Raw genomic sequence first — 213,385 nt, 5'->3', positions numbered from 1 at the left:
AGTGTCTGATCAGAGTTAACACCTGACTCTTGTCAAGGCCAATTCGGTGTTGTATTTCAAAACGAGAATTTCAGAGCACGGTGGGGAATGGAACCAGAACTCATCCTACATCTGTCAGCCTGGACTGAGTTGGCAGCTGCTGCTCAGACTGATAGATGTTTGCAGAGAGAGACAGCAGGGTCTGAATATGAAGATGTGAAATCCGTGTGCAGCTGCTACCAACCATGCTGGAAGCATTTTGCCACATGGAGGAGTGAATGTTAGAGCTCTGTTGAAAAGGTACCCATTAAATTTGGTACTCCATCAGGCAGTGGTTTAAGAGGCAAGGCTGGCTTTTTGTTTCTAATTCTCTTAATGGCAGCAAGCAGTGTGGGTTAGGAGTGAGAAAAAGAGATTTGGGAAGGACTAAAACATTTCTAATCAAAGCCACTTCTGTTCCCAGGCAGATGGAAGGCAGAGCAGCTGTAGAGAAGTGAGCTGGGTTTCTCTGGGCCGTGGTGCAGGCTGTGGCACAGTGCGCTCCTTCGCACTCCATCAGGCTTCACAAAACTTCAGGTCACTAAGAAATGAGATGGGGAGGGTTTAAGCCCATTTGTGGAGTCCATGGATATCACCAGAGCTACCACCAGGTCCTCGTGTGAGGAGAACTACAAATGTCAGCTCACTCGCTTCCTGCAGGAACTCATTGGTAACCTCATGTAATATTTAACACACTTCCTGGGCTAATTAAGCATATTACTTTATATAGTAACTAACATATCTCTAATATGTATCAAAATTTAATTCAGTTTAATTCATTATCGCTGCTCAACGTGGGCCCAGTTCTATTTCCCCTTACAAAGATGCAAATCCATTAATTCTTTGTGTGCGTCAGGGAGGATGATGGAGCCCTGGGTGCACCAGACACCTTCCACACACAAACATAGACAACTTTGTTCTTGTCTCTGCCCAACTTAACTGGACCAAAAGAGTTCCTTCTGAGTCATGCCCAGGCAGTTGAGAGCAGAAGCTGTCCCCAGAGGCTCCCATCAGGTGTCTTACAAGCTGGAGGGTCCTTCAGGCACAGTATTTGAGGGATTTAAGCAAAAGCTTGTCTTTCCTTTCTTCTTCCCCAAGCATACGTGGTTGTATAAACAGCATGGAATAGAAGGAAACACATTTCTCTGGAGAGTAGAGGGCAAACAAATCTCTGTGTCTGAGATTAGGAGAATCAGCAGTCTAGCTGACTTTATCTTGTTTGTTTGGGCATTTGGCTTCTGTGAAAATGAAAACTGGTGTCCCCAGGTGCTGGGCAGTGTTAGAGGGACAGTGTTTAGCCAAGAGGGTCTGAAGCTTGTTGTTATTCTCCCCCTCTCCAGTGGCTCCTGTGAAATGATGCAGCAGCATCTGCCCAGGCAGCACTCCTTCACCATCTCTGTTTTCTCTCTGGAGATGCTGCCATCTCAGGCAGGAATTTCAAGTGTTTGTGTCTCTAAAAGCTCTCTCAAGGCTGAGGGTCCAGCACTGAAGTGTCAGTTATCAAGTGCATTTTCTCCAGAGAAAGGTGCCCTTCCTAGGGAGAGGGTAACCCATCCCTCTGTCCTTCCAGCCCCTGCCACCTCTGCCGAGTTCCCTGTCTCACCCCTGTCAGCCACTGTGGCCACGTCTCCATTTCTGCAGGGGCTGGATTCTGTTCAGCTCCCTGGTCTGAATTTGCTGCCAGGGGGATTCTGCTGCCCTTGCCTGCCCATTGCCTTCCAAAGCCTGCCCCACACTCTCCAGATCACTCTAATTCAGAAAGACCTTCATCTGTACAAGGATTTTCCCTAACTCCTGGCTTTTCTCATAAAAAACCCCATGTCTCAACCCCATCTCTGTCTGCCTGAGACAATGACAAGCCTGCCCTTGGATCTGTAGCAAAGGCAGATGGAGAATGTATTTCCTATTGAGCTGTGGTGTGCCTAATGTATTCCCTTCTATTAGTGATTGCTCTGGGTCCTGATCTCCAATTCATCATCTTTTCATTCTTTTGATGTTCATTACAAGGCACAGAGACTAACAGAGTGTGTCAGGCATCCAACTACAAAGGCATGGGGAAGAGGAGTGAAAAGGGACAGTGACAGGGGGAAGGTGAAGCATTTAGGAAGCATCAGCTCACTGCAGGCAAAGCTGCAATGATGCTCAGGGTGTTTCTGTAACAGCTTTCTGTTATCTACTGTCTTCCAAATCCATGTTGCTGAAGCTAGTTTGACCTCTAGAAAAATCATTTGGAGTCAGATTTGTGTAAAGATAGTACAGGGCAAAGGAAACAGAGTCTGGAGAGCTGAGACTTCCAGCAGGTCTCTTTATTGGTCTGGCTTGCAGCAAACAGGGTTTTAGCAAATAAATCCATCTCATCAGCCACCCTGGGCTTTGCTGAGGCTTCTGGCCTGAAGAGAGGAGGTTTTCTGTGGCTGTAAGTAACAGGATTCTCTTTTGTCTGACTGTGATGATGAGAGGGCTCTGCTTGTGAAAGCTGCCCTGGGTGACTCCAAAAACTGCAGAGCTGCCATGGATGTCACAGCTGCTGTGATCTGAGTTCAGACCATCCTGGAACAAAAAAAAAAAAAAAAGGGAAAAAGAAGAACTGAAAGTCCTTCCCTCTCCAATGAGTAATCATGTCCTGCTGGCTCTGACCTGTGCTTAGCCACAGTGCAGCCGTGCTGGAGGGAGAAGGTGAGGACAAGGAACATTAATCACTTTCAGGGGAATTCAAGGGACTGAATAACACAGGAGCTGTAGAAAACAAGATGTGCAGGTTCTGGGTCATCCTCCTGAAGGGTGTTTGCTGCCATCCCCCTGGCTGTTCTGTGCCTCAGCACAGCAGGGTCACGGCTCAGGTCCAACCCCTCCAGAGGGTGATGGTCACTCAGGGAATTTCCTGCATGGTGAAGAAAGAATTTGGGGGATGTAGAAGCCAGATCTCCTTTCAGTCTGCATAAAAAACTCATCCCAAAACCGGCGGCCACAGAAACTCCTCTTACCCCTTTGCTTCACACACATCCTCCCTGTGGAGGCTGAGGAACATCACCCTAGCAGGGAGGGGAAGCATGAAATCATTCCCACCTCTTTCCTTTCTTTGCCAGGGCCTACAAGGTGCTGTGAAGCTGGGAAAGGAATGTCAACCACACAAAAATCCCTGCCTTAAAGCTTTTGCAGGCAGTATTATGCGATGAAGGCTGGTTTGGTGCTTGGTGGGTGGAGGATTCCTCAGTAATTTGCTTGGGAAGAGAGAAGAGCAGCAAAAATAGGAATGAGATGCAGATCTGAGCATGGAGTGAGGATGTCAAGGGTTCCAGAGGTTACACAGCTCCACTGGAGCCCAGGGGTGTCTCTGGTCACTGCAAAGAGGAGTTTTCCTACTTTCCAAGCAGATGTTGAAGGACACAAAAAGCAATGATGCCCCATGGGCACAAAGGTTCTCCTGGAGCTGTGGCTGGAAAAGCAGAGCCAGGACAGCTGGGAATAGAGCAGGGGACCCAACTGCAGCCAGGTACCATCAGCATCTTCTGGTAGGTAAAGGTTTGGGCAGTAGGTGAGGAACTGGAACATTCACCCTCCCCACAGGGACCCAGGCCCCACCACTCTGCCATCCCTCCCACGGTGCAATTTCTCTTTTAATATCTCCTTGTTCTGCTCTGCTTTAACTCTGTGAGTGAGGTGCTTTGTGGGAAGGCTCTGCCTGTCATTTCAGGTGCTATTTCCCTTTGCAGATGCTATTTTCCCTTTTCCCTTCCCTTGCTTTATGCTGTCCATCAGCGTTGTCTGACAGCACGACACGGTTCATTAAAAAAGGGAAGGATCAGGTGCAAGATTAATTTTCTAAATAATTCTGCAAACGACTGCATGTAGAGGCACAGAAGAGCTTTGTGAAACAGAATTAATAATTCCAGTTGTTAATAATGCACCACTCACAGCTGATGCTGCTCCCAGCACCCACGGCCAGGCTGTGCTGATCCCACTTGTTTGCAGGCAGGTTGGGAAGGAGAGAGAAGTGATTCTGAATAATATTTCATGAGACATCTGGCATTTAAGAATATTATGGCATTGTTTTACAACTCTTCACAATCCTGCCAGAGACTGCATGTACAAAAATGTGCTTATTTGTTTCTATAGGTTGACTTTATATATGTGGTCTCCTCAGCTTGTCACAGCATTTTTTGAGCATTGGGACACACCACAGACTTCCCCAAATTAATTGTGCAAAGTGCAGGGTGTTTTGAAAAACAGTTCCTAAATAGATAGTGGGTATTGAGCAAGAAAGGTGAGCAATTGGGAAAGCACATGAGTTGCTATTTGCAGCAGCTGGATTTCAAAAGGTTTTAACGAGCACAACCCCTCTTGAGAACAAGCAGGAAATATTCCACAATATTCCTCTAATTCAATTATCATGATTAAGTTGGGGCTTTTTAATGACACTACTTTTAGCAGCTCAGACCACCTGAAGTGGACCTCCTGCTCGCTGCCCTGGCCAGCAGGGCTGCAGAAACATGGAGGGATGATCAGGGCTCATGGTGCTTCAAAGAGCTTCTTTATTACTCTGCTCATCATCTTCAGAGCTCTGATTGCTGTGTCAGGCTCTCAGCAAGTGTGGAACAGTGGAGAAAACAGAGCAAGGACAAGGAAGAGGGAAGATTGTGTCTGTAATCGCTGGCCTGTAGCTCTGCCATTGTGCATTCTGGCGCTGCCCCTCATTAGCACGGAGTGTTAATTGCAGTCCGTGGTTATCTGCGAGCGGAGCAGCGAGCGCAGCCTCTGGGGCTCGGGCAGTGATGAACGGCCCTGGTGGGGCTGGGAGGGCACAGCTGCTGCAGATGGAGAGGCAGAATACAAATCAGGGGTGCTGGGCTCCAGCCTGGGGTTATCCAAGTGCTGCCGTGAGCAGGCTGCTCTCTCTTCTTTCCTCTGATCACTGGGTGGTGGCAGAGTCCCACATCCCACTCAGCATCCCAGTGTGATTCTCCAAAGCATCCACGGCTGGCTGCGGGGACAGGGATTTAGGATTGCACCCTCCTGGCTGTGCCTCACCATCCTGTCCTGCGTGCAGTCATTGCACTGAAATTCAGCCCTGGGGCTGCACAAGGGCAGCGGCGGAGAGGAGAGGAGAGGAGAGGAGAGGAGAGGAGAGGAGAGGAGAGGAGAGGAGAGGAGAGGAGAGGAGAGGAGAGGAGAGGAGAGAACAGAGTTGTGTGAGGAGGAGTGAGGCTGAAGAATGCACTGAAGTCAAGCCATGACTTGCAGCACAGAGGCTCTGCAGCAGTGAGATGTACCTGGCCACAACTCACTTTGTGGGGGACAAGATGAATTTGAGTTGCTCTGAGTGGAGCAGCCAGAAGTGGAGGGAAAACTCTCAGACTTGACCTTCAGTGTGTCCTGCAGCACAGGGGGAGATGCTCAAGCTGTCCCTCCCTCAGTCCCTGTTCCTGTCACCTGGGCTGGGAGCTCAGTGTTCACCCAGGTGAGTGGAGCCTGCTGAGCTGGCTCAGGCTGGGGGCACACAGCTGGGTACCAGGGGATCCCAGAGAGCTCTCTGTGCCACAAAATGAGGGGTACCAGGGGATCCCAGAGAGCTCTTGGTGCCACTTTTGTGCCACAAAGTGAGGGGTGTATTTCAAACCAACGCTCTCTGCTCTCAGCTGCCCTCTTCCCTGCAGGAAAAGGAGTTTTTCAATGGCCTGGCTGGATCTGTGCTCAGGAGCTGATCTGACCAGTGGAGAGGATAAAATCAACGCTGCTACTTTGGCATGTTATCCTGAACATCCAAATCACCACACAGATCTGCAGCCACCTCATCTCTTGCTCCCACTCCCACAGCCTCTGTGCTGGTGCCCTGAAACTCTGCCACCAGCATCAGACATAACAGCAGGCTTAATTAAAGGGTGGCAGCCTGCCAGCATCCAAGAGGCAGAGCTGAGCTGGCTGCACTGCTTTCAAAGGGATATTGGAAAAAAAACCACACTGGGAAATAGCAGGGCAAGCCTTGTCACACTGATGCTGCTGTGGGTCAAGCATCTGCTCTGCCTCAGGTCCAGCCCTTGGGAAGAAGATTTGAGCAGGGGGCTCAAGTGTGGCTGACCCCAGTCCCAGGATGCTCAAAGGGACCTTCCCAGTGGGGTGCACAGAGTGGGGCTGAGTCACAGCTCCTGCCCTGCTGGAGAGGGAGATGGAAAAGTGGGAGATGGAAAAGTGCAGGCTGGGCTGGAGCTCAGGAATTTATTCCTTTCTTTCACAAAATGAGATGGCACAATGTATTTCCATGGTTATCAGAGATCTCAACACCTCCCCAGAGACCCCAGCAGGAGAGAGGGATGGTGACCACCTGAGCTGTGTCCCAGCCCTGCTGTGGAGTTTTCATGGCATCTCCTCCTCCTGATGGTCTCAGTGCAATCTGGAGGCTGGAGGATCCCCATGGACGGATACTGACAACCCCTCCTAGAGGAGAAAAAGCACTTTTGCATCTGGAAGCAGCTGCACAAAAGCAGGACAAGGACAGAGGCACACTGGGAGGAGGAAGGTGCAGCCCTGGGTACCACTGTGCAGCAGGCAGGTCCCTGTGGCACATGAGCTGCTCAGCTCCAGGCAGATAACAGACAATACCCTGATTATTGGAATGCATTTAGCACTGTGCAGTGCCTGCCTAAAGAATAGCTCTTCCAACAAAAAAAAGAAAAGACCAGAGAAAAAGAAATCAGCCGTCAGCTTCTGAGTCGTCGCTTTGCTTCACCCTCAAGATTTGGTCTGCTGTGTGTCCAGCATAATTATTAAGCAAGTTCTGATGGAAGAATTTTATTTACTCAACCTCAGAAAGGAAGAAAGGAATGCTTAATAGTGGATTAGATCAAAAAAATCATAATTTATTTTTCAATAAGTGCTTCAGATGTAAGATCAATGGCTCGAGGCTGATTGATAGGAGCTGTTTGCAAAGACCTCAGATCTAATTGTACCCAGGCAATCACACAGACCTTTTCTTTGACCAGCACTAGACACCATCCCTCCTGTGCAGATGGGGGAAGGGACCAGAAAATAGCAATACTTTGCATTGGAGAGTTGCTCAGCAACTGCCCCAAATTATTTTTGAGTTATTCTTGAGCACAGCCTCTTTTCTCTTTGATCTTCACGCAATTTTTGTTGCTGTTACCTCTCAAAAATACAATGTTTTAAAAGAATTGCATCTCCATTTGCCACAATATTTTTTTTTAATATTTTTTCCCTCAAGCACAACCAAACCCTGATGACATCAGGGACAGCAATGCATTACTTTGCAGAGGAGAGGAGATTAATGTCCACCTACTCTGCTGGAGCCTTTCACAGGGCATGGGAGACAGAGGTTTAGCAGCTTTTTCTCTACATGGTTCACAGATGGTATTCAGAGGCAAAATAACTCCTGTGTTTAATTCCTGCCACCAAGCAGCCACTGAGCTGGGTTTGGGAGGCAAGGTGGTGTTGGAGCTCCCATTTTGGCAGCCTTTGATCAAGAAATGGCAGTGGGGAGATTTATCAGGGGAGGAGAGTGCAGGGCTGTGATTTCTCACCAGGCTGTAATTCCAGACAGAGCTTGGCATGGGGAACATTACCCTACAGCCCTCCTTTGGAAGGAGCACCACATCTCGTGCATCAGTTATGATGAGCCCTGCTGATAAATGCCTTTATGTGACACAAAAAGTGATGAAACCCTGAGCTGCTCAGCCTGAACCAGAGCTGCCTCCATGCTCTGGGTGTCACAGATCCCTCGTGGGGCCCAGCAGAATGGAGCTTCTGATTATTGGGGTGCATCTGATCCTTTTCTCTCTCATTCATTTTCTGCTGTTGCCACACACCGAGGGAAACAAGTTCTGCACTGCTTTGGTCTCTCCTTGGTACCACACAGAGAAGAAAACAAGTAAAACACCAAGTCCCTGAAACAGATTAAAAAATAACCAAAACCCTTAAGAAACATAGTGAAGAAAATAGCCCAAGATTTTAAATGCCATTTGCAAATATGAGTCAGGAGCATCTCCTGTGAAACTGCTGCCAGCTCCACGGACTAATGATGGAATGATTCCAGCCCAGCCCCTGCTCAGGGAGAACACAGCCACTCCTGAGCCAGGTTCCAGCCCAGCCAGGGGATGTTCTCAGAGGAAAAACCAATTTCATCACTCCTCTGCCTCAGAGTAACCCTGTTAGGCAATCCCTCGCCCAGGCAGAGCTGGGGATTTCTTCTCGCCCTCCTTCCCCCCAAAGCAGCTTCTTTGTTTTGCTGCTTTCAGGTTTGACCCCCTGAAGGACAGAAAAACAAAACCCTGAAACTTGGCACGCAAATTAACCCCTGAGGCAGCGGGAGGGAGCAAATTTCTACATCTTGTAAAAATCTCAGCTGCAAAGAGCTAAAAATAGGGGTTTTTTTGCCTGGGGAATTCTAGCCTTGCCTTGTGAGTCGTGGTGCTGCAGATTATTGCATTCATAATTTAAATGTTGGATGGGTATAAAATTACTGGTGTGGGAGTTATTCAATTTCTGGTGAGTACATTTACATCAAATAGTGGCTGCACACACAAAAGATAGGAAAAAGTCCTTCCACTTGTGTTTGCCTGAAGCACCGAGAGAATATGAAGCCTCGCAAGGCTACTCTTGTGATCAGATAATGGTTTTTTTCCCACTAAAAACCTGTTATAGTTCACCCTGGCTGAAAGAGCACTTGTGTCTCCTCTCTTGGCATGGGGCTGCTCCAGGCTCATCCCTCTCCAGGCTAGAGGAGCTCCCAGGGCTGATCTGAGCGCTGCCAAGGGTGGGTGATGCTTTGGAACTAAAGAAGGATTGATTCGGTGTAGATATTAGGGAAGAAAATTTTAAAAATTACAATTAGGGGAAAAATTATAAAGATAGATTCAGTGTAGATATTAGGGGGAAAATTATAATTACAAGAGATATTAGGGAAAAAAAATTATTACAATGAAAAAAATTACAAAAAAATTAGAGTGGTAAAATACCAGAACAGAAGTGATGGATGTCCCATCCCTGGAGGTGTTCAAGGTGAGCTTGGACAGGGCTCTGAGCCTGGTCTGCTTCAAGGTGTCCCTGCCTATTGCAGGGGGAATGGACCAAAACTTCTACCCCAAACCATCCTGTAATTCTATGACTAATCTGAGGAAATCCTATGATTCTGTGACTAATCTGAGGAAATGTGAGGCTCATTGGTTCCTTCCTCACCCCACTCCTTCCTGCCTCACTCTTCACTCCTGGCTCCACACTCCCACAGAAGGGCTGCTATTCCTCACCTGTGCAAAGGCACTTCCAGAAAAACAGCTGGCTGCATCTGGAGAGCCATTGCTGACCCTGCTGGGGCTGCATGTGAGGGGCTGAGCAGCTCCAGCCCGGCTGCACTGCAGCAAGCAGCCCTGGCCACCCCACGGCAGCACAGCAAGGCTCCTGGGGCACCTGATAGCCAGGCAGCCTGGGGGTCTCAGTGATTTATTTATTTTTATTTTTTAGTGATGCTGTTTTAACTCAGAGAGTGTGAGCCTCCCAATGGTCAGTTAGAAGTTTCCTGCCTGTTGTGCCCTCTTGGACATTATTCCTGGCTGTGATGGTGCTCACAGGGGTTCTTGGATGAGGGAAGAGATGAGGATCTGACTCCATGTTTCAGAAGTCTTGATTTATTATTTTACAATATATATTATATTAAAACTATACTAAAAGAATAGAAGAAAGGATTTCATCAGAAGGCTGGCTAAGCTAAGAATAGAATAGCAAAGAATGATAACAAAGGTTTGTGGCTCAGCTCTCTGTCTGAGCCAGCTGACTGTAATTGGCCATTAATTAGAAACAACCAACATGGGCCAATCACAGATGCACCTGTTGGATTCCACAGCAGCAGATAATCAATGTTTACATTTTGTTCCTGAGGCCTCTCAGCTTCTCAGGAGGAAAAATCCTAAGGAAAGGATCTTTCATGAAAGATGTCTGCGACACCCGGCAGTGTAAATTCCACGCTTGGAGCCAAAACTGAGCTCTGACAGCCAGGGAGAAACCCTCACTTGGTGTAAATGAGGAGAGAGGACCTGCAAAATGCCCTTCAGAATGGCAGGGCTGGAAAATACAATAGTGCTTTGCCTCCAGAGCAGCTGTGCACAGGTAGAGCAGCTTCTCCTCCTCCCAGGCTCCCATCCCTGGATCCTGGGGATGTGAAGGGGCCCTGGGCAGCGCTCCCTCGGGAAGCTGAGCAGTGTGCCAGCTGGCAGGGCTCCTTCCTGCTGCCACGGGGCTCTCCACGGCCAGCCCAGCCTGGCAGGAGCTGCCCCGCCAGAGCTCAGGGCCTGGATCTGCACCCCTGCTCCAGGGCTGCGCCCCGCGGCCAGGGCAGCCTTTATTTGGCATGGAAATGAGGACAAGCGGGGATTTGTGCCATCGGGGTCAGCTGCAATTTCCACCAACCTGCCTTCATCGTTAGAGATGTCTGATTTGACATTTAGCTTAGTTAGTTTAGCTTTAGTAAAAAGGTCAGTTTTTTCAGACTGAATCCACCTCATTCTTCTGATACCCAATATACAAACATGAAACCAAAATTATTCATGGTACTTTAATACAAAATAAAACAAACTCCTTCCTCCACAACAGGGTCCTTTCTTTCCCTCTGACAGCCATTCTTCCACCTCATCACTTGTTTTCTCCCGTTTTCTGAAAGGGCTTCCTGGACAAAAATAATGCTGATCATGTAAGAAAGCATTGTGAATATCAATGAAGGTTTCTCTTCTTTTCCTTCTGCTCCCAGTTCCTTCTCTGGGCAAAAAGTAAATAGAGTCAGCTGTAGCTGACACAGAAGCTGACGAGGGAGGCACATTAGTTTGTCTGCCTGTCGGGGATTTCTTGTGTAGCAGCCTTCAGATCCAGAGCCAAACTTCCAACTCCATCTGGGACAGGATCTGGGACAGGATCTGATTTTTTCTTTTTGTTCATGCTCAAATATCTTATTTACTTCATTACCATTTTTTTTGGTGGAATTTCATGACGAGACCTTTTTAAAACCAGTCTGTAGATTAGAATAATTTAATTTTTAACCACAGAAAATACAGAGGCACCATAAAATTAACCTGGATCTTGTTTTGATGCATATGTGTGAATTTGTAATTACTAATTAATTTGTTCTAGTGGCTGCCTAGGGACTAGTGGACAGGACTGTTATAAAGTACAGGAGACCATTCCAGCAAGTAATATTTGCATATAAATATTTGCTGGATCAAAGGTGCTAATTTTACTGAGCTAGGGAAAATTACAAGCTAAACCAATCTATGGTGTATCAGTGAACACAGCTGACAGTTTGCTTTATACAGAGTTTTTTTTTATTTTTTCCTGCTTTTATTTATTTTTTTCTTTTCTTAGGTGTTGTCACAAGTCACGGGGTTAAAATCCAGGGATTTTTTTGCAAAATTGCAGGGCAGAACTGTGCTGACCCCATTCCTGGGGTCAATATGCATCGTGAGGAGGTGCCAGCCTGGGTGCCAGGGCAGCTCTGCCAGGGGGGCACAGTGCAGATATGTCACCAGGAGCACTTGGAAAATGCATGTGCATGCCACAGAGAACATTTCATTGCTGTGCCTTCATCCACAAAGCTGCAGAATGGAGAGGGAGCTGGTGCTGCCTCGGGGAAAGGCTGTGCTACTGAAACCACGGCATTGAATTTGGTGAAAAATGAGGTTAAATTAGCCAACACCAGTCACATCTAACCTGGGCAGCAGGAATCTGGCAAAGGGAATATCTAAAAGGAAATATCCCTTCCCCTGGTGCCTGTGAGGAGTTTTCCTGCACACCCTCCCTGCTCATTCCTCCTCTGAGTGACATCCTGGTGGCACAGGGAAGTTACCAAGGAAGCACTCAGGTTAAATTTTACTCCCACGTCATTTCTGACCTTGCATCAATAAGTATAATTAACTTCTATTGACTTGAGTTTCCAGAAAGAAGCCTCACACGAGCTGCTGGATTGATCCTCTGCCGCCATAGAGGGAAATGTGTCCCAAGAGAACAGGGGTCACTCACGTGCAGCTAAACCCACGTGTGGGAATTAATTCTAAATAAGATGCTTCTGTGGCTAAGTTTGACAAATGAACACCTATTAGTGTATAAAGCATCACTGACTGAAGGCAGTTCAGCTGGCAGCAGTGGTGCACAGGCATTGGTAAAATCAAATTTCTTCAGATCTGCTCCTGGAGCTCAGGAGCAGCTCACGTGTACCAGCCCTTATTGGGAGGGAGTTCCTAAAAGTCAGGTTCCACAGCATCCCCCTAAGGAGCTTCCCAAATCCTACACAGGTGTGTGAAGGGTTCAAGTTGTGAGTTAAATCTCATCTATCCCATCTTCCCTCCCAAAAACCCCATGGACCCCCATCCCAGGGAAGATGATGTATGAATGTGAGCTACTTTGGCCCAAACATTTTTATCCTGAGAAAATTCTCCTGCTCATCTGTGCTCAGCTCCAGGAAGAGGATTTTCCAGCACCAGAAGTCACACAGGGAACTGGGAGAATTCAGGGTTCAGCAGAGGGGTACGTCATATATTCCAAAACCTGTGGATATGGCACTTGAGGAAATGTTTTAATGCTGACAGTTGGATTTGTGACCTAAAGGTTCTTTCCAACCTTAACAACGCTGTGATTCTGTGCTTATGTCTAGACTTTGTGAGAAAAAATGTTTTTAATAAGATTTCTGGCTTCCTGCAGAAAGCCCCTTGCACTCTCAGGTTTTTAAGCTTTCACAACTTTGACCACAGAGATTCTCAAAACTTTATTTTACATTGAATGGAAGCGGCTCAGTCCCTGAATTGCCCTCAGCTGAATGGGTGCAGCTCCCAGTGAAATTATCACTGAAGCGGAGGATCCAGCCTGTTGTGCCTTTTCCTTTCCATGCCACCACAAAGAACATGCTTATTCAGCCTTTTAACAGGCTGCCTATTTCTACTTATTCAGCTTTTGCCATGTTCCTCATTATTTACAGATTCCTTTTCCTCTGAATTGCTTTTCTTCAAGGTACTGGTTAAAATTCATGTAGTTTCAGCATTACCACGTTTTTCATTACAGCCTTATCAGTCTTACCAATGTCTGATTTTTAATATTTTCTTATATTAAATAAATTTCTGTGACTATAGCTCTTTCACACTATCTTCCCTTTTTCAGTGCTAGCAGCTCAAAACAATCTATTACTGCCAATAGAACTCAAAATTGCTGTCTTTTAAAATGAGCTAGACTGCAGAAGGAAATCTTTATTTTTCAGATTATGGAAAATTTATTTGTTTCCCATTTTGCAGAGCTGCGTCAGGCTCACTCCTATGGGCATGCAGGAAGACAGAGACCTTGAAAACCCTCCCATCAACTGCTTTGACAACCTGGGGCTTTTTTGCCCAGAGATATTTTGGGATTCCCATTCTGCCTTCAATTCACACTGTCCCTCAACCCGAACAATCTTTCAAGTGTGGACAAGCCCCTCACTCCTCTAAGGTGGAGCCGTGGGTGCTCAGGAGGGCTGGGGGCATCTCCATGTGGACGGAGCTGTGAGGACTCTGCTGGGCAGGAGCAGGGACAGGAGCACCGAGCTGGAGCTGCTGGAGCCTTCACTGAACAAATGGGTTTGGTTTTGAAACTCTCTGGCGAGGAGCCGAGGACTAAAAGGAGCTTCCCAGAGCTGGACAACTTGCCTGAACATGTTGGGACTGAGTGACTGCTTTGGCTGCTGGAAGGTTTGGAGGAGGAGGAGGAATGAAGAGGCCTTTGTGTCCATGGGTGATGGATGGGCTGCTGACAATCAGCATTTCTGCTGCAACGTGCCACATTTCCTTGAAATATCTCTACATCAACATCTCTAGGTTTTTTTGTTTTCCATTCTGCCCTTGTATCACCATTTAGGATTCCCAAATCTGCTGCAGTGACAAGGGATCAGTTTTCTAAGGGGATTGTGTTTCTCCACAGGAGGGAGGCACTTGGGATTATTGCAGGTGGAGCTGATGGTTGCACCTATGCCTGAGACAGTTGCCCAACACTTTCCCCTCTAAACCCTCTGTTTAATTACTTTACCATTGCAAAACTTTGCCAACAAGGCAAAATTTCCCTGCCATCTCCTTTAGGAGGTAACTGCTCTCCTCCCTCAATGCCAATGCAGAAAGGAGACAAATACAGAGTTAAATTCTTCTCCCTGTCCAGTTTTGGGGTTTTATGGAGTTAGATTGCTAGAGAATAGCCCATGAATATTTAACAAAGGAAGAAATTGTCAATTATCCTCATTTTTGCTAAGCATGGAAATCTAGCTGAAATGCTTACAAACTTGCTTGGAGAAGGATGCCCATGCCTTCAATTAAGAACCAGAAAAAGCTACAAAAATTCAGTATATCTTGGTCATCTAATCAGTGGATTTGTCTTGCTGTGGTCCTTTTGGAGAACTCTTCCAGATCAGCTGCTCAGTCATGACAAAGGCCTGCACTGTCAGAAAATAATAATAATAATTTAAATTCCTGATTACTTTCTGTTTGTGGGGCTTTGCTTAAAAGCTGCAGCAGAAATATTTCTGTGCTTCATGTTGGGACTTCTAAGGTTGAGCAATCCAAGAGGGGTGGCTGAATTGGAGCTTATGGGGAAAAAATGTATTACTGGGCAAATAAGGAAAACATTATGAACGTATTTGGAGTGATCCAAATTATCCTTTAGTCCCCAAGGTTTGTACTCCTTAAAGATGGGTAAATAAAGGGGTGAAATAACATGCGGGTGTGGCAAGACCGGGCTGAGAAGGACCAAGAGACATCCTTGGAGGCAGCTGTGCCCACCCAAGACACTCCTCAATCCCAGGGTGTGTGAGAAATCCCCCTGGGGATTTCACTGAATGTTTACACTTGTGCCAGAGCAAGGAGCATTATCACAGGTAATTTGTGTCTCCTACATTGCCAGCCTGTTTGGGGGTGAGCAACACTCCAGAATCAACAGTAGAAGTATTTGGGGATAGCCAGAGGGAGCTCTGCAGCAAAGGGGTGGTTCAGATTTTGTGATGACTTTTGGTTCAGATCTTGTGATGACTTTTGGTTCAGATTTTGTGATGATTTTTGGTTCAGATTTCCCCCGCTGCCCTTGCAGCCATTCCCTTGTCAGAGAACATCTGCATCCACCTCTGATGAGCGAGCTGCAGAGTTAATCTGCTCATCCCTCTGCTTGCTTTGCACTGAGAGCTGAATCAACAAGAGAAGATAATTTTGAGGATAAGTATTTGTGCCTCATCTCCCTCTTTCGCTCCCCACCATTTCACACTCATAGATGGCTCCGTGGACCATTTCTCTGGGGTTTTGAGGTGTCATTGAGCTGCTGTGAGTGACGGGACATGGAGGAGGTTGATGGGATGAAGGAATGGTCAACCACAGGGATGATGGTTTATAAGTTATATAACCCCACAAACCTGCTTGATTTCATATTAGCCCTTATCTAGTTACAGCATCTACAGGTAAATTTGCAGCTGGAGACCCCTGCCCCGATAAACCATCCAAAGACTGATGAAGGAGGGGGTTTTTTAAATCAATCTCTATTTGAGAATGCCATATTTTCCTGCAAGGTTATGGCGAGCCAAACCTGCACTGTGGGATCACCTCCTAGTTAAAATGCCCTATAAATCCCACAGGTGAGAGCAGCCATAAGGTGTTCATTCTTCCCGGGGGAACCCAAAAATCCTCTGGGAACTCGCTCGGGGAGGCGTCCCCGGCCGCGGGGGCTGCCGGTACCGCCTCATCTGCATAGCCACGCCCTCATTTGCATATCCCCTGCGCCATTGGCCAGCGGTCTCCCCAGCGGTGGCGCGGCCCGGGGCGGTCAGGCTCGGCGCCTCATTAGCATTCGCCCCGCCTCCCAGCGGGGAACGGGGAGCTGATTCGTCGTCTTGGCAACGGCGGGGCGCGGTCGCGCTCTGCGATTGGCGATGGCGCCTGTCAATCAACCGCGGCCAGGGCCGCACTTCCGCCTCGGTGTCCGCGGTGCCGTCGCTGGAGCCGGTGCAGGTAACGCCGCGGGCCGGGCCCGGGGCCGCCGCGCTGCGCTCCGCGTTCCGCTACCCCGGGGCTCCGCTCCCCTCGCCGGCCCCAGCGCCCCCACAGCCCCGCTCGGGCCCGGCTCGGCGGTCCCGTCCCGTCCTCAGCGGGCCGCGGGCCGCGCTGTCAGTGCGGCGGGGGCGGGCGGTGGGGCGGCCGCCTCAACGCTTCTCTCCCGTCCCGGCGGCCCGGGGGGGCCTTGATCTGCCGGGGTGTCTCGGGACGCTGCGGGCCGCAGGCCCGACCTGCAGCGTGGGCAGCGCTGGGCTGAGGTGCTGAGCCCTGCCCGGTGCTGCGAATCCTGCCCGGTGCTGAGCCGGGCCCGTGCAGAGCCGTCCGCGGTGCTGTGAATCCTGCCCAGTGCAGAGCCATGCCCGGTACCGTGATTTAACCCAGTACCGTGATTTAACCCAGTGCCGTGATTTCCCCCGGTACCGTGATTCCCCCGGTACCGTGATTTTCCCCGGTACCGTGATTTAACCCAGTGCCGTGATTTCCCCCGGTACCGTGATTCCCCCCGTGCCGCGATCCCGTCCCGGCCCAGCCCTGCCCCGTGCCCCCATCCCGAAGCCGTGCAGAGGCCGCGGTCAGTGCCGCTCTGGCAGCCCCAGTCTTGGGATATTTCTGATTTTCCCAGATTTTTCCGATCTCTTTCGCAGCTGGGTGTTGAGCAGAGGAGGCTCCGGCGCCCCGCTCCCCAGAGGAATGTGCTGGGCTCGCTTTCAGCACATTGCAGAGCCTCAAGGGGCCTTTCAGGTCACAGCTGAAGCAGTTGGGGTTCATTTGGGGTTGGTTTTTTATTTTTAATTTTGTTTTTCAGTTACCTACTCGATGTTTCTCTTACAGAGAACAAGAAAAGCAAGATGGGAAAAATAGGAGGAAAAAAGGCTTTTTTTTAAATAACATGCCACCAGAACTTCTGCATGGTAATAAAGGTATAAGATGCCATTTATTTAATTTGGTTATTGATCATGTTTGTGCTCTCTGTATGTTTGAGTTCAGGACTTCTTTTGGAAGCAGTTTGTTACTGTGCAGCACTTGCAGGCCAGAATTTCAAATGTAGTTTCAAAATCACCTCCTGGCTTTTATGTGTGCAATAACTTCGTGTTTCCTCTCAGAAGTAGCTGCCAAAGCGTGTTGAGTGCAAGCAGATACTTCTTCCATTTACTGTGAATTTTCTCAGTATTACATAGCCTTCATTTGAGATTCCAGGAAAGTAAAAAGGAAGCATGGTAGATCTGCAGTGTTGATTTGCACCACTCTTCCCATAGTGTTTCCTTTTCTAAAGCTTTGCCTGCAAGGAAAAATAAATTTGGTCTTTCCAGCTTAACCTTCTGCAGTTCTATAAATCCACATTCATTTTGCCATCTGGGGGCAATCACATGTGTTATCAGCTTAACAAACTTTACACCAGCGTGCTCAGGGACTTCTGAAACCTCGGGGTAATTTCTGGAAGCAGTGACTTGGGTCACTTCCAAACATCAGGCGCTGTGCCGTGGGATGGGACCAGGAGAACTGGCTAAACTAGCATGGAAGCAAGAAATTCCAAGTGCTGATTTTCCCCTGAATAACCCCTTGGGTTTTCAGTTACAGTAAACACAGCTTTTTCTTAAAATAGTTGTGGAGCCATACACATGTTTGAGCACATGACAGAGAGCTGAGGGCAGTCAGGGAGAGGACCAGCAGTGATTCTCATTGAACCAACAGCGCCTCATGATGAACTTGTAACTTCAGGAAGTCCTCAAAAGGAAATGCTGAGATGTCTGCTGTCCAGGAAAAAATATGGCATTTTTCATCCAGAACTGGCTCTTCAGCCATGCCAAAATTATCTGAGAAACAGAAGGCAAAATTTGGAGATAGAAGATGGTGATAAGCCAACAAACCCTACAGGCAGTTAGGGACTAGATGGGCTGAAGGTTTCAGTTGGTGCAACATTGAAAAGCAGTGTGGTTATTTGTTATTTGTTTGCTGACACATTTTGGTAACTGATCACAGAAGATCGTTTCCACCCTTGGATGGTTTTTTTTCAGTCACTTTCAGTACTGTTACTGCTTTCCATGATAGGTACTTGCTGGCAGATCTTATGACTGGAGCTGGTATTTCTTTCAGTCTTTCTTCTTGTGAATTCTGCTGTGTGAACTTCACATATGCTGACCTAGAACAAAGGTGGAAAGCTTTGCTTTCTGTTATCTCAGTCTTGGCTGGAAAACGTCCCAATCAGGCTTTTTTTGCTTTGATAAGGCTATATTTTTAAATCACTGTTTGTAGTGCCAGTCAGATGATTTTTTTTTTTTTTTGCTGTTGTTTGAAAGCAAGATTAGCCTGCAACTACGCTGAATTTTTAAGCAGTTAATTTATTACCTTTGATATTTGAAGTAGCTTGTCCTTGAACAAATGCAATGTTACATCATGCTGTTCATATCTAGGCCTTCTGTTTATGAGGTGCCATTTTTCTAGTCCTTCACTCAGCATCAATTTTGTCACCTGTCTCATGGAAATACAAGAAATCTCTGTATTTGACACTGATATGATGATGTAAAATGCTTAGTGTTTAGTCTCTTCTTTGTGAAGTAACTAAAATGTTTGGTTCTTACAATTCTTGGAAGAAATGCACAAAATGAGGCATGCAAAGAATATGTGTTAAATTAGGAGTGCTCAAGAACTGGAATGTTGCTGCTGAGCTTGCAGATGTGCAGCTGATCACATGGATATCTTCTCCAAGCTGAATAAATTGGAAAGTGGGAGCAAGGAACAAATTGGTCACTCTGTGTCTGCCACTTTGGAGATAGGGGACTTTGATGTTCTTTCTGTTGCAAAAAAAAAAAAAAAACATAGAGGTTATGCTTTATGGCAAATCTTTAATGAATTTCATTATTTTATGGAATAGACCACCACAAAACTTGGAATTCAAAAATTCATTATCTCAGTCCTTGCATCTTAATAATTACTGTGCAGACAAATGTATGATGATGTAATTATTTACTTTGTATCTTTAAAGGCTTGTAAAAGCAAATTGCAGGAGAGAGCAACAAGCAATTAGATTGTGTCAAATGTGGCTTACCATAACTTTCAGTTATACTCTTTAAAAATGTATTGTTGATTCAGTGCACAAAGATAATGTCTTCATTTTCAGGATCAATAAGTTACAAGAATAGGCTAAGCTTACTTAAACTTGATTTTTTTTTCTTTACTTAAATACAGTTACAATTGGAAATTCATTTGCTGGTCTAGACAGATCATTTAGATTAATTCAGTTTATTTTATTATGCACATAATTTAATGAGACAGGTTTGTAGTAGATTGCAGCAGCTCTCCATTCAGAAAATGCAGAGGCTGCAGAGTGTTGTGTTCCTGGCCTTGTTTATCCATCTGCTGGGAGGGAGGGTTCACAAAAGGTGAATTGTCCCTGCAGCTGCAGAAGCAGAGCTGGACTTTTCAGTCTTGGCCCTCTTGGTTCTGCAGTCCCAAACTTGGGCTGTCTCTGCTCTGTTGGACACGTAGTGGCTGTGCTTGGTGTTAGAGCAGAGTGCTCTCTGCTGTTCCTGCTCCAGTCCAGTTCCTTTGCTGTGCTGGCCAGTTTTGGATGAGATAAAGGCTCTTGGGATGCTCTGAACCTCTGGGGTGTTGTAGAGTTTGTGTGCTTAGGTTGTTTGTCAGGAAATGTGTTTTCGTGACTGGATAAATAATGTCATTATATTTTTACGAGTGTTATTTTTACACTTCTGAGTAAATTCTTTTAGGACTCCCAAAAGAATCTGTTAGTAGATCTCACAATGTTTTGATTCTAGTGATAGTTACAGGCAGTGGAGGTTGAAGGTGGGTGAAGTGTGAGAATTCTGAGGTGTCTGTGGTTCACATCCCTGTTCAGCTCAGTAAATCACTAACCAGCTCCTCTGCTCCCTACAGCGTGTCAGGGCAGCCAGGTGAGGATCAGAATCCCTTTAGTAGCTCTCAGTGATGAATCTTGTGTGTGTTAAGGCTGCAGAGAAATCCCCTCTCCCTCCTGTACCTCAGGGGCCCTTCAGCAGCCTGTGCTGGCTGAAAGGAAAACTTATCCAGGAGAGCAGAACTGCCCCATGCATGGATTCCTTCTGGGCTGTGCACTTGAACAATGAAACTGCTGAGTGGTTGTTCAGTAGTGGAACAGAAATGTTGCCCATCTTCAGAGGTGTAAATAACTTTGTTTACATGCTTTTGTTTTAAACAAAGTGCTATACTTGTTACCCAGGTGGGTTAACGTTACTGAGCACATAGCTGGGTGGGTTCTTCACTAAAACTGGGCTCTAAATGGAGATATTTGTCCTGCTTTGAGGAGTCAAAGTTAATTTTGTTTAATTTTTAAGCAAAGAGAATGGCAACCTTATCCTGGAATCCAGTAGGTATTTACTGTAAAGGCAGCTTTAAAGGAAATTCAATCATAGCATAAAATCTGACTTCTTAAAACCCCCTTCAGAAATTGTCTGTTAGCTGTGTGCAGGTGCTCATGCTGTGGAATCTGTGTGTGTGAGGAGTTGGTGGTAGGCATAAAAATATGGTTTCTTCTACTGTAGGGCTTTGCACTGGGTTAGTCACTCTCATCCTCCTGCTTTATTTGCAATATAATTGCTGCCATAATTGTCTAAGAGTTTCTGTGAAAATTATTTCCAAAGTACCTTGTGCAGAGTGAATATAAACCTGCAACTTCCTGGAGAGAATGAGTCCACAGAGACAAAGCTGCCTTTGAGGAGGAAGATCTATGAACTTACACATAGAACTATTTTTGCTGTTCTAGGGGTTTTCTCCAGTGATATTTTATGCTGAAACTGTCTTCATGTTCGTAAGCTTCAGTGATCAATTTGCAGGGGTGGTTGCATTATGATGAGAAATACCCAAGCATTCTTAATTTAATCTTCAAAGAAGTGTTCCTAAATGATTAATTATGTATCCACTGACACTTGTGTGCAAAGCCACTGTGCTTGGAGTTATTGATTACTTCCCACCTTCTCTCTTGCAAGTAAGATAAAACAGATCCCCAGGAAACAACTAAGAAATAACTAGTTGTACAATACAGTATTGAATGATTTATTTTTGAACAGTGTGGCTAGAAATGAGCTGATTTATCACTCCTGATCAAACCTAGCATTATGCATCATAATGCTAGAGGTATGCAGAACAGAATTCTGTCATCTTTTACAGTCATGGGCCATGAAATAGTTTCCAAGGGAAGGTTGCAGAGTCTGAAAAATGCTGTATCAGATGCTCTCAGGTGGAAAAATGTCTCTGATATTGAGGTAGTGTTAAGAAAGGAGAACATTTACAGAATTCTGTATGAATTTCAATGAAGTGTTTTGTATAAAAAATATTAATCTGCTGGAATCAAATTTCTTTGATCTGTTTGTTACACTGAGGGAAGTTCTGCAAGCCAATATCCTTGGCTATAGAACAGAACTTTTGGTGAAGTGAAAGTGGGGAATAGCCATTGATTCCATAGGTAATTGAGATTATTCTGGGAGGATTTTTTCTGTCCAGATTCATCTTTACAAATTTTATGCTAAATAAATAATGCTTGTGGTAGCAGCACTGGAGCTTTGGGCTGGGACAGTGATTAATGTGTGGGACAGTTACTGTCATTTGTTCTGATGCAGAAACAGGTTTTGTGGCATTTGCTTCTTTGAAAGCCAGACTTGTAGTGCTCCAGTTGTCTCTTAATTCCTGTGAAGCATCACCAAAAATTGGTATTTCTGAGAGAACAGAATGTGATTCTGCCTGTCATAAATGGCTCGGCTCATTTGTTCAAAGCTAACCTCTCAGATGTTCAGTTTGTTGTCACCATTGTTTCAAGTGCTGGCACTGAAATGTCCCCAGGCCATTTAATAACTCCCAGCTCCATAAAAGCCTGTGGTAGGGACAGCTGCAATCTCCCAAGAAATGGAAAAGTGACAGTGGCCTGAGTGTTCAGCTGATCTCCTCCCTCAGCCTCTCTGCACTTTATTTAACAGATTTGAGAAGGAAGTTGCCCTTGTCTTGCTGTGGTTGCAGAGAACTTTATCCTGCCGAGACATCTGGCAGATGGTATTGCATTCAAACTTTGGACTAAAACAAATCTCACTTGGTAAAGAAAATCCTCTCCTGGGTTCTGCTGTCTGTGTGGCTGTTCTCTGGCTGAAGAGAATTGAAGTATGTAACAGTTCATCTAAATTGCCAATTAAATTTGCTTCTTGGCTAATTTTTGTGGATGTTTCAGATCCAGTGTTGCTGGTAACCTAATTTCATGAGTCAATTAAGATTCATCTTTGCTGAAGCTTTCATTCAGAGATGAAACACTGCAGTTTGATGTTTTCAGGAGATGTGTATGAATTAAACACACATGAATATTTATCTGTTAGTTCAAGTTATTTATTCCTGTCCCTTGAAGTACTACAGCAATGTTTTATTTCAGCTGGCAACTCAAGAGATGATGGGGTTGGCTCTTATTCCAGCAGTCATGTTGTACACTGGGGGATTTTGTTCTTTTTTTTTCCCCATTTCTTATTTTTGCTGTTCTTATGAAGGATGTGGATGTTTGATCTTCTTTTGGCTCTTTGGGAGTCTCTTTCTGGACAGAAGGTACATCCTGAACTGAGGATGTCACAGAATCACAGAATTATTTGGGTTGGGAGGGACCTTAAAGCTCATCTCATTCCATCTCCTGCCATGGTCAGGGACACTTACCACTGTCCCAGGTGCTCCCAGCCCTGTCCAGCCTGGCCTTGGACACTGCCAGGGATCCAGGGGCAGCCACAGCTTCCCTGTGCCAGGGCCTCCCCACCCTCACATGGAAGAATTTCATTCTAATATAAAATGTAAACCTGCCCTCTGTCAGTTTAAAAAGTCACGTTCTCCCTTGTCCTTTTCATATCAAAGTAATGAAAATGTTTTTCATGAGGAAGGTCCCAAGTGACTTTTTTTTTCCTTCTTCCTTTTTCTTAATTACTTGTGATTTTTCTCTTTTTATGTTAAGAAACTCAAATGATTTTAAAATTTGCTGTGGAAATGCACACCTAACGAAACCGTGATAGGCATGTGAAAAAGCTGATGAATGTGCTAGTTCATGAATTCTTTGGTGGCACTCTCAATTCCAGGGAATTGAACTCCTACCACCCTACCTGCTCGTGCTGGTGAACCTCTGGGGTTATTTTAATAACTGCTTATTGATTCTCTACTTCCTTTTACTTAAATGCTTCTGGATTTCACAAGTAGATTCAATATCTGTGTAATGAGCAGAACCAAGTGTTTTAATATATATCATGTAGAGCTAGAACATGTGATTTCAAAGCAAAAAAAAAAAAAAAAAAAAGGATTTTTAATTTAGCAGGGTGATGTCAGCAAAGCTTTCCAGAACTGCTGCATGATGAGAAATTTCAGCTTGAGGTCTGGAGCAAAAAGGCACTGCAGCTGTCCCCAGCCAGCTTCAAACCTGAGCTTGCTGAGCCACATTCCAGCCCTGTGAGCCACTCATTGTAAATGCTGCTCGTTCTATAGAAATGTAAATGTTTCTTTAAGGAGGAGTAACTTTTGCTTATCCAGCTGGGTCTTTGTTGAGGATTAACCTGGAAGAACAAGTTAGGATAGAGGAACTAGTCAGTCAGATTAATTTAGGATAGTTACAGGTTGAAATTTTTACAGGGATACAAATTTTTGGGGTTCTTTAATTGATGTATAAGTTCCTAGGATCTAGGAACACGGTTGAAATAAGTTGGTTGTTTTTGTTACTTTTCTCCTGAAAAATGAAATTTGACAGGGAACAAGCCTACGAAGTGACAAATTTGAGGGATTACTAATTTCCCAAGATAAAGGCAGTGTGTTCCCACACACTGGTTTTGGAAGCAGCCCTGAAGGTGGAATGTGCATCTCCTCTCAGAGATGCTCACATGCACGTCACAGAATGCCTGGAGCACGTTAGGCAGTTTATCAAGTGATTTATAAAGCGATTTGCAAAGTCTTGCACTTTTGTTGTCCTGGTTTTAAAATAAGTTCAAGTGGGAGGAAATGGTTTAAAATAGGAGTTGTGCAGAGTCTGGGCCTGGTGTATTTCTGGAAGGGAATTTGTGTGCCTTCTACTGCTGGGGACTGTGACCTTGTAGGGGACACTGTGACCTGCAGAGAGCTTTGCATGCAGAGCGTGTTATTGGCAGCCGCATCAGCTGGGGCTGGTCACTGCCGAGTGACAGGTTCAGCTCTGTGCCTGACTGAGCACTTTGTGGGGCATTATTCAGCACCACTTTGTTCCTCCTTGCTCGTGGGCCTGCCTGGGACTGTGGCTGGTGGGAATAGTTTGTTACATGCTCTGCATCCAGGCTGTGGAGAAGGGAGTTTGCTCCTGAGCTCCTCCTGGGACCTGGATGGTGTTTGGGAACTGCCCTTTCTGTTTGTCCCCTCTCCTGTGACAGATCTAGTTCTGGAAGGCAGGAATTCTGGAATTCTGAGTCATCCCTCCCCTCTGTAGAACCTATTTCAAGGTGTGCTGTGGATGTGTTCCTGCAGTTTTTACCTCAGCTGCATGCTTTGTTTTGTCCTTTGCATTTGCAAAATCCTCATGTCCTTTAAGAAAGGGGCTATCCATGGTCATCAGTCAGGAATGTGTGATGAACTATGAGAATTTAAAGGGGTTTTAATGTTATCACAGTGCCATAGGATGGTTTGGGTTGGAAAGGTCCTTAAAGCTCATCTCATTCCATCTCCTGCCATGGAACATAATAAATAAATTCGTACCAATCCATTAGCCATAAAATATGAGGAAGTAGATAAGCTTTGTTGCTTATCCTGTTAACCATCCTGGTTGTGGCCAGGGTTGTGTTGGCATCATTAAATGAGGATTTTCCAGTTCTCTTGAGGTGCCTGTACTTGCAGCTTTTCTCTGTTATTGATAAGATGGTTTGGTGGGTGCAGCTGGGCTGAGATCCCCTAAGAAAAGCACATTTCTGGGTGTCTGTCTCTCAGCTGGGCTGAGGGCTGAGATCCCCTAAGAAAAGCACATTTCTGGGTGTCTGTCTCTCACCTGGGCTGAGGGCTGAGATCCCCTAAAGAAAAGCACATTTTTGGGTATCTCTGTCTTGGGCGCCCAGGCCCAGCCTCTTGACCCTGCCTGGAAAGTGAAGCCCACTGAGATAATTTTAGCCTGTAAAGCAGCAAACCTCAGCTGCTGAAAGTGTTCTCTCAACAAGTGGAATCTGTGTGGAAGCCTGTTTGTTACATTTGTGTTGATTACTGTGTATGCAGGAAAATTTCCAAGCTTTGTGTTCCTTGTGCTCTGTAGCACTGAAAGGTGAGACCATGACAGGATGTTTATCTGTATGGAATATTTTCCAGGAGAGCAGCTGGGCCTGGGCTCCTGAAGGTCTGGCTGACACAGGAGTGGTGCACTCTTCTTTCAATGGCAATTTTGATAAAAGCTGCCCACCGCCCTTGCTGGTGTGCAGGTAAATTCTTCTGGGAACATCAGGGAATGGAAGAGGAAATACAGATTGCATATACTGAATATGAGGCCACCAGAATGTTTTTGTCTTCTGGTATTTCAGCCTAGTTAAAAGTAACTTTTGCTGGTACTCTTAGTAAAGAACAGGATTTAATCCCATTTTTTTGGCTCATGAAAGCTGAATGCTGTTATCACTGTGTGTTCAGCTACATGCAAATTCATGTTAATCTCTGCTGTATAAAAGAACTGAATGTAAAAGAAGTGATGCAAGTGGGAAGTTATTCCTAGTGTAACTCAGCAAAATACATTATTTTTTTTTCTTTTTTTTAAATGTTCCTAACACTTTAGGAAAATTTGTAACTGTAATTATTTAAAGTGATTTCAGTGTATATTTTGTATATAACTTACAGGTTATGATTGAATTTTCAAAGAGCAGTGAGCTTCAGGTGTGGTGTGAGGTAGATGTCAGGACAGCACAAGATAACTTTGCTTTTCATTTGTCTCTGATTCTGGTCACTTCATTTGTATTTGGTGAGTGTTTTTATAGGAAAACTTTGTTGTCTCTGCAGTGAAACTGTGGGATGTAGTTCCACTTCACAAGGCCTTTTGTAATGCAATTATTATTGTGCAGGACAGGGGAGAGGAGAAACTGGCATTCATCTGTATGACCTTATTTATTCAAGGCTCTTAATGATATATGACAGTTTTGTAAATCATAATTTTTATTTCTTAATGCCTTCTATACAAGACTAAACAGAAGAAGGGAAGATGCGAGAAACCATGGAGAAAATAATGTAGTTGTAGTCCTGATCATGAGAGGGCTGTGTCTTGTACATATATAAGTTTCCTTCTGGAAATATTGCCAGCTGTTTTGCTAGAAGGATGCAGTGCTTGCAGACAATTGAAAGCATAAATGTCTTGCTTCTTCAAAGACACTTGGAGGGTGAGGACTTGTAAATATGATATTGCTGGTGCAGAGATTGATATAAAATCCTATAGTAGCAAGGAGATGGGAGGTTCCTAAGGGAAAAGTGACAAACTGAAATACCTATCCTTGAAAGACATTAACCACTTCAAGGCAAACATAAATTCATTAATTTAGATGAGTCTCATAATGGGCTGGTTTAGCTCCTCCCTCTGAATGGACAGTTAGAAGAACTGAATGTATGAGACATTCAAACAGCTTTTGTTCTGGGCAGTGAGGGGAAAAAGACTTGAAACACAGTCTGGTTTCTTGCAGAGAAAAAGAAGGAATTGGCTTCAAACATGGTGCACTCTTCTCCTAGGAGCAGACTGCACTTCTGCCTTTGTTTCTCTTAATTGGAATGGAATTGTGCAATTATAATTACTCTGGAGAAAAAACTGTCACAAAAGCAGTGGAATCTTCAGGATCAGAAAAAATTGAGAGTGACAGATTGAGGTTGTTTTGGGGGAGATATTGATAGCATTGCCATACTGTCATTTATTGCTGTGTACTTGGCTCATTGTTGGAACCTGGCGGACGTTTGTAAGAATGAAAACAAAATTTTCTCATTCTTCTCCTTAAACTAAAATTGGGTGAGGTAAAAATATTTGCATTACACCATTGTCAACCATCTGGAAAAAATCTAATTTAGTTCATCCATAAAGTAAAGGTGGAATGCTACATAAATCTGTAAGTTATTTGCAGAGTGCGTGGTTCTATTGAGGAAGAGTTTGTTGGTTCTTTACATTCCTTTTAAAGGGAAAAATCTCCAGTTTTCTCTTGGAGAGTGCATAGCAGTAGCCTGACAGAACTTCTCCCAGGGTCTCTACATATTGATTGCATGGTGTAGAGTCAGGTCCAGCATTTTCATGCAGTGGTCAGACTTTGAGATACCAAGGTTCTTGTTCCCAGCTTTCTTGGTTAAAGATGCATTAAGGCTTATCCTCTTGCTAAGGAGATTTTTTGGTTTGCCAGCTGGCTTTTTCTTCTCTCACTTCTCTGTTCCTTCTAGCTGTACTTGCCTGAAATTTAACTTGCTGTAAATAAGATACATTTTGCAGTAATGTATGTGAAGTATTTATACAGAGAGAAGTGTGACACAGTAAATCAGCTGTTCTTGTGGCAGGTAGTAGTTGTCTTCAAAATTACTGTGGTTATCAAAGAAAGCTGTTTACTTATGAATGCAGAAATCCATCTTTTGCCATGGGAAGAAGCAGGAAAATTAGTGTTTGTCAAGTGTGAGCGTTTGTACACAGGAGAAATGTGGAAGCTGCTAATTCTGTTTCCCTGTCTTGTCAAATAGATCATCTGAAGCAGCTGGATATTTGCAAAAGAAGACCCTGACAGCGCTCAGATACTTTAAATCAAGTTCAAGGATGCATTAGAGAGAGCTGCAGTGGCTGCACCAGATTTCACCCTGAAGGATGAACAGTGAAGAGGAGTTTTATGATGCCGTTACGGGTGAGTGGTGGGCACGGTGCCAAGGGGATAAAACCCCTATAAATTGCATTGTCTGTGTGGTGGGAGGCTGGTAATGGATGGCTGTTAATAATAAATCAAAAGTGAACTTGGGTTGGTAAAACTTGTAGTGCTGTCTTCTGAAAAGCAGAAAATTGTAGCTCGTGTTCAGGCTTGGAAATGAGGGGGTTTTTTGTTAAAGCTTAATGCCAGTTATTATTTCATCACTATAACAGTCTTTTAGTGGCCAGGTCTTGCTTTTATTTTCCGTGAAAATCAATTTGATAGCAGCTTGAGTAGTGGGCTCTTTGAAAGGTGAAGTATTTCCTGTGGGTTGTTTTTATTGTTATTGTATTCATTTTTTTATTTTAATGGAAAACTTATCCTAAAGAATTGAAGTAGAAAATGTTTTTCTAGTCAGAAACAATTTGCTGTAAAAGTATATGTTCAAGATAGGGAGCCAAAAGTCTTTGCAATCCTATTTTCTCTAAAAAAGCAAACATGAATCACTTCACACTTGAGCAGTGTATCAAATAGTACTTTGCTTTCAACTAATGAGAACGAATAGTTATTTATAAGAGCTTTAGATGGCTTCAGTGGTGAAATAAAATGCTTGAAGTATTTTAATAAAGAAAAAGGAAATCCTCTTAAAGATTTCAAACAATTTGAAAGATTTCCACTGAAATGTCCCTCAAGAAATCCTGTAGCAGAGGTGAAATGAGAAATACTGAGTGCACAGTAGTTAATATAAAATCACAGGAAGGAAAAGAGAATAATGGTAAGTGTGAAAGCTGTAGGAATGGAAGCAGCATGGCAGATAGAAGTGGGTAAGGTAGACTTAGACATGGTTGGTTGGAAATTCATGTGAGGAATAAACAGAGGGGGCTGGGTGAAGCAGTGTGACTGACAGCAGACTGTACAGGACTTGTCACAACTATGTCACAGAGGGGAGAGGAAATTTGGTTTGCATTCATGCCAGCTGGGAGTGATGGGGACTAGTACTCCAAATTCATCTGTAAAATCAAACCATTGTACCATTTCTGTGTGTCATTAATAATGGTGAGCTCAGGGTTACTGCCATAAATGAGCTAGATTTTTTTTACACTGAAAAAGATGTGAAAAGAAATGTACCTCTAAACATGAGGTCTGTGTTGTTGATGGTGATGCATTCCTTTGTCCCTTGCTGCAGAACTGCACAGCCCTTGGTGTTTGGCTCATCTGCATTTAGACTCTCTGGCTTTGTCCTTTTTCCTCTTCTTCCTCTTTTTCCTCCCACTGGGGTGTTGTGTATCAGTTCTGTGAGCACTCCTTGTTCCATCCTCATCTTATTCTTCCACCGGGTGAATGTGCTGTCAAGAGATAAGTTTATATCTATATGTATACATATATATATATGTATATATGTTATATATATTTCTTGGAGCCTGGTACTTGGTTTAAGAGGAGTGCTAGGTTTGGAATACTTTGCTTCAGATTGGTTCTCCCTCAGGACTGTCTGTCTTTAAGGACAGATGCTCGATGCCTTTCTCCAGCTGGGTGCTTTAGGAGATGCTGACAGTTTGATGAGTTATTTGCACAGACCTAGTGAGGTCAGACCTGATTCTTTGTGGCTGTGTCTTGTCCAGGTCATTCAGAAATGTGATACCAAGAACCACTGTGAATGGGCCTCTCTGCATTCATGTTCCCTGGCTGCTGATGTCTGTGGTAATTCTCTGCTCCTGTTAGCACTGTGGAACTTTCACGTGGTGCTTTAGTGAATTTTTAGGTGTAAATGGGTCCTGGTAGTGCCTGCCTGTCTCTTAGTTTTGTAATGGTCTGGACATGGCAGGTGTAGGTGCAGTACTCCTAGGAGATCAAGTCCACAATCACAATCCTTTCTGAGCCAAGGTGAGCTTCCAGGTTTCCCAGTGAAAACTTCAGGATGTGAGGTTCCAAATTCTGATAAAAAAAAAAAATGAAATTCCCTTGGCAGGCTCCTCAGTCTGCTCTTTCCAAGGATGCTCTCCTTGTTTTTAGGTCAGATCAGTGGAAGGGCAGAAGCTGCCTTCAGATGTGCTTAATCTGCTCAAAGTCTAGGGTTGGAATGTGGCTGCCAGGAATGAGCAGATTTTCCAGCTGTGTTTTAGTGTTGAGATGAAAACAGTGTGTGCACCATACTTTTCTCTTGCTCCTGCTGCATCCTAGGCCCTGCTTTCCCCAGAAGGAGCTGCAGTGTGTTCCCAAAGTTCACTGGTTTTAGGAATTGGGTGCTGGGGTTTGTTTCCTGTACCAGGCATAGAGCATTTAAGCTGTGTGGGAGTCACTCCAGAATTCTGCAGCACACTCAGCAGCAGCCCAGGTAGTTTCCTGCTTCCTTTAAGGTAGTATGGACTCACTCCTTGAGGAAGTCTCAGCTTTTCCATAGTTATTAATTAATGACATCCACTTGGAGAATACAAATGTCTCCTAAGGAGACCCCTGATTTTTGTAGTGCTGGATTAACTCCTTGGCTGAGAAGTTTCCTGTTTCTGACACTCCATCTCATCCAAAGGACATGGTCATGGGAGGGCATTGTGTGCTGTGTGCTTGGGAATCATCCTCCTGGCACATGGTTTGTCCCTGACAGGATGATGATGGCACCTGGGGAGCTGCAGCATGGACTGGGGTGTTGATGAATCAAGGGGATGGATGAGTTGGTGACAAAGTTTCATGGGGAGAAGTTTCTTTGCAGTCAGAGGTTATTAGCATTGCTGACACCTGACAGCCTTCCCTGGTGAATGAGTACTCCCCTAGGGAATGTTTCCTGTGATCTCAGTTCATTCCAGACATCACAGCTGCCAAGAACCTGCTTTTTCTCAAATTCCAGTGGCCACCTTCTCTGAGGCTGGATCAGGATAAAGGTGGTCAATCCTTAGATTAATTTCAAATTCTTTGAGGTTTTCTGTGAGACAAGGTGCATATGGCTTTGCTCTCTGTCACCTTGGGTGTGTTAATGCCATTACAGACTTTGTAAAGACTGTATGCCATCAGGGACCTCTTTTGAGCTGTATCCTTCATTAACATTGTCAGGTATCTTTTTGCCAAAGTGTTTTGTGGAAGTGTTGCCACAAAGCAGGAAAATACCTGGCTGTTTAGCAGGGTAATTTATTTTTTGAGAACACAAATAATTTAATTTTGCTTTTTTAAATATTAGCCTGCAGTTCCACAGAAATGTGTTCTGTGCCCATGAGGCTCAGCTGGTTCATCCAGCCAGGTTTATTTGTGAGGGTGTTGTTGCTCTCAGGTGGGGAGGAGGAAGTGAGGCTATCTGCCAAACTGATATATTTTCCTTCTGTCTGGATCAGACTGAATCAATGCCTGTGTAAGAATTGCAGATGTTGTGAAAGGCCAACCTGCCTCCATCAGCTACAGCTTGTGACAATGGGCTTATTTTGGAAAGGGGAGAATGGTTAATTTCTGGCAAAGAAAAACAATCCCTCTTGCTCCACTTGCTGTCTGCATTCCAGCATGTTTATCCCTATTCTTTTTTTGTATCTGAGGGCTCTCAATACCCAGGTGTTTTGATTCCCCTTCTGCCCTGGCTGACAATAATTATTGCTCAGGGAAGTTGCTGGGTGTCCCAAGGGGAGGTGATGTCCCTGCCCATGACTCAAGCAGGGCCTCTGCTGCCTTGGCTCATGGGCAGCACACTCGGAGTGGACTCAGTTCATTTGCAGGATGTGGAAGAGGAAGGCCAAGAGAACTAAAGTTACTGGCAAGTCATTTTTCTTTAAGCTCTTGAAATAGATTTATGTTGGCACCCAACTTAAGTATTTTACTTTGAAAGTTTAAGACTTTTTAAAAGCTTTTATTTCACTCTTAACACATGTAAGTGGGACTTCTGATTAAGCTAATTGTATTTCTGTCTCTGGTTCCCATCCTCCTTTTAAATCTCCATTTTTATCCTCACTCCCAGTGGCTTTTCAGTATGAAAACTGTCCTGTAAGTAACTCTAACCTACTTGGTTTCTCAGCTTCAAAGCTTTATTGGCAGCTGGTGTAAGGCTCTTTTTGCAACTTAGAAAAACTACAACAATCACTTCTGTTTTTCTTCCAGATCTACTTCCTCTCCATAAAACAGTGTCTGGATAGTTCTTAATAGAGCTATAATACCTAGAACTTCATTGAGAAGCACCTTCCTAATCTTTCTCAATGGGCTTGCAGTGGATAAGTCATGTGATGCCAAGGTGGAAAGTGCAGCTGCAAGTCTGTGATTATCTGGCTGTGTACCACAGTGGTTTTGGTTTGGTGTTTTTTTTAAAGTAATTAGGTGGAAGTGCAGTCTAATAAAAGCAGACTTACCCTTCTGATGTACTTCCTTTTCTGGAGAAGGGATTTAATTTTTGTTGTTTGTCTCCAAGACACTCATTTGAGTTGGCATTTATTTACTTACCAATGACATATTGTTGTCCATAAAAATATATATACTCCAAATTCCTCTTGTGCTTTACAGGAACAGAACAAACCAATTCTGAATCATAGGAAGCAAGCACTAATGTGGATAACACAATGAGCATTTGATAGGATTAGCAGGGTTTCAGGTGCAGTATAAAGAGTGAAATTACAGTAATCTTTTTCAGAACTATTCCTCTATAAGCCAGTGGACTATCCCTGTTGTGAAGCTTTACTTTTACATTTAGGTGTGCTAATCTCATTGAAGTGATGCTGTTCCTTGTTGTTGTGTGACCTTGATCAGTTTTTTGGGTGAGGGTATTGTACCAAAAAGTTTTTTTTTTTTTTCCAACTTATAGTTAAGCTGATAAGTTATTTTGCTGCGTGTACTGTAACAGGTTCCAAAAAATCTAATATGATTAAAAATACTAGTTTAAAATCAGAACTATTTTGTTGTCAGTTGACTGAAGGTTTTTTTAAGACAGGTGTTTCAGGGCAGTCCTCATTTTAATGACCTGAATCTATATGTGACTGTCATGCTTCCCAGTTGAGTACTAAGAGTGCCAAGGTGTGGTTATTGCTGTGTAATTACATTCTTGTGACACAAAATGTAGGAGACAGGGCAAGACATGACATCACCCATTGCACCTGCTGTTTACCAAATAAGATCATATCACTGAGACTTCCTGGTGCAGTTCTGGATGTTATTGCCATGGTCTTGATCCCTGAAAAAAGTGCAGCTTTTTGTTTCTGGAGTGTGTGCCTTGCATGAATTGCTCTAATACAGCAAAAGCAGCCATTGGAAGGTTAAAATAAAGTTGAAGTACTGCTTTGTAAAAAAGTTAATGGCAGAAGACAGCATTTAGTCAATTTAAAATGGAAGGAAAAGTACATAACTGCAACAAATTACTGTAATTACAGTGCAGCTCTGGAAAAGAGAAAATGCAGCTAATCTCATTAGGAGCTACTCAAGAACTTTTAAGATTCTAAATTAGTATTATATTCAGCAGTGTGAAAAATGATAATTCTTGATTCTAATGCAATAATTGGCTCTTAATACTCCTGGAAATTAGGTCACTTAATAAGGGTCTTCACTCTGCTACTCTTTGGAATAAACTAACCCAGCCTAAGTGTAATTCAGGTGTGACACTTGCAAAATGTGAGTGGCACTCTGTGGCATGGTAAGGCTCCTAAGAAAACTGTTGCCTTTTGGTTTTTATACAGGCTTTGATTCTGACAATTCTTCAGGAGAGTTTTCAGAAGCAAATCATAAATGTCCAGAAATGCTTGATCTAGAGCCACACCAAAGCAATAAGACTGAAAAGCATAATGGAGAAACAGAGATACAAGAAAATGGGATTAAGAGACACAGGTAAACACTGAGAGCTGCAGAGGAGATGGGAGTGGAGCATGGGCTGGCTCACACCTTTGGGGCATTGCTCTTCTCATGGGAGAGGGTGATTCTCTGGGGTTGGAATGTCATTTCACATGTCTGCTTCCTCTGCCAAGCCTGGGGTGATGCTTTGCTTCCTTTAGAAGTTGCTTCAATGGAAAAGAGTTTGTTGTTTAGTGGGCTGATAATGACAGCTGGATTTTTTTTTTTCCCATTATAGGACATCATTACCTGCCCCAATGTTTTCTAGAAGTGATTTTAGTGTGTGGAGCATATTAAAAAAATGCATTGGACTGGTAAGTTGGCTTGAATGAAGCATCTGTATTAGGTCTCCTAATGTCAGCTGATTAATTTTATTGCTTAAACATCAAGACACAAAATAACATATGGTGCATTTTCCTTTTTTTAACTAGGAAACAACAACTCCCAAAATCTCAACATTTATTTATTTACAGTACTATTTCCATATCTTCTTTAGGTGTTATAGTATGTGGATTGCATTTCTGAGACTGTCCTTTAAGAACTAGACTAAAGCCATTAAAATATAATCAAATATGTTTGATTGACACAATGCTCTCTTACCTGCTCTTTTTTTTATTCTTTACTCAACAAAAGATGTTTTAGGAGTTTGTTTTATTAATTCATATAATCTAGGAGATACAGTTGTTCTCTCAACACTCCTTTTGGTGGGATGAGTGACCTATCTACTCAAACTTTTGCTTGGACCAAATCAGTTGCAGTTAGTTAAGGTTAACATTTTTCTCCCCTTCCTTGTGCCAAGGTGAGGAAAATGTTGCATTAACTTCATCTGGTGGCATTCTGCTTTCTGATAAATTTTAAGCACTTACATAGCTGTTTTAATGCCCATGAGTGCAACTTTAATCAAACAGCCAAATTTGCTTGGGTGTAGTAAAAGACCTGGGGAGTTGGAAATCTCTGTGTGAACTTCGTGCCTGTCTTTATCCACACAGGGAACCAGAAATGGTCTGACACAAATAACAGGCTGCTTAAATAAACCACTAAAATCTGTTAGAGCAATTCAAGTGCTATTCTCTATGTAAATGTTCCTTTAAAAAATAATTTGTGGTTGCTGCAGTGAAATAGATAGATTTTATGCAAATAAGCATGTGAGGTTTTCTAAGGAGCGTGTGGCACTTCAGTATCAGCACGGAGCTGCTTGGCACATTATTGCTGCTACCTAGGGAAATTTAACCTCTTCTGCTTTACACAGAGCACAGCAGAGAAGGTAACATTCTCTGTGAATTCATTAGGTTAGCTGGATCAATGTTTTAAGTTGTTATTTCAGATTGCAAGTGGGGTTCTGCAGTTCTTTCAGCTGTAGCACTTAGAGGTCTGCATCAGGCTTGCCAAATATCCTTTGAGGAATACTATAAATAAACTCACCCACAACATTTTTCCAAAATTCTTGTTGTTGCCAGTTGTTTACTTAGTGTTGTGTCTAAGAAATCAACCTGCCCTTTGGTTATGTAGGAGCTGTCCAAGATCACAATGCCCATTGTCTTCAACGAGCCCTTGAGTTTCCTTCAAAGGATAACAGAATATATGGAGCATATATACCTCATCAATAAGGCTTGTAGTCACACAGATCCCCTGGAAAGAATGCAGGTAAGAATCCCCACCACCTTTTGGGTAATTCACAATTTTTTTTTCCTCCCAGTCTTTGATTTTAAGACAGTTTCTCATTTGAGTGTATCTCTTTCTCAGGGGCTATGGTAAGAATGCCCAGTTTGTGTGTCTAGATGAGTTTCTTCTTTCATAGTGGCTGTGTCAAATATTTGTGACACTTTGACCCTTCAAGCATGCACAGAGTTTAAAAGGAAAGTGCCACAACTGACCATGCCTAAGGATTTCAACTCATTTCTTTAACTGTAACTTTTTTGTGGTTTTATGTGTTGTGAGGATGAAATCTTGGCTTCATGTCACTTTAAATTGGTTTGTTGAGTGGCCTCATGATTTGAAAGTTCCTGGATGAAAAATTCTTGTGAGAGAGACAAATTTACCACAATTTTCTTCTCCACAACTGGTTGTTATTGCCTTGCTCTCACACCAAGGCAGTGAACATGGTGACACCTGTGTGCATCAGGTTGTGCTGGTGTTGCTCACAGCTCTGCTTTTGCTGGAGTGCAGTGGAGGGTTTCTCTTGGCTCCTGTGTTTGTGTGCTCCAAACCTCCATTTCCCAGCCCGCAGGAGCTCCTCAGTGGCACCTGAACCTGCTGGCCTGGCTCAGGAAGTCTCAGCTGTGCTAGAAATGGTTCTTTCCTGGCACTAGGAGAGTGAGGCTCTGTTCCCAGTGATCTGAAGATGAGGGCAGTTAAAGCTGGGGGAAAGTAGATTTAAAAAACCAGGCTGATCTTGTAGAAGTAGGTGAGGCAGAGTATAATCTGGCAGAATTTAGCACAGACAATAATTCCTGTTGGAAATGAGATTCTTAAAAAGTGCTTGTATTTCCCCATTTCTCTGTCATTTATTCTATGGCTTACAAATGGCTTTGCCTTAAGAAATAAATATAAAGCAATTCCTTTTTGGAATAATAAATAATGTAATGTGCAACAAATAAAGTACAATAAACTTAGAGTTTTAATGCACTATTCTCATAACAATGTGTTCTTAATTTGCTTACAGGCTGTAGCTGCTTTTGCAGTTTCTGCTGTAGCTTCTCAGTGGGAGAGAACTGGCAAACCCTTTAACCCACTGTTAGGAGAAACCTATGAATTAACCAGGTAGTAATTACTTTAATTTGGGAGCTGGGGCTGTTTGTGTTCTTGAGTTAGCAGACTCTCACACTGGTCTGGTTGTAGTAAAATACCACTAAAGTAGATTCCTGAGTATAGGTAAAATTCTTTTCCTCAAACTATCTCAGAATTTCTAAGAAGTTGCTATAAAAGCAAATAATTTTATTTCTAAGTCTAGGCAGAATATTCTTTGAATTATTTAGAGAAAAATTGGTTCATGTTCTTCTACCAAAGATGCTTCCTGAGCAGACTCTTTTAATTAATTTAAATATTGTTTTGTTGATCATGTCAGATAGAGAAATTAGTCTGAAGGACTTTGAGATTTCTCAAAGAAATGGGTGATGTCTGCAGTAAAGAATTTTCAGTCAGACCTTTTCATGTTGCCCAAAGGGTTTCTGTATTTTCATGAGTTATTTCAGTGAAACTTCTTCTGAGGCTTTTCTGGGTAGAAATCTGGTTAGGGGTATAAAAAAAAAGTGTTCAGAGTAGAAATCCTTTCATTTCATTAATTGTAAATGTGTCACAGAACTAGAAAAGGAAAAGTCTCACCTTCAGTTTAATCTAAAAATACTTCACTTTTTTTTAAGTATCACCTCTTTTCTCTTGCAATATTAAAAATGTGCTTACTGATTAATGCTCTTTTTTTGTTGTTGCCAGGGAGGACTTAGGATTTAGGTTTATATCTGAGCAAGTCAGCCACCACCCACCTATTAGTGCATTTTATTCTGAAGGCCTCAATAAGGATTTCATATTTCATGGATCAATCTATCCCAAACTAAAATTCTGGGGGAAGAGTATAGAAGCAGAGCCTCGGGGAACAATTACCTTGGAGCTTCTGAAGTGAGTATGAGAAGTAAATAATGTTTTTTTTTACTTTTTGTAATAACCCTGTTGGCTTTTCAGAGGTGATTACCTGAAAACCCCTTGGTGAAGAGGTTGGAAGAATTGATTTACAAGTTAATTATCATTGCTTAATTTCAGAACTGGTTTTTTTTGTGTTATGTTTCCATAGCTGTAGCAATTTGACCCAGTTTTTCCATCATGAAAATTAGCATTTCTTACATATTGGTTGCTACTGAAAGCTACTTCTGTGAAGGCATTTAAAATATAAATATAGAGATAAAATTCTCTTAACTGGGCTGTTCACGCTCATCTCAATTTTCAGTATTGCTGTTGGTTTTGGTGGTTTGTGTGGAAAGAGCTGCATCTCACAGTAACTGTTCTGTGTGGTCAGGGAACAGGAGGAACTTGTCAGGATTGCCACTTCCAGAGCAGGATCAGGTTCCTGCTGAAATCAGGAATCCAGCCTGCTCCAGGCCTGTCCCTCAGGAATTACGTGATGTCCCACGAGTTGTTTTGTGTCCTGGTGGCACAAAGACTCTGCAGCTTTTCCAAGTGGGACATGAGGATGCACTAGAACAGTTGCAAATAAAGTATTCTGCATTTGGTGCTTTTAGAAAAGCCTTTCTGAGACCTAACTCTGAGGTGGTTTTGAAATGTTGACTTAAAAAAGTGCTAGACATTTGGTTTCAATAAAAACCAACTTGCTTTGCATAGCAGGCAGTGACTTTACTTTCTTTGGGAAGTAGTTTAATTTTTCAGCTGTTGGCATCTAATATTCCAAAGTTCTTAAAAGTATGAACTGGTCTTGGAGATAAATGATGATGGAAATAATGGAAATTTCTTCTGAATGTAGAAGGAAGTGTGAGTATTAGTGCAGAATGCAAGTGTTACTAAAATAATGTTTGTTCCTCAAGAGCCTTTCTTTAGAGGACTATTAAAACTCTTGTTGAACCTAATCAAGGCTGAGATTTAAACTGGAATATAAACAGTTAAAGCATTTATTTTACATAATTGCTTCAAGTTAGCAGCAGAAGTTGAAATCAAATTTTGAGCTTCTCAGTGTTGTGATTCAGACCATTCTGTTGCTTTGAGGAGTCTGAGAACTGCTCAAAGCCTAAGTGAACAAGGAGCTGTTTGGGAAGCAAAGCTGTGAGTCAGTATTAAATTGTGCCTTTATATTAACCATGACTATTTTTTCAGAGCATTAGAAGACACTTTTCTCTCACTTCTCCAGCACAAAAAGTGCTTCAATTCATCAGCCCTGACCAGAAGTGCTTTGTGTTGTGTTTTGGTTTATGCTGTAAAGCTTGTGGTGGCAGAATAGTTCAGGAATAAAACTATGTTTAAATAAAGGCTGGGGGATGAATTGGAGGGATTCTGATTTTCTTTCCCCCAGCTGAAGAGCAATTATTGTTCCAAAGACTCCTTGAAGAAAAGGAGCTGTGGGAAACAGTGAGACTTCAATGATCTGTTATTTCTCTGTACTGGAAAATGACAGATGGGTTGGAAACGTGACATGGGAGTGTTCTCTCCACACTCACTGGAAGTAGAAATACAAGGCACTTTTTACAGACACTGCTTTTTCTCTATTTTCTGTTAAAACAGAGTTTACAAACTTTTTTAAGATAGACTGATTGCCTACCAAGTAACTTCAGTATTTCCCTTACCAACATGAAAAGATGAGTGTGAATAGATAGCTTTGATTTTGCTAGTGATAGTAGGAATCCTGTTGTTTAACTTTTTGATCAATTGTAGAATAATGTCTTTTAAGGATTTAGAATCTGTAAACTCACTTTTAAAGCTTTTCACAAAACAACAAACCAAAAATAAAGCCAAGTGGAAAATCAGTTCTAGAATTTTTCCTTCTTCTCAGTAAATCTTTGGGGAAAGGATGGAATTGAGTTGTGAACTGAATTTTAAAATGTCACGTTTGTGGAGCTTGCAATAGTGCTGTTGTGTCCCAGTGGTGTTGAACAACCAAATAAAAAGAAGCCAAAACCACTCATACCTCCAAAATTACCTTCAGTGGCACTGGAACAGGTTGCAAATACAGATGAGAAAACTTGTGGCATGTTTGTGGAAACCACTTGTGCAATTTACTGCTGCTGCAGCAATTGAATAGCAGACACTGTTAGGCATTAGTTGGTTAGTCTGGTTTCCTGCAAATACTCTATTTTATCACTTAAAACTTAAAAATGCAAATGAAAAAGATTAATTCCTGCACTGCTCTTTATGTTGGGCTGAAGTTTGTAATCCAGAGCACAGCAACTATAAAACTCATGTGAGAAGGGAGAAGAATAAGGACAATATCACTTCATTAACTTGCACTAATGCTTGGATCCAACACATGGTTGGCTTGTAAAGAAAAGCCTGTTTCTCTTCTGTTTTGAAGCTGAGTGCTGGCTGTTCAGAGGAGTGCTAAATATTTTGCCTTGCCATGAACAGAATTGAAAGCAGGCTTCCATCTCAAGCTCAAGAAAATGATTTCTTTCTCTCATTTCCTTGACAGGCACAATGAAGCTTACACATGGACAAATCCAACCTGTTGTGTACATAATGTAATTATTGGTAAACTGTGGTTAGAACAGTATGGAGTGGTAGAAATCATAAATCACAGGTAATGCTGATCATGAACCCAGGGGCTGTAGGGATTGTTGTGGTCATTTGTGTTACAGAGCAGATTTTGATTTTTGTCAGACACACAGGAAGCTTTGTTTTGTAGCCCCAAAGTCTTCTGGGAGATTTTTGTCTTTTTGTGGGGTTGTTTTTTGGGTTTTTTTTTCTTCTCCTGACAAATGCAAACTCTTCCTAGGCCTGGGATTATTATCATAATATTATTAATGAAAAGGCACAAAGCCAGATGGCCTATGGAGAGCAAAGGTTTTATATTTATGAGTTACCCATCCAAATTCAGCACCATTGCCAGAGAACAGAAATTAAATTTAACTCCAGAACCATTCAATGGAATAATTGTCAGAGGCAGGTTGGACCTCCATTGTGTTGATTGTAATTTGTCACTTTTTAAAGTTTAGATAATGGACAGTGTCTTAAACTGAGGGCACAGCACAGAAAAATGACTGCAGAGTTGGAGAACTTGGAGAGTGTCAACTGCTCTGCCAACTGCCTGTATCAAAGCTTTTTACTTACATAAAATAAATTACCTTCTAAATGATGAGTGAAAGAATTTTGTGAGCAGCATTACTCCTGCACACATTGCTCTGTCAGTAAATGAGAGTTTCAATCCAACAAGCTACTGTTTGATACTTCTCATAGTATCAAATCTGTAATCCTGTCTCTGTACAGGATTTGTTAGTTCTGTGGAATTTTAGAATTTTTGTGCCATTTTTCATGTCCTGGTCAGATAATAAACCATAGTTAAAATAATTATATATATATAACTAACCAACAGCTAACTGTAACTATATTAAAAAAGCTAAACAAGGTAAAATAAATTTTCTGATATATTTAGGGGCTGGCTTTTCTAAGCATGTACTTATTTCCTCCACAGTACTGGAGATAAATGTGTCCTTAATTTTAAACCATGTGGACTGTTTGGGAAGGAGCTTCACAGGGTAGAGGGATACATCCAGGACAAGAAGTAAGTGAGAAAAGCCTCTTGGTCTCTCTATTTTTAACACTGGGGCATTTCTTTTGCTGGAAATGTAGTTTGTAACCCATTCTTGTTCTCTGTGTCATTTTTAAACCCCGTGATTCCAGGATGATAATTTTTAAGCATTATTAGAAAAACTCTCCAGTCCAGGTTTTGGAAATAAAGGGAAAATGCAGAGTAGCTGCAACTGATTTACTATTGTACAGTCATAATTCCAGTCTTCAGTTTAAAATAATGAGAATGTGGTTGTTAAAAGTTTTTAATTAACCCAGACCTGTTTTGTGACTCTGAGTTTCTGTATTAAAATTGGCTTTGATGTACCCACATTCATTTAACAGTGGCAAAAGCATGTGACTGTCATGAGGATCTGTTCTGGAGAGCTGCAATGAGCTGAAACTTTTTCTTTGCCTGTCAAACATCTGTGTTTTCTGAGAATCACCCATTCTGTGATTCTGTGAAATCTGCAAATAGAAACATAAAATGCAGCGAAGTAGGAAGCAGAGTGTTTAATGTAGATCAGAATCTGCAAGGCTTGGCTTAGCAGGCTCACTCTGAAGGAAGAGCTCAGTGTCCTTTGCTTTCTTTGCAGCAGGAAGAAGCTGTGTGTGATCTATGGCAAGTGGACAGAATGTCTGTGGTGCACTCACCCCACCACATATGAGACCTACAAGAAGAATGAGAAGAGAGGCAGTGAGCCGAAGAAGAAGTCGGTAAGGTGAAGGATTCTTTAGGGAGAAAAGATTCTGAAATGTCCAAAATTAAATCAAAACATCTTGGTTAGGTGAATGGAGGATAAAAGCTGTCATTTGGTAAAGGTTGGATGGAGCAGTGAGAAGGCACCTGGCACTTGTAGTGTGAGCTGCTGGCATGGAAGGGAGCTCGTAGGAATGGTGTCTGCTGGAGATTGGTCAGAGAAATTATCAAATATCAACCCCCAAGCTGATGTTGTCCAGTCCTTGAATGAGGAAAGTGGCTCTACTGCCAACTCCAGCTGTAAAAATAGTAGGATTTGGGAGTAAAAACAGTAACAATTTTGTTTAAGTCAGATATGCTTTTTGGTGATGCAGATTTTCAGAATTTAGGATGTAGAAAGTCTTTACAAAAAAGAGGTCTGGAAACATGCAGGGTTTTTACTTCACATGTAAGCAGTGTCAGGGAAGTTGCTGCCAAGACCTCCTTATGGAAAATGGGAAATGTTGTATGGTGCAGCAGAGGACTTTGGGTTTCCTTATGTCAACAGTTACTCCCTGAAAATGAAAAGTTAAACAGAAGCTAATCACTCTTGATGTTAAGAGTCTCAAACTTTAAAAGTATTCACATCAGAAGAATCTAGAGCAACAACAGGCCTTGCTTTTGGCTCTGGATTCCATCATGGTAGAGGCTTATATTTTGACTCTTTTAAAAAAAAATAAGGTTCTGTTCATCTTAAGAAAATCAACTCTTTCTTTCCTTCCTTCCTTCCTTCCTGTTGAGATTATTTTTAGATGGGGAACTGTCTAACAGTGAACCAGATGTTGACATGGAAAGTAGCCTAGAACTGTCTTTTTAAATAATGAATACTCAAACCAAATGATTGAAATTGGACTCTTAACCATATGGAGCTGTTTTCTGGTGTATAAAACAGGCTCTGTTTAACCTAGTACGGTATTTGTGATTGAAACAAACGAGCCATGTCAAAGAGGGCAGAAAGAAAATAGAAAAGGGGTGGGAGTGGGGAAAATTGTTACTGTCACTCCAGGATGTTATTGCCTCAAACTTCTGGTTGTTGTGGTTTTAAATGGGTTCTCATGGTGAAATCCTCTGAAATGCCACAGTGCTGCTGTGTGTGTCCTGCAGCAGTCAGATTGTCTCAGATTCTGAGACAATCAGCCCCCTGAACCATTGGAGTTTTACATGTGCAGCACAGCAGTGCAGCTGGTAACAAAGGAAACTTTGAAGGAAAGTCACTGCATTCATAAACTTAAGGACACAATCTTCACTGTGAGAAAACTGTGATAATTGTGATTGGATCAGACTGAAATGAGTGCCTGTCTTTTTTTTAACCACACATCTGAATGTTTTGCAAATGGTGAAGCAATATCCAAAACCAGGTGTGCCCTATTTATGACTTAAGAACTAACTTGGGAACTGGTTTAAATTTCAGTCTTGGCTCTTTTGCACCTTTAGAAATAATGGTCATGTGAGGTGAAATTAAGCTATGGCATAGGAGAGAAAGGAAACTGGAGAAAACACTTCTGAAAGACATTCATTTATAATTATTACTATTACTGTTTTTTAAACAGATATTCAAGTTTTATTTAAGTGTTGGGAGACTATTCAGGGATATCAGGAGCAAAACATGATAAAAATGAGAGAGGCTGTGTACAGAGAAGCAAACAGGAGGGGTGAGGCAGAAGTACAGGGGTGTTCAGTATCTCAGATTCTTCAACAGTCACTGTAGAACCTGAGATGAAACCATCCAATGTTCCTTTGTTCCTCTGCCAAATGTTATCTCTGTTTCAGAGTGAAGAAGATCTTAAATCTGAAAATGATGAGGCTGATGATATGCCAGAGGTTCAAGACTCAGTGCAGTTCATACCAGGCAGTAAATTGCTTTGGAGAATAAACTGTAGGCCACCAAACTCATCACAGGTAACTGTTTCAATCTGCTTTGCTCTTGCTGGTGCCTTATCCAGGAGAACACCAGGAATGGTCAGGGACCCTTGTTGAGTGTCACTGCTTGGCACAGGAGCAGGCTCTGGCAGTTCTTCTGCACTGAAATTCTACTCCAGCAAGCTGTGCTATGGTCCTGTGCTGAGAGCAGCCCTGCTGTGCCTGAGCTGGCACAGGGAATGTGTGCTCAGAGTGCAGTTGGGAACATGGGGACTCAGCTTAACCTGTCTGGGAGATCTTTGCACTGAGAGTGCTGAAATATGGATACACATTCCCTTCTGCTGGCCGTGCTGTTCCAAGGCAAGCTGCCACAGGGTGCAGTAACTGGGCAGCAGGATATTAATTTCCATAGTTTCAGCAAGACTTTTTGGTCTTTTAGGTGTGGGTGGTTTTGTTTTTTTCTAAAAATGATGATGTTAAATATCAATATCATAGGAAATCTGTCTTAGTCCTCACAAGCAAAGACTGCTTAAAAAATGAAAGCTGTGATTTCTATCCCCATCTGCCTTTTCTTGTTCTTCCCCTCCAACAAAAAATCCAGCTGGTGTTGTATGAACCTAACCTTGCCTTCAGGGCAGCCAGCAGGGGTTTGACTCAGCAATTTCTGTTGGAAGTTTTGTATCCATTCATTGTAATGGACCCAGCACTGCTTTGCTGCAATAACTTGTGCGTTCTCTTCCATTTGCTTTTCAGATGTACAATTTCACCAGTTTTGCTGTGAGCCTCAATGAGCTGGAGAAGGGCATGGAGGCAATCCTGGCTCCCACGGACTGCCGGCTGCGGCCGGACATCAGGAACATGGAGAACGGGAACATGGGTACGTGTGTGCTGCAGGGAATATGGCACTGCTCTGAGTTTTGGGAGGGCTTGCTGAAGGGAGGTTGATGCAGGAAAACACTCTTCAGTTTCTCATCCTCAGAGCAGCCTTAACTCTTTTTCATCCTGTGCACTGAACGTGCTTTTGAACAGTGTATGATGTCTGTTTTCTCCCAGAAGAGCCTGGGAGAGCAGATGCATCCCAGGGCTGCTATGCTGTGTTGTGATGTGTTTGCATGTTTGTTAGCTTGGGAGGAGCTGCAGATGTGCTCCACTTGCTCTGGGGTTTGTCTGGAGAGACATGTGGTGAGCAGACATGCTTTGCTGCTCTGGTGTTTGTCAGAGGAAACACAGGGCCAAATAGTGAAAAAAATCACTCTCTCTGTTATTGCCTAATCTCAGTTCTTCCCTGCTGTCTCAGTGCAGTGTTTCTGAAAGAAGATAAAACCCCAACATTTCATTTCAGCCCTGTGTAGCAGCAACTTCTCTGAAATGAGTTTTAGGGTTTTGTTGCTAAAGACTGCGTACAGCAAATGCTTTCTCATGCTTAAATGAATTCTATTTAATTTCTCTGGTCTTTCCTGTGTTTTCAGCATTTTTGTTTCTTTTTTGCTAAATTACCAATTTCTCTTGAAACATTGGCTAGATGTGGCAAGCAGAGAGAAGGAGAGACTGGAAGAGAAACAGAGAGCTGCTCGCAAGGAGCGTGCGAAGGACGAGGTGGAGTGGCACACACGGTAAGGGGCAAGGAGGAGCAATTTGTTTAAGCCTTCAAGCAGGTTGGGTACACTGCTTGAATTGTTTTTATTCAGGACAGCATGTGTCTGATTGCTTCCATGACAGCACAATTTGTAGTGTCACTTAAAGCATTGCTGGGTCAACAATTAAATGTGTAGCCTGAAGCCAAAATTGCTGATAAGTCTGTCCTGGAAAAAATATCTAACAAGAAATGCTGAAATCTGTCATAATTAACTACTGTGGTAATGCTGGATTTATTCTTTTTTTTAACCTACAGAGGTCATGTTTTTGTTAGAATGAATGTTAAAATGTTGACTGTCATCCTCCTTTAACCAATTCCTGTCCAGCTTTTGGTAGTTGAGCAAGACAATGTGGCCCTCTAAGACCTTTTATTTTCACACTCTTTGGATTTCTTGGTTTGGATACTTCAGAAATTGCTTTTTTGATTGCATATTCAAGTGATTTCCGAGTCACAGAGTGCATCAGGGAGTGATGTGTGATTTGGCTGCTGCTCCCACAGGGTGCTTTTCACAGCTGCCAGTGCTGTGCACTCAAGTGTGTGCTCATGGCCAGTTGCTTCCTTCAAAGGCGAGAACTTTGGGATGCTCCATGATTTTATGAAATTCAGAAGAGAAAGCATTCTTTTCCCAAAGCCTGGAGGAGTAGCTACAGATTAATTCCAGTTAATGCCTTGAAAAGTCTCTTCCAGAGAATATAAAATTGGTTTTGGTTAACGTGGTTAAAAAGTAAGCAGCTGTTTGATGTTCTGTGCAGGGCACAGCTCCATAGAACAGAAACTGTTTCCCCTTGGGAGAAATTGCCAAAAATGATTGTGTAACCGATTTGGCATTCTTTTAAAGTAAAAATTAATATATATAATCTAGAGTGTCAGTGTTATTTTTACTTGGAATAGGACAGGAATTTAAAAAATCCATTTAATTCTCCTTGACTTTATGCTAAAATAAAAGGTGCTCTACAAGGTGATGATAATTGTGTAGGAAGTTCAATTATTTTCATGTTCAGAATATTTCCTAAGAATTTTTTATAAGAAATACCAGTGTATTTTTAGAATGTTTTGTGAAAGAAGCAACACTGGGTTTTTTCCCCTGTTAATAACTATTCATTCTGTTTGCTTTTTTTTCTTTTATTGTTTCTCTTCTTTTTTTGTTTTACAGATGGTTTCATCAAGGCACTAACCCATACACTGGGACTCCAGATTGGCTGTACTCAGGTGGCTATTTTGATAGAAATTTCTCAGACTGTCCAGACATATACTGAAATTCCAGAAGCAATTGCTCATCTCATCCGGACATCTAGTTACTAGATTTCATTCCAAGCCAGTTACTCTGGTTTTGTTGATAGCAAAAACCAGCTTTTCAAAGTAAATTTTAACAGAAATTCTGTAAGTCAACAATCAATGATTTAATTCCCACTAACTTTGGATTGCCAAATATTTAAATACTGTTGTGCTTATTCCGTAAAGCTGCACCTGAAATCATCAAGTTTTCACTAATTTTCAGAGGGACCTTTGGTTCTCCATTTCCTCCCCTAGTTTCTTTGCCAGGAGGATATGCTGTATCTGTAGAGCACATAACATCCTTGAAAACTACATAACTTAAATAAACTAGATATAATATCCTTGATATTTAGTACAATAGAGAAGCAGCTGAAGTTTTTGGCACTCGGAGCAGGGATGAAAAGCCAACATGGTACCAACAGGATCAATCCCAGTCCTGTCACACTCCCATACTGTATGTAGCACTCCCTGGGGACAGGAGCTCCTGGCCCCACTCTCAACAATTCCATAACTGAGAGCCTTGGGATCACAAAACCCAGCCTGGGGCTCTCACCCTGTAGTTGTCTGTTACAGAGTCTTCACAACTTTGGGACACTGTGAGCATTAAACTGTATACCTGTGATAAATCCCATAGAGCATACCTTAGGAGAGGGGAAGGGCACACCCCAAATGTGCTTTTCCTCAGGTCAAATGCTGTTAAATGCTGTTCTTACCATAGGAGAAGCTTTGGAAGCAATAGCAGGAATGTCGAGGTGGTTCCAATGTACAATATATTGCTTGCTACCACTTGGAGGCTTAACTCTTGTGCACTACCTTTGGCAGCTTTGGCACTGTGTATGCTTCTAGACTAAACTTTCCTTTGGAAGCACTTCCGTGTGTGTGTCCACGCAGGTTCATGTTTGGGGAAGTTTTGGTTTGCATGTTTCTCATTATTAGGTCATGTCTGTTTTGTATGTTGTGAAAAAGCAGAATCAATTTAAAGCTTTGGCAGAGTTATACCTATTACAAGTTTCCTGTGAGCACGTGATGTCAAAAAGTGGGATTTTTTAAAGATTTCTTTTTGTTCCATATGAAACCATCAAAGCCATATAATACTGGAAATAATCAATTACTGAACTGATGCATTCATTTTCTTTCAAGTGGTATACTTCAGGGGCCAGGGTGTGGAGAGAGGCTTGAAAAATTTGGTCCAGTAATTAAAATTGATCCTTATGTTGCTGCTTCTTTTATGAAAGTTTTTAATTGAGTAACCAGGCAAAAAATGGAGAGTGGCTGTGCTGCTGTGAAGTTTACAGTAATTTAGAAATTGTTGGTGTTAAGTGCCAGTAACATGAGCAGTTCAAGAAAGAATTGGTCTGATTTGTGTCCAAAACATCTGTGATTTCATCCAGAAAGTGGATTTTTGAAGTGCTTCTCTCTCAGAGGATTAAAAAGCAAAAGAAAATGTATTCATAGAGAAATTCTTCCAGCAAATCATGTGTGCAACAATTGGATTACATTTGGGGAAAATTTAGTTGTCTTCATTGGAAAAATAAGAGGAGCTGTAAAACTTCAAGGCAGTAAGGAAGGGCACAATCTGACTCTTGTTCATGGCAACTGGATTCTGGTGCCAAAAATTGTAATTTGTGTCGATGGAAGTCCTCAGAATTTGAGCTGGACTTAGTGGCACAGTGGGGTTGTGTTTGTTCCTGGTATGGGCACAGACACTTCTGAAAAGACACTGCTGATTCTCATGGAACAGCACAAAAACAGTTTTTATAAAAACCTGAGCTTTAATGACAGTGTCAGGCACTGTTAACCCCTTTCCAAACGTGCTGCACGTGCCATAGGGAATTTTTTGTTGTTAGGTGAGGATTGAAATGAATCACATATTAGACCAGTGGGAGTTTAAAACTTACTTTAATTACATAGTGTGTTCAATGCTGGAGTGATGTTTTTAAAACAATGCATATAAATAGAATTTGCCTGAATGGAAGAAACTGTACAGATGTTCTAAGAGGAGGTGTACAGGTTAGCATCCTTTTGTCTAAGCCAGGATTTAAATTCAAAGACCTAAAGCCTTGTCATTATGTGAAAGCATGAAACAATTGTACCAATGTGTTTAATCCAAACTTCAGTATAGAATCTTCATGGGATATAAAAAGAAACTGGGAACATTTCCAGTGTAAGAACACTTCAGTAGTTACATCTTCACCCCCGTCTTCCTTTCCTTTAGTCTGAAGTTTTCCGAAAAATTTCAGATTAGTTCCAAACCCATTCTTTTAATTTCTTATTCTTCATTGGCAACACTTTCAGAACTCTTTCCCTGCGCTGCCGACACGGCTCTGCTTGGCCAGCCCTGGCATTCCTAATGCTCTCAAAGTCCAAAAGTTTTTATTTTCAATGCAGATCTCGCCTCAGTAGTTTACGTGTCAAAACATTAATAACTTTGCACCTTTTGAAAGAATGTCACTTTTATAACTTGATTAAACACTGTATATAAGATAACTGTGTTAGTATATGTTAATACAGCTACATAGAGAAACCAGCTAGAAAGAAATTATAATAAATACTTAATAAATAAATATCCTTTGGGCCTCTGGATGGTGACAGATTTTTGTGAGACCCGTACAGAGCAGCCTGGTGGGGGGAAAGGAGGGCTTTGGCTTTTGGCTTTGCTCAGCCAGCTGTGGGGCTGTACCTTGATTTCATTGTGATGGCCACAGGACAAAGATGATTTAAATTGTAGCTTTGGACACCTCCAGCCACGGGTGGAGGTGCTGGGTGGGAATTGTCAGCAGGAAGAGCTCGGGAGCGCTCCCAGCTCTGACCTCACGTTGTGTGATGGATGATGGTGATGGAGAGGCCAGATGTGAGCTGGAGCTGGGGAGAGAGTGGGCTTTGGTAAAAAATGTTATCAATGTGAAAGTTCACTTGGTAGTTGCTGATAGCATTTGTATCTTCGAGGTGATGTCCTGCTGTAAATGGGGAGCAGCTTTTCACACATCCTGCATTTATAGAACTCTTGGCACCTAGATTAACGAGGACAGAGATTAACGAGGACATCTATCCTAGAAGAGACCTAATGAGAACTATTTATTCTTGTTCAATAATTTAAAACAATTTCCCAGTAAATTTTTCGCCCAAAACGGCTTTTAAAAAGCCAACCCAAGACTCTTCACCCAGCGCTGCTGTTGGGAACACACCTCCATTGGCTCTTTGCAAACACCTGAGATTTGGGTCAGGGAAGCAATGCTGAAATACTGTGAGGCAACCCTGGCTTTGGCCATGAGCCCTGCGTGCCTTTCGTGGAATGATTTATTTTTGTAACCATTCCCAGGAATAGAGGTGCTGTTGGAGACGCGCTGGGCTGAGGGGAGGGGATGGGGCCGAGGGGGTCATGAGGGCCTGGGGGGGGTGAGGGGGGAGCGCCGCCATGTTCCGTGACACAGCAGGGGCGCCTGGCCCGCCCCCTTTGATTGACAGCCGCGCCAGCCAATAGCGCGGAGCCGCGGCGGCGCGCGCCCCGCGCGGGGCGGGGTTCCGGCGCGCGGGGCAGGAAGAGCTGAGGCGGCGGCGGCGGAGGAGGAGGAGGAGGAGGAGGCTGAAGGCTGAAGGTACCGCTCGGGACCCGCCGGGCACCCCCGGGACCGCGCGCCCCGCGGAGCCCGGGCTGGGGGTCTCCTGCCGGGGGAAGCCGCGGGGAAGGCGGCACGGCGGCATCGGGGGGCCCGGCAGAAGATCGCGGCCTCTGGGCGGGTGGGGGGTGGCCGCGCCGGGCCGGGCCGCGAGCCCCCCCTTCCGTCCCGGCTGGGCTCGGAGTGTTTGCCCGGCGGCGGGGCCGGGGCCGGGGCCGGCCGGGCTGGGAGCGCAGCGCCGCCCCGGAACAGCCGCACAGCCCCGCGGGGCCGGCCGGGCCCAGCAGCGCCGCCAGGCCCGCGGCTCGGTCAGTGCGGGAGGGGGCCGGGGTCACCGTGAGGGCCGGTGGAGCACGGGGCAGCCTCCGGCGCTCTGCGGGGTCTGTGGGGTCTGGAGCCGCAGTCTGAAGGTACAACAGCGCTTTCTGCTCTGAAACATGGCTCGGACTGAAGAAGGAAGCGCCGGGGCACGGTGGCTTCATTTTCGAGTGCCTCAGCACACAGGCTGTCCTTTATTAGTGGAGGGCTGTAGAGCCTCCTCTCTTCATCCAAGGTTCTGCTTTAGCTCAGTTGAATCACCCTGGAATTCTGTAGAACAGATTGCTTTTGTGAAGCCACCTGGTAAAGGTTGAAATTTGGTACTGGAAAGAAAGGATATGGGGAGGTTTTTTATCACACCTGCTGCTTTCTCTTTCCAGGATGTCTTCAGGTGCATTATTTCCAAGCCTGGTGCCAGGCTCTCGTGGCTCCTCAAGCAAATACCTGGTGGAATTTCGGGCAGGGAAGATGTCCCTGAAAGGCAGCACCGTAACTCCAGACAAGAGAAAAGGCCTCGTTTACATCCAGCAAACTGATGATTCCCTCATTCACTTCTGCTGGAAGGACAGGACTTCAGGCAATGTGGAGGATGTGAGTATGAGCTGGTGTTTCAGTGCTGAGGTGTTATGTCATGTTCTCATCTGCTGGCACTGCAGGAAGAGTTCCTCCAGGACAAATTAGGGTGAGAATGTCACTGACAGACCTGCACTTCCACATGCTCTCTGCTCTGAGGAGCTGATGGAAGAAAGTTTGTGGAGGAGGGCAGAGGGATTTGGGAGGTGAAAAGAAATAATATTGATGTATTTTCTCAAACATTTGTTTCTCCTGACACACTTTCCAGGATTTGATTATTTTTCCTGATGACTGTGAGTTCAAGAGAGTCCCACAGTGCACCACAGGCCGTGTGTATGTATTGAAGTTCAAGGCAGGATCCAAACGACTCTTCTTCTGGATGCAGGTTGGTGGGAAGCCAAAGACAAAGGTCTTGGTTCAAAATCCCCCCAGCATGACTCACACCAAGAGCAATTCTCTTGCAGGAGCCCAAGACAGACAAGGATGAGGAGCACTGCCGTAAGGTGAACGAGTATCTCAACAACCCCCCCATGCCAGGGGCACTGGGTGGCAATGCCAGCGGAGGCCACGAGCTCTCAGCACTGGGAGGTACAGTCCATTCTCTGCTCCTTCATGTCAGAGGCTTTTTTTTTCTTTTTAAATTTATGTCTAGACTAAGCCCCTAGAGTTCCCTAGGAAGAAATCCCTGATGGCTGTGGAGGGTGAGCTGGGGACAATGTTAATACCAGAAGCGTAAATGTGCTTTTAGCAGAATAAACTGTGCTGTTAAATAGGTGTAGGCTGGAAGTTAAGACTGCCAGGAGAAATCTCTTTGTTTCCAGTAGATTCTCTGGAGTCTTACCTCTTTGTGAAACCAAGTTACATTTATCTTTTATGAAGATCATGAATCAGTAAACACTTGAAACTGTTTTTCCATACAGAATGTGATGCCAATTAATCTCCTGCTGTTTGAGCCGGAGTGCTGTGAAAAAACCATGTGAATATGTTGTGTTTCAGAATGTTTTTGTTTTTAGGTGAGGGTGGCTTGCAAAGCCTTCTTGGAAACATGAGCCATAACCAGCTCATGCAGCTGATCGGACCAACGGGCTTAGGAGGACTTGGTAAAATGCTTTAATATCTTTATGCCAAAATGGTATTTTCTCCTGCCAGGTTAAATCTTACCTGACAATGTTCTCAAGCAGTGCTATTGATCTCAGTAGCACTTCTTTCATGTGAGTAGGCAAGGCCCTGCCTCAGAGATGAGCTCAGGGACAGAAAAAGGGTACCAGATTCTACACAGCACTCATCTCAGGGCTTGATCTGCAAGGAACTGTGGTTCTGCTCCTTGCTGCACTGAATCTTCTGCTTTTTTTCCCCTTGTTTTTTTCTATTCCACTTTTTCTTCCCAAATATTCACTGGAGCAGGGGCTGAAAGCCAGTGATTTGCTCGTGGTGAATGTGCTGGTTACCAAGCTGTGGAATTGCTTGTGGAATATTCTCTGATTCAGTGAATATTTGTGTGCAAAGTAGAAAGAGTTCAAGAGGAAGATCAGAGTGGTCCCACCCCACAGCACTCCCCAGTCAGGGGGACAAGGCTCAGGGCAGGGCTGTCTCTCCTGGGCAGCCCTGGGGAGAGCTGGAATCACTGGTTCCAGAAGGGGCTGTGGTCTGTTCTCAATGCCATCCATGCTCCAGGAGCATTTTCTGACAGGTCTGGGCCTCGAGTGTAAATAGGCGAAGGAACACAGCAGTGACAAAGGTTCTGTGCTTAAGCTCAGAAATCCATTTTTGTGGAGCTGGCTGGTGTCTTTTTAGCTTCAGATGCATATTGGTGGGATGTTCAGAGGCAAATCTCATGGTGGTGTTGGAAAAATCCGGCCTTTTAGGATGTGTTTGGGAAAGATCTTCCTCTTGAAGCTTCACATAATCCTGAGACTGTCTTCCTTTTTTCCCACACTTTTCCTCAGCAATTCTTTCCTTGCCTTTACATTCAGCCATAAGTCAGATTGACATGTAACAGAAAGAGAACCATCTGCTTGCTGCTGCAGACAGTGGTTGTGGTGAATCCATCCCTGGGGATCATTTCCCCTGGGAATTGTCTTTGTCACAGCTGGTTTGCATCTCTTGGGGCTTTGCAGAGCTCCAAAGGAGCTCTCTTCTCCTGGGTCACTTTTACTGTGAAATGGAGCAGAGCAGTGTGTGGTGAGCTCCACCTGCCATGCCTGCTGCAGGGGAGCTGTGGGGTAAGTGACAGGAGGTGTTGGTTCCATGTGGTTGTTCCTGTACAAGGAGGGACTGGCAGGGCTCACTGTGACCTGCAGGATCTGTAGTTGGGTTTGCTCACTGAGTGCTGCTGTTCTGATCCCAGGTGCTCCCAAAGGTGGGTGAGAAGTGCAGGTGCTGTGTGTGTAATCAGGTGTGGTGCAAGGAGCCGCTATGGGAAATGGAGTGTTTGGCTGATGTGGCTCAAAGGAGTTGACAAGTCCCTGGCAACTCCAGGGGGGGCAGCAGCCAGGCCTTTTCCCAGCTGAGGTTCTTGACCCTGCCATAAGTCCTTGGTGGCTGGGAAGTGATGGAGGAGGCTGGTTCTGCTTTCTTTGGCATAAGGGTGTTGGTTTCCTGCTGGCTGCTCCCCTGTGAGCGCTTGGTGTGTGGAGCTGTCCTTCCTTTGCCTGTGACGTGTTTGAGAGCTTGGCTGGTTCTGTTGCTGCATCTCTGCATTAGGTTTGGAGCTGCAAACCCCAGGTCTTTGAGGAGAGAGTGGTGGTGGCTCAAAGATGCCTCTGGGATCTTCTGCTGAGGGCCTTGGTTTTGAAGTTCATAGGAAAGTTGGGTTTTTGGTGTAGCAGATAAGGAGAGGGCTGTGTTACAATGATGTACGTACAGCACAAACTGGAGTAACTTCATCCTTGTGTACACCTAGAAACTGAGTCATTTCTGATATGTTCAGCTCTCTAATGGGGATACAAGATCAGAAAAGAAGATTCTGTTAATTTGCAGAAGGGGATAGGAGGGTGGGTTGGGCTCTTTCACCCCCTCCTCTATTTTAGCAAATAAAACCTTTCAGGTACAAGAGCATCCTCTCCAGAGAAGAGAGGTGCAGAAAACCTGAAGAAATAAATGTCTAAACATGTTCTTCTTTTATATTCATGGAAGGTGGGCTGGGTGCACTGACAGGACCTGGGCTGGCCAGTCTGCTCGGGAGTGGGGGACCTCCAACCAGCAGCTCATCATCAAGGTAGGAGGCCTTGTCTGCCCTGGGCTGTTGCAATGGGAACTTGCCACTGCTGTGGGAGGAATCATGGCTTATTATATGGGGAATGTGGTGGGAATCAAGGCTGCTTATTACCTCTCTAAAATGAGGTAGGAGTTTTTCATACTGTAAGGGTTTGAAAAGAAGCTTTTCAGAACAGAAGAGGTTTCTGCAGGGAATTAATGACCCTGATTCTCTTGGCCAGCTCTCGCAGCCAGTCAGCTGCAGTGACTCCATCTTCCACCACTTCTTCCACCCGTGTAACGCCGGCCCCGTCCGTGCCTGCGGCCGCCTCGGTGACCAGCCCCAGCCCCGTCCCCAGCTCGGGTAATGGAACCAGCTCAGCCACAAGCCCAACCCAGCCCATTCAATTGAGTGACCTTCAGAACATTTTAGCTACTATGAATGTGCCATCTGGAGCAGGAGGACAGCAAGGTAACAGTGCTCTGACCAAGCAGCTGCTGGATCCAGGAGTCCTTTGGAGCTGTTTTACTGTCCTGTCCTGTTCCACATTGGTTTGAAAGGTCTCTTAATTTTTTTGTTCCTGTTTTTTGGTGTTTTTTTTTTTTTTTTATTTATTTCAGTGCTGGTTTTGACTGCTTCAGGAGACTTAGTCTCAGGAAAAAAGATGGTGGTAGTGTAGTGATAATTTTTATACTCAGACCCTGACTAGATCATTTGATTTACATGACAAAAATACGGGATTTTGGATGTAGCCTAATGGCCAACCCTTTGTTTTCTCCTAGTGGACCTGGCAGCTGTTCTGACTCCTGAGATCATGGCTCCCATCCTGGCCAACGCTGAAGTCCAGGAGCGATTGATGCCTTACCTTCCCTCAGGGGAATCCCTGCCGCAGACTGCTGAAGAGATCCAGAACACCCTGACGTCTCCTCAGTTCCAGCAGGTAGATGCTGGCTCTGGGGGGAACTGCACTTCTTCCCCCTTCCCCATCATCCTGATTCACCTTGCCCTGCTTTTTCCAGGTTCCTGGCACTGTTCAGAGTGGGAGGTTGCTCAGTAGAAGTGGAAAGGAGGAGGGACATGGTTTAATGGAGCATTAGTTCTTCCTGCAGTCACTCAAGGGCAGAGGGGAATAGTTTTTACTTTTTCTTTTGGAATTGGGCTTTACCTTTCTCTTTACTATAAATGTGCTCTGGCAGATGACAGGAGTAGTAGGGAATTCATTATTCCCTTTCACCAAATGGCTCCTTAATTTCAGACTGAAGGGAGGAGATGCTCATGGTTACTACACTACATCCCTTGAAACGCCAGTCCTTAATTGCAGGACACTGTGTGTGAAAAAAGTTGGTGCCTTACAGACCAGTCTGAACTAGTAATTACACCAATTGATTGAAATTTGTCCATTTGCAGTATTTCAGGAGCTTAAATGACTGGTTTAGATTAAACTGTAGAAACTTCTGTGCAAAAGGAAGTGAGGAACTTTATTGCATATTTTATATGCAATAAAATAATCACATGTAATTGGTGATTATTTTATTGCATATCTGTTCCCAAGCCCTGCCCTGACAGAACTGCTCTCCTCCTGGGGTTACTGCTGCAGGAATCTGATGCAAACTTTATTTTGATGGTGTTGACTCCAATCCACAGGCTTTGAGCATGTTCAGTGCTGCCTTAGCTTCAGGACAGCTGGGCCCACTCATGAGCCAGTTTGGGCTACCTGCAGAGGCAGTAGATGCAGCAAATAAAGGCGGTGAGTGCTGGTGCTGGTGGGAGCAGGAGAGAGGGGTTGTTGGGGGTGTTGGCACTGCACATGACCACTGAATGTGGGCTGTAAGGATCAGCTTCTCTCTAACTCTCCCCCTCTGAGAGTTGTGAGTCTGCAAGGTGACTCTTGCACTGATGTTTACAAGGAAAAGGTGGGTGGGACTGGTGTTCCAGCACACAGAGTGAGGTGTTATGTGCAGAGATGTATTGGTGTTGTTTCCTTGCTAGAGATGCAAAAGACTGGAGATGTCACAGTCACCTTGCTCAGCAATGCCTTTCTTGTGGGAGCCTTTAGTGATTCACATGAAATCAGTGATCACAGTCAGGGCCAGCTCTGGCAGTGAGGCAATCCCTTTTCCCTAATGAGCTTTTGGCATCTCTCCCATTACTGCAAGAATTCTGGTCTCAGGATGCCCATGCACAATTAAAGTGCATAAAATGCTGTGTCAGAGAGATCTGCATGTGTGTTACTATTGTTCAAAATTTTCCTCCCTGCTAATTCATACTGAAGCAACTGTTTGCTTTCTAAGTAATGAAGCTTTAACCTTGTGTGGACAATGAGCTTCAGCCAGGAAATGCAGTAACTCGTGTGTTTAACTTCTAGATGTAGAAGCCTTTGCCAAAGCCATGCAGAACAGTGTCAAGTCAGACCAAAAGGAAGGAGACTCTAAGGACAAGAAAGATGAAGAGGAAGATATGAGTTTAGATTAAGTTATTTGCTCTTCCTTACAGATACTCCTAGATACTAACTTAAGCAACTGCAGTAGGATTACTAACTTCATATTATGCTTATATAAATCTAAAAATAAAGCAATTTTCCTTATCTGCCATACTGTTCCTTCCAATCTGTCCAGTATCCCTACAGTGTTGATTATCCCTTTTTCAGCTCACCAGCCTGATACTTACTCTTCCCAGGTAAAGTGAAAGAGAGTAACATAAAACTTTATTTGACTCCAAAGTATTTACCAGTGATTTACAAAGACCATCTTTAATACTACAACTTTAAAAACAGGTCATAATTACATTTAAGATGGACATGTTAAAAACCCATTTTACAATATTTACCCCTCATAAAAAAAACCCCCACAATATAATGATATAAGTTACAAGTCCATTTCAGAAGCAAGATTTTGTCCCCAAGTGGCCAGAGATATATATACACACACAAATATATATATGACGTGTAAGTGCACAGTGAACTGGGTGTCTTGGGAGGAAAAAGCTGCTTCAAGTGGAGACTGCACTGCAGCAGGGCTGAGGGAGGCTGAGCAGGAGCCAGGGAGGGTGAGGGCCAGGTGTGGAGGTAACCTTTCTATTTCTTCCCTTTAAAGCAGTGGTTTCTTGCTTCACACAACAGGACTTTTGTCAGTGTACTACCAGTGCTGAATGCAAGTGCAGAGCCAGTGGCGGTTGTGCCTTTCTGCTTCACCTCAGCAGTTCTCCCAGCCTATTCTGTTCTTTTTTTGATTCTTATAAATTATTCTGATAAGAAGATGCTAATTCTGTGAACAGAATTTTGTCCAAGTTCCCCCTTGCAGAACTCTGTAGCAGTAGCAGGTGAGCTGAGACTGCCCTTGGGGGGAGGTTAAATGTGCCCTTGCTTACAAAACCCCAAAACCGACAGAATTAATCCAGTTTGTCCTAATTGCATTTATTATAAACCAGAAACCGCCTGCAGCCTTTATCAGCAGACAGTCTGTGACATTTATTAACAGCCTCAAGTGTTGGGTGAACTAAATCTATGTGCCTGGTATGTGTGGGGTGAAGGGAACAGGATTGAGGACGAGCTGCAGGGCTGCTCTGAGCTCCAGCCCACGCTCCCAGCACGAGCCCTGCTGCAGATCCCTGACACCCAGGAGGACTCACCTGTCACCACATCCCACTCCAACTTTTTGGTTCTATTTGTGAAACATCCCCAGAGTGCCCCCTCCTCCCCTGCCCTCCTTCCCCTGGGATTTGTGGCCCCTCTGGTTTGGCCCAGACCTGTGCCTGCAGTCGCTGGAGATAAGTGTGTCCGAGCACGGGCAGTGCTCTGGTGGTGACACCGGGGCTGCAGCAGCGTTCTGTCCCTCGGGCTGTCCCTGATGTGGCACTCAGAGCACAGGGCAGCCCTTCAGGCTGACAGAGCCCCGGGCAGTCCCAGCTCGAGGCAGGTCCACGTGCCTCTGGTTGATCTGCAGGTTCCTGACACAGCCCACGTAGTGAGGGAGGGGAGGTAACAGCAGCCCTGTGCTGGCCTTGTCTGTCTCTGCAAAAAACACAAGGAAAAGCAGGCATTAGTCTGGCAAAGGCTTAACCCCTCCCTCACACCAGGAATAGTATCTCCATTGTCCTTGGGGTATTTCATCCTGGAGCTCATCTTTCCTGACTCACCTGGCAGCCCTCCCAGGGAGAAGGTTGCCCTCGTGCTGGGTGCAGGGGGCTGGCTGGGCCCCACTGTGTGGTTGCCTTCTGTGTCCACATCCACCTGGATTACGTTTTTCCATTTGGTAACTTCAAAAGAAAACAACAGTCAGTGCTGCTTCCCTACCCAAGGAGCAAGCCCACCTCTGCTCTCCAGCCTAGACCAGTGCTGCAGCAAGTGCAAAACTACTGAGGGTCAAAGGGCCTGGCCTAGCTCTGGGAAATGCCCAGAGTTGGGACAATCTCCCCCAAAACCTCACCCAGTGCTGGCTGAACAAGATGAAGGTTTGAAATAGAGCTGTGCTGAGATGGGGCTGCAGCTGTGCCCCCACCCCAAAAAGGGCTTGATAAAAAACAGCACTTGCTGCATGGCAGCTACATTAAAGGCTGAGTTTCCTGTACAGGTATGAATTCTGCAATCCCCACTCCCAGCTATGGGCTTGGAGCCCTTTGGACACGCTCGACATCAAAGCAAATTGGGCTTTCACTTCAAGCTGGACACAGTCCAGGATGGATCAAGTCCTGTGGCACATCCTTGGCCTCGCCAGCAGCTCCATGAAGTAGAAAAACAACCTGCCTTGCCTGACTACCAGAGCTGACAGTGGTAAGATCAGGCAGGAGTTCTTGTTAATTAGGGAATTGACCTCATGGCAGATACAGACTCCCAAATTAAGTGCATACAGCAGGGGGACAGGGTTTAAATTGCCAAGCCTGGGCTTGTCCTGAGCTCCCCTAGGAGATGTGGGCTGAGCAGAGCCACGGAAGCAGGGGAGCTGTCACCTCACCTGCAATGGTGTGCCACTGCCCGTCACAGAGAGCTGGGCTCGTCACCGACGCTGAGAACTCATCAGCCCCAACGCCTGCTCTCACAGTGACCTGGGGTGAGAGAAACCCATCAGAGCTGGAGAGCTGAGAGCGACAGGCAGCAGACACCCACCCCCTCTGGAACCTGTGGGGAAGCCCCCTCCCAGTACCTTGGTGTCCTCCATGTACAGCAGGAGATGGTGGCTCCTCCTCGTGCCGATGTGGAAGATGAGGCCAGAGGCACTGCGGGGACGCACCTCCAGTGTCACCTCCAAGTCCTGCTCAGTCACCACTGCATCAGCTGAAACAGAAATGCCATTGTGAGGAGAGGACCCAGGGCATTCCCATGGAATGTGACCCTCCTAGTCCCAGCCCACAGTGGGGTACCTAAGGTGATGGAGCCACCATCCATGGTGAAGAAGACGCCGCTCTCCAGCACGCCCTCATAGCACGGCGTCACCCCAAAAGTGCGTGAGGGGGGACCCAGGGGCCTCCCGTCCAGCTGGGGGTTCCTCAGGCAGCCATCAAAGCTGGAGGCCGATGCAGCCTGTGGAGAGAGCCACTGAGAACAGCGGGGCAAAAACTGGGAGGCACCAGGTGATGCCATGGGACTGGGAACAGGCTGAGAGAGGGTGATGCCATGGGGCCAGCAAGCCCTTACCGCTATGTGAGCCTTGGCTTTTCCAGCTGGAAGCCCCCCCACATAAAAGGGGCTCTGGGCCACGAAGAGCCCTGTGGTGGCCACTGCAGCACCCTGGGCTCGCAGCCCATCAATGACCAGCTGGGCCCGGCTCTGGTCTCTGCTGAAGAAAACCTGCAAAGAGCAAAGGTCAGTGCCAGGACTGGGTTGGGAGAAGCCCCAGCAAAGGGAGGCCCCGGCTCAGAGGTTCAGCCCCAGCTGTGATTTCGCTGTCCCCTTTGCTCCCCTGGGACTGCAGCGTCCCGTGTGCAACTGAGAAGCAGCACCCAGAGCAGGGCCAGCCCCTGCAGGGACACTGACGTGGTTCAGGGAGGTGCTGCTGAGCCCGTGCCCGCTCACCGTGTGCCACCGGCGGTCGCGGTACTTGTCCCTGCTGCGGATGCGCAGCCGGCGCCCGCCGAGCTCCAGCAGGAAAACAAAGCGCCCGTTGGACACAAAGAGAGCCATGGAGGAGCCCCGCTCGCCCGCCACGTAGAACAGCAGCCCACTGGAGGAGTTCAGCTTCACCTCCAGGGAGAAATGGGACCTGCAGGGACAGGGAGTGATGGGAACACCGGCTCTCCTGCAGCTGCACGGCTCATGCGCTTCCAGGCCACGATGCCGGGGCCAGGATTGCAGGGGGTGGGCACGGGGCCAGGCTCACCTCCACCCAAAGGAGGCTGGGATCTCATCAAACTCCCAGCGGCTGCTCGGGGTCCCCCCGAAGCGGGAGGAGCCCCTGGCTGTGCGGGGCTGAGGGTGCAGCTGGCACAGCCCGTCCTGGTTGTGGCGGCGGCCCTTGGGCGCTGGCTTGCCCGGCACCTACACAATGTGCACCAGGGAATGGAGTGAGGGGAGCATCCTGCCCTGCCAGCAGAGCTGGCACCTGAGGAGGATGAGGAGGAGGATGTGGGGAGTTGTGGCAGCAGCTGGTACCTTGGGTTTCCGCCTGTCCTTCTTCGGAGTGACTCTGAGCTGCTGTGACTGCTCACCCATGGGACAGCTCATGGTGACATTGATGCTCTCCACGTTCTGCTGCAGGTCCACCACCATCTGTGGCTCTGACATCCTGCTCACGGGGAGAGAAAAGGTCCCTGTCAGAGCAGCTGGGAGGTGGGAGGGGCTGAGCCCTGCTGTGTGGAAGGGGCACGGTGTCACTCACCTCTTGACAAAGACGTTCCCGATGCAGCCGCTGATGTTGCTGAGGGCCCCTGGCTCCGGGGAGCCCCCGAGGTGGAAGAGCCGACGCTGCTCCTGGCGCCGCTGCCGCCGGCTGCGCCCGGGGCCCGTCCTGCTGTCCTGCAGCTTGTCATCCACGTACAGCCTGAGCCTGGGGGGGCACCAGGGGCTCAGCAGGACCCTCTGCCTGTGGGCACCCCAGCCCCACGGCACCCACAGCAGGACACGTACCCACGGGCATCGCTGTAGAAGGCCACGTAGTGGGCCCTGCCATCTGCATAGGCACTGTCAGTGGTGATTTCACTTCCCAGCAGGTTCAAGGCCAGCTGGCCCCTCTGGAGGGACACCTGGCACGTCCCCTCCTGCAGAAAGCATCACGCAGCAGCTCAGCAGCTGAACCCCGCTGCCCTCCAGGAGCTCAGGGTGCAGATCTCATTGCAGATCCACACCCTAGCCCCACTAAAATCCCCGCTTTCCCAAGGTGAAGCAGCACTTCCCCAGCAGCCCTACTGCTGGGATATCTGGGGGCCTGCAGGTGCCCACCTGGGTGGAGTGGTGGTAGAGCAGCCCCTCAGGCTGGCTCGTCTGGAAGCTGAAGCCGCTGTAGAAGTCCCTCAGCCCCGGCACATCCGTCAGAGCCAGGGTCAGGTAGCCGTGGCCATGGACACTGACTGAGCGAGCAACCTGTGAGAGACAGCACAGAGGCAAGGTGGGAGCTGGCCCTGGCCTTGCTGGGGTGCTGGGATATGAGTGAGCAGCTCTGCTTCCTTGCTGGCTCTGGCTGGTGCTATGGCCAACCACGTGGAGCAAGCACCTCACCACGACCCTTCTACACTGAGGATGTGGGAGGTTTATGCTTGTTTCTATGTGAATGAGGGGAGATGGGGCCTGTCCTGCTCCCTTTCCCTGCAGACCCTTCCCCAGCAGGCTGGCCAGGCTGCCAGGGCCCTGTGCTCACCAGGAGATCCGAGGTGCACCCGTAGCTGACGCCCACGGTGTTCATGCGCTTCAGGTCCACGTACTTGCCAAGGGCCTTCAAGCCCTTCATGCAGCCCCGGATGGGCCCACCCGTGGGGAACAGAGATTTCAAACTGCAGGAGAGGCAGACAGTGTTAACAAGGACAGCCCCAGGCAGGACACAGCCCTGGGAAGGATCTGGCCCCGCAGCTCTTTCAGGCAAAGCGCCTGGGAATTAATTGTGATGGTCACGGCTATCTCCAGTGCCAAGGCTGCTCCAGAGCACTCAGCATGGCAAAGGAGGACTTGGTGACACCCACCAGCACCTCATCCCTCACCAGAGATGGAGAAGTTACCATCCTTAAAAGCTCAGGATGATGGACAGGGAGAGGAAAACTTCCCCCCCAGTTTCAGCAGGGTTCCACCAGCCCTGGGTGTGGCTGAGAAAGGGCCAGGGCCATCACCAGGGACTGGAGGGGAACGTGCTGACTGTCCCAGCCCAGTGCAGGCTGGACCCACCTGGGGGGCAGCACAGCTGGGGGCACTCCCCCCAGGTAGTAGGAGACAGCGTTCTCCAGGGAGTTCTCCTGCTCCACCACAAAGATGGTGAGGCGCTCCACCCGCACCAGGATGCGCTTCTTGTTATTCATTTTGAGGAGGAAAATTTGGATCTGGAGACAAAACAGAGAAATGATCTGTCATTCTGGGGCAGTTAGGTCCATCACAGAGGGCAGACAAAGTGTCAAGTTAATGGCTCAAGTCAGAAAACTTCTTGCAGCTCTGCCCCCCTCAAAAACAAGGGTCCATGTGCCTCCCCGCCCTGGATGAGAAGCCTCCCACCAAGAGAGCCCCGTCACCTCTTACCGCTTTGTTTGTGGCGCTGCTGATGGTGAGGGACGAGGAGTTGCTCGGTTTTGCCATCTCCAGGCCAGAGCTGAAATCATAGTAAAGAGCCAGCTTCCCATCCCGGATGGCCAGACACAGGAATTGACCCTGGGGAGGCAGGATGGACACTCAGCTGGTGCCCAGGATGCAGCTGTGGCACTGAGCCCACCTGCCCTTCAGCACTGGTGGCAGCAGGTCCCACTTCAGTGCCCTGGTCACTGTTATCTGGGATTTAATTTCCAACAGCAGCCCTGTGTTGGGGCACAGGGATAACACTGCAAGCTGGAAATTCTCCTTGCAGCACTGCCTGCCCCAGTGAACCCTGGCCCAAGTTCTGGGGAGCCCCTTCAACACCAGCCAAGTGACTGCTGTGAGGTTTGGGTCCACTCCTCTCACGGCTTTTAACAAGTGCCAAAATCCTGCTCCAAGCAGCCCTGTAATCTCCAAAGCTCTCCTCTCCCATGTGTCCTGAACTGGAAACACCTATGAACTGGGACTGTCCCCTGAGAGATGAAGGCTCCCCAGGGCAGCAAGCACCTGCCTGGTTCTCCAGGAAGAAGATGATGCCGTTGTAGGAGACCACGCGGATCTCCTGCTCGAAGCGCTTGGTGGTGCCGAACTGGCTCTCAAACTTGATCTCGGCGTAGCCGCTGCCGTCAAAGTAGGAGCCATCAGTCAGCCAGGGGTCTCCCGTGGACTTGGACCTGGCACACACAGCAAGAGGCATCATCACTCCAAGGCATGGAGCCACAGGGCTGAGCTCTAAGTGCTCCGGGGCAGGATTTCTCAGCAGCCATGAGAATCCTTTCTTCCTGAGGTAGGATGGTAGGGTAACTCCAACAAGGGGTTTAGTCTTCAATCTTTGGCTTACAAGACCAATGTTTTTATAAACTATTAGAGTTAATTGGAGTTTGAGTAGTTTATTCTCTAGGGCGGCCGCAAGGGGAATAAAACTAGTATGACTGTGACGTAGGTGAATGAGGCCAGCTGGCCAGTGATGATGAATGGGTGCTCTACTGGTTGGCTGCCTGCTGTGGTGCCCACCTGGCGCAGGGTTTCTCAGCAGCCGTGTCCAGCTCGAAGGTGTGCTGGAAGTTGTACAGGCTCACCACCTCCTCGTTCAGCGTGTCCAGCTCCAGGCACCCGCGGTAGTTGGGATAGCGCAAGGCAGGAGGGGGCTGGGGGTTAAACACAACACTCACACAGGGTTTCCCCTCCTGTAGGAGCCTCCTGAAGCCCCCTCCCCGCTGGCTGCCTCACCGTGAAGCTGGAGGGGTAGCCCCCCACGTAGAAGACCACGCTGCGGGGGTCCAGGTTGAGCAGCCCCTGCTCTCCCCTGGCCACGCTGTCTCCCTTGATCTCGTGCACCCTCTGCCTCTCCACGATCACCGACATGTGCCCGTACTGCAGGATCCTGCAGCAGGAGGGATGGTCAAGATTAAGGGACACCCCAAAGGAGCAAACCCTGCCCTCCCCGAGGAAAGGCCCAACCTGTTGATGCTGATGGTGACAAACTGCTCTCCAATATCCTCGTCGACACTCAGGGAGGTTGGTTCCTCATCTCCCAGCTTGTAGATCCAGTGCACTCTGCGGTCCTTGAGCACAATGCCCAGGTAGTCTCCAGTGGCCTGAACTCAGGGAGAGACAAGGCCACATGTTGGCATTTGGGACAGGCAGGAGCTCTCCCTGATGCTCCCAGGGCTGCACTGGACAAACAGCCCCTATTCCACCAGGCTGATGGCTGCATCCAGGGGCTTTGTGTCCCCCACAAAGATATTCAGGGACCAGGTGAGGGGCTGATGTCCAGGCATGGGCATCACTGATGCAACAAGGGCTCCATCACCCTCTGGCCCCATCTCACCTCCTGGCTGCCCAGGTACAACACGAACCGCCCCTCCTCTGCCTCGTTCTGCTGGCCCCTGGGCTCAGGGTTTTGGATGTAGAATTTGAGGGATGTGTAGGCTGCTAAATCCTGCAGATTGCTGGGCATCCGGACCTGCACCCCTGAGCTGCCATTGAATTTCATGGGCACTTTCACCTGTAGGGAGAGAAATCCAGCCCTGTGGCACTGAACCCGCTGCCACTGCCTGGTCACTGCCAATTCTACCAAACCCCAAAAGAAAGGGACCTTTCCTGGTGGCCCCAAACACCCTCCCCTTTGCATGCCACCCTCAGGGAAGCCCTCCTCCAGCCCCCAGCCTCCCCTGAGCTCACCTTGCTGGCAGCGCTCCTCGCCTGCGTGATGAGCTGCCGGATCCTCACGATGTTCTCTGACACGGTGGCATTTTTGTTCCTCCTGTTCTCCAGGCTGCTCAGCTTCTCCAGCAGCAGGGGAATGGTGCTCTCCAGGCTGGACACTGGGGTTGGAAGAGAAGCCAGGAGTTTTGGAGGTTAGCAAGGAAGGGAAATGCAAAGTTCAGGCAGTTTGAGAAATGCGAGTCAAAGCAGTGGTAGCTGGGAGCAGTCACAGAGAGATCCCCCTAAATCCATCATCCTGAGGGGGTCTGAGAATGCTCCAGTGCATGCAACCTCCTGCAGTAAAGCTACAGGTGATACAGACATTGCAAGAGAGGAAAATAAAAAGGGCCAGGACTTAAAGCATCCAGGACTGGCTACCTCCCTCTGCTGTTGACCTGGAGCTGCAAAGCACAGCTTTCAAAAACACTCTGGGGGCATCTGTGCATGCAGTGGCTCAGATCAGACTCACCCTGTGGCACACCAGGCTCAGCACTCACCAGATTTCCTGGCATCCTGGACTGCCTGGTTCAGGTCTTCATTCCGGAGGCCCCCATACTGATCTTTCCACTCATCCAGGTTCTTCTTCATGGTGCTCAGGGCATCCTCCACTCTTGCAGCTGTTTCGTTGGCCTCAGCAGCAGCTGCTTTGGCATTCTGGATCGTGTCCTTTGTGTCCTCTGCAAAGAAATAAATATCTCTGGGGTGTCCAGGAGCAGGGAGGAAGCACCTTGGATCACAGTCAGTGCACAAAGAAGGGAGCAGGGAGAATCAGCCCAGCCACCCCAGAACAAACCTTGCTCCCTGCCCAGCATGTCCTGCACAGACTGCAGCTGGCTCAGGAGCTGCTCCTTCTTCACACGGAGACCAGCCAGCTTGTCCTTTGCTGTCTGCAGAGTGCCTTTAATAGCTGCAATTAAAAAAATGCTGTTTGTGGAGCTCAGTCCAGCCCAAAGGACAGCAGATCCTGCCAGGAGCATCTCTCACCCCCATTGAGTTTGCTCTGCTGTCTCCTTGCAGCCTCCTCCAGGCTGCTGCTGTTCCTCTTCAGTGTTCTGGAGGTGGCCCCAAGGTTTTCTGATATGACATTCTGTGAAACAAACACGGGACTCTGAGGAGGAATTCGGGGCTCTGGCTCTGACTGCACACAGAAATGCTTGTTCAGAAAAGGGAGACCCAAACACTGAGTGTGGCCCCAGCTGTGGCAGACCCTGCTCTCAGGCACAGAGCACAGTGCCCTGGTGTCAGAGGGAAGGGAGTTTGGGTTTTGCCCGTCTCACAGGGCTCCCCACAGCACGTACCATCAGGGCCTCGCTGGCTGCCTTGTCAGCATCGTGGGCTGCCTGCTCTGCTTTCCTCACAGCTTCAATGATGCTGGCATAGGCATTGGAGGCATTGACTGCCCTCTGGATGAAGCCATCCTGGTTTGTGTCCTGGATAATGCTGTGTTGGAACACGAAGCCATCAAGTCCATGAAGAACAGGCTCTTGCCCTCACAGACAAACCGCTCTGTGCTGCTCAGCACAACTGTGGAGGTGACACCCCGCTGTTCCCTGCCACGGTGGGGCTGCAGTTCCCCTCCCCAGCCCTGGCAGCAGACAGCCTGAGCAGAGGGGCTCAGGACAGGGCCTCACCCAGACAGGTTCCGTGCGAGCTCATCCAGGAGCCGGGCGTGCTCCTCTGCCTGCTCCACCATGGGGATCTTGCTGCTGGCTGGGGAGAACTTCTTCACCCGCTCGGTCAGGGGCAGCTTGGCCCCATCCAGCAGCGCTGCCAGCTTCTCATAGGCCTGCAAGGACACCCGTCACTGCTGAGGGCTGCCTCACCTCTCCTCTGCCCATGCCAGAGTGCCTCTGCCACTCACCTCCTTGGCACGCTCCATCATCTGCAGGAAGTCAGAGACCTGGGCAAGGGCATCCCTGGCCATCTGCAGGGTCTCCTGCACCAGTGCATGCTGCTTCTGGAGCTCCTGGCTCTTTTGCTGGACACAAAGACCCAGGGTTAGGGAGCAGCAGGGCTGGGACAGCCCCCCTCACTCCATAAATCAGGACACCATGGTGAAGGTCTACCTGAGTCTCCTCCAGGTTGTTTCGGTTCAGGCTGTTGAGCTCCTCTGTCTGCCTGGTTTTGTTCACGGCCTCGTTGAGGGCATCTCGCAGATCCATGAGCTGGGAGCTGTGCTGGGCCAGTCTCTCCTGGATGCTGCTCAGCAGGTCCTGGTTGGACTGCCAGCGGGCGTGCAGCTCGCTCCTCACACGATGCAGCACTGCACAGGGGGGACGAGAACTCTTGCTAATTTCTCTGTTAAACACTTTCTGTCCTGGCTGCCTCAAAGCTTGGCTCTGGTCTTGGCAGATATCAAGGCCAGAAGTGACCATATTCCACCCCTCCCTCCCTCCTTTTCAGCCTAGATGGCACAGGATCTTGTCCCTGACTGTCTACAAACCCTCACAGAGATGGGATCTCATTCAAAGACACCAAGCCATTCCCAAAAAGATGGACCTGAGGCCTTGATTACTTCCACTGTGAAAAATTACTTATTTCCAACAAGAGTCAGTTTATAATTCCAGCTTTCAGCTACTGAGTTATGCTTTGCCAAGGCCTGTTAATCAGAAGTGTTCTCTTCCTGCAGTGCCAGCACCCCTGGCTGGGCTCACTGCTCTCACTCCTGCAAGGATGCCCCCAGGACAGCAGAGCTACAGTGGGAGCTGGCTGCTGTTGTTACTCTATGGGGACAGCAAATAGGAAGAAACATGGTGTGAATTACTCCCATCCACGTGTGATGTGAACACATCACATAATAATGGTGATTCCTGGTTCTACGTGTACTCATTTTTGTTCATCAAACAGAACTACCCACTTAGTTCTGCTCTAAAATCTGCCTTAAGGGAAAAGGAAGCACAAATTATCCTGTTGGAGTGTCACAGGGGACTGTGTAACTCCTGTAAAAATGGCTGGGGGTACCTGGTTCTTAACAGCACTCCAAACATGACCATGATGTGCAGTGGGCTCCAAGCCAGAGCCAGCAGGACCTGGGCAGCCCTGTGCCACCGAGGACTCACATTTCTTAGCCTCCTCGTGCTCACGCCTTGCCAGCTCCTCCTGGGCTCCCAGGCTCCTCTCCTTCATCTCCCTCAGCATCCTCTCCACCTCGGCCAGCTTCTGCCGGAACTCCTCTGCGGACGTGGTGCTGGCGTTCTCTGCCCCGATCCTGGCCTTCTGCCGCACCAGCTCTGCAGGGAAACCCACAGCTCCCATCAGACTGAGCAAACCAGGGCCTCACAGCTCCCCGAGGCTCTTCTCACAAACCACTGACAGCTTTCAGGACAACAAACTGCTTGAGATCACCCAGAGGCAGTGCCCCGTGTTTCAGCCTCCTTGGCCACCACCAGTAACACGTGTTACATCCTGAGCATCTTTCTGTGGCTCTACCTCTTGTCCAAGATCCAGCCACTCTGCTTTGCTCAATCTCTCCTGAAGCTGCAGTGCAGACTGCCCCCATTTTATGCATTTTAGTAACATTTGTGGAAGTTTAATATGTTTTTTCTCCAGACTTATGTTTAGCCAAGCAGCTGAGAATCACAATAAGGCTGGTCAGGGTAAAAGCTGGGATTCTGCAGGGATCTTCCTTTATTTTTTTGTTTTCTTTGTTCCTCCATGGCTTTCTCTGAGCACTGCAGTGCTTGACATATCACATAGGGAAAAACCCCAAAGTGAAGACCCTTCTTGACATACCTGCAATGCCCCTGTGGATGCTCTGGATGTGCAGCAGGAGCTGTTCCCCCCTCTGGTATATGTCCCTCGTGTGCTGCTCAACACGAACTGCTTCTCTGTGAGTCATGGTCATCTACCACAAAAACAATGGCTTAGTTCAAGTATGAGATGGTATTTTATGTCATTTGTCATTGGGACTGTTGCACCCAAAAGGCACAAAAACCCTGGGAATGCGAGGTCCTTGAAGGAGCCTGTCCCACAATGTACTGAAGGATGATTATTTAGCACCTTCAGAGAAGCACAAGCATTAAATACAGCTCCAATGCAACGGGCTCTGGATGCTGGAACAATCCCAACACCACAGAGTTCAGCACTGCTCTGTGCTCTTAACACAGGGAAAGCCCCAAAGCCTGAAGCCAGGCACACCTGGGTCCTGCTCAAGAGACAGGGGGCTGCAGTCTGGCTGTCGGGTACACACAGGGCAGTTTGTCTTTGCAGCTGTCTGGGGAGATATGTCATCAAGTAGAGATTTTTCCCTCTCCCTCACATTAGGAACAGGCAGTTTATGAATCAAATCAAATGAAATCAAATCTTGCTCAGTTTATCTATTCTCTGAAGATGTGACTGCTAGGTTTTAGGCTGGATATAGATTGCATCCATGATAGACCCGGATGTTTTGTCTTCTTACTTATATGTCCCTTCTATAAATGATATTTGATTGAATTTATTTTTACTGCTAAAGTTGGAGCCACCTCAAAAGCAAGCAGTAAATTAAGAAAAACTATCAGTATTATGAGATGTTTCACAGCTCTCCATGGAAGGAAAGCAGGTAATCCAGCTTGACCACTTAACAGTGCAATTTAGTTCTGGTCGAGCTGGAGACCCAACCTGCCTGAACTAGGCTCCTCACAGCCTTCAAAGCCCTCATTTTGATAAAAGGGGGATTTGTGCTCTGGCAAGGAAAGATGGAGAAATACCCTACTTTGTGCTGCAGAGCGTTCAGGTCCTGTGTGAGATCCATGTTCTCATCCTCCAGCTCATCAGCCCTTTGCCTGGCCCTGCTCATGGCTCTGTGGTACTCACGGAGCTGGTTCTAGGGGGAGAAAAAAAGAAAAATAAAAATGAAAAGAGGCTAAATCGGGCCAACAGGCCAGGAAACACGAGCAGAAGGTGATGTGAAGCCTTCCACATACAGCAATGGCCAGAATGGTGCCGTTGAGGCCGTGCAGGCGAGCCCAGGCGATGGAGCTGGCGTTGAGGGTGACCAGCTGGCCGCGGATGGACGGGAAGGACATCTCGATGCTCTGCAGGTCCTCCAGCAGGAGCAGGACACAGCTGTCACACACTGCAGGGACACAGCAGTCAGCACAGGCCCTCTCCAGGGCTGTCCTTCCCCAGGACAGAGGCACACAGACCTTCACACTTGATGCTGTCGGGGCCGTTGGCCACCAGGACCTCGTGCTGGCGCAGGCAGACGTCGCACTGCTTCCCGGTGAGCCCGCTGGGACACGTGCACTCCCCTGTGCGGGGGTCACAGGAGCCCCCTCTGCACTCACACTCTGCAGGCAAGAGAAACACAGAATCATTCTGGGCTTTTACCACTCTGGAAACAGGGGAAGGAAAGGTTTTACCCCAGCTGTGTCCTGCTGCTGGGGGTTCCCTGTGCAAAGCAGTGTCCCTCAGACAGCTGCCAGCTGTTTTCTACCTCCAACAACGGGACCAACAGCACAGTGCCCCTGGCTGGGACCCCACACTAGCAATAGCAGCTTCTTCGAGCTAGGTATTATCATCTTTTGGAGGTCTATTTTTCACTTAAGACAGCTCAGCTACCTTTGGAGGCATAAAATTAGCAGAATGGCTTTTGCTGCAGTGCTGGAAACAAAAAGGTTTTAAAAAAAGGCAAAATAACAAACTCCTTACAGATAAAAACCAATTTAGGCGCAAGAAGTTCTTGCTCCTAGTAAAACGAACACCTCACAAAAGTAATTAGTTTCTTTGCTCTCTTCTTTTTCTAGCAAATTGCCCAAGCAAGACTTTTTGGCATTTGTCTGATTAGCCATCCTTAAATTCAAAGTGAAGACTTTTACACCTATGAGATGCCTTTTTTTTTACTTAACTGCCAAGAAAAACTTCCAAGCTTCTTTCCATTTTTAAAAAAAAAGACAGTTTTGTCACTCCATTACCAAAAAACCACATTCCCACACACAGGCTCACTCACTTGTGCAGCCGGCCCGGCCCAAGCCCCAGTAGCCCGGGGCACACTGGTGGCAGCGGGGGCCGCTGACCCCGGGCAGGCAGCGGCACTGCCCGCTCTGCAGGTGGCAGCTGCTCCCCACGGCGCCCACGTCGCACTCGCACCGCCGGCAGCCCGAGCAGCCCTCGAAGCCGTAGTACCCGTCCTGGGGAAAAGAGCATGGCGTGTTTGCTCAGTTATTTTTATTATAAAAAGGCTGAACGGTATTAAAAGTGGTAACAGTTTTAATTAAACAGTTTAGAAAATATATAAGCAAGGGATAATTTGGTTTAAATAATAGCGCATAAGCAAAAACGACTGCGGGGTACGGAGGGCAGGGTTTAATGACTTTTGCTACTTTACGTACAAGCTTGCCAAGTGGAAATCACTCTTTATATGCTATATGTGAATGCTATCTCTTCTTATTTTCGGTTTGTTACTTTTCTGTCTTTACTTTCTTTACTACTTTTACTACGCATGTGCTACTACTCGGTTTGGTGGTCGTCACTGATGAAGGCTCTGTAGTCTTTTTCGTTGTTATTTATTTCACTTTTGGGTTACACATGCGCACTAAGCCAGTACAATGTAAGCTAAGACTAACGTATTACTGCATCTACATATCAAAGTAATAAGTCTCTTATAATTAGCATTTTCTTGGACCCAACCAGGTTCTTGGTCATTTTTAGCAACTGTATCTTCAGCTTCTTTCTTGTGGTCTTTGAGAACATCTGCTGAGAAGGGGGGGTGGGTGGAGCTCTTCTCTTCCTTGTCTTCTTTGGCATTACAACTTTTAAATATTAACTGTTTTATTATTCTCAAATATTAATTACTGTATCAATATTGATTACTGTTTCAATTTTATCAGCACGAATCATACTTATTTATCACAAGCAGGATAGGGAGAACCTTGGGTTTTGGGGTTTTTTTCCATCTAAAGGACAACATGGAGAAAATAAAGGTCCTCCTCATATTCTAGGTGTAAGCCTAGGTGTATATATATATATGTATATGTTTTTAATTATCTTGTTTAGGGGAGGGTGAGAATTTTTCGTTAGTTTTTAATTTATTTTGGTTTAGTTTATTGCTGTTTTTATTTAAGAAATCTAAAGGCAAGCTCATTCTTAATTTCTGGTTGATTTACAGGAAAACATCAGGAAATAAACACAAGACTAAGGTTAAGCTTTATACTGTGTGGGATTAGTTGGTTTGTTATTGGAATACAACGACTACTGATGCCGTGGGATTTAGAGGGAACTCCTTTCCTTGACTTGTACGAACAAGGTCAGGTCATATGAACCTCTTAAACTTGACAGGTCAGCAAGTGTGCCTCTCTCCAGGGTGAAGTGATGGGGGACCCCCATTTCCTTTCCAGGTGTGTTTTGACCACCACAAAATTCAAAGCAGCATGGTAAAGATGTGGAGCTGCAGTGAGAGCACAGGCATGCCACAGCACTGCCCTGTGAACCTGCCTTTGTCCAAGCTGGATGCACTCAGGAAAATGGGGTTTACTGCAGCTTCACAAATGATGCCACTTTACTGGAATGCTGCCTGCACTGCTCGCTGCCAGATCTTTAACAGGCTTTTGCCATGTACTCATGCAAATTCAGCCTTCACCAGCTGGCACCAGCCCTGCTGGGCTCACAGGCCTGGGGGATGGCACACCAGGCCTGTCCCCATCCCCATGGCAAGGACAGGTGCCACCCCAGGGCCCAGGGGAGCCTCACCTCGCAGTGGTCACAGTGCTGGCCCGTCACTCCAGGCTTGCAGAAGCACTGCCCAGTTTGTGGATGGCAGGAGTCAGTCCCACAAGGTGAACAGTTGCACTCTGCCAGGGAAAGATACATCCAGTATTACACTGAAGAGCCTGTCAGCCACTCACAACACTTACTGCTAACAGTAAAGCTGCTTTTCCCCCTTATCTATCAAAGTTAAGACAGAAACTCTCTCCTCTTGGGTTTGCTTCTCACAACAACTTATGCCCATGACTGTGGTGGTGTTTGAGAGTCCCCAGGATGAGGGAAGAGATGAAAATCTTGACCCCATGTTTCAGAAGGCTGATTTATTATTCTATGATATATATTATATTAAAATAAAATGATATATCAAAACTAAACTAAAGAAAGAGAAAGGAGACACCAGAAAGCTACAAAGGAATGAATAATAAAATCTCGTGACAGACTCAGCAAGTCCGACACAGCTGGCTGTGACTGGCCATTAATTAAAAACAATCCCCACGAGACCAGCCAAAGATGCACCTGCTGGTAAACCACCTCCCGACCACATTCCACAGCCATCAGACAGTTATTGTTTACATTTCTTTTCTGAGGCTTCTCAGGAGAAAAATCCTAGCGAAAGGATTTTCATAAAGTATGTCAGCGACACACGACCCCTTTCGCGCGCTGCGTTTGGGCTGCTGCTCCTCAGAGGGAGATGAGTGCTGGGAATGGACACCCTCCCCTTTCCCCCTGCCCCCGTGCTGTCTGTCTGTCTGTCCACTCACGGGTGCAGTTCTTGGCCAGCACGGCGTCCCCGTGGTAGCCGGGCGCGCAGAGCTCGCAGCGCGCGCCGGCCGTGTGGTGCATGCAGCCCGAGCAGGCGCCCGTCAGCGGGTCACAGCTGCTGAACAGCATGTTGGGATCCGTGTTCCCGCTGCAGTCACACGGCTGGCACGAGCTGCCGATCACCAGCGGGTTGCCGAAGTATCCCGGGGCACACCTGGGGAAACGCGAGTCGCAACACAGTGAGGATCCTGCAGCCTGGAGTTGCACAACTGGAACGGTGTGAGCATCCCGCACTTGTAACTGCTGCGACCCTCAGGGATCTCAAAGCACTCTGTGTTTTGCCCCAGGATACCTCAGAAAGGTGCCTGCATCACAGGCTGCAAGTCAAGGCAAAGCACACCTAAGTCATACACCCACAGTAACAGAATTTCAGCAGTCGGGCCATTTGCAGGCTGAAAAGGACTGAAGGAAATGCTGCCAAAACAAAGCAGCTGTTTCTCCTGCAGTCCTTAATGAGAAAACTTCTCTGCCCCAGCAGTGGCTGCACAGGGTTAGTGAGCCCCCCCAAACACGGGTGCCACCCCCTTACCGCTCACAGTTTGGTCCAGCGTAGCCTGGCTTGCAGAGGCACTGCATGTTGGAGCCCTTGTGGACACAGCCAACAGCAAAACTGAAATGAGAATGGGGACACAGGGCGGAGCACTTACTCCTGATGCGGTGCCAGGGGAGCTGGTCACTCATTGTGGGGTGCTGGGGCCTCAAGTAAGAGGCCATGAACATGGTTTGGGGACAAGGACAATGCTGGTATTGGGACACCTGCCCTGGTCAAACAGGCAATCCCATCCTGGGGTGCTTACTTGTTGGAGGCAACTGAAAGAGGGCATGGGCACCCGACACACTGCAGGGGCTCCTGGGCAGAGGGGCTGCCCATGTAGCCGTCCTTGCATCGCTCACAGTGGTCTCCTTCTGTGTTGTGCTGGCAGTTCTGCAAGGAAAAGGCAAACCCTGCGCTCAGCACTGACAACAAGAATGGTGGATGCACTAAAAACTCCCCATCAGGATGCCTCAGTCCTTCCTCTCTCCCAGAGCTGCCCTGCACCCTAAGCTGACCCTGAGCAGGGTCACCACTGAAGCAGTGAAGCCAATGCTCTGACCCAGGCATGGTTCTGCCAGCCCAGTTAGTATGTAAAGATGTTTTGAATCGCATGCTACAGACCTCCTAGCTCCAAAATAGCACACTGCTCCACTGTTTACTTACAAGGCATATCCCAGAGCCTGGCAGGCATTGATCTGAGTGGCCATTGCAATGGCAGGGGATGCATTTTCCCAGGAAGAGCCCCTTGGTGTCCCTGTAGTAACCTGGAGCACATTCCTGAGGAGGCAGAAAAGGCAGAGATCTGAAAAACAGCCTTTTGGGAAAAGCAAAGAAACTAAATTACTTTCCATGACAGAATTCCCACTGGGTTGTACTGATGGAGAAAAGATTATAAGCAGAGATGAATATTTTTCAGTGCAGTTCCTTCCTGTTCCTTTTAACCAGGACAGAATTGGCCAGAGAGAAGGATCCATTCCAAGGTACTGCAGCACCTGAATGATTTCCCCATCATGTCCCTTCCAAGAAGGCAGATTAAACTTTTGCATATCTCACAAGTGAATGGTGTTGTGATGTTCTTTCCTTTGGAACAAGCCAAGCTGTCACTTCAACTGAAGCCCTCAAGAGCCAGCTTGGAGGCAGCTGCCACCCATAACATGACACTCTGACCTCTCTGACTGGAACAGCCTGTCCACTCCCCCTCACCTGGCAGGAGTCCCCCTGGTAGTTAGCTGGGCACAGGCACAGCTCCACGTTGCTGGCACGGACGCCCGTGGCTGTGTCTGTGGCCATCTCCAGCACCACACGGCGCAGGGACACGGAGGAAGAGAGCTGGGAGAACAGTGCCCGGATCTGCAGCTGCTCCAGGTTTGCCAGCACCATCATCAGCTCCTCTCTGGACACAGGGTTGTGAGTCTCTGTGTGCCTGAAGTTACCCTGGGGGGAGAAAACCTGGCATAACTGGCAGGAAGCACAAGCATCTGAACATGCAGCCCAGCCTCCACATCCCTGCTGCTGGAATCTTTCCCCTTTGCATGGGTGAAAGAGCCCTGCAGCACCTAAAATGCTGAGCTCCAAGCACCTGTCCCTCTGCCTGCATGAGGTCTTGTATTCTATTTGCTGGGTTCCCCAGATGAGGGAAGGAATGATGAATCTGACTCCATGTTCTTAGAAAGCTAATTTATTATTTGATGATACTATAGTATATAAAAGAATGCTATACTAAACTATACTAAAGAATACAGAAAGGATTCTTACAGAAGGCTAAAAAGATAATAATGATACTTTCCAGAGCGTTGACACAGCTTGACCTTGGATTGGCCAGTAAGTCAAAACAATTCACATGAAACCAATGAAACAACCGCCTGTTAGTAAACAATGTCCAAATGCATTTCACATGTGAGCACAACACAGAAGCAAATTAGCTAAGAATTTGTTTTTCTTTTTCTCTGAGGCTTCTCAGCTTCCCAGGAGAAAATCTGGGCAAAGGAATTTTTCAGAAAATATGACTGTGACATTCTTGTCCTTTCCTGAATTACCTGAGCACCTCACCTGTGTGTGCAAACTCACCTCCACCAGCTGCAGCTGGCCTTGATGTGGCTCCCCTGGGGACGGGTAGGCACCTTCCAGAAACATGATGCTCATCTGATTTCCCTGGGAAAAGCAAGGAAGGTGTCAGACATCACCTCACCCTGCTCCTGCACTAGCAGGGGGCACCTGGGCACTTTTTGGGCTGCACCTTGAGGATCACGTCGGGCCGGGACTCCATGGGAATGAACACGTCACCCCTGCGAGGGTTGGAGTGCAGCTCGTAGCGAAGGTGCCCTCCATAGGAGGAAACCTGAGGGAGACACAAATCCCATCATTGCTGCAAGCCCACAGCACTGAGACAACTCAGGGATGACCGTGCTCAACTGGCCATCAACTGGAGTGCCATCAACTGTGCTCAACCAGAGTGTGAGCAGTGCCTGCAGGTGAGGTCAGTGTGTTCTCCATTCTCTTACCTGGTCCCCAAGGTAGGAGCTGGGTGCAACCCAGTAGAGCTCCTGGTAGGCATCTGGGAGGTTTTTGAGGTCAGCAGTGACGAGCTGCTCCCGTGGGCTCAGAGCTGTTGGCACCTCGTGGCGGTCGCTGCTCAGCAAGAGCCACCCGTGCATGTCGACAAACTGGAGGGGAAGAGAACTCTGGGTCTTCTGGTGGAGTTATGGAAAGTATTTGTGTGTTGATGCTCCAGAAGAGCAGATCCCAGAGCAGCAGAAAGGGGAGTAACAGGCTCACACCTCACATGCATCCTGATGAAGCCACAGGAAAGCTGATCATCACCCCCGCCCAGCACATGAGACCCCAGAGACCAGGAAAAGGGGCTGAAAGCCGGAGATGGGCACAGGCAGTCAAAGACAACCCTCCTCATGGTATCTTCAGCAGGATTAATGCAGCACAGAGACCCGAGGGCAGCAGGGAGCCAGGTGGATGGGACACACCTGACCTGCAGGCTCTTGGGGGCCCCAGCCCCTCTCACCTCAGCCCGGTGCTTCTCGGCACTGCGGCAGCGGTCGGTGGCACCGAAGCAGAAACACTTGGTGCAGCCCTTGGGGTTGGTGGCATCCAAAGAAAATGTCCCCAGGCGGCACTGGTCACACCTCGGGCCCTCCACATTTTCCTGAAAGATAAGCAAAGCTCAAGTGTCAGCAGTTTCTCTCAGGGCCTCAGTGGAGGACAGGGATGGCTGTCTGAGTAATCAAAGCAAAGTGCTGTGGTGCTGGAAGATGTTAAAGCAGCTCCCCAAACAGGTTTGCTTGAACAGCACCACCAATGTTAAATTCACCTAGAGAAAGCACTTGCAAGCCCTACAAAGAGGCTGGAGCAGGGCAGCTCAGAAGCTCTTTGAGTTACTCTGCTGCCATGGAGCCAATAGGGCTGACAGCTTCACCTACAACCAGCTCTGACACAGGGCTGGACTCAGACTGGCCATCTTCCCCAGAGACAGCCCAAGGAGTGAAACTTCATAGCCAGGAAGGATGAGGAGAGAAGAGCTTTCAGGGTGCTCTGAACCCACCACCCCATGGGGCAGGCTGGGCACACATGGCCTCTGCCAGAGCAGGAGAGTCAAGTCAAGGAGAAAAGCACCAATGGAGGCACTGGGGACTGACCTTGCAGTGACACTGCCCTGTGACCGGGTCACACACGCTGGCCTGGGTGCCAGCCTGGTGGCAGTCACAGCGCCTGCACTCAGGGTAGTGGTAGTAGCCAGGGGCACAGAGGTCACACTGCCGCCCGATGATGTTGGGCTTGCACCTGGGGGGACACGAGAGCCACAAGAGCTTTCAGAGCTTCAGAGCTTTCCCCATTCTGCACATTTCGGCACAAGGTGTCCCAGCAGGGAGCCCAGATGTCCCCAGTGGCAGAACAAGGCTGCCCCACCTGCACTGGCCGCTGTGCACGTCGCAGCCCGGCTCTGCCAGCTCCTGCACGCCGGGCCGGGAGCAGTTGCAGTCCTCACAGCCGATCAGGGGGTGGCACCCGAACGTCTGGGGCTCACACACGACACACTCGGGCTTCAGGGTGTGGGGAGGACAGATGCACTGCCCTGTCACCTCATCACACAGACGTGTCCCGCAGTCACAGGCTGCAAGGGGCAGAAAAAGGCTGGGTTTGGGTGAGCCAGAGCCAGGAAGGCAGGGCAGGCATGGGGAATGGGCACAGAGCAGGGGAGGCAGGGGGGGAACTCACGCCTGCAGTTGGGGAAGCCCCAGTATCCGGTGGCACAGCGGGAGCACTGGCGGCCGATGACGTTGGGCCTGCAGGGACACTGTCCCCCGAGGGGCTGGCACTGGCTGCCCCGCGCCCCCGCCTCGTGGCAGGCACACGGCTGCGCCCCATCGTTGTAGAAGAGGGACAGGGAGATGGCAGAGTCACGGCAGAACCTCGAGGACGTGCTGGGGCTGCAGGGGGAGGCAGGAGGGGTCAGTGCTGCATGTCCCCAAAGCCTCCACACCACCCCAAATCCTGCGGCCATGGGGGCTTCATAGGACCCACAGCCTCCACACCACCCCAAATCCAGCAAGTGGGACACACAGCCTCCCCACCACCCCAAATCCAGCATCTCCTGCAGCCATGGGACTTTGTGGGAGGGAGAGCCCTGTGACACTGAGAGCTCCTGAACAGCCACATTTGGTCAACAGAAGGAAAACCTCAACCACTCCCTGCCTGCCACACAGAAGGGAAGGGCTGCTGCTCCTTGAGGAGCGTGCAGCCTTTGGGCACCCAAAGCCAAGCATCTCACTTGATGTAGAAGCTGTTGATGCCACAGCTGCTGATGAAATCATAGGACTTGTCCAGGGGTTCCTCCTGCAGGTACTGGGGGCTGTAGCTGTCCTCAGGCACCACCAGGATGTAATCCTGCAATGCAAGGGCGAGCTGGGTGAGCCAGATCAGACAGACAAGCACCATCCAAAACGACTCCAAAGTGCAAATGCACCTTTAACCTTCCATGCCTTGCTGGGACAGAACATAACACACCAAAGGCCAGGAGCCACCTCTCCACTGAGGTCTGTCCCTCAGGGTCTACTTAACCTGAAGCTCCACACGAGGGAACAGCACAAATTCAATGGACTAAAACCAGGCAGATACCCCCAGAGCACAGCCCTGGCTGTGCCTCAGCAGGGAGGCAGTCTTTATAATCTGAAATTTCTACACATGAAGGCACCAGGGTTACAATTCTGTCTTTCCATTTATCCAGATTTTGGTCAACCTTCTAGTCCTGTGGCCTGAGAATAACAAGGGCTACCTACTCTCATGATGAGGCCTGCCTGAGCAAACAATATTACACAGGTTTAAAATACTGCTAGAGCAGGAATAAGGCTTATTCTGGATTATGACAAACCATGTATGCAAAGTAACAGCTTCAATTTCTGCCTGGTTTTGATATCAGAACCAGACAAGGAAGGACACTGTCATATGCAGAAGCTGCCCCTGTAAATTCTGCCCCCAAGGGCATAATCTCCTCCACTAAGGCTGGAGACTGCAAGTTCTTGGGTAGTTCAGAGATGAGTGATGGTGGGGAACATTCCTGAGGTCACACAGTGACAAAAATCCAATGCAAAGCTCTCTGCCCAGCCTGCTCTGGGAGGTTCCTGGAGAGAGTCTCACCAGCCACAGCTGCTTGCCCTCTGGCACTCGAACCACCACAGTCAGATCATTGTCAGTAACATCCAGGATGGTTTGGTCCTCAGAAACCACCAGGCTCCGACATCCATAGCCATGAGGGCAGAAACTGGCATTGGTCTGACCTGAAAAGACAACAAATGTGTTGGTCCCACCTGTCCTCTGAGTCCTCATCCTGTGACCGTGTTCACAGGGGTCTGAGGATGAGGGAACAGATGAGGATCTGACCCCATGTTTCAGAAGGCTGATTTATTATTTTATGATATATATTATATTAAAACTATACTAAAAGAATAGAAGAGAGGATTTCATCAGAAGGCTAGCTCAGAATAGAAAAAGAAAAGAATGATAACAAAGGTTTGTGGCTTGGACAGAGTCTGGGCCAGCTGACTGTGACTGGCCATTAATTAGAAACAACCAACATGGGCCAAACACAGATGCACCTGCTGCATTCCACAGCAGCAGATAATCAATGTTTACATCTTGTTCCTGAGGCCTCTCAGCTTCTCAGGATAAAAAATCCTAAAGAAAGGATTTTTCAGAAAAGATGTCTGTGACACCCATCCCATCCTCCCACTTTGGAAGGGTAAGTCAGCCTTCCTTCATCTTTGCAATCCCTAAAGAGCCCACAGTCATCCCCTGGCATGGCAAACCCCCAGGGCTCCTGGCACCAGCATTTCCCCAAGTCCCTGCTGCTCTCACCTTGCCAGATGCGCCCTCCGTTGATGAGCACCTCCACGGGGAAGCTGGGGTGGCTGGGCTGGTACAGGTGCAGGATGAAGGCGTAGCGTCCCAGGCTCTGGATCCTGCTGCTGAACACCACTGCAGCCTGCCCCAGCACGGGAGAACGCAGACACAAACCCATGTGAGACACCTGCACACACAGCTGGCATGTTCCTGAATTATTGCACAGATTTGTGCTCCTATTGCTCAGCTGCCAGGTGCAGAGAATTCAGTGAATCCAGCCCCCCCGTGCCTCCACACTCTCCTCTCTAATAGTGCCTGGGATCCCAGAGAACCAATAAGGTTGGATAAAACCAAGACTGGTGAGTCCACAGGAATTACAGGTTCGGGGAGAAGTTTAAAGCTCAGATTAAATTCTGAAAATGCTAATTGATAAAGCATTAATCAACAGGTAAGGAAAATTTCTCCCTGCCCCAGTGGTTCAGTGTCACACACCAGCAAACCAGCTCAAGCCTTGCCTGTGCCCCTACCTGTGGGGACTGCAGGAGGATGAGCTCTGCAGAGGGGTCCATGGCTGTGGGAGGACGAGGAGCGGGCTGCACTGGCACCCCAGATGGAGCCACATGGACAGCCTGAGCCAGGGGCACCTCTGGGGGAATGGGCAGAGCCTGGGCCCCCTCCAGAATGATCGACTGAGAAAGCTTCAGGAACCTTGAGGGGACACAGGAGCTGCTGGAAAACAAGGAGTGAACAGATGTGAGTATCTCCAGAGAGAAAGAGAGGAGGGAAGCACCCCCTGTAACTCCTGGTGGATTATAACCTGTGCCTGCTGAGGGAGAGCTCACTGCCAGCACCCCTGGGGCTCTGGGATAGGGGCTCTGCAGGGAGAACAGGAGCCTGGCACAGGCCAATTCCTCTGCAAATATTTATCTGAAGCAGTGTCAAAAATTTGGATACAGCAAGGTGTATGTGAGCAAGCACAGAATGCCTGTCTGGGACTACACTTGATGTCTGCCCCAGGAGGCAAAGTGGGGCTCAGGCACAGGACCATCAGCCTGACCCCAGTCTGTGCTCACAGGACACAAGCAAGGAGCTTCACCTCAGCTGGAGATTTCCTCATCAAAAACTTTAAAAAGTCTCTGAGCCTGAGGGAAGCGGGACAAGCAAATGTTTTTGGAAATAGTCCCGTTGATGCTAAAGCCAAGGGGGACCTGAGCCCCTCACCTGTTGGATGAGAAGGTGCCATGGACACTGATGCAGTGCACCTTCGGCTCGATGAGCTCCATGGTGAACTGTGCAGCAGGGATCAGGTACACTTTGTGCTGCACAAGGGAGAGACACACCTGGTTATGTGACAGCCTGTGCCCTGGAGCCACAGCTGGCCCTGTGCCCACCAGCCAGCAGCCACTTCAGCCAGTGCATGGCAGTCACACCTCTGCTTAGTCCTTGGCACAAGCATTGCGGCATTTAGAAGCTCCACATATGGATGGGATTCTTCCATCCTTGGCTAAACTAGGAATGTCTTCAAGATAAAATAACTGCCCCACTGCTACAGAACTCTCTCTGCAGGAGCAGCTGCTTCTCCCCATCTCCTCCTCACTCCCAGCCCCATGATCTACTTCAAAACACCCCACTGACCACACTCTCCACTTGGATTGGTTGTGACACAGACTAACATCCAGGATCCAGTCCAAACAGGACTAGAAAACCCAGACTAAAATCCAGTATCCAGTCTAAACAGGACTAGAAAACCCAGACTAAAATCAGAGATACAATCCAAACAGAACTAGAAAACCCAGACTAAGATCCAACCCAAACAGGACTAGAAAACCCTCCTGCAGGCTGGGTCCCAGTCCAGCCTTTCTCCCTGTGACCTGTTGACAGAGCTGCCCTCAGAGGAAGCCTCACCAGGAAGAAATCGGCCAGATCAGAGGTGAACCGAACAGTGGCCTCTGAGGTGAGTTCAAAAGTTGCCATTCGACTCTGGGAATCCACAGCAATCCCTCGACAAAGGAAACTGTAAGAGAAACACACATTTTGAAATCAGCCTTGCACAGGGTCATGACCCATTTCTTGTCCTGCCAGCTCTGTGTCCTGAGGGGATTTACACAAAGTCCCTGGAAATCTTTTGATGTTTTTTCTGGCTGCTCGCAAGAGCAAAGTTTTCCAAGGACACCCCAAACATTTGTTTCCTATCGCAAAGGTCGCAATCTGAAGCCAGACAGGGTTTGACCTGTCTCCAATAAACCTGCCTGGAGGCCATGCCCTAAGTCAAGGTCCCTACCAACAATTCAGCTGCAAACAGATGCCCAAGATTATCTCCTGGCAGAGGCAGGTACATCTTCCCTGAGATGGGGACTAAAATCTGTGTCCAGCTAGAACGAGTCGGGACAGAGCTTAGTGGACAACACTGGAGCTTGCTTTATTTATAAACCCAAAAAACTTCAAGTGGAGGGGAAGTTGTCCTTGCCAAGGCAGAGAACTGGACCCTTTCTGCCCCGAGGTGCCCTTACCTGTAGGCACAGGGGTAGAAGGTGAAGGTGCCCTGCTGCGTTGGCGAGTGCGGCGAGCTGACGGCGATGGCCACGCTCTGCAGGGCGTTGGTGTTGGCATATTCCACCAGCAGCACGTGCTTCCCAGGCTGGGCCACGGCCAGGGACAGCTGCACTTCCACCTGCAGCACAGAGGGAGGGCTGAGGGAGGGTGTGCAGGGTGCTACAAACCAGCCTCCTCTGCAGCTCAGGGGACAACGCACCAAATCTCATCAAAGCCTCGCAAACATTTACAGGTGAGACTCTGGCTTTGGGGGCCCTGAACTGCAGCAGGGGTGCAAAGCCTTTCTGGTGAAGGTAAAGATATGATCAAATGAAATGCAATTGAAAACAACCCAAAAAAAAACCACAGAAAAATGAGAGATTTAGTGACTACGAGAAAATGGTCTGGGGGGAAATGGGGTGCAGTGCAAAGGACCAAAAGAGGCCAAAACTGACCTCAGAGATGCTGCAAAAGCAGGGGGAAAAATCAAGGAGGAAGACACAACTTTGAGGGGAAGATATGAGGGACATGGCATGGATACTTAAAAAAGTAAAGCCCCAGACAGGAGGGACAGGGTGGCCGGAGGGGACAAAAGGGAAGTGGCACTCACATCAGTGCCACTGCAGGTGGCCATGGGGGGGTGGGAGGGGGTGAGCTGCTCCGTGGGACACAGCCTGGGGAGCCTGTTGTCCATCCTGCACACTGCATCCACCCCTGGCACAGCAGGGAAGCCCTCCACAGACAGGTACTTGTACAGGAGGCAGCTGGAAATACACAGAAATAAATGGTGAAGTACAACAGTTACAGCATGGTTTTAAAAGTTGAGAGCACCCACACAGCCTGAGCCCAGCCAAGTTTGCAAAAGGCTTTGGTGTATCAGGAGGGCCAAGGAGCAGCTCTGGGCAGTGGGGAGCAAGGGGCTGGGCATTACAGGACCAGGGAGAGCAGTAACAACAAAAAACTTCTCCCTTGGCAATGGGCTTTATGCTGGGGATCACTACTCCAGTGGATGAGACAACCAGTGTCCAGAGCCCTGCCAGCCTTCTTGCCAACATGGACAGAGGGGTTCTGGGCAAGCAGAAGCACTGAGATGCTCCAAACACTACCAGACTGCTCATTGTAAATAGTCCAGCAAAACCCACTCCTGTTTCTGAGGACACACTGGGAACCCAGCCCAGCAGAGAGGGGGGCTGTGGTGTCACTGGGTGAGCTGGCCCTCCAGGGTCCATGACAAAACACAGACTGGCTGTGCCATGGATGAGGAGATCTATGGGCTGGCTTTCTGGGCTGGTGCAGGTTCCACAAGCCTTATTTGCCACAGCCAAGTGCTCTATGAGCAGTTTTACTGCATCACTTAGTATGGACTATGTATACTCCTTAAGCCCAGGCCAAGAGGAGCTGAACAAGCCCCACACAGCACAGAGATGTGCACATCCTTACTTCTGGGTGGCTTGTTCAGGGGCTGGCTGGTAGACACAAGGCTCCGTGACCTTCAGCTGCAGGATTGGTGCTTCGTAGTATGAGCTGGGCAGCAAAACCAGGTAGTCCTGGGAGGAGAGATGGGAGAGGTGTTATGCTTGGCACACGTGTCCCCAGGGGGCTGCTGAAGCCCCCAGAGTGGGTGGAGCACAGGGCCTTACCAGCAGCACCCCCTGTGCTTCCACAACCAGGGACCAGGTGCTGGGGTTGAGCACGAAGGGCTCCCCGAAGCTGTTCTGGGGCACAGTGACAAAGGCTGGCTCCGTGCTGGGGGCAAAGACAATCTGCTTGGTCTGCTCTGTACCTGGAACGGGAGGGGATGAGAGGCTGTGAAGGGACTGGAATGGAAAACTGGGGCTGGACATGGCAGGGAATGCTCAGGGAAGCAGCTCTGTGGTGCAGTGGGCAGTGACAGGTTCCCACTCCCTCGGTGCACCACAGTCCCACACTGTCTTGGAACAGAGACATCCACTTTCAATCTGCTCAACAGCCTAATGGGAGAAATAAATGTAAATCACTGCAATCCTCAACGCAAATCCAGAGCTCTTAGTGTGCTCTGCATCCCCAGGCTGCAAGCACAGAGTGTTGCAAGCCAAGGAGCGTTTTGCCAGCTAGAAAAGGAAAGAACTCATCTGTGAAGAGTTAATTGTGAGACAGACAAAAAGAATTGCCCAGATACATTTTCTTCCTCAGGGAAATTCAGACCCCAGCTCCACAGGCAAGACACCTGTCTTCTGGCAAACCTTCAGGCCCCCAAGGTGTGCTCCTGCCTTTCTTCCTGCCAACCACAGACTCTGCACTCGAGATTCAGACATTATTTCAAACTGACAGAACAGAATGGGTGCAATGCTGATCCTGCTGCTGCTGAGCAGCTCCTTGGCTCATCTGACAGTCCCACAACCTCTTCATTAATGGATGCCATCACCATACAGCACCTAGAAGCAGACTGTGTGCCTGCCCAGCAGGTTTTGAAGAGCACAGTGAGAGGGATTCACCAGGAATGGCTGCACAGCGAGTGGATGAGATGGAGGAAGTGGAGAATGTGGCACACTGACTGTCCTGCTGTGCTACATGGACATCAAGGCACAACACACAGGGCCAGAAGCTAAAGCAAGGGCTTGTGCTGCTGCTGGGATGGTCAATAACCCCTTCCCAGGGGTGGCAGCTCTGCGACATGGCTGGCATCAGCTGAGGCTGGGAGCTCACTTCTCCAGATGGGAAGCACAGGTGAGGATTCAAGGAGTGAAGAGATTCCCCTGAACTGGCACTGGGGTAGATTTACTGACTGAAGTTTCAGATCCCTTTGAGGCAACACACAGCTCCAACTGAGATGGCTTCTGGAGGCAGAGTGTAAGAAGCCAGGCTGAAAATCCCATACTTGGAAAAGGCTTCCCCTTTTGCCAGCCACATCTTCCAGCTTCTTTCCAGGCTGCTTGTTCTTTGTCACATGAAGCCCTTTCCATCCAGACATGAGGTGGCTCAGCACTCCTGAAGCCTCCCAAGGATGCCGCTGTCCTGTTGTTGGGGCACCAGTTTGGCTGCTTGCCTTCAGCACTAGAAAAATCACATTGCTTGTGCACAAGAAGTGAAGCACTTTTTAAGGCAAATGAGCTCTGCTGCTTGGACAGGACAAGTTAAATACTTCCCGACCTTTGGTGGGATCCCAAAACATGACCATGGCTCCTGCTCTTCTTGTTCTTTTGCTGTGTAATACGACTGGACATAAAAAATAAGCCATTTTTCCTCTCAAAAAGAAAAAAAAAAAAAAAAGGCAGCAGAAAAATAATATTTTGGCATTTCAAACCTTGCATATCACATCAAAGGCAGAACCTATGCCAGCTCAAGACAGAGGAGAGAACTTCACACATTGATAAATTAGGTAGTCAGTGTTGACAGCCTTGTGCTGTGGATGTGTGGCCTGGAGGAAGAGTTTCAGCAGGACAGTGTGGCTGTGGCATCCCAAGGCGTAAAACCAGCCAGCCAACCACCCACTATGGCCTCAGGTGTGTTCTCAATGTTGTCTTGCTCAGATTGTTTCCCAGAAAACTTGCTGTCCAGATTTCTAGGCTTGTTGAGACATCTCTTGGTGGCTCTTCTCCATCAGCTCATGGTTTGATGAGAGGACACTGCACCAGAGTGCAATGCCAGTGTAAAATGTGTGTAATTCCATGGCACTTCCAAGCCTCACACCATGTGTGAAGCCAGCAGTCTGGTGTGGGAGAAGCACACAGGCAAGGCAGGACTGCCACGTCAAGGCATCTGGTAAATAAAACCACATCCAGCTGCCAAAGACTGGAACCATTCTGCTCTTGTGGAAAGTCAGCTCAGCTTTTCCTGGGGCACTGGGGTGATCTCGTCCTGTGCTGGGAAGGTTGTATGGAATTGTACAACAGCTTTATCTCCCACCAGCCTGGCTGGTGTCAGTCCTCAGTGTGCAGCCCCAGGGCTGGGCCCACCTTGCTGCAGCTTTGGTAAATAAAGGGGGCTGCAAACTCAAATCAGCCTTTCAGCTGGGAGAGCAGGACTAATGGGTAAAGCCATATGGAAGCGTCTTCTGGAAAGGATGATGCAGGAGGCTGCCTGGGATGGGGAGGAGGTGGCGATGGCACAGGGAAGCAGAGCAGTCTGGGATCCTTACCTCTCCTTCGTGGCTGATAAGCTGTAATTGTGCCATACACAGTGGCCCCTCCTGAATTAATATACCTCAGGATGACATGGAACAGATAGAGCTCTGCCTCCTTCACGTCTACAGTGACTCTGATCTTATTCTGCAAAAAGCAAAAGAGCACACGGGGCACACATCACTGGGGGGGCAGCTCCTGAGCGCCCACCCGCTCTGGGGAGGGCCTGGCCCGCCTGCCCTACCTGCCTGCCTGCCTGCCTCTGCTCCCCCTCCCTTCCAGCCCAGGCACGGCTCTGGCCGGACGCCTGACAGGGGCACGCTGGGGACGGACACACCTGGGGGCAGGAGAAGGGGCACAGGAGCAGTGTCGCAGCGTGGGACGCTCTGAGTTAGTCCAGAAGTGAAAAATGCACTTACAGTTGGCACAAACATTAAACTTTCCTTCCTCAAGGACCGAGACCCTCCCTTGCACACTGGCGGGCCCCCGGCTGACGTAGCGGAAGACGAGGCGGAAGAGGTCGGGGGAGGTCACATTGACAGTCACCACTACCTTGGGCTGGTGGGAGAGAGAAAGGGGAGAGAAGCAGAGCACACCTTCAGTTACCTCCACCACCCTCACTGCCAGCCCAAGCACAGCCCTCACTGCTCCCAAAGCAGCATGCCACAGCGCGAGGAGGAGACAAGCACACGGACCCTACTGCTTATGGCACCTTGTGACACTGTCCCTTGCTCTGGGGACACCTGGGGACAGCCACCCAGGGAGCAGCCTGCCTGTAGAAGGGGGTGGGAAGGCTGTGATCACACCTGGAGGATGCTGGGGCACAGCAGGGTGGCTCACCCGTTCTGGGGCACACACAATTACACGGGAAAGGTTATGTGGAGTTGTTGCTTTTGCTGTCAGTGTGCTGCAACCAGCCACCTGGTACCAAACCCTGCCCTTGTATCTATGGGGCTCTGCCCAGCTGCCTACAGAACAGGCTGGGAATTGAGCTGGTGCCTCATCCTCAGCAATGTGCAGTGCTAAGGACCAGCAGGGCTAATGGACCATACAACTCACAGCACATCTGCTCTCCTCCTGCTTGGACAAGGCCCTGGCTAAGGAGATGCTCAAGTTTGACCCATTCCAAAGAGATCCTAGGCTTAAATAACCTCCTGCCCAGGGAGACTTCTATTGAGAGATGTGCTCTCCAAAGCTCCAGTTACACACCATCTTCCCATGGAGAGCACACTGGGAGGGTTTTGATGATAACAAATTACAGGTGAGACCTGCCAGCCAAAAGCCACATGCCAGCCCTTCTATCAAGGTCCATTTCTAGCTAAAACACCAATGCAACACTGCAGCTATGAGCTTGAGCTCCATCCTTAAGCTTTAAGGCTGGGATTTTCTCAAGGGAGCCCCACTGGAGTTCATTGCTTAGCTCCTACCTAAAATTCAGTGGGAAACAGCCCCTCTGTGATTTCACCTAAGCACAAAAATGTCAAGAAAACTGAAAGTACATGCACCAGAGTAAGGAACATCTTACATGGAACAAGACTGTCAGAGAATCACTGCCCTGTACTCCATCCCCAAACGTGCACACACTTCGCAGAGGCCATGCAGAAGAAACCACCCAGGAGAGAGAAAAAGAGTCAAAAGAAGAAACAGCTTCACTTCTAGGGCTTACACAACTACAGGTTAGCATAAACCATTGTTACAGCAAACCAGCTAACAGCAAGGGCAAAGGCTGAAGGGTAACAAGAGGTCCAAGCTGAACACGGGAGCTGAGGAGGAGATACTTATTTTTGGAAAGGGGAGGAAAGGTTATGCAGAGTTATAGGAAAGAGCAGAGTCAGTTGAAAGAGGAACAAGGAAACGGAGAGACAGTGTTTATAGACATCCCTGTAAGTAATCACCATGCTGCCACCTTTGTCTAAATAGATTAGGATGTCATGGGATTCCCAGTTTAGGATCTTTCCCCTCATCAGTCTATGCCACCCCCAGCACTACAGGAAGTATCTGCACAAACAGGCTATATATACACTGCGCTGTTTATGTTGGCCATCCTGTGGCTTGGGGGTTTCAGGAGCACTTGGGGTCAAAGATGTGTGCCAAAAGCACATCAGCACTCCACTGGCCACATCCTCCCCGCGGGGAGCTGGGCTGGGCTGCAGCCAGCAGCATACCTGGATGGAGGACATCTGTGCATAGCCTCGCCAGCTGAAGCCCTCAAACTCCAAGGGGTTGTAGCCAAAGCGCACAGCCCGGCCCGACGGCGTGGTGCCTTCCTCCAGCTCGAATTTCAAGTGGTGAAGGTCAGGGAAATAATGATCCCGTGCTGGTCTGGGGAACAGAGAGAGAGCACCATCACCTGCAGGGTACCGGAGGGAGCGGCAGAGGACACTCCGCCAGGCCGGTGCGACAGCAGCCCGGGCGATGAGGTCCCCATGCCCGTGGTGGCAGAGGGCACCGTGGGAGGCAGAGCATGCCCAGGTGCAGCTTACTGCGTGCAGGTGGGACCCCGTGTGCCCTGCCGGCAGCGACAGGCTCCGCTCCGCGCCTCGCACGACGGCCCCAGCGCCCCGCCGACGTCGCACCGGCAGCCTGCGGGAGGAAGCGCCTGTTTACATTCCCGCCGTGCTAACGAGCTCCTGCTCGCTCATCAAAGGCACATCCCCAGCAGGCCCACAGCCTGGGGCCACTATTTTTATTCCATTGTATCCGTTTTCATATCTGGCCCCGGCCCCACTTGGATGGACACTCTCCTTCCACCTCAGCGCGGAGCTATTTCCAGGCGGACGATGGAACAAGGTCTGCAAACCCTCAGGGTGGCCAGGAGCTGCAGCCCTGCCAGTGCTGCATGGGATGGCTCAGAGCAGCCCACCTCCTCCTTCACCTCTTCCCACGGACAGAGGGGAGAGCGGGATCTCCTCCTTTACCTCTTCCAATGGACAAAGTAGAGAGTGGGATCTCCTCTTTTACATCTTCCCATGGATAAGGTGCAGAGTGGGATCTCCTCTTTTACCTCTTCCCATGGATACAGGGGAGAGTGGCCAACCCCATGTATCCGTGCCCACCCTCTCCCAGCAGGAGGAAGGGGCATTGCAGCAAGGATGTGACCAGTGGTTCAAACACACCAGTTTCTGGTACCCAAAGGGGTACCTCACCTGGCTGTTTGCTCCCCAGCCTGACAGACCTCTGTCCAATAGTGGAAAAGCACAACCACAGGTCTCCAGAGCCACAGTCCATGCTCTGGGCTGTGGTATAGAATCACAGAACCAAGGTTGGAAGAGACTTTTAAGATCATCCAATTCCAACCATCAACCCAGCACTACCACTGTAGACTTAAAATGCTTAACTGCATCACCCCAAAAACGATGACCCAAAACAGAAGGTGGTTATCTCTTGCCCCTTTTCTCCAAGGTCACCAACCAGTCAGTCTGTGCAGTGGGGTCAGTTCTTGTGGCCCCTCACTCACCAAACACCTCAGAGAAGGGGCTCACCTTGGCAGCCAAAGTAATTAGCATTCTCCATGTTGAAGTAGCCATCCTTGCAGGCTGAACAGAGCTTCCCACACACGTTGGCTTTGCAGAAACACTGCCCATCGCCCTGGGAGAGAAGCAGGCATGGAAACTCATTCCCTCCTGTTGCTTGTCATGGCTGAGCTGTTCCTCAGTTATTTGGGTTCTGGTCTGAGACACTGCAGAAGCAGCAGACTGAGATTCATGCTTCACAGTGCTTCCTGCGCGTGGGTGGGCCAGATAAGGGCCAGATAACTTAAATTACCCAACAATGCAGGCAAACAAAAATCCAGGCATCCTGGGACAGACACAGAAATATTTAGGTGCCTAATTTATGACAGGTCTTAATCCCACATTCTCATGCGAGCCCAGATTGTGGTGCAAGAGCTGAGAGCTCAGTGCTGGGGCCTCTCCAGCAGCTGCTGGGACAGACAGAGCTGAACACTCCCAACACAGCACACTCAGGGGAGCCTGGAAGCAGAGAACAAACCCACCTGCCGGCACTCTGTGATCCCACTGATGGTGCCCTTGGTGTCACACTTGCAGCCTGAGGAGAGGGACATGAACAAGAAAGCCAGAAGGTCAATCAGCCCCTGAGAAATAACCTGATGGGGTCAGCACCCACCACACCAGAGGACTGGCTGGGGTAAGTGGAGCCAGGAACTGCTTAAGCAGAAGGTAGCCCTGCACAAGGGCTCAAGTTTCATTTTGGACAGCTACTGTTGAGGACACAGCTACCCAAGATATTTGCCTTTTCTGCATATCTGGCCATGAAAAATTAAGTGTCTGTAGGGAGGGCTGAGAATGGCGTAACTCATTGTATGAGCCCTATGCTTCATCCCAAGGAAAAAGCTCCAGGCTCCAGTCTTTCCCCTTTCCACATGAGGGCCACCCAGAGGACTCCAGCTCTGACACATCACTTCTGGGTGAAGATGGAAGGAAGGCCATCACTTCCAGTCCTCCAGTGATGGTGCTCACTGGCTTGGGTTTAGCTCCTGCACCACAGAGGGGAACTTGTGGGCTGTGCAATTGCCATTTTCTTACTCAGGCAGCCATAGGGGTTCTCTGGAGTCAGGTTCCAGTATCCAGGCTTGCATCTGTCACAAGCTGGGCCTTCCACGTATGCCCGACATGCACAGGAGCCCTGGGGAAAGGCGGGGGAGAAAAGAGCAGGTGAGAATTTGCAGTGGTTGAACGTGGGGTCTGCTGCTCTGGCTGAGCCTAAGGAAGGACTTGGTCCAAAAGGAGATAAAGCAGATCATACAGAATGACCTGCAGGGGTTGTGGTAGGTTCATTTCATACTCACCGGGGCCAGCGAGGGATCTGCAGTCTCCAACCCTGCTGGGTTACAGGAGCCCACTGGAGAAGAGGGGTAGAAGAACAGATTTACAGCGCTAGAACTGGGGTCATTTCTCCCCTTGCAAAGCTTTTGGGGGATGCTGAATGCATTTACCACACCCAAGAGGCTGGGCTGTGGCAGAGATGAGGGAAGGGGGTACCTTGGCAGTGGGGGAAGCCGTAGGCACCGGGCTCACAGCTGTCACAGCGCAGCCCCGTCACCCCGGGCCGGCAGCTGCACTGCCCCGTGTCCTGCTCACAGGAGCCGTGCAGGGACCCCTCCCGGGAGCACTGGCACGCTGCAAGAGAGGGGAGAGAGCTGCTGCACTCAGGGCTGCCCAGCAACTGCCTCCTTTGTCTGCCTGACCTTCACCAAAATCAGGATTATAAATAAAATTCTCATTCTTTGCTTTTGGTAAAAAAACGCCCCATCTGTTAGGAAGAACAATGGAAGTCTCAATGTTTATCACAGCCATTCACGTACACTTATGTGTATTTCAGAGGCAGGGAAGAGTTTTGGTTGAGAAGAAGGGGTGTGATCTCATCCCCCAAAAGTCAGCTGCCAGTGACATATCAGACCCTACAAAACTCCAAACACTCCAGAGCAGCATCTGGCAATCAGGGTCTGCCCTGCGGATGCTGGGCAATGGTTCCACAACTTCTGCAGGACCTGCTGCCCATGAATGCACAGAGATCCCACTGCCCTATCACAGGAAAGGTCAGCAAGCTGCCAGGAGCTGGGCAGGCCTTCCTTGCCCAGCCAGCACACCTCAAACCCCTGCCAAAGGAGACATTCCAGGCTGACACCCCCACACTGGCCAACAGCTAAAGACTGCTCAGGAAACCACAGACTTAAAAAAAATATAAAAATCAGGTGGTTCTTTTCTTTCCTTGCTGTGGGTCTTCTCCAGCTCTGCAATCTGGCTATGGCTTTGTGAGACCAAAAAAAAAAGTGACTACTGAAGTCCTGTGAGAGCATTTCATCTCTGCCTCCAGCCTCTTCAAAGGCATACTGCCGGCATCAGCATTTGGGAGCAGAGCTCTGCCAGCTGGCAGGGCTCAGAGTCCACATTTAGGACTGTGCAAGAGGGTGATGATGCTCTTTTGTTGCTTCATGGAAATTGTATCACAGACTACTTTTTAATGAGCAGTAAATTCTTGCTGGGAGACATGAGAGTACATCTGGCTTCTAGTCAGGGCTGCTGACAGGGAGGGAGGTGGGGACACTCTGCTCAGAGGACTTGGGGCTGCAGGCACCAGCAGCAATAGTCCAGGAGTGATGCAGTGCCCAGGGAAATGGATGGGAGCAGAGAATCATTAAGGTTGGAAAAAACCTCTCAGATCATCACCCAACTGTTCCCCCAGCAGTTCCAAACCCACCAACAGACCATGTCCTCAAGTGCCACATCTACATGATTTTTAAATCCTCCAATGATGGTGACTCCACCACTGCCCTGGGCAGCCTGTGCTAATACTTGACAACTGTTTTGGTCAAGAATTTTTTCTTTTCTTAATACCCAACCTAAACCTCCCAGGGTGCAACTTGAGGCCATCTCCCCTTGTCTGGTTACTTGGCAGAAGAGACCAACCTCAGTGTGGCTACACCCTCCCCTCAGCGCTTGCAGAGAGCAGCAAGGTGTTACTCACGTGTGCAGCTGGGGAATCCATAGAAGCCCAGGGCACACTGGCTGCAGGTGTGCCCTGCAAAGTTCCCGTGGCATCGGCACTGCCCGGCTGGGCTGCAGGTGTTGTCCACTGCACCCCGGGGATCGCAGGAGCAAGCTGCAAGAGCAGGACTCTGATCACCCCTGAGATCTGTGACCAAGCACTGCTGCTCTGAACCATCATTCAGCCCCCAGGAATCAGCCGCTTCCATCAGGAAATATTAATTTCTTAATCCCTTGGTCAATGGTGCAGTATTTTCACAGCCATACCAGGAAAATGCACTGAGGGGTCTTTACAGCCCATTCGGTGCTCCCCAGCAGTTTAGTAGGCTAATGCACTAAAATCACACACACACAAAAAGGGCATAAACTGAGACACCAGGTCACAGCAGGGCTGTGATGAGGAAGTGTGACTGATAAAAACTGCTTTGTCTTCCAGGCTTTGCTATGATCCATGACCCCCAAAACAAGCCTGCCAAATTCACAGTGCAAACTGCATGGATTTGATACCGAGAAACACCAAAGTCTTGCAAGAACAGCTATGTTCTTTAGAGCAGCAGGAGCTGAAGGTGCAGGTGCTTACCATAGCAGTGGGGGTAGGAGTGGTAGCCAGGGCTGCACTGCTCACAGCGTGGCCCTGCAAACTCAGCCCTGCAGAAACAATTCCCAGCAGAGTCACAGCCTCCTGGCAGCGTCCCCACAGCACTGCAGCCACACACTGCAACACACAGAACACCCCCTGAGCTGGGAGCACGGGGCAGAGCTCATGGCAAAATGCCTTTTTCCTGGGGTTCTCAGGCAGGCATCAGGTGCTGCTCTAAGCGTTCACACCATCAGTCTCTGCCCATGGCACATAATTTCCAAAACCACTTTCGAGCCCTTCAGTCCCCTGCCAGAGGATTCTGGCTGTGTCCCCACCCAGGCCCATGATGGACAGGTACTCACACTGGCACAGAGGATAGTTGAAGTAGCCTGGAGCACACTGGTCACACGAGTGCCCTTCAAAGCCCGTCCGGCACAGACACTGCCCCGTGTCACTGTCACAGGTGCCATCGTACTGACCAGGGCCAGAGCACTGGCAGGCTGCAAAGCAACAAGGTCATCAGTAATTCAGCAGGATTTTTGGCTTCAGCCTTCCCAGGAAAGGAACCAGAGCATCTGGGGTAGAGGAGCAGTGGCTGGAGAAAGCATGGGGAACAGAGCTGATAGTGAGCATGCCTGGCCCATAGCGAATTCCTCCAGAGTCCCCCACAGCTTGGGAGGATGCTGGAGGGTCAGGGCTGGGTGGAAAACAGCAGCAGAAGTGCAGAAGTCATGGGAATTTATCACTTGGAAGCAGAGCTGTGGAATTCCTCCTCCCCAGCGCGGGTGGAGAACAAGGAGAAGGCCAGCAGGGCCAGCCTGGGGACACTGCCCGCTGGGTACTCACGCTGGCAGCCGGGCCCGTAGTGGCCTGGGGCACACTGGTCACAGTGTGTGCCCTGGAAGTTGGGTTTGCACACACACATCCCCACCCGGGGGTCCTTGCGACAGGCGTTGCCCTCTGTCCCTCCCGCGTAGCAGTCACAGTCTGCAAGGGGACAGCAACACACACTACACAGGGATGTCAGTCCAACTCTGTCAGCCCAGCCCTGAGGTCCCACAAGGACACAGAGGCAGCTCAAATGCTCAGGCATTTGTTTCCATACCCTTCCTATCAGATAAGAATGCTTTAACCACCCACGCCTGGCTGGGAGGGCTCAGCACCATGATGCTGTGAAGGTGCAGGGTGGGCAGCAGGGCAGCACACAGGGCAGGCAAATGCTGCTTCCACAAGCCCAGGCAGAGCTGAGTCAGGGTTGTGTGGGAATAAGCACAGCCTTGGGCTAATCAGGCAGCTTCTCTCTGGTCACTCCATGCTCAGCTGCACCCCAGACCTTCCCACTTCCAGGGCAGGGTGTGCCAGGCAGGCAGTGCCAAGGCTCTGAGCCAGCCCTGCTGTCACCAACAGCAGTGGTGTGGGGTGCTGGGCTGGGAGAGGCAAGGACAAACATCATCCAAAAAGCAGAGGGAGGGGGAGGTGAGGAAATGAGAAGGGAAGTGAGAAATTCCAGCTCAGGAAAGAAAAAACCTGTCTGGAAGATACAGACTTCAAAATATCAGAAGGAAGGAAAAGGTTATCTGGAGTGTGCTGAGGAGCATGAGACAGGGGAGGATTCGGTGGGAAAAGAGACTGAAAAAAGCACAAGGGAGTAGTTGAACTGAGAGGAGTGAGCATGAGAGAGCAGGGAGGTGTGGGAAGCAGGGATGAGAGCGTGGATGAGCTCTCTAAACAACAGAGGGAGCGACACAGAGCGAGTGGCTGCCTGTGCACGACCCTTCAGAGGTGCCCACAGCAGAGCTCCCCGCTCAGCCACAGCCCCTCTGTGACTTTTGGGGGAGGTTCCTCACAGGGAGGGCAGAAAAAAATCACACTCACTCTAGCCTAGGGCTTCCACATCTGTAAAAAGGGGATCATGAAACTTCCTTTCCCCCCAACTCAGCTGATGGTTGTACTGTCCTAAAACCACTCAGGGCTGTCCCATACAACGTATGTGCCCAGTAAGATCTAATCTTGCATTGGATGGGAGGCATAACAGAAATGACAGCATTGCCAAGCATCAAGGAAAACTGCACTGCTTACTTATTATCTGTCCTGCAGGAAGCACTTGTTCTCCAGTACTGTTGTGAGAGAAAGCTGGAATGGCTGTGCAGAGAAAAGACACATTGGACATGTCAGCACACACACTCAGAGAAATCCTGATGGAGTATCAGAGACTTGACAGTCCCAAAGCTGAACAGGCTGAATAAAAATGTTGAACATGGAACAAAGCACAGATGTCCCACTAAACAACAAACCATGACAGGCCTTTTTAGCCTATCTTTCATAAGAAAGTGGGAGAAGAAACCCCAGCCAAATGGGAAGCTCCTGTTGACTCTGTGTTCAGAGCAGCTCAGCTCTGCTGCAGCTCCCACCCAAACCAAATGTGAAAGAAGTCCTGGTGGGACAGGAAAGCACATCCCAAGAGCCAGAACTGGAGCTGCTGGGCGTGTGTGCTGCCAGCTGTGCCCCTGCACTCACGGTAGCAGTGGGGGAAGTTGAGGTAGCCCTCGGCACAGGCGTGGCAGTGCTCCCCGGTGTAGTTGGGTTTGCAGTAGCAGCGCCCGGTCAGGTCCTCGCAGGTGCCATCGGTGAAGTCAGACTCACAGTTACAGCCTGCAGAGAGGGACAAGTGGCACTGAGTGAGCCTCACACTGCCTGCAGCAGGAAACCTCCCAGCCCAGCCCAGCCCTGTGTCACCCAGGCCAGCAGGATGCCACACTCACGGTAGCAAACGTAAGGAGAATCGATGGGATGGTCGGGGGAGCGATAATAGCCAGGGATGCACCTCTCACAGTTAATGCCAGTGGTGTGGTGCTGAAAGACAATGGGTTGGAGAGGCATCAGTTCCTCTGCCTGCAGGATTCACATTCATCTGCTAGATTTACTAACAGCTCCAGGTTACAGAGGAAGCAGCACACCAAAGACCCAAATCTGCTCAAAATTCCACATACACCGACTTGGGAACAAAGCGCTTCCTGCCAACTGCATCCTCCCATAAACACAGAGTGAGTTTTAGGTTCATACCTGACCTTGAGCCCGTTTCACTTCTTTCAGATGGTAAAATGTCCTGACCACTTTGTGCTCCAAGGATGGGAGCAACCTGTTTCCTTCCAGCAAGGAAGCACAGCCAGAAGTTTCATGCCAGTGCATGAATTAATCATGTCACCGTCACCTTGGGAAGGGAAGAGCTATGTTCCCACTTTCACAGAGACTGAAGACTGGCATTTTGGTGGGCAGAGAGACATCCAGGGAGATGCCAGAGCACTGTGAACCAGGCAGGGATTACACAATGGGCAGCATTGGGCAGCAACCTGTGCCTCCCAATTCTGGTGTCTCAGCAAACTAAAGCTTTAGGAAGTAGTGGTACTACAAGGGTACTAACAGCGAGAAACCCAAGTGATGTTCTCATTACAGGTGCACACTCCTTTAATCCACGGCAAAGAGACTAAATTTCCAGGCAGAGACCTAATTTAGATAACAGAGGGGCTTGGTGGAGAGGTCCAGGAGGCTGAACTCCAGGCTGACAGCAGAAACAAACACAAACATTTGCAAAAGCCTTTTCCAGAGAAGGAAAGCTCTTCAGGCCTACCTGGCAGTCAATACAAACACCTCCCCCTTCAAACTTGTCCTCACGGCTCCTGCTGGCTTTGTGTCGATCCACCTCCGGGTCGTAGTAGCAGTCGTAGGCATGGCCATTGCAATTGCAGGCTGGAACACAGAGAGAAAGGAGCTAAACCACCTCAGAGGTCCTTCAGTCAGCAGCTGCATCTCAAGGTGTCAGCTCTCCCTCCTGGGTTTGATGGGCTGGTTTTCCGTGAGGAAAGATGCCTGAATGCATCTGGGGGATTACAGGATCTCCCAAGCTCTCTCAACTCTTTCAGTTCAAAAGCACAGAAGCAGCAATTCCTTCACAAAGTCTGGTCTGCAACCAGGAGAGTGCAGTGGGCACAAAATCACAAGTAAAATATGTGCAGGCGTGTATGGACGAGAAAGAAAAATCACCACACTGTGGGGCCTCGACTAGCCTGGTTTGGAGAGCAACATTCTTGCCTCTTTTATCCCACCCTGGATAGAAGTGAGCTGTAAAACCCAGCACCAGGTGAGGGGGCTTTAGAAACTCCCAGGATTTAAGATCCTTTGCCACCCTGTGTTTCTAAGACACTGTGTGGAGCAGCTCTGTGCCCCCAGTGCACCAGAAATTCCGCTGTTGGCACTGACCAAAGGTTCCTCTGGACAAATAAAGATGTCCTGTATGTAAACACACCCAAACCTAATTCATCTTGCAGACAGAATTGAGCAATGAGACTCACCTGCACGAACCCTTGGACATACTGGAGGAACTGGAAGGCAAGCAGAGCCAAATTCCCACAGGGACCTCAGAGACCTCCCTGTGTGAGCCTCACCTGAGCACCAACACCTGCTGTGCAGGGTCCTCCCTGCTGTGTCACTGCCCCCAGCCCACCCAGTCCCACTCAGCATCACCCCAGCAGTGCAGAGAGCAGCTGCCCTGCAGCAGGGCACGGGGCTGCGCCTGGCAGGAAGAGAGAGCCCAGCCCTGTCACCATCATATGTTCTGAAAAATCCCTTTGCCTGGATTTTTTCTCCTGAGAAGCCTCAGAGAAAAATGAAAACAATAATTATCTGATTGCTTCTCCTGTGTTTTGCTGCTTTGGAATGTGATCTGGAGACTGCTTATCCAACAGGTGGTTGTTTGATTGGTTTAATGTGAATTCTTTTTATTTAATGACCAATCACAGCCAGCTGTTTCAGGACTCTGGAAGAGAGAGTCACGAGTTTTCATTATCATTCTTGTCAACTTTCTGTCTGTACCCTTTCTGTATTCTTTACTATAGTTTAATAAAATAATAAATTAGCCTTCTAAGAGCATGGAGCCAGATTCCCTCATCTCTCCCCTCATCAGGGCTGTCTCAGGCTGACCCAGCCCCACTCACGCTGGCACTCGTTGGCGCTGTCGGCGGTGGCAGGCTTCCAGGGGAACTGGTTGTAGCCAGGGCAGCAGCGGTCACAGGAGCCACCACAGGTGTTGTGCTGGCAGTCACACTGCAGCCTGTGGGGACAGGAAAGGGCACAGACAAGGTTGGGGTGATGATAGGGATGTGGAGCTGCTGTGTGACCCTGCTGTGTGACTGTGTTGTGCATCGCTGTCGCTGATCTGGTCCGCGAACAAGTGGTATCCCAATATATATTCTAATCCCAATATTCTGGAAAAGAGCCTTCTAAGGCTTTTTTCCCCAACTTTTTAATTGATTTATTTGTTTTTTCTGAGCCAAACTTTGCTATTCCAGCTGCATTCTCTCCCTTTCTTCTCCTCCACCATCATTCTTTTACTTCACAGGGAGACAAGGATAAGAGAAAAATCTGCCGCTGCCTAGCCAGCTCTGCAGAGAGTAAAATGTGAAATGGTTGGAGGTGGCAGTGGTAGAAACTGAGCTGAAGCTGATTATTTGAGAGAGTGCAGCATGGTGCAGGGACACAGAGATGTGTCCCCAGCATTGTGCAGGGGCAGCATGAAAGGAAAAAAATGATAGCCCAGAGCTTGGAGAGGGATGGGGATATACAGGGGCTGTCTGCTCCTCCAGGCACACCTGTGCTGCAGGGAGGAGGGTATGAAATTTGAATTAGAAATTTCAGTAGATGCTGGCCCCATAGTCCCTGTGCACTGCATTCCTGCTTTCCAGGCAGGGCTGTGCTGGGTAAAGGAATCTCGACAGGCACCCGATGGATGGATCTCGTCCCTGCCCCACCACCGGGGTGATTCATTAACGTCAGTGACATCAGCCCCAAAGCCTCCACTTAGCACAGGGCCATTCCCATCCAACACAAACGCTTTCTGTTGTGTTAGACTTATGGCTAATACAGCATGTTCCAGCTTTTATCTGTGCAATTACTCATTTCCCCTCAGGGCCAGTCTGCCACTCCCATCTCTCCCTCCCTCCAATGCTTTTCCATTCAAAAGCAGCGCGTTTAAAAATAAATGTAATTCTTTTAAAACGTTAGAAACAAAAGGAGCAGTCATTCAGGGTGAAGTGTAGGAGTGCAGACACTCTGCAGCGAGCTGAGTGCCACAGCTTCCACCTACATGTAATTTTAAGACGTGGGACCTGAAAATCTTCGTATAGTGAATTGCCAGACAGAGGCAGCAGCACAAGTGACCTCATTTTAATGAAAATAATGGGATGATCTGAAAGTTTGGGGGAAAGCAAGCAGGATCCACACTCAGCATGTTTGCTTCAGGCAGAGGGGTTCCCAGCCCTTCCCTTGCAGATGCCATGGGACACGTGGCTGCCATCAGTTCTCCAGCACTTGTCATGCCCCATCCCTGCCCACATTCACAGGCTGGGCTGTAGCTGGCAGAGTCCAGGCATGAAACTGAACCCCTGGCTGGAGCTTAAGTGGCAGAAAACAGCCCTGAAACAACCATTAGAAAATTTGTTCTTTGTTTTGCAGACCCAAGAGGGAGTCTCAATGAGAGGCAAACCTTGGCTGTGTCCCCAGAATGCAACCACCCACAGACCTCTCACCTGGCTGACCAGCACTCAGCACTTCCAAGGAAACCAAATTTTATTGTTTTTTCCACAGCAGCAGCTGGAGAGCAAGATTAAGATCCATACACATGCGTGTGGAGAAAGATGGTCACTGAGTCAGGGAACTTATAAACCTGCAGAGCAGTGTTAATCTCCCTGACTGGAGGACGTGGCTCCAGCCACACACCCCGGGCTCCTTAAGGCTCAAGATGTTTGAAAAGAACTGGTTCAGTTCCCAGAATGCAAGAAGATGGCACTGCATGAGTAAAGTTGGTCATTTCAGAGGAGAAGGAGGTATTTATTTAGTCTCTGCTGTCCAGAGTTAGCAATGACCTCTCAGAGAGCTCAGCTATTGCAGCTTCACCGCACCTTGTGCCGAGTCTGTGCTGCTAATGAATTACAGGCCAATGTGCATAAACCACAATATTTACATGTTTCATTGACTGAGTATATACAAGGGAGAAGAGGGAGCGGCTGTGTGCACACAGCACATATTTCCTGGTCATCCTCTGTAAGAAATGAAACCGCAGTCCTCCCGCTGGAATTGATGCTCAACAGCAGAGACTAAACAGTTTCCAGTGAGCAGCTGTGGCAGAACTGAGAGCAGCACAAACACCACATCATCAGGATTTGGCTGGGACATCTGAGAACAATCAAGGAAAAAAAAGCCCCTTCCTCTGTTTCTGACTGTACTGAGAAAAAGCCACCTGTAAAAAGAGACTGATGGATGGCACAAACCTGGCACACATGGTGCTTTGCCTTCCAAATGGGAAAGGGGAAGCTGGAGTTCAGGGTGCAGCAGTGGGAAAGCATCTTTCATCTGTGGATGTGCTTCTGACCAGCAGCTGCTGCTGCCTTGGTGGTTACCTTCAGCATCAGGCACAGAAGGAGCAGCTGGACTCTCTGCGTGTCTCCTCTCCTGCTTGTGGCATCTGTGACAGGGCAGTGAAGCCACAGGAACAGCTGCTCTTACCACGCAGATGCAGAACCCTTGTAGGGCTCTCCTGAGCTCACTCAGTCTGTCAGCACACAACTCCTGTCTGGGCTCTCCAAGGCAGGTCCCTGATGATTCTGATCTCACTGCTCCAAGGGTTTGCCAGGAGAAAGAGTTGTGCCTCATCCTGCTGGTGTTCACCTTTAAGCAGGGAAACATTCCTGCTCTCTGTTTCACTCAGCCCATTCCAACGCAGGGCAAAGATAGAAAGCTCTGAGAAGTGCAGGGAGCCTTGAGGAGGCTGTACCTGCCCACAGGTCCCTGCAAACAGGGCTCACATGTGCTGCCAGCCCAACAGCTGCATGTGCAGCCTGTGTAGCCTGACACTTCACACAAACTCTCCAAAGTTGCACGAATGCTGTCACTGATGGCCAGAAGTCAGCTCATGGACATGCTTCATCATGTCCTGAGCCTTTGCCAAGATTTCTAGCTCACCTCACCTATCAAAGTGCTCATCCTGCCTTTCTGGGCAACAGGCACAAGAAACATGGGGATGTGCAGAAGAGGGAAGCTAAAATGAACAGCAGAGACCTTCCCCCAGGCTGAGATTGTTGGGTTTTTAACAGGACCAGGCCAATCCACATCCCTTTATCTGCATTTCCTGGCCCAGCTGCTGTCAGACTCTGAAGAGGCAGGACATGTGCAGGGGCACACCACACAGACTGCTGAAGACAGGATGAGTTCCTGGTAGCTGGGCCTGTGTCTCAAGGGGGTCAGTGTGTCTGAGCCCCAGCTGATGTGGCACTACAGACATCCCCAGGCTGGCTCTGTGCTGTGCCAGGGCAGGAGGGCTGGGATCCCAACCAGCAGTGCCCACTCCAATGGAGGGCTGGACACAGCTGCTCCCACAGCCTGGAAATGGCAGCATTTCATCAATTACTCATTTTCTCAACTGAAAGGATCAGATTTCTGCTGACTTGCCTGTGCTCCTGGGCTTGCTAAAGGGTACAGCAGTGCCATGAGAAGATCCATTTATCCAGCACTTTTCCCTGCTGTATCCCAAAGGACTTACAGCTGTTGTGCTCTGACTGTACAAAGCACACAAGTAGGAAATGTTTCCTCCCTCAGGCCAGCGTGATCTGCTCTGGGTGAAATGCAACAGCTGCTTACCAACATGTGCTGCAACATCAGACAACAGCCTGGGGCCAAGAGTGAAGATGCCAAATGCATCCAAATGAGAATGGAGGAGAGGAATTTCGGGAGACAGAGATGGTTGCAAGCAGAAGTGGCACTGAACAAGGATATCCAACATATCTCTCCTTGTTCAACCTTCCCTCCCATCCTGGAGAGCCCCAAGCCACTGATACACCCAAGAAAGGTCCTGGCATTTCCATGTTAAAGAATCCCTTGTCCCCATGAAGCCTTTTGTCCCAGCACACAGGTGCACTTTGCATCCAGCAGCACCAATGTCTAAAAAACAAGAACTGTACATTCAAATATTTATGGACTTCCTTTTGTCAGAGAGTTTGGCAGACTCAGGCAGGCTTGCTTACCAATACATCTTTGTTTTAATACTTAACAGCTTTAACCTTGGCTGGGACCCACTGGAATTTTATTTTAGATGATCCAAAAGTTCTACATGATCCTGATGAGAAAGAAATACAAGCTCCCCTCATCCAGCTGAATCTACCCAGCCCTTTCATGAAGGCAACATTCAAGCTGCAAACAGATGGCTAAAAGCAACACTTCCATGGTCTGAAGCAGCCCTTTGGCATTCCAAGTTGGCAAGGCAGATGGGAAGTTCCATTAGCCAACATGTAACTTCTTTACACACTCTTGTTCTTTTGCAAAGAGTTGTTCAGATATGCACACAACCAATCTACGGTTCTTATGAGCAGAAATGGGAAGCAGTCTCTGGTTTCATGGGAGACCATCTACTTATGAGAGCATTGCCCCAGTGCCTAAGAAGCCACATGGGAAGCAGGAGACTCCTCGGCTCAAGTTCAGAAATGGAACTTTCTGAATTCCTGAATGGAATTCAGGACTTTGATGGAAAATCTCCCAGTTCTACATCAGTATCCCTCCATCAGTATCCTCACACTCTGCTCCAGTGGGATGGCAAAGCTGTGGGCAGGGAAACTCAACCAGAGAGCTGATCTGGCTGAAAAACAGTCTGACAAAAAGTGTGATTTTTGCTACTTCGTCTGGAGCAGTTTCTGCTGCTTTCTCAAGGCAGAGCCACGAGCAGCAGTTATGGCACCATCACAAGCTCAGAACAGGACACAACTAACTCTGCTATCATCTTTCATTCTTAGAACAGCAGTTCAAATGCTTTCATTTGTACCTGTAAGGGTCGTTGGGGTCTTTGGCATCGCAGACGTCGGCGTGGCCGTGGCACACGCAGCGCCCTCCAATGCTGATATCCTTGATGCTGTAGTAGTACTGCAAAGCACAGGAAAAGATGGCCATTACTATTTTTACAAACCAGATTCATAACCATTCTACTCAAGATTCAGCAGAACTTTGCCGAGTAAAACGGTGTGCTGGGATATTTCCCTTTCAGTGACATTGCAGGCTGTGGTTAAGATCCACCACCTCCAACAGAGCCCATCAGCCGTGCGTGGGGGCTGCCAGCACAGCCAGAAAGCCACATGTGACACCAAGAGGTGTTTCCCAGCTCCACACTGTTGGTGTCTTCTCCATCTCCAGCCACAGCAGCACCTGCTGCAGATGCCTTCAGCTTTAGGGGGTGCAAGACTGAGAAATTCCCCACAGGGCATCCCCTCCCAGAGGTGGCTTGCACAGCCCGCCAACAGCTCCACCTCAGCAGCACGAGGTGCCAAGGCCTGCCTTACCCTCCTGGTGACCGTGGGGTCCCTCAGAGCCTTGCCCATCAGGTGGCCCAGCAGAGTGTTGGTCTGCAGGAAGCGCAGGCGGATGTTGGTGGCCTTGGTGAAGTTCCGCAGCAGAGGGGAGTAGGAGAAGTTCATGGCTCCTGGGCGCCCGTTCACCAGGGACACAACAATCTGTGCATGGAGGAGGGAAAAGAGCAGGCTGGGCTTCCATTGCTCTAGGGGAAGCTAGAGCACTATTGTGTGAATGTGTGAGAACAAATCTGTACAACCCTGTGGGGTGGGAGGAGATCAATTGAAACAGGGTCTCCTTGAGCCAGGTCTCTTGGAGATCTGGAGATCCTCAAGATCTTGGAGATCTATTTCACACCCAAGATAGCTCAGCTACCTTAGGTATAAAATCAGCAGGATGGCTTTTGTGGTAGTGTTGGAAACAAAAAGGTCTTAATAAAAGGCAAAATAACAAAACTCTTTACAGAGAAAAACTGAGCCAGGTGCAAGACCTTCTTGCTCCTGGTAAAACACCTCATGAAAGCCATTAGTTTCTTTGTGCTCTTCTTTTTCTAGTAAATTGCTCAGGTGGGACTTTTTGGCTTCTGTCCAATCAGTGATCCTGAAGTTTGAGGTGAAATCCCCCAAGTTCTACAAGGTGTCTTTTTTGCTAATTGAGGAAAAAAACCTCTGGCCTTAGATAGTTCTGTCACAAGATAGTTTTGTGACTCCATCAACAAGGAGCACATCCCTACAACCAAGCTCTCCATCAATCCCATCTGGTCGAACTGAACACTTAAAAGTGGTATCCACAAATGGAGTTAACAGGAGTACCAACAGCCCCTGAATGACCCTGCACACTCCAGGGATGGAAACAGGCACATTTGCAGGCTCACCTCCCCATTCTCCAAAGGCACAATCCTGGAGTACTCCGTGGTGCAGATGGCGTGGTCATCCCTGGTGATACGGTCCACGGTGTGCTGGCCAAACTTCTCAATGCAGTCCCTCTTGGAAGCTGTTCACCAACCAGAGGTGAGAGCAGTAAGAGAAAAGGAACAATTCCCAGCCCTCTCTGGATTTTCCCACGCTGAGCACAGGAGAGATGGGTGTACAATCTCTGTTAAGCATTTACCACACAGAGATTGCTTTGTGGCATTAACTCCGCCACGGCTCCATGTCCTCCACTAAGGGAGGGTGTCACTCTGACAGTAACAGGCAGGAAACTCCCCAAATCACCTCCCTGCAGTAAATGAGGAAGGTCAGAACAGCCACTGCACCTACTGCCACCACCTGCAGAGAAAGCCACCCCTCAATTTTGGCACTAAGCTCACAGTTTAACCAGCCTGAGATCTTGCTCTGGTCTCAATCTGCTGCCGTGCTGGCCGTGGATTTGCTACACTGCTTCCACTTTGCTGCCAGGGTGTGGGAGCTGCACCATCATTTCACGTGGATCCTAAACCTCCTGGGTCAGTCCTGAAGGCAGCACAGAACTCACAACAGGAGCAGCCACAGCCACTGCTGGGACATCTCTCCCCAGGCAGGGTGGACAAGCAGACATCCTGCAAGCCATTGCTCTGCCTCTCCCAAATGCTGCAGGTCCTCCTCACACCTCACTCTGAGCTCTGCTCTTAAACCACTGCCACAAAGCAGAAATGCCAAGGCCACCCAGAAGCACTCCTTGGGGACAGCAAACCAGGGCTGCTGCCACTGAGTGGCAATGCAAGGCTGGAGAAAGCCAGGGAGCTGGCATCACCAGGCAGCCGCTCTGCTGGCTTGGTGACCTGCTCTGGGGACACACCCTGAATGCCAAGGCTCTCCTTGCAGCTACAGGAACGGCCTGGCTTCCCAGCATGACTGCTCCTGCAAGTCCAGCACCCCTGTCCCCAGATGTGAGACATCCCTGTGCTGGCAGAGCCAACCAAACCTCTGCTGGGGCAGCTCATGTGCAAGGTGGTGAGCACCTGCATCTACCCACCCAAAAACCTACACAGTGCCACTCTCAGGGACTGCTCCCTCAGGAAGAGCCGGGACACAGGCTGCTGCTCCTTCCCACTCCCTTTTCACCTGTGCCAGGAACTCACAGCAGAGCCTGCTGAAGTGAATGTCACTGCAGTGCTCCTGAGGGTGCCTTCCATGGGGAGAAAAAGGAAGAAAAGGCAGCCAACACAATCTCCTGCTCCTGCCAGAGCTGCTCAGCTTACACAGGAAACTGAAGGGGAAATGTTAACACAATCCATGGGAATAAGCCTCCAAAATCATAGGAATAATTCATGGGAATAATCCCCCAATCCATGGGAATAATCCCCCAAAATCATGGGAATAATCCTCCAAAATCATGGGAATAATCCCCCAAAATCTGTCTCAATGTGCCTCCAGAAGGCAGGTCCCCCACTCCATGTGCTGCATGGGTAGGCTGAGCCAGGCAGAAGGAACAGCAGAGGTGGAGCAGGGGATTTCTGCCTCCCTGCCTTCACCTCTGGCTTGCACCCATCCACACCTTGTCTCCAGAAAGTGGCCTTGCTCTGGGAAACATTGTTTTGGCAACAGCAAGAGCTCAGTTGCATCCACAGGAAGATGTGGAAATATTTAACATCAGGTCTCTGGACGAGGTTTGCTTCACCAGGTGCTTTTTTAAAGGCAATTTATTTTTAAAGCCCCAGGCAAGGAACCTGTCACCACTGGCTCCAGATGATTGATTTCCAGAGCACTGCCACGGCTGCATGCAGACAGGATGCTCAGCCCAGGGAGCTACTCAGGAAAACCAAAGAACTCCTCCAGTTATTGCAAAATCTGCACAACCACATGAGCCAGAATCTGGGCATTGTGAGCTAAAACAGAGCAACCCAATGGCCTCAAACTCTAGCAGTGCTTTAAGGAAACAGACAAGGACAGAACCTCACCAAGCAGTCATTTCTCTCTCCTCTCACAGAACTAAGCCCAAAAGCAGCCTGGCACCTCCTGTGATGGGCAGTGGATGGGCAGTGCCAGTGCCACCCCTGGCAATGCTCACTGCCTGCTCTGAAGAAACCCTGCATTTCTGCCAGCTGCTTTCAACCCTGGTACTGACCTGGCAGTGCTTTCATTAGACCACCTACAGAACTCCCCATGATAAAAATAAACCTCTGCAGAGGACTTCTTGTGCCTGCAAATCTGGCAGGTTTTGGAGCAGCCACCTCTTTATTTCCATGGGAATTTTCCACTGGGCTGTGTCACTGCGTCTCCCTTCTCCAGGGGAGGGGTGACAGGGCCTGATGTTTTGGGAGGGAAGGGGACTCCAGATGTTTCAGCACTGCCATTACACACAGGAACACACAAGTGCAGCTCCAGACCATGCAGGAACACGACTGTAATGGGCCCCAGGAGAGGCTTCAGAGGTGGCAGGGAAATTCTCAGAGATGACAGAAAAAAGCAAAGCAGGAATTTGACAGCAGTAATTCCCCACTAGCACACAGCAGAGAGAAAAACATCCACCCCAGAGAGCAGCTACCACACTAAGGCAACACAGGGTAATACATCTGCAGGTCCTTCTTGCACAAGGAGAGGCCAGAAATCCAAAGCACAGCCTGACAGGTAAGCCAGAAATATGAGCCTTTAGGGACAGCCCAGGGCAAGGCCTCTGAGTGCTCCCAAGTCTTTTCTTGCCAGGTTTTAAGCTCTGGCTGTAGATCTTAACTCACATCTTCTCCCAATTACTGCTGCTGCTTCTGGGAGGAGCTGCTGGTTAACAAGTTCCTCGCATCCGGCTACCCCACAGACCCTCTGGGAGAAGAGTTTTGCAGAACCAGCTGTTTCTTAAGGTTTTAATCAGAGAATTGGGAAGCCAAATGCACAGGCTGGATCTCCCAGCCAGCCAGCTGTCTCTGATCCCACCTTGCACAGCAGCAGGACAGCAGTTCCTGCCCTGCACAGGCTGGATCCAATCTCCGGTACTGATAAGCACAGGGGAATGTTTGCTGCATCCAGGCTTTTCTGTGAGAGCAGCCACTTGGAAGTGAGCTGCTGCTTGGCTTCTGGAGGAGCTGAAACACAGCCTGGGATGGTACAGGGAAGAGACTGAAAGAGGAGGGCAGGGAGGAGATGATAAGAAATCTCACCTTCAGACCTAGAGCAACAACACCCAAGTGCAGACACCGGTGCCAACTTTGGCACTCCCCGTATGTCATGACAGTATTTTTAAAAATACATTTATTTTTAAATGCATTTATTAAAATTACCAGAGAGTAAAACAGCTCTCTTTTCCTGAGGAGCATTCAATCTTCAACTCTTGCAGCCTTACTGAGCAGATGAAACAGAAGACATGCACTGCATCACAGCAATGACACAGCTCCAAACCCAGCCCTGTATTTGCACAGAGTTATCCTCAGCACAGCCCCATTCCCTGGCACTGAGCTGCAGCCCCCTGTCATACTCACAGGCAAAATACTGCCAGGGCTCATAGGTGAGGCCAAAATCAGTCGATCTCTCCAGCACCCAGAGGTCAGGACGAGGGGAGTTGGCAAACTTGATCAGGACATATGCTACGTGGAAGAGCTGAAAGAAAGAACACAGGGTTAGCTGGCTGCTTGAGGCATCCTGAAAAGCAGAGAGAACTCCTTGGGATCCAAGTGGAATAAATGAGCTGGCACTTTGCAGCTCCTGCTGCTCACAGGCAGCCTGTGGAGCGAAATCCTCCGTATCTAAAGGGATGGTGATACAACACGGCTGCTGCAGAGCCAGATTAGGGAGCTCAGCTCCCCCTGAAAGCAAACACAGCTCAGACTTTGTGGCTACAGCCTGAGCTCAGGTTGTGCCTGAGCAGGCTGCACTACAAGCCAGCTACAATGCTGCCCTGAGGACTTGGATTTGGGATCTTTGTGGGGTAACAGGTGACACAATGCCCTGCCAGCCAGGGAACACCCAAGTGTACCTTGCAGACAGCACCACAAAATCCTTCTTTTTGGTTTTTTAAAGCATTCCACGTACCACCCCTGCTTCACCAACACACCCTGTGTTTGGAAGCCTGTTGCAGAAAAAGCCCAGCACAGCTCCTCTCCCCCAGGTGCCACAGGGAGGGGAGAGCAGGAGACACACTTGGCTCCAGCACAGCTCCAACAGGGGCTGCTCCCATTTGTCTGGACACTGACATGTGCACACACACTCCTGCCAAGGATAAAACAAACCCAGTCTTTAAAGAGCTCCAATGTCAGTGCTAGAGAGAAACAAAAGCCCCAGCAGAATTTCCCTTCCCCGGCTGGCACGGGCTCGCTCCAAGAATCCCCACTCCATCATCCTGTCACAGAGCGATATTTAAAGGCAAATAATGTTCTCTTATCAGAGGAAATTCCTAATGTCAAAAACAACCCAAAAGGGAGTTTAGTGCTTAAAAGGCAGAGATTTATAGCCAGGAGTCCCTCCTCATGCAGAGCTGGGGCTGTATGAGCATACACCCCCATGAAGAGTGACAAGCATCCAGAGGGACATTTCTGCAAGGGGAGGAGGAGGACGGCTCCGTGCCCATCTCAGCCATGCAGGAGCCAGAACAGCAGCCAGCACCCCAGCCCTGCCCTGGCCACACACATCACCGAGCCAGAGGACACTCATTAATAATAACATGCCTCCAAAACGGCCCTGACAATCCACAGATTGGGCAAGAACTGAAGAAACAAGAAAGGTATTTAAATTTACCAAGCCATCTATAAAGCACACATCTTTCTGGGGTCAGTCAGACAAGGGGTCTGCTGGTGTACAGATATGGAGCAAGGGGATGTGGGCAGCCCTGAGGACTGGCACCAGCTCAGTCCCTCCACAGCAGGACAGGAGACTCCCAAATGCTCCTCAGGCTCTGGGGCAGCCTCTCCCCCACTCACCAGGAGGACTGGGGGGGTTCCCACTGCAGGCTGGTGACACCTGGGAACACACCTGGGTGCAGGCTAAGGGGGCTTGAGGGGGATGCTCAGGGAGGAGTGAGCCACATCTAGCTGGGAAATCCACATGAGGATAAAGCACAGGAGGTCAGAGGCTGCTCTCCAGCTGGGAATGGGCAGGAGGGTGGGATTGTCACCACTCTCAGGGTTTGCACTGCTAAGGACTGGTGCCATCCAGAATAAAGAAACCAAAGCAGTCACCCAACTCAGTTCTCTGCTGCCAAAAGACTTTCAAGCCCAGCCAAGAGGGAAACAGGCATCCTTTTCAAAAAACTGAGAGAAAACAGACCTCAGCGCTGCCCTGGTTCCCCTCTGCCACATACGTGCTGTCAAGGCACACAAGACCAGGCTTTTTTTGAGGAGCAGCTTTTTCTGCCTGAGAGCTGGTATTTGATAGGGAAGCCCAAGAGGCTTCAGCCCAGGCAGCTGCTTTCTCTGCAGGACCAGTTCTCACAGCCCAACATCTGCCTCTTGGCATGGGAACAGGGCTGAACACCAACCAGCCTGTGAAGTGACACCTTCCCTCTGCTCTGAACCCCCCTCCAGCTTTATTCCACAGGGAATAAATGAATGCTCCTGCTGGAATCTAGCACTGCCTGTAGCTGCACAAAATTCCCTGTGGCTCAAAAATACCCGTGCATGTTCTGGCCTCAGGCACAGGGGGTTCTCTGCTCTGAATGAACAGCAGCCACAAACGCAAATTCAGAAATGTGAGGTGCATCCCTCTCTTCTGCCTTTCCTTTTGCAAAGCCAATAATGAATTGATTGCCAGTAAATCCCAGGGAATTTCTAGGGGGTTCCCTCTGTTCTTCAATTTTATCTCCAGCACTGCTGTTACTGCTGCTGAATTTTATTCCAGTTGTGACCACAGTCTTGAGACACAAATAAACCAGCCAGCACTGTCCAACCACTCCCCTTTCAGCATGGAAGGGTCATTCCTAATGGAGCACAGAAAATATTCAGGAGTCTGTGACCACAGTGACCCCAAACCTGGAGCAAGACCCATGTCCTGGTATTCTTGGGGATTTTTGTCCAGTCTGGTGAGTTCCCTGCCCCTCTATCCAACTTCCTTATCTTGCAGATGATCACAGCCTGGCCAGAAAAAATTACAGCAAATTGCCTGTTTCCAGTGCATCTGCTGAGAAAACTCAGATGCAGAGATGGAGCAGTGGCTCTAAAAATAGAGCTGGCAGAAAAGCCAGACTTTTCATTCCATGTTTAGTTCCAGTACAGTTCTGCCCAACCAATATTGCAAGAGAAATGGTTGGGGTTTTTTTTTTTTTTTTCCAAAGCCTTTATTTAGCTCCTATTATCAGTCAGATGAATAAAAACCTCTATGCTCTCAGCCACTTCAGACATTTTCTTCCCTTTTTCACCGAGAAAAGAGGTGAAACACCAGCCTTGATGCTCACACTTGTCTCCAGGCATGCAGATCCCTTATTTTCCCTGCCTCTGAAAACATGCCAGGTACAGCTCAACCTTTGACCAGCCTCTGGAATTCCATAAAACGACCTTCCAGCCAGGAAATTCTGACACTGCTTTAATTAGCAACCAGATTTCTTTGAAAATAGTAACATCTCCACATGGAGCTGATGTTGCTGTTAGTGGTTTTGAAGCAAGTTTCCTTAGTAACAATCTCTTGCAGCTGCCCCAGTGCCTGGAAGGATGGAGGTGAGGGCATTTCCTCTGTGTCCCACACTCCATCCATTTTTGCCTTTAGATGGTGGGCAGCTTTATCCAGCACCAAAATACCATTAAAATATAATAAATGCCATTAAAATATAATTCTGATTATTACCCAGTGTGACAGTGCAAAGACTTAATGAGTAAAAACAGATTCCAGAGAATCAGGAGAAACTCAGCTGCTTTTGGAGCAGCACCTTCTCTGCCCATTTGTTCATCCATTCTTCTGTGTAAGCAGCACATGATGGAAAACTCTCACATTTTTTTCTCTATTCCTTCCCTCAAGACACTGACTTCACTTTTCCAGCTCTGGAAGGTCCACGTGGGAAGAAGAAAACTGGCTGGACCAGGTTTGTATCCTGTGTTGCTTTCGTGAGGCAGTTCTACGGAAATCTCATTGATATTCCAAGGCACCTCAAAGCCTTGGAAATATTCAATAACCAAAATAAATCTTCACATTGCTGTAACATTGATAACCACATTTCCACCAGCAGCAAGAGGGGCTGTTTTTGGTTGTGGGATTAGAAGGTCTGAGGCTGTGCTGGCTGGGAGGCAGACCCAGCTCTGCTCCCAGCCCCGGCACGAGGAGTTTACACAGCAAACCACTTGCTAATTTTCCACAGGACAGATTTATTACCTTTGGCATTGACTTATGAAAGCAGCACCACGTAAAAACAAAGCAGTTCATCTCTCCTGACCACTGCTCCAGCCCCCTGTGGGGTGTGTGTGTGTGTGCAGAGCATCACCAGCGCTGCTCATCCCTGCTGGCCATTTCCCTCCAGGGAAGGAAGGACCTGCTGAGCCATGCCAGGCTACGGGCAAAAACAACTCCCACTGTTATGGGGCACATGCAAAACCTGCAAGCAGGGAAAGTAGAAAAAGAACTGCTATGGAAAGTGCGGGGAAGCGTTAATTTAATTTTGCCCTCTTTCAAAACTATTTTACTCCCTCCCAAGCCCATGCATCCCCCCAGGCACTGCCTGGTCCATCCCTGCAGCCACAAGCCCACCTGGAAAACGTGGAGATGTCAGAGCCTGGATGGGGTTATCAATCCACAGGAAAAGCAGCTCTCAGGGAGCACGGGTCACCTCTGCCCACAGCCATGGACCAGCCCTGGAAACGCTCAGCAGCGCTGGCACCACACCACTGGCAGCAGCTACAGCTCATAACGTGCCTTTCTGTGCACCTTTTATCCCCACAAACAAATATGCAGGAGGTGGAAAAGCCCTGGAAAGGCAGAGAGCTTCTATCTCACTTTGAATTTCTCTAGGTCAGTGACCTGCTCTCTTTTGCATCCTCCGCCTGTAATCATTTATTCTCATGGAAGCAGTGAATTTACTCATTAACAACTTGACTGTCCCCCTGCTGAGCCTCTGCAGTCCCACAGCAGATTTATTTCTCCCCAGCCCATCCATCAAAATCCTTTAATAAAATCTCTCACGTTTAGTGTGTGCCTACTTTTTATTTTCGATCACACAAGAACTGCTTCAGCCCTCCCAGGCAGCAAACAAAGGTGCTTCCCCTCCAAGTGGGCTCGGCTCTTTATCCAGTCATTTTTCTATAAAATACTCAAGTGCCTGAGTGCAAACAAACCCCACACATAAAAGCACAAAAGTCTGCGTTTGAAAGACGGGTGTGCACTGAAATATGCTTTGCCCCCATTTTGCTCTTTTCCTCACAGCAGCTCCTGGCTTGTTCTTGTATGTCTGTGTCTCAAATCCTCACTCCTAAAAAATAACGTTTTTCCAAGTTTTTAATGGAGGATTACAAGGTTCTGAATGAGAAGGTTCCCTATGCTTGTATCTCAATATTTTAACAGCCAGGCTTTAAAAACAACCAGCCATCCCTTTCACCACAGGGGAAGGACAGAGGTGCAAAGTGGCAGCTATTAAACACCTCAGTAGGGCAGGGGAGAGAGGTGAGCACTGAGAATCCATTTTGCACCAAGCTTTTTTCAAGTTTTTCTCTCAAAACTCTGGGGTTTTATTGAGAGAGATCAAAGAAAACACTCTCCATGGAGCCACAAATTCAGAGCTACCAGCCAGCATGAAACCTGCTCCGTGCCACAACAAGCAGCAGCAGCAGCAACCCAATACTTTATGCTGTTATTTTCTAAACAGTGCCTGTTCCCTTCCTAAGCAGCTTGGCTTAGATGAACAGCTGATGGAGCATTTTCCACAAAGGATTTTTTCTTTAAACACCACTTCTGAGAAGGATTTGGCTCGCCCACCCATTTCACACACAGCACTGCTTTATCTCCACAGCATCCTCCTGTGCAAGTTGTGCTTCCCCTGCCAGTGCCACACACACCTCCTGCCAAAGATCCCTGGGGCACTAAATCTGCAGCACTTGGCACATGGCAGGGCAGAGCAGTGCCATCCCTTGTGGCCTGCACAGTGCTCACAATCTGGGCAGCCAAGTTTTAGAAGTGACCTCCAGCAGGGCAGCAGCAAGAGCCTGACTGGCAGCAGGTTCAGCCAGCTGGCACTAAGGAGAGGCACGGAGGAACCACCCTGTTAAATCCCTGCCCAGCTGGAGCTGCAAACAGCAAGTGCCACACAGCCACAGGTGCAGCACCCAGGGATGCTGACACACCAACCTGGACATGGTCAAACACAAGCCTAAAACGCCAGCAGGTGGGTCCATCAGCCCTTTGTGTGTGCCCAACAGCCCCCAAAGGTCACCCCAGTAACCAGAGGCATCAGAAGAGCAAAACTGGTCAGGGCAGAGGGGCATGGCTGGAATTCCTTGGGACGAGGCCTCAGTCACTCTCAGAGAAGGACTTTGCCCACAGCAGCTCTCACTGCCCAGTAGGAGATTCCTGCACTTGACTGGAACTTTGCAACTGTCTCATGTGCTGGGCAAAGTGTTAAGTAACCCATTAAAGACAAGACTTAAATATTTGTCTTTTAGCCCAAACCTGAGCTGCAACACCCTCAGGGAATGGCTGCATGGACTCCCCTGTCCTTGGGCACCTTGTAAGGGATGCAAGCACTGCTCTGCAAAGCCAGCTCAGCCAGGAGCTGACTGAGCCCAGAGAATGTGCAGAGGGACAGGTGCCTCCAACAGGACTCCCATCCTCTCCAGCTGCTTTAATCCTCCTGCAAACACCATCAGAAACCCAGCACGGGGTGGCTGTAAAGAGGCCCTTAAAACTTCCTGGTGCTGCAGAGATAAGACACTGTAACTGCATTCAGGATTTCAGACTATTTACCTTGAGGTGTCAATTGTCCTTGATGCTTAAATGCTTCTAGGAAGCTTATGGGAATGTTTGGTTAGGGGTTTTTTTTAGGAGTGGTGTGTTCTGGGAAAATACATTAATTAATAATTAGCTGGCAGGATTAGCAGCAGTTCATACCAGGGTCTTCCTCCCAGTAAAATATAGTATTACATGAGAAGAGGGATAAGGAAAAAAATGACTAAAAGGGGAAAAAAAAAATCTCTTTTACAGAGACAAAGTGCCCTGTGAGGAGCCCTGTGCTTGAGCTGTGCTGTGCAATGTGCAGAAATGAAAAAGCCAAAGTTCCTGCAAGCAGCTTCATGCAGACAGGTGAGCAGTAAGCAGGTGTCCCAGGAAAATTTGGTATTCTAGAGGAATTTAACTGGAAGCCACTCAAAACCAGATAGCTAAATAAATCCAGCCACCTACTTCATGAGAGAGAAAAAACCCCACATGGTTCTCCAGGCTGATTTTTGAAGGGCCTTGGGTCCACTGCCTTAATTATCCTTCCTTAAACCAACAGCAGTTTGAGACTAATTTTAGCAAAATGAAAACTACACCATAGTAGAAATTCTAGTAATCCCAGAACATACAGGAAAAAAAAGTGCCTTCCTATAAATAGAAAAAATGGGGAATTCCAGCTTGCTAACACTAACTGGTGTGCTTGCAGCCCATGTCTGAAATTGCTAAGAAAAAGGCTGACTTGAGGGATGTCATCTGCCTGCAGTTATTTGAGACTGTGAGAAGCAGAGTCTCTTCAGGGAGCTGTCACTCCACACTCCAGGAGAGTGGGGTTTTTGTGACTAATGGGAAAGAACTGACTCAGCTTTTAATGCCAGACAAGCTTTGAAAGGAAATAAACAAATCTCCTTGGAGTGCCCCATTCTCCCATAGCAAATTCTGCACAAGGAGCACAGCTCTGCCCAGGAAGGAGAGGAGCAACCCCTGTGCCCAGGGTGAAGGGCTCAGTACCTCACACTGAGCTCCAGCATGGCACTGAACTGGGAATGAACATTTAAAGTCCATCTGGGTTCTCCTCCAGAGTTCACATGGACAACAGCCCTCAAGAGCAGCTGATCCCAGTGCTGCCCTTGCTCAGGGAACAATCTCACACCTGTGTGATTTGTGACCCGAACAACAGACAGGAGACATGAAGGAGAGGGTGGCACTGCCACAACCTCTCACAACGTGGCTAAAAAAGCCTGATCCATCCATTAATTCTTGGGGAGGAAGTGCAGATTTAGAGACAAACCTGTCCCTCTTCTCCTCCCCAGTGCCTGGCCAGGGCTGCACAGCCAGCACAGCTGGGGGAGAGCCCACCCCAGCCCCTTCCTTACTGCCAAGCTGTGCCAGCAGCTGTGGGTATTGTCTGTGAGGCCTCCCTGGGCATCTGCTGCTGGGACAGACAGCAATGGGCTCCAAGTCAAGAGCTGTAATACTGTGAGCAATCACAGCCCTGCCTGGTACCTCCCGTTACCAACGTCTGACAGGGTAGAAACGATGACCTTGAGCACAAGGAAAAGAATTCCATTAAAAACCCACCTTCACTCCTCTACCTGCCAGTGACACCACCACAGTGACAGGATTTCACCCAGAGTTCACCAGTCTCTGCTGCTCATCTTTCCCATTTCCTCAGAGAACGACTGAGCAGCTCTGGGTTCATTTGGCTGAAGTGTTCCCCCAGCTGCCTGCGTGCTGACACACAGGGAGCAGTGTCCACAGTCACGGATTGTTTGCTTTTAAAACCCATAGGAGGAATCCGTGGCTCTGGCAGCGAGGGTGATGGAACCCAGCCATGGAACCAGGGCACATTCCAGAGCCAGATGTATGGGCACAGCTGTGGCAGGGCACAGCCCAGAGCCTCTGCAGTGCTCAGGTCTGAAAGCAGGCACAGGGCTCTTCTCACACCTCCCACAGCACGGCCTGCAAGGTGCAAGCCACTCGTGCCCTTATAAATAAAACTCTGGGTGAAGCCTCCATGGATCTGCCTCCCCCAAGAGCTGAAGCTCCCACACAACCCAGCAGGAATTTCAGCCTGCAAGGGCCAAAATTCCTCCATTTCCTCCAAACAGCTACTCAGTAAAAAAATCTGGTCTGACCTTTTGTGCCACTTAATTTCTTCTGCTCTGCAATTAGAAAGTGGTACAGCCAGGACATTGATTTTTACACCATTTCTGTGTGGAAGCAGCGTGGGCTGCTGAGGATCTGGGAGTACTGAGGCAGATTTGTGTGGCAGATTATGTGGTACCTACACTGTACTGCTGATATCTGAACTTACCAAACCCTGTCTGTGGGTAAATTACACCCCAATAAAGATGGGGAGCCTACAAATGCAGAACCCCTGCAGGCATTTCAAGCCAAGCAAAGAAACTGGCAGATTAAGAAAGGAGTCTGCCTGCTTCTCAAGTTTGGGTTCAACCTGAGAACTGAGTTCCTGAGAGATGTAACACTCAGCAATTTTCAAAACCATCTTTCAAGAAAGGATTTTTGTTTGAACATGCCTGAAAGCCCCTGGAGCCAGTGTAACCCTGCAAACCAGTTCCTGCAGCTCGCTGTACTCCCCATCACCACCCTGCCTTCAACACCTCCCAAACCCAGGCACTCGGAGAGAGAAATGCAATGCACATGGGAAGGAGACCTCTCTCCACAGGGTCAGCAAAGCCCTAATGATCTAACACCAGCTTCCCAACGAGCTGGGGTGGGAGGGTGCAAAATCAAGACAAAATGCACAGTGATTAATTTCTCCTCGTCGTGGAAGTGTCAGATATCACAGGATGGATTCGTGGAACAAGAATGCAGGGGAGGAAAAGCTGAGGAAGGTACATGAGAAACCTTTTGATTTAGGCCAGGCATTAAGAGCAAAATCCTTTAAATGGACCAATATTAAAATAAAAATTAGTGAAGTAATAGATATGATGTCAAACAACTCTGAACATAATGAACTTGTATCTAACAGGTGGTCCCAGTTAAACTAAAACTAAAAGCTGTCTCAGGTACCTCACAAGCCAATGCTGTGCAGAGCAGCTGGTGGGAAAAGTAATCATCCTGAGTGGCCAAAAGTTCAAATTTCCTTGAACTTTCCACTCTGCCAGCTCTCATATTCTCTGAAGTACATTATCTCTGCTTGCATGGCTTACTCCAGCCTTTCATTGTTGTCTTATCTCCAGCCTCTTCCTGCCCCAGCTTCAAAAAGAACATAGAGCATCACAGATGGGCTAAAAAAAAAAATATAAATATATATATATATATACACCAGCCCAAAATCTTTGTCAGCCAGGCTACCCAGCACACTTGGAGAGGCAGGAGGGGTTTTGCACGAAGAGATGAGGAGAAATAATCTCTCCTGGCTGATGAGGACAGGGTAACTACAAAATTCCCCCAGATCAACCTATCTGCAGCCCATCAGTAATGTTAAGCTAGGCAGGGAGCAGGGAAAAAGACAAACACATCTCGGTTATGTTTGTGCCAGCAATATAAACTATGGTCCATTCTTGGGTATGATGGACTAAAGCAGCTTATCTACAACTCACAGTGCAAACTTTCTGGACAACAACCCTGTAAGCAGTGGGTTCCTGCAGTTGTGTTTGTGAGAGTGCCCTGAGAAGGGCTTCCCAGGAGCTGGAGAAAACAACCTTCTCCGTCTGGCTGAGGAGAGCACATCCCAGACAAGACCCTTTCCCTGGAAAACATCCCTGCATGACTGCTGGGAGAAATCCCCATGCATGTCAGACCAGCAGGACACACCTCAGGTGGTGGGCAGCTCTTTCATGATGGCCCAGCAGCATCCACACATCTGCACAGAGCCAGAACAGCAGCCAGGCACCCAAGAGATGCCTCAAAACACACCTGAGCTGAGCCTCTCTACAATGTCCACAACAGCAGGTCCTGCAGATCTTCTCATCTGCCAGTTAAAAAAAAAATAATAATACCAAAAAATGAAACCAAAAAGCCCCAAACTGCCTGGTCCCAGCAGCTCCCACACAGTCCAGGGCTTGTGAGTCACAGCCCCATCAGATCCCAGGCTGCTGCTGTGGGATTTTTGCACAAACCCATCTGCCCAGGAAAAGCAGAGTTATGACACCAGAGGAGACTGGAGACCAGCACAATCCCCCCAGATAAGGCCTGGCTGCGGTGAAAGGAAATTGGCTGCTGTGTTTCAAAGCAGAGCTCCCTGGCGAGCACCTTTGTGCACAGCCTGCCTCTCCTGCCAGCCCTGGAGCCCAGCAATAAATCCTGGGCTGGGCTCTGCCGTGAGAGCCCTCCCTGGGACCTGCTTAATTGGGCCCTTCAGACTCACTTCACATTTCCAGAGAGGCCACTGTGCCCCGGCACTGTTTGCTCACTGAGGGAGCAAACCCGGAGCCCCATCCATCAAAGGCTGATGCTAACGAACAGCACACAGCAATTAGCAATCCCCCAGCTGACTCATCAGGAGCTCCTGCATCCTGCAGGGTGCTCACCTACTCTGACAACACTAAAAAGTCTCTTGAAAAGCAGCTTTGAGGTCATCCAGGCTATTCACATTTTGGGTTATTTTTAGGGCTCCAAATGATGTCGGGATATCCGGGAAGAATTCACAGATTTAGTCCCATTCCCACAGAGTTCAAGACCAAATTGCTCACAAACTCATTTTATCCTCAAGGGTTTTCTCTTAATGCTTGGCTTATACCCTCCTGCTTCTACTGGTATGTTAATTAGTTAAAAAAAACCTTATTAAACGTTATTTTAATGTGAAAACATGCTGTAGTTTTTGTGGTCAAAGTAGATATTTTAAAGCATTTCCCATATTGGGAATAAAGCTCCAGAACATCTGAAAAGTCCCATCTTGCCTTTCCCATCACTTTTGAGCTGTTGCCACAGAAAATGTGAGAAGCAAAAAGAATGGAATAATTTTTAAAGGTACACAGGCAGGATAGAGCACAGCAGGTGATTTAGAATCCAGGTTGGCTTTGTAGAGATGGCAAGTACAACACTAAATGGTGTTATTGGGGTAACTTGCCCAACATTCCCATTTGGATACCTGTGCCTCCTCACACTCCCCAGAGGCCACATGGGCTCCATGTGAGCTGCCCATCCCAGGGGCAGAACGGGGATCACAGCAGAGATCTGGAGAATTCCCAGCCCTGGGAACCAACCACCTTCCCCAGCCACGGGGCTGCTCCTGCATTTCCTGTCAGAAACACTGCAGCTCTATTGTCCAGCTTGGCTCTTTCCCTTCTGGGGCTTATTCTGGCTCATACTCCTTCAAATTTTAATCAGTCCACAGCATTTTTGATGTTTTTTTTTTTTTTCCTTTCACACTACAAATTATTATCTACAGCATCAATTGCTGCTGTTCTGCTCCCAGGAGTCCTTGATGGACTCTAACCCTGGTTACAGCACCACTGCCATGGTTTGGGTCAGGGGTTGCTGTTACCATCAATGACAGCTCCCATTTCCACCTTACCCAGGAAAATCCCCTCAGATCTGGGCACTGTCACAGCTGTCCCTGGCATCACCATCCCCTGGCATCCCCAAGCAGGATACAGTGACTACAAACTCTTGCAGATGCCCAAATTTATCTGTTTTAACCCCACACATCTTCTTGACCAAAGAGGGAAGTAAGTGCCAAACTTAAGCAGCTCAACCACCCAACATGAGCTGGAATGAGTGCTGGATGATATCCTGGAATTCTCTAATCTGTGGAAGTGCCCGGGCCATGCTGGCCAGGAGCACCAGAAGCAAGCTGGAGCATCCTTGCTAGGACCAAAGCCAATGCTGGCAGAGGATGGAGTAATCCACAGAGCTGGAATTCACCCCTCCTCCTCTTAATCCAAAATAGCCCCATTGCTGGCTCACCAGGCTCAGCCCAGAGCTCAACTGCTTTGGGGTCAGATGAGGAGAAAGGAATTGTAGGAGGCAGCTCTAAGTGGCAGGGCTGGGAAGTTAATGCACAGAGGCTGCTGAGGATTGCTGCTGGTCTCTGCAGGCAGAACCAGACACCAAAATCCAACAAAGTGACTGTGCACAGCCTGGGGACAGCTGAGTCCCTGCCCTGTCCATCACACTGGTGCTGGCTGCCCACAGCAGCCATCTCTGCTGCCCAGAGAACAAGCCACACTAACTCACTTGTCCACAGCAGATTATCCCGTGGAATATTTATTGCCTCCCCGATCGGAAGAGAGAAACATTTCTCTCTGGGACATAATGAAGAACACATTTCCAGCACTTAACAGCTGGAAGCTGGAAAGGTGGCCAAAGAAAATCCCTAACTATTTTTTTTCCCCTTTAAAGTAAGCATCTGGAAAGCTAATTTCTGGGGAAGAGAAACCTCCCTAAATCAATCCAAGGAAAGAGTCAAACTTGGTCACAATTTACAGGCAGGGGCTGATAAGATCATATTGTGAGTGTGATATCAACAACATGGTTTTTGTCTGCCCCTGTCAGCTTGACTCCAAGGGGATGAGGAAAGGCTGTTTTTATTTAATGAAATGCAGCAACTCACACTGGCAGAGATTTTCAGTATGGTTTTGATCATGCACTGAAATATCAGGGAGTTTTTAAATCTCCAACCCACATCACTGCAGCTGACACTCTGGGTGATGCTGACATGTCCCCAACCCCTTGGGATGACAAGAGAGGTCCCTCAGCCCCAAACTGTCCCTGGGACCAGCTCCTCCAGCATGAACACAGGGAATAACAACTGGCACATGTTCTTGCAAGCAAAACACTGCTCTGCCCAGGTCAGAGTCTCATACTAACCCTTCCAAAGGATGAGAGGGTCCCTATTCCTCTTCTTGCATGTTAACACCATTAATCCTCACATCCTCAAGATCCAGAAGCAGTCATTGATGATGCTGCAGGGCTACACATTATCTGCCAAGGAAACCCTGTGCTATGGCTGGTTCACCACCTGAAGCCGATGCCAGGCTGCCCAAATGTGCCTCTGCCCAGGCTGCAGAAGGTGCTGCTGGATGGGCACTGCCCAGGCCAGTGCTCCTTGCCCTCACAGCTCAGCACACACTGAGGGCTCTCCCCATAACCACAAGCAGCTAACGAGAACAGAAATGCTCAGAAACTTTGGATGAGATGTCTGGGAAAATGTTTCTCCTCTAACTTTCATGACAGGTTCAAATTCTTTCAGAGGGAGGGCTAACGCGGGTTGTTTTTAAGCAGGGGCTGTGTTGTTGTAACCAATAACAGGAAATTGATAGCTTGCAGTGTGGTGGGACACAGGGCAGTCCCCCTGGGGCAGGCAGGCTGCTCACTGTCCCCAGCATGGCCATATCCTGTGGGCTGGCTGTCACTGCTGCCTGTGCAGCAGAGAATGCAGAAAAGACCAAACACTGAGCAGAGGGAAGGCAGAATCCAGAGGCAAAGCCTTCCCAGATGCCCCATCCCATGTTTCCTGTAGCTGTGGGGAAAATGAAGCCTGAAGCCTTTGTCCAGGTTTGTTGCAGCTATGCTGAACACTGAAGGCACTTCCAAAAATGAAGTGTGCCACATCCCCTCCCCTCCTCAATCCCTGGCTGCACACACCAGCCACTGGGAGAAAAGATGCTGCTGGCAAATTCAGGACTGCTCTCAGAGAAGCAGGGTTAGCTCACGCTGTTCCCCAGCATTATCCACCCCAGCATGGGCCTGGGCTGTGCCAGAACAAACAGCACAGCGAATAAACAACAATGAGCACGGCGCACGCTGCGCACACGTGTGGGCACCCTGCTCTCCAGACATCCCCAGCAGCTTCGCCGTGCTCCCTGTAAGCCCCAGGCTCCTCTGACCTGCCCAAAGCAGGGCTTGCTGCTGACAGAGGAGCCCAGCCCAGCTGCAGCAGGCTCACTTTGTTGAGGACTGGTGCTTTCAGCACAGCTCCAGCCACGCTGCTCACACAGGGTTTGGCACACAGAGGAGCTGCAAAGCTCATCCCTGGAGTGCTGCTGCTCCGCCAGCCCCAGCCAGGGCAGCACTGACCCACCTGCTCACATTTCTCACAGAATTCCTGGCCCAGGCAGCAGCCAGGGACCGGAGGAAGTGGCACAGCCCAGCACTCCCAGCCCATCCACGGGTGCGTTCCAGGTCAGGCTCCTGACCCAGTTCCAAACCCAGGGGGGTTTTATTTGCAGAGCACAGGGAGCTGCAGCACCAGCCATGCACCTGTCACCCCCCTCCCTCCCTCCCTTTCAGCAACCTGAGCCAGGGCCACCACGCCATGAACACACTCACATCCTGTCCCAGCCCTGGGGACACTGAGGCACGCAGGGCAGGAATGCTGAGCTGCACCACGACTCACTGCTGACACTGGGATGGGGGAAATAAACCCCAAAGCCTTTCCAACACCAGCACCAAAGACACCACCCCAGCCATCTCATGTTTCCTCCTTCCTGGTAGTGTAGGGACATTATAACTGATCAGTCCCTCACTGCAGAAATCCAAGTCCTTATCTCCATTCCCTGCCCAGAAAATAACTTCACCAGGGGCAATTCACTATCCCTCAACACAAGGAAAAAAAAAGGAGCAGAGCTCACACATCAGTTATGGACACAGCATGAACAGGGGATTGATTACAAGCTCAGCAAGCCTGGAACACCCAGTGCATGTCCTCACTGGACATGTGTGCAGCCACCAGCACCCCAGGCACAGGGAGTTCATTTTGACCAGGCTCTGGGATTTGCTCTGGTTCAGGCAGGGACAGTGCACCCCACACTGCTGCTGAAATCTGGAATCTGTGCTGCTCCTTGCAGCAAGAACCAAGGACACGAGGCTGGTACCTTGCAGATGGCAGCAGCACTGCTGTAGCACATCATGCCACTAGGAGATCAACAAGAAGTTTTTATTGATCTTTTATTGGTGTGAATGTCCCAAAAACCCTTTAGAGCAGCCAAATAATAATAACAATAAAATAATTCTACCCTTAAACACTCCCAGTTCTTTAGGAGGAAGAGCCCTTTGAGTGCAATTTAGCATTGAACACAGCCCTGTGTGTAACAGTGACATGAACACCACGGGGTCTGCAGTAAGTGGCTATTGGGACCAAGTGGGATTCAGCAGGACACCAACCTGAGCAGCCAGACAGCAGCACTTCAGTCCACAGGAGGCCACTGTACTGTAAGCATCTGCTCCCAAGGGGAGCTTTATAAATACTTTCCAGGATGAACATTTGTAAATAGTGTCTTTCAACACGTCTTGAGAGCAGATTCCTGATGTCCTGTTTTCAGAAGAGAATCATCATCTTCAAAGGCAGGGAGGGAAGCCATTCATGCGGACAGCACAGTACAAGCCCTGCAGTTTGGCACTGCCCTCCAGGGCTGCTGAGGTGGGTGCTGGCACTAGATGTGCCAAAGGCTGCCCTGCAGCGCTCCCAGCCCTGTTCCAGCACAGGCCACATCACCCTGACGGCCCCCAGCAATCCGATCTGCCTGGGGAAACGTGATCAGCTCCATTCCCTGCTGCTCAGGGACAGGGGCACACTCTGTGTGCCAGGATCACAGCAGAGCACACTGGCATCTGCCCTGGAGCCTCACGGCTCAGGAAATTAATACACAGGCCATGGGAGTCATTCTGTCTCCTCCACTCCCTGAAGAATTCCCTCCCTTCCTTCTCCCCAGCCACAAAACCCTGCTCTGGGTGGTCTCGTCTAAGACTGTGAATTGACTTGTTGAAAGCCTTAGCAAAAGCAAGGTCAGATGCCTTACAAACACAGAACTGACAGTGCTGTACAACTGTCCAGACGTGATCCCAAGGATATGCACATGCCCACAGCAGGCACTCACACCTCATCCAGGTGTGCTCACACTGCACAGGGCTCCCCCAAAACAGCACCTGTAGGTGCAGCACCTGCTGTCATGGCCCAAAGCTGCACCTCTGGGCATGGCCCAAACTCTGCACCACCCCTGGGCATAGCCCAAATGCTGCACCTCACCTCTGCCTACAGCCTGGGGTAAGGGTGGGGAGAGCTGTGGAGCTGCTGCCCTTCCCTGGGGATGGCAAATTCCACAGGATTTCACAATATCCTTATTCTGGTTGTGAATAAAGGGGACAGAGAGCAGTGACAAGACCTGACAGCAAGCTGCAAGACAGTTTTCAGTCTTTTTCTGTCACCTGCAAACCTCACAAGAAACTACAATTCTGGACTGCATCAACACACTACAAATCCCACTGCCTCAGACCCTAAAACATAAAATCACCTTGCAGAACCCCCAGCTGCCCAGCAATGTGAGAAAACCCAAGTGTCCTACAGGTGCTCTCAGCCTCGCCTGTTGCTGTTAAGCCCCACAGCATCACTGCAGGGCAAACAGGCATTTACAGCCCCTCCAGGCTCCCTGCTCCCACTGCCCAGCCCTGGGAAGGAACAGAGATAAGGGGAGTGCTACAGAAAACACAAGGGCTTAAGAAAGCTCTGATTTAGTGCAGATAAGAGGTCTGGGTGGGTAAGCACACACCACTGAAATAAAGACCACTGCTGAAAGAAGGGCAGGCATACGGGATGGCACAGGTCCAGGGAGGGGGCACAGCACAGGTGTGTCTGACTTCAGAGGCTAAAAACCAAGTTTTTAAGCAATAGCTATGTTGTCATTCTCATGGCAACTCATCCTGATGAAACATGCCCAACCGGCCTTGATGGAAGGGGCTCTCTGCAGATGCCTCGTGGATGCCAGAGCAGCCCAGAGTGGGCACTCACACCTTTCAGGCAGAAAGCAGCCCTGGTATAGAACACACGGTGCAGAGCAGCATCCAGCCCTGCCCTGGCTGATGTGTGTGAGCACAGCCTCACCAAAAGCCCCAGCACACTCTTCTATAGCAGGGGCACAGACCTGCTACCAAAACTGCTGGGGAGCTTCCAGCAATGAGACACATGAACAACAAGGTGGTGAGGGAAGAAAATAAAGGATAAACTGGATAGAAGAATCACATCTCCAAACACAGGGCTTGCTGTTGCAGAATGAGCTACTTGTCAGGTGCAGTGAAAACTTGGGACGCTCAATATGAGATCAGCAAGCTCTGTTTATTGAAGAGATCATCAGACACTTGTACAGCAAGTAATAAGCTCATGAATATTCTGTAATTTACACTGTCTATTGGCCACACCACAACATCAGCTCTTCTTCATTCTTTAAAAGTTACATCTCTCTTTTCTCATGTCTCTTTCACTATTTGTTATCATAATACAGCTAAGCTCAAAGACACGCTATCTTGCAAGTGACTTAGAATTAGCTACAGCCTTGTACTTTTCTAATTCTTAGCTACTTTCTTAACAGCTTGCTCTATCAAGAGGCAATCCCATGTCTGCAGCAAGCTCAGAGGCAAAGGGAGCCTGCTAAAAACAAAACTGCAACACCTGGGGCTCTGCAGGGTCTAATTGGGCTCCACTCTGTACCCAGTGACTCCAAACCAAGCTGCCAGCCCCAGGGACAGCACAAGCCAGCTCAGCACAGCCCTTACCCTGAGCACACAATTCCCCAGGCTCCCTAATGAGACACGCTAATTTTTCACACTGTTAAGGGCAAAGCAAACAGCTCAGACATTTCTGTTCCTACACCAAGCTCTTGAGCACTTTTTGCTGCGTATCTTATCAGCAGCCTCAGCCTCTCGAAGCCGTTTCCAGACTTTGGCCTTCAGAAACCTGCAGAGGGGGTGGAAAAACCCTCCATTCATTCTCACCACAGCACGTTTTCAAGAGGACATTCCTACCATCCAGAGCAAACAAATGCTCCCAACTGTATGTTCTGTGGGGTTGTTTGAGTTGCAGCAAGTAAGATCAATACAGGTTCACTGCACAAGGTATTTAAATATTCTTAGAGGAGTTCCTGGGCCAGTTTAGAATTAAATAGGAGAAGCCAGACAAAAGAATACTTGTCTGTGCTTCAGGCAGCTTGCAGGCTGGTTTTTACACCCAGTTTTACAAGCACAGCTCCATCAGTCAGGACAGGCTCTCCAGAGCATGCTAGGAGCTGTACAGATCTGAGACCTGCTCCATCCACACATCCCAGGCTCTGCAGTACTAAAAATAAAATTTAAAAAATACTATAAAAGAGCTATAGTAAGACCCTTTTCAGCACTGCCAAAGCCTTGCTGATTTGCTAAGTTTGGCTAAATCACAGGCTGAAAAAAGAAACACTCAATACCCTTCCATAGGATGCAAACAGGATTTTGTGCTTTGGATGGGACTTGAAACAGCATCTGCTGCTTCTGTGGCCAGCAGTGAATAACATCTCTGTGACATTCCCAGTTTTCTGCAGGTCCTGGGCAGGGATGTCAGGATCTCACTAAAACACAGAATGTGCACAGATAAATGCCACCTGATCTGCTGGGACAAACAGGAGCCAATTCTTGCGTCCCACAGGGCACAGTGGGCAGAGCTGTCTCACCCCCTCTACACAACACCTCAAACATTGCTTTGGCCACAGCAAGGAGTTAAGTCCCAGACACTTCAATTCACCGCTTTCCTTGCCATTATCAACACAGCTCTGAATTTGTGACAAAAATGCCTCATGCCTTCATGGAGCACTCAGGAATGACTAAGCAGAGCCTCCAGCTATAACACACAGAATGGTGTATGGTCAATCAGCATTTTCACCACTAAATTATACTTCACCAGTGAATTATACTGGAAACCCCAGGCCTGTTGCATCTCAGATCTCAATTCAACTAAAAAGCCCCCAAGACCCATTTCAACCTTGACAAGGCACAACTTGTACACCTGTGACACAGCAATTTCCCATCAAAGAGAGGATTTCAGACCCAGCCTGTCTGTCACCTACCCAAGTCCTCTTTTTCCTTGCATTTATGGGATTAAAAAAAAAAAACCCACATGTCATACATTTCACTTCCAGAGCTGCAGGAAATCCACTCTGAGTTGCATGCCAGCTCCAGCTCCAAGGGTTTCCTTGGGCTGTTCTCTCAGCAACCAGAAGAACAAAATCTTGGCAGCAGGCCATGCTACAAGTATTTCCCCCAATTCCTGGGATGGAGTGGATATCCTGTCACAAACCTGCATGCATAGGAAGGGTGAGGAGAGGAAGGAAACAAGAGGACGAATTAGCTAAAAACTGGCACAACGCGAGAGCTCTCTGCTTGCCACCAAAGCCCCTGAAAGGCTTTTCATTTTAAATGGCCAAGGGCCAATGAGGAATGACTCACATGAGCCTCAGGAAGCCCAAGTTCTCCAGCATCCAAAAGGAGAATATTTAAATCCTCCCTCCACTGGATTTGGGAGGGCACATGGATGCTGGAGCTCTGAAACCTGGTTATGAACCCAGTTCTCAGAGGTGGCAAATGCCTGTCTTTCCTTGTATTTCTCAGCTCACCATTTCCAGGGCCAAGTGGGTTTGGAAAGCCCCTCTCTGGATCACTGTCAGGCTCCAGATCCCACATGTACCAAGATGACTCATTTCCAACAGGAAAAGTGTATCTTGTATGAGGTCCTTGCACCAAACCCCAGCACCCCCAGCTTCCAGCAGCACTTTCTGCCTTTCTGAAATTCCTGCAAGCCGTGACAGTGCTGGCTTTAAAGCCTGGTGGTTAGCAGATTTCAACAAAGCCAAACTCCACACATGCAAGCAGGTTTATTCTTCTAAAAATCTGCATCCCAGCCATGCAGCACGTTGGCATTTGTCAGCAGGTTTCCATCCCCACTGTGACACAGCTGACCCAACAGCAGCACACAGCAGGGTCACAGCAGGATTAACATTCCCTGCAGCACTGCTAACACCAGCACAGATCTGCAGCCATAGGGCTTCTGTGGAGTTCTTGCTGCTGGCCAGACCTACCAGGATCACAAGAACACAGGGTTTGCCCCCAGGACCCCCTGGTATTTCCAGCCCTGTTTGCAGAAACTTGAAGCAAGCCTGCTCCAAGGCAGAAAACAGCAACTGGTAGAGAAAGAAATAATGAAACCCCTTCCTGGAGTCCAGCCAAAATCTTTGTGCCCACTGAGTTTGGGTGGATGCAGACTTTGCCAAAGCCTGGAATAGGATTAAGGAACAGCTTTAGCAAACAGCCAGGACAACAACAGTGAAGTCACGATGAAACCAGCAATACAGATTTCTGTTTGCAGTCATGAGCCCGTGTTTACAGTTTGCAGCTATGTGCAAATACCAGAAAGCCATTCTCTTCCTCTTCCCATTGGGGCCTGGCATTAGGCACATCTAACCAGATCCAAGAGATGCCTACAGCAGCATGCCAGCTGGATTTGGGCACAGGGCTCCAGCCCACAGCGATGGGAACTTGCAGGAAGCCATAAATAGAGCTCAGTTGAGTGTGTGTGTGTGAGGGAGAGCTCTGCATCAAAGCAGGCAGAGAGAGAAATGGGAAAGAGAAACTAAAAATTAAATTGTGGCATTCTCAGTTTGGCTGTTTGCTTGTCCCTGCATGGGTTACACAAACAACCACTGGCAAGACTCAGGATGCCAAGCAGAAGATGCAAAGTGATTCTCAGGCAGGGCACAACAACTAGAGCAAGATATACACACAAGCTTTGCCAGGAAATCTGCTCCATCAAAGGCACAGTTTACAGCACACAGCTTCATGGAAAAAGCCATCAGCGATATGCAGATCTTTAGGATAAAGGCAAGTTCTTCTAAGGGAAACTGCTGTAACTTCCAGATAACCATGCAACAGGAGCCCAGCTGGTTTAACCCTGCTGCTGAAGCCAGGTAGGTGCACAAGGCTGGGAACAAGAGGCACGGTGCTTTCTGCCACATCACCTCCCACGAATGTTTTGTTGTTTGACAGAGGGAAGGACAAGAATGTCAGGCTACCATGGGAAGGACAAGAATGTCAGACTACCATCCTAACAGTGTTCTCCAGGAGCTCTGACTGACAAGTCCTGGCAGGACCCGGTGCAGCAGCAATTGCTGCCCCAGTGCCTGCTCATCCTCTCCCTGCCTCTGTCTGCCTGCCTTGCCAAAGCCCCGGGGCCAGGCTGGGGTGCCTGGAGGAAACAGCAACGTGGCTTCCTGCTCTGCACAAACAGGAGCTGGCACCCTCCAGACCCACCTTCCATTAGCACTGACCTCATGCTAACAAAGGCGTTTTTATAGTTATGCTTGGCAAGTGCTCCTGTGGGGAACAAAATGTCATTCCTCTTGTTCTTGTCAGTGACCAAAGAAGCCCCAAACCAGAGCTCAGCCCTTGCCTTGTGCAGAGTCATCCATGTGTCACTCCCAAGGCTTTGTCCCTGCATCTCCCAGAATGTCTCATCCCTGCTCCCATCTCTCCTCTCCAGGATGCCCCAAGAAACAAACCTCAGTTCCCAGGTCTGTGGGAAGAGGCCACATTTCCCTCATCATCAACTGATCTGGAGTCTGCTCTTAATCCATTTAGGAATATTCCTCCCCAGCACACCAAGCATGTGCCTTCCCACTGATCTCCATTTTCATCCTATCAAACGGGAAGCAGTGAAGTATTTATTGCACTGCTTGGCATTACACATGGGAGGGGAAGTCTGGAATTTGAAGAGCACTGATTCCAGAAAACAGGAAACAACTGAGGATCAAGGCTGGGCACAGCCTGAAGGGCCACGTTTATGACTGTAATAAAAGGATAAGGCAGAGATGAATGCAGGGCTGAGCCAGGCTTGGTAAAGCATCAAAAGAAAGGTGCAGGGGGCTAGAACAGGCTTGAAAGAGCAGAAAGCTGAGTAGGCAGATGATCAAGAGCGTGTTTAGCATCCTCCCTGCCAGCCCTGTGGATGTGAGCCAGGACATAGCTGTGCTGGAGCTGTGGAGGGCAAGGACAGCTCCTGGAACCCAGCCCCAGGAAGCAGGAAAAGCTCTTGAGGGGCTTCTCATCCCAACCAGGACAGGCACCAAGAACTGAGCTGGCTGAGCAATGCCACAGGATGAGGCTGGCTGTCCCAAAGAGCAGGGCTGGCAGTGACTGCAGGACACGAGTTCATGGACACAGAGCACCCACAGGGCTGAGGGATACTCTCACTTGCTCAGAAAGTGACAGACAGGAAAAGGGCTGCACAGAGCCAAGAGCCTGACTCAAGGAATCATTGATTGGGCTGGCGCTACACAGGCTCCTGCACAGAAAATGATGGAGATAAAACACAGTAATCCTATTCTGCAGGTGGGACAGAGCAAAACAGAAAATGCTAAACCACTCGATGTGACGCCAGCATGCTGCATGTCAGAGCTGTCACCTCTCTGGCTATAGAGACCTCCCCAAAAAGCTCCCTGCACCATTCCCCTGCACCAGGAAAACAGCACCAAGAGGGGCTGACCCAGACAGTCCCAGTCTGATTTACCTCCCCTGGCACAGCCAGGGCTGACCCCGAGCACGTGGAGCCACACACACACACCCCAGCCAAGGCACGCTTGTTTTCCAGCCCAGCCAAGCAGACACTTTCCAGGAGAACAGCAAGGAATTACCAGGCTTGCCTTCCAGCTATTCACTACAAACTGAAGCCTGCCCTGCTCCAGCCTGACCTCTCTCCCCAGCTTTGAGGAATCCCAGGGAGCTCAGAAGAAGGGACAGGCTGGAGGGAATGAGAAGCTCCACGGCAGGAGAGCTCACTGTCAGCCTCTTTGTTTCTCATCACACCAAGGTTTATAAATAGGCAACAACACCTCGGGAGAAACTAGAATGGAAATCTTGCATGCTTTTCTCAGAACCAGCAATTATCCTTTCATCAGTCATTACCTGGAGCTGCTCTGGGGGTGGGGGAGAGGCTGAGGCTTATTTTAACACCTGGTTCAGGTCTGGGCAGAGCAAGCACAGCCTCTGGGAAGATTAAGCTGTTGAAGCACAAGGGTCATTTGTATGAGATGCAAAGAACAGGCAGAAACAACCTCCCGAGGCCACAGAAGGTGCCACAACGCTGAGTGACCTGCCCAGAGCCTCCCTGTGCTCAGCCTGGCACACGTGAGCCAAGGCAGGTCTTTGGGGATTCACATGCTACAAGGGAAATCCTACTCACTGCAGCCCTGGAAGACTGATTTTAGGCAGCACTGGTTTGGTTCATAACTTGCATAAACATAATATACAATTAAAATTCACGTGTCACCAGTGATTTACCCCACACCAGTATTTTGCACATCTTTTCCTTTAACAGCAAGCAACTAAGAGGAAAGAAGTTCCAGCCCTGGCTGCTCTGGAGCTTGGCATCCAATCTGGCAGGGCTGTTTGAAAAGGAGAGGATGGCTCTGCTCTGGCTGCCAGAGGAGACAGATCCCCACTTGATTAACAACCAGCCTCTCCCTCCCCGCTCACCTGAGCGGCTCCCACGCAGCCCCTGGAGCCAGGAATCTGGGGGGAGCTGGCACATGGCCCTTCTCGACCTTTCTGTGCTGACTGATAGCAAAAACCAGCACCAGAAACGAAAAAAAAAAAATTCAATAGTTGCTGGTGCAGGTCAGGGGAACCGCAGCTTTGAAGAAACAGAAGAGACTTCACAGCTAAGTTAATTTAAACAATAAAGTGTGAAATAAATGGGGAGAGAAGATCCATCCACTTGGGCTGGGTGCCAGCTCCCAGTGCTGCACGCTCTCCCAGTCACACCTTTTGTGGCCCAGAAGAATTACAAATGTACAGCTCGCTTCTATTCCACATCCAGCACTGAACACTCTCTGCAGTTAAATGTGAGCCACAGACCATCTCAGATCAGGGAGCTACAGTTCTAAAACCTACAAAGATCCTGAGTTACTTTTGAAGGATTCTATGGCAATTGGAGAGGACTCTACACAGGAGAAGAGACCACAGGCTCAGCTGCTGAAAGTAAAAAAGATTTCTGCTCAGCCTACTTAATGTGCTTTATTTTTAATGCTGCTTTTGCTGCAACAGCCAGAGAACAATTTGGAGAAAGAAGGTCTTTGTTAGAGATTTTACGCCCCAGCCCTTTATTTAAGGTGCAGAAGCTCACAATAAATGTCACTAAGCTCTCCTACCCCTTTCCCACAGTGGTGCCCCAGCACAGTGAGGACCAAGGAGGAGTAAATACCAAATAGCTACTCCTCAGCAGTAAGAGAAGCTAAGAAAAGTAAAAAAACATGTACCAAAAAAAAAAAAATCTGGAATCCTGACCCATTCATGCAATGCTCCATGGAAAACACCAGGCAGGTAAAATGAGAGAAATGGACACTGTGCATTTTCCAGGGGTGAGCGCTGAGGAAAATGCTGCAGGATATATCCCCAGTGAAGGGAAGGGAAAAAAGAGACTTCAACTTTCCCCCTGTGCACAGCAAGAATGAACAAGAGTGCCCTTGAGGGAAATGTGAGCAGCAGCTTCATCACCCAGAGGCTGTAAGGGCTCCCAAGCAACAGAAATGAAGTTGCAAAAGGAACAAAGTGAAAAAAGGGAGAAATTTAAACAGTTTTCAGCTGGAAATGCTTGGATGACCATCACCCCCTATCCCACACCAAGCAGCCTCCAGGACATCATCTTTATTCATGAAGAACCCTGAGTGCTCTCTTGGGATTTCATGAGGTAACTCCCTCAAGAGGGGTTTTTCAATTAATTAAGCCAGAGAATGAACATCAGATTCCTCCTCACGTTGAAAGCTTTTGCTGGGAACAGGGAGGTGAGCCTCAAGCCCATGAGTCTGCAGGGATTTCCTTCCAGCTGCCTTCACAGAGGGCTCCTGGATACCTCCACCAGCAGCTCCCACCCCTATTTCAACTAAATGGGAGGTAAGAAACTGAGGTGAAAGAAAATTTCAGTGTTTTTACACACAAGGCACTATGCTCTGGATCAGTGGTGCTGCTTTAGCATTAGGCCACATCTAACCCAGTCCAGATCTGCCAAAGATAAACAAGAATTTAATACTCATTAACAAGAACACAGCTCACACAGCAAGGATTGGGCTGTTCATGCAAGTCAGGCATTCAGCTACACCTGCACATCTGTAGGCATCCTGCACATCAAACCACTGTGCAAAGCTGGTCCTGAGGGACCACGTCTGCAGGGCCAAAGGGAAAGAAAGCAGGAAAATGTCCTGAAAATCCACCACAGGAAAAACACCCAGCTCCTCCAGAGCCAAGTCTCACACTGAGAGACCAGCAGCCTGCTGCCAAGGGCTGAAGCACCTGGTGTGTTTTGTGTATCAACACCTTCACTCTGGAGCTGGGCGAGCCTGGCAAGCACAGGTTAACCTGTTCAGAGGCCAGAAAACGCAGCAGCTCTGGCAGATCCCCTTGCAATTACTGGAAAACTCAAGAGGTTCTTCTCAAAGCACCCCAAAAGTTATCAATTACTCCCTTGCTGTGACACATCCCAGTGACTACAAACCCCATCCTGGCACTGGCCCTGGAGTGTGGCTCACAATTCCTTTCATTTCCTTTCCACCTCTGTGAATTACCAATAAATGCAACTCCCTTTCCTCCTAAGTCCAAAGGGAGCTGCATCCAAGGAGCTCTGGAGGTCTCCAAAGGAGGAGGCTTCTCTCTGCTCAGCAGAAGTGAATGGATGTCAGTGTTTCTGTCAGGCAACTAAATACCTCTGGGCTATCACCCAAAACTCTCTGCACAGCTTCAGTCTGGAATCCTGCTGCTCCCTGGTGTCCCCAGGGCCAGCAGAGGAGATGGGGGCTGCTGCCCAGCCACGCTCCCACTGCAGGAATCAACCCCAAGCAAGCACTGGCACGAAGCTCCTGCTCTTGCATGACTGCAAGCATTCCTCCCCCAGAGTTTATCATAAAGCACCAACTATCCACAAACATCTCAAGGAAGGGCTGGCCTGGCTTCACCTTCATGCAAGGAAGATGTCAGGCTCTGGCAGGGAGCCAGCCATTCATGTTTGCCTAAACCTTGTCAGCTCTGACTCAAACGACCTTTTTGGTGGGGGGGAAAGACAAAAAAAAGAATCTTCCATCACAGCCCTTCCTCCCCCTCCACCCACTGTGGCATTTAATCACAGCAGGATCACAGGGGACAGGTCCCATGGTGGCTGTGAGTCACGGTGTCCTGTCCCTCTGCAGCAGAGGCACGTTCCCATTTCAGCTGGCAGGAGAAGAGCCTGGAGCTGAGCAGCAGCACAGCAGCTTTAGGAGCCTCCACCACAACACGGACCTCTGCCCTCCAAGCCAGGCAGGACAGCCACTTTTTGGGATTTTGACAAATCCAGATTGTCCAGTGACAGCAGCGTCTTCTCAGTTCTACTCCAAAACCTGAGCTGTGCTTTATGGTGCCATGATGTATTTTACACCAAATTCATGCAGTGGCCCAGCCATTTATCCTAAATATACTAAGCAAAAGGCCATAATTAAAAGCAAGAAAAAAAAAATTCCCTCTCCACACTCCTCAGCATCTCCTCAAATCCATTTAGCTTTCCTCCCTGGCACTGCTCATCATCTTTCTGGCACTAAGACATGGAAACCTTCAAGTGACTTCTTCTCTTGTAGTCTTTCTCCCCCACCAATTCTGACAAGAAGAATCTCTCCTCCCCAAGGAGGCAGGAACAGACAAGGTACCAGCAGGAGCAATTCCCATCCAAGCCCCAGCAGATACCTGCACACAGCCCCTTCCCCAGCCATGGTGGGAGCCCTGACCCACCTTGCTGATGAAGCCATTAAGCTTAGGCTGTGAGGAGAGTGTTCAATATCCTCACACCAGCTGGGTGGCCAGCCCAAGCCATGCTGGAGCTCATTTGCTGGCTGTGAATATTCCTCCTTCTCTCCTTCCCACAGGATTTTAACACCCCTGTGAGGAGAGCGAGCTCCCAACCAGCAAAAAGCAAAGAGCAACAGGCTGCTTAATGAACTGCCCCTCTCCCAATTGCCACAGCCTTGCCAAAGGCTGGAGAAAGCCAATTCCAGCTGGTAATTATGGCTGGAGAGGGATGGAGGCAGCAGGAAAGCAGAGCAGCAAAGGAAGGGACTGACACCACAACCCCTGTGCCAGCCCTGGGTGCCCCCAGTGCCACCAGCACCCCAGGCACTATGAGCTCCCATAGGGACAAAGGCTTTTAGTGGCTGTCAGTCCCTTAAATTAAACATTAATTGGTCCAAGAGCTCTCTGGATTGATACACAGAGCAAGGAGAGGCTTTGTTTGCCAGCCAAAAAATGCCCTGCTGTCAGACCTGCCTAGGAGGGCGTTGCTACCTGTGCAGCTCTCACTGGAATCCCAGGAATTTGGGAAGCCTGGCTGCCAGGTACATGGCCTGATCCTGCACCTGCCCTGCTGACCACACTGGGGCCCAAGAACTTCCCTGTCCTCTATCCTTTCAACCAGAGTCAACTTCAAAAGGAGGAAATTGGCGATTCTCTCACATTTAATCTGTTTCTATTGCCTGACCTACCAAAACAAAGCAGTTAAAAGCAAAGAACTCTCACCAGGAGCATAAACAGGTGATTATAGCAATTACATGCAATGAGGCCGTGTATGAAGGGAAAGCCACTAAAACCAGCTGAAGATTTATTTAGGCTTGTGCTGCTTTTGGCACCAGCTGGGTTTATCACGTATTGCAAAGGTGACAGGGAAGCAGAGGGTCTGTGAGCCCAGAGAAAATGGCAGAAACATTTCACACCAGGTGAAGCATCTGCCACCAGCACCACACATGCAAATTCTGATATCACTCCTGCAGAAATGACGGTGCAATCCCACCTGCCTGGGTTCTGAGGGCAAACAGACTCAAGAGAGAGAATGTCAATGTAGACCAGCTCAGTTTTAACACAGTTTTAACTCCCAAATGACTCCAGGTTCTGGCTCCCAGCACAGCAGCTCTGAAGGCTGCAAACCCCCGGGTGAGCCAAGCCCAGCAGCTTGCAGGCACACTGGGCAGCTGGGTCAGCTCTGGCCCAAAGCCAGAGAGCTGCCAGGGACAGGAACAAGAGGAGGAGAAGCTCCACTGCAGGCTGGCCCTTGGTCACAGGGGAGTGAGTGCACAGCCGTGCACATCCCTGCCAGCTGGGATGTTTCTAAAAGACAGACACAGCAGATGCCACCTCTGCTGGGGAGGGCTCAGCTCCAGCAGGCTTTGCCCACACAAAGCTGCGCTGCAATGGAGAGTACAAAAAGCAACATTTAATACTGGCCAGAAAAACGTGGTACAGAGCAGTCAGGTGTCACGCAATTCAGAAAATAGAGGGTTTCATTCATTTCAGAAAATACAGCCTGCTAATGCCAATCAAGACACAGAATGTGTTGTTTGCACCAATTTAAAGTGTGGGTGCAAAAAGGTACATGAAAATACTCAAAACCCCCACAACCACCCAGTGCAGAATGCTCAGAGCAGCATCTCTTCTGAATTTCAGATATGCAGTGAACATGGACAAAGGATCCAGACTCAAAGGTTACCAGAGGCAGGAGTGTCTGAGGGAGAAGCTGCACTGCAATGGAGAGCAGAGGCTCAGACTCCATGGTCAGCAGCAGATATTTCACTGCTGCTGGTACAGCACAGCTTGAGACAGCTGGCACTCATGGAGAGACCAAATTTATGAAGGGTGTTTGGCTCCATAATTTGCAGACTCCAAACGAGTGCTACAGCAAGGCGGGGAGCAGAGCAGAGCCAGTCCTGGGGACTCAAGTGTGTGTTTGAGGCACCTAACTGAAGGGTACACCATCAATGCAGACTGGCCACCTCTGGATGCAAATTTGGAGTCAGGCACCGAGCAAATTGCACTGACAAATGAGCCTTTACTCTAGCAGAGAGAGTGAAAGACCCACCTGAGAAGTCACGGTAAAGTTTTGGTATCTGAAAAATCTCGAAACCCCTACAAAACAAAGCAAACTCCCAAAGGGGCTGTGACTCAGCCCCCAAAAGGCTGCTGAGCAACCACAACAAACAGGTCCGCTGGGGAGAGGGGACCTCCAAAACTGCCCCATCCACAGACTCCTGTGACTTACCACCATTAGAGAGCAAACATCCATTGTCACCCTTTGTCTTTTATAGGAAGACCTTCAGCAGGGACTTGCTGTTTTTTAGAAAGTTGTAAACACACCAGTTAAAAGTTTCAGAGCCTTGAATTTCTCAGGGCTCTATTTTCCCATTTTGGGGTGAGGCTTTGCTAAGTGTCCCCATTTGAGAGGCAGGTACCCTCTAAGGGGAATGGTACCTGCATAACCTAATGAGTTTCCACAGGAGACTCAGCTTTTAGGGAAAATCTAAATAATAACAACAAAGAGCACAATGTAGTTAATATGACAGACAAGAAGTTTTCCCTTCTCTATTTTAACCAAACTTAACCCTGTCATTAAACGAGTGGATTTTGTTCCACACTTCCAGCGAGGTCCACTAAAGGATTTCAGAAGCAGAAAAGCAGTTCCTCACCAACACAAAGAAGAAAGGATTTGTGTTACCTGTCCAAGGTCCAGGGTGACGTTGACCTGGTTGAACTCCAGCCCCCGGGACAGAGGGGGGCTCTGCCACCAGCGCTCGGTCCCATCGATGGCATTTGTGATGGGGTGGGCCTTGTTGCTGTTTGCAGAGGAGCAGATGTCACAGTACTGGCCCTGGCAGAAAGTACAAAAAACAACATTTAATTATGGCCAGAAAAATGTGGCACAGAGCAGTCAGGTATCACAGCAATTCAGAAAACAGAGGGTTTCATTCAATTCAGAAAATGCAGCCTGCTAATGCCAATCAAGATACAGAACATGTTGTCTGCACCAATTCAAAGTGTGGATGCAAAAAGGCACATGAAAAGGTTCAAAACCCCCACAACCACACAGTGTAGAATCTGGGCTGCTCAGAGCAGCATCCCTTCTGAATTTCAGACGTGCAGTGAACACGGACAAAGGATCCCAGACTCAAAGGTTACCAGAGGCAGGAGTGTCTGAGGGAGAAGCTGCACTGCAGTGGAGAGCAGAGGCTCAGACTCCATGGCCAGCAGCTCCTGTGCTGGGGCTGCCACTCTCACATAGCCCTGCCCAGCACCATTCAGTCATTTCTATGGTCTCAGACTGGCAGCTCCTCTGCCCAGCTCCCTGCAGTGTGTTTCTTGCCCACCTATTGAGCTCACAATATAGCTCTTTCAGCTGCATTTTCAAGCTCAGTCTCGCAGCCAAGTTCCTTTTGCTGCTGATGCTGCAATGCAAGGCCAGAAAGGGACAGCCCCAGCTGTCAGCTGGCCAGGGACTGCCACCACTTCTCTGCCTTGCTTTTGTGGCCTGGGGTGGCTTTGTCAGCTCCGTGGACACGCTGCCAGAGAAAACAACCCCACAACTGCAACAGCACCTCCTGAGCAGGATCAGACAAAGCCCTGAGCTGTTAGGGGCAATTCTTTCTCTCTCATTAAAGGACAAATGAATCTGACCCACGCTCAAAGAAACCTGCAAAGCCCCCTGAAAACTGGCAAATTGCTGTGTGGAGCCACTGTTGTGTCACTTGAATCGCTGCTACAAACAGCCTGGAAGGGAGCTGCGTTAGAGGCAGTTTTCCTTTTAAAGGCACAGTTATCCCCAGGCAGGAATGCTGCCCTTGCCTGCCCCAGCTGCAGCCAGTGTTAATATTGCACCAGGTACAAGATCTCAAGACAGGCAATCCCCTTCCTGCCCCTGCCAGGGCTGAGGCAAGGCAGGGCCACTACAGAGCATCTGATTTTCCAGACCCTCCAAACTCTGGAGCAATCTCAGTGCAAATGAAAGATTTCACAGCATTATTCCCCACTACCACATATTTTATTACTTACAGACAAAAATGCAATACAAGTTATCCCGAACAATAACACTTTTAAATTAATTCCTCCAAAAATGAGGGTAAGCACAAGGCCAAAGAAAAGGGGAGCTAAAGCCGTCCAGGTAAGGCTGACATAGATGCAGGGAGCACTCAGTGTACAGAGAGGTCACAAGGCTGGTTTGGACATGCTTTGAGCCAGGAGGGAGAGCAGACCAGATAAAACTGACCCAACTCTCCAAGCTCAAACCTTTAATGGGAACCGGTGCAACAGGTTGTGTGGAAATTTCAGCACAACACTGAGGTGGGGGGGAAGTGAGGCAAGGTTACAAAACAGGGATAAATAGCAACAACAACAAAAAAAAAAAAATATAAAGTGCTTTCATACTTTAAATTCTTGCCACAGATGTAAAAACCATTTTGAACCCAGACTTCACATTGATGGGAGACAGTCACTTCAAGCTGAGTAAGAGAGGAGTAAAAATTAGGATCAGCTGCTCCACATTCATAATGCTGCTGTTGTCCCTGCTGGGCTGGGAACACATCCACAGCTGAAGCAGGTTTGCTGTTCAAAGTGTGATTATCCTCTCTGATGCACCAGGTGCTCATTAGTTTTTCATTAGAGCCAAACCTAAACCTGACCAGAATCATTTCCAGCTATTTGTGTTTTAGAGCAGCTCAGGCTCCTGCACATTGGGTCAGGTTCTCTACAGGGAAGTTCTGACATCAGCAAGAGGATTTTAATTAAAAAGCAACTGTGAGCAGTAGGCTTAGCAGAGACTGCAGGTAGCCAGAGCAGTTCAGGGGTGGACACTACAAAGGTATGGCCAAAAGAACTTCAGCAATACAGGGAACTGCAGGGCAGCTCAGAGAACATAAAACTGCCACTATCAGAGCAAACGGCAGAGAGATAAGGAGGAGGTTTCAATGAGGGGCAGCTTCCAGAGACCTGCAAGGCCTGATCCTGCTCAGGGCACTGGGAGCTCTGAAGTTCCCCCTGAGCATACAGACCAACTGGGCACCCTGCTGGCCCCTCTCTCGGGGGACACAGGTGGCTTTGTCCCAGTTTATCTGGCCCTGCCGTGACCCAACAGCAGCTCCCCTCACCTGATTTATCAGAAAGCCACAGGGAGCACAGGGCTGCTGGGGATGAGGTAGAAAGGGCAGGAAACGCGGTGTAAAAAGTTCTGTTTGAGACAAATTGCCTGTTGCAAGCTGCTCCCAGGGCTGTCCCTGCAGGTCAGCTGCTCAGGGGCTGTCTCACCATGTGTCTTTCCTGTGGGCAACAACTTGTTCCAAACCTGTGTTTTCAGCCAGCTAAACCACTGAAATCCAACACTATCATAGGTGCAAACACAGAAGAGACACCTACAGAGAGGTACAGCACCAATGGTCACCTGGAGCACTGAGGACTGAATCAGATTCCTTCTGCCACACACCAGACAGAACACGGGATACAGAGGCACCAGCACAAATGGTCACTGACACCACAGTGTATCAAAAGAGAATTCTGAGACATTCAGGGATGAAACATCTCCATATTCCATCTGTTATCAACACCTGTAAGTGTGAGAGGGCCAGAGCTCTGGTCAGTGCCCACACTGGCAAGGACAGCTCAGGGCTTGCAGCTCAGTGCTGTGAACAGGCTTCTCAGGAAGGCACAAGCAGCACTGCTTTGAAATCACTCAAATTTATTGTACATTCTTAAATTCTGAGGTCTGTAATTGCTGTAATGAATGCCAGTAACCAGCCTCACTGCTACAATCGTAATCTGCAACAATAATCTGCAGCCCTGCCCCACCCTGAGGAGCAGTGCACCGTCCCTGCTGGCTCTGGAACAGCCCCCAGGCACAGGGTGGGATGGGCAACACGAGCACACAGCTCTGCCTTTGCAGGCTTGTCTGCCTTGGAAGACAGCACCCCCAGTAAAGCTTAAACAAAAAAAGAAATCTATGATCTCTCTTCTGCCTTATCCTCCAGACATTATCATTAAAGCAGGGCTGGCCCATATGAGGAGCGAATGAGACAAGGGAAGCAAACCTCCAGGGCAAGTCCCTTTCAGCACACCTCAGCCTTGCTGTGCCTCACATCCTTCCAGACTGAAAAGCCCCCCACAGTTGGAAATGCAGCCTCCTGCCAAAAAGCCCTGAATAAAGCAAAGGAAACTCCTTGAAAAGGTTTACAGCCTTCCCACAAGCTGTGCCAAAACCACTGCAAGTGTCTTTAAGGCAGTTTGCTTCAGAAAACTTAATGATTATTGACATTTTAAGACCATCATGTTTAGAAGTCAGTGAACTCCCTTTTTCTGAAACCTTCCATAACGTCAAATTAAACCAGCAGAAAACAGAAAACTAACTCAACTAATTTATTAGACAACTAAATTAATGTTTATCCCAGGTCTTTAACCAAGCAAATGTCCCTTCACCACCACAGCACGTGGATGTCCCTTGGAAGGTCCCAAGTGGCATTTTTCCAGTATTCCTGATGACAACTCCTTATGCCAGAGCACATCACACAGCAATGAGCAGGTGAATGGAGGGGGGCAGGGGCTCTGGGCTGGTGGGACAGCAGGCAGCGAGGACATGCATGTGGAGCTCATTATTGTTGTTTCAGCCTGCTCAAATTGAACACTTCCCTCCCACCTCCCTCCTTGCTTCAGTCACCGGGTGGTGCCAGGACCCCCGAAGGGGATGAACTGGGAACTCTGACCTCTGCTCTGATGCCTCCTGTTTCCTCCCCTCCCTTCTAGGTGCTGCCTGTGGTCATGGAAAGGAGCCACTACAAAAGGGATTTTCTAAAGCTTTCAGACTGAGTGCAGCCCGCTGGCCTGGGAAGCGGTGCTCAGATCAAAGCCCCCGTGTGCCAGAGCTGCACAGGGGACAGGAGGGGGTGGCTGCAGAATTCCAGAGCTCGGGAGCTGTGTTTGGCACTGGGGGGGACGCTGGGGCTGCCCCCAGAGCTGGGACAGCCTGAAGGGGTTATTTCAGTCAGCAGCATCCTTAGTGCTGCGTGTCATGCTGAGCTAGCAGGGTGGCCAGAGCACAGATGGACACACGTGGAGTGATAAATGCACACCCACATTTGCCAGCTTCTCCAAGCAGCCTTATCCTCCCCGTTTTGCCTGGCACAGTGTTCACATATTTGTTTGCAAGCGCACAGAGCAGAAGTTACTTCTTCACCTTTCCTTACTCCTCTGCCTCACTGGAGGCAGAATTACTACATGGAGGTCCCTGTAAGCCTCCTGCTACTGGGACTTCAGGCAAAACTTCTTCTATTTTACAGGGCAGGGAAGTGAGACATGGGGACTTCAGGCAAAACTTCTATTTTACAATGCAGTGAAGTGAGACATGGCTTTAAAAGGTGGCAGAGCTCGCAGGAGGATACGTCAGGTTTTTGCCATCCAGTGACATCTTCAACCATTTATACCACACAGACAGCAAAATTCCGTGTCACAACCACACAATGGCTGGAAAATTCCTAGTGCAGCACTAACTCAGGAGAATGTGGGCCAGAATGAGAAAAATGCTTCAGAGATGATCTTGTAACAAAGCCACCCCCACCGAAAGGCTGAGAAAGGCTTGGTCAGAGAAACTGACAGTTTTCCTTTGCTCGTCCTTGTTATGTACAACAGGGAAAACACCACTGCAACAGGTGAGTGGCACCACGGCTCTCACAACTCTCACAAGCAGAAAAGTCAGAGCAGCAGCTGGTGGCTCCATGGCTGGCTTCAGGCTGCAGGAGCATTTCAAATCAGAGCTGCTCTTCCCGGCTTGGGCTGCCCTCAGGGGGGACACTGGCTCTGGAGTTCCTGCAACTAAACGCGGTGTTTTACAAGCCCCTTTACAACTGTTCTTTCCTCCCTTCAAGGGAGCCATGGCTGTTTCACTGCGCTGCAGCTTTTACCGTCCGCATTCCTGGCTGCAAGCTCCCTCTGGGCAGCTTAAAATGGGACCCCTGAGATAAATCACCTGACACTGGCTTGTAAAATCCACTCTTGTAACTTTCCCCTCTGCTCATCCCAATGCCCCACCGAACGCACCGAGTTAAAACACATCAATGTAAATATTATCAGTTTGAGATGCATCAGAGTAATGACTATGATTTACCGTAACGATTCCCTGACTACCAAAGGGAATTTAGGTGCTGGTTTGCCCGCGATTTTATAAACACAAAGAACCCACAACTTTAAAAAGAACGAGCCGCGCTCCGTTCGAGCAACTCTCGGCAGGGCTGGGAGAGAGCCCGAACACGTGCGTGCCCCCAGCCCCGCTGCTCCGGGGGATGCCCGGTACCAGCCCTCCCTGCTTGTCCCACAACCAGAGCCCCCAGCCCCGACCCAGCCGCGGCCGCTCGGCCCGGGGGATGCGTGCGAGCACCCGCGGGGAGCGGGGCCCTGCCCGCCCGGCCCCGCTGCCCTCAGCGGCGCACAAAGGGGGGCTCCGTGCCCTCATCCCCGGCCCGGCCGTACCTGGATGGTCTGGTTGGGGTCCCCCCCGGCCACCGGGCCCCCCACCAGCTTGCAGTACAGATCCTCCACGGCGCGCCGGCTGCCGGCGCCCGCCGGCTCCTCGCCGCAGGTGGCGGTGGCGGAGATGCGGGTGCCCTCGGCCAGGTTGAAGTAGGGCGGGTGGAGGCTGTGCCCGTTCACATCGCTGGGGAAGGAGGCGGGCGGCCGGGCGGCGGCGGGCAGCGGCAGCAGGGACAGCAGGGACAGGAGCCACACACCGCCCCGCTCCGCCGCCTTCGCCATCTTCGCTCGGCGGGGCCGGGCAGCGCTGCGGCACCGGCTCCGCTGGCCCCGCTCCGCTCGGCTCTGCCCCTCTCCGCCGCCGCCGCGCTACTTCAGCCCCGGCTGCGGGGAGGGGCCGGGCAGCCCCGCCGCCCCGGTTAACCCTTCACGGGAACCCCCGGCCCCGTATCCCGGTTAACCCTTCACGGGAACCCCCGGCCCCGTATCCCGGTTAATCCTTCACGGGAACCCCCGGCCCCGCCGCCTCCGGTCAATCCTTCACGGGAACCCCCGGCCCCGTATCCCGGTTAACCCTTCACGGGAACCCCCGGCCCCGGTTAACCCTTCACCGCCCCGGGAACCCCCCGGCCCCGGTTAACCCTTTGCAAACCCCCGGCCCCAGAGGAGTGGGGTGAAGGATGGCGCCCCCTCCCCAGGGAACAATGTGCCCATTGTGTCTGCTGGGCTGCGCTGCCCGCGGCGGCTCGCTGGGGTTTTAGCACGGTAAACTCCATTAACCGATAGATCGGGTTATCTGCAGGAAGAACTCGATTACTAATTAACGAAACAGGGGAACTGGGCTTGACCGAACCCACTTCGCGCTCCTCGAGGTGCGCTGTGGGTTCTCATTTAATTTGGGCAGTGAAAATTTTAGTTCCACTTTCCCCGGAAAGGATGGCTGTGGGGAAATGACTTTAGCTGCTCACCTAAGGGGGAAGGCAGCAGCTCAGCGATAACCCAACTTTCTGCCATCCCCTGGCTGCCCATGGACAACCCCTCCGTGGTGTGACACATGCACTGCCAGCTCTTTATATGCTGCTGGGGGGGAAGACATTTTACAGATAAAAACCTGAACATAAATACAGACCAATATATAAATTAACTCATCAGACCACTGCTTTGATTTTCTGACAAACACAGACTGTTTTAAAATCCAATAATTAAATAATATGCACGAAATGTTGTGCCTGAACTGGACAAGCCTGCATCTTTAAAACAGGACATACCAAGAGACCAGGTCTGGACTCCGAACAGTTGGATTGCTGCGGTATTTGAACCCCCCCAGGATGCAAAACAAGCTTTAAAGCATGTCCAGATCTTCACAGGCTGCTGCTGGGCATTTGCTCCTTGCATCATACCATCCATCCTCTTTGTTTCCTATTTTCTGTGGACAGCCTAGGAGGTACCAGTCCTAGGAGGTACCAGTCCTTGGAAAAGCTACTGTCTTAAGTATGAAAAGCTTTAAAAAGTAAACAAACAACCAAAAAACCACCCCATTGTGATGTATGTGGCTCAAATATGTAGCTCCACAAACTGAATTTCCGCATGGTGAGTACCAGCCAGGCTCTGCAATTACACTGATTTCAGCACTTTCAGGGGCTTTTGAAAGATCCCTCTTACTGTATGTGGAGAACCATGGATAGAAGTGTATATATGGATATATATATATTTATTTATTTATTTATTTATATTTATTTATTTATATTTTATATATATTTATATATATATTTATACATTTTTCATATATTTACATATCCACTTATATCCACCATGGATGGATAAGTATATATATGGATTTAAGTGTATAAATGGATATAAGTGTATGTATGGATTTATATATATATTAATATATATTTTATATATTTATGTATTTATATATTTATATATTTTATATTTATTTATATATATATTTATTTATATATATCCACTTATATCCACCATGGATATAAGTGGATATATGCATTTAAGCGTATAAATGGATATAAGTGTACATATGGATTTATGGTCAGGGTTCTGCAGGCAGTGGGGCACTGGCAGCCCTCCAGCCAGGTGCTGCTCCGGGAATTCTGCTGGCTCCGAGCATCGGGAAGGGGAGGATTTGCCATTTTTGCCATTCCTTTCCTGCCCCGCGCCATCGGGAGCATCCAGTGCCAGCTGTTTCCCGGGGATCACATTGTCGTGACATCAGGGTTTGAGAGCCAGGGCGGTGAGAGGTGCCCGGTTCCACATGGTGAGGCAGCACTGAAGCACGGCCGCCAAACCCATTCAGTCAGAAAGATTTCCTAAAGCGCTTTCAGGCATCTTTTAACCCCTTCCTGCTCGCCCGTCTCTTTGGAGACCTTTCCCCCGGTTTCCCCACTTAATGCAAGATCTTATCTCCAAGCGGATGAATGTAGCCTTTAAAAGCTAAATAGAACCTTTAAAAACAAATTCTTATCAAGAGAACAGACAGTCTTTGCCCTTTAAACCGTGCTTGAAAATGAGTAGGTTCCGCTGGGAACAGCCACCTTTGAAAATATTTCTGCTCTGCAGTAATCGTTAACTAACATGTTTATGTGGGGGAGACCAACGCTCCACAGGACAGGAATTAAAACTTCCTTCAACTTTATCAAATGCCATATTTAATTAGCTACTTACACCCCATGGCACCTGTAAATACGTAAAAAGAGTTAACAAGGAAAGCAGGGCACAGATTAGGAAAATAACTTTCTCCCACCCCCACAAGAGTTTCAGGGCAAAACACTTGGGCCAGTCTAATATCTGTAATCCCTCTAGTGGCAATATAATTAATCTCCCTTCCAAAATGCAATTAAGGAAAGTGAAATCACAGTTAGCACGTGGGTTTTGTGGCACAGACTCAAGAGCACCACGCAGAAAAAATGACCCTTCTGCAGTCTGAACTGGCCTCCTGTTGACTGTGCAGTCAAAGAGAGTTTGAAGACTGAAATCATACTTAGGCTACCTGTAACTGAGGGGATCTGAAGTTTTCCAAGAAGCAATGGAACTAGTTTAAAGACAGGGCATTCTAAGGGTCTTTATCCAGCAACAGGAAGAAAAAGACAGAGGGTTAGGGTTGCTAAACGTTTAATTTAGAGGTTAACCAAAAAGTTGAGGTTAACAACTTAAACTCCTTCCCTGATGCCATCTCTTTTCGGCCACACTCAAGAAAAAAAGCCATATTTACTAATTTGAACTGGACACAAGTCCCATCTGGCCTAACACCTCACCTGAGAGTCACCAGAGCAAACATTTCCAGTGGAAACCCCCACGGGTGGCTGAGGAATACTCTGCTCCCAGAAAAGATTTATAACAGCTAGAACTGAGCTTGAGTGGTGAAGCCTTTCTTCCATTTAAGAGCTTTTTCTAAGCATAAATTTCAACATCCCTGGACATTTGCCATTCCTTTACTGCTCTGATCCCTCTTTGAATTTTACTGGTTTTTGAGCCTCGCACTGGTGCTTCTTGGCTCGGCCTCACAAAGCTGGTCACAGTGACATGCTCTCAAATAAGAGGTGTTGAGGCAGAAGAGACTTTTTATTTTAAATCTAAACCACGACCAGTGAATGCAGAGAAAACTGAAAAAAAAAAAAAAAAAAGAATCCAGCCTGTAGCATTCCTGCTCCAATCTTCTGTGAGTCTGCATGTAGTAACACGACCTCAGCCATGCTGTTATCCATCTGCACCCGCTACAGGCATCCCAGTTCCACTGAGGGTTTTGCTTTTGCCTCCCTAAAAACTGCAGGACCATGAGGAGCTTGCCCAAAGCTGCCACCAGAAACCACAAGCTCTTTCTTCAAGCAAGCTGTAGAGTGGCAGAAGGGGTTTGGAGGCTTGGAGGGACAGGAAGAGCTTAAAAGAAATCTGAGAACAAATTCAACGTATGGGCTCCAAACAACTTATCTCGATGAGGGAACCCAGTGCCTAAATCTGAACAAAGATTCTGCAAGTTACAAGTGAGAGTTTTCCTGTCTATACAGAGCCTTTGAACCTACAGCAGGAGCACAGGGAAGCATCCCACAGCCAGGAGAGAGTAATTCAGCAGTGACACAGACACATTCTGCTTCCTGTGAATAAATTCTCTGGTTTTATCTAGTCTATTACACTGAGAAATGTAAGGAGCTCTCCTCACTCCAGGAAAAGCAACATATGGCCAATGGAGAAAGACCCATTTCCTTGCAGTACTTCCTACCAAGGCACCACCACAGCCAGAGCCATCACTGAGAGCAGGGCCTGAGCCAAGAGAAATGAGTGAGCACATGGTTTTTGTATGGTGTAGGGTCAGGAACATGTTATCTCAGGGAAGATTTAATCACTTTCCTGCTGCCCTGCAACAGGCTGCGTGGAGGAAGGTGTTTCCTGAGCTGTGCTCTGTGCTGACCCCAGAACTCCACACCATTTATAAGGGTGTTGTGCCTTGGCTCAAGTGTGTCAGGAGCAGCTACCAGGAGCTAAAAACTAATTCTGCATGAGCTGGAGTTAACTAACACAAGCCAGAAGTGCAATCAATATCCTTCAAGCACATCTCCAGCTGTATAATTTTACAGTCTCCGCAGGCTCTACCTGAGAAAGTTGTAGAACAAACCCACAAAAGGCATCATCAGCAGGTCCCATGTGAGGTTTGCAGGGGTTTGCTGAGCTCACAGAGGCTCCAGGGAGCTCCCCTCCTGTTCACACAGACCCCCACGCATGCACATACAGACAGCTCTGCAAACAGCCCCAAACAGAGACCTAAATACATTTCCCCTGTTTGTTCTTCAAACTGACAGCTCAATTACAGCTTTTTAAACCCTTCTGCATCGGGGGAGCTGGGGCACAGCTTGAATCTGCAGTGGGAAGGGGCTGGAGGGTTTTGTTGAAGGCATGAGGAATTTACCAGGATCTGCCTCGGTTTCTCAGACTGGTTCTTAGGAACACATAAAGCCAAAAGCCAGAGGGGATGACCAAACTCATCGCACTACCATCTGCTGTAGTCTGCTTTCATGAAAGAATTCCCAGTGCTGGTTTTGCCACATTGACAGAAATAGTTAAGCCTGGACAAACCAGACCAGAGTGATAAGGAGATTCAATGGGAAGCAAGTCTAGGAAAGACATAATTCTTTATATCTTTTTTGGAGTTGAATTACACTATGTGAAAATGCAGCCCCCTAAAACTGCCAAGTACCAGGAGGATTGGCAAGAACCAGGCATCTGGAATGAGCAGTTATTTTTCCTCTCTCAGTAGAATTACTTTAACGTGTTTTATCTTTGTTTCCTTTATAGTGTTCCTCCTTTAACATTTATTCAAAATTGAAAAAGACTGTTTTGAGACAGAGCTGGTCAATTTGCCATGCCCAAGCATCACCTTTTAGTTAAAACCAAAAGCAGCAGACATCTGTGTTCTGTCTGCTGTGGACATTTTCACCAGGAGATCAAGAAGATTCGTAATGCAGCAGGACATGTTACTCTACACCAGAGAATTCAATTCCCTTTAAGGTCAGCCCGTACCTTCCCGGTAATCAAATGGTTCCAAAACCCTCCCAAAGCCAGAACAGGTGTTTCATTCATGCTGTCTGTCTACCTGGCAAGGTCCCAAATACTTTCTTTTAAAGCCTGAACTCTGTATTATTCTGGGGCACATGGAAAACACACCTAAGTGCTGTCTCCCAGGCACGCTCGGGGCTGGGGCATCACTGGCTGTGTGTTTTTCCTTGCACAGCTCAAACAGGAGCACAGCTGCTTTTCTGTTAATAACTAAATCATGCTCTAAATGTGCCACACAGCCCTGCCTCCAGCCAGAAGGGCCCTGCAGATTTAACGAGCTGACATGTCAACAGAGATCAGTTCACCCAGCAGAAAAGTGCAGCTACTCCTGGGGTGAGCTTTGGTTCTTGCTCAGCACTGCAGGAGGACCAAGAGCTCTGTGTCAAGCTGAACCCATGGAGGAAGCAGAGGGTGAGTGAGTGTGCTCAGGGTGAAAACCAGAGCAGTGCTGGGGTGTCACAGTGGTCACAGGGGTCTTAGGATGAGGGAAGAGATGAGGATCTGACTCCATGTTTCAGAAGGCTTGATTTATTATTTTATGATATATATTACATTATAACTATACCAAAAGAATAGAAGAAAAGGTTTCATCTCAGAGGGCTAGCTAAGCTAAGAATAGAAAGAAAAGAGTGATAACAAAGGCAACTGTCCCAGACTCTCTGTCCAAGCCAGCTCACTGTGACTAGCCATTAATTAGAAACAACCACATGAGACCAATCACAGATGCACCTGTTGCATTCCACAGCAGCAGATAATCAATGTTTACATTTTGTTCCTGAGGCCTCTCAACTTCTCAGGAGGAAAAAATCCCAAGGAAAGGATTCTCATAAAAAGATGTCTGCGACACTGAGGTTACATGCTCCCCTGAGTGTGACAGAGCACTGGGGGCAAACTGCAGACACCCAGACACACAGACAGACAGACAGAACATGATTTTGCTCCTTGTCTGACAGGTGGGACACATCCAGCACTGCAAATGGGAAACAGACTCAAGCCTGACTCAGAGAATAGGACTTCTCCTGCTATGTCATTGTAACTTCTTTGAATGCCTGGAAGTTCATCCTCCCACAGATTACTTCACCCGGGGCCGTTTCTGTGCCCTGTGGCTATGTGCACATAAATACTCTTCAGGCATGGGGTCATGACATGCCCTTGTTGGCTTCCACCAACTTCATATCCAGTTGGAAATTACTGGTAGCAGATAAAAACCCAGTAGTGCTTCTAATCTCTGCCATACAGGGTAATTGTATCGCCATTTTCCTATTAAATCCTGTTTTACTAATGAGAAATAAAACATAATATAAATAATAATAAATAATACACAGCCAATGAAAAGTGTAATTCGGAACAAGCAATAGACTCCTGCTGCTGGCCCAGAGGAAAGAACATCTCAAGCAATATCCCACACCAGAAGATGCCCTTTTATTTTCACGTTTTCCCAGAGGAAGAGGATGCCCAGTGCAGCACACAGAGGCTGTGGCTCCCCAAGGGAATCACCAACAGCTCTTGAGTCAGTGACAAGGAACACAGTTAGGGGAAGGTTATTTGCTCCCCAAGACTCTCCTCAGGGCACAAGGCAGTGCTGGATGACAGACAGAGTTTAGCTCCAGCTGTGCACTGTGGCTCTGCCTAAGGGAAATGCTTTACCTTTTTATTTTTTCCCCCTCTGGGATACATTCAATCCAAGCACAATATTGACAATCAGCTCTTCTTTCTGAGATTCCCAGTCCTAATCCATGGGACTTGCAGAGGGCAGGAGCATTGTAATGAAATATTAGCAAGAGTTGCCTTGGAAACTGCCCAGATGAAGCCCTCTTATATTCACTGAAGTCCTCCCAGCGTGACTAATACCTCCTGGGCTGCAGTTACACCAGCCTGAACGTCCTGAATGCATGACCAAGTCAGCAGAGCAAACACACTCAAGCCCCATTTATACAGTTATGGCTTAATCTGATTATTTGCAGTTTGACCAAGTGCAAGAGAAATTTGTGGAGCTTCCCTCTGCACTTTCATCTCACCCCTCTGGATAACACAGGCCAGGGTTTCCCATTCTCCAGTTCCTAAGAGAGAAAAGCCAGCAGCTTAACAGCTGAGTGCAAATTGCAGTCATCTGTTAGAGTGCATTTGGTAACATTTTCTTTATCCTGTTAACCTTATCAGAGAGCAGAACACGTGGGGAATGCTGAGGGCCTTCATGCAATGCAAAGTGAGAAATGCTCCATGCACACATCCCAGCTGCCCTTCTGCCACAAAATCCAGATCTGAGCAAGCCTCTCCCCTCCTGTCCCTGCCTGGCACTGCAGGCACTCTGCTCCCCATCTGCTGTGTGCAGTCTGAGGTGCTCAGGTTGTGATGCTGACCATGTGGAGCTCAAGGCTTGCACAAAACAGAAATTTTCTGTTTGAGCAGATGCCTGTGAAGAAGGCCCTGGATTACAGCCCACAAAGGCTGTCCCCATCTCACCCACAGGGCATTGACAGCAGGAGAAAATTCAGCTTCAGTTCCCTGCACCTGACAGCCTGGAGTGCCATCTCTGCCCCAGACCTGGGCTTGCTCCCTGTGCTGGCTCCCTCTATCCCCCCTGTCCACCCCAAGCCTTAATTTCCATTTTGTGCAGCTCCTTTCACAGCCAGGATTGAGGATTTACAGGTCCCAGAGAGAAAAGCCCAGTGAGTGCCCTGATCCTCCCTGCCTCTCACTCTTGCTCTCATTTCTGGGAAAAGGATTCATTTCCCCGAGTGGGATCAGGGCAGGGTGCCTGCAAGAGAGGAAGGCTTGCAAGAGCAAGAGTTGTCATCATTCACCAGCTGACTCCCACACTAAAAGCATACCACAGGCTGGGAGGTCTGCATAAAATGGATATTTGTGCTTTTCTTTAGTGTGTGTTCCCCATGTGCAGCACAAGACACATTTCACACCTGTGTCCAGCATCGATAAGAACAACTCATGGTTTGGGCTCCACATCAGGAAAAGATTTTATTTATTTCCATTGTCACAGCCATTAATCTGAAATCTAAATGACTTCCTATTTGGGAAAGCATCCGAGGTTTTTTTTTCCATGCAGATTATTCCTGCAGTAGCTTAATAGGAACAACCAGCTGTTTTGTGCTTAAAAATAATTCCCTCCTGTGAGAAGAGGTAGCAAATAGGAAAATAGGTGCTTTTTCCACAACAGAAGAGCAATGAGCCTGTTTCAGACATCACAGAAAGAGATGGTGCCACAGTCAAGAACTTAAATTATTTCTGAGGCTCCAGTCCCTTCACTGCTGCTTCCCTGCATGACCCTGGACACATCACTGAACTTTTTCTTTCCCTCTTTACATCAACTCAAAATGAAGAGGAGTAGCAGTCGTATGGGAATGATAAGAATAAAAGCTGTAAGATGCTCAACCAGTCAATGTAGGGACATTTTGAAGTTTGATTAAACAGCTAAACCCTGCTTAGACCCCAATAGATCCCAATACAGGTCCCATAGACTCCAGTGAAAATCCCACAAATTCTGCCCAGCCTCTTCCCCTTCCAGGAGGTCAAACAGCAAGCACAAGAACTGCTGGTGTGCCAGGGTTTACATTCAGAAAAATACAATGAGCCCTAAACTCAGCTCCAGGGGCTGGTGAATGGAAGGGCCGTGGCCAGCTCTGATCTCAGGGCAGCTGAGGGGCTCTCCACGCTGGCAGTTCAGGATCTTGCAGACATCACGAGGGATGTTTCTCTACAAACAGCCTTGATATGCTGGAGAATCTGGGATAGTCCCAGAGGATGAGCTGAAGTGCAGGGTGGCTGCAGGCCGGGAGGTCAGGGACCCTTTTTCATATCAGGGGGAAGCACTTTGGGGTCCTTCAGTGCAGAAATTTGAGTGCAGTTTTGCAGCCATAACACTTCAAATAAAAATAAGGCAGCTGGAAACAGCCCTGGGCTCCTTCTCTGGCTACTGGTTTTCCCTTGTCATAAGCTCCAATTTCCTCAGCACTTTAGGGAAGGTTTATGTTGTGCATTACCTTTGTACAGCTCAAGTAACCCAAGAAATCTCAAACTCAAATGCCTGGTTGCTGGGATAGATCCTATTACTGCTTTAAAATGCTTTGCATTCATATAGAGGATGATATTTTAAATAACGAAAAAAGAAACCTCATAATCACAGCCAGGCTATTTGTGGGAGGTTTCTTCTCAGTTTTCAAAGATCCTTGAAAAGCTGGCAAGGAAACCAAAAGCTATTTTACTTTCTTTGGGAGCACTAAAGGGAAAAAGGTACTTTGCGGATTAGGAGATTAAAATTACAAATACACTCTCTGATAATTTCATAGTAATTAAAGTAATTAACTTGATTGTGTGCTACCATTTCAGCTGGCTTGGGCTTTTAGAATCTCATTTAAAGGAGCCACATCATTAAAGAACTTCAGATGTGGAATCCCTGCTGAAAGGTATCCACTGTGGATTGATCCATAGCTCTCATAAGAACTCATAAGGACTCCCAAGATGCAAGCCACTTGGAAACTCCTCATGTGATTTATGCATATAGTGCCTCATGTGATTTATGCATATGGTGCCTGACATCCTCATCCTCATGGCAGGGGATTTATTCCTTGCCTGATGAGGGGAAGGCCAGGCCTGCCACGCTCCTTGTGGCAGCAGAGAGGGCATGGGCTGTGCCCACTGGCATTCCTGCCTTGGGCTCTGCACTCCAAGGCTGAATAAAGCAATTTAATTAGTCCTTGCCTGCTTTAAACAGCACTAGAGGGAGGGATGCAGAGACAGTGCAATAGGGAGGATATGTGATTTGCATGCTAATAAAGGCACGCACACTTTCTCTGGACAAGCCTTGACTTGACTCCAAGATCAGAAGTTGCCCCAAACCCAACTGTGTTCCAAAGTGAGCCCGCCACACACAGCAGCAGGAGTTTCACAGGGTTTAAAGTTAATTACACTGCGTTCTGCTTCTGCTTTTTCATGTCTCTCTGGCAGCAGCTCCCTGAAAAAGCAGAGTAAGTGCTCTGGGGTGTTTATCAAACCCTTATTATTGCAGGCTGGCTTTGGGAGAGGAAGTGTCAGAGGCCCTTTGGTGTTTGTGGATGTGTTTGGGGCTGAGGGAGCGCAGGGGACCTGCTCCCCACACAGGAGGGGCTGAGGCTGTGCCTTCACAACGTGTTGTGCTTGGCAGCAGCACTGACTCCATCAGTGCTCACCCTCTGCTGAGCCCTTTGTGGAACCAGGTTGTGAACTGACCCAGCTATAAAAAGGGGTGTAAACAGTCCTTTTAGAGTTTGTTTTTCTAAGCTCTCCTAACCCATTTAAGGAATAACCCTCCATGTGGAAGCACAGCTATTTCTGTGTGGGGCTGTGAACACAGGTAAGCACTGCAGGCTGCTGAAAGGCACATCCAGCTCTTGCTGATTCAAGGCAGGAGCTCCTAATATTAGGAGTAATGATGTATAGCCAAGTGGAGTGTCATTAGGCCAGAACTGAAAGTGATCCATCTGTTTTGTAGGAGAGAAAGACAGGTCAATGCACTTAAAGCAGAGTTTTTAATTCTTAGAGCATGCATAAGCTGTGCTGTTTCAGCCAGCCTTACAGATCTTGTCAGGGCAAAATCCCAAATGTTTTGCTGGAGTAGTCTCCAGCCAAATCCAGATTTTCAATAGGGATGGCTGAGTTTGTCAGGAAAGATAAATGAGCTGCAGTAATCAGCAGCAAAAAAGAAAAAAAACCAAAATATTTTAAGTGCTTATCTGGAGTCTGGATTAAGTCCTTGATTTTCATGAGTTTCCTACGTGGTCCTGGAAGGATTGCTTGCCTGCACCCCAGTTTCCCAGCTGGAAAGCAGACACAATCAGACTGCAAACATACTGAAGTAAAACTCTCCTAGGAGAACAGGAAAAAGCCTCACCAGCAGCACATGGCAGCAGCTTGTACCCACTGCAGGGGCAGGATGGCAGCAGAATCCCACTGGAGTTTCAAAGCACAGCCATGTTCTCAGGGAAGAGTCTGGGTGGTCTCTGCTGCAGCTTACATTGATAATTTGCAATAAAACACCCTCTTGGCAGCATACCTCAAACACCTTCCTCCTAAATGAAAGCCTGACTCTGTCCCTGGAGCTGTTCAACCTGACACAGCTGCTCTGAACACAGTCCAAGGGCCCTGCAGAGCTGGGAGGTACCTGGGAAAACCCTGCACAGGTGTAGGTGGAACAACTTCCTCATTTCCCCCGAATCCCTCACTCACAGCCCAGGCATGGCTCCTGCACTGCTGCTCAGCCTCCCCACCAGTGCCTGATGCTTTGTTCCCTGTAGGTATTCCCTGTCCACCAAAGCATCTGCACCAGCTGGAATTGGGACCTTCACCCCCAGACCCCAAAGGATGGGAGCATCTCTTGTTGGGTGCATTTTCCCCTTGCCCAAACTGCCTTACTGTCACCAACCAGCAGAAACTTAATTTCAAATCCAGCAAATATTCCACGTATGCAGTGGGGTGGGTTTTTCAAAAGCTGCAGCTGTCATAACCCAGTTCCCAACTATCCCATTTTTGGGAAGATCCACCTTCACACGTTTTAACCCCAGAGTATTTCACAAACTGTACTGAAGGACTGAGCTTGGGGGGTTTATTTTTTTTGAGAGAGATGTGACTCACAGTCTGCATTTGTACACTGTAAAATGGCCACATTTTAAGGTAAACTATTGTTCTGAACTCCTGAAAATCAGACGTGCAGCACGAGACACAAGATCAATGGTTGTGTTTGGCAGTTCTGCAAAAGACTGGGAAAAAAAAGGATTCCACATGAACACTCTGAAATGTATAGCATGACAGAGGGTTGCTGTTCTGCCAGAGAGCAGAGATGCTTTGGAGTCAGAGCTCCTTCCCTGAGAACACCAAACACAACCTGAGCCAGCAGAAAAGCCCCAAATTCTTTGACAAGCACACACATCCTGTTGCCCTGCTTCACAAGGGGTGAGCAGCAGTCATTTACACGAGGTTACGCTGAATCCATGCCAGACTTCTTTAGAAATACTTGAAAATCCTCCATGAGCATCTCCAGACAGCCAGTTTGAAAGGAGATGAGCTGGGGAACAGCACAGGCCCCACCAAGGAAAAGGAATCCCTGCAGAATTCCTCAGGAATGCAGAAAAACCTTACAACTCTTCCCAATATTTTTTCTGCTCTTTTGGTGATTACTAATCTTTATGGAGTTTACATTCCATCTATCATTTTTATAACCAGAGATCAGCGAGGGATTATGGCTGGGGGTTGCAAGCTATTCACACGGAGACCCTGTTTATCCAAGCAAAGAGAGCAGCTCTTCTACTTTAACCATTTATAACGTGGCAGAAACACCACGTGGGACATGTTCAGAGCTGATTTTTTGTCCGACACCAGAAATTTAGGTGGTGCCATTTCTATTTTGTCAGAAGCAGTCAAAACAAGGACAAGCCCACAAGCCCCAGCAGATTGTCGTTTTTACATTCAGTTCACATCCAGCTTTTCTTTCTTTCTTTTTTTTTTTTTTTTTTTTTTTTTTTTTTTTTTTTTTTTAAACCAACATCAATAATTGCATCCCCTCTCCCACACTGGGAGTGTGCTGGGAGCTGGAGGTGCTCTGATGATGGAGAGCTGTGACCCCAGGACCCCTGGCAGCCACAATTTAGAGAAGTCGCAGCGCAGATCTAAATTCGTACTAAAGGTCAGATCATCCCTTGGGGGCTCCGGCTGCCCGAACCGACCAGAAAGGAACTGAAATCCAGCCCCCTCCGCTGGATTTGGCGTGTCCCGATCGCCCGTGCCTCGGATGAAAAGGTTGCTTACTTGAAATGCGGCTGCCACCTCTTAAGGGTAACAATGATGTTTGAAAAGGTTCCTTTGATCTTCAGCAAACGCTACAGCCCCCGATAGCAGAAATGCCTGAGCCACCCAGATCCCACTTCCCGTGAAGCTGAGAGGCTGAAAGGAAAAAGGAAAAATTGAAAGAAAACAAACATCAACAAGCAAAACAAAACAACAACAAAATGAGGAGCAAGAATGTTTTTTAAAAATAAAATATCTGTAAATATTTGGTCGCTAAGAAATGAAATTGATTCCCTGATGCACAGCAGCATCCTCTTAAATATCAGGGAGAGCTTTAATCCCTAAATTTACATGTAATGAGAATAAAGCAACTGATGAAGGGAAGGGAAAGGGACCTCAGGAGACTTTTTGGAAGAGAAGGGGGGTCCAGGTTCCAGCAAGAAGGGAGAGGTGGGGATTTAATGCTTGTCAGGTCATAGTGCAGACTTTCTGAGGAGTGATTTTCCCCCAGTATTTTCTTGCAGAGAGCCCTGATACCTTTGAAGTGTTATATAAATTATCCAATAACCACGAAGAGTGGGACTTGCTGGCCTGATAGTGAGTCCTTGCAGTGAGGACTTTCCCCTAATTTAAAGAGCACTCCCTGTATGCAGATACTCCCAGGAATACTCACACTCACTTCAAAGGCAGCTGGCACCCACTGCTTTCTCCTCCAGGTGTGTTTTTTTATCTCAGAGCCTCAGCAGGCACCAGCCCACCTTCAGCCACTGCAGCAGGGTGGGATTGCAGCCTTGGAATGGGCACGAGGCCCTGCTGATGTGCTCTGCTCTAGGATAAACCACAAGATTAAGCTGCTGTGCAGCATTAAATAGAAGATCTGAACATCTTGAGTTGATGGGGAGAGGAATATGTTTTTATAATATATATAATATAATATAATATGATATTATATGATATGATATGATATAATATAATATAATATAATATAATATAATATAATATAATATAATATAATATAATATAATATAATATAATATAATATAATATAATATAATATATAATACATCTATATATTATATAATATATACAATATATAATATTATACATATTATATAATTATAATTATATATAATTAATATAATTATTTATATTATATTAATTACAATTAAGTATAATTATATATAAATATATTATATTATATTATATATATAAAAATATATAAATATACATTATATATTATAAATATAATATAATATAATATAATATAATATATTTATATTTTTATAAATATATACTTATTTATAATATAATAATATATATAATATTATTATATTATATCATAATAATGTATAATGAATAGAAATATATTTATTTTATATATATACTTATATAATATATTATTTCAAAGCAGAACTTGAGCCACAGCATTTAGGAAGGAGATGCCTGTTTGCATCTCTGGGAGGTCTCTGCATCCCACAAAGGCTAGCAGAAATCTTCTGAAACAGCCCTGAGCAAACCCAGCCCTAGGGACCCCTCCCAAAATCCAGATTTTCAGTGTGTTTGGGGGCAGTGTCAGCAGTGCCATTGCAGAGAGGAGCTGTGCTGGAAGGGCACAGGTGTCCCCAGGCTGCAGCACACGCTGCCAGGCAGAGCTGAGCCCTCCCAGGGCACCCTCCCCACGCTCCCCACTGCCAGCCCCGCAGGTCTGAGCAGCCCCAGCCCCTCCCCACCTCCCGCTCAGCCCACGGGGGCATTTTCAGGCAGAAACAGCCGCGGGACAGCCTCAGACAGCTCTGAGCAAAGGTTACAGGTGTGAGCCCGGGGTGACAGCTTGATGGATGGCGTGCCACAGCAAGGCTGGCAGCTCCCTTGCCTGGGAGGAGCAGGGAGGTGCAGGAGCATTTTTCTCCTCTGAAATCATCTCCCTGCCTGCCTGCCTGCCGTTTCTAGCCCCTGCAGCTCGGGTTTTTTCCCCTTAATGAAATGTTTTCAAGGCAAAATGTACCAGGAGAAGATCCCCTCCTTGAGATGAAGACAGTCAGCATTCCAGGGATTTCCATACTCCATGGCTGGCTGTTTTCCCAGTCACCTCCTGGCCCTGGTGACCTGGCACTTCCCGCACCTTTCTTTGGGAGAAATAGGAGAGAGAGGACAGACTCTCATCCCACAGGTCACTCCTGGTTAGTCAGAGCACTGTAATCTGTGCATATCTACTTTATCTTCTTCCCAGTTTGGATACTGGGAAGAGTTTGGCTCTTTTTAGCCCTGAAAAGGACCTAGTGAGGAGAAGTGAAGGACATTACCCTTCACTTGCAGAACAGGTGGGAGCAGAAATCACAGCAGGACAAGCCATTAACTCCAGTCCCATTCGTACTCCAGGCAGAGCAGAGAGATGCTGCCTTATGCAAACCTGAGAGGTTCACTCCAGTCCTTTCCTGCTATAGAGGAGAGGCATTCTGTCAGCAAGAGCCTGCCCAGGCCGCTTTGGATCAAACCAGGGATCTGCACAGCCCCACCATGCAGCCTCAGTTCCTCAGCTCAGTAACAAACGTACAGAAACAGCCAAGTGCACATAGAAAACCACTATTTCCTCCTTGAAATTGAAGATGTGAAATAAGCAAAATTACAGAATTCTTTTTACCAGTGGAAAAAAGCCAGAGCAAGGAGCACCAAGGGAAAGCCTGGCACCTGAGGCTGCAGGCATCACTCAGGCAGCTGTGCTGCAGCAGGGACACACATGCATGGGAGAGCACAGCCTGCAGCAGGGACACACACACATGCATGGGAGAGGACAGCCTGCAGCAGGGACACACACACATGCATGGGAGAGCACAGCCTGCAGCAGGGACACACACACATGCATGGGAGAGCACAGCCTGCAGCAGGGACACACACACATGCATGGGAGAGCACAGCCTGCAGCAGGGACACACACACATGCATGGAAGAGCACAGCCTGCAGCAGGGACACACACACATGCATGGGAGAGCACAGCCTGCAGCAGGGACACACACACATGCATGGGAGAGCACAGCCTGCAGCAGGGACACACACACATGCATGGGAAAGGACAGCCTGCAGCTCTCCAGCACATCCAGGAGGCCCAGTGCCCACCCCCCCTCTGTTTGGGCTGTTTCAAGTGACATCTGACCATGGCTATAAATCTCAGCTAAGCAGGGCATTTCCTTAGGCCCTGTATCTTTGTTTAATCTCTGTCTCTAGGCCAGCCTGACTTCCCAGGTCTTGCATGTGATAGCTCAGCAGTTCCAGCAAGTGGCAGGAATGAATGATGACCCCATGGACCACCCCAGGGCCCCATGAACCAGTCCAGGGCCCCATGTACCAATCCATGAACCACCCCAGGGCCCCACAGATCACCCCATGAACCACTCCAGGGCCTCACATATCACCCTGTGAACCACCCCGTGGCTCCACATCCCAGTTCAGGACCCCATGTACCACCCCATGAACCACCCCAGGGCCACATGGTCCACCCCAGGACCCCATGAACCACCCCAAGAACACCCCATGGCCCCACATATCACCCTATCACCCACCCCATGACCCCATGTCCCAGTCCAGGGCTCCATGTCCCACCCCAAGAACCACCCCATGGCCCCATGATCCACCCCAGGACCCCCTCTCCCACCCCAAGAACACCTCGTGGCCCCACATATCACCCTGTCACCCACCCCATGACCCCATGGTCCACCCAAGGCCCCCTGTCCCACCCCAAGAACCACCCCAAAAACACCTCGTGGCCCCACATATCACCCTGTCACCCACCCCATGGCCCCATGATCCACCCCAGGACCCCCTCTCCCACCCCAAGAACCACCCCAAGAACACCTCTTGGCCCCACATATCACCCTGTCACCCACCCCATGACCCCATGGTCCACCCAAGGCCCCCTGTGCCACCCCAAGAACACCCCGTGGCCCCATGTCCCACCCCAGGCTCGGGCTGCTGCTGCCCCTGCTCACACACCACACCGTGTGCAGCCACCCCGTGCTCCTGCTCAGGGCTCACAGCACTGCCCCACTGCCTGCACAAAGCCCCACTGTTCCACACGGGCTCCGTGTGGCTCCCCATGCCCCATCTCCCATGATGACAAAGATTAAATGAATCATTCTTTAGCAAGGGTTGAGCTGGCCAAACACAACCTCGTGGGGCTCTCTGATTGTAGCTCAAGCTGCTTAAATCTGTTCCACATTAGATTCCCCTCAGCCACAGAGGGTTAATTTAAAACTTGTGCTGGGGTGTTATCACAGCTTTCACTGCAGATTTGATAAAGCCCGCAGTGCTCCAAGACCCAATGTGGTGAAAATGAGTTTTCAGGAAGGTGCCTGAGTCAGCCAAGCAGTGTGCTCTTCTGGGAGAGAGGGAATCTGACTCAAAACGTGCCTCACTGAGATCATGTCTGATACCAGTCCATGGGAAACAGTTGGTATTAGCAAGGCCCAGCAGCAAAGGGTTGAACTTGTCCAAGTCTGGGGATTGTTCTTTGAGTTTTCAGTGAGCGCCTGCTATTAAAATCCTTGTGCTGTAAATAGTCCAAAATCAACTATAATTTTAGCCTGTGACTCAAGCAGAATTTAAAAAAAATAAAGCAAAACAAAACCACCACAAAAATATTTTAAAAGCAAAATAAAAGATGCTTCACTTTCATTTCTGAGTTACAGAGCAGCTGAGACTGGACTGGGGGAGGGGACACCAATTCACCTACAGCAGGAATGAATGAGGCAGTGGCTTGTATTTAATGAGTTTTAAACATATTGGCCATGAAACTGCAGGGAATACAGTGTCCCATCCATCCTGGCATTTTCCATCGTTGGAAGACTCCAGCCTAACATTTAAAAATTAGAGATTGGTGTTTGCATGGGATAATAGTTTAATCTTTTCAACAATGGAGCTGCCTGCCTGCCTGGCAGTGGCGGGGAGGATTAGGTATTAAGATGCAGTTTTATGAATGGGGACAATCAGCCAGAGCTCTCAGGCTGGTTTTGTCTGGATTATCAAAGTCATATCCAGAAGTGAAGGTGCTCATAGGGAGCCAGGTGCCAAATGCAGCAGGGCTTTGCCTTGCAGCAATTACCAAACAGGTCAGGAGTCATTACAAAGGAAACTCACCCTGTGCAGACACAGACGCGAAAATATTTGCAAACAGAAATAAACAAGGCAAAATACTCTGTCCTAGTGTCACTTTAGAAAAGGACCTAGTACAGATCTCCCAGTTGTCCCAGTCCCACTGGTTACCCTAATCCATGAATATTTACCTCAATATGAAGCCATAAAATGGTGCCCTGTGTGCTGATGAGCACCACACCATGACTGAGCTGCCTCCACATGCACAGGGCTGCTGCTGGGGCAGTGAAGTGTTCAGGCTGTTGTCTCACATTCGCCTCCACACCTGCTCCTCCTTGGGTGAATCTGCTGGCAATTGTGCAGTCCCAGCCAGGACACAGCCACAGCAGGATGAGGTGGGCTCTAATATTAATTTCTGACTCTAATATTAATTTCTGACTTCTGTCCCCTGGACCAGCTCCTGAAGGGAACATTTCTCCATTCACTCAAAGACATCACACTTGTCTGGGTACAAGCTGATCTTTCAGAACACTTGGGGGGAAAAAACGACACCACAGATGGTACAGGAAAGATATTTTCAGCTGCCTCCATTCCCAACAGTGCAGCAAAACATGAAACACATGAGCAGGTGAGGTCAGAGCACAGAGGCAGACCCTGTCTGTCATCAGCACAGCACAAATGGCCCCTGCAATTAAAAGCACAGGCTCTGTCTGGTTCTGGCATCATTCATTTCTCATTGCTGCTGCCATGCAAGAGGCTCTAGTTGAAACTAAACCTGGAAAACCATCATAATATATCACTTTTATCCCAATATCTGAAGTGAAAAGTATGCTTACGCTGGAATGTGACAATTTAAGTGCTGTTCCTGTCAATCTCCAGAAGCATTTGCAGTCACATTGAGCTGCCCAAACTTCTCTGCTCCATTTGAAAATTTATGAGTAATAAAAAACTCATAAGTGTTAGGTGATGAGCAGGGGGGACAGGTGATGCTGAAATGGACTGGCATATCAAGTCTTGGGGACTTCTCAGTACCTCCTTACTATATATATCAAAATATACCTATTTTGATATATATATCAAAATATTTGATATATAGATAATATATAATATATAATGTAGAATGTAGAATATAGAATATGGAATATAGAATATAGAATATAGAATATAGAATATAGAATATAGAATGTAGGATATAATATGTAATATTATATATTGTATATTGTATGTTATATATTATATATTATATATTATATGTTATATGTTATATGTTATATAATACTATAAATATATATGTATTTATATAAAAATATAAAAATATATTAGATATAAAAGTATATATATATAAAAATATATATGTATGTATATATATATATGTACATATGTATATATATATATATATATATATATATATATATATATATTCCAGGCACCTGCCCCTTGGAATATTTTGATATATATCTCAAAATATTTTATGTGTGGTCGTGGTTTGGAAGAACAGAGGCAAGTGGGAGCAGCAGGGAATAAGTGATATCTGAGCATGCCTGTGTTTGAGGAACACTGGGGTGGAAGCTGGGAGGAGAATGGGTTCAGAGCCCTGGGGGAGTCACCGATGGGCGACCTGCAGAGCCTCTCCCGTGTGATGGTAACCAAACAATTCCCATTACACAGGGGGTGGTTTCTCCTCCCCTCCAGAGCACACTGTGTTCTCAGCCTGAGCACTCCCATCCCCACACACCCTTTTTCCACGTGGGAAGCCTGAGGGCGGCCAAACAAAGGGATTTTTCAAATTTCATGTGCTGTAAGTGCCACGGCCGCAAACAAGATGAAAGGAGGCCCCAGGCTCTGTGTGCTGTCCAGACCCACTCCTGCAGGGCCCTGCCTGTGCCAGGGCTGCTGCGTGTCCTTTCTCTGTGCAGACAGGGTCCCCACTCCCCGTCCAGCCCGGGACACCCAGCAAGGGTCTGGTTAATCATCCACAGCAGAAACACAGCCCTCTTTGTCAGAGCCCGCGGGTGTAAAGGGCTCCCCAGGGACGGGGTGGGCATCACTTGGAATTATGACACTAACGAGGGTCAAACAGTGCTTGTTCCCCTTCCATTAGCCCCGTTGAGCCTGTGCAGCGCTGTGGAAAAGCTGCATCTGGAGCAGGGTGCCCACAGAGGGGACCCTGCCCACCGTGGACAGGCTGCAATGGGTGGCATGAGGCCAAGCACTCTGTGCCTCTGGGTGCCTGCCCCAGCCAGGGACACCTGGGCATGGCACAGAGCACTGGCAGAGGCTCCCAGAGCTCTGGTCTTGGAGGGAAATGCATGTCAGCAATGCTACGCTGTCACAATGTCACAGACCTCTTTTATGAAAAAGCCTTTCCTTAGGATTTTTCCTCCTGAGAAGCTGAGAGGCCCCAGGAACAAAATGTAAATAATGGTTATCTGCTGCTGTGGAATGCAACAGGTGCATCTGTGATTGGTCTCATGTGGTTGTTTCTAATTAATAGCAAATCACAGTCAGCTAGCCTCAGACAGAGTCCGAGCCACAAGCCTTGTTATCATTCTTTGCTATTCTATTCTTAGCTAGCCTTCTGATGAAATCCTTTTTTCTATTCTTTTATTGTAGTTTTGATATAATATATATCATAAAATAATAAATCAAGCATTCTGAAACATGGAGTCAGATCCTCGTTCTTCCCTCATCCTCAGACCCCTGTGAATGTGGCCACACTACAAGCCTGGCTGTCACTGAAACTCTGCTTGTCACTGGGTGTATAAAAATCTGCATCCACATGTGCCTGGCAGCATCCCTCAGGCTCAGAGGGGATGGAGCAATTTGGATTTTCCAAATTTTTGGATTGCTGTATTCAAAACTGCAGTGTTCTTTCATCCCTTGCCTTCCCACTGCAGATGTGGCCTCCCTTGTTTTGGGGTGAGGCACAAATCCTTCATTAACAGAGAGAGGTTTGATGTGAACCCCATCAGCCTCTTCTCAACCAACTACACCATGACAGCTCCTTAGCTCAACATCTTCTTGAAAACTGAATTTTTTGGCTGCTAAAGTGCAGCAACTCAAGCAACAGCTTCTAGAAGTGCCTCCTTTGGGGCTGGACCTCAGAACAGCCCAAACCACTCCTCAAATGCTCCCCACATTTCTTGTGTTCAATCACAGGTCCTAAGGAAAGCCCAAGCCATGGTGGCCTGAGGCGAAGCCACAGCGGGCATGGTGACACCAGAGCTGTGTACACTCCCAGAATGTGTTTTCAAACCCAGAAATGGGGACTGAGGATGTGTTGGGGTGGGCTGGGGACTGACCACAGGCTGCCCTGCATGGGCTGACCCTCTGTCATCCCAGGAGCTACAGCAGCCCGGAGAAATGTGCGTGGGCAGAATTCCTGCATCCACAACTGGCCTCAAAAATCAGATAACACCATGGGAAAATGCAGGGACGACCCCTGGGAAGCAATCCTGTGTCCCCAACAGCCTTCTGAGAGTGGCCCCGGAGCTGTCACCCCTGCACGAAATGCCCCTGGGCTTCTGTGGCTGCAGCAGATGCTGAATTGTTGGAGAGCTGAATCCCAAACAAACTGCCTGGATCTGAGCAATTAGAGAGGAAAAGTATATTCCACCAGCCAACTGCTTAATTACCGAGGGTATTAAGCACAGCATGCAGCTAATAGCAAAGCTTTGGGTTTTCAGGACAAGCCTTTCTCCCTGCTCTGTTTGTTGGAAAGAATCTGAGAAATAACAGGATCACCACTCATTCCCAGCAGCACCAGCCCTGCTGTGGGCTGGGATGGAAATGCCACTGCTCTGGGTACAAGCTCTGTGCTCTGCTCCCAGGGGAAAGGGTGGACTTTGAAGAACTGGGCAAGATTCCCATGGCGGAGAGAATTCCCTGGGTAGGTTTGTGCTGCCCTGTGACCACAGCTGGCTTTCCGTCATTCCCTGAGCCCCGGGATGGGCAGGGCAGAGGATTGGGTGGTGTGGAGAGGGCAGGGCCCTGGGAGCTCTGGGGATGTCACGCTCTGGGAGCCCTGCAGGGAGATGATGCTGTCACTGGGTGATGAGCCCGCTGGCGCTGCTGACACAGCATTTCCTTTCAAATGTAAACACTGCTTCATGGTCCAAAAAAGCATTTCACACTGCCCAGCCCAAACAGTTTAATAAAAACCCTCCTCTCCCTGAGTCTTGTTTAAGAACTTCAATTTAATTTCCATTAAGCTAATAAACTTTAGTGTTTGTTATCTTCACTTTCTGGACTGTCTTTGGAGAGTATCTAAGGTTTTCCCTACAGATTTCATGAGAAGAAGTGCTGCTTTTTAAAAAAAATGCAAGAGGAAAAGGAAGCTAGCAGTGAAACATCTGATACTGCAAGACATGATAAAATCAGGGGAGCTGGCAGAGCTGGCAGGCTGCCCTCTCCTCCTCCAGCCTGGCCTGTGTCCCTTTGTGAATTGCCCTTTGTTTGCTGCAGATTCACTCTAGCGGTTTCTCACACCAGAAATTAAGCCCTATTTTATCCAAACCTGGCCCAGAGGGCCTTTGGCTCCCAGCCAGAACATACAGAGCATTTCTTTTTATTTGCTCTTCTTTTCTCAGTCTCTCTCCCTGCAGGGTATTGCTATTATTATTATTATTATTACTATTATTTTAAATCTTGCATTTTACTGATTGAAGCGCTTACATTCGTGTTGATACATTTGTTTTGTGGTGCCTTTGGGGTCATAAGGAAGCAGAAATTATTCTGGATTGGAAGTGAGCTGGGAAAAGCTGAGGAGAACACCAGGATATTATCAGGCATTCCTTTGGTACTGACACGGGGGCACTGATATCAGCCCGCTGATGATGATAATTCAGGGCTGGGGAGGAGGGAAATTTGGGTGGAACGAGATGGGCTGTGATGTGCCTGAGGAGGGCTGAGGGACAGGCTGTTATCAGCAGGATGTGCTGTGTGGGGTGGGACAGGCTCCCGTCCCTGAGCCCACCCCTGCCCTCAGTGCCACACCTCAAAAACTGCAGGAAAACAGCGCCCAGGGGCTGCTCTCAGTGCAAACCTTGCATTCAGGGAGGGACACACAGCTCCCCAGAGCTCTGCCAGGTGTGACACTGCACCTGCAGCCAGGGCAGAGCTGCTGTGCTGCTGCAGGTGTCTGTGCTGCAGGCTGGGCTTCCCAGGGCTGCTCCTGTCCCTCCTGCACATCCCTGTTCCCAGAGAGTTCCTAGGGCTGCTCCTTTCTCTCCTCCTGCACATCCCTACTTCTAAAGAGCTTCCAGGCTGCTTCCCAGGGCTGCTCCTGTCCCTCTTGCACATCCCTGTTCCCAGACAGCTCCCAGAGAGCTTCCAGGCTGCTCCTCTCCCTCCTGCTGCCCATCCCTGGATTTTGGTTCTGCTCCCAGGCTGCTTCCCAAGGCTGCTCCTCTCCCTCCTGCTGCCCATCCCTGGCTCTGGTCCTGTCCCCAGGTGCTGCTCTGCGCACCAGCAGCTCCCCAGGGCAGGCAGGAGCCCTGGGAGGTTTTGCTGGTGCCCTGAGAAGGAAGGGAACATCAGGTGAGGAATCTCTAAGTGGAGAGTGGCTGAGCAAAGCTACAGCTGCCCTCTCAGCTGGGCGAAAGTGGCTTCAGGAAGGGGTGAAAATCTGCATCTGAGAGGCAGTGAGTTCTGACAGCGAATCCAGGCATGGAGAGCAGAGAGCTTTCCGCAGCTCACAGGGGCTGCCACCTTCCCAATTCACAAGGTTTGGGGTCAGGAGCATCTCAGAAGTCACTGAGTGTCCCCTGCACTCTTTGTGCCCCTCAGGGATGCAGCTCCTTGCTCTGCCTCTGGCCTCTCTGGCTCTGCTGGGTCTCAGACCACAAGGTGTAGGCTGAAATCTCTAATGGGGAAGAATGAACAGATTCAAATGGGGAAATATTAGAGGATTATAGGACAAAAAAGGTTTTTTTAACATCTTACAGATTTTCCTTGCCATCCTCCCGTTATCTCAGTTCCTTGTTTATATCTAGTTTCCATTTCCACCTTCAAACTCTCTTTCCTGATCGTATAGATCTGACTGTGTGCAGGCTGTTTCCCACAGATAACCAGCTCTCCCCTATCACTGACTGAGCCCTTTGCCTCCCTTCTGTCCCACCCTGGGGTGAGATCTTGTGCAATTGTCTGGTTTTTGCCCCCCAAGGGCTGTCTGCCTTTGCCTGATAAGACCTGGACCCTGTAAACATTTGCTGAAAAGCATGTTAAAAATAACTGCATCTACAACAACCTCAAGCAGGGCAGAGAACAGTGACTTTATCCAGATCTGGAGTCCACTGTCTCCTTAAATCAATTTAAACTGAAATAAGATCCATTCCTCCCTCGTTCCCTATGCAAAAGTCAGCTGTAATCACAGGACACTGACTCTTGCACGGGCTGGGGAGCAGAATGTGCCTCTGACAGGAGTGCTGGGCAATCCATCACAGGAGATTACACTCGAGGGTGCTCATGTGACTGGGATTTAACAGTCAATTAAATTACACCAACACTTCTAACAAAGGAGCTGGGGTTAAGGAAGGACTCCAAAATTACTCCTTTTCCTTCCCAGCTCTGATGCCAGCCCTGGGAATCTCCCTGTTATTAACCCAGATGTTCAATTAAAGCTGACAGGAACAAATAAAATTGTTCTGGAATGTCCCTACAATGGAGTCAGGCAGCAGGTCTGCCCCTGGGGCACTTTGTAGGAAGCTGTCCCATGCCTTGGGACATGCTTTATCCCTCCTCACAAGCAGACTCACCCCCAGTGCTCAGGAATCTCCTGCTCTGGTGTGTGGTGTTGGGAGGGTCCCCAGGATGAGGTGAGAGGTGAGAATTTGACTCCAAATTCTCAGAAGGCTGATATATTATTATATATTATTATATTTCATTATATAGTATTATATAATATATTATTATATTTAATTATATATTATTATATAATATATTATTATATACTATTATATACTATACTATTATATCATATTATATTATATCATATATTATTATATTTTATATTCTATTACATCATATCACATCACATTACATTATATCATATACTATAATTTCATATCATATCATATCATAATCATATTATATGATATTATATTATATCATATTATATCACATTACATTATATATATATATATATATATATATATATATACACATTAAAACTTAAAAAAAACCTGTGACTGACCAGAGTCCCAGCACAGCTGGACTGGGATTGGTCATTAAGTTAAAACAATTCACATGGAACCCATCAAAGATACCCTGTTGGTGAGCAACCTCCAGACCACATTGCAAGCAATCAGATAATTATCATTTGCATTTCTTTTCTGGGGCTTCTCAGGAGACAGATCCTGGTGAAGGGATTTTTCAGAAAATGTCATGGTGACAGTGGTGGCATTAACTCCAGCCCCACATTTCTCTGCTCTTTATCTGACTGCCCAGCCACTCTGTCTGTCCTCACAGCTCCCCTCTGGTGCCCTGTGGGGTCCCTGTGCATCTCCTGCACCTGCCAGACCTGCAGCAGGACCACACACCGGCCCATGGTGTCAGCATTCACGTGAGCAGCTCCTTTCAGGACAGCAAGAAGAGCTTGCTGCTCTATTCACCCTTCACTAACCACCAAACGTTTGCATCTGTACTTATATTCCAGTGGCTTTTTACAAGAGTAAAGAAAAAAAAGATATTTGTGTGGCGCTTTTTGCTCATTTTATCAGTTTTCTTCCCCTAAATTCTGCTTCCCAGGGCTGTTCTTTGGGAATCCCACTTTGCCCTGGGGATTCAGAGCTGTGGCAGCACTGGGTGTTAGCACACAACAACCCAAGCATGTTTAGAAGTTACCTGATAAATAGAAGGACGCAGATTTTGTGACCCGAGTTTGCTCACCACAGCAGTCAGAAAGGGCTGTTAGACTCTTATGAAGCTGGCCAAGATGCTGAATTTTTTTCCCATGGCAAAAGAAACAATTTTCCCCATTCCATACTCTCTCTCTCATGGGGTGAGCCCAGAGTTTTGTTTTATAGGTTCCTCTAAAGCATCAGAGCTGTTCCCAGTGTCCTGTTCTGGACAATTCGTCCCAGCAGTGTGTGCCATGACATGGTGTTTCCCTAAAACACCATTTTGTAAGGTCACTTCATCATCTGGTCCCTGTTCCACGAGGTCATTCAAAAGTCACAGCACTGGAGTCAAAATCCCCTCGTGCTCATTTTGGTGTATTGGAAACTACCAGAATGTTTGCTGGAAGAGAACAAATGTGGCTGAAATAAATCCACAGATTTTCCCCTAATAGAGTTGCTAGAATAATATCAAGACCATGACTCCCCCTCACTCCTCATAATTGCTGCAGCACAGCCCTAAAGGGGTGGCTGACCACAGTACAGATATTTTTTTCATGTAGGAGGAAGGAGTTATTGAGAAATCTCTTGGAGCATGTGAATGTCAGCCTGATATTTTACTTGGGACTAGCTCTTTGACAGGATGCTCATTTTCTCACATCTCCATCATTTAACACCAAATCCACACCTTTCCCTGAAGGAGCTGTGGGATTTTTTCAAAACAGTAAATGTGTATTTTCTGCCTTGCTTGTATTAGGATGTAGTACCTAAAAACCCCAAACTAATGCTTGAGGTAAAACTAGAATTAAGAGTCCAGACCATGGTGTTGCAGACATCTTTTATGAAAAATCTTTTTTTAAGGATTTTTCCTCCTGAGAAGCTGAGAGGCCTCAGGAACAAAATGTAAACAATGGTTATCTGCTGCTGTAAAATGCAGCAGGTAGATCTTTAATTAGTCCATGTTAATTGTTTCTAATTAATGGCCAATCACAGCCCAGCTGGCTCAGAGTCCAAGTCACAAGCCTTTGTTATCATTCTTTCCTATTCTATTCTTACCCAGCCTTCTGATGAAATCCTTTCTTCTATTCTTTTAGTATAGTTTTAATGTAATATATATCATAATATAATATATATTATAAAATAATAAATCAAGCCTTCTGAAACATGGAGTCAGATCCTCATCTCTTCCCTCATCCAAGAACCCCTGTGAACACGGTCACACCTTGGTGTGGTCTTGTGTCCTTCTCCTCAAATAATCTCCCTCTGCAGGGACAGGGATGTCACCAGAGGGTGACAGTGACCAGAGGAGGTGGTGTCATCCATGTGTTTGTGCTGCAGAAAGGGCAGGGCTCTCAGGTGTCTACTTACAGCTCCCAGGAGAGACACTGACCTTGTGTCTTCACAAAGACTTCATATTCCACCAGACACTTGAAGCTCAGACCCAAAAGCCAGCGCTTACACAAGCTCCCTGCTTCTGGCACGTTGTGCTTGCCAATATTTGCTGCTTTAATCACAAGTGACAGCCAAGCAGTAATTTGGGCTGTTCATTAGAGCAGCCCCATGTTCTGCTCCTTGTGAGGTCACACAGATATTCAGAATTAGCATTCCCACACGGTTTTCCAGGAAGGGGTGGCTGCTGGGAAGCTGAAGGATAGAATGGAAATTGCTGATCGGAACAAGGAGCTGGAGCTCCCTTGAGGGGACACACAGAGCAGCACGGGATGCTGCTGACACTCTGTTTGAATTGGGTGGATTTATGAGCTTTTCTGATAAGAGCTGTTATCTGGGGCTGGAATCAGACCCTGCCCCCTTTGCTGGAATTTATCTTGGTTTGTTCTGTTCCCAACTCTGAGCGCTTCTGGAGAGTGTCCACCTTGTCTGTTGCAAATTCACGAAGATGGGAATCTAAGGCTAACGGTGTCCTAATGGTGGATTTGCATTAAGGCTGCTCTGACCTTAGGGATGCAGGAGCTCTTCAGGCTGGCAGGAGCAGCTCCAGCTCTGTGCCCTGGGCTGGGCTGACAGGGACCAGCCCCTGGTGGGATTTGCACTCCTGGGTGCCAGCTACTGATACCAGCCAGGGCTGACTGAGAGCAGGCTCCCCTCTGCACTGCATTTTGCATTTCAGAGTCTCCAAATACCAGAGGCATTATCTCAGGCTGCAGAGCATTGTAAATCAGAGTTAATTCTTTCCAGCAGTCAGCTTTGATATGGCCCTCCCTCTCATTACCCACTCCCTAAAGGAAGAAAGAACACTCTAAGGGTCCTACCCCCATAAAAGTTCCTGGATTCAAAAAGACAAAAATGACACTATTTTATTTGCATGTCCAGAAAATTGGTGGTGTAAAATTCTCCTGCAGGATAGAGGATAAAACCTGGAGTTAAAAAGCAAATTAACATACTTTCCTCTGGCTTAACTCTACTAGTAGAGTTCATTGCAGATCTTTAAAGTTTATCTTCCTTGTGTAAGTTATTTAGAGAACTATGCACCTCCTAGTATAAGGTATTTAGAGAACATTTTTTGAGCACTCTTTATATTGATTTAAAGCTTCCTACTTTTTAAAATCACATTAATTTGAGAGATGGGTAAATTCTGGTATAGGATGTAGCAGTTGACAGGTCTTGCTCAAAACCAACACCACTGCTGGAAGCAGAAATAAGTCTCCTGAGCCTTGGTCCCAGTGCTGCAGTTTTGTGGAATGCCTAGGATGCACACTCAGTGGGAAGCGCACCAGGAACAGTTCCCTGCTCTGCAGAAACAAACAGAATTTTTTTTCTTTCTTTTTAAAGGCACTGAAAGCAGTGAAGGCTGAGTAACAGAGCAGGCATGAGCCTCGAGGTGTCTGATGAAATGGCATCGTTTGAGATTTTTATGTAACCACATGGAAAGCTGTGATGTGTGCATGAAACTTTCCTGGATATTCAGTTTTCAGGGAATTATGACTTGCAGCAGTGAGTCAGCACTGTTTCAATGAGGCAAGCATTAACCTTCCTGTCAGGACAGCCTTAAACAAGCTTGAAAAACAAAAACCACAGAGATAGGTGACAAACAAAAGATCAGCACCTGGGACCTTTAGACCAAAGCAGATCCTTATCAACCATTCAGCCAAGATCAGAAGTGAGCAGTGACAGGCAGGTCCCTTCCACCTGTCCCACACCTGCAAAGCCTCCTGTTTCCTAGATAAGCTCAGCATTTGGGAGAAGGTCAGAAAAAACCTGTACAATTAATTGTCTCTCTTTAACTTGAAAGGGGTTCATCCCTACTGCAGTCACACTTGTACCACTCTCCAAGAAGGCTGCTGGGATGTTAATTCCCTATTTAATGTAAAAAGTCCCCAAAGTTTGGCTCTGCTGTCTCCTGCAGGATGCTCTCCAAAGGCAGAGCTGTGTCACCACGTGCTGGGCTCCCAGCCAGATGAGCTCTGAGCACAGTGATCAAGCTCCCTCTCAGGTAATATACATCCCAGCCTGAAAGCTGCTTCCTCCACCTCCCTTTGTAGTCCGTGTTTTAATCAGCACCATCTGGGATTAGCTTCCTTTTATTTACTTATTTTTGGGTACAGGCTGTCTTAGATCCTCAGATTTTGGTCAGCCTGCCTGGAAACTCTTCAAAGTTTGGGATTACCAGCTCATGACTGGGGACTGGGATGGGGTTCCAGGCACTTGAGAGCAGACACAAGACAGGAACACAAGTGACCCATCAGCACACACTGAACTCAGCTGCAGCACCCACTTTTTAAGGTTATTTTCTCAGCACAGCTGGCTTGGGGGCTGCTCTGTCACACATCCGTGCTTGGCTGAGTGATCCAGCACAAATGACCCCATTTTCCCAGGAATGCAGAGGGAGTTTGCTGCGAGCATGGCTCCACTGGCCACAGCAGAAATCAGGCGTGTAAATCTCTTTCTTTTAGCCTCAAAGTGGTCAAAGGGACAATTAAATCCCCAGCCTTTCTAGCCCTTGTAGGGGAAAGAAGCTGAATGAAGCAGGGACAAGCAGCAAGTAATGATCTCTGCCACCTCCCCTGTGCACTTCCCAATTTATTTTGAAGTGCTATTTTTGTTCAGCCTCAGACATTTGAAACATTTTGCCTGGAGCAGGAAATATCACATTTCCCAGCTCGGTGAGCAACCTGCACAGAGTTGTGCTAAACACTTTATGGAAACACTGTTCTGTGAAATAAAATGGTATTTTAGCATTTTTGCTAAAAAAAAAAACGAAACCCGACTTACCTGACAGGCACTGCAGGTCATGAGAGGGAGACAGCCTGAGTGACTTCACATCAGGGCACCAGTGCATTGTGCTTTGGGATGGATGGATGGATGGATGGATGGATGGATGGACGGACGGACGGACGGACGGACGGACGGACGGACGGATGGATGGATGGATGGATGGATGGATGGGTGGATGGATGGATGGATGGATGGATGGATGGATGGATGGATGGATGGGTGGATGAATGGATCAAGGTGCTTGTCTGGGCTCTGGTGCCCTGTGAGAACAGCAAAAAAATTATTGTGCTTAGAGCCAGATAAGCAGCACCTGAATTTTGATGGATGTGTTGTGTCCCAGCACACAGCTTACAGCTCACCAAAATACAGTGTGACTCTCACTTCCACCCCTGCAGGAACTCCCAGTCAATGCCCCACAGGCCTTGGCTCCCTGCACAAGGATTGCCCTCCACCCTCTTGGAAGGGCACCTGAATGAACAGAAAATATATGCACAGCTCTGGGGCTCCCACAGTCTAATCCTGGTGCTATCAATCCAGCCCTGTTTTAACACACAATAAATGGATTTTCCTGTTTTGCTCATGATGGTAGTTGGTAAGTGGCCCCCCTGCTGTCACCCATGTGTTTTTCCACCCTGTTTTCTGCCCTGCTGTGGAGGGGGAGAGGGGAGCAGCTGGGTGGGCACCGGCAGCTGGCCATGGTCAGCCCAGGAGTGCAAACAGGAGCCAAAGGGGCCCCAGTCCTCAGCAGAACAGGCACAACCTGCTCTTCTCCATGGTCCCAGTCCTGTAGAAACAAGCCATGAACGGGATTTGTTAACAAATTTGTTAAGTTTGCTCATTTGTTAGCACGCTCAGGTGTGTACATTGCAAAATACGCTTGGTTCAGCCTGGTCACAGTAGTTTTACTCATTATCAGCTATCTGAAAATAGATGTTAAAGTAATACCTTTTTCATCATAATTAATTAAAAAAATAAATCCCACATGGACCTTATTAATTGTTCTTAATTCTTAAAATCTCAGTACCTGCAGTTCCTGCTGAGGATTTAGCCAAGCAGAACTCCTGTCTGATGTTAAACAAAAGTGTGTTTCCTAGCAGGAAAAAAAAAGCCTATTTAATTTTCTTTTGTTTTTTTCCATGGTTGATTAGTCCAACATACATAGAGGGAATGCCTCCCTAGGGATGCCTCAACACAAACAGCCATAAATGAATTAACTGAAATCAAAACCTCCCCATACCTGCTCAGAGTAACATTTGCAGCAGAGGTGTATTTATCTCTGTGTTTTACTCAGAGTGACAGCAATTGTACAAAACAGGAGCTGGGAATAGACATCAGGAGCTCTCCATAACATCCAACTGGAAAACAGAACTGCTGCCAAAGCCAGTGGAACCAGATTATCTCAGAGCCCTAGGTGGGCTTCCAGCAGCCTCCAGCACCAGCACGTGCTTTGGGAAAATAAACACCATCCCACAGAGCTGTCCCAGGTTCCCTCTGCTCCAAAAGCTCTTTGGGTGCTTGGACACACATGGAGCAAAGGGACAGCCCTTTTTTTGGCCTTATTTCACTCCTCCCGAGTGTCCTCTGTCTCAGTGTCTCAGTGTCCTCTGTGCAGAGACCCACGAGCAGTGCCAGGGCAGCACTTCTGGCAGGGCTGATGCTGTCAGAGCTGCCACCTCTGTGCCAGGGTGACAGCAGCAGCAGTGACCTCCTAATCCAGGCTCTGATCACAGCAGGCTCACAGCTGAGACCACTGAAAGAGCTCTTAGCACTGTGGAGTTCATTGGAAGAATGTCAAGGCTGAAAAAGAAAAATCAGTGTTATGAGACAGCAACAAGCTCCCACCAATCCCCCAGGTGTTTTCAGGAGTTTCAGGCTCTTGTCTGAGCAGCAGAATTTTGGCTGAAGACACTAAAATAGCCCCAGTTAAATCAGATGTCTGTAGGATGCCACTGCCAAGTCCTCGTAAGTAACAGCAAAGAATTTCACGACTTGGTGCAGTGTAACCATGTAAGGGCAACTCTGTCCATCTTGTACAGTAGAGTACAGTTCATTCCCTTTCATGGCCCTCAGACATCTGAACTATTCCTGTTCCAGGAAAACAAAGAACATTTTACATCACAATACTATAAAATGCAACTGAAAGTGGATTTTTAAAGGGACACATGTCCCCCCCTGACAGGATTCTGCAGGGATTTTGGTAGGACTCACATGCAATGGTGCTGGTGATGATGGTGTGAACTTCAGGAAGCCTCTGGCACAGCATTAATTCATTCCCAACTGAACTGCTTCAGCATATGGCACCATTAACATTTCATATTTTGACAAAAAAAAAATCAATGAGAGAATAATTTGCTTCAATTTTTTCTAAAACTCCAAAAACCAAATGGCAACAATCAGTGTTACAAAGCACAGAACTTCTAAAATTACAACATAATCCTTAAACACTCAAACCAGAAGTGTAATTTTGGGTCAGCTGTATACTAATGGGGTTGTACTGCTTAAAAAGACATCTGAGAGACCTCAAGTTCATCTTGAACTTTTAAGCTGTCAGTTCACTCTGCCTTGTGGAGGAATTCCACTGAAATCCACATGGATGAACAGAGTCTCAGGGGATTAGGAACAAGTCAACAATATTTAAACTCTTTGGTAAACCAGGCATTTATCAGCAGCAAACAGTTAAGGGTTTTATTTAAAGTTCTACCCTAATGCCAAGGCAGAAGCAGCTAATTTAAGATATGTCAGAAGAAAATATCAAGTCCAATTAAAAGTTATCTCCTCTTACTGTGTACAAAGGAAAGTAATAAGGATTGGACATAAGCCAAGCTGAAATCTTTCCAGTTTGAAAACTGTATCAGTCTTTCCAGAAAAATGTTTTCACAGATTTATCTCCTGGAAAAATGAATTATTTCTAGGAGAATCACAACATTGTCATCCCTCCTCCCCCCTTTTTTAATGCATCTTTCATGGTTGACTTAGATGTCAGAAGAAAATAGCTCAAAAATAAAGTATGAATTAACTTCCCCCCTTGTTTTAGTATTTAAAAGGTTTCTCTCATGTGCTTTGTGTATTAAGATCAATACTAATTCAACATGAACCAATCTTTTTGCTTTTTTTTGGCTTGAGTTCCTCCCTACTTGCAACACCCAGGAGTTCATGCTTTAAAAGTTCTATCAGCTCAATAGTAGTAAATCCAAGTGTTATCAGGGGGAAGGGAGACTGTGCAGCCAAAGAAGTTTCAGGTTATGGCTCTGATAAAAAGGGTTCTCAGCCTGTTGAGTTCTGATTCTCTGCTGCAACTGCTCCTGGAATAAAGGTTTAGTTATGGATTTTATTGTATCTATACAATAGCTTACACTCTAAATCCTAATTCATGATTTGCAAAAACACTTAATAAAATTACTAAAAAAACATCACACCACACTGTAACTCCACATTAACATGGCCAGATTCAATCTGCCAATATTCAGCAGGTATCTGCAATGCCAAAACAGGACCTTCCAAACAAATATGCTCTAATTGTCATGTCTGAGAAGAAAAACACAGAGGAGAAAGATACCACACGTGGGTAGCTCAGCCATTTTTCTCAGCGCAGAGGGAACAGCATCCCTGCTCCAGGCTGTCCTGAGAGCCCTGAGCCTCATTTCCCACGTGCAGCCACAGCAACTGGCAAACAAATCAGAAATAAAGCACATGGTAACCCCTAAGAACGGTGACAGCTTGCAGCATAAACAGGAAAGCATCACCAAACAGCCTCTGTCCCTTGGAGCAGCTCTGGGAGGGCCTGGGCAGAGATGTGAGGGTGGAAACTGCAGATTTTAACCCAGAGATGACCACAGGAGGGAAGTGTAATCTGGATTAACCTCTGAGCAATGTGCAGATCAGGACAGGCCCTGTGTGGTTGTGGGTATTGTGGAACTGGTAAAATGCAGCTGACGGGGAAATTTACCTTATTTTATAACCCAGACTCAGATATGACATTCATTTCAGTGATAATCACAAAGTGACAAATAAACCTGCTGTGTGCAGGTGAAATCTACCAACAAACAGAAAAGCAGCACCTGAAGAAAGGACAGACCCATTCTTGAATCCTAACAAGAAGAATTCCCTCAGTTTTTCCAGTGAAAAAGCAGCAAGCTCAGTTAGATTGCTACACTGCAAGTGTTCCATTACAGATGCAAAACTTATAAAATCTGGAAAAGAACAGTGAAGCCAAGAACAAAGTGGAAATCCTTGACTCTGGCACTGCTTTACAAGCTGATTTGTTTTAAAAATTCACAGTGAGAATCTGTATATTTTTAAGACACATTTCCAAGTCTTTCAACACTAACTACAATAAACCCATTTGTGTTTATGACTTGAACAAAAGACACAGCACAATTCAGTTTTGAACTGTTTATTTCACATGTTCCATCCTGGAGTTTCTTCAGTTAAAAGTTCCTACAAGAAAATGAAATAAACATTGTTACAAATGAGTCGGCTTCAACAGCTCAAGTAAATATCTTTGATCAACTGTGTAATCATCCCATAAATACAATGTACAGATTGTCCTCCTAAAAGCTGGATTTGGGAATGGAAGTTCCCCCTGCAGGAGTGAGAGGGTAAGATAAACATACGTACTTGGACACAATCCCATCATTTTTTGCCAGACGCAAAATGGAGTCATCTGATTCACCCTGTAAATTGAAAAGGAAATATTCTCAAAGGAAATATTCTCAAGTGTCCAGATAATTGCTGACACATGTGGAAGAGAGGCAGCTGCAGCAGTTAGTGCAGATTAGTGTTTTCAAAATAAACTGTTGCTTTTTTGTCATCCTTAAGGATTAGGAATTGCTTTAACTGCATAAAAATATACATTTGCATGAACAACATATATTTATAGATAAGTGGACTTGTGATGAACTCCTCATTTTAAAGTTAAGTGATATCATCTCCAGTAATTATAAACAGAAAAAAGCTAGAATTAGTACCTTGATACACATTCTTAGAAGAAAATAATTGGCGTATTTTACTTTAAAAAAACAACAAACATCTCCAGAAGAAATTGATTATTCCAAGCAATCCAAGGCCCTGGCACAGGTGCCCAGAGTAGCTGTGGCTGCCCCTGGATCCCTGGCAGTGTCCCAGGCCAGGCTGGACAGGGCTTGGAGCACCCTGGGACAGTGGGAGGTGTCCCTGCCCACAGGAGGTGTGAAATGAGATGATCTTTAAGGTCCCTCCAAACCAAACCTTTTGTGATTCTGTGAATAGGTTCACGTGTTTACTCTGCCCCAAAAACCCCTGTGGAAACACACTTCCCACAGTGTTTTCAGGGCCAGACACACAGCTAATTAATGACTAATCAGCATCAGCAGCAGCACAGCATTCTGCAGGTCAGCAAGGCACTCACCATTCTCCGGATGGGGCCGCAGATGGCGTAAGTCTTGAACTGCCCATTCACCCTGCCTGTCACCTTGTCCACCTGCAACCACAGCAAAGTTTTACACTCTCACAGCACACCTGACAAGCACCCCTAAGGTAAAAATTGCAGAAAAATACTTGCAGTGTTAAGAAAATAAACCACAAAACCTCGAGGCAAACAGTGGAGTTAGAAAGTCAACTACAATGATCTTTGCACGGCAAATGTGTAGCTACACAGTGCAGCCATTAAATTTAGTGGGTCACACAGACTAACAAGAACTGGTAGCTAAAAGAAAAAAAATATTTAAGTTCTGAACAAAAGGAAAAGCTCTGTGTAAAGTAGATTTTCCCGCCTTTACTCTTTTTTTTTGTTTCTCTTAACTGAGGTCATATAATGGAAAATTGAACTGAAGGGGAAAGGGACAGAGTTGATACATGGGTAGGAAAATGTCCAAGCTGAGAGACAGAAATTGTCTCACCTTCTCAAATTGCTGAGACATTTAGCAGGAAAAAGACTACAATATATAAATCATTGATTAGCACAGTGTAGTGAACCCTGTAATACCAGGTGGGCTCATTTCCATGTCCTGCTAATCTCTGATCCTTGAAAACAAGGAAAAGGGATCACTGAAGGAATGAAACATGGTGAACAAGAAGAGTACTTGTCTTAACAACTACAGAAAATCAGAATCAGGGTGGTTTTTTAAAGGTTTCTTTTTTTTTTTTTTTTTTTTTTTTTTTTTGTGTGAGATAATTCAGGAGACTCAGATTTTTAAAAGATGTGGGGATGTGGTCTCCCATTCAAGAGCCAAACCAAGCTCTGTAGCTCATAAGCCACAGGAACCTTTGTGTCCACAAAATTCCTGAAAGCTGAATTTAATAAACAATTGGGGAAAAACTCCCAAACCATGCTATAATGAACTTAAATTAATTGGAACCCACATGTATTAACTGGGAACCTGCAGGAGTCAATGTGTATTGTACCTTTCTTTACTGAATTACTGAAGATACATCACAAGCTGTTTAATTCTGTAACTTTTAAACTTTTATCAAAAGTTTAAAGGTCTAGCTCTTTCATCACATACTCTGTGGATAAACTTACCTCAGAAATGTTAATCTGAATGGAAGCATGATCCTTAGCACCAATGATTCGGTTGCTGGCAGAGCTGAGGAATAAAGCAGGACAGATTTAAACAAAAGGAAACAGCCAGTGACAATGACAAAGAAAACTACTGGAGCCAATCTACAGGCAAACCAAAACTGCACAAGAAATTCAGTAACAGTTTAAGATTTCATTACTTATAAGATTAAAATGCAGTTTTAAGTACATTTAAATTATATTTTTACTTGTAGCACCACACTTATTAGCCAATTTTCTCTTCACTTTGGTTTCTATGTGCCCAGTTCACCTTCATACACTGTACAGGGCAGTACAGGCCTTCAAAATATACAGAATGTTGTTTTCTATTCTAAAAAGCAAAAATGCAGTCAAGGTAATTAATAAGATTAGTTCCTATGCCTTTTTTGCTGAGAGGCACTACAGCTGTCAAAGACACTCAGGTTGGAAATGCTCAGGAATCACAGGCTGTAAAACATATTTGACTTAATCTAATGAAATTCATACAAGTAGCTTATTTTTAGTGACTTTTTAAACTGACAAGAAACTGATTTTTTCTCCCCGTACAGATATTCACTGCTACAAAAAGGTGCTACACAGGTGAAGGTTCCAGGGATGTTTTTGGGATGGATTTTGGGGGACCCTCCAGCCCTGGCTCGCTGCTCACCATTTCCGAGGGACATAAAGGTCCACGAACTCGCCGGCGTCGTTCTGCATCTCGGCCTGTTCCTGCTGAGGCACTGAGCAGAGACACCTGCAAGCAACAGGGAATATAATGATTTGGAAGGGACCCACAAGGATCATCGAGTCCAAGTGCTGGCCATGCCCAGACCCCCCATCGACTCCACCCTGGGCATCCCTGGCAGCGCTGCCCAAACGCCCCTGCAGCTCTGGGGCCGCGCCCATTCCCCGGGGCACTGCCTGGTTCTGGGGGAAAACCTTTTCCCAAAATCCACCCTCACCCTCCCTGACTCAGCTCTAGCCTTTTCCTTGAGTCTCCTCGGTGACCACAGCGACCAGAGCCGTGAGGTGATGCCGGACCCTGGTCGGGCCCACGGGCTGCAGCCGAACCTCTCGGGCAGAACCGTCCCCGCCCTCAGCATCGCTCCCGGGGCTCCACCACGGCTCCCGGCCCCGCTGCCCCGGCCCTCATCCCTCCCGCTGCCCCGGCCCCATCGCTCCCGCTCCCATCGCTCCCTGTGCCTTGACCCCCATGGCTCCCATCGCTCCCTGTGCCCTGACCCCCATGGCTCCCATCGCTCCCTGTGCCCTGACCCCCATGGCTCCCTCCGGCCCCGCCGCCATCGCTCCCTGTGCCCTGACCCCCATGGCTCCCATCGCTCCCTGTGCCCTGACCCCCACGGCTCCCATCGCTCCCTGTGCCCTGACCCCCACGGCTCCCATCGCTCCCTGTGCCCTGACCCCCACGGCTCCCATCGCTCCCTGTGCCCTGACCCCCACGGCTCCCATCGCTCCCTGTGCCCCGACCCCCATGGCTCCCATCGCTCCCTATGCCCTGACCCCCATGGCTCCCATCGCTCCCTGTGCCCTGACCCCCATGGCTCCCATCGCTCCCTGTGCCCTGACCCCCATGGCTCCCATCGCTCCCTGTGCCCTGACCCCCACGGCTCCCATCGCTCCCTGTGCCCTGACCCCCATGGCTCCCTCCGGCCCCGCCGCCATCGCTCCCACCTCGCGCGCGGCCGGGCGGAAAGGAAGGGGCGGGGCCGGACGCGGAATTACGTCACAGCGCCGCGAGCTCTTCCTGCACGGCCGCGTGACGTCACGGCTCTGCCCAGCCCCGCCGGGGATCGGGGAGCGGACAGCGAGAGAGCGCTCCGAGCTACTGCGGAGGGCCCGCGGGGACCCAGCCAGGATGAGGGGTCTGGGGCTTCTCTCTCAGGAGAACTCTGGAGGAGCTGGGCCTGAGAGAGGCTCCTCAGTCCGTACAGATATCTCAGAAGGGACTCTGAAGGAACTGGGCCTGAGAGGTTCCTCACTCCTTACAGATGTCCCCAAGGGCTGGCAGAAAATGTCAGACTCTGTAGCGGTGCCCAGCAACTGGACAAGGAGAAATGGCCATAAACAAAACCACATAAAATCCCACCTGAACTTGATGAATTCCATTAAGGGTGGCAGATCACTGAACCGCTGCCCAGGGACATCAGGCAGTCTCTGTCTCTGGAGACATTTCAGACTCACCTGGACACATTCCTGTGTCACCTGCCCCAGGTGACCTGCCTCACCTGGGGCAGGTGGGATCCCATCCTTCCAACACCACCCATTCTGTTACTCCAAAATGAGACATTTGGTTACAAACCATGTACCAAAACCAGGTTTTATTTCACAGCATCTTAATTTCACAGAAGAAAAAAACAAAAAAAAAACCCAAAATAAAACAAACAGGCTACAACTGAGACTTTTAAATAATGGAATATGACAAAACTAGAAGGGGTTTTGTTTACAGGAAATGTACAGGCTCTTCTCAAGAGAGTTCTCCGTGCTGAGCCACCCCAGCAGCACCTTCACAAAGCACCGAGCCTCTCTCGGTGTAAAGCTGTTTCTCTTCGGAGCAGGAGGAGCTTGGCTGTGCAAACGTGAACCGGCAGGTCTGGCTCTGGGTCCCGCGCTGAGTTTGTGAACACAAGGTACTGAGAGTCCTTTGCCACATGGTGGCAGCTTTTAGGTGAAAAAAGAGAGATTCCAGCACAGGGCGGCGAGCTGCGCTCTGGGAAGGGCGAACCCGGCGGGCAGAGCTGCGGGAGGATCCCTGCGGAAGGGCTGGCTGTCCCTGCTGTCCCTGCTCACACACAGGTTCCTGCACACACACACGTTCCTGCACAAGCCCCAGGCTCTGGGCAGCATCACCCCAAGCCCCAGCTCTGCCAGACACAGCTGGCACAGCCCTCCCTGCCCTGCGTCCTCCTTGGCTTCCCAACGCGAGTGCGCGCCCGAGCCAAGGGCTAGAATAACTGTCAGACAACATTCAGCTTTCTGTAATTTAATGCTCCTTTATCCCAATTTGTTCTCCTGGAAGAAAACAAAAGCTTGCCGGTTTTATGACGTAAACCCACGGGTTCCGGGAGTGTAATTTCAGCCCAAATGGCCACTTGAACTAGACAAACTTCCACTGAATACAGACTGCAAAGTGTTGCAAACCAAAGTGCGTTTTGTTCCCTCAGTTAATTTTGTTACAGAAAACTCTTTATACACTAAATAAAAAAGTTCCCAGAGAAAGACACGTTCAGATTTCATTCAGACTAATCAAGCTGTTCTTTGAGAAATTTCTTTGCTCTGTTGTACCTCTGGCCCCTCCACAATGCCTTGCGAAGTGGTGGAGCACCTCAGCTGTCTGCACCACTTGTTTTCTAATTTGGAGGCTCATTACACACTAGATGTTTAGTACATCACTATTTCTGCATGCAAGGACAGTTATATTCAGTAGAAAGTTTAACTAGTAGACAATTTTTTAAACCTTTTGGAAGATAACTGGCAAGCTTATTGTCTAAGCTATTAGCTACATCTTACTTCTGGAGACTGGAAATTCCTTCTGTGTTAGAGAAATCACAAGCATATTAAATTTTACACAAATATTTTGAAGCTACATACAGCTGAACACAGTTACAAAAGGTTTGATAGTCACTGTAATTATTATATATGAAAAATACACTTTGGGCCCCACTTAGACAGAAAGGGGCTCCAGTAAAGTTTGCTGCAATTCTAATGAAGCCAAATTAGCTTCAGACAAAACACAGCTGAAGAGCAAGGATTCAGCTTTGGTTTTGGCTACAACCAATATTTAATACAAGGAACAGGAATTTACATTACTTACATATTGGATAACAAGTCCCTGACCTCAGCACGAGGTCTGGCAGTTTATGAGTCAAACTTAAATTACAACTTTCTCATTGGAATAACCAAGTATCAGTTTTGTTCCTTGCAAAGGGACCCAGTAACTTGTATCAATAATATTGCTTCAGAAAATAAACCCAAGAGCCAACACCACAGAAGGTTCCACGTGTAATCAAGAATTCATTCCCAACCTGGATACTGTAAAAATAAAGGAAGGAATAAGCCAACGGGCAGAGAAGTTCTTGGAACTCTAGAGAGCTGCTGGGCACCAGCCAGTAGTGGCTGCTCAGATGTGCAAGAAATGCCAGTTTTATGAGGACCATCACAGTGATGCAACGCTTGGAAGAACAGAGAGTAAAAAATGTAGCATTTTAAACACCGAGCATGCTTTGTTTCATTGGCCTCTGTTGGCAGCAGTAACTCTACTGGCTTCATATTTGCTCAGATAAGACCATCTATAATACAGTCAATCCTAAAAAAAGGTGCTTATTTCAGGCTACAGAACAGAGAAACAAATAAAACCCCTAAATTATACATTTGACAGCAAATTGCTCTTAGTCAAGTGCTCATCTTCCACTCAAGAGTGAATTAGGACGGCAATCACTTCCCAGCTAACCTCACTCAATGTGTGGTACTTCATGACAGGTTTTCAAACCAATTTTCCTTCTAAAGCAAAATGTATATTTTAAAGTTATTTATAGTAAATAAATTGAAATGGAGTAATTTCAGTCTTGCTACTTATAGATCATAGAATAGATGCCCTGTATATTATTAGTGCAGATATACTGGAATTGTTTTCCTTGTATGCAAGGCCAATGCAGGTAAAGAATAAATGGCTATACAAATTCAGGATTCCCCACTAAATAACAGAACTAACTTAAAAAGCACTGGTACCAGACCAGCCAGTTTTAGGCACATCTTTAAAAAAATAAAGTATGCATTTCATTAATGTAAAAATGTGAGAAGGTTCTTAGAAACATCTGAACTTTATGGTGCACTGGAATGGAAGTGATGTTCCTTCAGTTTCAAGGAATACAATAAAGGCTTAAAACAAAATAAAATAAAAAGAACCCATACCATAGTATTCTTCATAGGGAAGAACAGTTTTAGTAAAACCAGGAAGATAAATAAGGAATAATAAGCAGCCACGACAGCTGACCGGTGAATATTTGTGCTTTAAATGTCCGAAAGAAAACAAAAGTTCAATAACTCTTCTCGTACCATGCCCCAGATTTGGCATCTGTGTCCACAGACCTCGGCAGTTCCCATCACCCTGCAGCCTTCCCAACGAGCTGAGCCAGTGGCAGCTCCACAGGCAGCATCCTGGGGTGGGATCCCAGCACAGCTGGATGCTGGCTGGGAGGGAGCTTTGGTTAAGATTGTTGTGTGAGCCGTCTGTAATGAGGTAAAACTTGGTTTTCAGGGAGATACAGAGCCAGTTCCAAAGCCACGAGGACGGTGAATTCAAAACCAATGAGATCCCTTCTGTTGAATCTGAATCTCTCTTCTAGTTTCTATCACGGTGGTAACAAAACAAAACAAAGGAGGGGAGAAAGAATCAGTTAATCCAGGTGATTTCAAGGCATTGTTAGATTAAGTCTGTGATGCACAGCCTGAGCTGTATTTTCAGAATCAAACCAGCTTATCAGCTCAGCTGTGACACCCACACAACTGTTACTGCTTCTCTGGCAAACATATACTAGTGCAAAAATAACTTTACTGGAGGATCAGTAAGACACTAGCCTGCACCAGGCAGATAGTTTTAATGAATTAAAAAAAAACAAAGCAAGGAAGAGTCCTAAATGAGACATAAAACTGAAAGAGCTGTGCCACTGAAAAGCACGTGCCACTGAAAACCTTGCATTTAATCTTTGCCTATGGGCTAGGGAGGAGGCTCTGAGAGCAGCTGGAACAAGGCTCACAGCACTTACATCTATTAGGTGTTTCACTTCGTGTTTCCTGAGGTCACTGCTGATCTTGGCTGCGAGCAGAACACAAGCACCAGCGCACAGTTTGCGGTTCTGTTTGTTGAGCTTGCCTTGGAGCACGAGCTTCTCAAAGTAAACGTAAGCCATGGAGACAGTCACTGGCTCCAGACTGCATTCCTCACTCAGGTTTCTCATCTCTCTCTTTAAACTGGGAATAGGAGAAAAGACACCCCCCCAAACATGACAGATTTTATTAAATGCTGTAGAAATACTGCAGCACAGCAACCCACAGGAGCATATGGGCAAGACTCCTCTTTGGAAAACCATGACAAGTATTATCCTAGAGTGGAAAAGCCCAGCTGGTGCTGATGCACAAACTGATTTCACCTGGCTGACAACATCCACTGTGGTAGAACAATTCCTCATCTGCCCATAAACACCACAGCTTAGCTGCCTCACTGACACACAGGCTATTGCTGTAGGATCTCTTCTGGGTTCCCAAACTGGTTTGTGATAGGAGTGAACCCCTCTGACCTACAGAAAACCACAGCAGAGCCCTGCAGATGACAGCAGCGCTGCACAGAGACCTGTCTGGTGGACACCTTGTGTAAGAGCCAGGTGTGAGGGGAAGGCAGCCTGCTTTCCACACTCCCCACACAGCCAGCCCTTCACCTCAGCATTCAGCAGGCTTGGAGGTGGATGGCTCCTCCCAGGGCTGCCATCCACACTGCAGTTGCATGATCCCTGCAGGAACACACTGCTCTGAACTGCTGCAAAGAGGAGCATGCAGGACTCAGGCAGGACACACTGCCCAAGCAAACCTTCCCCTGGAGCTGAGCTACACCTGGCCCTGGTGACTCAGCAGAATCATGTTTAAGCTGCCTATTTCAATAGGCTTTGATTGCATCAGTCTCCCTGTAACACCAGCAAGATTACAGCTCTCTGAAGGTGCAACAGTGCATATTGGTGAGGAGCAACCAGATGCATTTACTCAAGGATGAGGAATGCTGTGTAGCCTCCACAAAAAGCTTTTCTTTACCAAGTCTCCACAGATCTAACACTCTTTATCCACAACCTTGTTAGAGTCTGTAGTCATCAGTAAGTCTGGTAACTGAAAGGCAAAAATAGCCAGAGGGCCCAGAAAGCCAATCCAGTTGGAGTGGGACTGCACTGCAGCCAAGCAATCAGGTTACAAGGGTTTGTTTCAAAGCTAATGCTCCTCCACTGTTAATTGGCTCCTGGTGTTAGTACACCACAGTTGGTGAAACAAAACCCTTGAGGTGGAACTTTGAAAACCAACTGTTACCCTTTCTCAGCATCCTAAAGATTCCAGTACAGGGCTGTCATCCTACAAGTCAGCTCAACTGACAACAGGAGATTAGTGTTTAATCATATATGCTATTAATAGGTTCAGTATTTGCTGCATACAAGCGCAGCCTCAGACAGTGTGGATGATGATGCCCTTGTTACCCAAGGCTTATTTCTTACCTCCTAATTTTGCTCAGTGTCAACTTGATATGAGGAAACTTCTCTCTAAAGGTTTCATTCATATCCTTTTTAAGGTCTGAGGGTTTCACATACTCTATGACTGTAGTCTGAAATGCAAGAAGCAAAATGTATAATTTGTCTTGTGAATGGGACTGACAGCCAAACAACTCTTCCAAAAACACTAATGCAAAGGCAAACTTGAGTTTTATTATTCACAATTTAACATTTCTGAAATGTCCCAAAGTTGAATCCCAACTACAGACAAAGTCTTTAAAAAAATAGTAAGCAAATGGTTACAAGAAGTAAATGACAACATGAAGACAGGTGTCAGGTTGGCCTTTGACAAGCTCAATGTACAAACTCAACTGTTTGTAGTTTTCCTAATCAATTATCAGCAAAAACACTTTTTCTTCCTAGAGGAATTTTTCTTCCTCAAAAAAGCTCTTTACAGGGGGATCTGTCAGGGAATCTCTCCTCTTTCAGGTATGCCAGTCACTCACCATGTATGAGGCAAAGATGAGAACACGTTTATGTTTTCCACAGGGCCACTGAGGATCATCCAGAAGATTTGGATCATACTCTGCAGCTTCTCCAGCTTCACTTCCTGAGGGAATGAGGAAAGTGCATTGGGTCACCAGAAAAAGAGCTTTAAACTCCCTGCTTCCTCCTTAAGAAAGTTTTCAAATAGCAAATGTTAAGTGTTGGCAGATCTCACAGTACAAACTGCAGCTACAGGCACATGCATGCATTTCATAAATGCACCAGTCACAAATTAGAACAATTAAATAAACCACACAAACTCTTTCTCCACCACACACACATCATGCCTGACACACCATTTTAGATTTAGTGCAAACTGAGTTTGCATCTACAAATATACCCAGAACACAATTACCCAAGACTGAATTATTTTGCCTGTAGTCCAAGGGATAGCAGAGTTGTTGTCAGATTTGCTCTTTTACACAAGAGAAGGGATTCTTGGCAAAAACTCTGGCTTATGCATTGTTACTGTGCTAGAAGGCAAGGAGAACCACCTGGATCTATGTACACCAGATGTTTATTGGTGAGAAATATAAAACTTTACATTCCCAAGGAAAAGCTTTGTGCCTCCTGAATGGCATAAACAGAACTAGGCCAGATATATGGAGGCTGTAAGGAGTTTGTGGAAGCCTCAGTCCTAAGGCTCATCATCTGCACTGCACTAACGAGCTGCAGCATCTGCATCCCTACAACAACCTGCAGTTATCTCAGACAAATCTCTGCCTTTTCTGCTGCGTGCACCAGTGATGACAGAGCTGGCTCTGCCCTTACCAATGTCTGTCCCTGCTGGTATTGTTTTTGCTGTCACAGGTTTGTATCTGGACCCAGGAAGACTGCGGGGAGCACTGGCTCGACAGGGGGGAACAGCACCGTAGGCGTCGGCTTTGCGCACAACCAGAGCGTTGGTCGGGTACAGGAATTTTGCATAGGACACAACCTGAAAGAAGAGGGAGTTGTAGTGGTTATGGAGGGGAAATTTACTGAAAAGATTATTCCCAGACACCTAGGATTTTCCAAATCAGAGTCCCCTAGAGTCTGGATTTGGGAGTGGGGAGCTTGGAACTGTGAGACAGGAGGAAGGGAAAAGTTGGATGAGGTTTGCCTTGTCTTCACAACTTTGAAATGAAGAGTTGTAGAAGATTTGGTGGGATGGCAAAGAAAAGGAGAGAATCACAAGTAAAATTCTGGCATTATAAATTTAACTCAAGCAGTATGAGTTTCATCCATATTTCTATCAGAACTTCACTCACATGTTGCCTCAGATAGCAAAGCCAACTCAATTCTCCAGAAACGGAGGCAGAAGTGATAACAAGCTTCAGCAGCCTTTTCAGAGGTAGCATTATCACAAGCCACAATTTCAAACTAGAGGTCTAAAACTTCCAGTGCTCTGAAAAGCCAAAGCTCTCACATAATGGACAGCAAAGCACTGCACAAATTGATTTGTTCCAGCATGAAATGGTCCTGGGGTGGAAAAATAAATGTCCTTACCTTGCCATCAGCACCCAGCTCTACTCCTTCCAGTCCAAGCACCATCTCAGTAGATACTGAAACTCCTCCAGAAGGATGTCGCTGTTTCTGTCCTTCCATTTTCAGATCACTAAATGCAGGTAAGAAAGAGCACAATTACAGAATGCAAGCCCAGCTTCCCATGGTAAACACCAACCAACAGCACCAGGTCAGAGTTCTCCTGTGTGGAAACAAGCCAACCCTTCCATGCCCCCTCCAAGAGACCATTAGTTTTTAACTACTCTTTTCAAAATGTGGAGATGTTCATTAACCAAAGAATCAGATTTCATTTCAGTTTAACACAAATCTACCAATCTACCTGTTGAAGGTAAACTGTTTTTAATATGATCTTTCTGCACAAGACTACACCATTCCCAACCCTCTAATGTTCAAAAACGTAACAGCAAACTTGATTTACATTACTTGTTTTCCAGGATTAGAAACCTGCCTTTCAAGAGCAAATTTGCAACCCCTGTGCACACAAGCTCAAGTTCAGAATGAAGCTGCAGATCCCTGTGCCAGCAATGGCAGCACGTGGCTTTGTCACAAATATTCCAATACAAAATCCAGTTTTCAAGTGAAGAACTGCCTTGCCAGCTTGCAAGCAGAACAGCACAGCGCTCAGAACTGCTCTGAAATAGCTCCAGTGACCTTGCTGCCTTTCTATTATGTGGGAGAATATTTTCCCATCAACTATTTTTATGGCAGGTATTTGCATACAATACAATTCCCACGACTAAGCATCCGTTTCCTTTGTCCATAAGTTACCGACAGGACAGAAGTGACAACACAATTGTTTTGCCAGAACAGAATTAGTGTTTTGTATGGTATATTTGTAGATAACAGACCTTCACAGAATGGACTTAAACTTCACAAAGGACTGAAGAAAGAGGCAGGGAAATCCAGTTTGTGGGTTTTGTTTCTCATAAATGATCATACTGACAGTTGTAAACAAAAATGTAGTCCAAACACTAAAAGCAGTGTGAATCAGTCCAAACTGTTTCTGCTTTTCTTAGGTTGCAAATAGTGACATTCATGGCTTAAAACTGAGAAACAGAAGAGCATCTTTAACTTGTTTAGGTGTAAATTCACTATAAAACCTTGAGAATTTCCACTGAAGACAACAGCACCCTTCCCTGAAACTCCCTGTGCTTTTTTGCTGACACCACTGTTTGTGGCTCTAAAGACAATTGATTTCTAACCACTTCAGGAGTATAGAAAACCTACACAGCAGCCAATCACATTATCTGTTCAAAGTTGATTTCAGAGATTTCACAGGACTGGAGTGCTTTAAAATGGGAATAAACACTGGAAGAAAAATCTGCCTTTTCCAGTATTTTTCTCTTGGAGTTGGAACGAACAGTTTGACACTGTGGCAGTGTCTGGTTTTCCTGCTCTGACAGCAAACTCTTGTCCTTACACATGAATGGCAGGTTGAATAGGCTCACTTGCCCCAGAACAGGAGACACCAAGCAGACTCATTGCAGGAGATCTTTTGAAACAGCAGAGCAGACATTTCCCAGAGCAGCTGGGCAGACTCACCTGATGCGTAGCCCCTCCCCATAAGGTAGGATGGAAAATGCCACGCACAGGGTTCGTTTGGCACAGATCAGCACTATCCTGTAAGCAGATGGGGAAAGATCAGGGTATGAATTAAGATCCAGAAGTTACAAAGCAGCTTTTTATGGGGTATTAACACAAGGCTCTTCTTATCTTGCTCTGCAAGTCATAGATACTGCCATGGATTTAACATTTTCAGAAAGCAGCAGAAGAGCAGGGGTTTAACATTGACCCTGCAGGTCCTTGGGGCTCTCTATCAAATCTCAGTGTTTAGGACCTGCCATCACCTTGGGAGCAACTCAAAGGAGATCCCAGGCCTTAAATATATATCTATGTAATTTTTACATAAACCTTGTGAAAAAAGTAGATAATATTTTCCATTTAGATGAAACCTCACACTTCTGTTAATAACAAACATAAATGCAGCCTCCCTTTCTCTTCTGCTCAGCGACCAAGAGCCAAGAATTTGCCTAAATCAAGCCATTCTCCTTAATGGCTTCTCCATTTCTTCTCCATTCTCAGCTCTGACCTCTCTATGCCAGAGATAAGAAAAGTGAGAGAAATAAGAAAAGTGAGAGAAGAAAAGAGAGAATGATTTAACCTCCTCAGAGTAGGATGGCAGAATCATCAGTGCAAATGTAGCAGATATGAGCACCTACCACCTTTGACAGAAGTCTGGATAAAGCTAACAAGGCCCCAGGGGCATCCCCTAATTCTCACTGATGTTAAATGTCTCACTGCATGGAACTGGAGGCTGCTTCCTACTGCACACAAGTACAGGGGGAACCTCGATTTCCACACGTTACCTGCTGTTCTTGGTGTCATACTGCCTCATGTTCTTGATGAAGTGCATCTTCTTCAAACTTTTGTGTCTTGGAGACCCAGATATATGCTTGGTTCTGCAACGATAAAAAAGAAAAACAAAACAAAAAAAGCCAAATCTGTTAAGTGTTCTGAGAAAAATTCATGCCAGTTGTATGATCAGATGGCAGCACCAGCATGCAGGACCTCAGATATTGGCGTGGAAGAGGGTGGAGGGAGGAGAGGAGGGCATGCAACGAGCTGAGGTTAATGCTGCTTTTGAAAACAAGTACCTTCGGACACTGGCATACTCCACTATGTCTTCTAAAAAGTCTAGAGAGCAGCGCTGGGAGATAAAACGCCTTCTGCAAAATGCACAACACCACGAAGAGTGAACAGCATTAGTTCATGGCCTCCGAGTTTATGAACTGCAACAGATCTACGAGCTCTTAGGATGCATGGCAGGCTTTCTGGATTTTTGTTTTGTTGCAAGAGTGCTTAATTAAGAGTTTAAAGTTTCTTAAAAGGCCAAGAACTTGTCTCCCCCTCTATGACCCTTGAATACTTATTTTTACCAACTTCATCAACAAGACCATTCATTATCTGCCACACAGAAGAACACCTACCTATAAGTTAAACACCTAAAAAGCTTCCAAATACTCCTTTAAGATCTGATAAGAATGTCACAAAAAGATCCTCCCATCAAGGCAGGGGAACAAATCATTTTATATCAATTTAAGCTCAGCTACAGGTACATCTGTATGATGACCAAACATCTGTGTGCATTCTCCATTCAGAACAGCTGTCTCCAGCTCCAGGAGTCAGCAGACTGAGAGTCTGTGGCTGCAGCTCAATAAAACTGACAGATCTCTCTGAGAAACAATAGAGAGAGTTATTAGACGAAGCAAAAAGTATTTGGCACCCATGTGAAGTCCCAGAATGGAAGATGCAAGAATAATAGTAGGGCTCACGTGAGTTAGTGTAACAGTAATAGGATATTACATTCAAGCAAAAAAAAACAGACTTTGCCAAAGTAAGATGCATTACTATTGTCCAAGTCAAGTCTGTCTTTGTTGATAGAGATTTACAAATGAATTGTGCAACTCTGACTGCAATTTCTATAGGAACAATGCACTCCACCAGCAAAAAGCTGACACTACAACTATCAGAGTCTGTATTTTCTGCCTTTGTTTGAGCATGCATTATGCTACACTTTTAGCACAAGCCATGTGTGCTCAAGCCCAAGGTTTTCTTCCCAAGTGAGACAGGAACTCAACTAATGGGCAGTGCTGCCATGGAAGTCAATGTAGAAACAGCACAACAAGACAAAAGTTACAGGACTCTGGTTTGACAAGACCAGTTTCTGGCAAAAATAAAAAAAAAAAACAAACCAAAAATCAGACCTCAAGCTGCAGCAGAGCAGACTCTCAGCTGCACTGTTCAGGCACTCTTAAAAGGAAGAAAAGCTCAGAACTCAAACAGGTAGGAGGATGGAAAATTAGTGTCCCTTTCTGCAAACACAAGGGAGGCAAGCACTCCCACAGGACTAACACCTTCAGTATTGCTAGAGACTGCCTCCTACAAATCCACAGCCATTAAGGTGCAACTAGAGAACTTTCCTGGCACAGCTTCAACACCCTCCACCAGCACTTCAGTTTTAAAATTATTACTGGTTTTCTGCTTTTCAGCAAGAATAGCACAGGAACGTTTAACACTTTCACATTTACACACTCTCCAGTCTAATCTAGCATCTAAAATTCAATTAAAAAAAACCCTTCATGAAATGAGGAAGTAACTGCAAACCTCCTGGCTCTAAAGCAGTTTGTAACATCCACAACCTTCCTCCCCTCCCAGGGGAGACCTGGCTGGATGGAGACAGAGAGACGCCGTGTATGGCACACAGAGGGAAAACACAGCTCATGCCAGTGGCACTGGCACAAAAAAAGCACATAGTTCTGTTAAAGGATGCTTGGTGTGAGAAACAGGATGGACTGAGACAGCCATGGCTAGATCCTAACTTCTAACTCCATGGTGGAGACTCAGCGAGGTTGTCACACCTTCTCAATAGCCCCTTGTTTTCTCAGGAAAGAGACAAGAGTGCCAAACACCTGAACAGAGAGCAGATCTGGAAGTAAAACCCTGCTGCAGCAAGGGGAAGATCCCTCCCCTTGACTCAGAACCACAATGACTCATCCCCACTCTGCCAACAGGAAACTTCATTTTTAGCTACACTTGTAAATAATTTCTGCCCTCAGCGGAGCTGTCACCTTGGAGGAATCCCTGACGCTGAGCCAGACACTCTCCCTCAAATCCCAAAACGGGGTGTATGAAAAGAATTCTCACTAACCCACAGTACCTGAAACAGTTTGGAGGCCCAACCTAACATTTCACAGCAACACAGCACCCTCAGCATGTTCTGAGAGTCACTAGTGCAATCCTTGGAGAATGCAGCAAAATTTGACACTTTGAGCAGTCTGCACTTATAAATATGCACACACACATGTATTTGCTTTAGTTTGAGTGCTTTTCTCATAGAGCCAACTCACACTTGCACAACAGGCTGCACTGGGTCACTCCAGTGACTGCTAACTTTGATGGCAAAAAAATGTCAAGTCACCTCTGCTGTGCTAAGCAGCTTCACCCAGGATAACACTTCTTGCTTTGCTCCATGGAATTCAAAGGATTTTAAGTGGTTTACACAGTGTGTTTGTTGCTGAAAGCAACCTAAATACCAAGAATGCCAACATCTCTACAGATGCTGAGTTATGCTATGCAGCCTTAGCCGTGTGTGACCTGGCAATTTGCAATTGAAATACCCAATATTAAAATGTTCATGGGTTCCATGGAGCTGGCTGTAATTCCAACAGAAAGTCCAAACATGCCTGTTTGCCAGCACCAGCCACCGCTGTGACAAGCTATGGAGGGTTTGGGTGCTTGCATGTCCCTGACTAGGAGCTCTTTTTTGGGTGCTTCCCAGTTTTTTATTTCAGGAGCCAATAAAGCCAAAGCAGGACACTCCGGGTCATTAAAAACAGCAACTGTGTTTACAGAGCCAGAACCTGAGGGGACCCATCAAGAGCAAAAACACAGAGGCCCCATGCCCAGAGATAAGGGGCTATCAAGCAGAGGAATTCTGGATTACGCCTTGGCTCCTTATCTCCGTGTGCACACATGGGCTCACACAATCCAACACTGCTGCCAAATCCCTGACCAGCTCAACATGCACTTAAAAAAAGCCCACAAAAACCCCTTGTGTTCAGCAAAATACCCAACAAATTATCTTCAGAGCTACATTTTGACTCCTGCCCTGGGAAGCAGGAGCCAGCCCACACATTTATTCTTCCTCCCACTGAGGAAACCCAATGTTTGAGTGCTTCCAGCTTCAGAGCTGTCCTCTTCTGGTCCTGCCAGGGTCCCACTGAAACCCTGCAGAGGCTGGGCATGGGATAAACAGCAGTGGGATCCCCAGCCCTGAGGGTGACACAGCTCTGCAGTGCTCCCAGCAGGACAGCACACAGCTAAGAGCAATCTATGTATAGCAATGGTAATCCCTACACGTCCTGTCTTATGAATGGAAAGAAGAAAGCTTGTTAAGTCACAGCTCCAGATTAGAGAACACTGACCTTTCTGCTGGCTTGCCAAGAGTTTTCCCCCTCCTCCCACCTGCACTGGGCTACCTGCAGACACCCAGGAGGACAAAGATGTTCCTGCAGCTGGAAGTGTGCAAGTTCTTTAGCAGGTACTGAATGCAAGGGATGCTGGCCTTGTGCTGTCAGATGTGGCTTCAGGCACAGATCAGCCTCATCCACTCCTGCTGCTGGGCCACTAACAGTCCTCTAAGGCACTCCCTTGGGCACCCATGGCCCCACTCTGCACTCACCAATCTTCTTTTAATCCCTTAAAGTTGGGCCTTAACCCCCAGTACTGGGCCTGCCAGTGGCCAGTGGTGCAGCTGCCATTTGGCCACTTGGAAGCTCCCCTCCATTTTGCCCTTCTGGCTCCTGCATTTCTGCCACAGCAGGTGAATTGACCAGCTGGCCTCCTGAAGGGTGAAACTGAAAGCTTCTAAAATCTCACAGTATTTCTCCCCCATGCTGATGAACCCCCATCCCTCTCAGGGACAGGGCTGCACTCTGAGGCCCCACACAGCCAGAGTTCAACCAACATTCAGACGTTTCCACCAGCACAGCACCCCAAGTTCATCTTACACTGACCTCTTGTTCTCATCACCTCCAGGATCACCAAGCCCTGCTTCAGGACTGTTCAAAGGTGCTGCCAAAGCTCCCCCTCCTCCAAGGGGCCCAGCAGTGTGGATTTGTTTCTGTTGGAGCTGCATCCATAGCCCTGCAGATGCTGCATGCACGCACAGGCACACACCCCAGGCACTGGGCTAAAATTAGCAGCAGGGCTGATGCCCTCTGCTGCTCTTTGGCCATCCACACTGCCAGCAGATGAGTGGGATGGGGGAGGTCAAGGATTTTTAATTACTGTGTAAAATTAGTGCCTAATAGAATTCGGTTTCCTATTTCTCACTCGAATTTTATTTTAATATGATGTCCCTTTCTAATGTCCTTTACAGGCCTCAGTATGACCACATTTGTCAAGAGGTTGAGTTATTAATATAACAAGGACAAAAAAATCATTTATTGGTTTTTGGAAGCACTAGCTTAAAAACAACTGTCAAAGGTAATTTGCACAAGAAATCCAGATCCCAAATCCTGTTTACAACAGGAAGCCATACCTGTCAGCTTTGTTTTTCCAAGACATATTTTAAAGCTGTATTGTTTTCATTCCTTAAGGCAAGACAACAAACAGATATGAACTGTGCTTAGGCTTCACTAGGTAAAATCCAGGCACTGGGGGATTAAGAAAACTACTCCTTGTATTTAAGCTTACATTTTAGCAGTTTCCATTTCTCCTGCAGCCCAGGAGACATGCAGAGATCTCAGAGTGTGTGAGTGGGAGCATCCCTGTTCTGCTATCAGTGCCCTGTGCCTCACCAGCCTCAGCACTCACACTAATGAGTTTCCTGCTCAAAAGCAGATTGAGCACAGCTCACTGGGAGCAACAAGTTCTCAGTAATTAAAGCCAGAAGAAGCCCAGACTGCATTTACACTGAATCACATCAAAACCATGTCTTTGGTAAAACAAATGGCTTCACAAAGGCTGTGTGTCACGAAGAGCCCAGCACTGAGCAGGCCATTTTCATGGCTGGATGGTCGCAGCTCAGATGCTCCTTGAGAGGCAGAGAAGAAAGAGACTTTGCATCACCAACAGTAAGTGCACAGCTCAGTGCTCCTTCCTCACAAAGCCAGCTCTTGCTGTTTTATGGCACCACAATCATGCATTTGGAGTGCAGGCCTGTCCCAAGAGCTTTCTGACATTTAAGTACCAGCTTGCCAGAGAATTAATACAAGTCTCACAGCAGGGCCAGTTTAACTTATTCATTTTAATCTTCATTTAAAAGGGTAAACTGAAATCAGCCACATGAGTATGAAAAATACTTTTAGGCTACAGAGCAGGTCCCTCTGTGAGAGCCCAGGATGAAGGAGGAGGCCTAATTCCTTCAGCTTTGTGCTCCTACTCAAGGTTTGTTTGCAAAATTGAAAGGGCACCGGGGGCTTTCCTGCTGGTCCCAAACAGCCAGGAGAAAATCCTGCACTCCTCCACCAGTAAAGGGAAGAATGTGTCACACAGCCTGTGGAACAGATGAGAATGAACAGAAATGAAGGATAATTTGAATGAAGGTGGAGGCCGAGTAAGTGGGAAGCTCACTAAGCCTGGAGAGTTTTAAATACTAACAAGGAAAGAAATTAGATAATCTTCAGAGCAGCTGCTGCTTCACTGCTGATTCACAACCACATATGATTAAGACCTAATAGAGAATGAGCTTTATATTCATTGAGTTTCATAAATCACATTGTTTTGGTGCTCAGAGTGTTTAGACAATGCAAGGAGAAAATAATGCCTCCCAGTAAGTATTGTGAAAGCCCAGCTGTTGCAACAGAACCACCAAACCAGATGTGAAGTTTGCTGTGCCCACGGCCCTCTCCTAAAGCTCACTCCTAAAATCCCTGCTGCTCTCACAAAGCATTCACCACCACAAATTTGGAGAAATTTCTCCAAATTTCTCCCAGTTTCTGGAGGTGTTTGTAGCTTACCAACCTGGCTGCCCCCTGTGCTTTGTGCTCTGCTTACTCAGCACTGAACTGCTGACCAAAACAGGCACGTGAAATGCAGAGAGTGTCCTTGATGACACTCTGGGCATTATGCTAGAAATATTCATGCACTTCACTGAGAGATGATGCTGTCATTTCATCATGTGCCTTGCTAAATAAAAGCCTTCAGCACAAACTCCCAAGCTGAAAAAAAAAAGGAAGAAAAAAAAAAAAAAAGAGAAAGAGAAAAGCCCTTAAGTGGGAAGGAGAAAATTAAAACTGGTGACTGGAGGAAACCAAATCAAATAAATAAATGAAGTTCAGAGAGGTGCCACAGTGCTTTTATGGGCACCTGGTTTTTCCCATTTCATCAGCCATCCCCTTCAATGCACAGTCAAGAGGTTGCAGCTTTACTAGGGCAAAATTTATGCTTAAATTACAGCAACCACAACAGAGCAAGTGCAAATCTGTCCTTGCTGTTGAGCAAGCAGCCCTGACCAGCAGCAGTTCAGCCCATGCTGTGGGGACTCCAAAATGAACCAGGTGCCCAGTCTGCACCTGGGTACCTCCACCTGAGCAGGAGCTGGCACAAGAGGAGCATTCCCTGGAGAAGAGCTCCAGGATCACAGCCTCAGCAATGGGGTCGGATGGCAGCAAGCTTTAAGGGCTTGGAATGTGCTGTGAAACAGAGGGCCAGCTGGAGGTTCTTCCTTTAACACCTTTTCAGGAAATAGGTAAATTCCTCTTAGAGTAGGTTACAGTAATTCCAGGTGAATTCCAGTTACAGTAGGTTAAATACACAGCTGTAAACCAAAGGTCAGGAGTTTGGAGCTCAGTCTGAAGAACTGGGCTGACTGAGTGGCTTTAGCTGAGCACCCTCCACCTGCAGTCACCTGCTTTATCAGCAATACCTTGTGCTCATTAAAGAGCCTAAATTTCATTGTGCATTTTTAAAACTCCAACTACAGAGCCAGACACCTTCAGAACCTTCAAAAGAAGGCTCAAAAATATCTTCAAGCTCGCTCAGCCTGACAGCCTCACAGCTTTAACTGGCTGACAGATGGAAAACAGGAGAACACATTATTTAATATATTATATATCTAATGTACTGTATATAACTAAATAATTAATTTTAATATACTACACTGTAACACTCCTACAGGACTTGCTCACTGAAGGTCTGAATGGGATTCCCAAAATTAGGTTATTCTGGTTTTTATATTTAATTTGGTAGCGTTTTCATTCTTGGCTGATGGGTCCTTGACTTGAAGCAAAACATCATTCTGATCACTCTCATCACCTCCTGCAGAAAGGAGCTCTGAGCTGGAATCCCCAAAGCTGCAGCATCCTGAAACCCACTGCCAGGCCTCCTGTATCACTCTGAAAAGCTGCAGAATCCATCCACAGGTAAAATCAGCTGCAAGTGCAGATAATTGTGCACAGACTACTCCTGCCTGGAGAGCAAAGATCCTATAAAGCCTCTGGACTGTCTAAATTGAAGAGGTCAAATGACCTTGGTGTTGGAAGTGTCTCGGATTGCCTGACCCAGACCCACTCACAGGAGTGCACAGGATACAAGGACTTGCATGTTCTGATCTCCAAGTTTCCTGCCAGGCATACAACTTACTTCTTCTGCTTAATTTATCTGCCTGGGAACGTCCACAGGCAGCTATAAAACACTTAATAGTGGACACATGTAATTCACCTCCAGTCAAGAATATGAGAGAAATCTGCTGAAGCAACCTGGGGAGGAGACTGCAGCCTTAACATTCCAGCTGACTTTTAAATGAAGTTCAGGCTTAGAATATGCTCATTTTGAGCCTCGAGCAGCACATCCCAGTCTGCTGTTCACCTCTGAAAGGTCAAAGCTTGTCATCTTTGACAGAGCTCACTGCTTCCTGAAAGGCACCATGTGCCCAGCTTGTTCCAAATTAGGTTCAAAATTTAAGCTGAGACTTTTTATTTCATCCATCTTGACAATTTCTGTTTATTAGCAGAGGGGTTTTTATAAAAATATTTATATTCCTTGAAGTGACAACAGCTGGTAAGCTGACAGTAGGACAAAACAACACATTAGCCACCATAAGTATAAAATCCTGACGAAGCATTTTTGGTGTTCCACCCACAGAACTCATCTAATCACACCTATGTCAGCAATCTGGCATCCAATTAACACTCAAAAGCAGAGTAGGTCCAGAGTGTTGCTGTTATCAACTACTGTTTAAACTCCCACTTTCAAAATGACCTAAATTTGCTGATAAATCAGAAATGACTGAGCTATCACAAACACTCAGTTCAGCTCCCTGACCACTGAACTCCAAGGACATTAAAGCATCAGTCACAAATAATTTAGTCTCTGTGTTTATTCTTAGGCCCAGCAAAATGCAGCAAATTATGGCAAAACCAGCTGCTTTTACATTAGGCTATAATGAAATCTCAGAAGCACAACAAGCATTGACATCCAGGGCTGTTGTTTCCATTTTTCATGCTTTCACAACCTGGCTATTTGCAGGGCTCTCTGCTATCTGTGTTTCCCCAGAAAGCTCTGCCAGTTTCAGACCCAGCTGCAGAAATTCATTAGAAATCTGTGAATGCAGATTTGTTCCCTGTTTGCTGCTCCCTGCACTGCTTTCTGTGAGGCTCGTTCTCTGAAAGAACAAAAGAACAGAGCAAGATGGAAAAGGAGAAGGGAAGAGGGATGGCAAGCAGATCAGGCAAGCTGGTATAACACAGCATTGTAATTTAAGATCCTGTAAACAGAAGATTCCTTAGGAAAATCAAAGTGGAAGGTTAAAGTCATTCAGTCTGTAACGCTCAGCCAGCAGCACAACGAAACTGAGCATCCAGGTTTGAATGGTGCCTCCTCCAAGTTTCCATCCTAAAGGACCTGAGAGCTGTGGAGCAGCTCCAGGTTACATCAGGTGAGCAGATCTGTGGTGCAGATGCTGCCTGTTACCAATAACCACCCCCCAGCTGGAGCAGAGCTGTCACACCCTGCCCTGAGCCACGCTGGCCGCTCTCATCAGCTTCTTGCAACCTCTCAGTCAAGTCAAACAAGGTCAAGTTTTGTAATAAAATTCTGCCCAATGATACTGTCAGTAGATAGAGATGCTGATAGCAGATAGAGATCTCCATGGATCAGGGCAAGCCCCAGCAGGATGAAATTCCCAGACATGGCACAAGACTGGTCACTGAACACAGGCAGAGTGAGTCTGGGGACCCTGCAGCCAGTGATCCTCCTGCACCTGAGGAAAGCTCAAAGCAGCTCTTGACAGTGCCTCAAAAAGCACTCTGAAGAGAACATCTGCCTGAAGTGGGCACCAAGGATGAAAAGTCCAGGATGGCAGAGCAGATTCCACTTCCCCTTCCCTCCACCAACTTCACTGGCCCGTACCTCTGCATGATGCAGTTAATGATCTAGAATGGCAACATCACTGCATGGCAAAACAATTCTCAGATTCCCAAGTCCTGATAAAAGATGATCCATTTTGTAATTGCTGACTTTGGAATCTTAGTTTGCAAACAGCTCACCCAACACAGAAGGGGATGAAGTAAAAGCACCACTGTCCTGAAGGACATTCCTCCTGTGATTCCCTGAATTATTCCTCGTGTATTTCCAACATGAAGAGATGCCTCTGCTCAGTGGGGATGGGAGATATTCTGTCACAGATCAAAGCATGAAACTGTCCAGTGAAAAATAAAGTGGTAAGTCAGTCATTCTGTAAGTTGACAGTGAAATTGTCATTACAGAGGGACGGTCCATTTCACCCACTGCTGTGCCCAGTGTGACAGGGGTGAGGTACACTGGCTCTAACACATCTCCACAGGCAGCACAAAACTGTCCTTTTGTGTCCATGTGAAGATGTGAATCTCCTGTCTGATGGCTTCAGCAGATGCTCTTTTTTTTTCAAGATGAAAACCAGATGAACTCTCACTCTACACCCTCAGAAGTAGTATGCAAAGTGATCAATACAATATTCCCTTCCAGCCAGATCTTCCATGGTTTATTTTGTCATTACTCAGACAGAAGCCTTTTGATTCCCTTGGTTGCCTCTTGCACTTCTCTCTACCTTTTATTTCTGATTCATCATTCTTTCCAGCCAGATTGATTAGAATTACCGTAGTGGAACAGCTCAAACCTGGTGCCAAAGAAAGAGGCAGGAAGGACATCAAGTGAGAAGATCCTAGGAATATTTTCTTAGTGTGCTATTGACTTGGCATGGGAAGGGGAAGGATCATCTCTCCAGAACTCTGCATGCACAGGCACAGAGAAAGCCACATCCACAAAGGGAACTGTGCTTTGAAACTCCTGATGCAAAACCTGCCCTCAAGAGTTTTGCCTACAATACAAAAGCAATGAAATGAAACCACACAGCACCTCCTGTGCTGGCTTTTATGGACCAGGAGTGCTGGGTAGGAGCTGTTCCACAGCAGCACCTCACCCTCCAGGCTTTCCTGCTCAACAAGCGGCACACAGCTACAGAATACAGGGCACAGCTTCAGTTTCTCCAACAAACACGGAGGGAAAGGTCTCTTCCACAACAAGAAAAGCAATAAGTGAAAATAACGTTTCAAGAGGAAAACACCCCAGGAGGGATGACACATGAGGACACCCCACATTACTGACAAACAGCTACTTCTCCTCAAATTCACCTGAACCCCCAAGCTGGGGATACACAGGACATCTCACGTCTTACAGGACATCTCCACCGTGAGATGCACACCGAAAGGGGATACCCATCAACTGCATTAGCAAACTCTCTGACTTTAAAGCTCTATTTCAACATCTCTATTTCAGCTCACTGACAAAGCTCTCGAAGCCACTGTAAAGACCACAGAGACTTAAAGCCTTTGATACTGCTGCCTATCTGCAGGCTCAGAGGGCCAGCTCACTTTACAGAGCTGTTTATGCAAGAAACGGCCTGAAAAGAGTTCTTTCAGAGCTCAAATCCCCAAGATCTGAGCAAGAGCCTGCCTTCCAGTCGATTAGAAAAGCAACACTTTCAGCCTGACAGAAGTCCCTTGGAATTGCAATGGTAATCCTGCTCTGAAGGCCAGAGCATCCTCCCCCGAGGCTGACAAGTTCCCTGTGCACAAGCATTCATTAACACACAGTTGCAGAGACAAGCAGCACAAGAACAGGAGAAGGCACGACACCAGCAGTGCAGGAAGCGCTCTGCCTAACAGTGACCCTGACAGCTTCATCTGGAAACAGAGAAACGCAGAAACCGGGCTGGGGAAAAGCAGAAGGAGGGTTCAGGGTACCGCAAACCTGCAGACAGAGCCTCAGCGAGGGATCCCCTGCGCAGATCCCCCTCACCATCCGCCGCGTCCCCGGCCGGGGCATCCTCGGCGTCCCCGGGCCCGAGCGGCGTTGCCGAGGCGGCGGCAGCGCGGGCCGGGCAGCGCTCCCCGGCCGGATCCCGCGCACCTCGGGCCGGGCCGCCGGGGCAGGTGCTGCCTGCCGGGGCCGCCGCGGGGCCGGCGCCGCCTCCCGCGTTCGCTGTCCCCGGGGGCGCCCGTTTCCCATGCCCCGCTCCCCCTCCCGGAGCCCCGGCCGGCCCAGGGCCCTGGGAAAGTCCGGCTCTTCCCAGGCCCGCGGGGGGTCCCGGCGCTTCCCACGGCCCGCGGGGTCAGCGCGGCGGGGGCGGGCGTGTGGGCTGGCCCGGCGAGCCCCGGCCCCTCACTCACCTCTGCCGCTGCGCCTCCAGAGCGAAGGCGCCGCCCGCCGCGCTCTGCGTGGGGCTCAGCAGCCCCGGGGCGCCCGGCTTGGGCGCCGCCAGCATCCCCGGCAGGGCGGGCGGCGCCGGGGGCGGCGGGCACAGCGGGCCGCCCAGCAGCAGCTGCGGCAGGAAGATGCCCCCGCGGGCGGGGTCCGCATCCCCCTTGGCTCCGGCGGCGGCGAGCGCGGGCACGCCGGGCAGGAGCAGGGCGGGCGGCGGCTGGCATACGGGCGGCGGGGGCAGCAGGCGCGGGGGGGCTCCGGCCGGCTCCGCCGCCGCCTCTTCCCCGTCGCCCGGGCCGGCGGGCAGCGGCGGCTTCTCGGCGGGCGGGCAGGGCGGCCGCCCGTCCAGGGAGATGTTGTTGAGGAAGAAGAGGGCGGCCTGCCGCCGCCGGGAGTCGCCCCGCTTGCGCGGCGGCGGCTGCTCGCGGGGCGGGCGGGGAGGCGGGGAGCCGCACGCCGTGGCCGCAGCCATTCTCCGAATGAGCCGCGGCCGCCCGGGCGGGGCGCCTGGAACGCAGCGCGGCCGGCGCCTCGCGCGCCCATTGGCCGCGTCGCGCCCGAATGCAAATGAGCCCGGCGGTTTCCCCGCGGCCATTGGCTGCCCGCGGCAGGCCCCGCCCCCAGCCCGCCGGTGCTGGCGCCGCCGGCGGGGGCAGCGCCCGGAGCCCCGCGGGGACGGAGCGGCCCCGGCACCCCCGACCCTGCCCGGCCTCTCCCCTCTCCCCTCTCCCTCCGCTCCCTCCCTGCCGCAGCCGCGAGCCGACCGTGCCCCCGCGTCCCCGCACGACCACCCACCGTGTCCCTTTGTGTTACTTTCAAAAAACTTCTCCTCCCCTGGTGTCCCCACCCAAACCATCAGTAGCGCTGGTGGCCCCCTATTCCCAAGAGGTCCCGGCTTTCCTGGAGGCAGGGGTCACATCTGCTAAACCCATCGCGGGCGCTGAGCACGTCCGAGCGCTGCTGTAAAGCGGATGGAGATGCTCTTGCTCCATTCCAGCGGGCTCGGAGCCGAGGCTCAGGATGGCGGGGCTGGAACGGACTCCGACCCGCCGGTCCCGGGCTCAGACCCCGCGCTCCGCCCGAGACTCACCCGGAGCCGCGCCCAGGGATGCATCCGCACGCTGGCGGCTCCTGAAGCAAAGCCAAGGCAGGGCTGATCCTGGGCCGTATATGGGCAAGGCAGACCCGGGGCTGGGAGCACACAAACTCAGTATTTATCTCCACAAAGTGACTCGAGGCATCTGTCTGCGCAATACGTTGCTTCCCGGACTGGTGTGTTTATACTGCACGGGATAAACATTCCCCTCAGGCACTTCAACCCCAGTCTGTCACATCCCGGGATGATGCTCTGCCCTTTCCTTTCCTCGGAGGACGTTGATATGCACTGACAATGTCCATGCCACTGGAAGGGGAGGTTGGGGAGCTGTGCTGGGCGTGATGGAGCCTTCGGAGCTGAGAACAGCAGTGTGTGGGTGCTGGTGGCCTCTGTGTTCCTCTGAAACCGAAATGAAGCCTTCCCAAGCTTCCCACCTCTCATGCCCTGAAGCAGCTTGTGCTCCCAGGCAGGATTTTGCCCACACAGAACATATTTTAAAGTACAGACCAAATCTGCCATTTGAGATGTTTACCATTGAAAATCGCAATTTCTGTATTTGCAACGCTGGACCCTTGGAGTGGTGAATGCTTTTGCCAAATAGATTTAAAGAAGCCACGTGGCAACTCTTAATATCACTTGCAGTCTACACCAACAATCAAACTGATGTCTGATGATACGGCCTGAAATATGGGCACTGAGTAAAAGATGATAGGTTTTGAAACTGTCCTATAAAACACAAACAGGTTCCGTGTCTTTTCTTATGGCTGTTTCATAAGATCCTTTTTTGTATGCTGTTGCAAGTGGGCCATCAACACGTCTTACAGTATTAGTAGCATGTAATAATAATAATAATAATAATAATAATAATAATAATAATAATAATAATAATAATAATAATAATAATAGGATTAAGATAGGAGATGTAAGACAATGTTTTCTTGTAGGCTTCCATTAAAAATCCTACAGTGAAATACAGGCTCTGCCCTTAAAATCCCAAAAACATGCTCAGCATCTTATACTATTCAATATAGGTCAGATTTTGAGCCTAAATTATTTGGCAGAACCATTTCATATCACAGCTGTGGAAAAAATAGTTTGGGATAAAAAGGAATTAAAATCCTTCCTGCTGGCAAGCTCATCAAATAAGCCAGGGGATGAATAGGCATGGAAACCTATCTAGGCTTGCTGCAAACAATTCTTTAGAACCCAAGACTGGATTTTGAAAAATAAATGTGTGGCTTTTTTCTCATTCTTTGCCTGTAAAAATAGCTGTGGGATGTAAATGGTCCCACTGAGTCAGCGCAGAGAGGAGCAGCCTCCATGCCTTAGTGGGTTGCAAACTTCAAAGCTGAATTTAGCGGTTGCAGTGTTGCTGCTGTTAATGTTGGGGAGCTTTTATCTGTGTCTGACAACTCGCAGTGTTTGAGTGCAGCGAGCACAGCGCTGTGTTTCAGAGATTCTGAGACAAGTGGCACATCAGCATCCCTCCCACAAAAGGCAGAGGCTGGGTGCAACCCTGAACAACCTCCTCTCCCTGTCTTCTGCAACGAGGGAATCCCTGAGTGGGGAATGAAGGAAGCCCAAGCTCAGGGATGTTCTCTCCTTCACACACAGGGATGCTGTTTGGAGAAAGGCTGGACTCTGCTGCCTGCTGCTCACAGCAGCTTCAAGCCCTGGTTGAAGCCTTTTCCAACCTGAACCACCACAAAATCCTGGACAAAGTCAGGCAGTTCTGCATCTACAGCAACATCATTGCACAGATCTGAAATGTTGCTCTGAATCACCAATACTCAACTCGCACTCATTTTGCTCCTGGAGTTTCTGCTCTACCTTAAAGGATTCTCTGCGTTGTTTGGATACATGTCTGGACAGTCAGGGGCTGCTGGAATCAGGAGCTGGTGTGAAACAGGACAAGCCTGCAAATCCTTATTCCGATACTATTTGAGGAGCAGAGTCACCAAGGTCATAAGGATTTTTCTCCATGCAAGAACTGCAGGATCTGGTCTAAGCATCTGATATGAGACAGCATTTTAAAGTACTTATGTGGGCTGGCTGTTATATTTTTTGCAAAATCATGGCCCTGAATCAAGCAAAGATAAACAGGTCATAAGTATATTTAGGCTGGGAACCAGAAGTGCAGCTTCCAGTTGGAGGAACGGCTGGTATTAAGATAAGGCACCAAAAATTGCTGTAGACATTTTTCCAGCCTAAGCAGGGTGGGAATGGGGGTCCAAGAGACCTCACAGGGACCAGAATAATCTCTGGAAGTATGGGAGGATGACACAGAAGTGCAATGTGCATCCAGAACTTACTGTCCCTTCTCTGCTGAACAAGCTGTAATCCTTGTCCCAAATTTCCTATCATAGTTTACTCTGTTTCCCCGTTTTCCCATTTCATAGTTTACCCGGTTAAAATTCTCTCCTGAAATCAGCACACCTGGGGACCCCAGCACTCTTTGGAGCTCAGCCTCACACTCATCACATCCATATAAATAAGTCTTTAGGAGTACACATTCTCCTAAACTCACCTTTTTCCTCCTCTTTGATCTCAGGGATGGCAGGTGCCATTCCCTGCTTGTGTTCCATGTATGGGGAATGATGAAACCCTTCCCAGCCACATTCACATGCTGGACCACTCCTGCTCCCTGCTGGCACATCCATCCCCACTGCTCTCCTCCTGCATCCCAAACCTGTGAGGGAGGTTTGACTCAAGCTCTCAGAGCCACCAGCTCTGCAGCCTGAGATGGTTTTAATGTGCATCATTTTAATCTGCCTCCAGTGGGTTCCAGCTGGGGGTCCTGGTGTCCCCTGGCTGCTGCTGCTGGAACAGGGTAGCAGAATTCATTCCCTGGATTGCCATGGGCTCACCCTGGTGGTTGCCACAACCCTCTGCTCTTGCTGTGTGTCACAGTCACTGCAAAATCAGCGGCTGCTCCTCAGGAGAACATTGCCAGCAGCCCTGTGTGCCTTGGGGAACCACTCAGGGTCTCCTGCATGACACAGAGCATCTAAAACACACAGAGCTGATTGATTTAGTCCTATTTCTCTGCACTCTGAAGGGCCCTGTGATTCAGGAAAATGTTGTGTGCTGTTTACAGGAGGATTTGTGAATGAATGGATCAAACTCTCTTCCCTGAAGCACTTGGTGCTGCACTAAAATGATGTTATTAATAAATCAATCATTTTCCTTGGGAGAATCTTGGAAAATGTGCTTTCTGAAGAGGTCCCACTGGAGTTCAGCCCATCCAGCAGCAAGTTTGGTATGAGCAGGGGGTGCAGCACAGCCTAGGGAACTCCTGAAGTGTTGGAGATGATATTCAAGGCAGAGCAGAAAGCTGTGATTGATACCCAAGGGATGCAAGAGGAACTTGCATTTTGGCTCCAAAATTCCTACAGTAAACTTTGCTTGAGATAAAGGAGCCAAGGAACTCCCCAAATCTCTTCCTTCCAAGAACTGCTGCTGCTTGCTGGATTTGCTAAATCTATCCACAACTTCACAGCCTCCTTGCAAAAGTGTGAAGGCTTGTCCCTCTGCTGTGTTCTGAACACCCAAGCTGTCCCTGTTCCCTCTGGGCTCCTGGCTGTGAACTGCAGAGCTGCAGGAGACTGCCAGGATCCTTCTTCTGCCTTTTTTCACACCGTCAGGGCACATCTGACCCTACACAAAATGCCCATCCCACTAAAATCCCCAAAACAGGATTGAAGCAAGGCTTGAGCAATGCTTGGAATGAGTTTTCCTGTGGTGGACTGAGGAGTGAAGCTGTGTTTCCACTGTAAATGGGCACTGCTCACAGAGCAGATTGCAGCTAAGAACATTTCCCTGCACAGAAGGGCGTGTCAGGCTCATGAAAAGGGCATGGGTTAAATCACCTGCAGATTTTCTACTGCCAAGAAGGCAATGCCACAGCAGAAGGTTGGCAGGGGGAAGAATCTGATGTGCATATCTCTATTTCTGGAGCTTTTGGAGCCTGCATTGCAGCCAGCTGAGTTCCCAGCTCAGCTCCCTCTTGCTTTGAGCTTGTGGGACTTCCTACCTTTCCTCACACATGCAACAGAGGAACTGTTGTAAGGAGAGGAATGCGTAAGGAAATTTGTGTGTGAGAGATTTTTCCCCTTGAGATGGAGATTTTTGCTCACGGCTCAGCTTGCACAAATTTACTTCTCACAAAAATTTTACCAATTAAGCCTAGGGAGAAACAGAAATGTCATTTTACTGGTGAGTTTGGTGGGAGGCTGATGCACAGGGAGGCCTGGAGGTGCTCTGTGCTGTGGGGATGATTCAGCATGTGCAGATCCTTAAGCATCAGGAAGAAAAGTTGCAGTGGTTTGTTACTGGAATTGTTTGGTTTGACAGGCAATAAAGAAACCACTCATTGCTGTTTCTGATGGACTAAAAGTGAGCAGAAATGGTGACTTCATCTCCCTCCCAGATTTCTGTGCAATTTCCAATCCAGGCCCTGACCTGGGTGAACCCAACTCCTTCCTCTGGGCAACCTCTGCACTGGCCCACGTGCCCTGCCTGCATCATGGCCATCAGAGCTGAGATGTGTCTGAACAAAACAAGTGTGAGCTGCCAGCCTCCCAGGAGAACTGATCTGCTCTTGGGACAGCTTCCCTTCTGCTCTGTGGGATGTAACTCATGCACTCTGAGGGCAATTTCAGTGCATTTTTGAAGGTTATTGTGTGAAACCTCCTTCTCATACTGAACAGAAGTGTGGCAACAAAAGGGATTAACTGTGCAAAAAGCAGAGACTGCTGGGTCTGGTACACAAATGCCATTTGGAGCCATTAACCAAACTCCTGTGGAGTTATGGAAAGGCTGCTGTGCTGAACGCTGCCATGTGTGTTCCTGCAAACAGCACCTCAGGCAGGGCTGAACCTTCACATGGAAACCTCTGCGGAGCTCCAGAGCTGCTTGCAGGGCTCAGATTTCTTCCTTACAGCAGAATAATTCAAGTCTGAGGCTGCCTGCATATCACCAGATCAATACATGCATTTACCTGTCAAGAATGACTTGAACAAAAGACTGACAAGCATAATTTTGAGAGTTAATGGACCTGAGCAATTATCCATCTTTCTGTAGCATGGTGGGGAGGTAACAGCAAGCCAGGGGAGGGTAGGAGCAGAGGAATTCCAGGGCTGGATCAAGTGGATCAGCATATAAAGTTTAATTTAACTACAACACTTGCTCAGAGGAGCACTTTGCTCAGAGCTGACAAAGCTATTTTTTGTTTTTTTCAGGTATGGGATTGCCCTAAGTGTGAAATGTGTCCTTGCCAGCCCCTCAAACACACCCAGCACGAGATATGGGTGAAAACTTCTAATGATAAAAGTATTAAAAGCCCACTAATTAAAGGTAATTACCCAAGGATTTTGTGGTGGTGTCATGCAATGTGAGGGGGAAAAATCTTTGTGGGAAGAAAAGGAACCGAGGACTTGATTATTTTTGGCAGAACTTCTGCACAGTTTGCTTATCAAGGGACTGTCATAAGGAGGTGATTATTTCATAGTCCATAAAAGTTCCCTCCCTCCTTCATTTCTCCCCATCCCAAGCAACCTCCCTACAGTCTGAGAGGCCTCTTTATGGGATTGTATTTCTACTTCTCTTCTTTTTTCCCTTTTCCTTGCTGTGGTATTTTTAAAAGTCAGATTTATCCAATTCACCGCCGTGGTCAGTGGGTCATTGCTCACCCCTCCAAGCTGCTCTGAGAAGGGACAGAGGTTGTGCTGAGGGGAAGGCATCAGTGGTGGCCCTGATCCATTTCCCATGGCCATGATCCAATGAACGCTTCGAGCTGGGATAAATCAGCCCTGCAACCCTGGTGACCCCCCCACTGCCCTGGGCAGCTTGTTCCAGTGCCTGATAACCCACTCAGTGAACATTTTTTTACATAACATCCAATCCAAACCTCCCCTGGTGCAACTTGAGGCCGTTTTCCTCTTGTCTTGTCACCTGGGAGAAGACACCAAGCCCCACCTGGCTGCATCCTCCTTCCAGGGAGCTCCAGAGAGGGAAAAGGTCCCCCCGAGCCTCCTTTTCTCCAGGATGAGCTCCCCCATTTCCCTCAGCAGATCCTCGCTCCAGACCCTTCCTCATCCTCCGAGGAGCTCTTCCAAGCCGTGAGGACGGGAGGAAGATGACGGCTGGCTCGGTAATTTTTCAGTTTCGCTCCTGTGAAGTTCCCTCAGCCCCGCGGGACTCCCCCGCTCCATCCCCGCTGCTGGGGCTGCCGGCTGTCCCCGCTCCTTCCCGCGGCTCCACAGCCACCGGAGGCAGAGCTGCTGTGCCCTGGGGAGGCTGAACCGCATCCCCCGCGCTCGGGGAGCGGCCCCGGCCCGGCCCGGCGCTGCCCAGCAGGCGGCACTGCCCGCCCGCCGCACCGCTCCCGGCCCCGGTCCGTCCGCACCGCCCGCCCCGCTCCCGGTCCCGCTCCCGGTCCGTCCGCACCGCCCGCACCGCTCCCGCTCCCGGTCCTGGTTCCGCACCGCCCGCACCGCTCCCGGTCCCGGTCCCGGTCCCGGTCCTGGTCCCGCACCGCTCCCGCTCTCGCTCTCGGTCCTGGTCCTGATCCTGGTCCCGCACCTCCCGCACCGCTTCCGCTCTCGCTCTCGGTCCTGGTCCTGGTCCTCCACCGCTCCCGGTCCCGCTCCCGGTCCCGCACCGTTCCCGGACCGTCCGCATCGTCCCCGCTCCCGGTACTGCACGGCCCGCACCTCTCCCGCTCCCGGTCCTGGTCCCGCACCGGCCCCGCTCCCGATCGCGCACCGCGTCCCGGTCCCGCTCTTGGTCCCGCACCGCTCCCGGACCATCCGTACCGCCCCCGCTGCTCGTCCCGGTCCCGCACCGCCCCTGTTACCGGTCCCATACTGCTCCCGGTCCCGCTCCCGGACCGTTCGCACCGGCTCCGCTCCCGGTCTCGCACCGCCCCAGGTCCCGATTCCGCATCGCCCGCACGGCCCTCGGTCCCAGTTCCACACCATTCCCGGTTCCGCACCGCCCGCACTGCTCCCGATCCCGCACAGTCCGCACCGCCCACACCGCTCCCGTTCCCAGTCCGGTCCCGCTCCCGTTCCCAGTCCCGGTCCCGTTCCCAATCCCGCTCCCGTTCCCAGTCCCGGTCCCGCTCCCGTTCTCAGTCCCGGTCCCGCTCCCGCCCGGCTGGGTGATGCGAGGCTGCCCCGGGCCGTGCTGGACCCTCCCCCGCAGCCGGCGCTCTCTCAGCGGGATTTCAGGGCTGTGGAGATGGGAGGATGCCATGAGCAAAGGGGGCTGCTCGTGGCTGGCTGTGCTTTGCTTCGTTCTTGTGAACAGGTAAAAAACCCCACGTTTAAATAGAAATAACTGCAGGTAAAGGGAGTGGGAGTGCAATATAACAGGAATTGGCTCTGGCACTTTTCTGCTGGTTTCTGTTTTGTCCCTGTTCCCTCCACCTGCGTGCCAGGA

General features: G+C 48.1%; 5 protein-coding genes across 7 annotated transcripts; 2 read left to right on the top strand and 3 right to left on the bottom strand.

Moving 5' to 3' along the window:
- The first annotated feature begins 15,919 nt into the window (after window positions 1-15,919).
- On the top strand, window positions 15,920-48,985 carry OSBPL2 (oxysterol binding protein like 2). Of its 2 annotated transcripts, none has more exons than XM_063172540.1 (15): window positions 15,920-16,007; window positions 16,884-16,972; window positions 27,738-27,895; window positions 33,526-33,673; window positions 33,915-33,990; window positions 35,186-35,320; window positions 36,339-36,436; window positions 37,106-37,288; window positions 39,801-39,908; window positions 40,800-40,889; window positions 41,491-41,611; window positions 43,404-43,532; window positions 44,247-44,370; window positions 45,016-45,106; window positions 46,283-48,985. In XM_063172540.1, the coding sequence occupies exons 3-15, from the start codon at window positions 27,859-27,861 to the stop codon at window positions 46,383-46,385; spliced, it is 1,443 nt and encodes a 480-aa protein (XP_063028610.1). In that variant the 5' UTR covers window positions 15,920-16,007; window positions 16,884-16,972; window positions 27,738-27,858; the 3' UTR covers window positions 46,386-48,985. The 2 variants fall into 2 exon arrangements, with proteins under 2 accessions (XP_063028610.1, XP_063028612.1); XM_063172542.1 differs by lacking the exon at window positions 15,920-16,007 and adding an exon at window positions 16,396-16,414.
- Window positions 48,986-49,912: 927 nt separating this feature from the next.
- ADRM1 (ADRM1 26S proteasome ubiquitin receptor) lies at window positions 49,913-56,697 on the top strand. Of its 2 annotated transcripts, XM_063172538.1 has the most exons (10): window positions 49,913-50,000; window positions 50,720-50,930; window positions 51,181-51,297; window positions 51,377-51,500; window positions 51,926-52,012; window positions 54,048-54,129; window positions 54,350-54,579; window positions 54,891-55,048; window positions 55,753-55,855; window positions 56,474-56,697. In XM_063172538.1, exons 2-10 carry the CDS (start codon window positions 50,721-50,723, stop codon window positions 56,578-56,580), a joined length of 1,218 nt encoding a protein of 405 aa, XP_063028608.1. In that variant the 5' UTR covers window positions 49,913-50,000; window position 50,720; the 3' UTR covers window positions 56,581-56,697. The 2 variants fall into 2 exon arrangements, with proteins under 2 accessions (XP_063028608.1, XP_063028609.1); XM_063172539.1 differs by lacking the exon at window positions 51,926-52,012.
- An 88-nt stretch (window positions 56,698-56,785) lies between these two features.
- On the bottom strand, window positions 56,786-144,567 carry LAMA5 (laminin subunit alpha 5). Its single transcript, XM_063172537.1, has 80 exons — window positions 144,286-144,567; window positions 138,503-138,655; window positions 108,894-109,011; window positions 105,378-105,496; window positions 104,494-104,664; window positions 103,983-104,080; window positions 99,112-99,227; window positions 97,749-97,867; window positions 96,883-96,973; window positions 96,638-96,772; window positions 96,200-96,262; window positions 94,967-95,107; window positions 94,483-94,620; window positions 94,121-94,255; window positions 93,521-93,655; window positions 92,035-92,172; window positions 91,842-91,894; window positions 91,579-91,678; window positions 91,029-91,081; window positions 90,517-90,622; window positions 89,518-89,617; window positions 89,200-89,356; window positions 87,454-87,592; window positions 84,575-84,717; window positions 84,375-84,481; window positions 83,545-83,698; window positions 82,913-83,073; window positions 82,308-82,416; window positions 81,624-81,721; window positions 80,930-81,131; window positions 80,418-80,544; window positions 79,701-79,840; window positions 78,835-78,950; window positions 78,282-78,493; window positions 77,973-78,177; window positions 77,702-77,846; window positions 77,071-77,211; window positions 76,556-76,717; window positions 76,291-76,392; window positions 76,122-76,205; window positions 75,258-75,488; window positions 74,718-74,831; window positions 74,317-74,444; window positions 74,049-74,129; window positions 73,459-73,673; window positions 72,683-72,783; window positions 70,944-71,124; window positions 70,141-70,284; window positions 69,919-70,070; window positions 69,708-69,818; window positions 68,747-68,858; window positions 68,074-68,244; window positions 67,081-67,277; window positions 66,876-66,992; window positions 66,646-66,800; window positions 66,313-66,454; window positions 65,999-66,101; window positions 65,808-65,921; window positions 65,512-65,691; window positions 64,991-65,133; window positions 64,638-64,814; window positions 64,268-64,404; window positions 64,037-64,190; window positions 63,821-63,954; window positions 63,318-63,480; window positions 62,756-62,884; window positions 62,411-62,562; window positions 61,893-62,025; window positions 61,478-61,618; window positions 61,166-61,296; window positions 60,918-61,085; window positions 60,692-60,824; window positions 60,420-60,577; window positions 60,116-60,302; window positions 59,738-59,890; window positions 59,464-59,623; window positions 59,247-59,377; window positions 59,058-59,148; window positions 58,243-58,362; window positions 56,786-58,117 (listed from the first exon to the last, which is right to left on the bottom strand). Exons 1-80 carry the CDS (start codon window positions 144,565-144,567, stop codon window positions 57,963-57,965), a joined length of 11,067 nt encoding a protein of 3,688 aa, XP_063028607.1. The 3' UTR covers window positions 56,786-57,962.
- Window positions 144,568-179,151: 34,584 nt separating this feature from the next.
- On the bottom strand, window positions 179,152-183,050 carry RPS21 (ribosomal protein S21). The gene is made up of 6 exons (XM_063172536.1): window positions 182,981-183,050; window positions 181,956-182,042; window positions 181,274-181,337; window positions 180,161-180,232; window positions 179,392-179,447; window positions 179,152-179,211 (listed from the first exon to the last, which is right to left on the bottom strand). Exons 2-6 carry the CDS (start codon window positions 182,003-182,005, stop codon window positions 179,202-179,204), a joined length of 252 nt encoding a protein of 83 aa, XP_063028606.1. The 5' UTR covers window positions 182,006-182,042; window positions 182,981-183,050; the 3' UTR covers window positions 179,152-179,201.
- A 562-nt stretch (window positions 183,051-183,612) lies between these two features.
- Window positions 183,613-205,318, bottom strand: CABLES2 (Cdk5 and Abl enzyme substrate 2). Its single transcript, XM_063172535.1, has 9 exons — window positions 204,813-205,318; window positions 192,969-193,061; window positions 192,145-192,222; window positions 190,585-190,693; window positions 189,868-190,033; window positions 189,057-189,160; window positions 188,557-188,663; window positions 187,072-187,276; window positions 183,613-186,654 (listed from the first exon to the last, which is right to left on the bottom strand). Exons 1-9 carry the CDS (start codon window positions 205,316-205,318, stop codon window positions 186,514-186,516), a joined length of 1,509 nt encoding a protein of 502 aa, XP_063028605.1. The 3' UTR covers window positions 183,613-186,513.
- Between the last annotated feature and the right edge of the window lie 8,067 nt (window positions 205,319-213,385).

Source organism: Melospiza melodia, chromosome 19 (assembly GCF_035770615.1).
Source record: "Melospiza melodia melodia isolate bMelMel2 chromosome 19, bMelMel2.pri, whole genome shotgun sequence".
NCBI lineage: Eukaryota > Metazoa > Chordata > Aves > Passeriformes > Passerellidae > Melospiza > Melospiza melodia.
This window is presented reverse-complemented; position numbering and strand designations above follow the sequence as displayed.

Bases quoted from the DNA above. Each gene is read 5' to 3' on its own strand.
- CABLES2 (XM_063172535.1), bottom strand. From the start codon at position 205,318: ATGGCTGCGGCCACGGCGTGCGGCTCCCCGCCTCCCCGCCCGCCCCGC. The intron at 187,277-188,556 runs GTAAGAAATAAG...TCCTATTCCCAG, and splicing joins ACACTGAGCAAAATTAGGAG to TTTAAAGAGAGAGATGAGAA. The intron at 186,655-187,071 runs GTAAGTGCTGTG...CCACCGTGATAG, and splicing joins AAGTGAAACACCTAATAGAT to AAACTAGAAGAGAGATTCAG.
- ADRM1 (XM_063172538.1), top strand. From the start codon at position 50,721: ATGTCTTCAGGTGCATTATTTCCAAGCCTGGTGCCAGGCTCTCGTGGC. The intron at 54,580-54,890 runs GTAACAGTGCTC...GTTTTCTCCTAG, and splicing joins TGGAGCAGGAGGACAGCAAG to TGGACCTGGCAGCTGTTCTG. The intron at 55,856-56,473 runs GTGAGTGCTGGT...TTTAACTTCTAG, and splicing joins AGATGCAGCAAATAAAGGCG to ATGTAGAAGCCTTTGCCAAA.
- OSBPL2 (XM_063172540.1), top strand. From the start codon at position 27,859: ATGAACAGTGAAGAGGAGTTTTATGATGCCGTTACGG. The intron at 36,437-37,105 runs GTAGTAATTACT...TGTTGTTGCCAG, and splicing joins GAAACCTATGAATTAACCAG to GGAGGACTTAGGATTTAGGT. The intron at 40,890-41,490 runs GTAAGTGAGAAA...CTTTCTTTGCAG, and splicing joins GGATACATCCAGGACAAGAA to CAGGAAGAAGCTGTGTGTGA.
- RPS21 (XM_063172536.1), bottom strand. From the start codon at position 182,005: ATGCAGAACGACGCCGGCGAGTTCGTGGACCTTTATGTCCCTCGGAAA. The intron at 180,233-181,273 runs GTAAGTTTATCC...CTGTGGTTGCAG, and splicing joins TTCAGATTAACATTTCTGAG to GTGGACAAGGTGACAGGCAG. The intron at 179,448-180,160 runs GTGAGTGCCTTG...TTCAATTTACAG, and splicing joins GCGGCCCCATCCGGAGAATG to GGTGAATCAGATGACTCCAT.
- LAMA5 (XM_063172537.1), bottom strand. From the start codon at position 144,567: ATGGCGAAGGCGGCGGAGCGGGGCGGTGTGTGGCTCCTGTCCCTGCTG. The intron at 74,832-75,257 runs GTGAGGGGGAGT...CTGCCTCCTCAG, and splicing joins ACCAGGGGGACTCCTGCCAG to GAATGTGCTCCAGGTTACTA. The intron at 59,378-59,463 runs GTACCCCACTGT...TTTCTGTTTCAG, and splicing joins TGGTGGCTCCATCACCTTAG to CTGATGCAGTGGTGACTGAG.